This window comes from Aristolochia californica, unplaced genomic scaffold, assembly GCF_029961685.1.
Source record: "Aristolochia californica isolate CCGP_79_NKW_82.1479 unplaced genomic scaffold, dmAriCali1.0.hap1 SCAF_4, whole genome shotgun sequence".
Taxonomy (NCBI): Eukaryota; Viridiplantae; Streptophyta; class Magnoliopsida; order Piperales; family Aristolochiaceae; genus Aristolochia; species Aristolochia californica.
The window spans coordinates 2,501-271,484 of record NW_027182103.1 but is presented as its reverse complement, the minus strand read 5'-3'; the positions used below and the strand labels follow the sequence as shown (position 1 = coordinate 271,484).

The following is a 268,984-nucleotide window of genomic DNA, read 5'->3' as shown; positions in this document are numbered from 1 at the left end:
AATTGATAAATGACTCGAACACCACTTGAGTTGATGGATAGTTTAATAGCTGTGCCGTTTGGAGAAATAAATTTCCTTTTCTGACTTTTCCAAATGGATTGGTGGACAGGCCATAGTCCATTCCATTTTCACAAAAAATTCTATGAAAAACTCTTCCTAACTATTTACATTCAGTGTAGGTGCTAAGGAGAGAACCCACGAGGGATGATGAGACAGAGAAGATGGACTTCGTTATAAAAGAAGCTGAAGTTACTGGGTCGTCCCTAAAACGGAGACATGTTTGTGAGATACTGGTTCTGTAAATCTGCAAATGTATGATCTGATAGAGAACTGCTCAAACTTTTTAAAAAGCATGCATTAATAGCTAAGATAATGCATTAACAGATGGATGTTGCATGGCTGCTAGGTAATTGAAAGACTTGGTCATGACCAGAGCAAGTAAAAGCAGTTGAAGAATTTCTCTCTTAAATGAGCACTAACCATGACAATGAGCAATTTTTTTATTTTTTCCCTAGAAATTATCTGGTGGAGGTGATGTGAATCTGGCAGTGAGTGAGAAAGGGAATAGGCACTGGTAATGATACAGTATTGATTCTTTTCTCTGAGTATCTCTGGTTTTCCTTTCTGTATGTCCAGTTTGCTGTGAACTTGGAAGAAGAAACTATATATATATATATTATTTCAGCTAGCTTTTTGAGAAGATGGGTCAAACTGCAGCAGGCAGATTTGCTGAACAAAATATTTGTTTTTCTAGGTCTGATCACTTGATGTGAAGGATAAGAGAGAGAATGACCCTGTCCTTCCAGAGCATAATTCTATGGTAACCTTGGCAGTAAACTAAGAAGTAAACTAAGGAGTGAAGGATTGAAAATTAATTAATGCCACAGTTCTTCTTTTTTATGTAATTTTGGAAATGACCATATTACTGTATTAACATATGGTCAAATACCATATTGTATTTTTTATTTATATATGGGGAACATAATTATTTGTTAAGATGATTATTCATTGGAAGTAAGAAAATAGTAATATTGATGGGTTTGATTATTCTTATGAGATCAATTAAGTCATGTTGATTATTTAATAAGTAATAATTAATGGATTTTATTAATAGGGTGAGAACCCTCTTTTTGAATATTTAAAAAAGTATAAAAAAATTTAGAGGAAGTATTTTTTGCCCTTTGAATTTGGACATTTGCAAACAAAATAAAAAAAATGAATATAAGAATTATATTTTTTATTACCCTTTTAGGAAAAGGAATAACAAAACGATCACCAAACTTCCCTTTTGGTCTCTCTTTGCCATTTCCGTTCTGGTCCGGGCTGCCCCCTTCAGAATTCAGAGAGCCAATTCCGTCTCCTCCCTACTCTTTTTCTCTTTCCTCTCTCCGTCTCTCGTCTTCGTTTTCGATTTTTCGGAATCGAAGAGTATCTGAAGGGAAAACCCTAATTTAGAAATGGCTCTGCGTCGCCTCGGCCTGTCATCCTCCTCTCCTTGTTCGAATTTCCTCCTTCGATCTCTCTCCCTCCAATTGCATCCTCATCGCTCTTTCTCATCGGGAGAGCAGACCCTCACAATCGAGACCTCCGTCCCCTTCATCGCCCACAGATGCGAACCGCCATCCCGCACCGTCGAGACCACCCCTTCCGAGCTCCTATCCTTCTTCAAGGACATGTCACTCATGCGGCGGATGGAGATCGCCGCGGACTCCCTCTATAAAGCCAAACTCATCCGTGGTTTTTGCCATCTCTATGATGGCCAGGAGGCCGTCGCTGTCGGCATGGAGGCCGCTATCACTAAAAAGGACTGCATCATCACCGCTTACAGAGATCACTGCATCTATCTCGGTCGTGGGGGTACTCTTGTGGAGGCTTTCGCTGAGCTTATGGGACGGAGAGCTGGCTGTTCCAAGGGTAAGGGTGGGTCGATGCATTTTTACAAGAAGGACAGTGGGTTTTATGGCGGCCACGGTATTGTTGGCGCGCAGGTCCCTCTTGGATGTGGTCTTGCCTTCGCTCAGAAATACCAGAAAGATAATACCGTCACTTTTTCTATGTATGGGGACGGTGCTGCCAATCAGGGTCAGATTTTTGAGGCGCTAAACATGGCGGCGTTGTGGGATTTGCCAGCCATTCTTGTCTGCGAGAATAACCACTGTGAGCATTAATTGCATTTTTACATATCTTTTTCTAGTGATAGTACTTTTATTATAGTTTCACGTTCTCAAATTTTTAATGTCGTGGGTTGTTGTAGACGGGATGGGGACTGCAGAATGGAGAGCAGCCAAGAGTCCCGCTTATTACAAGCGTGGTGATTATGTTCCTGGCTTGAAGGTGGGGACTGATTTTATTTGATTTCCTTCATTTGTCACATTTCTATTTGTTTCTAGAGCTTGTTCGTACCTCATGTGCTATTTGTAAATTCTGGAGTAGGATTTTTATTTTCTTTTGTTGTGTTCACTTGTCAGGAGAGTTATAACAAATAGTAATGATTCGATTTTTCATATTCTTCCTTGTTTAAGAAGTCCAATTGCTTATTAACACTTGGAAGTGGTTTGGTTTTTGCATTATTTGTTATTTGATTTTACATGGAACGATATTAACCTTCGGAATCTTTAATGTAATTTGTAATTGATGCCTAGTTTGTTATGATAAAGGATGCAATGCATTCACCTAATGAAGATCATGTTAGAACTAAAATCTTCTGCCACGGCATGCTATCCAAAGAGCACTGACTCTTGTAGTCCAGTTTTGTAAGGATTTCATATTATGGATATGTTTTAACAGGTTGACGGTATGGATGCACTAGCTGTCAAACAAGCTTGTAAATTTGCCAAAGAGCATGCTCTGCAGAATGGACCCCTCGTAAGTACATCTAACTGGACGTTTTGTGATTCTAAGTGTATTTCTTTTGTCCTTGAATTTTTCAGTGATAGTATAGAAAAGATTTATGAGAGTAAGAAAATGATTTGTATTAAGATGTGCTATCACAATTTTAAATCAAAATTTTCATATATTGAGGTGAGATTATTATTGTCATGACTATGATCTGTTTCCTTTGCAACTTTGCTAAATCCAATTTGGAGGTCTGTGGATCATATGTTGAACAGAATATTGGTTCAGTGCAAGTTGTCTCATCTTGGATGAGAGGTGGTCAAATTGTGGGTTATGTGGTGCTTTTGGAGGTCTTTATTTAGTGTAGTTAGTTTTCTTTAATAGTTTGCTAGTTTTGATACTTGAACAGGTATATGGAGCTAGTGGATTTTACTTTTTCTGGTAGTAGATATTTCTTGTGAGGCTTCTGAACTTGGCAGTTGAGAAGCGTATTTTCAATGTCATATTTGAAGACCGTTTTAACCTGTTAGTGCCCTTTTAGACAAGCACTGGAAACACATTTCTACTTACAAATGTATTCTCAGGTGTGTTAATGTACCTTATTTCTTAGAATGCCATATCTGGTTGGTAAATTATTTGTTTAAGCATGTCTTGTATTAAGCCAAATTCACATTGCCAATTTGGATCAGTGATCAAATGTTGGGGTGTGTGTTCTAGAGTGAGGCATTGAGTTCAAGTCTCACCAAGAGTTAAAGGGTGTGTGTGTATTCAACAGTCCTCTTTGCCCACCTTTGTTTTCCTCAATTGCTCTCTCTCTCTCTCACAGACAGACAGAGACACACCGACACATACTCTCACCCACACTCTCTCCCCGCCTCCTAGCATTTCTTTTACCCTCTCATTTCTCCCTGCACAGTTTTCTTCACATCCTGTCATCTCTCCCCTTTCCCGTCTCTCTTTGCTCCTCCTTTGCCTGATTGTAATTGCAACCTTCTCACTGTTGGCCATTGGCCTGGAGGTGACTATGGTGATCTTGCTGCAAGCATGCACTCTTTTCTTTTTTTCTAAAACTAGAGCTAGGGTTAGTTCTGTAAATAGATTTTTTATTTGAAAAAATATTACTCACCATGAAGTTATTGAGTTTCTCAGTCATTGTAACCAGGAATTGGTGTCCAGAATTTGTATACACAAAATTTTTTTAGGGCAGGAAGTAATGGACCATATACTCCAATAATTTCATATCCAAATTTATTCAATAGTTTTAGGAGCTAAAAGCCTTATAATCAATAAGTGACACATGCATGAGTGGTTACTGTTTAGCAACAATTTTGTCTTTGAGCAACTCCAGCATTTTGATGAGGAATTGGCTGATGCAGTTCTTTCACCTGGATATCAAGAAATCCACAATTGTCTAAGATGCAGCATTGATGTTCTGTATTAGTTGATTAGTAGCAAACAATAACCTTGTGAGGTTTTCCTGTACTGATGCTGTTCAGTTTTATAGGTTAGGACATAAGTCAAAGAGTTAGTATTTTTTCAGTGTCAACTTTGATAGGTTAAGGTTATTTGATTAGCTGACATATCTTTTCATGTGGTATTTTCCAGATTCTTGAAATGGATACCTACAGGTACCATGGGCACTCCATGTCTGACCCAGGCAGCACCTACAGGACTCGTGATGAGATATCTGGTGTGAGACAGGTGAGGTCTATCTGCTTATTATGTTTGTCTTAATATTGTTATCACCATTATGGCAATATCATTATTTTCTGAATGCTTATCTTTTTGAACTTGAATATGTATCTGTATTCTGGATACTACTAGAATGCGTACCCATACCACAGCTGTTCATTACATAATTGTTGATATGTTGTTTATTTGGTTTGCTTACTTACAGGAGCGGGATCCAATTGAAAGAATAAGAAAGCTAATTCTTTCTCATGATATTGCCACAGCTGCTGATCTTAAGGTATTTCCAAGCAACCTAAAGCAACCTAGAGATATCATATTGAATGATTAGAACTTTTCATAGCTAGGGTTTCATACTTAGAGATAATTGATCACATTTCCTTTTTGTAGAGCATTGAGAAAGATTTCCGGAAACAAGTAGATGAAGCCATTGCGCAGGCTAAAGTAAGTACTGGAATGAATGTTCAAAGCATGGATTACGTTCCATTTTTTATTTATTTATTTTTTATGTATGATCAAACTTGTTGTCTCTTATACTACTTTTCATTATTAATAGGAGAGCTCTATGCCGGAACCTTCAGAACTCTTTACCAATGTTTATGTGAAAGGCTATGGAGTGGAGGTAAGCTGCCCTTTGATGGAAGGAGAGGATTGCAGTGAACTTTGTTTAAGTCCACATTTTGTGGTTGTCTAAATGGAAGCAACATTTCTACTTTCTAGTGGTATTTCTGCTATGAGTGCAAATATGGGTCCTTTCATCCTAGTGGATTTGTCTTGTTGGTGGGACCTTTGGGTTTCTTCGATAAGAGTTCAAAACACATCTTCTCTGATGTATATGTATGTATACCTTTACTGTTTGGCTGCTCTGTGGTTGAACGAGGCTGCTGGTTTTGCAGGCTTTTGGAGCCGATAGAAAAGAAGTTAGAGCAATTCTTCCCTGAGAGCTGTGGTATTGCGCGCATGTCCAGGAATAAAAGGTGTGTTAGTCATCAATGTCCTCTAATAATCCTCCTTTATGTTGGGAATTATTTGATGGAGTTTCTTGATATTTGCAGAAATGTTTTCTGTCACTACTGGACAGTTGCTTGGATGACCCTCTGAAGTTGTAAAATGTGAAGTGCTCTCAGCTGACGGGAGGCATTGTATTTTGTGAGTTGGCATGTGAGGAATGGTTATGTTGGTCAGACATTGTGATTAAGGAGTTGTGAATATTTTTACCCTTTAAAATTTACCTGGTGCGTTGATCTGGATTAGACATAAAGGAAATAATTGCGCCAAGGGAAGAGTTGGTTATTCAAAATAATATTTTTGATCAAAATGCTCTGGTGAATAAAAAAGGCTATACGAATGTAGTCAGGCGAATGCTGGGTTGGACCATCTATTCAAGACAATGTAGGGATGAAGTTTCTTTCACTCCTTGATGAGAAAGGTTACTTATTCCTGCATGGACTTGTTATTTCGGTTTCTGTGAACTGACTTTACGGTTTAATAAACGAGAACATAATCGATTCCTCTCAAATTCTGCCTCTGAAACTAGAGACTTGTTTATTGCAGGACTCTTATAATCAGTTACACATAACCTGTGTATTCGATGGAGTAGGATGCCAAGTTAGTTGTACATGTTCACTTGTGAGGATAACATAGACCGTGAGAGTCTTTCAATTTATTTGGTGCAAAAACATGGTCGGTCGGATGGCTGAGATAGTCCTTATAAGAAAATTACGATGGGATGGTTGGGATAGTCGCATGTACCTTTAATTATGATCTGGCTGAGATAGTCATATTGCATGTTTCGCATCAAACGGCTTTTCAAAGGGTTTTTCGTATTGGATCAACACTCTATATACAGATTTATATATATACATATATATGCATCAGTAAAATAAAAATACGATCCCCTGAAAAATGGGGTTGGATCGGGTCTGTTAAAACCCAACCGGCCTACTCTTAGGTATCTGGGTACCCGCCAGCAGCGCTTCTTACCTGCCGGGTCTCCGGTTACGTCCTGGGCAATCGTAGTCGTTTTCTTCTTCTGCTTCTTCTTATTTCGTGTTAACCCCCCAGAACTAAAGCAGTATCGGGCATGAGTTCTCTCACAGCCAGGGTTGTGAGGTTTTTGCGGTTGGCTCCTACCAGGACCAATTTTCCCCTAGGTACTTTCTCATTCTTATTTGTGTGACCAATACATTTGTGTCAGAAAACTCTGGCTTCTTCATCATCTTTTCTTGTTCTTGATTCGCATCTAGTAACTTTATGTCCTTGTTTCCGTTTAAAGCATGAAAGTCTCCGTTTTGAGTGCCTGTTCCCTGTTTCCGTTTAACTGTACAACGCTTGCGGTTGTGATGTTGGTTCTAGTATACACACCAAGTTGTTTAAAGTAAGTGGCTTGTGGTGTTGCTCGGACGTCTGAACAGTACTTCCACCTCAACAAAAGGGCACGTTTTTATGGTTTAGAGCTGGTCGCGATGGTCTAGGTTTGATAGTCTTCTGGGGGGGATTTGAATGATCTGAAGGGAGTAAGAGTGTTGTCCATGCCTGTATTTGCGTGCATATGTTTTTCCATCTTTTGGTTTGTAATCCATGTTAGGCAATGATCCCAAATTGGGATATAAGTTTTCAAGTTGAGCCAGCTCTTCTTATAGGCATGAATCACAAATAAAAACCAAACTGCAACCAAGTTCATGTAAACAAAGTAAGCTTGGGATATTGTTCCTTTGTTTTTATATTTATCTACAATTAGCTTCTGCTTTCCCACCTTTACCTTAATGTCATTCTCATGTTTAGCATTCTGGTTCGGATGCTGTGATGTGAGTAATGTGATCGCCATGTATTTCAATTAAGTTTGTCATGGACAACATATGAAAAATTTAGCTACCCTCTTGATATCCATTCTGTTTATATGAATTTCCTCTTTCTTTACTTTGCATGAGCAGAAAAATTTGTGCAGGAGTGCTATAAATGAAATGGCCCTGCAATAACCTGTTTGGAATGTTTCTACTCATTTACAAGTTTCTGTACTTCTACAAGAACTCTTTAAGTGATAATCTAGTGCTCAATGTTTGAATTCCTATGGTAGTTTATCAGGTTAGTTTGCTCAGAATCCCTCATTGCAAAGCCACTTCTCCTTGATTTAGCTTGTTTCCTGTTTTGACTTCAGGCTTGAAATGCACCTTTTCTCCTAACAAAAAGAAAGAAAAAAAAAAAGAGGAGGCTGATGTGCTCAGAATCACATTGTGATGTCTTTATATCAGATGGCTTCTTTTTCAGAAAAAAAAAAAAGTGAATAGAGGCTGAATTATAGTCTCTTTGCCAGTTGATTCACTAGGTTCAATTTTTAATTTTCTAATAGAGGGACCTATTAGACTGATAAATCTGAGTTGCTTAAGAATGTAACAAAGCAAACTTAGTTAGAATAGAATGGTAAATATCTAACACCGATTAAATGACAGAGAAAACTAATTTGTGAGTATTTTCATCCAACTGATTTCAGAAACTAAATAATGAACATTTGAGGCTGTTCTAAGAAAAATGGTGATTAAAATGGTCTATTGTGAAATATGATTAGTAGAAGTAGAGAGTAGACATATAAAAGACATATGACTTATAGCATCAAATTATTTGTTGTCTAGAAGTTTTCAAACCAAATAGCTATATTTATACCCAGGCTTGAAAAACAACATGAATAGATCCAATTATGTGACAGATATGACTTCCCTTTTGTATATCTAAATATTTTGTCTTAAGAGTATCTGTGCTAATAGGAAAATTTTATTTTTCAGGCCTGCAAAAGGGATCACTATCGTGCTACTCAACAGTTTCATTTGATGATGAAGATGACAATAGGGAGTTAGACGTCGAAGATTTTGTTGATAACAGGAGAGCATTAGAGCCTCAAGGTGTAGACCCTAAGAAAGGTTGGGGTTTCCGAGGGGTTCACAAGGTGTTATATTTAATTCTAATGCAAATAATAAATAACTTTTATTCTTCTGTACTCATTAAAAAAAATCGTGGTTCTTCTTTTTGAGTTACAAGCACAAGATTTTAACTCTTTTTTCCTTTCTTTTCCATTCTGAACATAGGCGATACTTTGTGGAAAAATTGGGCAAGCTCCAGTGCAGAAAATCTTGAGGAATGGGAAAACTATAACCATCTTTACTGTCGGAACTGGAGGAATGTTTGATCAAAGAATTCAAGGAGCATCCAATTTACCAAAACCAGCTCAATGGCATAGAATTGCCGTGCACAATGAGCATCTTGGAGCCTATGCTGTTCAACAACTTGTCAAGAAGTATGTATTTGGTGTCCATAGGGGAAACTAATCTCCATTTTCTATCTCTCCAAAGAATATTTTTTAGTCCGTTACATTATAGCTTTTCTCATCCTTATCCATTCTTTAAAGTTGATGGTCAGTATAGCATGGCACAAGTATTAGTTATTGATTTTGTTGAACTAGTACCAGATTGTTCAGTGCTCCCAGATTCCATGACAATGAGATTGAAGGTGGTTGTTCAGCTGGCTGTTACCATTATAGATGATCTGATAAACTGTATAGTTTCACAAAGAAATAAGCTAGAATGGGAAGCGGGAGCTCTACTCTCCTCTTATGTCTTCCCCAGTATGACTGAAATCAGGAAAGTGCTTGAGAGTTTCATTTGTTCAGCCAGTTGGTGGGGATCAAGCTGGGTGGTTCAGCGAAATCTTCAGCTTGTTTCATTGATCTTGAACTTATGAGCAATTAAGTGGTTTGTTGTTAACACATTCGTAACATTTTCTAAAAAAAAAAAGGAAAGCATTTATGTCATTATACTGGTTGACCCAGGTTGACCTGATCTTCCTGCACTACTGTTCTTTGCATTATCCGGCTGTTGAAGATTGACAATAGTTTTTATCTTGTTTAATGCTTTTGTATATGTCTACTATTCTTATTTTGTGCTTGGCACTTGCTAAATTATTTCAGCTCATCAGTGTTTGTTGAGGGAGACATTGAGACCAGAACCTACAATGACAGCATTAGTGGTCAAATTAAGAACATACCTGAGATCTGTGTGCGACGTGATGGTATGTGGGGAGCTTTATTCTGGTTGTTGATATCTTGAGTATTCATTTGGAGTCATCATTTACTTAAAAGGGGTGCACAGAAGTCATTTTTGTATGTTACCATGACCTGCTCTTTTGATTTGTTGGTTACCATGACCTGCTTTTTCAATTTGTTTGTTACCATGACCTGCTCTTTCAATTGTGTGTTACCATGATCAGCTCTTTCAATTTGTTTAAGTAGAACACCTGGAGCGATTTGAGTGATTTATCTTGGATTATGGTTGTATTGCTATTTGTTGGTATACTTGTCCTGTCTATCATTGACTATGTTTCTAAATTTACCAAAAAATGAAAAATAAGTTTCCTAGATTCTTTACAGGAGAATTTCTCCATGATAACTTATCCATTATGCATACATACTATACATCACTGGGCTAGGATGCTTTTCGTGCCTGAAGCACAGCCACCAGAAATGGTTATATGCTGGATAGACATGCAGGTTTGATGGTCTGAGATGACCAAGCTAGTGGTTCTTAGCATGAAGCAAAATTCCTTTTGATGCCTTTACCAAAACATTTACTTCTAAACTAAATGAAAGACAATCACAGTCAGAGTGCAGGGCCCTCCTGGTTTGGAAGCATTCACTTACATGAAAGACTTTTTCAAAATCAACTCCAAGTCTTATGTTATGTTAATTGACATGCTAATAGCATGTAATTCAGGAAATCTTCATCCCATACTTCTCTTTGGTGTGCTGAGTAGGAAAATTAAAATGCTACCTTCCTTTTTGTCTGGAAATGCAAAATCCCATGTAATTTTGTAAGAGTCTCAAACGAGTATGATTGTCAAAACTCCTTTTACTCTGCTACTTTTGGTTTGCTATTCTCATGGGTTCGCTTTCTTGCAGGCAAGATTCGTTTAATAAAAACAGGTGAAGGTGTCAGCAATGTCTCCCTTGATGATCTAAGTAAAATTTCCAGCCTTACTTTAGCTATTATTATTTACTGAAAGCTCGACCTGTGGTCTGTATGCTACTGGGAACTGTAGTTTGCTCTCCTGGGAATATAAATGACGAAGAAAATTAGCTAGCATGGCATATGGTTGAAGTGATGGGCTTCTCAGTCACATCATGACCAGATCTCACATTTATATTTGTTAATTGTCTTCACTTATTTTATAGTTTAATGAAACTGTGAAAGCTATTGTTATTACATTACGTGATAATGATGTGATCAATTGTGGCATGCAGGGGACGGACTATTGTAGTGTACAAATTTGCAGTAACACCATGTGAGGGGTGGAACAATTTCAACTTTTGAAGTATGCAACATGCCCATGAGGAAAACTGATTTGTTACACTCACGAAGTAATTTTACAAGGCCAAAGAAATTATTTATGTGGCTTTAGAGTTCTTTTCCTCCCTTCAAGTGACTGTTGAATGAGTAATTCAGATGGAACGCATGCCAGAATGTCATCCCAACTTGGAGAAACTGAAAAGTAGAGGACTTAGGCTGCGATTGTTTAATGGTCTGCAAAAATTTTCCCCTTTGAATTCTTAAACAGATGATTTTGGAAATTCATGTGATAATTATGGCATGGAGCCGCAAGCTGTATCTGGTCTACTTTAAGATTTTTATGTGTTTTCATTTGCTTTAATGGCAGAGAAATTGTACTCTATGGATGTTCTGTTACTTCTCAGCGTTGCATTCAGCACACTCCATCGCTTCATTTTTGTTGTATAGGATTTTAAGTCGTTCCTGCTGTTGCCGATTGTTCGTACTGTTTATCCTCTTCTTTAGCTTATTTTTTCCCCGCGTTCTGTAGCTACACGAACATAAGGGTGCGTTTCTAGGTTTGCTCGAAGAGAACGTGTGCAGGTATTTTCAAGCTACATTCAATGACTAAGTTGAAAAACGAGTGAGAATCCGGAATTGGCATACAATCCTGGCCGCAGTAGCAGCTGTGAATATAGTGAGGACTGAACATAGCGTGTTTTTTTTATCTATCGTCCGATACGTCTTAGATTTCGAGGGAAGTACGTTTTCTCGTACAGAGTTACAGTAGCGTAAAACAGAGACGGCAAGGATCTGAAATTAACTGAAGCACTTGAGCTATTCGGGAGAGCACACAAGGATGAGTCTTGAATTCAAAGATAAAGGAGAGAATAAGATCTTCTCCACCATGCAATAATCAGTGATTGACTTGTCCAACATTGGAACGAAGATCGATAAAAAGGAAGAACTGACGCAATGATTTTAATCACGTAATTCGCCGACAGATTTTGAAAGAAAAGCAAACCGAAATCATTAATTCCACAGCACCTTGCATGGTATTCAAGCTGTTCTGTAAGCATCCTATGTGGGCTCTCTTTCATTATCATTATCGTTTCGTTTCTTTTTTTCTTTCAATCTTAAAGACAATGGAAGGAGTAGTTAGCTGTCTATTTTCGGGCTTTTGTTACTAAGAGAAAAATGAAAAGTAAAGCATCTGCATAGAACAAAGATGAAAAATGGCACATTTTTCATATGTAAAACTGCTGCTTTGCTAAACTTCATAAGTGAATTGCTTTCACTAAATTCCTTGCTGGGTTTTGATAGTATTATGTCTGGCAAGTCTGCTTGAGCAGTAATAAAAAAAGAAATATTCAGCTTAGTTGTCAATTGCCATGGTTGGGATTCCAGAACGGAAGTTTAAAATTAATTTGGCGGTTTAGTGTCTGGACTCTCTGGACAATCCTTTTGTTTTCTTTCATGGTGTATATGATGATTTTCCAGTTCCAGGCCTGCAGCCTCATTATTGTACAGTATCAGTGTTTCCCAACCAGTGTTTACCGATCCTCAATTTTCATTTTTTTAATGATACCTTGGACTTTTTTGTTTGGTAGAGATGGACATTTTTTCCAATTAGAATTTTCTCTACCACTTCAAACTGTAGGGGCCGCAGAGAATGGACGACTTGGTCGCTTCTCTCGCAGTTGAAGAAAGAAACCAATCATCATAGACTTAACATACTCGTCATCATCATGACGTGCTCCACCAAAATCCTTCATTGCCACTCCAAACCTTCACATCATTTACCCTTTCTCCTGCTTACGGCAAAGAAAAAACAAAGGAACAGAAATTTCCTATGTGCTCTTCACAGCCCTTATTATCCATCAGCTGCAAACCGCTTAGAAAAGCCTGAAACTTCCTACCAGAGCTCAAACATTTGTATTTTCGAGGTTTCTTTGTTGGTTGAATTCGTTCATGGACTTGAGGCGTTTACTTACACGTTTCCTTCTGTTTTATGCCGTCTCCAAGGTGGCCCTGACCGATCAGGAAGGTGCTTTCCCTTTCTTCTCTCTTGTTTTGGCTGATGGGAAGAGAAATTGGAATCTTGAGTTCTTCTAGTTTTCTTCCACTAAATCAGTATCTTTGGAAGTGGGTTTTTAGTTCGCATTCCATTCCATGTAAGTTTTATAACTGATTGGTGCAGGAAATATGTGAAAGTGATATTCATCGAGTTCTCATGGCCAACAGTTCTCATTGTTTGTATCTTTATTTGCCAAAGACTTACTGTATTTAGGCAGTATTAAATTTATAAATTGCTCGTATAACCTTTGCATCAATTGTGATGACCTATGAACTCACTTTGTCGGATGGTTTTTATAGCTGTCCAATTCAATTTCGAGCATTACACACATAAATTTGTAATAGTTTTACACTGGACTGGTTGAGCTTGTTCATATCAATTGTTTGGTTTTTCATCATTCAGAACCAAATTTGTCCAAGTCACAATAACATCAACGAATTAGCTTTTTTCTCCTATATATACATGTTCAATACACAAGTCTCTAGCATTCTGTTACTACTATCTTGGCAACTATGACAGAACAGTTTTGGGCTTAGCTGCATTTAAAATGTTTGGCAGGTTTCTTAAGCCTGTCTTGTGGAGGAGCTACTACTTTTGTTGATTCTTCCAACATTTCATGGACGCCAGACACCTCTTACATCACTACTGGCAACACTTCGTTTGTGAATTTCCTTGATGGAACTTCTAATTCTAGTGTTCCTGTGCGCTTCTTCCCTGATTCTCAACAGTTCCGTCAGTGTTACCGTCTACCGGTGCAAAACATGTCCGCTGTCCTCATTAGACCCCAATTTTATTACAAAAACTATGATGGTCTAAATAAACCTCCCTCGTTCACAGTTTCCCTTGGAACAGCTTTGATTTCCACCATTGACCTCACAAGGTCTGATCCATGGGTGGATGAATTCATATGGCCTGTCACAAAGGATATTTTAACTTTTTGCTTGCACCCTATTCCCGGTGGTGGCTTTCCTGTGATTTCCTCTTTGGAAGTTCGGCCGCTTCCTCGTGGTGCTTATGAAAGTAGTTGGGGGGAATTCCATGATACTGCCTTAAGGAAGCGATTCCGAGTCAATTGTGGTTATAGCAATGGATCCTTAAGGTATGGTAGTAGAAATCCTGCTAGCATCCTCTGTTTTTTCGAGTCTGTTTTTGCTTTAAATCTCTTTACTCAACTTTATTTGATTGATATGTGAACAGGTACCCCGTTGATACATATGATCGCATTTGGGACCCAGATCAGAATTTCTCACCAGTTCAATTATCAACTGGGTTTAACATTCAAGTTCCTTTTAATTTGTTAAACATCCAGGAGGGACCACCACTTAGTGTTATTCAATCAGCAAGGGTTCTTGCTCAAAGGAATGTCTTGAGTTACAACTTTCCACTGGGTATTATGGGTGATTATTACATAGTCCTCTATTTTGCTGGTATTTTGCCCGTTTCTTCCTCATTTAATATACTGATTAATGGGGAAGTTATGAGATCAAACTATACAGTAACGAGCTCAGAAGCCGGTATTGTCACAATTAAGCAAAGGAGTGTTACAAATCTGAATAGTACATTTCAAAATATCAGCTTTTATCCACTAGTAAATGCCATCGAAGTATATGAGATTGTTGAGATCCCCTCAGACGTTTCTTCAACTACAGGTGATTTAAAGTCTTGAGCTTATGGCAGAAAGTTACTGCTTATGATCTTTCATTTGAAGCCGTGTGGATTCAGGGTTTAGGCTATGGCAAGGGACAGAGTTGTCTAGACATAGCCCGCTAAACATCTCATGGTGTGCCCACATCCAAACGACTCTTGAATGTCTTGAATCTGCTGGGTTTCCTTATGTGTTACCTTTTATTATGCAGTTTCTGCTCTTCAGGTTATCCAACAATCCTTGGGTTTGGAATTGGGGTGGCAAGATGATCCCTGCTCTCCGACACCATGGCAGCACATTGGTTGTGAAGGAAGTCTAGTCACATCATTGTGAGAATTACATTCAACCATGACCACAAGTTGAATTAAACTACCAACTAAATCCTGGCCATCAGCAGAATCATAGTATGAGCTATTGCTCATTGTTACTTCAACAACCCAATCATTGACCATTGATGGTATAGCTAGCCAATTGGACTATTCCATCGGTGGTCCTGGTATTCACTTGCCTAAAGTTCTCCCTTCAATAAAGCTGCTTATAGCTAATTATGTTGTTTATTTTTCTTTAGGGAGCTATCTGATGTGAATTTGAGAGCAATTAGCCCAACATTTGGTGACTTGCTAGACCTAAAGAAACTGTAAGACATTCATGAGCTAGAATACTTCGTTCACATTAACCACATCTAAGGATTCTGCAAGCTTTTTGTTCTCGTTTCAATGTTGAACTGTTTTTCAGGGACTTGCACAACACATCACTTGCTGGGGAAATCCAGAACTTGGGTAGCTTGCTAGAACTTGAGACCTTGTGAGATCTTTATGCACAGTGCATTGTTTAATTTTTATTTATTTCTGAGATTTAGAATCAGCTTACTTCCAAGAGAATTTCAATATTGCAGAAACCTGAGCTTCAATAGACTAACTTCATTTGGATCCCAGCTTGGTACTTTGGTTAGCCTTCAGATTTTGTAAGTATAATTTTCCCAAATTTCTTCGTCTCAAGTATTATGTGACTTTTTAAATTATAGTCTAAGCTTTCTTGTAGTTGACTATGCACATAGAAACAAAAGATAATGTTTTGATGCTATTGCCACATCATGGATGAAGTCTGCCTTGGAGATCAAATGATGCTGGGAATTTCAGAAATTTTGTCATTTCTGTGCAGCTAGTAATTAGATTTTTTTTCTTTTTGTCCATAGGGATTTAAAAAATAATAGTTTACGGGGCACTGTACCGGACAACTTGGGGAGTTTAAAGGATCTACATTTCTTGTAAGAGGCTTCTTGGTCATTTTCTGAAGACAGTATACTAGTCTAGTGGGTGCTTTACCTTGCTTCATATGAAATTCTTCTATGCAGAAATTTGGAAAACAATAAACTGAAGGGCCCTTTACCACAATCTCTGAACAAGAAAAGTTTAGAAGTCAGGTATATGATATTCTGTTTAGTCTTGAAGTAAAATTATAGTAGTGTTACATGTTAAAATCATTTATTTTTCATGCAGAACCACAGGGAATTTGTGCCTTCAATTCTCCATGTCATCATGCAATGACCTATCAGACCATCCATCCATTCCAACTCCACAAGTTACTCTGACGAATGTAAAGAAACCTAGGTCTCACAACAGGACAGCTATCTTGATTGGCACAATTGTTGGTGCCTCTTGTGCAGCTTTGCTCTTAACATTATCAGTTTTTCTGTATCGAAAAAGGAGAAAAGATGCCAATGAAACCAGTTTCAGACAAAGTATGAGGATCTAAAGTCATACTGTCAAACAATTAAATTTTTTTGTTTTACCATTTTTAAAATCTCAAATGAGGAAATATTATGAATACATGCTAACTTTCTTCAGTCACCTAAAACAGTGCTAACTTTGTTTGTTACTGTTGATGTCAAGATGTAGCACTAGATATGAGGAGTTGGAATTTTTCAAAGATTTTCTCTTATAAAGAAATAAAAGTGGCTACGAACAACTTTAAGGATGTCATTGGCCAGGGTGGTTTTGGATCTGTCTATCTTGGAAAGCTTCCAGATGGCAAATTAGTGGCTGTGAAAGTACGGTTTGACAAGACACAGCTTGGGGCAGATTCCTTCATAAATGAGGTAATTAACCTTTTTTTTGCCTCTGTTTTTATTTTTATTTATTTTGATGCTTAGCATTTGTAGACAGCTTGAAAACCTTGATGGGTTTTTGCTAGTTACAAGGGGCTGCAAATGGGTTCAAACTGAACCAATCTGAACATTTTGGAGTTAGCTGCAAGGTTGGGCTGAAGGTATCATTTGATGGGAGGTATAGATCAGTTGGATGCCCATTTGGTGGAACAGCTGACTCATAATGTTAGTGCAATATTCATTTTGGATCCAGTTGTACTGGTCTCTTAGTGAAGTAAATCTAGGGTATTGGTTTTTTACTACAAATTGAATTCTATTATTTTTTTATAGATGAGTTTGGGCTTTCTTATCTTTGTTGCTTGTCAATAGATTTGTCTTGAGACAAATATGAAATAGCTTGATTAATGCAGGTACACCTTTTATCTCAAGTTCGCCACCAAAATCTTGTGTCCTTGGAAGGATTCTGTTATGAATCGAAGCAGCAAATCCTAGTATACGAGTACCTACCTGGTGGATCCTTGGCTGACAATCTTTATGGTATGTATAGTGGATGCAATGATTTAAGATCCTTCCTCCAATTATGACTCCAAGAAGCCAACCCAGAATAATATGTACTTTGTCAAAAATCTCAGGGTACTTCGTTCAGATAGTAAAATTTTGAATTTAGTATATTCAATCATTAACCAATTTGCATGTACATGGTGGTTTCATGCTAGTTGTAACTTGGTCAAGACATTAGTTTTCAATATTCACATTTCCTTTCTGGCGGGTTCATTCCTTTAATTGATAAACCCATGCTAAAACTTTTTTGGATGTAAAATAATATTTCAGGCTCAAACAGTAAAAAGATAGCATTAAACTGGGTCCGCAGACTGAAGATTGCTGTTGATGCAGCCAAAGGTAATGTCCATATCACAGCTTTCTGGCGATTGTCATAACCACAAAGTCAAATGGTATCTTTATTTATTTTTTTTTTACATCATTTCAAAAAAAAATGGTGACTTTTTCCTTATGGTCCAAAATTTGCTTAATTTTTTTTCAAATTTTTCCAAATTTGTAATTTTTGGTATAGAAGTTGAAGACAGATTAAACTACAAAAGAATCATATGTAGATGAAGAGATGTAGAGAATTTGGAAGCTGAGAAGAAATTGTGCTCATGAAAAATTGGGTGGAGTTTTGAAGGCAATAAAAGAAGTTGTGGAAAAAACAGAAGTCTTTTTGTAATGCTACAGTAACAAGTGCTTGGGATTCGCTGTGCCATCCCAGAATTGTTTTCTCCATATTGGTTTTGATGCAGAAATGCCTGTCACATCTCTTGAAAGAAAATAAAATGGATAGTATACTGGCTTTTGAGCCTCTGATCTGTGCTGGCAACTTCTCTTTGCCACAAGATTTTAATGCATGTTACACCCACCCTGCTGTAACGTTGTTGATTTCACATCCTTGGTGGCAAGGACAAGTAAATGGTAAAGAATTATTGCAGCTTGACTGACCTCTGGACAAATTAAGCACAGTCAGCACTTGATGCTTGAAGAGGCTATGGAAATAAATGAAACTAATACGGCGCTGATTTTTACTACATGAGAGATTTTTTTATTTACATTTTTATTTTTGTGCAAAGATAGAAATGTTCTTTTGCAAATTACTACTGGAGGATTGTTCTAAAGCTTTTCTTAGAAAGAAACTAGGAACACAATGAATTGACATAGCTCACATCAATTCAACCAAGATTTGATTGATCCAGATCAATTATCACCCGTGCATAGGATGGATGAATTTATGAGTAGGAAATGTTTTTGCTTGTGGTGTTCACTTGAATGAAATTCTGAGTTGAAATATTTTTAGCTTCTGGTTTGAAAGCATCCAAATCTGGTTTGCTTGATTTGGTTACTTAATGCTGATTCTAGCAATAGATGTTATTTTATCTTAGTCAGATTAACTTGTTTTTATTTAGGCCTGGATTACCTACATAACGGAAGCGACCCACGAATCATTCACCGTGATGTAAAATGTAGCAATATCCTTTTGGACATGGAAATGAATGCAAGGGTCAGTGACTTTGGCCTCTCCAAGCAAATACCACAGGCAGATGCAACTCATGTGACCACGGTGGTTAAGGGCACTACAGGCTATCTTGATCCTGAGTAATTACTTAATGGCCAAATGCACTTTTTTTAGCATATATATCTTTTATTTGGTAAATGTGATACTGAATCTTCCTCAAATCTGCAGATATTACGCTACACAGCAATTGACTGAGAAAAGTGATGTTTATAGTTTTGGCGTTGTCATTTTGGAGCTTATTTGTGGGCGGGAACCATTAAGTCATGGAGGAACTCCAGATTCTTTTAATTTGGTGCTATGGGTACTTTGCTCTTTCTCTCTCTCTCTCTCTCTGTTTCAACTGCATACCTAATAAGCCCATCATCTTTCTACTCATTTTTCCATGTGGAACAATTCTTTTCAACATTGTCCCTCACATGTGAGCCCTTTTTTCTGGCTCCTACTACACATGGATAGTCTGGTCTAAAAACCCACATGAGCACCTACTCTGATACCATATTAGCAGTTGAGTCTATGGCCCATCCTAAGATCTTTCTGCTCATTTTTCCGTATGGGACAATTCTTGCCAATGTCATTATTAGTCTGGAGTCCCACATATTCAACAGACTCTTAAATGGTAATCATAACTTGTATAGGAACTTTGTGCCTACATATTTCCTTACTGATGGGATGTGAGGTGGACTTCTTGAAGATTCGTAGTTTCTAATAAATGGCTTCCAAAATTTGGTTAAAACAAATACATCTTTTTGTTATTACTGTAGCTGAACTTCAATGAGGAAAGTATTTGCATACATATACTCAGCAATTTTTCAGATGTGGGTTGAGTACCTCTGAAGGTAACAATTAAAATGAGTAGTTACCCACGCAGAGACTACCTAGCATATGTTTCCTTAATGGTGAATCCTGTATTTAGTAGCTTCCCATGCATGCATGAGAATAAAATGCTACAAACTGTATTCAGAATTTGTTCTCCTCCACATGCATTCACTTCACGACAGTTCTGAAATTATGATACTTTCTTTGTCAAAGAAATACCATCACCTTCTTCATTCTGATGGCCTGACTATGCAACTGGAATGTGACCTACAGGCAAAGCCTTACTTGCAGGCTGGTGCATTTGAGATACTGGATGAAAGTTTGAGGGGAACTTATGATGTAGAGAGCATGAGAAAGGTGGCATCTGTTGCTACAAGATCTGTAGAGAGGGATGCATCTCAAAGGCCAAAGATGGCAGAGGTTTTGGCAGAACTCAAAGTGGCCTACAGCATTCAGCTCGAGTATCTGGCTTCTCAATCTGAACTTGTAAACTGACTTTTTGGTAATTGATGGATGACTTCATGATAATTACTTGATACTTCCTGTCTTATGTTCAAATAAAAAGTTTCAATCTTCTGCAATATTTGAGGGTTTTGGAATTTTTTCCTGGAGCATGATAAGAAAAGGGAAGGTAGTAGGAGAAACATATGAAAGCTCGCTTGTAGTAGATCTCATGTGGCATTTCAAATGCCTGTACACTTGTTCTCTCCCAAATACAAAATTTTCTGTATCTGTTCTGGACCATGATATTAGCACAATTTTTGCGAAGCTAAATTTCAATAATATGTTTTCGTTAAATTTAAAATCATTGATTTTATTAAATAAAAAATAGGTTAATTAAACCAAAGTACTTGATCAAATGTTTGATTTAACAATATCTTAATTACCACCATTAAATCACTAATATAATACAATAATTACAAAATAAATATGATGAATAAATAAATAAATATTTTATTACTAACAAAAGAAGGATTTTTTACATGGTATTAATTAATAATGTATTTCCACAAAATTAAAAATAATTAATTGATCAAATGCATATTGTAACTATATTTTATTTACTAGACTTAAATATCTAGTTTAATATAGTAATAAAATTTAATAAAAATAATAAATAAAATAATATACAACTTTCTTAATAACCTAAGAAAGATTATTCTAATAACGAGTTTGTGCCTTTAATATTAAAATCATCAAGTTACAAGTTTTGTACATAAGAACGCCACATATTCAAAAGCAATAAAATATAACCATCATTTATCATTCCACATGCAAGTCGCTATGTCATCTTAAAATTGTGCGGCTTTTGTGGATTCTAATGCATGCTACATCTGAAAGCTTGTTGATTAACTATCCTCTTCCACAAGATCATCACTATCATCGCTGTCTGCATCATCCGTTGCACCATCACCTCCTCCACCGAGCTCGTCATCTGAATCAGAGTGAACTGCTGGTTTTGAATATATTGAACCCCAACAAAAATTTCACTAATATTCTAAGCACAAAATGAAGCTTAGTATAGCTTTGGAAACACAAAACAATTTAGTAAGAGTAGTCTTACATTGGATTTAACATTATCCACAACCTAGTATAAGATTTGCTTTGAGCCTCTCCACTCTTAAGTTGAGCCTTTCAATTGGATGCATTTCTTCTAAGTAATAGAGCAGGTACAATTTGCCTCAACTGTGTTGGAGCACAAAGAGGGCTCAACATGAAGAGTGTAGAGAATTCATTGGATTCAAGAGCTTAGAGCTCTTGATGTGGCCACCTTTCTTCATAATTAATACTATGTTTACTTCAACATATCAAAGAACAAAACACGATAGAATAAGTTATGCCAACCATAAAAAATACATCTAGGATTGGCACTTCCCAGCAACATCTTATTGTATTGTGGCAGACAACTTAGTGATTAACTAGATGTATTATTGCTTTTATTTGTTTCCTCCATTTGACATGTGTCTCGTCCTCTTGGAAACCTCTTTCTCATTCTGCTAAAAAAATCTAAATAATAGAAAGAGTAGTAGGCCAGGATCCATGGCCTACTCAGAAGTTAGAAAATTCCCTATGGAGTTCTAGTCAAGAATGAATGTCAATGTTGATGAAAGGAGTGCTTTGAAATGCAATAAATTACCCTGAATACATAATATTAACTTGAAGATCTAACAGTTTATAAGCTTCATATGACTTTGAATGCTTGGAAAATCTTTGCTCAAATTTACATATTTCTGGTAATTCAAGGCAACAGCTACCAGGAATCAAGCAAATATATCTGTAAATTTATTCCTACATTCCAAGAATAGTTGGTGACAATGGTATGTTAATTTCATTAGAAACAGAGTTTGAAAATATTAGATACCTTTTTTTAAAAAAAAAAAAAAAAACTGTTTGAAACAGGCTGAGCATTTCACAAGGTAAATAATGATACATACAGCGAAAAGAAATGCCTAAAACTACCAATAAAACAGTGTTGCTAACTATATTGGATAAACATTTTTTTGTTATTTAATCACCTCATGAATCTAAATAAGTGAGTACATTTTTTCCCAAGAAAATGATTTTTTATTAATAGAAAGATACCAACTAAGTAGAAGATATTCCTGGATGGATGATTTATGTAATTTGGTAGTAGGTGGTATTACCTGATAAAGACAGACTCCCTATCACAAAAGCTAAAACCAGTTGCTTTTTTACTCATGACAAGGAATAAGGAAACAGAAAAGTAGAAACTAACAGTGAAGGAATGGTGAGCTTGGTTAGGAAAAGTAATCACAAGGCTTCAAGGGATTCATAAATATATATATCTAAATAGAAGGGAGCAGAAGTTCATCTCCCTCCAAAAAGTCACTTTTTGTGCTGTGTTTTATTATAAAGTGCAAAACCACCAGCTTAGATTGACTCCACTCTTCTTATCCTTGGACTTTGGTCTGTTCAAAATCAGGGTGCTTTGTATTCAGATTGCTGTGAAGCAATTTTGTTTTTCTTGGGTTCTACTTGAAGCTTTTTAAATGAGTGATTTTTTACTTTTGGGTTTATATAAAATACAAAAAAAGTCAATCTCCTCAATAGTTTCTGAATTTGTTGAGAAGAAGACAACATGAAGACAAGTTGACAAGAACTGTTTTTTTTTCTTCTGAAAATCTAATGAAAACATAAGAGGAGTTGGTATTGACTTCAGGTGCTATTATTCTTGGATTGTGGTTATTATCACGTGCTTCCTTATATAATCTAAATATATTTTTTTATTATTTTTACTGTTTTAATCCTTTTGAATATATTGATAAGATAAAAAAATGAGTTTGGTTGTTTTTTTAAAAAATTAAATCCCCATGCTACACCCTAGTTCCAAACCGCGTAAAATATTGTATCGTGCATGATTACTTACTTTGTTATCATCGGGTTTTTTATAATATTAAATCCCAGTGCTATGCCCTAGTTGCGGTCCTACTAGGATCACTCACCTCAATTGAATTAGATAAAATATATATTTAATATCAATTTAGTATAATTTTTTAGATGCAAGTAGGTTGAAGAAAGTGGGAGGAAATTCACATATGACACCATGTGATAAAATAAAACTATATAACAGAATAATATTCAAACAAGCCTAGAGCGTGAATGAACACCAAAGAAAACGACCCAAACAAGGTCCTTTTATTCTAGACGTTTGTTTCCTCTCAGTTTCAAACTCCAATTTCATAAAAGAAATTATTTTTATTGAATTAGAAAAGCCAAATAATTAGAAGAAGAACCCCCCTAAGGTTCTAAGTTGATGTCCCATGCCCTTGATTGGTACTTAACATATAAATATTAATTTATAGGACCAATCTCATTATATCTTTACATCCTACTCAAAATTTTAGCTTCAATTAATCTCATTTTTCGTGTAATCGGGGAGTAAGTAAACGAGTGGCGGCGGCTGGCGCTTTCCGGTCGTCCATCTGTGAGAGGTGTTCTTACGTTTCCCCGGCCACTAAAAATAGAGAGTCAGAATTGACACGTAAACGCGCCACGCGTGAGTGAAGATTCCGAAGCGCCGGCTCGTCCCCCAGGGCGTTTACCATTTTGGAGATGACCTAGTCACCTGCCCCGACCACGTCAAATCCAACTCCTATCCCACCACGGACGTCACCCTTTCCAAGTCAAAATTTCATCTCCAACTACGATTATAAAGCCTAGCCTGCGATGATCACCCAAAGAAATTTATTCGATCGAAACTCAGCTGAACTATGAATATTTGACACGATAATTATGGAACAGCTCAATCGCCTCTGCTTGATTCTCCCTCCTGATTTCGACGAGATCGAGAACCCACTCCCCACCCCCCGTCCCGACCACCACCACCGCCGCCGCCAGCTCTTGTCCAAAGGAGCCAAGCGCCTTCGTCGCTGGCTCGCAACCTTCATCCGCCGCTTCCACTGGAGGTGTCGGTACCCCTTACTGGAGGCCCTTCACTCCCAACAGTTCAGAGACGCGGACGGGATTCTTCTCACCTCCGACAGCAAGGCTCTCCGCCACACCCCCAGAATCTTCACCTACTCCGAGCTTTACATTGGTTCTAATGGATTCGACGACAAGGAGCTCCTGGGGAGAGGCGGGTTCGGTAAGGTTTACCGGGCGGTGCTCCCGAGCGACGGAACCGTCGTTGCAGTCAAGTGCGTGGGAGATAAGGCCGAGAGGATCGAGACCACGTTCTTGGCCGAGTTGGCAGCCGTTGCGCAATTGAGGCACCGGAACCTGGTTAGGCTTCGTGGGTGGTGCTTCTATGAAAATCAGCTTCTGCTGGTTTATGATTACATGCCCAACCGGAGTCTGGATCGAGTTCTGTTTCGGAACCCGAACAATAAGTCTCCGCCGCTGACGTGGGAGCAGAGGAGGAAGATTGTTACTGGGCTTGCCGCTGCTCTCTTCTACCTCCATGAGCAGCTCGACACCCAGATCATCCACCGGGATGTCAAGACCAGTAACGTCATGCTGGATTCCGAGTTCAACGCTCGTCTCGGAGATTTCGGACTCGCTCGGTGGCTGGAGCATGATTTCCAGCCCTTCTCCCCGTCTCAATCTCCTCCTGATAAACTCACGAAACACAATGGGCAGTTGGCCCAGTTCCGGCTAACACAGACGAGTCGGATTAGTGGAACGGTCGGGTACCTGCCGCCGGAGAGCCTCAACACGAGGATCCTCACCACCGCGAAATCGGACGTCTTTAGCTTTGGTATAGTGGTTTTGGAAGTGATTTCAGGGAGGAGAGCTGTTGATCTGACGCTCCCGGAGGATCAGATTGTTCTGCTCGACTGGGTTCGACGGCTTTCAGACGAAGGCAAGTCCTTGCAGGTCGGAGATGCCCGTTTACCAGATGGGTCCTATGCGCTTTCCGACATGAAGCATTTGCTCCATCTTGGCCTCCTCTGCACGCTCCATGATCCTCAATCTCGGCCTTCCATGAACTGGGTGATGCAGATACTCTCCTGTGATTTCACCGTCGAATTGCCGGAGCTCCCTTCTTTCCGTTCACACCCCCGATACATCTCCTACCCTTCCTCTTCGACAATCACGACCACGGCCACAACGACTATCACGAGTACTCTTGCGTCAATCACTTACGTCTCTGCCACTGGAACTACTGTATTCATTACACCTGATAACGAATCCGAAGGTTCTGATAACAGTGAGAAGCACAGGAGGCTTGTAGCTGCTTCAATTTCTGTCGACACACCGCAAGAAATTCCCTACAGCGAAATTGTTGCGGCAACAGAGAATTTCTCTGAAGCCCATATGGTGGCCGAAATGGACTTCGGGACTGCCTACCACGCCTTCCTCAAAAACGGCCTCCACGTCTTGGTGAAGAGATTGGGGATGAAGACATGCACAGCACTCAGAGCAAGGTTCTCAGACGAGCTTCGAAACCTGGGTAGCCTCCGCCACCGGAATCTGGTCCAGATCCGCGGCTGGTGTACTGAACGAGGAGAAATGCTCGTCGTCTACGATTACTTACCTCATCGATCATTGAGTCACCTCCTCTTTCACCACCGCGATAGGAATTTCCTCAAATGGTCCCATCGCTACAACATAGTAAAATCGCTGGCCTCTGCAATTCTCTATCTCCACGAAGAATGGGAGGAACAGGTGATTCATCGAAGCATTACATCATCTTCCGTCTTCCTCGATGGCGACATGAACCCACGACTCGGTTCCTTCGCACTAGCCGAGTTCCTGGCGCGGAACGGAAATGGGCACCATGTTGACACCTCAGACACCTGTGCTCGCGGCATCTTCGGTTATATGTCTCCGGAGTACATGGAGTCAGGGATAACAACAACGATGGCGGACGTTTACAGCTTCGGGGTGGTTGTTTTGGAGATTGTCAGCGGCTGGAAGGCTGTCGACTTTAGGCGGCCTCAAGTGCTTTTGGTGCAGAAAGTTCACGAATTTGAGACAGAGAAGAGACCGTGGATCGAACTGGCTGATTCGAGATTGGGAAGAGATTACGATCCTGAAGAGCTAAAGAGGCTAGTGGCTGTAGGCCTAGCTTGCACTAGAACAGATTCAAATGTGAGGCCGAGCATGAGGCAGATTGTAAGTGTACTGGATGGGAAGGGCGATTGCCTCCGTCGAACAAAGCCAGAAAGTTTGAAAGAGGAGAGAAGGCAGGATTGGGAAGAGAGGAATGCTCCTTCTTTGTCCTTGATTAAGAGAATCCAACCCCTCAGCATATACTGAGACACAGATACCCAACATCATTTTGTACTCTGTACAGTAAAATATTGATTTTAGATACCAACAACCACTCTGTTTTCAATGAGGGAAGTGAAGCTTTTAAGATTTGTAGTGACATTACTTTGGCTAATCAAATAACTTACACTGTTCTGATTCTTTCTAGTGAGATAACTCGTGATTTGCCTTATGGATATTGTGTTTATATATACTAGCCATTTCATTTTTTTTTTTCAGTTCAAGAGAGAGTGCATAAACACAAAAACATTTGATGGGAACTCTGTTCAGCTTTTGGAAATTGGAAGACAAAGCAGAGGAGTGCATGAAACACTTTGAAGCAAAACCCAGTTCACAGGAGTGAAAAGCCACCAGTTTTCTACTGAAGTTGGCCTAATCTAAGCAAAATTTGTTAGTCAGAATCGCATTGTAATTTGTTAGAACAACCTAACAGAGTATGCGAAATACAAAAATTTATGACATATAAGACATCTTCTATTTGGACATATAAAGACAACTTTGCCTATTGCACTTTGATCTTACTTAAGACTCTGTATGAAATAGCTACAAATAAACCACTATCATTTTTAACATTTGGCATCTCTTCTTCCTTCCCCCCCCCCCCCCCCCCCCCCCCCCGGTTCAATAAATTGATACAACAAGGATCCCTTAACAAGCAAAAGGAAAAGGCACACATCTGTATATTTTAAATAGAAATCACTATTGAAGTAATTACACAAAAGAAAAAGGCATAGCATGAGTCAGGGAATTGAACCTACAACTCTGGTTAAACCTGTACCTGATCCATCAGATGACAGAGTTGTTTAGGTTCAAATGAAGTGCTTCACATAAAGAAAATATTACATTCTGCATGAATCATTCCATATGCAATATGCCAAGAAACATCAAAAGGCAGGCAAGGACCATCTTGTTGAGACTCTTAAGCAGAGGACAGAGCATGAATATGATCTTCCAAGTACCAATCATCCAAGAAGCACAACAATCATATTGTTGCTGCTACGATCAGTAACCATGGATCTTTACACTAACTCAAAAGTGGCTAAACAACAGATTCCACAAATATAAAAGCATAATCTTCCTACATGCAAGAGCAGCTCAAACATGACTTGTAAGACTCTTGATGAGACAGATATGATTATGTTCAAGAAACAGATTGAGATGACAAATAGATAGAAGATTTTCAACTGATTACTTCTCTTTGTCCGAACAATTAGCATACTTAATAGTCTTTTTGAAAGACTTCACGTTTCCTTTTTAATGGTGTTTTTGATCGTAGAGGTTGCCCAGGTTTGGCCTCAGAAACTGATCCAGGAGCATAGTAATGTGTCACCATTCTGTTAGTATGTTTTAATTTGAAACTTGAAACTGTAACACCTCATAAATCAACAATTGCATAATGCTGTTAAGTAGAAAAGAACAAGTTGGCCCATAAACAAACAAGATAAGAGTAATAGAAAGTATCTTTCCATACAAATTCCTTTATCCTTAGTAAACGTTAAATTCATCCCAACTATGCTGAAACACTTACATGCACTGGTAGCCCTGTAAGTAAACCGATTCAGTGTGAGAAAAGCCAGGAAGTAAGATGAACAGTAAACGAAAATATTTTAACACTGTTTGAACGGTGTTAGATTTCCTTTATCCTTGAAATTCATTACCTGCAACTAAAAATTCTTACACAGGGGCAAACCATGAGTGCTAAATCTTGGTAGCTATGTTCTATCAACATCAGTAATTTGTAATAGGTATTTCCATTTCTTCATCACAACCTATTCCAATCCAATCTATGAATGTGAAGAGAAACTCCTTCAAGTTGATTGTACCACTCCTAGCCCAGTTCATTTCTTCTGTGCATATTTTTGTTCACAGAAAAGGCAGTAAGTACTCAAGAAGGGAAAACAAAAAAAGTAGATGTGGTAAAAGAGGAATCGAGACTAAAAGATACCGAATCTTGCCGAGGTAATATGCCTAGGAGATCTCTCCCATCCATCAGCATCATTCAGAGCCCTAACAATGTCTTTCTTGTGCAATTTTCCATCACTGTTTTTATCAAGAAATAAAAATGCTTCAAGTATTGGTTCGAAGATGGACTCAAGCTGGGGCAGTCCCATGTTTGATGTCTGTAACATTAAACGTTCATGAGTTATAACAGAAGATGGTTTATTAGATGTGGTAATTGGATATTGCCATCTGAAATGGATGTATGATCTATTTAGAACATAGGCAGTCTTTATTCCTCTACAGTTATATGAATATTCCTTAAAAAAATGTTATTGATGGCTGCAGGAATGTTTAAGAACAACAAAAAACTTCACCAGAAGATAGATGATGCAGAGCAGAACGATAAACTCGTTGTACTGAATCCCTTCGTTTCCATCCACATCACAGGAGTGATAAAGGTCATCGATTTCTTTTTCTGTAAGATGGATTTTGAGAGTGTCAAGGCATTTGTTCAGTTCTTTGTGATCAATTGTTCCATTTGAGTCCTCATCTACATGAAGCTTTGTGTTAGATTTCAAATGTGGCATTAGCAAAGAACAGAGGAGAAATTGCAAACTCACCAAATCGGTCAAACACATGCCGAATGTTTCTCAGGCCCTCTCTGAAATGTGGGAACTTCATGATGATGGAGTTGATGGATTTAAAAGATCGATTCCTATGCATAGCTCTTTGCTTAATGGCTTCCACCAATTTTTTTTCAAGCTCTGGGTCAAGCATTTTATGCTTCTTTGGTGGATTGCAATAACAAAGCAAGCTTCCCATTTTTTCAGAGAAGAACCACTTGAAACCTGGGTAAAAGTGCAGCGTAGCTTCCCAAAACACATACAAAATAAATAAATAAGATTAGGCAACCAGTCCTTTTTACAATTTATCATCTTTCAGCAAAAATCTAACCATATATTGATGGACTTTGACAGCTGAACAACAAAAGCAACAATTGGCTACATAGAGATCTTGGGTGAAACTTACTGTGGATTGGCATGGAGCTAACGAATGAAAAAAAGGGAAAGAAAATGAAAATCACTGTTGCTTCTGATATTGCAGGCAGAGACTGCAGAGAGAGAAAACAAGAGGCAGAACCCAGAGCAGAGGGGAGCGGTTTAAGTCATTAAAGATTGAAGAATGGTTGGCAACAAGTATAGAAAGCAAAGAATCAGCGTTCTTTCTTGATCTTCACTGGAGAGGAAAAAGATGCTATTGATTGACCCACGTAAGGTGAAGCTGACCAATGAAGCTATATATTTGATGCATCCGTTGACAATTAAAGAATAAAAAGCTAAATTGCAATTAACATGAGACTAGACCTTTAATTCCTTTCTAACGCGAACATACAGTAGACTCTGATAAAATGAATGAAATTTGTTGTTTTACATTGAATTTGCCAGGTTATCCCTTCACCTCATATGGTTTTACAGAGATTTACTCTCAATCTGCAATCGAATTATCTTTGTTCTTCATAAATGGACCTGAAATCAATCGATTGTTATGATAAAGATAAAACTTAATAGAGTGTTTAGATAGTTCGTAAATCATTTCGTCTTTTTTTTTTTTTAAATTTATGTTTATCTAGCACTCTAAATTATAGTTAGGATATGTCAATCCAGTCGAAAAACATAAAAAAGATAGAAAAAATGAAACTTTGGAAAAAAAAAAAAAGTTAAAAATTATTAAATTATTTTTTATCACTTATTTCTTACGTCAATTTTTTTTTTATTTTTAGTGTAAACACTGCGAGTAATTTTCTTGTTATTTTATTTGGTGGCACAAATAAAAAAACTGCTTAAATTTTTTTTTAATAAAAAATAATTAATTTATTTTATTACTACACTGACACTCCCTTACTTAATAATTTATTTTTTTATATTTTATCTATTTTAACTTTAAAGATTTTAAGACGAAATTTTACTCGTCTACGATCGCATGCCGTCCATGAAACAGAACCACAGGTCTGTCGATAGTACCGAAAGAATCAAATAAAAAATAGATTTTTTCAGAGGAGAGAGACTGGATAAACAATTTCCAAATGGTCCAACTGCCAAGGGATCTAAAATTCTGAATAGCATTTTTTTTGTTTGTTTTTTTTTTTTTTTTTTTGTGTATGTGAGTGACGATCTGCAATAAAAGTTTTGGCATTTTTAGGACTCAATTTCCACTGCAGTATAAGAATCGTGACGACGCGGCGGAGCTTGCAAATCTACGACTGCTGGAGACGAAAGCTGTAGCCGTTGGTGGCGATTGGACGCTACCAATCCTGTTATTCCAGTAATGGCAGCACCCACTTCCCTCTCTCAATTATCTGGAGCCATTTTGTGCTCAGCAACACCTCGTCCCAGGAAGCTAGACCCAAAAGCTACGAAATCACCGGACCCCTTTGGCTCATTCGCTTCTTCTTCTTCTTCTGGGGTGGGAGCAAAAACACCGTTGGCCCGCTCACCGCTGTTGGTCGACAAAGAGAGAGAAGCCAGCGAGAGGAAGGAAGAGGTGAACCGGAAGGTTGCGTCCAAGAAGGCAATCTCCATCATCTTGAGAAGGGAGGCCACAAAAGCTGTTATAGAGAAAAAGCGCGGAACCAATTCGAAGAAGCTCCTGCCACAGACTCTGCTGGAAGCTCTTCATGAACGTATTACTGCTTTGCGTTGGGAATCTGCCCTTAAGGTAAAGCTTTTTCTTTTTCTCTATTTTTCTCCTTCTTGTTGTGGACCGTAGCCTACACTATGTTTTAATAAAAAAGATTCAATTTAGTCTCTTTTAGTTATTTGAAGTTCCTCGAGTTTTTCTCTAAAACTCAATCTGAATTCCGACCTGCTGTTCTTTTTCCTTACATTTCGGACGAGGAGGAGGCACACAATCTCCGAAATTTGTATTTCATCTCTTCATATTTATACAATTTCAGGTGTTCGATCTACTCCACGAGCAGATCTGGTATAGACCTAATTCTGGCATATACATCAAACTCATTGTGATGCTTGGTAAATGCAAACAACCTGAAAAAGCTCTTGAACTCTTCCAAGCTATGGCGGATGAAGGTTGCATCATAAACCATGAGTCCTACACTGCACTTCTCTCGGCCTATAGCAGGAGTGGTCTCTTTGACAAAGCATTTTTGTTGCTTGACGCGATGAAGAAGACTCCAGGTTGTTATCCTGATGTCTATACTTACTCCGTGCTCATCAAATCTTGCCTCCAGTTCTTCAAATTTGACCAAGTCCAGGCTTTACTCGCGGACATGGAGGCTCATGGTACCAAGCCTAATACCATCACCTATAACACTCTTGTTGATGCTTACGGCAAGGCAGGCAGGTAAAGGCTCTTTCAATTTATGTGCTTCTTTTTGATTGGCTGAACTTTTTGGGATTTCTCTTCCATATCCTAGTTATGTTGTTATATATATATTCATGTGAATATATTTTTTTGTTTTGTTAAATACTAAATATTTATGTCACTTGCTGCCTTATATACTTCTCATGTTGCTTTTGGTTCTCTTTCACCTTGTTCTTTGTCTTAACTTTTTGCAAAGTCGTGTGGAATAGAACATCTTGAGCATGGTTCTGTTTCTGACATTTTTACTTCTGATAAATGTTTACCATAGTCTGTCTCATCTGTGCTTGTATATACCTCATAGAGAAACTCAACAATTACCATGGCTATAATTTATATTTTTTTTATAAAATGTTGTGTTGTGTGATTCAGAACTGTTTTCTCTAAAAGGTTTGCAGAGATGGAAGCAACACTCTCAGTGATGCTTCAGGGCCAAGACTGCAATCCGGATGTCTGGACAATGAATGCCACCCTTCGAGCCTTTGGCGGTAGTGGGCAGATAGAAACCATGGAAAGCTGTTATGAGAAGTTCCAGAATGCGGGAATAAATCCAAACATCAAGACCTTCAACATACTTCTTGATTCTTATGGAAAAGCCCAGCATTATGACAAGATGAGCTCTGTGATGGAGCACATGCAAAAATATTACTTCTCATGGACCCTAGTCACTTATAATGTGGTGATAGATGCATTTGGGAGGGCAGGAGATTTGGAACAGATGGAGTATTTGTTTAGGTTGATGAGATCTGATAGAATAAAGCCCAATTGTGTGACCTTGTGTTCTCTTGTTCGTGCCTATGGGAGAGCAGGGGCAGTTGACAAGATAAAAAGCGTCTTGAGATTAATTGATAACTCAGATATCATGTTAGATACTGTGTTTTTTAACTGTCTAATCGATGCATATGGTAGGAATGGGTGCCTAACTGAGATGAGAGAGGTGTTGGAGATGATGGAGAGAAGAGGGTGTAAACCTGATAAGGTTACTTACAGTACTATGATTAAGGCATATGCTAGCAAAGGGATTAGAGATAGAGTGAAGGAGATCCAAGATATGTTCCAAACAGAGCAGGGAAACATGATGGTGGGTGGTTGAATTTTCCTGAAGTACTAGGAAGACGTTGAATCCTTTTTATTTTTTATTTTTTATATATATTTTGAAGTAGGAAGACGTTGAATCCTTGTTATTCTTCTCAGTATTAAATCCTTGAGAGAAACAAGCTGACTTGAGAAATATATGCTTGAGGGGAGGTCTTGGTCATTTTTGTCCTCACTAAATATAAACAACCTCATAAGAGTAAATTGCATTTCGGTTTGTCAACAAAGCTGTTAGTATTTTGGTGGCACCCTTTAAGCTGAAGAAGTCTAGGAAGGCATTTCCAAATTTGTCAAGTCAGCTTTGATCAAGCAAATGCAGATACAAACTTCATCCCAGGTATGTTATGTACAAGAGCTCACTATTGGTTGAAAATTTTATGTCTAAATTGTTTAAAACTTGTGTTTTATTCATCAAATATCGGAGGCAAGTGGATGTCTAATGTCCCTATAATTAATTTAGTGGCTGAATTGCACGCTTTCTTAAGGTGAGGGGAAGCTATCAGACACATGGGTGATGGCATCTGAGGAGCTAAGTGACCTGCTGGTGAATTTGCCTAATTCCAAGCCAGGAAGGTAAGCTATGATTGATACAGCAGCTTACCGTTTATCCTTGTACTTTTTGTTCATGAAGGTGGATCAAAACTACTTCCCCGAGGGGAGCTGTTGAGATTTGGGGTTGGACACACGTTGCTGAGCAGAGTCTACAGTCTTTGTTTAGTTCTCCAGGAATGATCACCTCATTTTTGAAAACCAAGCACCCCTACTATTCAGTAATTACTGGAGAGGTCAATCGCCAATCTGTTTAGATAACAAAATCATGACAAAGAAAAGAAACCACCCCAAGGTGGAGCTCTTCCATGTGCCATAAGCTGCATTGGTGGGAGAAAAATGAAGTCCATTTTTGTGTTTGCATGGATTTTGCAGAGTTGTGTCCGCTTGGTTGGAGCCACAGTAATTGAAGGGCGACGCGAGCATTGCAGTGGCTCCTGTGATTTTCTTCAAATCTTTGGAATTTCTTTTTTCCATTTGTTTCCATACCACTTGTGACAGCTTCCAACGAGGGTGTGTTAAAGCTAGACAGTACAAAGAGCAAATTGTAATAGGGAAAGATTCAACTTCATGTACTCATGGCTACATCACTGCACGTAATAGTTTTAACTACATTCAATCCCGACAGCAATTTTATAAACCAAACTTTTGGTTTGATCAGAGTTTTCTAGTATTTATGCAGCAGGATAAGAAAATCGATCATAAAAAAATAGTTAAAAAAGGAAAATGATCTTCTGAGTTATGGTGTTTGCTTTGATGGTACAAAATGGCTCCTTATATATATGTAAGTATCGAAGCAGGACAGATGGATCAAGACTGACCAAACCAAAGCCCTTGACGATCTTTGCCCCCTCCAAAAATTGAGTTGATTTGCCGGAATTGTGAATTGACTGGGTGTATATATCTATTTTTGTAGGAAAAATCTAAGAAAGATGAGAAAAAAAGACAACCCAGAATGAGAGAAAAATCTCGAGAGGCAAGGATAAGAGCTACTCATTAAAGTCGACATCATCTCTTATCATCATTATCACCTTCACCAGAAGGATGAGGCTTAAAAATCTTTTCCTTATCTCATTCATATTGCATAAGAGTTAAATAGATTTAATAATAAAAATCATTAATAAGTTTTTTCAGAAATATATTAAATAATAGATTTTACGCGTCAGGTCATGAAGGTCTTTTAAGAAACTCACGCGCCGGGCAATTGTATCCTTAATTAATATATTAAATAGCAAAAACTAATATCCTGGCAGGTAAAGAATAAAAACCGTTAATAAATTAATTCGTTAAAGCCCGGAGGGCCCTACACCGAGGACTTGGTTAGTTGGACAAATTAAGGCCTTTACCACGAGGGCCCCACAAAAGTGGGGTTTACCATTCACGCAATTCGGAAAAAGGAAATTGAAAAAAATAAATATAAAGACTTGGTCCAAAATACGAAAATATTAAGAAGCGTAAAATGGGTGGAGAGACGCTGCTGTTACGGCACCAAATTGTATTCGTATTCCGTGTTCCAGTGATCGTATCCCACTCCCTTCCATATCTTCTACAATCATCCGGTTTGCCCGCGAGTCAATCGCGACACGTTTTTTGTTTTTGTTTTTCGTTTCTACGTCTCAGAAATCGGAAAAATCGTAATCCATATTTAGTTTTTTTTTTTTTTCCTTTTTGTCTTCTGCCGTGTGATGATTAATTTGCGTCCTCCAGAGTCCAAATCTTGCCTTCTAATCAACATTCCGCATAAAAAAATAACCCAATGCCTTTTGGGTTTGACGTTTCTCTCCAAGTTTCAACCGCGTTATTTTTATTTTTATTCTCTAAGATTAAACGAACCAAAACCGAAGCCAGCACCAAAGGTTAGTCTTTTTTCTGTTTTCTCTGTTTCTGCTTGTTTCCTGTTTTATGAATTTAATTTAATCCGTTTATTTTCCTTGCTTCTGTGACTCTCTGTCTTCCTTCTCTAGAATAATCAATACACTACTGTTTCGTTTCGTTTCTTACTCTTCTTTCATTAATAGTGCACTTATTAGTCTAAGGTCTGGGTCTGGTATGGTTGTTATTACTATTATTATTACTGTTTTTAATATGGTTTCTTGTCCATCCGGCAAAACGTACCGTCTGTCTGGATTTCGTTTGAAATCCGAATGGGCAGGAAGAAACCCTTTTTACCTCCGTATCTAAACAGTGAAGCTGTGTCAGACATGGAACGAAGAGACTTTCTCCGTGTCTCTCTTTTCGTTTATTTCTTCTTATTGTTTCAATCTGTATTCCATTTACTACTAGTCACGTCCGTCTTTCTTTATTAAGCTTAGCCTCTGCATAAGCTATTGAAACGGACTTGTACGACAGGATTTTGGAAAGATTTTGAATCACCCCCTGTACTTCAATCCTGGGTCGTCGTGAATGTTGCTTCTCTGTCTTTTGCAACTGATGTTTCCATGCAAGGTTTTGTATTTCAAAAAGTATTTTACTGTTGTAAGGTTTTATAGCTATTTAATCAGAAGAGTTTGCGTTTAACGTGCTTGTGATATTGTTTGCCTTTCTGGGTTTCATGGTCTCATATTCTTGTTCTTTGCATGTTCCTGTAGATTGTTGTAAAGAATGACTGAACTCAGAGAAACGCAGCCGAATTACAGGCAATACCCGTTGCCTCTTGCAACTTATGACGAAGTGGTTCGTAATCCAAAGTTGTTCATCGACACATTGGAGAAGCTTCACGCCAAGATGGGAACCAAGTTCATGTGAGTGGTCTTTTACGTCATTCAAATCTTTTCTGTTCTTAGATTGGGAAGCAAAATCTAATATTGGTCATGTAAATGAAGACGCTAAACTTCACAATGGTTATTTATTTATTTGTTTATTTATTTTTGTATCTTATCGCTTACTAGAAAAACAAGTCTCTTTTCTGTCAAACTATAAAAAAAGAAAGTTGAATGTATTAAAATCTAAATAATTGTTTGTTAAATAGTTCACCTGTTTTCTTGTGAAATATACATTTTTTAAATGTGGTTTTCTTATAAAATAGTTGGGAGTGAAGAACAGATGTTGAAGTTTGACCTTGAGGGCACTGATAGTTTGTATAGATATTGTTAATGATATGAAAATGTTTGCCTTGTGAACATTTGTAGCATACTGTGTTTTCTTTCTACATATCAGAACTAGTTGATGGTTGTGATCCATGTGGCTGAACTGTATAACTGGATGTTATATCATAAAATTCTAGATTCTGGGATGGTTCTTGCGGTGATCAGGTGAGTTAAACTCGGGTGGACTTTCAGTAGCTGTTTCAAGGAAGGGACTGTACTATAGCATGAGATAACTTCTTTTTTGGACATTCTAGTGCAAAAAAATAATTTTTTAGTGCTGAAGTCAAAGGTCTCTAAGATGAAAAGTTATGCTTCGACCATTGCAAAATTATTCCTTGGTTGAGGTCAAACACTCCAACTGATGAAGCAATGAAGCTTAGAACATTTTAAAAGTTATTTTGATGTGGGAATGCTACAATATCCTTATATCAGAGAGGAGAATGTGATCAGTTATATGGTGCAGAACTGTTTGAGAACAGGGTCCTACGGTGTTTAGTCTTTGTGAGACTGACCTTTCACAAATTTTTCGGTTATACATAACTTTTTAATAAAGTCAGACTTGGTTCTGGTAGTGAATCTGACTTTCCTGTTTCAGTGTGTATTCCTTACATTTGCAATTCTTGGAAAATTTTCACTTAGACCCAATGTAAATCATTTGTATTCTAACAGGTGCTTCATTAACAGTGCATAATACTTGGAATCTTAATAAAGATGGATTTACTCAATCAAGTTGAGTTAGCTGATCAATATGAGGATTAAGGGTGATATTACCATTTGGCAATCTGGCATGCAACCAATTGTCCCAAAAAGGAAAAGAACATGTGGGTATGCTTTATGAAGAGCAGATACTGGGATTTATGTTATGCCATAATTGAATGGGAAGGTGGATTGTGCCTTTGGCTTAATGACCACATTGGTATATGGGTTCAACATTCAGGAAAAAAAAGAAGCAGAGAGACTGCTTTATACATGGGATCGGAATTCCTGTTCTAACTTTTTTACCTCATTTTCTCTATGGGATAGAAAGAGCTAACCTTCTGCTTGATATCTACTGTTCACTCGCATGTCTGCGGCCTTCTACATGTGGGTTGCTTCGAAGCAGGGGAGGAAGGTCATCATTAGAGAATGAAAGTGATATTGTATAAGTGAATGTGATGTGGAGAACCACATTGTTTGGTAAAATACAATACCAGAGTTGTTGTTGTTGAACAGTTTGATGCTATTATCTTCACAATATGGACTGATAAGTTGACGTGCTATGGCATGAGGACATATTTTACCACTGCTATTTCTTTTTTTGTTAAGCATCCATGTGCGCTGCAATGGAACCACCATCGTTTTTTCCCCTGACTACAATCAGTTGAGCACAAGGTTTTGCACATATTTCTCCCCCATAGAAACATGTTCTTTTTAATTCAGTAAGTTACAAATATAACCTATTTTCTTCGATTTCATTGTAACACTGATTGACAAGCCGTCTAGTTTAGACTTGTAGAGAAGTGTACAAAAAGGGCTCTGGAGATGAAATTTGTGTGTTGAACGAGACATGTAGTATGCATTTGTGCTGTATTGTTTATATTAAACTTTGTCATAATGCATGATATGATGATAGGATGCCATCAACAAGTGCAGGCTTCCTTTGTATTCTTAAAATTTGATATTATGTGCAACCTATGCATTGTATACCAATTTTAATTCTTGTCAAACTCTTTTCTTTAGCTGCAGCTGTTGCCTGAATCCACAATTCTAGTTTCGCGATTTATATGGAAAATTTCCCTTGTATTTGTTCTTTTGTTCTTTAATTGAATTCCTCTTGCATTTCTGTTGATCTCACTTTTGCATTCCTTATATAGGGTGCCAACTATAGGAGGAAGAGAGTTAGATCTGCACCGACTTTTTGTAGAAGTTACTTCTAGAGGTGGTATTGATAAGGTGCAGTACAATCTAATGATTCTTAATTTAGTTGCCTCATCTTGAATCAGTTCAGGTTTTCTATTTTTGTTGGTATGTATGTTTGGCATTTGGTTGCATGCACAAGCATGTGACTGCTGTTTGAACTAATTGTCTGTGCCTAATATGTACTAAGATAAATGATTCAAGATATACGATTCAGTGTAGGAGCTACTATAATTGGGTGTACTTCTCAATTTATGATGGAAAATGCCTTTCTTACTTAGAGATTGATATTCACTGGTGATGGTCATTTCATTTTCCTGGACATTGTTCAATATGTCGTATTGAATCTAATTATTAGTGGGAGCTCTGTTTGTAAGTAATTTGAATTTTTTCCTGCTAAGGTTAAGCGTTCAGCTAATGCTCCTTCAATGTAATATGAAATTTATCAATTAGTTTTCTATAAGTTATACCCTTGGTAATATATAATGCCATTAAAAGTTTTTTTTTAAATGTCTTTAAAAAAGGGTACAAAAATTGGTTTATACAAAAACAAACTTATGGTTTATGGTCTTTCTGTTGTGCCCATGTTTAGGAATCCTTACACATAATGATGGCATTAAAGAAGACTATTGCATATTTGCACAACATTAGCATAAGATCTTCAAAATCGATGAAACCCCAATTGTTACTATTACATTTTATTTATTTTTATTTGGGGAAGAACAACAACTTGTTAAAGGAAAAGGAAAATTGCAAGCAGCCTGAGAAAACAGCCAATTTTCTAGCAAAAGAAAACAAAATTAATGAGACACAAAAGAAGGAGATGAACTGTTTACAATGAGGATCTAGCTGTCAGTCCATTCCCTCCTTCTATTGTATAGCACAGACGGCTGAACAAGTGGAATGAATTCATATCACAACAAAGGTCGTTAATTGCGTCTTGGGTTCAAGCCAAAGGCATCACAGTGGATCGGAGTTGCTCTTACAACAAATGATCAATTAACTGTTATTGTTGTTGGTGTTGTTATTGTTATTGGTGTTATTAGCATCGTCTTTCTGTCAGGAGCCCAAGAAAAACACCTTTCAACTATAATGTGTCAATTTTCTTGATTTATGTATTTTCACCCAGATTACTTGGTTTCATGTACCTAGATCAGCTAATGATTCGGCTGACAAACTTGTGGAAGAGGGTTCCTTGCTCCAACACCTCATTAAGGCAATTAAGTGAACTAATTGTTTTGCAGTTTGCTAAGATTTGTCTCGCTTGTCTCCCTGCAATCTCTGGTTGTGAGGGATCTACTCCCTCTTCCTTTGTAAATTTTATTGTTTATATATAAATACATCTTTATAAAAAAATAAAAAAAGATTTGTCTCGCTTGAATCAATGGCAAAACCTTTTATAGATCATTTGGAAGCAGTATTATATGAAGAATTCAATTTAGAATAGAATGGTGGATTTTCTTGAGATGCTATTGGTTTTTTATTCTTTATTGAGCAATCTGAACAATAATCTTTATAGGCAGCATTGGATGTCACTACATCTTAATCTTGTTTAAATGGTCCCTACAAGGGGAAGTACTCTTGATGTCTCATTATATGTTCCAAGCATGATAATTCCATTATGTTTTTAACTGTAGTTGAAATTGATTGCAAACTCATGGTTGTGGTTTTGGTTTTGGTCAAACCTTTTTACCGGTTGTCTGAGTTAAACAGAATTATTGAGTTTTTGCAGTTTAGTTCTAGTCTAATTTATTTGAAAAATATGGTAAACCCTGAACTTTGGATTTATAAGAACCTGATTACTTGTAATTATCATTATTTTAAAAAATAATAAAAACAATCCAAAAAAGAAATGCGAATAATGCTTAACATGGTTTAAAGTTTATTATGTACCGAAAGAATATAAGTTAAAGGTTATTAGATATTTAATATTGCTTAGTATTTGACATGCAAATAATAGTTTCGTATAATAAATTTGTTAAGTTGGGTCCCAGGTCCATCCCAAAATGACTAGCCAACTTAGGAAACCTCTTTCCCAATTAATAAACTCAAGATCTTTGTATTCAGTAATCCATGTGGGACTATTCCTTAACATTCCCCCTCACATGTAGGTCATCTTTTGTGGCTCTACAAGTGGATAATTTAGGTATAGACCCTCTTTTGTGGCTCTACAAGTGGATAATTTTAGGTGTTGGCCTTCTTTTGTGGCTCTACAAGTGGATAGTTTAGGTGTAGGCCCTCTTTTGTGGCTCTACAAGTGAATAATTGAGGTGTAGGCCCTCTTTTGTGGCTCTACAAGTGGATAATTTTAGGTGTAGGCCCTCTTTTGTGGCTCTACAAGTGGATAGTTTAGGTGTAGGCCCTCTTTTGTGACTCTACAAGTGGATAATTTAGGTGTACCAAGGCCCATCCCAAAATTACTAGCCAATTTAGGAAACGTCTTTCCCAACTATTAAACTCAAGATTTTTGTACTCACTAATCCATGTGGGACTATTCCTTAACAAAATTATTTTGGAGGACCTATCAAAGAACTCACTAAATTGTGAAAACATGTCACTTATATGTACAAAGTATGAAAGTGAATAGAAGGTTTAAAATAAGTTTCAAACTTTTAGTGACACACAACTGTTCTTTAAGAAATGTTCCAGACTTTATTTACTAGGAGTACAAAAACATTGAACCAGTGTTCCTGAAACATCAAGTTACTGATTGTTGCATTATATTTTAGTGACCTAATTGACTCAAGAACGCAACTTCTTTGGTTTTGATGAGCCTTGTTGCCTTAAGGATGTTATCAGTGGCAGTGTCTTACCCTTTTAGGAGCTTTGTTTTGTGAAAATGAATTTCTTCAATTGGCTATTTATGTTACTTGTTGCTGAAGAACAATGCTAGATGCTAGTTTGCTGTTTGTTGTAAATCTCTGGTTTACTGCTGGTAAATATTTTTTTCCATGGGAGAAAAGATATTCTTTTTCTTTCCTTAGGAGGAAAGATATGACTGACTAGAGATATGACAAAGTGCACTCATGCCCTTTTTCTTCGGTTTGGTTGATTCTAAAGCTTGGCTAGGAAAATAAAGTGAATACTAAATGAATTTTTCAAGAAGGATTTTGCCACATAAGTCTTCAGGCTTGACTTGTTGACCAATAGAAAATAGTCCAATGGGGCAAAGTTAAACACCAATTCTCTTATTTTATTTCAGATTTTTTTTTTCAGAATTCCTGGACCATGTCTTAACTAATTCTGCTCTTGTTTATGCCATGGTACTTCATTGAGGGGTTTAGTTTGCTTGTAGCTACAAAAGATTATTTACTTTGCCTTTAGTTATATGCTTCATATCTTATCATTTTGAGGGCAATTGTAGATCATCAAAGACCGAAGGTGGAAAGATGTTACGGCTGTTTTCAGTTTTCCATCCACTGCTACAAATGCATCCTTTGTCTTGCGCAAGTACTACATTTCCTTATTGCATCATTATGAGCAGATATATTTCTTTGGAACCAGAGGATGGATCCCACCTCCTGCTGGTTTGTGGTTCTAAATCCTCTTGGTTCACTTTTTTTTTTTTTTTTATTGGAGTGTAGAAAGCTAGAATTTCTCATGTGGTCTTTTGCTTTAGCTTCTTTGCCGGCTCCATCATCTGCCCACGTTCCGGCTCAAAGAACATATGAACTTAGTGGATCAGTTTCAGAAACCCAAGCAATGTCCCAAAAGCGGAGGAGAAGCACGGGCGAGCTTGTGCCTGGTGGTTTGTTTCTTTCTTGTTCTTTTCATCACTTTATTTTTTCATTAAAATTGGTTAGTTGCCTGTAGAATGGTTGGTAAGTTCCCATTGGATTCATCCAATTGATGTATCTTGTCAAGCACATGCACAGGTCATGTGACAAACGCAAGTTAATCATCTTCTTTTTGTTGTGTGTATTAATGCAATTATATACTTCATACTTCCCTGGGTCCAAAAACTCACCATTCAATCAACCTCTGAGTTTTTATATGTTATGTTGACTGTTAAACATGTATATCTGATCATGTTCCACTATTTGAACACCAGTGTCTTTGAAAGAGTCCTTGCCTGCCAAGATATGTCTACCATTGGTCTATGTTGCAGGCACACACATGATTCACTTGTGCAAGAGGATAGTTTAGTAGTGGAGTCATCTTGTAGGGTGATGGAACACCACTGAGAACATGTAAACAGCTAGAAAATTAGCTAGAAAGAAGTGCATTCAACATTAGGTTACTATTGGATATATCTATAGACAAGATAAAAAAATGGTTCAATAATTTCTGTTGAAGATACTTTGAGAAATTGTGACTCAAATGTTAGGCATGAGAACTAATACAAACACAATCTGTTCTTGTTAAAAAATGTAAATAATGAGAATTAAAATAAAGAGGTTTGGAATTATTAAAAAAAGTAACAAATGAGAAGCCTAATTACACGAGCCCTACTGTGTAGGGAACACTACAGATGATATTTCCGGTCTCTTTATTTGGTAGAGGTACTCACTTTCTGTTGTAAAGAAGTTGCACCTCTATACGTGAAGATTTGCTGCAAAGATTTATTTGTAATTAAAGCATGTGAAACTTAATCAAAAGCAGCTGGAAACTTGATACCTGCTAACCTCAGTTATAACTAATATTTGTTGTCCAAGAATTAGCTTTCAGACAGTTGACTGTATTTGTCCTTTTTAAGGGATGTTCTTTCCTTTTCTTAAATATGTTTCATTTAAATTCTCTTTGTACTTTTTTAATAACAGCATGCTTCCACATCTGCATAGGTTATCCCGTGGTTGGTGTCATTGACGGGAAATTTGAGCATGGGTATTTGGTCACTGTCACAGTTGGGACACAGAAGCTAAGAGGTGTATTATATCACACTTCTGAACAGCCTCCAGTGCATGTGTCTCATTTTCCCTCTGGGCCCCATAATAGCATTAGCGATGTTGCTGCAACCTCAGGGGTCCATCGGCGGAGGCGCAGAAAGAAATCTGAGATGAGAAAGAGGGATCCATCCCATCCAAAGCCGAATCGAAGTGGGTACAATTTTTTTTTCGCTGAGCAGCATGCAAGACTGAAACCTCTTCATCCTGGGAAAGACAGAGAGATCAGTAGGATGATTGGGGATCTCTGGAACAAACTAACTGAAACAGAAAAAGCTGTAAGAAAAAAGAGAAAGCTACTAGTAACTAAACACACTCTTTTTTCTTCTCCTTGGCGCCAGTATCAACCTAATTTTTCCTTTGTTACTTTTGGGTTTCAGGTTTATCAGGAGAGAGGCGTTAAAGATAAGGAAAGATACCGAAGTGAGATGGAGGAATACAGGGAAAGACTGAAAGCTGGCCCTATAAATGCAGTTCCAATTCAACAGCTTCTTGTGGTACCAGAGGCTTCGTCTACAGTGGACTCTGATGTGAAAATGGAGATGGAGGGTGCTTTGGCTGAAAACGAGACAACTTCTGAAGAAAGTGAATCTGAAGATGACAAAATTGTTGATGAAAAGGTATCTGAAGTAGAGATTTTGCCAGAGGCAGGATTGGTTGAAATGGGTGGGCAGTGTGGCAGTGTGTCTGTTGAAGCTGTTGAGCTTCAGCAAGTGGATCAATGGGGGAAACTGGGTGATGTCAGGAATGCAGTTGTGGTGGAACAGCAACAATCAATTAAGACCGAACCCAGTATTGTGGCCCCAATGGAGTTGATTAAAAATGACCCTCTAGCTGGGGCTTCTTCAGAATCTATAGAGAATGAGCAGTCAAACATGGATGACCATTAAATCATTTTTGAGGTCTGATTTTGTTTCCGGGATAGGAGATAGTAGGATTCTTTATAACCAGCTTAGTCAGATTTAATCACTGGTGCACTTGACTTGCACATTGGATGGGTAACATTTCATTAAATTATGCCATTATAGGTCTCAATTGTTGTACTCTGCTGTTCAAAGTGGAAACTGCCCTTTTGTTCTGGCGAGGCTTGATTGACAGAGCTTAGGTTGTGGGCTGGCAGAGGGTGGTTGATGTCTATGAAGGTCGACAGAGGTTCTCTCTTGATTGGGTCTTTTAACTGATTATCTTCTGTTTGTTTCTAACGATTACAGCTGTTTTGAAATATTTCCTGTAGTGGGTCTTGAGATGGTGATATGTAGTTTCTGGGAGGAACAAAATGCTGGCTGGCATTTGTAGTTTGCTATCTTGGGCTCCGCCCCCTTAGTTACAGGAAATGAAATTCTTCTCTACAGTTTCAGTGGTGGATGCCTTGCTATTCCTCTGGAACCTGGCAATCCTTAAAAGAATCATATTCTGTGGTACAATAATTTGCTCACGGAAAAAATCATTTCGTCATTTGCCTTGTGCAGTTGCAGCTCCATGTGCCCTATATCGATATAACGAAACTAAGAACAATAACGGCTGGTTTAGAGCTGAAGTTTTCTATTCTCAATTCATGCCATTGATATTTTTAGGCTCACCCTCGAAAATGAGAGCTGCTTGGGCTCAAAATTAATTTGAGTTGTTATATATTTTAATTTCCAACTTTCTTAAAGACTTGAACCAAGATTACATATTCCCACTGTAGAAACCCAAAGGCAGAAAAATTTCAATGAAAAGTCATGTCAAACTGTCAAAGCCAGAAAAATTGAATAAAAATATATAAAACATGATCCGGTCATCCTTTGCAACCTGTAACAAGGTCAATGAATCACTTTCGCGAGTTGTCACTGAAAACGAGACCAATGAAAACTGTCGAATATACCCACGTAAAAATCTTCTAAAATGTGGACTTGATACCGAGTCGTCGAGATTCAGAGAAGGCAAACTCGTTAATAAGGTCCGCTCATGAATCAGATACTGGAACAGCATCCCAAATCATGTCCATGTCCAATGAAGGCATTCTACTCAAAAGAACCCCATCTGGATCTAACCCTTCCTGCGTCTTCCTACTGCTTGGAGAAGAATCAGTCTCGGCCGCCGACTTGCTTTCTACCATTTCTGACTGAGACTCTGTGCAGTTGGGTTTCTTGGTCTCGTCTTGTTTCTGTGTTTTTGCCTGTGCTGTGGATGTCCCTCCTCCGAAAGCTTGAAGTTTGGCATCTAAAAGCGCGGCCGTCGCAGAATGTAATGCATTGGCGTGCAAAGAGTTTGCCTTCAACTGATGCTTCAGGTCTGGAAAATTCAAGTGTGCGAAATCCCCACGAAGAAGGTACGCGGCGGTGTCGTAGGCAAAGGCTGCCTCTTCAGCTGTATCGAAGGTTCCCAGCCATACTCTTGTTCTATTTTTTGGTAATCTGATTTCTGCAACCCACTTTCCCCAGTGTCTTTGCCTCACTCCTCTGAACAATTTAGACTGAGAAGAAGATGAAGAAGAAGGAGAAGTCTTTTGGTGGCAGCTATTCACTCTTCTTCCCACTGTATATTTGGTTTGTGAAGTTTTTCTTACACCCTGCCAATCACGTTGAACACTCGTAGGACAAGAGTTACCGAGCCGGTCATTCCGCTGAATCCATCCGGAGCAGATTTCTTTCTCTCTCTGATATAATTGAAAGTCGATCTGTGACAGGTCCGGCGATGATCTGTGGAGCATTTCAGCCTGTTGGGTTCCTTGTTCTGGCAAAAGAAAACTCAACTTCGGTGGAGACTGAGAAGAAGCCCAGGAAGAAGACCAACAAGGAGTGCAGGATGAAGAAGAAGAAGCTTGGATTCGGCTTAATTGGATAAGATTTGAAGACGAGGACGAAGTAGGATGTCCGGAAGCTTGTGAAGGATTCAAAAAGCCACAAGTACTGGAATTACTTGACAGAGATGGGCGGCTGTTTTCATGCATCATGCCTCCATTACAAGAAGAATCAATGGCATCGCCTGAAGTGATTGTCACCTCACCAACAAGCCCTTGAAAGCCTACTGTCATTTGAAGATAAGAAGACTGCAATGGCAAATCTCGCGCCATCTTTGATAACTTCTCTTCCATCAAGTAATATGGTTTTCGAGCTAATAAGGACCTTCAAAGGTCCTCCATGATAGTACTTGTCCAATGTACAGAATCCCACGCACTCTCAGCTGAAAGATGAAACAGGAACTAGAGGGAGTCGCTTTGGCGAGGAAGCAAAAGGCACGAAAAGAAGAGATGGATCAGAGAGAAGCAACAAGGAAGATTGATTCTGGAGCAAACACTAAGCATGCCAATAAATATTAAACATTCTCTTAACTAACACTGGAAGTTTTCAATAACTGTAAGTAAACTGTAATTATCATCCTCGTCAGAGCTCCTCAGAAAAGTCTCTCCTTGGGCCCTCATCTTCGTGCTTCCCATTCTTCATGTCCCAGAGGACTAATCAGAACAAGACAAGACATACACTCAGAACCCTTTTTTGCTTTGGCCTCCGGTTTCAGCAGCTCATAATATGCATGTTCCCTACTGATTTCGAATTTGTCAATCCAAAAGCACTTTACAGAAACTCTTATTCATTTACCGATCCATGTGGTTTTCCCCAAACCCACATGCCCTTTCGACTCTTTTGTAACTTTTTACATTCTTAAATTGATTAATAACTCATTTGGCCTTCACTTCTCTGCTGGAGCTTTTGTTGGTGATTACTATATGTGCTAACCGGTTGGAGATTAGTTGTTTATAAACTTCCAAACATGATTATTCTGCGGCATTGCTTGACAAAATGATAAATCTTTTCAATTGTCATTGTTATTTCGAGCTTTTAATTTGCAAATGAGCAGAAAAAAAGAAAAATCACTGAAGAATGGAGTTTGATGCTGACTCGTTAACAACTCTCTCCTTATCAGCTTTCATCAAGGCAGCCTTAGATAAAAAGTTGTTTATCAACAATTTGAGTTTTAATAGAAATGAATGCTGGATTCATGATAAGCATGAGGAGTCTCCAATGTATCTAATTCATGACGGTTAAAGAAGTGATAAAACCATATGTATCTGGGTCTTTTTATTTAAATTATTTTTTTAAGCAGACCAGTGGCCTTTGGGATCGAGGAGGGACTCTTCCAGAAGCAGCAGGGACGACAGGGACGATGAGTTTAATGAGTTTAAGAAAGCCACCAAAACCAAAAGAGCATTCTTTTGTTTGAAAGAGGAAATTTGAGAAATGGTTTCTCATGTTTACGCAATAAAACTTATGAGATCGAAGAGAAGAAACTTTATTTAATGCAAAGATTCCTCGTGGCTAAGCTCACTTCTGCTCGTCTACTGTTCTTTAATGGGTGAGCACATGGCTGCATGCTTAGCTACCTTATTTAGCTGACGATTAGTGGACGGAACCCATGTTTCTGTTTTATTTCATCTTTCTTTTTTTTTTGTTTTCTCTTTTTGAAAACCAGAGGTCGTCGTGATTCCAGAACCAATCAGGAACTCAGAAAGCTCTCTCCCTCTCTCACATGCTTTCTTGGGTCTGTGCAAAAGCTCTCACATAAAGGAGAAGAGGAATAGAATAATCCTATGCGACAGCTTCAGATGGGAGGAAAGTGCAGAAAAGGTGTAAGACATGACAAATCCCAAATTCAAATATCTGAGTAACCAATCGAGAGAGTTCATCAGATACTGAAATTCCTTTCATCAGATGATGGAAGTAGTCCCTTGTCCGTTTGGTATATATGATACTCACCGATTCTCTTTTCTTGAATATGTCAAACTTGAAACAAGAATCACAGAAACACAACCAACCCATTTTTACGCAGACTCCACTCATTCTGCAGAAGGTAAAGGCAAAGCCAGCCTAAGAGAAAGAGGCGTGAGAGGCAGATCATCTTAAGGAAGAGAGTCGTGTCCGTAAATTCTGTATATGCTTTTGAGGACTAAAAAGAATTTTACTTGTGGGCTACCACAAACCATCTTTTGGCTCAGGTCAATTGCCTAACTTCGATGGCTTGAATTCAAAGCCAGGGCAAGAGACAAAAGCTAACCCCGGAAAAGAATATGTGCAAGTAAAGGCAAGCTTTGTGACTTTTATTCTTATTCTTGATTTGCTTCACGGGAACGTTTTTGTGCATTTTGTATCCTTAAATATTCAATAAAGCTTCTTCTGTAGGATTAAGCTAGTAAATCTCAAGCTCAATTCCGACACAGGCAGTTCCAGAAGCCCATTACACCCTGAAGCAGTCATAGTTGCACTCATTCATCAGCAGCATCGTTGAAGATTAGCCCGAATTCAAGAGTAAGAGTGTTCGTGAAGAAGAGAAGGGAGAGAGAACAATTTTTTTTTTTTGGATGAGAATAGAAAAGCTTATCCTGAGGGAAGTTATAGCTGTCCTTGACATCATGGTCTCCACAAGGCTAGTCCTTTGTATATTGATTAAGACAAAAAAGAAGAAGCTCATCACATCTTCTTATTCTAACAAAAAATGCTGCAGTCAGGTTATGATCAGCATCATCATTTGATTAACTCTAATTATTAAGAACAGTTGTATCAAGACATATTGGCCCCATCAGTCTCAAGGAACATACAGTAAGCACAGCATGCCAAAAGACAGGAGCAGATTAGAAAAGAAACAAGGCGTGGTGAATCTTTAACGTTTAACCTGTATACCAACTTGCTAGATAGCTGGTTGTAGGTGACTGCATTCATTCCCTTGTTTTTTCATAAGATAAGATTGTTTACTTTACGTGGAGTGTGTCTGCAGTGACAATATTCCAAGGATTAATACTTATAATGGAGGTGGGGAAGGATTCCATTATAATAAATCTTCATCGTCTGCAACTAAACATTCAAATTCCCTCTGGGAATTTAGTTTTATCTGTTTTCAGGTGTTTCTTCTTCTATTTGATTAGACGGTGTTCCTCTCTCAAGAGGTGGAGGAAAAAACATCCAAGGAATTTACGTTTTAAAAGAAAATCAAGCATTAATCACGGATACTGGTGTTATGATCAGATCCGACCACGTGCCTCATCTAGGTCTGAAAGCTTTAAAGCTGGAAATACATCAAATGGTTGACCAGCTAACGTGGTCCGACCAAATGATGTACGAACACGTTAATCCTCAGTGTAAGTGGGAGTGGTAATTCATTTTTACTCTTGTTTCACTCGACTCTCGTTGAGACTCCTCTTCTCTTTCCCTTTCCTGCTCGTCTTGTCCTTCTTCGTCCTTGTTTCCGTTCTATTTCGACCCGTCTACCAACAAGCTTTATCAATCTCTCTCTATTCCTCTCATGGGTACGAAGACTATGAGCTTCCTCACTCCCCCTTCTGATATAGTCCGTTTAGAGATGCTCAAAGGACTCCGGTCATGTTTCGTTGGTCAGCAAACATATTAGAAGAGAAGAGATAAAGGCAAAAAAAAAATCGACCCAAAGCATCACTCATCGGGATCCTCTTGGTGCTAAAAGAGTTCTCTTTGCCAAACCCATCAAATTTCTCAACTCTACAGTCCCCATTTCTTTCTCCACCTTCTCCTTTTCGATTATGAATCTTAACCCCCTCGTCGATCAAAGACAAACTACTTTTCATCGTTACATCCAATGAGCAAATCCGTTGGAGACGCCAGAGGGTACTTGGGTTTGGTGATCTCTACGGATGCTACTGGGGTCACTATTGCGGTGGAGTTTGATACGTTGATGGATGTGGAGTTCAAAGACATAAATGGGAATCACGTCAGTTTTTATCTCAACAGTTTGGTTTCTTCTAAGTGGCGGATTTGGATTCTATTGATGTGAACCTCAAGAGCAGAGATTTGGTAAATGCGTGGAAAGATTATTAAGGGGTGGCTCAATTTGCACACCTGATCCATTAACAACTGTTAAAGGTGACATTGAAAGTCCAGGCACATCAGCTTCAAATACGCAACTGGCCCTGATGTTCAGATCATCAAGGATCTCTGTCAATATCTGCTCAGGAGTCAGGGCAGGTACCACAGTAGCTAAAAGGTTGTACTCGTTGGCGCGTGTGCGGTTGGGGGAAATCACCTGTAGTTGCCCTGCCCCAAAGATTCTACGATTGTCATACTGCTCGATGTATGTGTTGAGATCCAGAAATTGAAGCTTAAATGGCTGAGACAACAAATGGGGCTGGTCAGCCAAGAACCTGTGTTGTTTAACGAGACAATCCACGTACCCTTGATACCCTTAAATCCTAGCCGTATCCGTCTTATTGACCGATACGCTCTTGTATCAGCCGATAAACCCCACATAGACTAGGTCTATGTACCACTAAAATACACTCATCCCTGGTCTAACACTAGCATTTCTCCAAACTCTTTATCTAGATAGGTGGTGGGAACGGAATAAACTATTTTATATATTTTTTTATTACAAATAATTTATTTTTAATATAATGAAAACCATTAAAAATGTTACTAGATTCTTTAACAAATCACTAGAATAATGAAATATCCTTAACATACATGCATTGATAAATGGTAAATATCATCTAAATACCTAATTGGATAAAAAAATTGTTCTATTGTCCTTCTATTTATTAATTTTAAATACAAAAATTGAATGAAATCATATGTAATAGGGGAAAACATTTGAATACTTTGATTTTTTTTTAGCATAATCCTCACTACTAAGTGAAACAAAAAGAGTATTAACTTAAATATTGTACCCAATTTTTAATTCAACCGGATTAATTAACTTAAAATTTTATTTATCATTTATTATCTTTAATTTTTACCAATTTTATTAATTATAAATTTAATTAAATCGCTAATATATTCAAATAAATAATGTACTTTCAAGGAGTAAGAAAAAGTTGGCCTCTAAACTTGGGCTTGTGTTTTGTCTTAAATTATTTAACTGAGTAGTACTTGTGAAGGAATATTGTCAGATGATGTGTCAGACAGCCTATTGGCGCGATGTTTCTCTTCGTTTTCTTCGTTAATCCAAGATTCCAGCCACTTCACTTTGGACTCTTGTTTACCACTCTCCCCAACCGAATCTCCGTCTCTCCCATGTTTTTTTCTTGGTTTTAGTTTTAGTTTTCTTTGGAGACTAGTCGATTAAGATCTAGTGGTAGCTCTACTTTCGTCGATTCAAGGACACTTTTGAGTTAAACTCGATTCTTGACTACGAACAGAAGCTGTGCACGCATCTTATAGTGGATCTGTTGGTCTTTCTGATGGATATCTAGCGATATATCACTAGTTTTGAAATCTTTTTCATCGACTGTGTTGGATTTTGGCTGCAAATGGCGAATTTGGATGTTTTCATCGCGCAATTGCTTGCCCACTAAGCGTTCTCCATGCTAGCGTTGATGATGCAGATCCTATTTACACGTACATCTGTCTCTCCCTCTTTTACTTTTTTAACTTTTCCTTATGGTCACGGAGACGGTTGAAGTTAACTGCCGTATTTCTGCCCTCATCCTCTTCATATTTTGTGTCTGATTACATTCATTGATTGGTTTTTGCAACTTGATGCTGCTGCCACTGTATTTTTTCCAATATAACTTGGGATATTTTAGGAGATATTTGTTCTCCATTTTGTCAGCCAAGCAATCTCTTTAATGAAGCCATTCTGGACTAATTTCTGATCTGTTTGCGAGTTTCTTGTCATCAATCCTAGTGAATTCGTCCTATTTTCTTTTATTTTGTTCACAAACATTCGCCCAGTAACGACAAATTAGAAAATGTGTGGGTTAGGCTACATAATTATAAGATACGTGTAGAGAACTTGCATTTAGGCCACATATGGAGTTTCATCATGCGCTAATTCTGTATATTTTTATTGTTGGCTTGAAGTTCATTCTATAGAGTCTGCAACCCTTTTCTGGTCAATGAAGCAATTCATAATTTGAACTCATTTGTGAAGTTATTTGACTCCTTATAAAAAAAAAAAAAAAAAGAGTTATTTGAATCACTGGGAGTCAAAAAAGAAACTTAATACCACCTTCACAAATGATGTTACTTTGAGGAGGCTGGATATCTCAACAGAGACTGATGGTATAATTGTTTTTACTATCATGAGATCAGTTTAACTAAAATTGTGAACTTTGTGATTGCTACAAACTTCATTCTACTGCTCTCTACTGTAAAAAGATAGCAAAAGTAGAAAAAAATCTGAAAGTTGAAATTTATGAGGCCGACCCGTTTCTCTAGATAATTTTTTTTCGCATCTATAGCTTGCATTTGTTCAATGATGGATAGTTTCTTATGATAAGCACTGACCTTGGTAAGCATGTCATATAAAAATATGCTGATACATTATAAAGCAAAAAGTGGTACTCAAAAGGAAAGAAATAGAAAAATGAAGCAAAGTATTTAGTCAGCTGCAGGATGCTTTGTGTACTAGAAAAGTCAGACCTTGTGCTTTGAATGACTTTTTATTTTTTATTTTGAATGATGGGGATTTTATTGAGAAAGGGGAGCAAAAAACAAAGGGGTGAAGCACAACGGAACAAGCAAAAGCATTAGATGGAATACCATACCCTACAAGAAGATGTTGATCACATCCTTTGCAAGAGAAATGCACAGTTTGCAGATCTAAGAATATGATTCCAAGACACATATAGAGCCCAAGGAATGTCCCTCACCTCAGGGAGGAAAGTGTCAAGCTTCCATGGGGGGGTAAGTCTGATTCTTCATCCAGCCAAACCACCTTGGAATCTCCTTTACAATGTGAGGACCCCTGATGGAGTTTTTATAAATCTTCAGTCGGTGAAGTATGGCAAGAACTTCAGCCTCAAGAGAGCTACTTGTTGAAACTTAGGATTCAATGATGTATAATCACAGTAGAAGAGGATTAAGGGTTGAGAAGAAGAAGAAGAAGAGTTGTGGTGAGAAGGTTTTAGGAGGAGAAAAGAGGAGGAAGATTAGGGTAATGGACTTGTCCAAACACCCCCCCCCCCCCCCATTAAGTTGTATTTATAGATATCAAAAGTACTAATATTACAAGAATACCCTTCACCCTTGTAAGAGTAAATAAGAGATATAGATCATAAACTAATTACATCAGTGCCATCTTTATGAGATGACTCTTTATTTACCATCACCCACCACTATGTGGACGCGTGGGCCTTCTCCTTGGTCTATGGGTTTGAGCCCATATTTCGCACCTTGGATGTGTGAGCCTTCCTTGGTCGTGTGAGATTGGGCCGATCTTCCAACACTCCCCCTCAAGTTGGGGGTGAGAGAACATCATAAATGCCCAACTTGCTGTAAATGGTGTATAGGATCTTCCCGTATAAAATGGTAGTCCACCATATCTTCCAACACTCCCCCTCAAGTTGGTGGTCTATTTGTTCTTTTCCAAGAGACCTAGTTGGCATACTGTAAGAGAGAGTAAAATCACCCCTAGCTATAAGACATTGCTCCATACTCCAGTCAAATGGTCCTAGTAAAAAATACTTTCCGCTCAATTTCACAGGCGGAAAAGTTGCCCTACTGTGTGGCACAGAGTCTACCCACTTTCTCAGGGTAGCTAAAAAACACACCTCTTGGGTGAATAATAGACTTGACTCATGCTGGATGTTGGACATACTCCTATCCTCTGTAGGTAGTGCGTCTATAGGCATTGCTCGAAAATGTACTAATAAACTCCTCCATTAAGGTGTCCCACCACAAGGTAATATTCTTGGGTCACCATGTGCTTCCTTCATCAGAATGACCAATGCTGACAACAATTAGCAACCGAGAAGTCATTCTTCAATAATAATGTCTCAATCAGAGAGACACGATAACAACAATTGAAATGGGCCTGGGCCTAAATAACACTTACCAAATAGGCAGTTATATAGCAGCGGATAACTAATAGGTAGTAAAAGTCCTTAAGACCAATAAGGACACATAAAATAATATGCAGTAAGTCCATCCTTGAATAAGGAAGTTATGCACCAAGTAATAAGCTAAGGATAATCCAAGGTAATAATCAAGTCAAAGTCAAGCCGGTACCAGATAACAAATATTAGTTTTGACTGTGAGTCAGTGAGTCAAGCCGAGTAATAGACTGCCAATAATAAGTTGAACCAAGTGCTGTTTGATAATCAATAAATCAAACAATCTCCAATGTGCTCATCTTTCGTACTTCTCCTTCTATTCTCCCCCTCAAGTGGGAGATAATGTCAATGATCCCAACTTGTAGTCAACAAATATTTTGCAAGCTCAAGTGCTAATCCACCTCTTGTATGATCAAGTAAAAGAAGGCTAGTATCAACAACTTCACTAGCTCCATGAGATACTTTCCTGATATTGTTAATCAATAACAGCAACTCACAAATTTAAGCAAAATATTTGGCTTAAATCCGGATCTTCGCATGCAACAGTATACCAACATGACCTTTGATTTTTCCAATGTGAATATCTCCTTAAATATAGATGAGATTGACATGAAATTTTCTCCTTCTGAAACTAGACTTAAATACCTTTCAACCAAGTATAACTTCTCTTCATAAAATATACTTCTTTTGAGATAAATAATTTGATAGATTTTGAACTCTTTAATCTGGCCAAACTGATTACTCTTTCTTCTTTGGCCAGGATGTCCATTGACTCTTTCGAGATTGATACCTACATCTAAAAAACTCTGAATGAGAATTGGTTGAATAGGTAAAAAAATAGACTTACAAAACTTTCTTTTGATATATAATTCTCCATATAAAATCTAATTCTTGATGGCATAAAACTGCTCGAAAGTTGAAACTTTCTGCTGTTGCATGAAACTTTTCTGTTGCTTTACCTTTGCTATTTCAGATGTCGATTTCTCTTTCTAGAAAAATCTGATTTCAACGATTCTTTTTTAGTTGGAAACTAGACTCAAATATCTTTCCAACGGTATACAGTCTGCTATAGAGTGAAACATCCAATTAAATATAGAAATTGAGAAATAAGACTAAAGGAAAAACGAGAAACTCCTCTTTCTTCTTCTTCTTCTTCTTCTTCATTCCTTCCTTTCTTCTCCATGTTCTTCTCCTGTTACATCTTAGATCATTATCCGCTCTGATACCATTTTGAAACTTAGGATTCCATGATATATAATCACTGTAGAAAAAGATTAAGGGGTGAGAAGAAGAAGAAGAGTTGTGGAGAGAAGGTTTTAGAAGGAGAAGAGGAAGAGTGACGAATTTGGAGAAAATAGGAGGAAGATTAGGGTAATGTACTTGTCCAAGCCCTCCCCCTTAAGTTGTATTTATAGATATCAAAAGTACTAATATTACAAGAATACCCTTCACCTAGTAAGAGTGAATAAGAGACATAAATCATAAACTAATTACATCAGTACTATCTTTATGAGGTGACTCTTTATTTACGTTCGTGCCACTACTATGTGGGCCTATGGGCCTTCTCCTTGGTTTGTGGGCTTGAGCCCATCTTTCACACACTTGGACGTGTGGGCCTTCCTTGGTCGTGTGGGCTTGGGCCCATCTACCAACACCACTAATACCGGTTGGGCCCAAGAAGGTCTGCTACATGTGAACATTATGGCTTTGGACAACATCTCTTATACCTGCCAAGTGAGGGATGCCCAAGGAACATCCATTAAATTCAACTCGAGAGATCATTCGGGATGTCCCACGAGAAAGGGCATTGAAGGGGGACATGGCTGATCTCCTCCACTGTGCCGCAAAGCGAGCAAAGGGGATCAATCGAAGGATGTCCTCACCGCCTAAGATTATCTGCAATAAGAATCTTGTTGAGGCAGACACTCCACATGAAGAATTTGACCTTGGGAGGGGCACATAGACGCCAGGCGAAGGCAATATCATGCTCAACATTGTGGGAAAGCCACCCTCTAGCAAAGTAGTAGGCTGAGGACACGGAGAAGAGGCGGCTTTTATCTGGCCACCAAATTAACTTGTCCTGGGCATGAGCACGCAACCTTAGCAATTGGATAGAGTCCAAAAGATGTCTAGCATCCAAAGCTTCAAAGTCCAATAGCCCACGCTGGGGGTGAAGGTTCCATCCCCCATCACCATGGGCTTCAGCAACAGTAATCTCTCTTTGCAAAGATAAGTGGAAGAGGCCACCAAAAGAGCTCTGGAGAGGCGCACTGCCAGTGCACTAGTGCCCCCAGAATTTTATTGACTGACCATTACCCACATGGAATCTGATGGCAGAGCAAAAAGTCAGAAGGAGAAGATAGAGGGATCTCCAAATAGGCGATAGGCACCTTATGTTCCCTCTAGACGTTCATCAAGGAGAGAAGCCACCAAGCTATGCAACCACCATGCCCTTCCAGAGGTTGGAAGAGATTAGTGTTGAACCTCCAAATCCACTTTATAAGTAAAGGTCGGTTCATGTCCTTGGATAGCCGAATACCCAACCCACCAAGGCACTTGGGGAGACAAACATCATTCCAACTAACCAGATGATATTTGAAAGCACTGCTAGAGTCTCTCCAAAGGAACCTTCTTTTGATCTTGTCTATAATTTGGTAAATGGAGGCAGGACAAGGCAAAAACGATAAGAAATAGTTTGAGATGTCGGCTATTCATGACTTGAGGAGGGTGAGTCTTCCTACATAGTTGAGAAGGCAACCTTTCCATGTGGCGAGATGTGATTCGATTTTTTCTACCACCGGCGTCCAAAGGTCCCTACTGATATAACCCATGAATAATGGAAGCCTGAGGTAAGTGGTGGGGATGGAGGGGACCAAACAGCCTAATATGCTCACCATGTTGGAGAGAGTCCCACGATCAATGTTGAAACCCAACAAAGATATTTTTTTCCCAATTAACCTTTTGTCCAGAAGCCAACTCAAAAATACCTAGCACCGCCTTGATTCTTCTAATGCCATCCATGGTACCAACCCCAAAAATTATAGTGTCATCTACATATTGTAAAATGGAAATGTTGAAAGGTAGGTGGTTGGAGCCAATTGGCCAAGATCCTTGAACGAATAGAGCCCGGAAGATAGAAATTTTGCCACAATGTTGAATAAAAGCCAGGAGAGGGGGTCGCCCTGTCTCAATCCTCTAGTGCCCTTGGAGAAACCGCATATTGTACCATTCAGGTTGACCGAATATGAAGCCGATGACACACAACTCCTAATCCAAAACCTCCACTGATTACCAAACCTCACACGACCCATCAAGTCATCCAATAGGTACCAGTTGACCCGGTCGAAAGCCTTCTCCAAGTCGAGCTTAAGAGCGATTCGTGGGTCTTTGGAGCGGCTAAAATGGTCAGTGAGCTTGTGAGCGGCAATGGTAGAATCAAGAATATTTCTTCCTTTGTGAAAAGTGCCTTGACTGCGGTGGATCACAATGGGGAGGATAGCCTTGAGCTTGTGTGCAAGAAGTCTAACAATGATCTTATATGTATTGGAGATGAGACTAATTGGCCGAAAATCCCCTGGCTACTCTACATTGGTCTTTTTAGGGACCAGCGCAATGAAGGAAGCTCCAATGTTGCAGAAAGTGATGCCCTTATCATTGAAACCCTAAATCATAGCAAATATATCCTCCTTAATAATCGGCCAAGCTTGTTTGTAGAAATCTCCATTGAAACCATCAGAACCCAGGGCTCTATCACAAGCCATGCCCTGAACTGGTCGCTCGATCTCGATATGAGAGAAGGGAGTCTCCAAGAGGGACGCAACTGCAGGGGAGAGGCAGGTGAAATGAAGGTGCTAGATTTTAGGTCTATTGTGACATTCCACCGTATAAAGATCTGTGAAAAACTTAAGCAACACATTAGTAATGGAAACTTTATCTGACATTACCTCATTATTGACACATAAGGAGGTAATTCGGTTAGATCTCCTCCTCGACGAGGCGATGGCATGAAAAAATTTCGTGTTTGCATCTCCTTTAGTTAACCATTTGAACCAAGCCCTTTCTCAATGTAAAATTGATTGTAAGACAATTGAAAGTGAGAGACGGGTAAAAAATTTAGAGGGGGATAGATACCTTTGCTTCTCCGTCGAGTCTAGATCGGCAATCCGAGAGAGAAGAGAAGCCTTCTCAGCACCCAAAAAAACACAACGGCTAGAGGACCATTCCTTAAGTTTGCCTTTAAGTAGCTTTAGCTTTTGAGGAAGGAGCCAATCCATTCTACCACCTGACTGGAAATTGGACCACCATTTTTTTAATAAGAGGATCAAAGTCTGGCTCCAGCAACCATGAGTTCTCAAACCAGAAAGGGGAAGGTCCCCATCTACCAAAGGAGGTAGAGTGAAGAATGGGCCAGTGATCCAACCCCACCCGATTAAGCACCCTACCCGACACATTCTCATATAGTTGAAACCAATCTGGGCAAGCAAGGAAGCGATCCAATTTTGAAAGGATTGAGTGCTACTTTTCGTTAGACCAAGCGTAGGACTTCTCGGAAAAGGGGATCTCATCCAGCTTGTAGCTACCAATGAAATCAGCAAAACCTCTCATAGAAGAGGTGATGCTAATCACCGACGACCTCTTCTCATTGCAGAACCGAATAGTTTTGAAATCTCCGACATAGAGCCAAGGTGAAGAGTAAAGCTGATTGAGCTCAGATGGCTCTTCCTAAAACTGGCGCCTCTCACGGTATCTTGTGGGATCATAAACCCCAACCAAGCACCATTGTCTACCTAAAGTGCAGTCAAGAAGTGCAAGCCCATTGAGAATCGACACTCGGTAACATCCAGTGCGTTGAACAAAGTAGTATCCCAAAGAATAATTATACCGCCGAATGGCATTTACTGCCACCCACTTTATCAAAGTACAATTCCAGATCTCATTTGCTAGAAAATCATCCATTGCTTGACACTTTGTCTCTTGGAGCACCACAATTGAAGGCTTGAATTGGGGAAAAAAGCGAGAGATAATAGCTCTCTTCCGAACAAACCCTACTCCCTTGATATGCCATGAGATCACAATCATTTATGACTTCGCTTTTGGACTCCCACCGAATTGTTATCTATTGGTAGGTGGCCATTGTACATTACTCCCATTATTCGAGCTAGGTTCATCATATGCTGTCAGGTTTCGTCATCATATTGATGATGCTCTGATTGAAGTTCTTCTGCAAGTTCAAGCGATCTCTCATTTGGAGGGGGGAAAGGAATACTTCTGAGATCAGCTTCGGGTGGCTGGGGAGCAGCAGTACTAGACTCATCAGGTTGGCCGGGCTGGTTTTGGCTTCTTCTTCTTTGCTAGTAGGTGACCAAGATGGGAGGCGAAGGGTTGCTAGAGCAAGGAACAGCCCCAGTCGTGGATTCTGAGTTCGAATGATACTTTTGCTCAGGCAGGGAGTGTGGAGGAGAGACGGGTGGAGTAACCATTTCAACACAAAGAGGAATGGTGCTGGTGATTTCGAAGTGGGGTTAATAAAGTGGGTTTGGGTTGATTTCGGTGGGGCCGTGGAAAGGTCTGCTAGTGGTTGGGTTTGCCATGTGCTCAAAGAGGCGGAATCCGGGCCATGTGTAAGGTTATAAAGGGATTTTTCAGCTTGGTGGTTGGATAAGCAATTATGAGGGGATGAAGAGATGTGACTAGTTTCTTTTATGGCGTCGCATGGCAATGAAGATGTGGGACCAACAGGTGTGGTTGTCGGAAACATAAAGCAAATGTAGGGTGTTGTAGAAGAGGAGGGGGGTTACGTGGCGAATTAAGCCGAGATGGAGCATCTGGCACGAGATAGATGACTGGTTCAGAGGCGACAATGGTAGTAGGTGGGACAATGGGTTTGATGAGTGGGCTGGCAGATCTCGCTGCTAGAAACCTATGATTACAGAGTGTGTCAGGGTCAGGAAATTTGAATTTGAAGTGGAGTGTAGCAGGGAGGTAGATGAGTCTGAGGTGGCCATAGAAATATTGGGTTGAGTGGGTCGACTTGGATGGGCAATGAATCGGTCCAGGGGCGGAGTTGGAATCGGAGGAGACGAATAGCCTTCCCGCCAATAAGGTCTCATCGGAGAGTCAGCAGTAACCATGTCTCCGAAAACGACCTTTATCGAGAAAAAATCTGGTCCCACAACGATTTTGAAGAAAGAGAAATCCAACCAGTGAAGTGTCGGAGTGATGAAGACCATGGCCACATTGAGTCTGGTCCTGCGTACTGTGTTCTCCACCCGTTTGATCGGGTTACCAAAGTTTTGGGTTATGTGATTGAGAATCTCTTCCGACCAGAGCTCCTTTGGTAACCTTTAGATTGAAATCATCTGACATAAGGGGCAGTTGGAGGGGATGCGAGCCAATCCGGCACTGGAACGAGTGCAACAGCCTTTTCTATAGGTGATAGGGGGAAGAGCAGCTATTTGGGGAAGAGCAGCCATTTGAGAGGGCTCAAGAGTGAAACTTTCGACCAGTAGTCGAGTGGGAGATGATCATGGAACTAGGAGGCGAGGGTACCCCGTTCCCAGCAAGGAGAGAGGACCTCGACAACTACTGCCGATTCCAGGGAGTGCTGTCCTGCCGAGAGGGAGTCAGGGGGTAAGGTTATGGTGTAATTTGGCAAGGTATCATGCACAGGGGTCATGGGGTTGGCTATTGGAGGGGAGAGAAGGCTTGCCAATGATTTGGAAAGTCGGAAGGGGTGGAAAATGTTGATCACAGTTACTGGGGGTGTCAAAGGGGCAGTCCTGTTTGTCTGGATGAGCAAAAGAAAGGCTGTTGCGGAAATTAGCCCAGTTGAAAGAAGCATTGGCTTGTTCAAGAATGTAGACCCGAACCATAACAAGATCTCCCCTACATTGCACGATTTTGCATTCCGTGGGGTTCCTGTATCTGAAGACCAAAAGGGAGAAGGAGATTGCTCTAGTGCTCAATTCCCTTAATTGAGGCGTTGAGGCATTGTTGCTGGTTGCATCGTTGAAACTTTGAAGAAATTCGATCCAAAAAGACTTCGGGATCGAGATAAAAGATCTCTTCTCCCCGTTTTTTATTTTTATGCGAATGAAATCGCCATTTTTGTCCGTGACCAAAACCAGACAGAGCTCCGTGTTGCCAAATTTGAAATGGTGCATTGAAATCCAGTTGTGCTCCGTCCTACCAACCTTCCGTTTCCGAACCTTTGTCCATCCTCTTTGATCGTTTGTTAACACATTCTTTCCTCTACCGTCATCTTCTTGTTGTGGAGCTGATGAGCCTCCCCTCGCGACCTTGAGAGTCTTCTCGTTGTCGGAGCAAGGAAAGGATCCTCTTGCTGTCGTCGGCAAGAGCGTCGGTTGTGCTCTTTATCGTCCACACCCTTTCGTCACGTGTCCATCGCGTGATCTGTGACATTGCTATTTTATTTTAAATATTGTTGAGTTATATTAAAAGGCTCAAAAAAGTAAAATTACAAGGAAGGGGAACCATCCCAAACAATGAGAGATTGCTGGGAGGTTCCACATTTAGCTAGCCTATCACCCACATAATTGGCTGACCTAGGAATGTGATTCCAAGTACAAGAAATAGAAGATGTAATAGATGAAATAATTGGCCAATGCCGCTGGGGGGGGGGGGGGGCGGCTGTTGCAGAATTAGCTCAATTTTTAACTCTTACAACCACACTAGTTAATTCAGGTACATTTGCCCTTCATGTGTGTCCATCCTCCACCTTAGTCCTTGATTTAGGAGCTACTACCCACATCTATTTGCTACCACATTGGCAATGGGTTCATGACGAGTTTTGGTTGGATTGGTGGATATGGCCTCGCCCCCTTGCTTCCTCCTATCACTCATTGTTGACAATTGCCTCGCAATGCTCAACGACTTTTGTTGATGTCTGGGGCCCCAATGGATGTTGGAGTTTCCAATTCCAGCGCGGACTCAATATGCCGAGGTTCTTGATGCCTGCTATCTCCTGAATGAATTGGGCTCTTTTAAAATCCAAGCGTATGTTCTCAATAAGGTGATCTGGCTGCCCGATGCTGGTGGAATGCTCTCGGTGACTTCGGCATATTACCACCTCAAGGGGTGGGCTTCAGCCCTCAATCCCATTGATGCTGCAATTATTTGGAACTTTCCAGGCCGCCTGAAGTCAAGTTCTTCCTCTGGATTGCCTACTTCAATAAAATTCTATTCGTGGATAATCTCCCCCGGTGTAGCAACACCGTTCCATGTGCTCTCTGCCCATTCTACAATGTTGTTGAGGAATGTGTCAACCACCTGCTCCTCCTTCACCCGTTTGCTTGGAAGGTTTGGTCCCTCGTGCTCAACAAGATTGGTATCCACTTCTATGTCCCCAAGGACCTCACCTCCACCCGCCTAATGGAGTTGGGAATCAACATCCCAATGTTGGGAAAAGATCTTCTCTCCTACTGCCTCCCGTTCAGCCCTCGATGCCTTTGGAGAGAGTAACAATTGCCGCTTCAACTATAGATTCAGAAATGAGGTCTCCGACCTAATTGTTGGCCATATCTGCACTTGGCTCCACACTAGGAAGGAATTTCAAAACTTCAGCGGCACTTCCCTCCGCTTTAATTGGTGTGTCGTAGCCCATATGTCGGCCCCTTTGGGCCTCCTCATGGAAACTTGGCAGCCTCCCCTTGTCGGTGCCCTCAAGTTCATCTTTGATGGCAGTGTCATTGGAACCCCTTGGCTTGCTAGCGTGGTAATGTTATCATGAATTCTGATGGCGCCCCCTCTTCCTATGCTAGGCCTATGGAGGTCTCTGACTCCACTTCTATAGAGCTATTTGTGCTTCTCTAGGGCCTCATCATTTTTAGTGACCGCCTCGTTGGCCACTTTTTATTGAAGGAAGACTCTTCGGTGATGATTGGTCTTGCTCTTCTCCCAAGGATCCTCCCTGGCATCACTTGACGGTATTCCATGAAATTGTGAACATCACTTCAATCCTCACTTGTGTTTGGGGCCATGTCCTTCAGTCAACGAATTATTTCGCTGATAATGTTGCTAGAGGGAACCTCCCTTTAATCCCTTGTTGTTTCGGGAGAGCTACCCTAAGATGTATCTTCTCATTTTCATTAATAATATTTATACTATTCTCTAAAAAAATAAAAATAAAATCTTGGTTAGAACCTTGTAAAGAGGGGGAATTTGGTTTATGAGCTAGATAGAGGTGTAAAAATGGTGAAAATTTGAGGCCTTTTATCCATCTCACAGGAGTGGTTAGAGTCTATGTAGAAAACTTAAGTTGCATGAAATGAAATTTTCTTGTTGCTGAATTTTGTGAAGAAGAAATCTTGTTTCTGATTTGATAGAGTTTGGGTTAGCTTTAAACCGAGGCTTGAATCCAATGGAGTATGATAATGATAATTTCTTGGTTGGAAATTTTCATTTGTATGGATTTTAAGTTCTTCTTGCTTGCAGATGTTATGCTTATTTAACCATCGACAAGAGTTCTAACTCCCAATTGGGTGGGGGTTAGTGATATTTAAAATGCTTGGGGCCCCCATATTGACTTTATGAAATTATTTGTAATACAAGAAAACGATTCATGGTTTATATTAGGATTGTCATTGTATAGATTTCAGTTTACTTGAGAATTTTCTTTTCTCTTATATTTGGTAGGAAGAACTTAAATTCCGGTTAGATGAATACGAGTGATAATAAAAGGGAAGCATTTCATCTAAACAAGGTAAAATAAATAAGATGGTGATGTTGATTTCAACCTTAGGAATAACTTGCATGAGTTCGTTACCTGTTGTATTCTTATTAAGAAAGATTAAAAGGTCTTGAGTTTTTTTTTTTTTTTTTTTTTTTGAGAAGAATATCTGATAATTGGGTAAGAAAATAGATATTCCATAGGAGGTTATGTAATGTCTGCTGCTATGAGGGACTGCAGTGGTTGATGCAGAATTGTTTAGGTGCTCTCCCATGGTTCATTCAAGGAAAGAAGTTGGTAGAGTAAAAGAAAATATATGGATATGAACTCCAATTATGATCTACTATTCTATTCATTGATAATAAGTATAGAAATATGGACTGCAAGTATATGTGATATTCTGCTTATCACTAGTAATATAGGGATATGAGCAGCAAGTATGATATGGTATACTAGTCATGGATATGTAGAATCATTGTACTTCAGTCTGTCTTAGGTGCGTATATAGAATCTATCTTGGTACTTGCTAAGATTATGTATAAGAGGAAGTTGGAACATGAGATGGATTTGGTGCTAAGTCTACGTTTGGGATGAGTATTGAAGCAATATCATGTGTTACCTTGTTTATTCTTAAGCTAATAAAAACATGTTCCTTCTTTAGACATAAACATAAAAGCTGAGTTCTGATAGTTATCATGGGGAATGAACTGTGAGTTACAGATATTTAGCTACTCTTGTCTCTTGGAATAAATGTCCCGTGTAATATCATCTGTAGCATTTGAACTAAATATGCATTTGCAGTGTTTGCTTCTAAGATTTCATCGGATTTGTTATTTCTATAAGGATGAAAAGGTATCTAGGCAAATGACCTGTTATTTTGAAAATTATTGCTGTTGATTTGGGCTATAAGGATGAAAAGGTATCCAGGCAAATGACTTGTTATTTTTCAAATTATTGCTGTTGATTTGGGCTATTCTTGTATTGCAGTACGAGAGTAAATTGTCAGATTACATGCTGGATATTACTGGTGAATTACTCGATTTTCTGGCCATGGTATATTTTAGGTAATAAGGCATTTAGATAAAAAGGTTTGATACTTTCCAAATTGTTGCTACTGATTTGGGCTATTCCTATATTACTGTATGAGTGTAAATTATTAGGTTACATGCTAAATATTATTGGAAAATTCACTTGATCTACTGGTCATGATATATCCTAGGTGGTAAGGTATTTAGGCACAAGGCATGATATTGTCTAAATTGTTGCTGCTGATTGAACTACACTTGTAGTGCAAGTATGAGAGTGGTTTATTATTTTTTTATTTTTGGGTTCCATCCCAAATGATTAGCCACGTAGGAGGCCTATTACTCAACCTTGTAACCAATTAACTTTTCTTCTTAATTTTCAACATAGATTTTTTCTTACTTGACACTCTCATCACAGATAACTTGGGAGCATAAATTGGGACTAAGCTCACACATATCCGGCTCCAATACCATATTGGATTTTTGGGTTGAGTTTAGTTCCATCCCAAATTAGTAGCTATTTAGAAGGCCTATTATTCAACGTTATTATCAATTAACCTTTATTCTCATTTTTCAATGTGGGGCTTTTTCCCACTCAACAATTATGTTACATGTTGGGCCTTACTAGTGAAATCATATGATTTTTTGGTTATGATATATCTTAGATAAAAAGGTATTGGGACAAAGGGTTTGATATTTTCCAATTTGTCTGTTGGTTGACTGAGTTATTCATGTATTGCAGTTATGAGACTGATTTATTAGGATTTACATGATGGACCTTATTGATGAAATCACCTGAATTCCTGATTATGATATATCCTAAGTGAAATGATATCTGGACAAAAGTGCTTGGTACTTTCCAAAATTACTGGTACTAATTGAGCCATATATGTATTACGGCATGCTGTTTCAGATGTTTAAAACTTTTACTCCCGGCCAGTAATAGGTGCACTATTGAGAAATTCTTCAGTATGATATCTTGGCTTTGTGGATATATATATTAGATCTTTATTTCAAAAACATTTACTCATGTCGCCACGCTTCATCCTACCATTTCCGACAGCTTCTGTATTATCATCATCAAGAAATGCTCTCTGCTTTAGTCATGTCCATCTCTGGTGTTCCTAGTCTCACTTATGCTATCATCCACCTGGACTACCACATGAGAGGTACATTTATTTCGTTTAAGAGACTTGACCTCCAGGTAAGTGGATCCTCTTGCCAACACAGAAGCACAATAATCATTCTGCAGCCATCTACTTTAAAACAGACTTTGATGTTCTAAAATATCGAAGAAAGATGCACGCAGTGGTATATACAAATGTGGCGAGAGCCTTTTTTTGTATTGAATGGATGTTCAATTGTACAGAATAAATTAAAGTTATCACTGACTTCTCGTGAAATTTCAATAAATCAAATTAAGCAAAGCAACAACAAGGAATAATATTACATGAAAACGCCAAATCTCAAGACTGGAGGCCGTGGAAACATCGTGGGCTCCAATATTGTAAACTGAACCAGTCTTTTCATCTTGCACTCGGACACTTGAGGAGCCTGAAATCAACAAGAATGGTTAATTTATGATAATCAATCAAATAGACTGCAAAGAAAACATGGTACGCATTCTATGTTAGTATGAGCTAGAATATTGTATTAAAATTAGTTTATAAGTGCTAGTAGGAAATTTTCCAGCAAGTGTTTTTTTTTAATCCAACTTCAGGATCAGTGAATTACTAATTCACTGGAATATGGGCTCAAAATATTCATCTGATCATAAGAGACAAAGGGTCTCTTATGAATGGATAGCTCAAGCTATGCCAATTGGGTTTGGTTCTTGCTCACGATAGATGTAGCCATCCCATTCCCAGACTTCTTATGACTAGCTTAGGATCAGAAGCCATTGACATGGAACCCTCAAAACCAAGCCATTTGGTATTTTACCTATAAAAATTTTGCATGCTCACAATTATATATTTACAATTATTTAAACATCTAACAAAACAAATGATGCAAAACAAGGGGCCATAATAAATTTAGAAAATCAGAAACTGTCCATCCAAAACTTGACAGATATTAATGCTATTTCTTGATGTGTGCACTGTCGTGTAACACAACACTAAATATTTTCTGCAGACCTGAAACAAAGTTAATGATGAGATGATTTAATGAATCAGAAAAAGCAGCACACCAAGAAGAGCCATGAAAATAAATAACTAGCAACATAGTTGGCTATCATAATCAAACCCTTGTTTAGCTAATGACACAGTAAAATATTAGCTGAAAAAGACCATGCGGCATTGAGAAATCTTGTGGCAGCAAATTTCCTTGTTGATATGCAAAATCTCCAAGGAGATTCCGCTGAATCTCTACACCCATCCACAACAACCTCACAACACCTTCAACCTCAAGAAGTTAAGAGAATTTTCTCTAAATATTCCAAAGCCCTAAAGAACAGCACATAACTTCAGCCTCCATCGAAGCCGTGACTCCAGGGGCCAATTATGCAAGAATGGCCAACCTTCCATAGTTCATGAAAAATGTCCTCACAAGCAGTTGGACCATGGTAACCATCTGAGCCCCTCAAAATTAAGCTTTAGCTTCTTTGCAGGGGAGGAGTCCACGAGAGAAGAGCCAGATAACTAGGGGCAGAGAGTAGGCAATATGCTTTCTCTTTTCAATGAATCATGAAGATGCAGACACTATTTACTAAAGAATTCAACACCAGTTTTGGGAGGAAAGTTCAAACCCTTCATATGCTCTGTGTTGAGAATAGTCTCACATCAGTTATAAAGTGATCCACAACCTATTATACACTTGAGATTTTGAGTTGTATGAATGTCTTCTTAGTATTAAAGCAAAGTCCAATTGGTCTCCCCAAAATTATCACTGTTTTTTAAGCTATCAAGAGGGCCTACACGTGAGGGCAAGAGTAGAGAATATTCCCACATCAGTTGTGAAGTTATTCATAAAATCATATAAAAACATCAGTTGGGTGGTGGACCTCTAGCTCTAAGCATGAGCCTCTGAGTAAGGTGACCCTTCTTCACCTTCTATGTTAAGGGGTTTAGGATTTAGCTAGAAGGAATAATACCACAGAAGTTAATTTCAGGAAATTTAGTAGTTATTAATTGGGAATAATACCTCAAACTTCAGCTAGTCACTTTAACATACATCTGGATCAAGTTTTATGGTATCAAAACAAGGCAGCTGTTTTTGGGCCTAATTATGTGGCTGTTAGTTAAGAAAGGTCACTTAACTTCAGCTAATCATTTTGAGATGGACCTAAACCAACTTTAAAAGGCTAAACTTAAACCCTTTTTCCTCTCTACTCAACAACATGGCCACTTAATCCATCAAATCTAAAACATAGACATTACCTTAATATTATCATTAAAAAAGATAAATTAAAAAACAGCTTTAAAAATCAACATGAATAATTAGTAACAGAAGAAACATACAACAATAATATATAAAAATTTGAGTCTTTAAATTTATATCTAGCCAAACTGAATAAGTGGTTGCACTTTGCTTGGGTGAATCCAATATGGATAATATTAAAGCAGATCCAGGGCCCATTGAAGAAATGGACTGCGTAACTTGATTTGGATAAAACCCTTGGTCACAGCACAGCTATATTGCTCACATCCCCACTTTACAAACTAGAGGAGAGAGATCGTATGAATTAAAATAACCTTAAGTCTTGAGTTTCTAAAAGGCTGCATCAAAGTACAATCCTTGAGAAGGACATCTCCACATCAGTGGCAAACCCGCCTCCTCTATATTGCACCTTTGCAGGGGAGGCAAGTAGTCATTACTCATCGCCAAATTCTCAAGTAGGTTAAAATTTGACCATGAGCATTTTGCTACACTACCCTCCCTACCGAGCTGCCTCTTGGTTACCAAAAGACAGAAGTTTTTGCTACTTTAAAACCAGTATGAACATAACATATATCAATCAGTAATTATTGCAAAAGTGATCAAAGGTGGTTGCTAAGGTCACCATCAGAATGCCTTTCAAAAAAAGACAGTGACCATAAAAAAAAAGCACATGGTTTCAGTTTTGGAGGTATGATGAACAGTACCCAAAGCAAAAAAGCTCCCACCATCATCAAAGTCTTTCAAAGTATACTCCAGTTTGGACTTGTTAAAATATCAGTTCAGGGGTACTTTAATTGTTTCTTATATTACATTTTTCTCTTATATTATGTTTGTTAGACAGACAATGCCTTAATATGTCTATGATCCAATTTTCATTCAATTTAGAGATGTATTTAAGGAGACATGTAAGTTTGTGTATTGAGGGTATTTTTTCCTTTCCTAAAGTTTCACTTAAAACCCTGATTAAAAGAAAGGGGATGTCCTTTTTCTGAGCATGCATTCCAAGGCAGCTTGGCTGCTCTCCTCCAAAACTGTTCTCCTTCCTTTTTCTTCTATTTTCTCCCCCAAGTCTTATATTTTTCAAGGTACCAGAACAGTAATGCACATCTTGGGCTGTTTTCTTCCAATTTTGTGGATCTTCTCTCCATCTATAACAACTCTTTTGAAGGATCTTCCCAGATTCCTGGATTGGGGTAAAAATTTCAATTTTTCCCTTTTTCTAACTGCCATAACCTCTTTGGTACCCAACCATGCTTGCTTCATCATCGCTAATACCTCGTCATCCTGATTTCTTGCAACTGGACCGTTCCTTCTTCAATTTGTTGTATTTGAATAACATTCCTTGGAAATTGACTACATCGGCTTTTGAATTGCCCTAATTGACTCAGTTGTGCGGTCCACTTAACTAGGCAGGCATAGAACGTTGGGGAAAGTGTTCCCATTTGATTAATTGACGCATTGCATTGAATTTGGGTAGTTTCTGGTGTTCAAGGGCTGAATTCAGTACACAAGTTGGTGTCTAGAGGGACCATTGAGAGCTTAGATATGAAATTCTCTCAGCCTATTCAGATAACTACGATCCCGTTGAATGGATCAAATTATGTGAATAGGTCAAGATCAGTTTTGACGTATTGGAGGGCCAAAAGGATGGCAAAATACATAACAGATGATCCCCTTGTACCTATTACTGAAGATTAGGTGGTGGAAGACAATTTCGTAATGACTTGGTTGGTGAACAATATTAAATCATGATTTAGTGACCAGATTTTAAGTTGTAGTACTGTTAAGGAAATGTGAACTACCTTGACATCTATTTTATCTCAAGAAAGTAACTTATCAAGAATCTCTGAGTTGTATGTGAAATATTTTAACATGAAGTGTGAAAGTAGATTAGTGACAAATTACTTCACTGAGATGAGAGGGGTACTACAGGAAATTAGCACATTCCATCCATTTATTGCGAATGTTGAAGACATTTGTAAGAAAGAGAATCAAATTCAGGTAGCCAGGTTTCTAGATGGTTTGGGCTCTAAATATGATGTTATTTGAGCTTAGTTATTGGCCAATGAGGATGTGACCACTCTAGAGCAGGCTTTTAATAGAGTTCTTCGGGTTGAAGGTGCAATAGTGAATAAAAATGACTCGAGTGGAAATCTCTCTGACACAACTGCTTTTAACCTCTAGTATTCTATTGGTGAGCCTGATGTTCAGTTTCATGGTAGTAATCATAGAGGCAAAGCTACCTCTTTCTGTACCTGTGGTTGCGCTCTTTCTGTACTTGTGGTTGCGGCTGAAATGATTGGGGGAATCAGAAATGTATTGATTGTGGTAGGTCAAACTATATTCCTAAAAAATGTTGAGAGAAATTTGGTAAGCCTACCTGGGCCAATTCTATAGTAACAGAAAAATGACGCCTCTTCACATGCTAATCTTATGAAAAGAGATTCAACAATTAGTACAGCGACTGGGCTAGCTTACTACATCATCTACTGCTTCTCCGACTGTTGAAACTCCATCAAAGTGCCACAATGGTAAGTATAGGTATCACTGCATTTAATGTGTCCCATTCTCCCCTCAAAATATTCATTCAGGAACCTCAACACACATCTCAAGTATGCCCTCCTTATTTTAGTCCATTAGACCGTCTCATTCATATCATCTAGTTACTTAATTGATGGATCTACCTCTCCTATTCAAGGGAGGGTCCTATTCACACCACCCCCATAGATGTCCTTAGATTCCGTTCTGTTTGTTCCAAAGTATCTAGTCAATCTCTTCTTTGTGAGTCATATTACTAAATCTTTAAACTGTTTAGTAATATTTTATCCTACTTCTTACGTTTTCAAGGACTTGCAGACGAAGAGGGTGATTGATTCCGGACATGAAAAAGGAGGGGGCTATATGCTAGATGATATATTTTTTTCTTGAACTTTGGCACTCATTACTGTAAATTCTTCCTACTTGTAGCATCTACGCTTGGGACATCCATCACAAGTTAAGTAGCATCAGTCTTTCCCTTCTTTGCTAGCAGATATTTTATTTGATTGTGAGTCTTGTCAATTGGGAGCATCATTGATCTAGTTTCCCAATTAGATCCAGTTGTAGCACCAATTCGAATTAGCTCACGCTAATATATGGGATCCACGTCGGATTCCTAATCCGCTTGGTTTAAAGCATTTTGTGTCGTTTATTGATGATTTTAGTAGAGTAACTAGGGTGTATCTATTATGGAGAAGTTAGAAGTATTTGATGTATTTCTTTTTTTTTTTTTTTTTTATGAAAGTGCATATATTGATAAAAGAGAGAAATACAAACCTAGTTAAGGGCCTGGCTCCGCAACAAAGTGTTGGAGAGACACACCCGTTTTAGTCTGAGAGTTTGCTAAGTGGTTGGCAAAGCGTGGAATGTTTTTCCACATACAATTTAGCCGAGAAAGTAAATTACAGATTTCCTTGAACATATCCCAATGTCGCCAGGGGGGTGACCATGATTTACGCACCAATTGATGATTACTGCTGAGTCACCTTCAATATAGAGTGGGCCAGAGAGATGGCTGGAGAAGACCTTGAGCCCGTGCAGAAGTCCAACGAGTTCTGCAGTAGTAAAGTCTGATCTGCCAAGGGGGGCAGCATATGAGAAGAGAAGTTCGCTATTTCCATTATGAAGAACACCACCGAAACCTGTAGGACTAGGGCAGCCTAAAGCGCTGCCATCAAAGTTGAGCTTTATATATCTAGGTGGAGGGGGTGTCCGTGTGACCATAGTAGGGGGACGCGCGGGAAGGGACATCTCGGCAATAGATAGCCAATTTCCTCTGAAGTTTGAGGCACTGAATTTTTTGAATTCTTTTTTATTTAAAAGCCAAACAAAGACTTGGCTTGCTTTTGGTCGGACAAGACCTCAATAGAGCAAGACTTGAATTTGAATTTCCTTTTGTTGCGTTCTTTCCAGAGAGCCCAGATAATATGCCCGACGCAACAAGATATAATCATTCTCCCTAGCTTTGGAAGCTGCGAGTTGACCAGAGAGAGGATAGTGTCAGCCAGGTTTCTCGAAGCACAGAATTGGAGGCCAATTTTGTTTAAAAGGGTTGTCCAAACTTGATAGGCATACTTGCAGGAAAGGAGGACGTGGGTTGCTGTTTCTGGGGTATTTATGCAGAACGGGCAATGATGGTCCAAGATTGAGGTGCCTCTACGAATTAAAGCATCAGAGGTCAATATTTTGTTTCTGCAGGCAGACCAAACAAAGAATTTGGCTCATGGGGGGGTAGCAGATCCCAAGCTTGAGCCGCTGGGTGCTTAGGATGATCTGAGAGGTTGTTTAGGAGTGCATAGGCGGAAGATGAGGAGAAAGATCCTTTTGGACAAGGAGTCCAAATTAGGGTATCTTCAGATGTGTTCATTTGGTTGCGAGGAAGAGTGAGGAGTTGGGACGCTAGGAGAGCTTCATCATCAGTAAGATGCCTTCTTAGGTTAAGATTCCAATCTCTATTTTCTGACAAACTATCCGAAGAAATAGTAATCTCTTGGTTACTTGCGAGGCCAAAGATAACCGGGAAGCTATTTTTCAGAGGAGTTTGGCCAACCCACCACTTATTCTAGAACTTCGATGTATTTCCGTTGCCAATATAACATTTGGTAGCTATTTTGAAATTGGGAAGGAGTTGAGCAATTTTTTTCCATGCAGGTGAGAGAGCGGATTTTCCCTCCTATCCACCAACCAGAGGAAAGATTTGATTTTTCCTTGACGAAAGCTCTCCAGAGCAAATGATGATTCATGTTATATTTTCAAATCCATTTAAGCAGTAGGGCAGAGTTCGTTGTAGATGTGTCTCGAATTCCCAACCCACCTAGATCTTTTGGCTTACAAACCTCCTTCCATTTGACCAGATGATATTTTTTCTCGCCATTAGGACCTCCCCAAAGGAAGCGTCTCTTAATGAACTCAATTCTGTTTTTGATAGACGAAGGGGAACGAAACATGGACAAATAATAGTTGGGGATTCCTTGAAGACATGATTTGATGAGAACTGATTTGCTTGCTTTTGAGAGAAATTTCCCCCTCCAAGTGGCAATTCTCCCTTCAAGACGTTCAATGACTGGGTGCCAAGAAGCTTTAGAGGGGAGACGAGGGGTCAGAGGAAGCCCCAAATATGTTCCAAAGGATAGTTCAATGCAGCAGCCCAAGTAGTTGGCCATAGAGTTAAGAAGGCCTAGCTCTATATTGTATCCTAAGATAGAGGATTTTCCCAACTGATTTTTTGACCAGACGAGATTTCAAATAAGCTCAGTACAACACTATGATTCTGACTAATTTTTTTAATGAAATAAAAAATCAATTTGGTGTCTATGTTCATGTGCTTTGTACTAACAATAGATTGGAATATCTTAATCATATATTTTTAGTGTTTTGTGCTTTACATGGTATTACCCATTAGACATCATGTCCTTATACTCCTTGGTTGAATGTAAAAACAAACATCTTCTTGAGGTTACTCAGACACTATTACTGCACATGAACGTTTTCTAAGTCTTTTTGGGGGGATACAATTTTGACTTCTTGTTTCTTAATTAATCATGGGCATTCGAATTTGATGGGATGCCCTCCTCTGTTTTGAATGGTCAATACGAATTTGGGGGGATACAAATTCTTGTTTCTTATCTAAGTTTCTAGATGACTTAGGACCCGAATTTGATGCAATTCGGGCTCAATTACTTGCTTCCAATGACATTACATCACTTTCTAAAGCCTTTAATGGAAATATGCGTGCAGAGACAGTAGTTACATCAAAGAGGTTAAGGGTGTTGAAGTGGCTACACTTAACACTCAAGGATGGTTAGAATTTGTATGGGGTCGTGATAACTCTGCAAAGGAAGATGATGATGGAGGTGACAAAAGGTGTGTTTGTTGTGTTTTTCAAATAAATGTTGGGACAAAGTTGGTAAGTAAGCATGGGCTAACTCTTCTACTTAGGACAATACTGAGACTTATTCCAGCTGAGTAGAAGGCATATTACCTAGTGTGCCTATTGAGCTTTAGCAGCTGCAACAGTGCATTTTGACTTCAGCATCCTCCTCAACATCCATGGCTCAACCTACACATCCTACAACAACTCTGGCTAGTTAAGGTACGTTAGCTTTACACGTGAGTCCGGTATATTTCTGGCGTATTGACTCAGGTGCTTCATCCCACATGTCAGGGATGTCATCCTTGTTCTCCAATTTTAGTCAATTCTCCATTTTTAAACATGTTAACCTCGTTGACAGGTCTATCCCTTTGGTTCATGGAGTAGGTGATGTTCAGCCTACCCCATCCTGTCACTTAAATCTGTACTCTTTTTTATTAATTTGTTGTCAATTAGTCAACTCACAAAATCCATGAATTGATCAGTGACATTCTATCTTACTCATTTTGTATTTCAGAATCTCAAAACAAGGATGATGATGGGTTCGATGCATGAGAGAGGAGGATTATATCGCTTACTCAACAGTAGCCTCCATATGTTGTACATATTGAAGTTTCATCCTTCTCCAGTAAAGTAGGTTCAGCTATTTCCTAAGTTGTTGTCCAATTTATAATTCAAGTGCAAGTCGTGTCAACTAAGAAAGCATCATCCAACTTCATTTCCTTTGAGTCAAACACAAAGTAGCAGTTTGTTTGAGATAGTTCGTTTTGATGTATTGGGATCTTATCATGCTCCAAATGTTTTTGGTTACAACTACTTTGTTTCATTTATTGATGATTCCAGTCATACTACTTGGATGTACCTCCTATGGTAGAAGTCTGAAGTGTTCCATATATTTTAAAATTTTTATAATGAAATGAAAACCCAGTTTGATACATCTCTTCATATTTTTCGTACTTATAATGGTTTGGAATTTATGAATTAGAAATTTGAGGATAAACAAGGAAAGTTCATCTGGAAGCTATTTAGAAGAAAAAAAATCACCTGCAAAAGGGTTGTTTCTTTAAACCCATCATGATTTAAGGAAAAAAACTTTCTCAAATGCAGATTATGCAAGATCTAAGCTTGATAGGAAGTCTATTACTAGGTATAGTGTGTTTGTAGAAGGAAACTTGATTAACTGGAAGAGTAAAAAGTAAAATGTGGGGGCTCGTTCAAATGCAGAAGCTGAATATATAGTCATGGGACAAACTATGAGTTGATGTAGGTCAGGTCAGCTCTTCAGGAGTTGAATTTATGTGTTGTAGAACCTATGACCACGTATTATGGTAACCGGATAACCATTTTCATTATAAACAATTTTGTGTTCCATGAGAGAACCAAACATATAGAGATTGATTGCCACTTCATTCGAGATGCAGTGACGAGGAACAAAATTGTTACTCCTTATGTTCGTTCTAGTGATCAAGTTGGAGATATCTTTCTTCTCATTATCCTCCGCTTACAAATTTATCAATGGTTGGCATCTAAACCAAAGTGTTCATGAGATTTTCTTTGTGTGGCGTCTTTATGTTCCGCCAAAGATAATTTTTTTCCTATGGAGCGCCTTACAGGGGAAAATACTCATGGTAGATGTGCTCAGAAGGCGTGGCCACCCAGCAATTGATCCTCTCTGCCCCTTCTACAACTCAGAGAATGAGGAGACAACCACAATCACACCCTGCTTCAATGCTCCTACTCATGGAAAGTGTGGACTTCAATTCTTAGTAAGACGGGGCTTCAACTTTTTATGTCGGCTGATCTGCTATCTTTTAGTAAGTCATTCATTGGTACATCCTTCCCTAGGCTTGGAAAGTTTATGATATTTACTTGCACTGGATGGAATGAGTGCAACCGAAGGAGATTTGAGGCTAAATGTGATTTTGCGAAGAGAGTTATTGAACGTGTCTTGGGTCAAATCTCAGTATGGCTTCTTACCAAGAGGCATTTCTCCTCTTATGTGGGTACCTCTATCTGCGACAACTAGAGCACAATGGCAAAAATGAGGTTTGCTTCCAAGTCCTTATTTTTTTTTTTTTTTGGATGAAGATGTATTTCTATTAACAAGAGAAATTTACAGAGGGGGAAGGAGCAAATTCCTTACAACAAGAGATTGCAGGAAAGCTCCCTCCTTGGCAAGCACATCTGCTGCCGAATTTGCAGATCTCGGAATGTGAGACCAAATACATAAAAAAGATGATACAATATCCAAAATCTCTTGGAATATGTCCCAATGCCTCCATGGGGGAGTGGTATTGCGCTGGCACCAACCAATCACAACTTTGGAATCCCCTTCAATGTGAATAGGCCCATTGCAGTTGTCTCTGACAACCCGAAGTCCATTAAGAAGGCCATGTAACTCTGCCGACGTAGAGTCTGATATACCTAAAGGACCAGCATAGGAAAAACATTCATTTCCAGCTGAATCCGAAATCACGCCCCCAAAACCAGCGAGCCCTGTATTGCCGAGAGAAGAGCCATCAAAATTCAATTTTAGGTAACCATTCTCTGGGGGAGTCCATTCCTTCATAACTTGGACCTTGGTTCCAATGTGCATATTCGCCAAATTTCTCCAGTTGTCTCAAATGGTGGTGCCCTTAAAAGAGGTAAAAGGTTTTTTAGTCAGTAGCCAAGTGGATATTTGCCCTGTCACTCTATCAACTACTCTAGCCTCAGACTCACTTTTAGCATCAAACCGCCTTCTATTCCGTTCGTTCCAAAGCCCCCATGGAACGAAACTAACACAGGCTGAGATAATCAATTTGCTAAGACCAGGAAGGGGATAGCCAACGATCGACTCGCAGAAACTTATCAAATCGGTAACAATACAGAATTGAATCTCCAACTTGCATAAAAGAGAGGTCCACACATTCCATGAGTAATTACACTGGAGAAGAGTATGGCTAGCGGATTCAGCTTCATCGTGGCAGAAAGGACATAGTGGATCTATAGATGGGTGACCTCTTCTTCTGAGCACATCAGCTGTGAGGATTTTACTTTGGCAAGCACTCCACATGAAGAATTTTACCTTAGGGGGAGCACATAGTCTCCAGATGAAGTGGATATCATGTTCACTTTGCGTCGGATCTCAACCATTGATGTATCTGTAAGCCGAATCAACTAAGAATTTCCCGCTTTTGGCAGGCCACCAAATGAGCTTGTTTGCATTGGAAGGCCTAATTCTGACATGATTCAATGAATCCAAAAGGCTGCTGGCTTCCATAGCCTCCGTGTTTGATAGAACCCTTCGAGGGTGCAGGTTCACACCCCCTCCCTCAAATGCATCTGCAACTGAAATTTCCCTTTGAGTGGATAGAAGGAAAAGAGTTCCGAAAGAAATCCGTAAAGGTTCCTGCCCTGTCCACCAATCATCCCAAAATTTAAGAGATCTGCATTCCCGACAAAAAATCTACAGGCTGCTGAGAAATTTTGAAGAAGCAAAAAAATAGATCTCCATATAGAGGATAGTCCTCTCCAGTTTCCCCCAGACATCCACCATGACAGATTCCAACCCAACTTAGCACGAACCATATCCTTCCAAAGGTTAGAAGAATTTGTGTTGAAATTAAACTTTTTGATGAAAAAACCTAGTTGAAGTTGAAGTTGCTTCCAAGTCCCTAGTTATGCAAGAATGGATCCCCCCAAAGCACGACTTCTTAAAGTTGAATTTTGACGGTTCTTCGCTGAGCAATCCCAGGATCGAAGGTTTTGGAGGAGTTATCTCTGATCCCTCTGGAAACCAGTTTTTTTCCTATGTCGGCCCGTTAGGCATTGTCAATTCCACGTCGGCTGAGCTCCAATGCCTTCTCAATGGGCTTCACGTCTTTAGAGATAATTGCAGTGGTTCTCTGCATATTGAAGGAGACTCAAAGGTGGTAATTGGTTGGTGCGAGAATGTTTCCTCTCCCCCATGGTGCCATTGGGACTCTTTTAGGGAGATTCTTGAAATTGCATCTCCATTTTCTTGTATTTGGTCTCACATTCCGAGATCTGCAAATTCGGCAGCAGATGTGCTTGCCAGGACTGGAGCAAAACTTCAATCTCTTGTTGTTAGGGATTTGCTCCTATAACCTCTGTATTTTTCTTTGTTGATATATATACACATCTTTTTTAAAAAAAAAAAGTTAGAGATATCTTTACTAAAGTTTTGAGTAAATGTTAGATTGGGATATTTTGTAACAAGTTGGGGCTTTTAAGCATATATGTTCTAACTTGAGAGGCGGTATTAAATGTTATTTTAAAGCATTTTAATCATTTTTATATTATCAACATATGTCTATAAAAGTGTTGTCAAGTTTAGATTGTTGGGATAAGTCTGTAGTTCAAGTTGCACGTTATTTGGATTAGTAGTTGGAGAGTTATAGAGGTTTGTGTCTAGAGGGGAAATTATGTAATTAGACAACAAGTCACTTTAAGTGAATAAAAGAAATGAGGGGGTCGTGTACAACCCCTAACGAGTGCTTTCTCATCGCACTCTTTCGTTCTCTCTTCTCTTCTTCTTTTCTTCTCTCTCTCCCTTATTCTCCTATTTCTATTTTTTTTATGAGAAAACATGGGCATGCATGATTACCAAAATAAAGTTCTCCAAAAACAACAAACGTGAAGAGCAGCCAACACGTCCTTCTGAGATAAAATTTAGAGATCATGTTCCATAAGATTAAAGCTAAATAGCTCATTCTAACCAGAAGCAACAAAGTTATACTAAAAAGCAAGTTATACACGAGATCCTGCAACTCAATAAAGGTCTCAGACACTTACAGTTGTAATCAGTCCACCCAATGGTTTGATTTTCGAGATCATAAACAACTAACTTGTTAGACAACACTAGATCTGCATGGACAACACAGCCATAATGAATGCTGAAAATTGAAAACAAATTAATCATTACTTAGTGTCATAATATGCATGTCTCTGAGTGTATTGCTATACCTCCCAACAGTGTCACATCTTTCCCATCCTTGGACTGCATTCCACTATTTTGCCAACCAATACACCAGGCATCATCCTGCACAAAACATCGTCAGGAAATTCGAACACTATTAGCAGTCAATTTGGTCCAATTTTCTTCCTCCAATTTTATTTAGGACCTATTTAATTTCCTCACAGAAACTTGAGGGCGTATTCAATTCCTCACAAACACTCGTTTTTTGCTTTTTTTCCCTTTACTTTTAGCCATTTTATTCTGGGATAACAACCAAAGGTTTTACCCAATATTTTTAAAGTTTGTTGTAATGAAAAGAACATTAGACAGATATACACTGTCACAAAACTCAATGCTAATAATGCCAACAAAGTAGAGCATAAAAGAACAACACTGCATTTTCATAAGGTTTGTAGATCAGTTGGCTTACACCAATTTGAAAGAAATATTCATGAGGGTAAACAGTCAAGGAGAGGCCACCGTCAAAATGTAAAGTTATAGAAGGGAAGCCATCGTCCACACTGAAAAAACAGTATGAAATAATCCTGTTAGTATAGATCGTTTATTCTGAAGCATGTATTTGGTGTTTCACATATATAAGAGATAAAAAAAGTCAGTCCTGTGTTGGTATTTTATTTATTAAATCATTTGTTTTGGTTTGGAATGCTGGGAGAAGTTGCACAAGTTGTTATTTCAGCCGTTCTAAGGGAGATTTTTTCCTCCATTTAATCATTTTGTCCAGTTTTTAGTCAATCCTTTTATTTCCCCCTTCTCAATATTTAGCCCAAAAATTTTCAACACCAAGGAAATATTTAACCCAAACATTTGAGTTTTTTCGAGGGAGTCTCCCTTTTTTTGAGCCAACTATCTGATAGATTATCACTCACATAGTCATTTAGCCAGACGTGATCCTCACCAAACTGACATAGGTCTGCCCAGCAAGGCTTGGTGTCAATTTCTCCCAATTTGGAGTTGTTTTCATTTGGACCCTCAGAATTTTTTCTTTGTATTGATCTGTTTATATTCAGAAATTGTGAATTTTCTCTTGGTAACTGTCCTTTCCCAACTTACGTTTGTCCTTTAAACCTGTCAGGGTTCACCAGCTTAAAAATGGTAGTACCAGGCCGTACTGGTACTTTTCCTTCATAAGTTTTTCAACACAATATCACCTCTTCTTCAAAGCAACCGTTAAACTCTAATTATAGTGATGAGTGGGAAAAAAAGTCCCACATTGAAAAATGAGAAGAAAATGAGTTTCAAAAAAGATTGAGCAATAAACCTCCAAAATAGCCAAGTCATTTTGGGATAGAACCGGGTTCAACCCCAAAAAATACCAAGAAGGAGTCTATGTGCCCTATTAGAGGATTTATGCCTCATTAGAGGGTTTGTACCCTCATCTTAGGCCCATTATGTCTAAGCCTGGATGTGAGAGAGACTGTTGAGTGGGAAAAAGTCCCACATTGAAAAATGAGAAGAAAAATTAATGGGTTATAAGGTTGAACAATAAGCCTTCTAAGTAACTAGTCATTTTGGGATGGAACCAGGCTCAACCAAATAAGCTAATATATAATTCAGCATGAAAGTGAAAACTTAGAGAACTACCATTAATCTAATTGGTAGTCAAATTTATATGCCTTAGTATTTCAGTGAAGAAATTCTTCATTATCAAGGATCTCCTAGGATATCTCGCTGAAAAGCTCCCAGAGTGTGCTCCAAATGTTCCAAGATTGCCATTCAAAAATATTAAAAAATTAAAAATTAAAATAAATTCAAAAATATTTTTTACAATGGCCAAGTCAAGAATAACTCTTCACTTCCAAAACAAATTGCAAAACATTTGAAGACTTTTGGATAGCGGTTTAGAGACATTGGAAGTTGCATCTAGAACTATACTAAGCCAAGGCACCTCAACTGACCCAAATTGGTGTGCCCATAAGTGTTGCAGAACCAAGGGAGATAATAACTACATGGACCCAGACAATGCCTTCTTCATTGGATTTTAGTCAAAATGGCAAAAGCACAGAATTTGTGGTGATCCTTTTTTTTTTCAAAGAAGATGAGTGTGCTTATATTTCAGTAAAGAAAATTCTAGATCAATGAAGCCCTCCCTTAATAACAAGGGATTGGAGGGAGGCCCCATGCTTAGCAAGTTTATCAGCATACAAATTAGTCAGATCTTGGGAAATGATTGCAAGAATATAAAATTAAAGAAGAAATAACCAAAATCTCATAGAAAAATTTCTGATGATCCTTGCAAACAAGAGTATGGCAAGTAACACTTTTTTCACTTTACAGCCCTAAAAATATAAATCAGGGCATTTCCCACAACATTGGTAACTCTAATACCTTTACTCCCTTCGAATTTTTTTTTCATCCTTCAATGTTAAGAGACATTGAAGGGTGTAGGGGTGGCATGGCTAGTAAATACGGAAAAATTTCATAAAGATAACATAGAATTGTAATTATGCAAGCTAGTGTATGACCTCTTATGTCTTTTTCCCTTTGAAGCATATAACCCTATGGGCATTGTAATCATTGTAAACGCCTTCACACAACTATAAATACAGCATCAAGCATGGGATAGAGCATTCAAGCCTCTTCCTCTTGGCTCAAATTCGTCCTTATACCTCTCTCTCTTTTCCTCTTTTCTTTCCCATGGTTTCTTCTTTCCTCTCTCCCAAGAGCTAGAGTTCCTCTCTTCTCTCCTTCCCTTAAAATCTCGTGTTTATGAGTTGTCCCTAGAAATCAACATGGTGTTAGAGCGAGCAAAGATCTGAGATGGAAAAGGAGAAGACGGAGAAGAGAAGGAAAAAAAATAAAAAAAGGAGTTTTGCGTTTTTTCTAAGTCTTCTTTCCCAATTCCTGTTTTTCATTGGATGTTTGACTCTCATGCTGTATTTTTCATATAGAAAATTATATACCTTTGGAAAGATCTTTGAGTCCAGTTTTCAACATAAAAGAATTGTTACAATCAGATTTTTCTAGAAAGAGAAATCGACATCTGAAGCAACAATGGTCATGCAACAGAAAACTTCAAATTTCTGAACAGTTTGTACCAACATTACTGAAGATTGCTGATACATTGGCAAAATTCGGAACCTCCCAGCAATCTCTCATTGCTTGGGAAGGTTTCCTCTCTTATAATCTGCTCGTTTGAGCTCTCTTAATAAAATTCAGCATCATTCAAAAAAAAAAAAAAAACATTACTGAAGATTTATATTGAGAATTAAATCTCAAAAGAAAGATATTAGAGTCTACTTTCTATCCCAAGATCTTTCTAGAGAAAGATATCCAATCCATTGGAAGGGTATCCTATTGCATGCAAAGATCCGAATTTAAGCCAAATTTTCAGCTTCACTTTTTGAGTTGCTAATCTTGGTTGAGTTTCCTATTTGTTTTCAAAATTTAGTCAATATTTTATCAGTTTGAGTATTTTTCCTTTCTTAAAAGTTTTTTTTGTTTGATCTCATATTACATTAGTTTCTATAAGAGAAGTCTTTCCCATTATGAATTTAGATTCCATTTTTTACAAAGTTTGAAAATTTTGAATTAGAAAGTCTTGTTTGCTCATTCTAAATTCCAAATCTTAGTGCCTTAAAACCTCTCTCGTTCCAGAAATTATCTCTTGAATATTTTCTTTGCAAATTGGTCAAGTTGTGTTAAAAGGTAATTGCCTTATATGAGAAGTTTATGTTTAGAAAGTTTCCATTATTATGTTTCATCTCAAAACTTTCTTATTGGTTTCTTTTTTTTCCTTGATCATCATATTAATAGAGGAATTATTTTTTTTATCTCCCTCTTGAGTCAAACCTGGTCATTTTTTATCCATCTATCGGTCTAAAAGCGCATTATTCTTAATTGGAAGTATGAAGAGCTGCATTTGCGCCTCCTTCCTTTTGAAGTATGAAAGTTGATATCTTTTTATTCACACCATTAATTTCTCAAAGTACTTTATTCAATTTTTTTGTTAAAAGCACTTCATCGTAATGCCTATAGACCAACTATCTAAAAGTATAGGAGTATACCCAACATCCAGGTTGAGTCAAGTCTTTTTATTTTTCACCCAAGAGGTGTTTATTGTCTGAGTTACCCTTAGAAAGTGAGTAGTCTCTTTGTTGTGCCCTAAAGTTGGGCTATTTTCCACTATTGAAATTGATCGGAGTGTATTTCAAACTCTGACCGTTTTAACTGGTGATGGAGCTTTGTCGTATGGCTAGGAGTGATTTTTCTGCTCTCACCATTGTGTTGTGCAAGTTACGTCTCTTGGTAAAGAACAAAGATATCCGCAACTTGAGGAAGAGAAGTACAAGACAGAGGTAACCAACAATGAAGAATTCCACGTATAGTGGTAATCAAGTTTGATGTGGCTAAAATATTCCAGTAAGGGGGAGACAAGATGAGAACAAGATGAAGATTACAAGCAAGATGCGAACAAGAACAAAATGAGTCAAAGCAAGGCAATCAAAATTTATTTTTCTAGCACACAAGTTTCTTGACCAAGATTATTTACAAGTGAAGTTACAAATACCAGTTTGAGGGGGAGTGTTAAGAGACACCAAAGTGTGTAGGGGTGGGATAACTAGTAAATAAGGAAAACTTTCATAAAGATGACATAGAATTGTAATTATGCAAGCAGGTGTATGTCATCTTATGTCTTTTTCCTTTTGAAGCATGTAGCCCTAAGGGCATTGTAGTCATTGTAAACATTTTCACACAACTATAAATACAGCCTCAAGGCATGCGATAGAGCATTTAAGCTTCTTCCTCTTGGCTCAAATTTGTGCTTACACCTCTCTCTTTTCCTCTTCTCTTTCCCCTGGTTTCTTCTCTCCTCTCCTCTCCCCCAAGAGCTAGAGTTCCTCTCTTCTCTCCTTCCCTTGAGATCTCATGTTTATGTGTTGTCCCTAGAAATCAACAATATGCAACATTAGCCTATCTTTGGTGTTTAACAACTATTTTATTCATAAAAATACCAATTTTTGGTGTTTTAACTTTCTCAGAGCAAATGAGCTCTACACTAAATGAAGAGGTCACTTCTCACATGCAGGCTGCAATTGCAACATGGCATAGAAAGAAGAAACAAAAAAGGAACATGAAGAACACTACCATATCAGCTACAATCACGCACTCCTCTTGAGGCACCCTTAACGAAACTGACAGAAAAGAACTACCCGAAGAGCTTCATTATCGTTGGATCTTTCTTCTTCAACTGAAATCCATTCCTCAGCATGAGAAGAAAGTTGCTTGCTGCCTGAACACTGATTTGCCGATCAAGAGCCAGTATGTCTGGGGAAGGGAAGCAAGCAGCCAATGATTTTTCACCAAGATGATCATCTTATCAGAAGCGTTTGCCCCAAATAAACACTGATGTGGATCCCCAGCTCAAAGACATTCCATACCTAGACGATAAATTTCAAATAGCAGAAGCACTTAGCTAACATTCCAAACCTAGATGATAAATTTCTAATAGCAGAAGCACTGAGTCAATCCCTCTCAGAATATAGTGCTTACAAGTGACTTACAAATGACCAATTGTTAGGGGCTAGCTCCCCCTTTTTTCTCTGGTTCTCTTAATAAAATCATCTTTCATAAAAAAAAAAAAAAACAAGTGACTAACAAATGACCAATTGCCTTATTCATATGACTAAAGACTCCGATGCCTAAGCCAACTATTTTGATAGTGAGAATAGTCCCACATAGATAAGTGTTAAAAAATCATATGTTTATTAGTTGAGAAAAGGTCTCCCAACTTCGGCAAGTCTCTCTGGATGAACATAGACCAAATTATAAGATGGTATAGTAGGACGTCTGCCTGTTGGACCCAGTTGCACCCCTGTTTAATTTGTAGCCTATTTGTGTTAACCACGTATCAGGCCCATTGTCTATTTTCGTCCACACAGATAAGTGTTAAAAACATTCATATAGTTATTGGTTGGAAAAGACCTTCCAGCTTCAACTGGTTATTTTGGGATGGACCTGGATCCAGCTTTAACATATTTTAGGACTAAAGGGTGCTTCAAGCTCATGGAAGACACTCTCCAAAGGATTTTTTTCCGCAGCTTCCAATTGGAAGGGAATACTAACAGGGATGAGGGAGTACTAGTTTGGAAGGCCAAAGGTGACTCTTGATTGATAGAAATGATAACTATTTTGTAAGTCCTTTTCTCTGCCAGGTGACATTAATAATTTAAATGTCTGAAAAAAAATAAGGATTTAATTAATGCAATAGCAGAAGCATACTAGAGATTCACACTTTGGAGGATGAAGAGGATGGGATACCTTCCAGTAAATTTAAAGCACTGGAACTCTTGGACAGCATGGAAATTTATAGCCCGCTGGTACGACATAATCTAAAAACACATTGATAGTCTTATTAAATGTCAAGCTCAAAGAATACAAAAGCAACTGATTTCACACACAAATTCAGTACCATATTTATTAATGGTGTAAAAACCGAGTCTGGAAGGTAGGCCAAGGTTGTACCGCTATCAATAATTGTCCCGCTCCTGTCTCCAGTATCAAATACCTCAGTAGGGAGTCGTAGTACCGTCCCACCAACCTCAATTGCCTTCATAATGACATTATAATGTTGCCTAAAAAATAGTGAAGCAAGCTTTCAGTATAAGGGATAACATAAAGAATAGCTCAACTAATGAAAGGGAACAACAAATGAAACCATAAGGATACATGCAATATTCTGCTGTCCATGTAGCAAATAAAAGGATATCAAAGAGATCAGGAGCAAATAACTTGGATGTTCAAGGCACCACAAAATGAAGTAATATCATTCTGTTAGTTGAAAAACACAGAGAATTTCAAATTGCAAACCCAAATACATTTACTTTTTATAGTAAGAAATTTTATTCATGAAAGATGAGGAACAGTAGACTGACAAGCTTGAGAAAAAGCTGTAATTGATCCCATGGAAGAATAAGAAAAAACAGAGACCTCCTTTTTAAGCTCCTTGAGCTCCAGAAAGAAGTTAAGGATTATCTCCTCCATTTGTTCTTTCAATGTTTATTCTTGTAAATTACATAGGAAACTTCCAGTATTCAAGACTTACCAGTTTGTAACTAAACATCACTGCATCTGTAGGAAGAATATAAAGCCAGATAGTTACCGTGTTTCCTACTCCAAGATTGTTTGTAAAAACAAATTATTCTAATTCAGTTCTAATTTCACTTTCAGAAAGTCAAACTTATCTTCTTTTTTTCCTGAAAGGTCAAGTTGCAATAAGTTGCAGATTATTAGCTTTAGGGAATTCTAAAATCTCAGTTAACGAGTGTTTCAGCGTCCTGTTTGTAATCAAAAGTTATTAAGTACAAACAATAGTTCGATGTTCCCTGCTTTATCTTCTTTCCTCATCCTGATGTTCATCCACTTTCGCCTCCGTTTCTCACACTTTTTTTTTTTTTGAAATAGTGCTGAATTATATTAAAAGGATCAAAAGAGCAAAATTACGAGGGGGAACTGCCCCAAACAATGAGTGATTGTAGGGATGTTCCAAGTTCAGCTAATCTATCAGTCGGGGAATTGGCTAATCTAGGAATATGATTCCATGTACATGAAATAGTAGATACAATGTCTGATATAGAAGAAAAGGTGGGCCAATGACCCCAAGGGGGGGGGGGGGTAACAACTCTAGAATCCCATTCAATAAGCAGCATTCCATGAAGACGGTCCTTGAAAAATTTTAACCCTGGAGAAGGGTAGTCACTTCAGCGGTGTTGGAGTCAGCAATACCAACCGGCCACGCTTAGAAAAGAACGGTCTCTCCTCTGTGGTTTCTGAAGACTCCTCCTGCACACGTTGGCCCCGGGCATCCCAATACACTCCCATCAAAATTAAACTTGATGCAATCACTAGGAGGAGGCTCCCATTCTACCATCGTAGGCATCTTTTGGGGACCCGCCATATGCGCTAGAAGAGTCCAATTCTAGCGAAGGGATATACCTACCTGGAGGGCAAACTCCTTCCTGGTGTGCAGCCATATAGAGATCATACCCACGGCGCAAGAGACGGTACTTTCCAGGTTGCTGAATTTGAGGTTGAACTACCGTTGTTTCGCTCAAGAGATCATACCCAGTTAACTCGGTCAAACGACTTTACCAAATCGAACTTGATGACGATTTTGGGAAGATTTGCTCTCTTGAAGGAATCCAAGAGTTCATGTGTTGCCATTGCCAAATCAAGAATATTACGACCTTTGATAAAGACACTTTGACAAGGGTTAATGATTTGGGGGAGGATGGCATGGAAATGGTTGGCAAGAATTTGAGCGATGATCTTGTATGAGCTGGTAGTGAGGGTAATGAGCCAAAAGTCTAGAGGTTGAACCGAGTTCGTTTTCTTGTGAATCAAGCCAATGAAGCATGCGCCAATGTCTCGATGCATGATTCCACTAAGATGGAAGTTGAAGAAAGCAAAAACATCATTCCGGATGATCTCCCAGTGGTGCTTGTAGAACTCCCCTTAAAGTCAATGGCCTCAGGGCCCGATCCTTTGGCATCTCATGCGCAGTCAGGTCAATTCCGCAATGGTGAAAGGGCGCTCCAGATGATCATGATTGGGGCTCTGGAAGGCCCCATGATGTCGGCAATCAGACACCAATTTCTCCTAAAATTAGATCAACTTAGGTGAATGAAGTCCTTCATCAATAGCCAGGCGAAGACCTGAATAGCAATGTTCTCCGCAAGCATCTCAATTGGAGAGGTTTTGAGTTAGAATTTTCGATTATTCCTCTCTTTTCAGAGAGCCCCAGTCATGTGACCCACACAACTTGATATGAGTATCTTTCCAAGTTTTGGAAGACGAGAATTGGTGACAGGGAGGATCATGGATGGCAGATTGTAGGGGACGCGGAATTGTATTCCACTTCGGTTGAGGAAATTGGCCCAAAGGGCTTGAGCGAATTGGCAATGGAGGACATGTTTGGATAAAGATTGGCCTTCAAATAGGGCTGCACCAGAACCTCTCCGACACCTGTGAGATGGTTATGGGGATTCGCCTTCCTAGATTGGGCAAGTTAATTCTCTAGGCATGCCTTGTGCATGTCCCATAGTGTTTATGGCTTGAGTGAAATAACCGGAGATTCAATTCCAAAGCTAGCACCCCGGATAATACGGCTTCTTATGCATTGGGCCTTATCTCTAGCTGGTTACATACCAGAAAGGAATTTGCCTCTATCAGGTGTCTCCCTTCAAGAAAATTGGAGCTTGATCGCTCATATAGCGGGCCCTGGCAAGACACCGGTTATAGCTACTTGGAATCCTCCCCCAAGCGACTGCATCAAACTCAATTTTGATGGTGGTGCTTTAGGCTGTCCTAGGCCGACTGGAGCAGGTGGTGTTTTCAGAGATAGTTGTGGAGTTTCTATTCTCTCTTATGATGGACCGGTGGGCATTGCTGATTCAAACACTGCTGAAGTGAGTGCTCTTCTATTTGGCCACCAAATCTTCAAGGACCGTCTCCATGGCAAGTTACCTATTGAAGGAGACTCAAAGGATATCATTAGCTAGTGCTTAAAAGAGAGCTCCCCCCTGGCACCACTGGCCTATAACTGATTGTATTGCTGACATTGTGTCCTCAATTCATTGTAATTGAAATCTCATTCCTAGATCAGCCAATTTCTTGGCTCATAAATTGGCTAAATTCGGAAGCACACCAATTGATAACTACCACTGAATCACTTTCAACGCCTTCCTGGAGATTTTGGATATTGCCTCACACTTTTCTTGTATTTGGTCTCACATTCCGAGATCCGCAAATTCAACAGCTGATGTGTTTGCCAAGTAGGGAGCAACCCTCCAATCCCTTGTTGTTAGGGGTTTGCTCCGTTGTTTTTGTCATGTTTCCTCTTCTTTGTTAATATATACATCATTTTAAAAAAAAAAATCCATGTGTGTAAACCTGGACATAAGGGAGAATTAGTGGGAATAGTCCCCACATAGATAAGTGTTAAAAAAATATATTGTTTTATAAGATTAAGCAATAGACCTCTAAATGGCTAGTGATTTTGGGATCAAAGTAGCCTATGTGCTAATTAAGAAAAGAAAGTAGAATATCCATAATGATGAGAAAAACAGTCTAAGAAAGAGAGAAAGTTAGAGATCCACAACATGCCCTTTGCCATTCAGAGGAAACAGCAATCAACTTGTCGTAATAACCCTGTCATATGACAATCCTAACCAACATAAATACAGAAGAAAATGCTAGAAAAATTGAACAATAATTTAAAAAAAAAAATCCAAAAAGTCAGCATGAAATAGGACAGCATCAAACATACTGGTTCGGTATTATTGGAGTTGTTTTAACTTTGGGCCGAACAATGTTTCCAATAGCAAAGATACCACCCCCATTTACACTATCCAAGCAATGGGCAAACACCTTCTTGACCTTCCCAGCAGATGCTAGCTGTGAAATCACAGAAGAATTAGATTGTCCAAAACCAAGAATGCCATCAACTGCTTCACCAGATGTACCCAGATCCCCAGATTGTTGGGCCCCACATCTAAAACCAAAATAAGGAAACATCAATAAGTAGAGCACTGTCTTTGTCAAGTGAATTAAGATAAACAAAGAGAAGTCATACAAAAGCTGCCAACTGCTTACTCCAAAACATACTACTCTGCATGCAAGCAAGCCCACAAATAATTGCATTATAACTAAGATTGGTCAGAGATTTTGTTGTAGTAGTGTTTGAAAATGAATTCGGTGTATAACATGACTATAAAAGATTATTGTCAATTTTGTCAATTGACTTATAATTTACGGATTTAGTTTATCAGCCTAAGTGCTAGTAATTTGCAACTTAAGTATCTTCTTTGTTTCCAGGGAGGTTAGCTTACAATCTCTCGTTGTTTTTGGCCCCCATCTCGCAGCTCCTTGCTAGCTTTGGCCTTCTGCCTACTATCTTCTCCCTCAAAAAAAAAAAAAAAAAAAAAAAAAAAAAAACCTCTTTGATAAAAGGAATGAGGATTAAAGCAGAGTAACTAATCAACAACTTCTTGTCTCTCCTTTTCTTAGAGATGACAACAACGCTGGGTAAATAGGAAACCTCATCGACTGACACTGCTCCATGTGGATGGTTTTGAAAAACCACCTAAAAGCAAGGAGGGGTTTCACCATCCCTACCCTTGAAGATTTATTCTAAGCACAAGCATACTAGTTCACAAATTTTTCATGAAATTACCATTCTCTCTGCCCAAGAGAAATTTTTGATTCTATACTACACCGACCTCTTTAGTTCTCTCCTGAGTTAGTAATTCTTTTACATTACCAAAGAAAATAAGCAATGTTATAAAAATTGACCCTAGGAGGTGACAGGGTCTGGTTAAACCTAATTCAAGCAGGTTTTAACCACCGAATGACCAGAATGGTGTCATAATATGTCATTAATGTTACGATATCTTGGGATGTATATTAGATAGAATTTATGTTAATACTTGTTGTAGAATTTGTGTTATGTACATAGGGTAATTATATTGGGCTTAATGGGCTGGGTGGCATTGTATTGGGCCCATGGACCTTATGTAATAATCCTCCTAAGACCTAAGTTTAAATAGAAAATGAAGGAGGGAAGGAAGGCACGAGATTCATTCCCAAAACCTCTTTGTCTCCCTCGCCGAGAAACCAGAGAACGTGAAGCTCTCTGTCTAGACTGTGTCGTCAATCCCTAGAGGTCGTGGTGGTTCCGTCCACCGCCATAAGAGCTTGAGATCCTTCTATTGAGTTGTGCCATCAGCCTCCGTCCAAAGTGTTCCGTCCCCGGGAAAACCAGAGCGTGAACTCTGGTCTTGGCTGATCCGTCAGCCTTGGTTCACCATCGTAGACCTCTTTTGTCATGGTATCAAAGCTTAGTGGTCAAGCTATCTCCGTCCGAAGAACTTCTATCCGACGAGTTGTTGTCCGACGACTCAGAGTTCGATTAGAGCTCTCGGGAGTGGTCAGAAACCTTTGTCTGAGCTCAGAGGAGTGAGGTGATAGATTCTTGCCGGGAAGGTGAACAGCCAGGTGTCCGAGCTTGGCTGACATTATTTGCATAAGGTGTATGGGATGATATTATTTTCATAAGGTGGTTTCTGAAAATTTCAGAAACCGTGGGGACAGATCTGGAATATCTGAAAGTGTGGGGGCAGATCTGGAATTTTTGGCAGCCATAGGGGTAAATCTGAAATTTTCAGCGAGGTGATATTTCTCAAAATCTCAGCAAACTTTCAATCTTATCATGTCAACAGACAAGTTAGATTTCTCTCCTATTCGGTTCACGGGTAAGAACTACAGTGCCTGGGCATTTCAGTTCCGTTATTTGTCATGGGAAAAGATTTATGGGGTCATATTGATAGGTGTGATCCGGCACCTCACAAGGCTGAAGCGTTGTCAAAATGGACCACCATGGATGCTAGAGCCATGACCTGGATATTTGGATCCATTGAGCCTCATCTAATCCTTAATCTGAGGCCCTACAAAACTACAGCGGATATGTGGAATTACCTCCAGAAGGTTTATCATCAAAACAGCACGGCCCGGTGGTTTCAAGTCGGCTATGAAATGGCAAATTTCACACAAGGAAGCCGTTCCATTGAAGAATATTTCTTGGGATTCCAAAATATGTGGGCTGACTATACTGATATTGTTTATGAGAACTTCTCAGTTGCTGCTCTCTCTGCAGTGCAAGCCGTACATGAAACCAGTAAAAGGGATCAATTCTTGACGAAGCTCCGTCCAAAATTTGAGATTGCTCGTTCACATCTGATGAATCGTCATCCAGTGTCGTCTTTGGATACCTGTTTGAGTGAACTTCTTAGGGAGGAGCAACGCATTGCTACCCAGGCTGGCATGGAACATCGAGTCCAAGCCGATACCTCGGCTCCTGTGGCCTATGTAGCACAAGGGAAAAATAAAGGTCAGAACATGAGTTTTGTTCAGTGCTTCCACTGCAAGAACACATCCTCTGCCTACAAATTCTTAAACCACCTCTCCTCAACTCTCCCAAAGCACCTTGTTACCTATGTATGGGACCTTCCAAAGCTAGGTAAAATGCTAATATCTTATTGTGTGGGTCATATTATCTGGGCACTCGGGAAAGAACAAAATAAGAAGAAATTCAAATTCAAAATTCAATTTTGATGGAAGTGCTCTCGGCTTCCCAGGCCCAGCAGGGTTAGGTGGTGTCATCCATGATGAAAAGGGTGATCTCCTCTTCTCCTATGTCGGCCCCCTCGGCATCTCAGATTCTACTACAGCAGAGCTCTCGGGTCTCTTACACGGGCTCAAAATCTTCTCTTGCAACCTTTCCGGTCCCCTTTGTATTGAAGGCGACTCAAAAGTGGTCATCAACTTGTGTGCAAACCACGGTCATCCCCCATGGCGTCATTGGGATAAGTTCAAAGAGATATGTAATTTATTTTCTCCTTTAAACTGTAAGTGACATTCCACGATCTACTAATCACCAAGTAGATTCCCAGGCCAAGGCGGGCATCTCTCTCCAACACTTTTTGTGGAGTCAGGCCCCCGACATTAGGTTTGTAATCTTCCTTCTTTGTTTTTAATATATGCCCCATTATTAAAAAAAAAAAGTGTTTTGACATTTTAAAATTTCTCTATGTATATGTTCATTGTAGAGAAAGTTTATTTTATGTTGTATGATTTCTACAGCAGTTTCTAACCTATTTAGGGTCTTACCATAAGACTAAGGTTTGTTGGGAATAAGTGACTATTTTTTGTAAGTCACTGTTTCCTTGGGCTGGTCCTAAGGCTCTATAAGGACTATGATCCGTCATCGATGTGAAGAGGGACATAGGCGTTGGGCCTTGGGTTGCCTATTCCTTTGAACCGAGAACTGGTTGAGGCACTACTGGAAGAGGGCCTATCTTGTTCGAGGGAAAAGCTATTCCTAGTGTTGGTGATGACTAGTTTACCTTCTATCTCCTTAATAGTTTTTCGGGAGAGGGGTAGGTTACCCATTTGGTTGGCCATGTTAACTCTCTTGGGTCGAGTTCTTCAATTGTCAAGTTTTCAGAATATCCAATATTTTTGGATAATTTTGTTATTTTCTTTGAATCTTTAATTGGAACTTTTCCAGTGTTGATTCCTTGGGCTACTACGCATACTAGTATGCGCATTACTCTTCTTCTTGGTTGAATGCCATTTTTCAACCAGTTGTCTATAAAGATTTTGAGAGACAAGGTATGTTGGATATGTTTGTCGTCTAAATCTATTTGTAGGTTAGGCCAGGTCGTAAATGATAATGGGCCTAAACTAATGTTTGCTCTAACTCCACCGAGAAGGGTTTTTTCAAAATTATTCTTCATTGAGTTATCTACGATAGCTACGATGAAGGGTAAATTTTAGTTGATTCATATTAGGGGGTCTAATCCTATACAAACTAGTCCATAATGGACATATTTGAATCGTTTCAGTTTTGCTAAGTCTGATTCATTTAAGAACCTGTAGCAGAATGTACCGAAATCGGTATCCTATATTTCTACAGACAATTGCTTCTGAAAAACGAAGGATTTCTTCTGAATTCAATCCAGTCTTTGTTATAGACTTCAGTTATCCTTGGGATACTGATTGTCCATTTTTGTCCATCCGACATGAGGTTAGGATGTTCTTCGTATTCTCCATTGATTTCATTGTGTACATGAAGAGTTTGTGGGAGAGAAGTACATTCTATTCCTATGGGTTCAGACATTTAGGAATTTTAGTTGAGACGCTCTCTCTTCTAATTTTTGGAACAAAATCTGAAGTAGTCGTTCTAATTGGTATACTGTTATGAACGGAGAAGTATGTTGTACTACAAGTTCTCTTAGTTCATCTTTGTCTGTTAGAGCGCAGAGATCTGTCTACACTCTGGTGAGTTTTTACCTCGACTATTTTGAGAATAACCGATTGCAATTCTTTTTTACTAGGTTTTGAATTTACAGCCTTTGTTTTCATTTCTCAGATAGGTTCTAATATTCGAGAATGTTCAAATTCATTATCTACAAAATTTTGTAGATCATTAAGGAGATTTACCGTTGGTTGGGTAAATGTTCCTTTTAATATTTCAAGGTGACTTTTTATCCCTCTACGAAGTATTTTCACCTGTTCGTTTATGTCGCTTCTATTCCTAAGGATAGGAAAGCTACGTATTCTGCAGCGTATCTTTCACAACAACTTTTCATAGAGAAACTGTGATGGATGTCACCTAATAAAACCACTATATTGTTTAATATTGGATTTTCTTTGTTGTGCCATCTATGTGGATAGCCTATTATTGGACAGACCTGAGTTTGTCCAGTTTTTAACACTGTGTTGTGGGAAGGACCGTTAAGTTCCTTCTGACTTACCAACTAAGGAGTATGGTACATTTGTGGTTTACAAATGATTTTTGGAATGTGACCAGGTCTGGGTTCCAACTTTTGGGAGTATGTTTATACCTAAACATCAAAGTTTTGAATAACCGAGGCTACAGGGCTACTGGTCCGAAGAGACCCACTCGCCAAAAGGGTCGTTGCCACTGGTTTAACAACGCCACGTAACCTAGTTTTTATTCAATTATGGTATTATGTATAGTTGTGTTAGTCAAGCAAATTGGTATCAGAGCCTGTAAACCCGAGACCGAGTTTGGTATTGCATCAATGGGAACTCTCGCTTGTGATGTGTTGGCGAAGCAGGACTCTCCGCTCATGGGTGTTGGCATCCTTAGGTAAGGATGGCCGACAAGGCTGATAGGTACCTAAGGATGGCCGACAGGGCTGATAGGTATCTTTTGCTGCCACACCCTCCTTCGGTGAACCCATTGGAGCCATTGTCGGCCATCAAACAATGTATGGTGGCACCCAGGTGAAAGTTGTTGCAGGGGACAAGGGGCAGAGCCCCACCCCTCTCCTACCGATAGGGGAGGCCCACTATCCTCTTTGCCACCAAGCGAAAAGGGCCAAAAAAACCCCACTGCCATAAACAACTGGAGAAAGCTAAAGGAGGGGTGCTCCACCACACCCTCCACCTAATTTCTTTCGATGGGTGATGGACCTTTACTACCATATGTCGGCAAGGAGGATGGGAACCCTCCCACATCAAACTAGACACGGACAGTTTTTAGAGGATAGAGAATTGGCTCAAATTAAACATGATTCAACCAACCAGTCCAATCTGAGTATGATAACACTAGAGAGAAGGTAAACATCATTTAGTGGTTTAACACTTTTTATTTTAACAAGAAGACATGTAACCCACTAGATTCTCTCTTTTTCAAGTTGGCAAAATAGTTGAAACCATAAGAAGAGAGCACCGAATTAATGTTAAAGTTAAAGTCCACTGGCAACTTGTAGAGCATTACCAAATCTTAGACAATAATGGAACAAACATATGGGTACTTAGGACTATAGAAAGGCGTTTCAAAACAACTATAGAAAAGGAGGGCTATTTTTTCATCTCTCCACAATTTGCAATTGCAAAGATTCAACACGAGGAGGATTCCCCCGCCCCCTCTTCCGTTTACTCTTTGTTACAAAGAAAAGACATAAGGGGAGTGAGAGGGGCCTCCCATCCTTCCTCGTCTTGTCTCTTTGTTGAAAAAAAAGAGAAGGGAAGCTTGCCCCCTCCTTGTTTGTCTTAGTCCCAGAGACAAATAGGGAGGGGATAAGCCTCCCGTCATCATTTGTCATCTCTCTGCTACATATCCCATTCTTTCTATCCCACTCAACCCCAACAAGGAAGGAGGAGGGTGGATGATGAGGGTCCAATTGAATCAACCCACATCATAGAGCGAGTAGAGGGCAGGATAATGAGTCAAGATAGAGGGTGGGGTTGGATTTCTTGAAACCCACCCCATTGACATACCTACTTCTTCTTGTTAACCTCTTTTTTTCTTCTTTCTTCCACATCTCATTTGCCTCTTCTCACTTAGCTCTTCTACATATTTTTTTTTCTTAAAAAAAAGTAAAAAGATGCTTTCTCTGATATACATCTCTCTTTCCGTCCTTTTTTTTTGAAAGAGTGCTTTCTCATCCTTATTGAATCACTTCTACTTTATTCAAAGGAAAAAAAAAATTGTGGTGAGGGCAAACGGCATTGGCTGACAAGTCACTTTACACTGACTTTACATTTGCTCTGAATTATAGACTTTCACCTTTGTAAGCAGCCAAACATTTTGAGGATAACAAGGGCACTAGATAAATCTTCCCCTAGAATTCTGTTCTACCATTTGCTCATACCATTTCTCGGTTAGCCTTCTTCATGTCTTTAGTCAGCATATCATCTATGTCAACTTATTCTGTGCCCAAACTTACCTATAAGCCATTTAAGACATGAGCCCATGTTACCATAAGGTTAATTAAGCTCATCAGTCTATCTATCCTGCAACCAACTCGTCTTCATGGAACTGAAACCGGGCAATTAAACAAAATTTGAAGAGAAAGTTGAATACATTTTGGAACAAGAACGCACTACTTACCCAAATATAACACTTGCATTGGCTTCTCCAGTTTGCAGATTTCCTAAACCTTGATTATATTTTAGAACATCTTTTACATAGTATCCTGCTGTTGAGCTTCCATCTCCATATTGCACGATATACTGGCAAAGCACATCTGGAGTGCAGTTTGGTATTTGATTGTCATATTGGGATGAACAGAAAGGTTGGTCACAAGTAATCAACTTTCCACTTTTAGAATCATTTGGATCATAAAGAGTGAGTTCTACCTACACAGATGAAAGAACTTCACAAATTAATTTGACATATTCAATATTAAAAAGAAATGCATTTCTGGTGTAACTCTTAGTACTGTTCACACTGAATTACATGAGCATTCTCGCACAGTGAAGTTTAAATTTACAAAATGCATTTCAAATCAGTCATTCATATCACTGCTTAACTCTCCTCATTAAATCCCATATTGCAGTTGTCTAATGTTAAGGCCATGGTTATTGGAAACTCTTTTTACAGGTAGTCAACATGTTTCTATACAAACTAGTTTCAGAAAATAAACCAAAAGATTTTCTCAACTTTTATGCAAATCTTTCAGAATCTCATTAAGGGGAAAAAAGGTTTCAAACACACTACCAAAACTTTTAGAAACTTATATTATAATGTGTTTTTTTAAAATAGTGTTGAGTTATATTAAAAAGCTACAAAAAGCAGAATTATATGGTGGGGGAACAGTCCCTTACAATGAGAGGTTGCAGGAAGGTCCCAAGTTTAGCTAATCTATCAGCCGAGGAATTGGCTGATCTAGGAATATGATTTCAAGTACAAGAAATGGTAGATACAATGTCGGAAATAGAAGAAAGAGTGGGCCAATGACACCAATGGGGAGAGGCAGAGCTAGAACACCAACTGATAACAACTTTGGAGTCCCCTTCAATGAGGAGTTTTCCTCGCAAATAGTCCTCATTTTTTATAAAGATGTATTTATATATAAACAAAATAAAATTTACAAAGGAAGAGGGAACTCCCTTACAACCAGAGATTGCAGGGACACTCCCTGCTTGGCCTCGCAGATAGTCCTTGAAAATTTTAAATTAATTTTATTAACTTTATCTGACAATTATTGTCAAAAAAAATTATTAAAATATTTTTTACATCATTTGTCAAAGACTACATGAAAATCCTTCTTGTTTGATTCTTATCTGTCTTTTCCAAGTTTCCAACAGTTACTTAATCATCTCCCCAAAATTTTTATAGAATTTTCTCAAATGTTTCCTATCCAATTCTTAATTTTACTTTAGTTAGAAGTTTGTTTCACCCCATTTCCTGTTTTCAATTATTGTTTAATTTTCCATCTCTAGTTCATTTTCTGTTTAGTATTTTAGATGCTTGTACTTTCTTTATACCTGTTAAACTCTTCACCGCAACACATAAGCCCTGCAGTAAATCATCATCAATTGATACTATTTCCAACAATGTTGAGGTTAGCTACATGAATGACTAGAAACAACTACGCCCTGAGAGTATATGAACTAGTTAATAATGTAAGAGTATCAGAATTCCATTAAAAATGAAATACAGCAAAATAAGAACCGACAGAAATAACAGAAGAGTAAATTAAAACATACACCTAGATCACTTTTCTTTGGGCACTGCTTGCATTGTATACAATTCACCCACAAAATGTCACTCCCAGTGTCAACTTGCACATAATACTTCTTTGAAGGAGTTCCTAAACGAATTTCAGCAAAATAAAGCCTAAACCATCAAAGAAAATGAAAAAGTTAAATCACGAAATTGAACAGGAAAAATTCAAAGAATAATACAAAGAAACAACTTTGCCGAAAGACATATAGCACATCATTAAATCAATTACCAATGCACAGAAACTCAAATAAAAACATGAGGAGAGCAAAGAAAAGACGAGATGAAGTGGGCACTGTTAACTCATCTAGACCCCAAGACTTGAAAAATGAATCGTTTGCGTACACGTGCACCAAGATCGTCTCTAGAGGGAAAAAAATGTAAAAGAAGAAAAAGAAAAGCAGCGGACAACTCAAAAAACAACACTAAAACATTTCGATAAATCAGGGAGACGCATAAACATTGCATTTGCAAACAAGTGAACATCTATTGAAAAAGAATCAACAGACAAAAATAAGAAGAAAAACACCAACTAAAGAATATACCCTGCTTCGGAGGGTAAGCCAATCCCGCCCAAGGGAAGATCGACGGCGCCGAGCATTCTTCCATGACGTCGGCTATCATGAAACTTGAGATCGGTCATAGACCTCCCCTTGCCGGCAAATTTGCGCTGAACGCGAAAATACCCAGTAGAAGATACAGAAGAACCGAATAAGAGGAGAAGATAGACACAGACAAGAAGAATTGTTTTTCGATCCATGACAATGCGGAAGCAGGAGAGGATTCAGATGAGAAAAATACTAAAAACGAGTTTCAGTTTGACAATCTCTAGGTTATGATGGAATCAGAGTCAGGGGCGCGGCGCAAAAGGAAGTCCCGGGCCAAGGGCGAGGAGAGGATTGCTTTTCGATCCATGACAATGCGGAAGCAGGAGAGGATTCAGATGAGAACCAGACAAAAAAGAGTTTGTTTGACAATATCTGTGTTATGATGGAATTAGAGTCTGGGGAGCAAAAGGAAGCCCCAGGCCCAGGACGAGGTGGAGAAGCCAAAGGGTAACAGCAGTTGGACGGCAAACGCGAATTGACCGACAAATTAGAAGAAAATGAAATGAAAATAAGGACATGAGAAAAGCGCCCGATAGATCTTCGACTATCTCAACGGTATGACAAAAGAACCACCCAAAACCTACAATTGAAATTACAGGGATTCGGGTCTCCTTCTAAACGACGGAAACTGTCCGAAGCAAAGTTGGATACAACAAAGGAGGAGCTGTATTCAAATACCTTATATTTCATTGGATGTTTTATGTTACAAATAGAAAATTATATACCGTTGAAAATATCTTTCCAACATAAATCCAGTTTTATGTCCTTCTGGCTGTTTTTTTTTTTTTTTTTGTTGAAGATAAATAGACAAATGGCACATCAGGTAATTATCGGCTGTAATTTCTCAACATCTAAAGTGTCAGAATTGAAGTACATTAATAGTTCAGTCCCAAAGGCTTAAGCTAATCAGACTCACCAACATTACAATAGTTATTAGAACCATACACACACATATATTCAAGCATCTTTGAATTAGATTTTACTCATCATTTTCATGCGATTAGAAGGGACTAGTCCCATTCCTAATACACATATACTGACAAATCTAAACTTATTAACATTTATCTGAATTTGTAGTTTTACATGAACTTCATCATTGTCATGTAAGCACAATTATTTATATTGTTAGTATAACTAACAATGGTTATTTTTTTGGTTGAATGGTGAACAATACCATAGCAAATACAATCACTAAATCAAGATTATGGATGATCTCTGACATACTGAATGCATCTTGACTTGTACTTGTTCTTACTGCCAAAATCTTTGTTTTCGTACATTGGTTATTCCTAGTTTTTCATTGCTGATCATATATCTGGGGTTTGGCCTACCTATCTATTAAGAAACAAATAAATGGAGTTATATCCATCAAATTCTATGGTAGAACCATTAATGTGATCAACTTGCCTTAAAAAACATTTGATTGTTTGATCGAGTCAGTACTTCTATTTTCTCGGTGCTTAATTATAAGTGTTAGAGTAGTTTTACAAAGACCTGAGATTAAAAAGATATCATATTTATTACTTAAGAAGAGATTTGCTAAGTAATTAATAAGAAAAATCTTTTTAATACGGAACTAGAGCATTGCAACTACCTTAAAAACAGTTAGTACTATCCTGACTTCTTTGGAATTTATATTGAAGATTATGTCTCACAATGAACTCAAATCCACCACGTACAAGAAGCATTTGGAAATGGGAGGCCTTGAAAAATCAAGTGGGTGAAGCTTGCATTCATGGCTATTCTATGTTTAGATGCTACTTTTTAGGTAGCAAATCTCCACAGCCTCACGTTAACATGGATATATTTAAACTAAGAATTGATCCAAGGGGGGTGGGTGGGGATGCAAAAATCACAACTCTCCCTTCTATTTTTCATTTTATGTGCCACCATGAACAGAGCTATCAGTGTCGAAGGTTCATAAATACCCGAGAGATTGGAAAATTCATATTGTGTTTATTACTTGGGAAGAAACTTGGTAATTAGTAAATGATGTTTTAATAGGGTCTGCAATACTATCTAAATTCCAGTCCATATTTACAATGAGTTCTTGAAAAATAAAGTGAAGCAGGGGAAGGCTTACATTCACGATTCCAAGAAACGTTGAAAAGACATTTCTAGTAGCAATATGTTTTCAGGGACCATGAGTACTTCATGTTTCTTGGAAACACTTTTCTAGCCAAGATGGGCAAAAAAAAAAAAAAAATTAAAATTAAAATAAACATTTGACAATTGATGTTGTAATACTTTTAGCATAAGACAATTTTTCTTAGTAATTTTTTATTTGACATTTTATTTTACTGAAAAATTATCGGATAAGTATGATAGTGTATGAGATTGATTATTAAGTTTCATTTATTTCCTTAGAAAATGCACTAACATGTCTATTTGATTTTCCTTAAAAAAATTTAAAAAAAATTCTCATAATTTCCTAGTAAGACATTAATAGAATTTTATCTGAAAGTTTCTTGGAAATGTGTATTCTAGGAAAAATATTTTTAACTTTTCGTGATATATAAATTTTCAACCAGGTCACGGGCCTTAGGATTTGCAGTTTTAGGGATATTGATGTCATTCTTTATAGTATTTAAACTATGAATAGGAGACAAAGGTTTGATAACTTAACTTTTTTTCTTCCTTAAAATTTTAATAATCTTAGCTGGATTATATAGTTAGATATTTTGCTCGTTTTACTGTCAATGGTACCGAGAGGGGCGTATTACTGACTCGTGATCTGGAGGCCGGTATCTGTTGGCGTTTTCCTTTGTTTAGCTCAAGGTAGAGGAACGTGCATGCATGTAGACACTAAAAATCAAATATCTCGTCCAATCATTTGCTGTACGTACAGAAAGACCACTCTGCGGGGGGAATGGAAGTGTTTCTTTCTCAGCCTTTGACGTTAGACAAGTGCAAAAAGACACTGAAACGAGTCAGAACTAATTATTTTCAACAAGGGTAGATTGAATAAGCTCTTTCGATGTTGGAATTATGTCCTACGAAATGAAGAGATGGATTTTAGTACTGGTTCAAACAGTTATGGTAGTGCAGCGGCCGTTTAGCTAGTTTCGCGCCCGAGGTATGAACAATCTAGCCCGTAGGTGTTTTCCGTTGATCACGAACTGCGCAGTGAAATTCCCGTTAAGGATGCGACGTATCAAGGAAGCGTTGCTGAATACTACCCTCCCAAACATTGGGTCGACCCCTGCTGGCGTCTTTTCGATCATCAAACTCTCCACGCAATCTCCCCAGCTCCTGTAATGCCATTAAATATTCCAGACAGAAATTAATGAGAGCTCTAATTACTCGACCCTTGGTAATTAAGTGACACATTAAATGAAAGAAAGAAAACAGATCTAGGAATGCATGCATATGTACAGATACATACGATCTGAAGAAGTTGATGATTTCATCCCTTGACAGGGGATAGCCCCTGGAGAAGGTCAGAAACATGGAGCGGAGATCCTGACCACCGCCACCGGAGTTAGTTTCAAGATACGGAGGAGACCAAGGCTTGGCCATTGGGTTGAGTGTAGACGACCCAGCTGCAGCTGATGCTGATGAGGAGATCATCATATTGGTGGCCTTATTCGGGGACGACGACCCTCCGAGTCCGAGCATCATCCTCTTGGAGTTGTGATCATGATCGAAGGCGCTCATCAGCAGCCCGGCCGAGAGAACTACTTCCTCCCTACCTGTGGAATATTTTATGGCATCGTCATGAAAAATCACGTTGCAGATACGTTGGAGGAAGTGGGTGACGCCCTGAAGCGCGACGTCGCGGTTGTAGTGGAAAAAGCGGAGGTTGATGGGCTCATTAAGCAGGTTCGCGGTGATGGGGATGTCGTCATGGGAGGCGGAAACGGGTTGCCCTTGTCGGGTGGTGAGTGCATTTACACAAGCTTCTCCTTCGTTAACAACGGAGCGTAGGTATTGTTCGTCTTTGAGAGCCAACTCGAAGATGCGCCTCACCAAATCATGGTGGCCGATGGACTCCATCCACAGCCACAGTGCTATCACCGCCTTCGCCATCTCTGCTCCCATCCCCTCCATACTGATAAGACGCTTGTAAAGGTCACGTTCCATTTTGTGGAAGAGCATCAGATCCACGACTGAGGCCATCGATATCGATCGGTCTTTGGCGCTTTAATTTAGACCCGTAAAGAGAACCGGAGCAGTGGTGAAGAAAATCACTGGTAGACTCATGAAGAGGAGCTTAACTTTATTTTTGTAGGAGGGGGAGAGTATATGCAATCTTATGTATCGCCTATTAAGGAAACACAAATTTAAGTCCATGCACAATGGGATCTGTCACTTTATTACATTAGCAAATACTTGCGAGGAGAAGCTTTGTTTTCTTATCTAATTTACTTTCTTGGAAGATTCTCCACATCTTTGGAATTAAAAAGGTGGGTTAGGTCCCAGTATTTATTGCAATCTATCTGTTAAATGAGGTGGGTCAGCTGTGTAAGGAGTATGGACACTACTTATCTCCACATTTGTATGATATTGTCTATATTGGGCCTAAGCTCTCATGGATTTGTTCTTGGGTTTTTACCCCAAAAGGTCTCATACCAATAGAGATAGTGTCCACACTTTTATATCCAAGATCCTCCCCACTTGTAACCAATGTGAGATTTTGGTCATATACCCAATATTTGTAAGGACTATGGACACTACATATCTCCACATTGGTATGGTATTGTCCACTTTGGGCCTAAACCCTCATGGATTTGCTCTTGGGCTTTTACCCCAAAATGCCTCATACCAATAGAGATAGTGTCCACACTTTTATATCCAAGATACTCCCCACTTGTAACCAATGTAGGATTTTGGTCATATACCCAACAATCCTCCCCACGTCCATGAAGAATCTGGAGCACACCACTTGTCCAATAGAGCACTTCCACGGATCCCTTTGTGATTTAATTCGAGGTCCACCACCTTGGTACGATATTCAAAGGATCTCATCCACCATGACTAACTCCAGGGCATAACTCTGATACTATTTGTAAGGACTATGGACATTACCTATCTCCACATTGGTATGATATTGTCCACTTTGAGCCTTAATCCTCATGAATTTGCTCTTGGACTTTTACCCCAAAAGGCCTTATACCAATAGAGATAGTGTCCACACTTTTATATCCAAGATCCTCTCCACTTGTAACCAATGTGGGACTTTGGTCGTATACCCAACAAGCTGGGTCACTCAGTCCAACAAATCACCACACCTCTAGTGACGTAGCTAGGTGGCTCCTTCACGCCTGGCCAATGCGATTTGCTCACTTTCTTCCTTCAAATCTTATCTTCACTTTCTTCCTTCAAATCTTATCTTCCCTGATGTGCAAGGGCTTGAGCTTAGTTTCAAAATAGTTTGAAAGAGGTGGATAATTTCAGCTAGGTTCATTTAATCACTTCAAAATGGCCAAGATTTTCTATGCCTCCTTGCTGCCATGGTTGCCAACCCTTGTAAACATATATGTTACTTAGTTTACTTTTAACGGAGGAGAGCTCTACCTTTCTTTGTCTTCCTGCAGGAACAACGAGAGGACCCTTGTCTCTTCCCTTGATACTATGATAAAAATGGAGGCCGTCATAGCGAAGGAGTCAAATTAAGGAGTATCCTACATTTGTTTTGATCCTTTGTGAATTCGAAATTGATAAGGATAGAGCATCTTCTCTTATGAGGCTTTTGCTGCTCAACTCTTGGATAAGTAATATGTTTTTATTCCACTTTCATTTGTCCAAGCAAGGGATCCATAATTACCTTCTCTTGAATAGTGGTAAAACTGAACTTGTAAATGACCTTAGATTTGTCCGATCTTTCTAGAGTATGACTCCTCCCAGTAGGTTTTATTAGCCCCTGTGGACTATGCTGTCAGATGGGTTATGTTACAATGTTCTTGTAGGAGATTACTAATCTGAGAATCATTTACACTAACAGGCCGTGGCGAGGACAACGCCCCAATGACAAGGCACAAAGCAAGCTCCGGCATTAACTGGTGAGGAATTTGGCATTTGCGATCTTGCTAAAAGTTGATTATGTTGTTCAAAATTTCTTCCGTATTTTCGTCCTCAAGCTTTGTAACTGTAGGCAAGAAGCTCAACCGAATAAAATGCTTCTCCTCCACAGATCTTCAGAGTAAGATCTGATAGAAAACTGCTACTTTCATGGAGGTCCTCTGCCGTGCAAGCTTCTGGCATAGAAGGGGAGGGGGACGAATCATGATTCGCTACAACTCCCTCCATATATAAACTCGGTCCGCTACCATGTTTTTTAGCTGGTCCAATTACGTGGGGATCCGCCCTCCGTATTGCTCTCCGCTCTTGTTATCAGTCGTACACATTTTCATATTAACGTGTCTATTAACCTTGGCACTTTAAAGCTTGAGAAAAAAATGTGTTTTTTTTTATTAAAAACTTAGGGATAGTTTGTGCCGCCATAAAAACAAAATGATGGAAAAATATTTTTGACTAATTTTCTTATTGAATTTTTTCATTACAAAAAATTCCTTTTGACAGGTTTTCTTGTGTTTGTGCCCTAAATGAAACAATAGTCAAAATAAATTATAGTGTTTACGTCTACATTAGAAATAAAATAATTTTTATGAATAACTAAAATAAGGTTAAAGTGATAGGGAAGTGATTAAGAACAACTTTAATGCTTCTTGGTTTATTTTTTTTCATAATTTCCTATTGAAGTAAAAAAAAAAGTAATTTTTGTAAATATTTCTCTTAGACAAGACGAATCAAGTAGAAAATCCTTGGTCCATAAACATGATACAAAAGCTAGAAAATTTTGGTCAAAGAAAAAAAAATTCATGACATTTTTTTCCTATATTTTCCAGTTGGCAAAAATACACCTGAAGAGATGTGGGTTTTATCAATTAAAGTGATATATAAGATAATTTTTCATATAAACCTTTTCTATTCTAAATTTTTAATAATAACCTTATTGTACTATAATTACCAAGTATATATGTGTAAGGACTATGGATACTATCTATTTCCTTATTGGTATGATATTGTCCACTTTGGGCCTAAGCTCTCATGGATTTGCTCTTGGGCTTTACCCCCAAAGGCCTCATACCAATAGAGATAGTTTCCAAACTTATATATCTATGATCCTCGCCACTTTAGTCAATGTGGGACTTTGGTCGTGTACCCAACAATCCTCCGTCGTTGGGCATGGGAGGGCGAGCCTCTATCGCAGAGCCTCTCAACCGCTCGACTTATCTTCTCTCTCAGCCTCCCTCTCTTCTCCCTCTCGGCGTACAGTTGGAGCGCCGCCTCCATCACCGTTGCCCGCTGGCCCACCGCCTCCGTCGTCGTAGTCTCCCACCGTTGAGGAAAACGATGGTTTAATTTTTCCTAAGTTAAGGAAAAATTAAACCATCATAATAAGAATAATAATTTATATTATTTATTTAATATATTTATTTTATAATTACTATATTAAATTAGTGATTTAATAGTCATAATTAAAATATTTTTAAAAGAAATATTTGATAAAAAAATTTGGTTTAATTATCCCATTGCTATAATTAATTAAACCAATGGTTTTAAATTTTGTGACAATATATTATTAATTAATAATACAAAAAATATTATGTTATTGATAAATATATATATATTTATTAATTTTTTATTATTGTATTAAATTAGTGGTTTTTAATGTTAAAACATATCTTATGTTATTAAAAAATAATTTATTTATTTAATTTTAATAATTTATTCTAGTCACACGTAATTATTGTATTAATTTATAATAAACTATAATCATCAATTAATATAATATAGTTTTTCATTAATTAAGATATTAATATATTTTATTACTACGTTAAATCACTTATAAGTGTAGTAACCATGTTTATTTTTGTTAATTATTTGTTTAGGTATATGTTATATTTAAGTATATTATAAAAGGTTACTCATTCTCTTGTTTATATCATACTTTTCATTTGGGGGCACTAACACTGGAATCTGTTTTCCAGTACACTTGAACTCGTTTACACTAACACCTAAGGATGAGTTGAAGTTGAATCATTTCATTTAAGATGAATTGAATTCTTCACTTCATTTTAAGTTCATTACGAACTAACCTCGCCCCTCAGACAAACCACCCATCATACCAAAACCTCACAAAATTGCCACTACCAACGAAGAAACGCACGCCTATAGAAAAAAAGATTTGAGGGTAGAATGAACGCCATAGTGGCGAGAGACACTGACGTCGTCGCCCTATCGATGTCCACCAAGTCTCATGCCAATTGAGGTTGGCAACTATCATAGGCCTCCAAATAGATATAGGCTTGGCATTGAATTTCCCGAACCATTTGAGGAGGAGAGCATGATTCATGTTGCTAGTAGGATGAATACCAAGGCCCCTTTGCCTCTAGGTTTCACACATTAGTCCAGTTTACCAGGTGAAACTTGAAACTATCACTCAAGCCACACCAAATGAAGCGACATTTAAGGGCATCAATTTAATGGCAGATCACAACTAAGCAATGAAGGAATGAGAGATAGTAGCAGGATTTGAAGAGAGTGAGATGCCTTGCTTTTTATAGAAGGCGACCTCTCCAATTTGCAAAGTGAGGCTCCAACTTCTGAATCACAGGACTCTAGCGATGTCTATGAGGTTGCCCATCATAAAGAGGAAGACCTTACTGGTTTCATAGTCAAGATAAGAGGCCAAGGATTGTGAAAGACCAAAAAATTGTGGATTTCTTCCAATTCACCTTCTAACTCGAGGTAAGCTAAAAAAGGCCAAGAAGTGCCTTGATGTGCTTTACTTGCTTCACCAATCCAGCCCCAAATAAGATGGTGTCGTTGCAAACTGAAGGAGAGGAATGTCGAATTCTGTCTGAGGGGAGACAGGAGAGAGCCATCCAAGCCTCTTAGCGGGTGTTGAGAGGTATTCAACGATGATATTGAAGAGGAAGGGAGAAAGGGGATCCCATGCCGAATACCCAGAGAGCTTTTGAAGTAACTGCACACGGTGTCATTTAGAATTAGGGAGAAGGAAGGGGGTCGAGATGCAGCTTCTTATCCAAAATCTCCATTTCTAACCAAAATCCATATGATCGTCAAGGTCATCCAGTAGTTGTCAATTCATCCAATCAAATGACTTTTCTAAATAAAATTCTAGGGCTAAACAGGGACAATTAGATCGCTTGAAGTGGTCCAGGATCTCATGAGAAGCCATGGAAGTGTTAAGCATGGTACGTCCCTTGATGAAATCATATTGTCCTACGTGGATTACCATGGGGAGAACAACCTTGTGGAGGTGGGCAAGTATGACGACTATGATCTTATATGGACTAGAAACTAGGCTGATTGAAAGAAAATCATTTGGATGTTTGACTAATTCCCTGTTTGGAACAAGGGTGATGAAACAAGTGCCAAGACTCTTGAAGGTTATCCTCAGATAATAAAAGCAATTGATCATGGCAACAATGTCCATTTTGATGACAGGTCAACACCGCTTGTCAAATTCACTATTGTAGCCATTTGGGCCATGAGCACGGTTAGTAGGCATACCGAGAATGGCTCCCTCAATCTCCTTCTCAGAGAAGGGAAGCTCCAAGAGGGCAGCCTAAAAGCTGGAATTTTGGATAGGTGAATGCTATGGACTCATCTATTACTATATTTATCTCTATCTCTATCAGAAACACTCTTTTTTATAAAGATTAAAAAAATAAAAAAAAAACAAAAGAAAGGCGTTAGTGATAATCGTCCTCTCCGAAGAGACCTCGTCATTGAGAAAAAGGGAGGAGATACAATTGGCCCATCTTCTGGTGGAAGCAATGGCGTGGAAGAATCTGGTATTTTCATCTCCCTCCGTAAGTCAATTGAAGTAGGAACAATGCTTCCAATGTGTTCTCTCCAAGTGAGCCATAACTACAGGTGACATCGAGCTGAGCCAAGCCTGGACCTGCTTATGTTCGAGCCGAACTTGATTTAAATATTTCGAGTCTCGCTTCGAGCCTCGCCTCGCCTCGAGCCTAAAATTGTTATCGAGCTCGAGCCGAGTTTCAAGCTGAGCTCGAGCCTCAACATACATTTAAAACTTTTCAAAAATATATATCGAATAAAATGTATATAAAATTATGCATACATTTTACATAAAATTGGGTATGACCTCTACATAAAATTGGGCATAACCTATATATATAATACGTGTATAAGATTGGGCATAACCTTTACTTAAAATTGAGCATAATCTATATATATAATACTTGTATAAAATTCAGCATGACCTCTACTTAAAATTGGGCATAATCAATATATATAATACCTGCATAGATACTCCATAAACATTCCATAAAATTGTTTATACATTCCATAAACACTCCATACACTGCATAACATTATAAATAAACTCTATACAATAATCAAACACAACAAAATTAAATAAAATATCACTATCAATTTACAATCACCCAAATAAAAACTATAAATCCTTTAAATAAAATCCTATTACTATTAGAGACTTACTAGAAAATTACAAGAAATATTTTAATTTTTTCTTAGGAAAGTTAAATGGACCTCTTATTGCCTTTTCTAAGGAAATAAATAAAAATTAATAATTAATCTAATATATTATTATACTTATCGATAAATTTTTAATCACATAAAATGTCAAACACAAAATTGCTATAAAAATTGCCTCATGCTCAAAGTATTAAATCATCAACTGTCAAATACTTATTCAAAATTTTTCTATATGGTTTTCTAACCCATCTTGGTAAGAAAATCTTTCTTATAAATTTATATGATTTTTTTTTAAATTATAATTAGAAAAATAGTTTGAAAAAACATGAGGCACTAATGGTCCCTATATTTCTACTAAAAATGTCTTTTCAACATTTATTGAAAAAACCACTAATAGTCTCTAGAAACGTATTTCTACTAAAATATCTTTTCAATTTCTTTAAGAGCCATGAGGAAGGGACAAAGATTTTTTTTTTCCCTTGTTTATGATCTCGCACGTAAGGGTGACTTTGAATAAATTATATATAAAATTATGTATACATTTAAAAAAAATATAATAGGGGAGGTTCAAGATTGAATTTCTATAATGGATTAAAATGCACCAATATTAATTTTTTTTACTCCAATTGTTGTCTAGCTTGTTTTGTAATTTTTGAATTTGGCCATAATTTATTATGGCCTCCTTAGTGCCCCTAGATGAAAATTTATATTCTAGGAAAAACTAAAAATATTTTTCCTATGATACATATTCCCAAAAATACCTTTAAATAAAATCTTATTACTATTAGTGACTTATTAGAAAATTACAAGAAATATTTTAAAATTTTCTTAGGAAAGTTAAATGGACTTTTTATTGTCTCTTCTAGGGAAATAAATAAAAATTAATAATCAATCTAATATATTATTATACTTATCGATAAATTTTTATTTAAATAAAATATCAAACACAAAATTGCAATGAAAATTGCTTCATGTTAAAAGTATTACAACATCAACTGTTAAATACTTATTCAAAAATTTTCTATACAGTTTTCTACCCCATCTTGGTACGAAAATCTTACTTAGAAAATTATGTGATTTTTAATAAAAAATTTCAATTAGAAAAATATTTTAAAAAATAATAGACACCAATAGTTTATAGAAACTTATTTCTAAAAAAAAAATTTAATTTTTTGAGAGGAAAAAGTTTTTTTTTTTACTTTATGATCTCGCACGTGCGAAATCGCACGTACGAGATCATCTTTGCGCGGGGGAGGGGAGAGATTATTTCTCCCCTAATTTCTCCCTTGAACTTAGGTTCTGGTTTTCCGCCGAGACGATGCTGAGGGAAGGGGGTTACGGTGCCGGGGAGGACCTATCGTCGGGGATGACGACTGTGACGACGGCGACGGAAGTTGTGGCGATGGTGAGGAGAGGAAGAAATCGAACGGATGGCCACAAAGGTGGCCGGCGAGCAGCTGCGACGACGGTAGAGACGGCCGGCGAACAGCTGCGACAGTGACAACAGCCGACGGGAGGGGCTCGACAGTGACGAGGGGAGGAAATTTTTTTCCTCCCCTCGTTCTCGATCCCGCTCCTGCTTCCGCTCCCCCGCTCCTGATCCCGATACCGATCCGATTCACCTCAAGCCGGCTCGCGAGCTGACGAACCGAACCTGGCTTCGGTCGAGTTCGGTTCGTTAAGGTAAACGAGCCAATTTCGGTGTTCGAGCTCGATAGATAACGAATCGAACTGAGCCGAACTCGGGCCACTCGTGAGCGACCTCGGTTCGAAGCCACCCCTAGCCATAACTATGACTTGAGATTGGAGTGAGAGCCGTGAATTCCAGCTGGGAGAGAGGGAGTTGCTCTTTAATTTCATCCAGATAAAAAATCTTAGCTTGGATGATGGTCTTAGCATTAGTAGTTGAAGCACGTTAATTGGCAGCCCAACGTCTAAGATGACTTTTCAGCAACTTAGGGGGGGTTAGTCAACAAAATGAAAATTTGATCTTCATCTTCATCTTCATCTTATGTAACTACATGATCTTCATCTTCGAAATGGGTGTTAGTCAAGACAACTTCATCTTCGAAATCTTTGAAATAGGGTGTTAGTGTGGACAACTTCATCTTCATCTTCATCTTCATCTTATAGAAATTTAAAATTATTGATTTTAATAATTATAAAAATGAACTAATTAAACCAAAGTGTTTGAGTTAACAATATTTTAATTACCGCTATTAAATCACTAATACAATAGAGTGAATAAAAAAAATTCTGATTAATGAATAAAAAATATTATATTAATAACATAAGATAGATTTGCATTGTATTAATTAATAATATATTTTGACATAATTAATGATGATATATTAATCAAATGCATACTTTAATTATATTTTATTTACCAGAGAAAATCTTGTCCTAAAAGCAAGAAATCTTGCAAGACAGAAATCGAATTATTATACAAATGAAAACGTTATGAACAAAAAAATAATAATATGAGATTTGAAGCTGCATGAACTGGATGTTACTATTCACAACAAATCATCATAAACCTGCAATATTTCAATCCAAAATAAAGAAAGAACAGATTCGTCACAAACACTAGGTAGTGTTACATTGACCGAGAGAGGGCAGTTGTGCAATTGATCAACAAAGAAAGAGACGGGGGGAAGGTGCTGGTTACAGCAATGTAAGCTGAAACTTGGACATGAATAGGCGATCTTGCTCTGACCAAGTAGAGAGATAAGGTTTTAGGGGAATAAAAGTATGAGTTCCACAATATTCAGGGAGCAAGTCTAATCTGAATCACCAGATGAAACCAGTCCACCACCATTAGTGCTTATGGACTCTACACATCCAGGCAGTTCAAGAGGAACTCTCAATTTGTATTTCCCATATCTTCTTTGGTCATCCACATATTCAGGTGATCCAAACCCATTAGTTAGTTGTAGGTCATTCTTCAGTTAAGGACGAACTTCTTAGATCAGGACTAATACCAAGATGGAAATCAGCTTTGAGAAGATCATAATCGTCGTCTTTTGATTGCCAGCAGTCCAATTCATCCATCTCAAAGATCCTACTAACAAGTCCTTCCCTACATGATATCCTCACATCCGATGCCTGATCAAATTTTATCCTTTGAAGGTGAGTTCTATTAGTTGAGTTAGATGGTGTGGCTGGATAAGACAACTGAAAACTCAAATCAGGCACTAACAACGCTTTACTTGTTTCACATGTCACATGCAAACTTTGAGTTGATGAGCTCACTGTTTGAAGAGCCTCAACCATTGACCTCAATTCAATATCATGATCCAAGTAATCTTCCATACTCATCCAAGAGAAGGCAATGTGCTTTTCTGAATGTGAACCAGAGCCAGGCGTACAAATAATATTTTGACTACCCCAAGATTCAGCTGAATATGGAGAATCCTCTACACGATTGTATCGATATCCCCTTGCTTCTGATAAACAGCTCTTGTTAGCAGCAGTTATAGCTGATGTGGTAGTTGAGGTCCTGTGAAGATCAAGATCACATTGCGATGCTTCTCGTATAAATATGGCAGGGGTGAAGCCGAAGGGTGAAATCGAAGGGGGAAATCCGAAGCCGAAGGGTGAAATTGAAGGGGGAAATCCGAAGCCGAAGGGTGAAATTGAAGGGGGAAATCCGAAGCCGAAGGGTGAAGTCAAAGGGTGAAATCGAAGGGGAAAATCCGAAGCCGAAAGGTGAAATCGAAGGGGGAAATCCGAAGCCAAAGGATGAAATCGATGCCTAATCGAGACTAGCCAGAGAGAGAAGGGAGTGGGAGGCCGAAAGGGAGAAGAGAGGGAGAAGACAGAGAAGAAAGGGAGGTCGGGAGGGAATAGAGAGAGAGAAGCGAGAGAGAGCTTGTTCGAGAGAAGAGAGGGAGTCACGGAGACGAGAGAGGGGGTGCGACAGAGAGGGCGAGGCCGAGAGTTGAGGCTGGAGACGAGAGGGAACTGAGATGGTGGCCGAGATCAACGTCGAGGACGCAGGGAGACGAATGACGAGATCAATGTTGGGGGCGCATGGAGACGAGAGAGGGAAGGGAGTGCGGGAGAGAGGAAGAAAAAAGAAAAAGAAGACGCGCGATGGGGGGGGGGGGGGTGCGAGGAGAGAGAGTAAGGCCGAGAGCGTCGCCCGTCCTTCAAAAGGCCCCCCCCCCTTAAGTTTTTGAGGGAGACGCCATCCAACAACATTGTTGGCTAAATTGGTCCACCAGTTGAAGGTTAAAGAGTTGAACTCATCATCCAGGAGCCACAAGTTCTCAAAATGGAAGGGTTTGTGCCCCATTGACTGATCTTGGTATCTTCCCAAGGCTTGCTGGTAGCCAATTGCCATTGGCGAAGAACCGATCCAGTTTGGAAAGAACATGGTGCTGTTGTTGACCATTAGACCAAGTATAACTTTTTCTAGATTGCAGGATTACTTCAAGCTCACATCCATTAATGAAATTGGCAAAATGGCACATGGATGAGGTAATGCATGAGAAGAAGGGAGTTTGTCAGAGTAGTAGTGAATAACATTGAAGTCTCCAGTGAAGAGCTATGCCGCCTAGCATCTCTGAGAGAGGGAGGAGAGCTCATCCAAGAACTGATGGCGCTCAAGGTAATGGGTTAGGTCATATACGTCGATAGTACTCCAAATGTTGCTAGTGGATCGATCACAGATCTTAAGGCCAATGGAAAAGGTGCCTATGTATTTATTCAGAATATCGGGGTGTTGGGGTTCTAGAGGGCAAGGATTCCATCAAATTGTCCAATAGCATTTAATGCAGTCCAAGCAGGGGATGAGCAGTTCCGGAGATCTTGGATCAGATGGTCATCCATAATTTGAGCTTTGATCCCTTGGAGAAAGATAATAGAGGCCTTTGAGGAGGTAAAGTGACGTCTTTGGTAGCAACTTGATTCCTAAGATTGACAATTCCACAAACATTCCTGAAGAGATTAATCATTTTCTCTTCCTCGTTTGCTTGACTCCTGGATTGGAATTCAGCAATGAATTTCCTGAAGTTTTCTCCGAGCAAGGGGGTGGGGATTCAAAGGATTTGAATTTTGAAATGTGTTGGTTTGATGGAATAGGGGTGGTCAAGGCGTTGACTGTGTGAATGAGGGTGTTGAGGTTGTGGCCGTGTAGGAGTGACACTGAGTTCACGGTTCTGCATGTCACCATCCGAGTTGACTCAACCTCGTCTTCTCGGATGGGGAATAGAGTCGAACTTCTGCGCAGGAGAAAGAGCTTCAAAGAGAATTTTAGGTAGCAGTGTTGAGGAGTAGTAGCGTGCTGAAGGTTTTGGCTATCTGGATGAATTTTGATTGTGCCAAAGTTCTGCTAAAAGTCCCCAAAAATTCAGTCATTGCCCCCATAAGGTTGTTTGTAGTGGAAAAAGTCCACTTCGAAAGCTTGCAGATGCCAACACATTGCACAATGGGGAGTCACATGGCAACAGATTTATCATCATAGGTGCGGAAATGGAAGAGCTATCTATTTACACCAAGGAAAGAGAAGGTCAGGGAATAATCAAGACATAGTGCCTCATGGAACTAATTAGCAATGGAGGGCATGCGATCAGCGCTCGTGTTGACCTCAGCCCCAAGGGAAAGGGAGGGTTGTGAGATCCCTTCCTCTCAGAGATGCATGGGAAGGGTAATAGTAGTGGTGGTTGTTCTGGGGATAGAGGAAATTAAGTCTGAATGATTGTGGGCTTGGTTTTGGGTGGTGGTAGTAGGAGGTTGATTGGTTGGGGATGGATTGGTAGCGACGGATGTGAATGGTGGTGGTGGTGGCAGGTTACGGTTGCTGGTGGGAGTGGGGGGAAAAGGAGGGATTGTGTTGGGTCAAAGACATAAAGGACAATGCATCCAGTCCAAAGCTCCTTGGTCTTCCTTTCGGATTGCCAGTCAGATATGACTTAATCAAACAGTTGAACAAAGCTGGCTGATGCTGCATGGGGGATGGAGTAAAAGGATTTCCTTTCACCAGTTCGAATAGTTATATGAATCAGCTCATTTGTTTGGCTAAAAGAGGAGTCACTGGTTCGGAAGGTCTCACTAGCTGAGGGTTCCATTGGGTAGAATTTGTTCCATGCGAGTGGCGTGCCGTCCTCGCGGAGTGGCTCTAGTTGTGGATTATCAGAGCTCCAGTAGTGGATTATCAAAGCTCCTCACAGCATGAGTGCTGCTATATCAAAGTACAAGATTTCCTTTCCTTTGAGGTAAGAACGTTCCCTTCATGATGAACTTGTTAGTGCTTTATCCGGCCCTCTGTGTTAAGAAATAGTCCCATATGGATTAGTAAGACAAAATATGTTGAGTTTATTAATTGTAAAAGAGGTTTCCTAAGATGGTTAGTCATTTTGGGATGGGTTTTGGACCCAACTTCACATGTTATCAGAGTAGGTATTCATATGTGGGCCTCTACCCAATTTATCCATATGTAAGAGCCCAGAAGGCCTACATATGAGGGGGAGTGTTAAGAAATAGTCTCACATAGATTAGTGAAAATAAATATATTGAGTTTATTAATTGGGAAAGAAGTTTCCTAAGATGGCTAGTCATTTTAGGATGGGCCTTGGACCCAACTTTACACTTTGAAGTTCATATGTCTGGTTTTCTGCCTCAACCATGATTCTCCACAAGATGTCGTCCTTTCCCTTGTAATCTGTCTTTCAGCCTCGCTCGGGTAGTCATTTGTTTCTTGCTTCCTCCTCTCGCTCTCATACTTCTCCCTCTTTGCTCTCCTGCTTTTCCCACTCTCCCTCATCACCCGACACCATGTTGGAGACATCTATCTAATGCTTCCAGTGAATTCTTTCACCACCATGATTTCTTGTTCCTGTGTGACTTTACAAAGCTGGTGAATTCTAAAGGTATGATTTCAAAAACAAAATGAAACAAAAAAAGTCTGACTGCTTCTATTATAAAACCATCTAGTTAACTGCTTTAACTGTCAAAGAAGGCATGGGAGCCTAGGAAATTGTGGTGGATAGTGAGAGGAGGAGACCATCCCCCTTGTGGTTTTTCTACTGTTTTACCTCAGTTTGTGACGACTCCCTTTTGAAAAAGAAGGAGGGCATTGTACTCCAATGTGAGTCTTCTTCTTTGGCAACTTTTGCTGGGAAAGGAAAAAAACAGTGGAAAGAAATAGAGTGAGAGGCTTTCTTGCTCACGCTGTTCTTGGCTTCTGGACACACAGAGGGGAGATACGTAGAGAGGATGACGAATCACCCACTGGAACATCATGAAGTTTACTTTCTCTCTCGTCGTCTGTCTCTCTCCCTGTTAAAGGTTTTTTTTTATGGGTGAGGGTCTTACCCGACTTCTCTTCAAAAAGGTATTTTGGTTCTACCTTGTCTCCTTGCCTTTTGCTATGTTGATCTGGCGTTTATGATTACCTCTGGAGATGTACTTTGTTGGGTTTGTGAGTTGTGAGTGTTGTAAACACTCTGTGTAATTTTCTCCTGATAATAAAATATCTGCAGCAGCCTATGGACGTAGCCAGAGTTGGGTGAACCACTTTAAAATAGTGTGTTGTTATTTTTGTGTCCTCGTTAATCTGGTCATTATTTCCTAACAACTGGTATTAAAGCTGGGTTGTAGAGAAAGTCAGTAACGATCCAAAGATAACCAATTTGAGTGAGAGTAATGGTCGTAGATGAAAGGAAGGTGAAAATTGAAAACTTCGATGGTGCGGACTTTGGTTTCTAGAAAATATAGATAGAGGATTATCTGTATCAGAAAAATTTATATCTACTACTTGAAGGAGTGAAGCCAGAAACTATGAAGGATGAAGAGTGGAAATTCCACTACAGAAAAGCACTTGGAGTTATTTGATTAATGTTATCCCGCAAAGGAGAAGACCATAGCAGGTCTTATGAAGGTTCTCACCAGTATGTACGAGAAGCCGTCGGACTTAAATGAAGTGCATCTGATGAGGCGATTGTTCAATTTGAGCATGGCGGAAGGAGCATTAGTAGCTCAACATCTCAATGAATTCAATACAATCACAACCCAGTTGGGTTTAGTTGAAATTGAATTCAACGAAGAAGTTCATGCATTAATACTTTTGTCTTCCCTACCAGAAAGTTGGGATGCCACTATTACAGCTGTGAGTAGCTCGTCAGGAAGCAATAAGTTAAAATTCAATGATGTTCGTGATCTAGTTCTCAGCGAAGAAATCAGACGTCGGGTGAAGTGTCGACTTCTTCAACATTGTCTATAGAGGCAAGAAGAAGAACTAGAGGAAATAGACGTGGCAGGTCAATCCATCGAGGCAGATCTCAAAATAAAAGGTTTAAATCCAGAAATCCCAATAATTCTTAGAACTGAAAGATCGTCAAGTGTTGGAATTGTTGGAAAATCGGGCACTACAAAAATTAGTGCACCGAAAGATCAGGAGGCGAAGGTAGAAGCAAATGTTGCTTCCACCTTAAGGAAAGATGATGCATTACTATGTTCTTTGGAGAGCAAGGAGGAGTCTTGGGTGTTACACTCTGGAGCATTGTTCCACGCTACCTCGTAGAAATAATTCTTCGAGAAATATGTGTCCAAAAATCTTGGTAAGGTATATCTTAGTGATGATCAACCTTGTGATATTATTGGCAAAGGTGTAGTGAAGATTAACTTGAATGGGTCTATATGGGAGCAGAAAAATATCAGGCATATTCTCGACCTAAGTAAGAACTTAATCTCAGTAGGGCAGTTAGCCAGTGAAGGCTACACTACGATTTTCCATGGTGATGATTGGAAAATTTCAAAGGGTACATTGGTGGTTGCAGGAGGAAAGAAGAGTGACACTCTTTACATGACAACAAAGGCATGTTGTACAATTGCAGTTGCAACAAACGACAAAAGTTCCAACCTGTAGCACCAGAGACTTGGTCACATGAATGAGAAAGAAATGAAGATTATACATTCCATGGGGAAACTATCAGGTTTACAGTCAGTAGAAATTGACATGTGCGAGGAATGCATACTTGGAAAGCATAATAGAGTTAACTTTCAGACAAGTGGCAGAACTCTGAAGAAGGAAAGGCTGGAGCTCGTTCATTCTGATGTTTGGGGTCAACAACTATCTCATCCATTGGTGGAAAACACTACTTCATGACATTCATCAATGACCACTCTCGGAAGGTATGGGTATACTTTCTAAGTCACAAATATGAAGTGTTTGATGCTTTCAGAAGATGGAAAACCATGGTTGAAAATGAGACAGGTCTTAAGATCAAAATGCTTAGAATTGATAATGGGGGTGAATATGAAGACACTAGATTCAAGAAGTTCTGTTATAACCATGGGATCCGAATGGAAAGAACTATGCCATATATGCCTCAACATAATGGTGTAGCTGAGCGTATGAACAGAACTTTGACTAAGAGAGTCAGAAGTATGCAGATGTAGTCAGGCCTACCAAAACAATTCTAGGTAGAAGCAGTCAACACAATAACTTATTTGATCAACTGAGGTCTATCAGTCCCATTGGAGTAAAGAATACCAGAAGAGGTATGGAGCAGAAAGGAAGTAAAACTATCACACCTTAAAGTTTTTGGTTGTGAAGCATATGTGCACATCAATGATCAAGGCAAGAATAATCTTGATCCCAAGTCCAAGAAATGTACCCTCATCGGTTATGGCGAGGATGAGTTTGGATACCGCATATGGGATGATGAAAACAAAAGGGTGATTTACAGTAGAGATGTGATTTTCAATGAAAGAGTGATATATAAGGATAACTATACTACAAACGCTAGTAACTCAGTAGAAAGTGAGCCAGTATATGTAGATGTGGATGATGTCCCATATGGTTCTATAGCAAACCCTCAACCCAAGGAATCTATTGAACAGAATAGTGCACAATAGTCCGACACATCACAATCCCCTACTTCAGTTCCTATATGAGAAGGTCTTCTTGACCTCATGTGCCTAACAGGAGATACATGAATTATCTACTGTTGACTGATGAAAGAGAACCTGAATACTACGAAGAGGCATGTCAGACTGAAGATGCTAGCAAGTGGGAGTTTGCTATGAAAGACGAGATGAATTCTCTAATCTCCAACCAGACATGGGAACTAGTTGAGTTACCCATAGGGAAGAAGGCCCTTCATAACAAATGGGTGTATCAGGTGAAAGAGAAGCATGATGGCTCTAAGAGATACAAAGCCCGACTAGTTGTCAAAGGATTCCAATAGAAGGAAGGAATTGAAAACATCGACATTTTTTCTCCCGTTGTCAAGCTCAATACAATCAGAACAATGTTGAGTATTGTTGCCACTAAAGACCTCTATCTAGAGCAGTTGGATGTAAAAACTGCATTTCTTCATGGAGACTTGGATAAGGAGTTATATGCATCAATCAAAAGGTTTGTCAAAAAAGGAGAAAGAGAATATGGTGTGCAAACTCAAAAAAAGTTTGTATGGTTTGAAACAAGTCCCAAGACAGTGGTACAGAAAGTTTGACAGTTTCATGCATAAGGAAGGTTTCTAGAAGTGCAATACCGATCATTGTTGCTACTTCAAAAGGTACAAGTCCAGTTATATCATTTTGCTACTTTATGTCGATGATATGTTAGTAGTTGGCTCAAATATGGATGAGATCAGAAGCTTAAAGCGGCAATTGTCAAAAGAATTTGACATGAAAGACTTCTCGGAATGCAAATCACAAGAGATAAGCAAAGAGGAGTTTTGCAGTTATCTCAAACAGAGTACATCAATCGTGTTTTGCAGAGATTCAACATTTGCAATGCCAAGCCAGTTAGCATACCCTTGGACAAACACTTATGCCTATCCAAGGATCAGTCCCCTCAGACGGAAGAAGAGAGAGAGAGTTTATGGATAAGGTTCCTTACGCCTCAGCCATTGGTAGTATGATGTATGCAATGGTCTATACGAGAACAACTATTGGCCATGCAGTGGAAGTTGTTAGCACGTTTATGTCAAATCTAGGAAAGAACCACTAGAAAGTAGTAAAGTGGATCTTGCGTTGTCTACGAGGCACTACAGATAAGTGTTTGTAATTTGGTAAAGGTGAATTAAAAATACAAGGGTACGTAGATGCAGATTTTGCAGGAGAAGTTGATCACCGGAGAAGCACCACTGGTTATGTGTTAACTGTTGGCACAACAATTGTTAGTTGGATGTCGCAGATACAAAAGATTGTTGCATTATGCACTGTTGAGGCTGAATATATAGTAATAACAGAAGCCAGTAAAGAAATGATATGGCTTCAAGAATTTTTAACCGAGGCAGGATTCAAACAAGAGAAGAATGCTTTGTACAGTGACAGTTAGAGTGTGATACATCTGACAAAGAATTCTGCATTTTATTCTAAGACCAAACATATTAAACTTTGTTATCACTTCATCTGATCTCTGTTAGAGGATGAGGTGCTAACACTGAAGAAGATCCAAGGTAACAAAAATCCTGCAGATATGATAACAAAAACGGTGACTATGGATATATTGAAGTTATGTTCAGCTTCAGTTGGCTTGCAAGAATGACGAGACCAAGAAAGAGTTATTGCATTGATATGTGTGAAGACATATTGAAATCAGTCTTCAAATGGGAGATTGTCAAAGAAGACATGGGCGCCTAGGAAATTGTGGTGGATAGTGAAAGGAGGAGACCATCCCCCATGTAGTTTTTCTATTGTTTTGTCTCAGTCTGTGATGACTCCCTTCTGAAAAAGAAGGCGGGCACTATACTCCATTGTGACTTTTGCTGGGAAAGAAAAAAAAACAGTGAAAAGAAATAGAGTGAGAGGCTTTCTTGCTCACGTTGTTCTTGGCTTCTAGACACACAGGGGAGATACGTAGAGAAGATGATGAATCACCCACCAGAACATCATGAAGTTTAGTTTCTCTCTCGTTGTCTGTCTCTCTCCCTGTTAAAGGTTTTTTTTTTTTTTTGGGTGAGGGTTTTACCCAGCGTCTCTTCTAAAAGGTATTTTGGTTCTACCTTGTTTCCTTGCCTTTTGCTATGTTGATCTGGCGTTTATGATTACCTCTGGAGATGTACTTTCTCGGTTTTATGTTTTGAGGTTTGGATTGTGTTATAGGTTTGTGAGTTGTGAGTGTTATAAACACTCTGGGTAATTTTCTCCCCATAATAAAATATCTACAGCAACCTGTGGACGTAACCAGAGTTGGGCGAACTACATTAAAACAATGTATTATTATTATTACATCCTCATTAATTTGGTCATTATTTCCTAACATTAACACATAAGGGAAGCTGACTACTTTATTTCTCTGCTGTGGTTGACTGCATAAGAGCATTTTTTTCCAAACATCAATTTATCTTTATTTTAAAATTTTATCTAAAAGAAAAGGCCCCAATGTGAATCCTTCCCCTCTACTACTTTTCTATGAAGAAGTTGCTGTGAGAGAAATGGGTGACAGCCTTGGATTCTCTCAAGTTCAGATTGTTAGACTTGATGTCTAATAATAATATAATAAACATCATAGAAATAGATATTAAATTCTCCATACATATATCATAGAATTGAAATAATAAGAATAAAGAGAGCATACCATTCATCTTGAAGAATATAAATGAAATTTGAAGTGTACAAGATAACCTTTGATAATTCGTTTACAAGTGATAAACTTGCTCCCGTTTAGCCAAACTGGGTGTGCAATTAGCTTTAGCCTCACTTGTAAGACCATGAACGAATTTATAAATTTCCAAAGGGTGTGACACTAATGACTATTCATAAGGATACATCCCCTTAGGAGAGATACATCCTCTAAGGTGAGATACATCCCCTCAAGAAAGATACATCTCCTTATTCTTAAGGGATGCGTCCACTAAGTCAATACACCCGATTAATCTACCTCTACAGGGGGATGTGCTGGCCATTATTCCCTATACTGAACATCCAATGACAAAGCATCTAGAAGTGGCCCCACACCTCTATTATCTTGGTAATTTTATTTTATAAATAATATATTTGAAACCATAATTCTAACAAACTCCCACTTGGTTTCAAATCCATTTCAAAGTCCGATTTTTGAAAATAAACATGAAAAATCAATCTTGACACATAAAACCATACCATGACCATAGGCATTACCTTAAACACTTTAATATACACATGTAGTTAAACCGAGCCTACACAATATATATCTTAGATATCCAAGGCTGGGGAATAAACCAAATCCATACTTGTCAAATTTACGAGTTCAGCGGTCTCCATTCATAGCATACTCGGACCTGAACTCAAGGTAAAGCTCTGTACCAGTTCGAGTATTAGCCACTAAGGTAAATGTGCCTAATCAGTACCATAGGACTGAATAATTTAGATATCCAACCCTACCTTCCTATTGAGACCCTTTCGTATATACATACAAGTATATACCTAATAAAAAAGTTAGACATCAAGACATCTCACCGTCCATAGCATACTCAGTACCTGAGGACCTCAAGTTAAAGCTCTATACCATCATGAGTATTAGCCGTAAAGGAAACTATGCCTATGCAGTCCCATTGGCTTGGACAATTTAGAGACTCAACCGTTATTCCCTATTGAGACCCTCACGTATACATGTACAAGTGCATACCTAATAGGGAAGCTGAATTTCAAGGCATACAATGAGTATTATCACACAAAAGCATATGCATTTTTTCAAAATGGTCATTCCATGGAATATAAATTACAATGTTATGACATAGTATTAAAAATCGCTGAGACCACAATGCATACAAAATAATGTTCTCCCACTTGGTCTCATCAATTATAAACAAATCAAACCCATGTTCCCCACATGGAATGTGAAACTTGTCACGGGAAGACACTTGGTTAGTGGATCAACTAAGTTGTTTAGAGAAGATATCTTATAAATAACAACTTCCTCCTTCCTTAGCATGTCTCGTATGTAATGGTATTTCCCTTCGATATGTTTAGCCTTGGAGTGACACTTCGGATCTTTCGTGATAGCAATAGTAGATGCGTTATCAAAAAAGAGAGGAATAGGTCTCTCCACACAGTCTACCACTAGAAGACTTCGCAAGAATTTGCGAAGATAGACAACCTCCTTTGTAGCTAAGTTCATATCCACATATTCTGCCTCCATGGTTGATTGCGCGACACAGTCTTGCTTCTTGCTTTTCCAAGAAATGGTACCTCCACCAAACATAAAGATAAAACCAGAAGTAGACTTGCGGTTATCAATACATCCTTGATAATCCGAGTTGGAATAACCAATCAATTCCAACTTGTCCGCCTTATAAGTCAAAGCATATGACTTTGTTCGTTTTAGATAGCGCATTACCCATTTAACCCCATCCCAGTGAGAGAAACCTGGATTAGCCTGAAACCGGCTAAGAACCCCAACAACATAAGCAAGATCAGGTCTTGTACATATATGAGCATACATAAAACTCCCTACAGTAGAAGCGTATTGATACTTAGATTCATCCAACTTATCTTTGAGGCGAGAAGGACAATCCACCTGACTCATCTTTTTAGTGCTATCATAAGGTAATTTACCTTGTATACAGTTAGACATGTGAAACCGATCCAGAAGAGTGTCGATATACTTCTCTTGAGACAAACTCAAATTTTGCAAAGATTTATCTCGTAGAATTTTAATGCCAAGAATATAAGAAGCCTCCCCAAGGTCTTTCATATCAAATGTCTGAAACAACCATGTCTTTATACCTTGGAGTAACTGAATATCATTCCCGACTAAGAAAATATCATCTACGTATAAAGTAAGAAAAACAATGCGATCTTCCACTGTTTTGATATAAACACAGTGATCTTCTGGATTCTGAGTAAAACCATACACTGTAATTGCTTCATTGAACTTGATATTCTATAGTCTTGAGGCTTGTTTCAAACTGTAAATAGACTTGTCCAACTTACACACCTTTGCTTCAGTTCCAGGTCTAACAAATCCACATGGTTGTTCCATATAAATCTCCTCATCCAAATTTCCATTTAGAAAAGCGGTTTTAACATCATTTGGAACAACTCATAGTCATAATATGCAACCAATGCCAGGAGAGCTCGAATAGACTGTATTTGTGCAACAGGAGAGAATGTTTCATCATAATCAATCCCGTATTGTTGAGTAAAACCCTTGGCAACAAGACGAGCTTTGAATCTTTCAACTTTACCTTCAACATTTCTCTTCCTTATAAAAATCCACTTGCACTTAATGGGCTTAACCGATGTAGGAGGATCAACAAGTTTCCAAACGTCATTTTTATACATAGAGTCCATCTCTTCTTCCATTTCCGACTTCCACTTGTCGTAATCCACATCAAGGAGTGGTTCCTCGTAAGTGTCAGGATCAGTAACATCTTCATTCAACCTTGTTCTTTCATAAGTTTCTCAAGTATAGGTATAAAAATCTAAAGATGATAGGAGTTGACTAGGTTTTCTTTCTCTAGTCCCTCTTCGAATATCTGTTTGGGTGGAATTCTCTATATTAGAAGGAGATTTAGAAGAAGACATTTCAACATATTCTTCCAAGCGAGACTTCGTACCTAAATCTTCATCACAATCAAATCTATCCTCAATGAATTTTACATGTCTACTTTCAATAATCACCTTATCCTTCGAGTACCCAATGAATAAACATCTTCGAGTCTTAACCTTCAATTTGTCCTTAGGATCAAGTTTTAAAATATGAGCAACACATCCCTATACTTTAAAATGGTTAAGACTAGGAGTTTTGCCTGACTATACCTCATAAAGTGTTTTTTCAACTGACTTTGAAGGCACTCTATTTGAGATATAGGTAGTTGTCAATAGTGCTTCGCCCCAAAAGGATATTGACAAATTTGCAAGTGCCATCATAGATCTTACCATCTCTAGTAAGGTTCGATTTCTCCTTTCAGCAGTATCGTTCCTTTTAGGTGTACAAGGCATGCTAAACATATGGATAATCCCGTTTGACTTGCAAAATTCAGATAATAACTCCGAAAAATACTCTCCACCTCTGTCGGTGTGCGATGTTTTGATCTTTCTTCCTGTGGCATTTTCTACCTTCAATTTGAAGGTTTTGAAATAATCTAAGGCCTCGTTTTTTTATGCAATAAATATACTCTTCCATATCTTGAGAAATCTTCTATAAATGTGATAAAATATGAATGACCATTACGAGTATTCATATTCATAGGTCAACATATATCAGAATGAATAATATCCAAAACATGAGAACTTCTTGAGCCTTTGGATGGAAAGGGTATCTTTGTCATTTTCCCATAAATACAACACTCACAAATAGGAAAATCATTATGTGAAAGATTTTTCAATAATCCTTGTGTCACGAGTCTTGTAATTCTATCCTTATTTATATTCCCTAGTCGTAAATACCACAAATACAATTCATTTTCTTAATATCCGAAGAAGTAGAAACATTGAACACCATATTTCCACTAAGTTGTAATTGATATAGACTAGAAAACCTCTCATAATTACTTTATCATCTTGTAACATAAGAAACTTTCCACTTCCAAAGTAAAATATAAATCCAAGTTTCTCTAGACAAGATACAGATAATAGACTTCTTCGCATAGAAGGAGCATAAAGAAAATCTTCTAAATAAAAAAACTTGTTATCAACAAGCTGTAGCCGGTAAGTTCCCACTCTTCCACTATGGCCTTTTCATCATTTCCCATGTAAATAAAGCTTGTTTTGTCCTCAATCTTTCTTAGCTCCTTGAAGCCCTGCAACTCATTCGATACATGAACAGTTGCACCAGAATCAGCCCACCAACTAAAAGGCTTGATATAAACAGTACAAGTTTCAAGAGATAAGGACTCACTAGTGTTCTCCTGTTGCCCTTCTTGCATGGTTTTGAAAGCTCTACAATACTTCTTTATATATCTTGATTTATTACAGAAGAAGCAAACACGTTGATTTGCATGTACTTCAACCCTTTGTTGATTGACCTTTTTGTCCTTGAAGTTTTGAAATTGAAAGTTCTTTCCCTTCTTCTTAAAATTCTTCTTCTTCAGCTTCAAAACTACGTTAGCGCTAGGTGAAGGTTTATCTAACTCAATACTTGGATTGAGTCTATCGGACTGGTGGTCGATCATATTAACCAAATCAAATATAGTACACTTTGTCTTGGACAAAGAATAAAAATCTTGAATATATTTGAGAGATTTGGGTAAAGAGTTGATAATGGTGACCACTTTAGTTTCTTCATCCATTAGTCTACCATAATATTGTAACTCATCTGCCATGGCAAACATGTCATTTACATGTTTTCTCACATCAACATTTTCTGCACATTTGGCACGAGTGAACATTTGCCATAAGTTATTGATGTGAGTAGGCGACTTTTTACCATATTTAGCCTCAATCTGGTCGAGAATCTCTTTTGTAGTGGGGACATGAAAATAAGTCATTAAGAGAGTCTCACTTAGAGCCCCAAGAATATGTGACCTAGAAATTTCATTAGCATCATCCCACTCCTTGAATTTTCTAAGGTCATTCTTATACTGTTTCAGATTATCGAGGTAGTTTATTTGGGAAGGTCTTTGAGAAGGAGTATCCACTTTGATAATCTTATCAAACTTATAGCCTCATAGCATTAAGTCAACCCGTTGTAACTAGTTCACATAATTAGTCCCATCAAGTACATTTTGCTTTAGGGACTCAGCAAAATTATGTCCACTACTGGATGTTCCTATTATCCAAAAAATATTTCAATATTTGGGAGAACATACATAATTATACAATCATCTCAGCTATCTAGTACTCCCACTTACCCTTTGAGGATTCATGAGAGTTACTAGGCAAATCATTCCACATATAATAAACAAACAAACAAATATATTAATTCATACTTACCCTTTGGGGATTCATATGAATTAATTTATAATATACTAATCTAATTATACAACTCGCACTACTCTTGGGGATTTGCTAATCGTTTATTAAAATTAGTATCACACATAAAATAAATTATACTCAAAATAAACACATATAAAATTAATTTAATCTATACAAAATGCATTTACCCTTTGGGGATTTTGAAAATTATATAATTAAATTAATTTTCACATAAAAATACATAAATATATAACAAGGCATGCAATAAGACAAATTATAAGTACTTCAAGAAATTATAGCAAATAAATAATTAAAAACAAACAACAAACTAAACCAATTATATATGAACTATATCTTCATACCAATAGTCTTGGATCTCAAATAGCCAAATAAATTCCAAATAAAATGGAAATTCCATTAAAAATAAAATTACGGTTCACAAAAAACTCTTAAAACATATTTTGGCTCATTATATAAACAAAACCCGGTTTGGTTCATGGTCCTGGGTCATTACAGACCCGGACCGCATAAGCTCGCGCGTAAACAGGCATGCACAAACAATAGCCTGCGCATTGGCAGACCCGCACCAGCAGCCTGCGTGCATGAAGGCCCTCACGTATGAAGGCCCGCGCACATTAAGGCTTGCGCGCATGAAGGTCCTCGCATGCGGCACCAACACACAATAAGCCTAAACTAGGCTTATATCCATTCACAAATAAATACTCAAAAAATCTGAAAAAAATATGAAAAATAAAATCTATCTCAATGATAAAAGTAGAGGCTTAGATCACTTGTATTTGTTAGACTTGATGTCTAATAATAATAAAATAAATATCATAGAAATAGATATTAAATTCTTCATACATATATCATAGAATTGAAATAATAAGAATAAAGAGAGCATATCTTTCATCTTGAAGAATATAAATGAAATGATAACCTTTGATAATTCATTTACACGTGATAAGCTTGCTCCCGTTCAGCCAGACTGGGTGTGTAATAAGCCTTAGCCTCACTAGTAAGACCATAGAGGAATTTATAGATTTTCAAAGGGTATGTCACTAATGACTATTCTTAAGGATATATCCTCTAAGGAGAGATACATCCCCTCAAGAGAGATACATGTACTATTTTTAAGGGATGTGTCCACTAAGTCAATGCATCTAATTAATCTACCTCTACAGGGGGATGTCCACTAAGTCAATGCACCTAATTAATCTACCTCTACAGGGGGATGTGCTGACCATTATTCCCTATACTAAACATCCAATGACAAAACATCTAGAAGTGGGCCCCACGCCTCTAATATCATGAAAATTTTATTTTATAAATAATATATTTGAAACCATAATTCCAACACATATTTCTCTCCAAATAATCCATCTCTTGATCATTCCCGATTGCTGTCGCCTTGCCCTTCACGAAGTGGTTCCTGGCTTGAAACTCTTCCATAAGGGAAATGTTACCGATCGCTATTGACAAACCAGACCCGTTCAGTCCATCCTCTTATCGTCCTGCGTGTAGGAGTTGTATGTGCATTCATGGATGATCGGGTCTTCGAAATACTCCAAATTCTTCTTCTTTCTACCAATTTCAGTCAAAGGAAAAGCCCAAGAACAGGTAAAGATTTCATGAGACCGCACTTTGCCCATCGATCGGCTACTATGTTCAGGATTGTTACTTCCATCACTTCTTCTTCAATTGTTATGATCCAGTTCAGAAAAGCCTTCAACTATTAAACAACGCCATGAAAATTATGTAGCCACGGAATCGACAAAATCAGGTAGCTCGTCAGAGGGAGATGGAAAATGTGGCCTTCATCTTCGTCAAAACCGCCATTGTAAATATTATTATTTAAATTATTAGGGTAAGGATTGGAAGTTCACGGACACAACGATGTGATAACTTAAATTTTTTTTTAAAATATTTCTTAAGCAATCCTTGAAGTGAATCATATTTGCCTGAAAATTCAGACCCATGCAAACAGGCGTCCTTTCATCCCCCAGAAGAAGAGTATACGTAGGCTTTGTAGTAGTTAACAAAGTAGTTTCAAAGAGCTGAATTATATTTTGGTCTCAATGCAAAACGAAATTCAAGAAATCCAGCATACCTTAGTTACCAAAAGAAAATCCAGAATCTCATCACATTACTCCAACCTTGTCAAAAGATTCAAATACATGCGATGAATGTACTACCATCACTATTCAGTTCCGCCTTGCTATCAGTTAACCACTGGCGTAGAAGCTGACTTTGCACCCATTGAAGGCATTACTCTGCAAGAATATCAAATTCATGTGGCATGAAATCCTCACTGGGCCTGTAGTATTTGTCCGGAGAATATAGGCTCAAGTTTGTCACTTGGCTGGTGTACAGACAAGCAAACCTTTCAACCTACATAACCAACATGAGCCCCAAACATGTTCAGTTCATACGACATTAAAAGACAGGCAATAGTGTCAGGACAGGAGTAATACGTATTGAAATAAGTTCCAGGTGAACAAGAGCAATATTGGTTTTGTTTAATATGCCTCACATGAAATCCACGACCTAAGACTGCAATCATATTCATCTACATTAGGTAGACGGTTAAAACACAGCAGACAAACATTAAGCCAGCTTAATCCAGAACAATGTCAAATCTGTGTCAATAGATCAATCTCTGAAGTGGATAACAGGACTACGAGCAGAGACAAACCTGATGTGCAAATCGAGAGTTTTGGAATCCTGTCTTCATGAGCTGACCCCAAACCTTGTGAAACTGAAACATAGAAGAGATTATAATCACTTATATTACTAAGGAAATCAACAATAAAGTTATATACATGAGATTGATTTTGTAGGCAGAAAATAAGGAAAATTTCTTGACCATGTAAATTTAAAGTTAGACAAGACAAACTTTGGATTTTTTCAGGCCTTATACTGTAAAATAATTACAATGCTTGAAACAATATCCCTCTTGTAGTTTATAGGTCAAATAATGTCATTCAAAACCATTGGTGCCATGTCCTAAAGAAATGATGGTTTGTATTTTGTGGCTTAATATGCAAACAACAATGCATTGGTTTTCTGGAATTTACTGAGATAGCTATTTTTGGAGGCGTTACCTTCTGGTGGAATTCTCGTTGAGCCTGTTGATGAAGATGACGTACTTGCTCCCTATGAGACTACAAGTAGAAAAGGACAGGAAAAGTTTGATTTTTTTTTTTTTTATGAATATCAACATTTATTAATTCGTATAAAGAAAATACAGTTGTATGGCTAAGGTGGCCAACAATACAATAAAATAAGTAAAATTACAAATACATTGACAAGAACTCCGGAAAACAGATATACACTCAGAAAACAGATGAAAAATTGAAAAAGAAAGAAGATAGAAGGGAGAAGAAGAGAGAAAAGGGCAGAGCACGTTTTGAAAAAGTATGAGAGTAGGGGAAAAGTCGATTCCCTCCTTTCTTTTATTCATCGCTTATGTGACTTGTGGTCAGATTACATAATTACCCTCATCACTTAAAATCACCTCAATCTCTAACTACACATCAGAATGACATGTAAGATGATCGTAGACTCATAACACATATCTAATCAACTGACATAACAACAGAGTAATACCTAACACATAAAATGACTAAAATGCTCTTTCTTGATATCTAACTTCCACCCTCAAGATAGGGCATATATGTCGAGAAGCCCAACTCATAACAAAGCCTTAGGTAAGCTTGAGTTTGGTATATTTTGTTACAAGTTGGTCCCTAAGGATATACCTCAAGTCTGGGTATATCCTTTGGCTAATAATCTTGTTTTATACCTGTCAATTACACCACAAATTTTATATTTCACAATATATTGACATCCCACAATTGCAACATCAAGATGTGGATCACATAATATCCATGTGCCTCTATCATGTAGAGCCTCCATCTCAACATTCATAACTTGCTTTCACTGAGAAGATACCGACACATCTTGTACTGAAGAAGAAATAGTACAAGAAGATAGAGACAACACAAATATTTTGGAATCACCAGCAAGAGTATCGAAAGAGACAAAATTAGAATTAGGATATCTGGTTGATTTGCGGACACCTTTTCTAACAGCAATAGGAAATGTAAATCACTTACCTTAGGATCCATAGATGAAGAAGGTTCTAACATAGGTTGGAGAGAGAACATCTTTTTGTTTCTTATCTACTTTCTATCTCTGATAAATGTACAATGACTTTTGTTTTGTAATGTTAGGCATGAGGCTATGGCTTCCTCCACCGAACTAGGAGTAACAATACCTGTATCAACAATAAATGGTGCACTTTTTGTTGACCTAGAGAAGAATAGAACATTTTTAAAGAATGTTACATCAATAGATATAAATGTTTTCTTGGAGGAAGGACAATAACATTTATATCCTTTATGTGTACGAGAATAACCGAGAAACACACATTTGACAGCTAGTGGAGACAACTCATCGACAGAAGATCCAAACACATGTACAAGACACATACATCCAAAAATATGAGGACAAAGAGAGAACAACGTAGCTTTTGGATTCAATATTCGAACAAGAATTTTTCCTCCAAGTACAAATTAAGACATCCATTAATAAGAAAGCATGTATTAAGCACCACATGCTTCAGGCCCTCCTCAGAGGCCTCATCATCTTTCGTGAGCATTTCTCCGGGCCACTCCACATTGAGGGAGACTCTATGGTGATTGTTGGATGTTCTCTTCTCTCTCTTCCCGGCCATGGAGCCATTGGGATGTTTATTACTCCATTATGGACATTCTTCCCTATATTACCTGTATTTGGTCCCATGTTCCCAAATCTGCAAATTCTGTTGCAGACGGTTGTGCTAAGCAGGGGGCCTCTCTCCATGCTTCTCTTGCATGGGGGAGGCCTGCCTAATCTTGTTTGCTTTGTTTCTAGTTTAATGAATACATCACTTTCTAAAAAAAAAGCATCGCATGAGCGTAACAATATTTTGGGAGCTGCAATGCCAACTGGCCCAACATAGGAGAGAATAGTTTCTCCACTATGATTCCTGAAAACCCCCAGCCCCGGCCGGTCTGGGGCATCCCAAAGCACTACCGTCGAAATTCAGATTAATGCAGTCACTAGGGGGAAGCTCCAACTCAGCCATGATTGAAATCTTCTAGAGACCCGCTATGTGGGCCAGAAGACATCAATTCCATTTAAGGGAGACACCAACCTGAGGAGCAAATTTCTTTCTGGTGTGGAGCCGGCTGGAAATCATACCCACAACGCAAAAGACCATACTAACCAGATTGCTGAACTTGGAATTGAATCTCCAATTACTTCTATCGAGCCAAAGACACCAAGGGATGTGAGCAAGGCAAGTAGAGAGAAGAAGCTTGCCAATTTTAGGAGGGTGAGTCCCAAGCACCATCTGAAAAGTGCCAAATAGATCCAGATGTAGGCCCACCTGAATGCCAATTTTCTGGAACACTACCATCCAAACTCTCCACAAAAAGCCACAATGCAGAAGAACATGTTGTACTGACTCCTCACAAATGCCACATAGGGGGCTGGTAGAATCTGGGGTAGTGAAGCCTCTCCTGTGCAGATTGTTTGTTGTGAGGATTTGCTCTTTGATGACTGTCCAAATAAAGAATTTAACTTTGTCAGGCGCTGAAAATCTCCAGGCAAGATTTGCCTTGTGCTTTTGCTGAATGGGGACAACTTCCCTAATGTGGGAATAGGCTGAAGCGACTGTGAATGTACCACTGATGCTAGGCTTCCAAATCTGTTTATTTGGCACTCGCTCTCGGAGGATGGTACTATTGAGACTGGAAATAAGAGAACAGGAGGCTATAACTTCATCATCATTCAAGCTCCGGCAGAAGAGAAGACTCCAAGAAAGATTACTCCAAGATTCTGCTACCGAGCATGAGAGGTCCATAGCAATCCTGTACAGCCCCGGGTATTCCTTAGAGAGGGTGCGGGAACTGCACCACTCATCGGCCCACAATAAAAGAGTCCTCCCATTTCCTGGGTAGAAGGAGGTCGTGGTCTTGAAGGTTGGAAGTAGCGTATAAACGGATTTTCCAAATCGGGGATAGACGACGGGGAGCTCCTCCCTCTCCCACCAATGCCTTGAAATCTGAAGATAGTAGCACACCATATTCCTCCACAAATTTCTATGGTTGGCATTAAGGTTCCAAATCCATTGAAGCAAGTGATTCATATCCTTTGTAGGTCGTATGCCCAACCTACCCCTATCCCGAGGCAAACAAATCTCCTTCCAACTTATCAAACGATATCTGAACGTGTCTTCTAAACCTCTCCATAGGAAGCAACGGCAAATAGCATCGATCTTTGAGCACACAAAGGCTGGATACTTAATAAAAGATAGAAGATAATTTGGCAGGCCAGCCAAGCAAGACTTACAATGTGAGTCGATCCACTGAGGATAGGAGCTTGCCCTGCCAAGTTGCAAGTCGCTTCTCTTCTCGATAATGGGGGACCAAAGCGTTGCCGTGGCACAGGAATAAAAAGGGGGAGACCCAAATATGTAGGTGGCGTATTCTCCAGAGAGCATCCCAGAAAATCAGCCATATCTCTAAGCTCAACTCCATCAATATAATATCCCAAGAGTGGTTTTCCTCCAATTTATATTCTAAACCGAAGCCTGAATCAAGGGGTTGCCATTCCTGCATCAGTATAGGCTTCAATGGGGTTCCCATCTGAGCAATGGTACTCCAGTTCTCCCTGAGAGAGAGCCCAGAAAGAGCGGAAAACTCCTTCCTGGAGTGGAGCCAAGCGGAGTTGAGGCCAATAATAGAGGAGATGACTTGGTGGTCACGAGGGAGATGCTTGATGTTGAAGCTCCTATTGTTGTGTTCTGTCCAAATGCCCTAAGGGATGAAAGTATCACAAGCAGAAATGATCAACTTCCCCAATTTAGGGAGGGGAACCCCGAGAAGTAAACGCCCAACCGAGAGGATGTTATTTGGCAAGAAAAGCTGAATATCGAACCGACTGAGGATGCTCATCCACATGGACCACAAGAATGGGAAGGATACAAATAGGTGGCAAGAAGTCTCCTCCTCAAGGCCACACTGGGGGAAAGATAGAGGTCTAGACCTTCCAGGCAAAAGCACAGTGGAGGAGAAGGTGACTGATGGTTTCGGCTTCCACCCCACAAAGGAGGCATAGAGGGTTAGGAGCACTGTTTCCACACCTGATAAGATTGTCAATAGTGAGAATCTTGTTGCGGTAGGAACTCCAAGGGAAAAATTTCACCTTAGGATGAGCCAAAAACCTCTAAGCAAAAGCAGTCAGGTGAAGGGTGGGAGGTTGAGTCCAACCCATAAGATGACGATAGGCTGAAGAGAAAGAGAAATGCCCGTAGTCATCAAGAAGCCAGATCAGCCAGTCTGTCACTAGAGGACGAACCTTAACACTACCAAGTCCATCAATCATATCACAAGCAGATATGGCCTCCACATTAGTAAGGCCACGTCTCAGATGGAGATCCAAGGAGCCATACCCCCACACATTAGAGACCGAGAAGTCACGACTTGAGGTGATCTGAAAGGGAACTGGATAGGAAGAGGTAAGAGGACCATTGACCGACCACCAATCCGTCCAAAAGTGAAGGCTGGAGAAATAGCATCACAAAATGTGGCAAACATATGAAACATGGCCTTCCAAATAGGAGAGAAGTGACGTCTACTATCATCAGTGATCCATCTATGTCTTCCCTTGGTTAACCTTCTGACCAAAAGTCATCTCAAATAGGCCCAGAACGGTCTTAATGTTGCGGATCTGATCAAGCATGCCAGTACCGAAACTTTTGAGCCTCAATTCAACCATTTCCTCTCTTTTTCCTATCTTCAATCCTCCCAAGTGTGGTATTTTTCACTCTCCAACTCGTAAATAATGCACCCAAACGATGTACTTTTGGGGAAACATAAAGACGAACACAACAACCCAATGAACTAGAAGATAGGCCTATCTACACACTAAAGATGCAAACGGAACACACACATTTTTTGAATGCTTAAAAGGGAGGTATGGCAACCAAATCCATTACAGGTTGCAACAATTTGCAACAACATACACAAAACCTAAACAATCATTGTTATAGTTGACTGACGATCATCTTTCCATATAAAATGTATAAATTCTTACAAATTCATATGCAACAAAAACTCTTATTTATGGAATCGTGATCGTGCACATTAATCGTTCTCAAGAAAGAGACATGGATTTTTTTTTTAAATCACGATACTTACCTCCAAATCCCTGAGCGCAGACAATAAGTCATTCTTTCTGTAAACATCTACATGATTGAACCTGAAATGAGAAAAGTAGAGCAAAATGAAATAAAAATGGGACAGATACACTTGTTTTGAAGTTTACAATGTGTTTACAGGATTTATACCTTCATTCTAAAAATTAATGTTTTCTTTTATCAATACTCAAATCTCATGGAATGTTTGTAAGATTGCAAGTGCTTGAAAAAGAGGAGAGTCTAAAATGCCCAAAAATACTTGGTAGGTGTTAATCCAGGAGAAGATACAAGTCTAGGACCAAATCCTTTATAAAGTGCTGGTGTAGAATACATGCTCGAAAAAAGCACACAACAAGTCTTAATAAAAAATGCAACAAAATCTCCTACAAGGAGATTAGATCATTTTCACTTGATCTAATCTTCTTGCGGGCAACTCGTCTCTCTGATATAGTCTCTTGTGTGTTTCTCTTTTCTTTTGTTTTTAATAAAATGATGTTGCCATTAAAACAAAAAAGTCCATATAAATCTGGTGATAAAAAAATTTCATCTATTAAATATTCTTTTCATTTCGTGTCCAATGTTGATGTCCATCTCATTTTTTTTTAAAATATTTATTGGACTTTTAGAAGATAAGAATGAGACAACGCCATTATTATAAATATATTGTGAACAACAGCCATGTAAACATCATGACTAAGGAGTGCAGTATTTATATACATACATACAAAGTTATAAATCTATAGAGACAAGGTGTGAAGAGTGAAGATTGAGGAGAGAGAGAGAATGAGAGTAGAGAGAAGGGAGAGAAGAAGAGGCTCTGAAAATGATTCTTCTTAGGGATCATGCTCGACCCCCCTCTATTTAATAAGTGGAATACCATAATTACAAAAATATCTCTATTTACACTTAAACCACTTAGCTCTTTATATCTCCCATTCTACGTATCCAAATTACATGAAATTCAAACTATAGACATAACAAAACATGTAGAGAAAGCTGACATGTAAATCTGGAATATATACAGGGGTAAAATTACCAAACTACACCTAGGTAGATTTTCTAACACTCCCGCTCATGTTGGAGTATATATGTCCATAAGGCTCAACTTGTTATAGAAAATCATAAATTCACGTTTTCCCAAGGCCTTCGAAGAAAACATCACCAAACCGGTCCTCCAAGCTGGTCTCTAGATCGAACAAATGACATGACTACCTCCTTCCTCATAACAGAATCCAAATAAAATGACAATCTCCCTCTATATGTTTTGTCCTCTCATAAAACACTGGGTTTTTGGCAATAAAGATTACTGTTTGATTATCACAGTACATAGTCATGGGTTCATTCTAACTAAAACCCAACTCCTGTGTCACAGACATCAGCCACATGAATTCGCTGATAATGTGAGTCATTGCTCTATATTCTGTTTCAGCACTAAACCGAGCCACAACATTCTACTTCTTACTCTTCCAGTTGACCAAGTTTCCACTAGAAATACATGACACCCGGGAGTAGACTTCCTGCCAACTTCGAACCGGCACAATCAGCATTAGAGAAGGCTTCAATTCTCAGGTGGTCACTGGGCTTAAAAAAGAGACCTTTTTCTTGGTGACCCTTTCAAAAATTTCAATATTCTATGCGCTGCTTCTAAATGGACTTTACGTGAGTGTTCCATAAATTGACTCACAACACTCACTACAGATGAGATATCTTGACAAATAATTGTAGCATATATAAGTTTGCCAACTAACCTTCGAAGCAGTCCATATTCATGTAACAAATCAGTTACAGACTTTCTCTGTGTCAGTATAAGGCCCTCCTTACTTTTTGCCACTTCAATTCCCAACAAATATTTTAGTGAACCTCTTCAATACCGGTCACATCACTCAACCAATATAATGTTATCCACATATACCAATAACACTACAATATCAGATGACCTCTTTAAGACAAATAGTGATTGGTCACAATGACTTCTAAAGAATCCCATTGACATCCCACTTGGCTGAATTTCTCAAACCATGCCTATGGACTTTGTTTTAGGTCATAAATCACTCTCTTGAGTTTATATACTTCATGCATCTCCCCTTAAGTAACATATCTGGGAAGTTGCTCCATACAAACTTCCTCCTCTAGATTACATACAAGAAAACATTCTTGGTATCCAGGTAATATGAGGAGCATCCCTGATTCATATCAAGTGATACCAAAATTCTAACAGATGATAACGGGTAACTAGAGAGAATGTCTCAAACACATCAACTCCATATATTTTTGTGTACCAATTGGCTACCAACCTAGCCTTAAACCTCTCAATTGAGCCATCGGCCACATATATTTACATACCCCTCTACATCCAACAACAATTGCTAACATCCATGGCCTGCTACCACTAAGGAGAAGAGGGGGCATCCTCACAAAAGAAGGAATAGCGCAAGCAGATAGAGACAACAAAAACTTTTTATATCTGCCAAACAAGGAACTGAAAGAAACAAAATGTGACAGAGGTTAACGAGTACTTTTCCTTACTCCACTCCGAAGAGCAATAGGCAGATGTAAGTCACTAACCTCAGGATCCGTAGACGAATTTTCAGTCCTAACCCGGCATGGGAGAGGAGATTGTAGGCTGAGCAGAGGGCACTTGCCGATGACGATACACCTATTATGGTTTCTCAACAGTATCACTTGGGACAGGTCACACACAATCGTCCACCGGGAGAGGAATAATTGATCCAATACCAGTAGAAGAAGACAGTTCAACAACTGAAGACAATGACAGAAAGAAGGGTGTATCCGCGAAAAAAGTTACATCAACAAACACAAATGATTTCCTAGTATGTGGACAAAAACACTTGTATCCTTTTTGTGTTTGAGAATGCCCTAGGGAAACACATTTAATGGCACAAGGAGATAACTTATCTCTAGAATGACCAAATACATGAACAAAACACACAACCAAAAATACTAGGCACCACAAGGAACAACGGAGCAGAAGGAAGTAAAACCCGAACCATTTCGCCGTCAAGATTAGAAGAGGGTTGTTGATAAAAATGTAAGTAGTAAGGACAACATCACCCTAATATGACTTGGCAACCTTCATACGAAGCATCAAGGCACGGGCTACTTCCAACAAATGGCAATTTTTGTGTTCCACTACATTTTGTTGAGTAAACACACCAACGCCTGATGAGTAATTCCTTGACTTTGACAAAAAATATCAAACTTCTGATTCATGAATTCAAAACCATTATTAGTACAAAGATATGATAGGCATTATTAGTATAGTTTTTCCCAAGGACTTCACCAGGGAGACCCTTTATCCCCGCTCCATTTTAATATTGTTGTCAAGCATCTCTTTGCATTGACACTTGTTGCCAAGCGTAGAGGATGGCTTCAATCAACCTATAGTTTTTAAACGTATAAAAACTCTCCTCCATCTATTTGAACTCACCTTTGGGCAGAAGGTCAACAGAGGGAAGACTTCCATCATTGGAATCCACATCGACGATAGTCTCCACAACCAAATGGCGTCCTTCCATGGATGCAGAACCAGCTCATTACCCATCATCCACCTCGGGCTACCTCTCTTCAACAGCTGGCCGAACAAGCAATTATGGTCTCCAGTAATTGAAAGACTTGATGTTCATCCTGCCACTTGGAGAGGACATCTTCTTTTCAAAGCCAAAGAATCACCCTATTGAAATCCTGCATCGAAAGCATCCCCAACTACAGTCTCTCATTCATGCATTGTCCGATCTGTGGAGAGGTACCAGTGAAGGCTTCAAATATCATCTCGTTAACTGGAATGACGTCTGTCAACCCAAACACCATGGAGCTCTTGGTATCCGCTCAACTAAGGAGATGAGTCATGCTCTACTTCTTAAATGGTTTTGGAGCTTCAACTTTAGACCAAACTGCATCTGGTGACCAATGGTTGCATCCAAACTGAGATGGTGCAATTTGTCGTGGACTGCGGGTGGAAATTGGCGTCACCTATCTCCACTCTAGCGTTCTTTTCTTCCCTTGTTGCACCTCTTTGAACATGGTGTTAGCATCCATGATGGCACCCAATCCTCCCTCAGATTTTGGTTTGACTGGTGGATTGGCTCAGGTCCTTTATGTAACTCCTTCGGGCCTCTCCTTCAAATTAGCTTGTGTGCAGACGCAACAATTGCTGAGTCTAGGGGCACCGTGGGAAGCTGGAATTTTTTCTTCCGCCGTGGCCTATCTAATGATGAGACCACTCTCCTAGCCAGCCTCCTTCAATTACCACAGCAAGTCAGAATCCGAAATCACACACCAGATAAACTCAAGTGGCGCTTGGAGAACAGTGGGCTTTTCTCAGTCTCTTCGGCCTATCATATGATTGGTGGTTGGTCCATGGCTTCTACTCCTGATGCGGCTGTTGTGGCCTGGCGACTCTTGGCCCCATGGAGAAAAAAATATTTTTTTGGAGTGCCTGCCCCCCTCGGCCACCCGTTAACACTCCTTGGATCCCCCCTCCTCCCGACTACATCAAATCCAATTTAGATGGTAGTGCCTGTAACTGTCTAGGCATTGCGGGTTTTGATGGGGTGTTTCGCAACTCGTTGGGGGCTACTCTTATCTCTTATGCAAGGCCAATGGGCATGGTGGATTCCACATCGGCTGAGCTCCTTCCTCTCCTTCAAGGACTCATCTTCCAGGATCATCTCAGTGGGCCTGTCCTAGTGGAAGGCGACTCTCAAATTGTTATCTGATGGTGCTCCTCTTGTGGACATTGTATCCTCTTTTAAATACTAGGGCTCAAGTTCCCCACTCCACCAACTCTTTGGCCGATTCTTTGGCTAAGCAGGGTGTCTCCCATCAATCCCTCCATTCCAGATTGTCGACACTGACTGGTCTTCTTCCAAATTGTGGACATTGTATTTTTCATTTGCATAAAAAAGAAGAAGATATGAATAGAAACTTTAAACTGATTCTTTATTTCATTACAAAAAAATTGAAATACATCAAAAGCTTCAGACTTCGCCTAAAGCAAATAAATTCAAGTACACCTACTGAAATCATCAATAAAAGGAAATGAAATACATATAGCCAAATAAACTAGTCACAAGAGAAAGACCCCAAACTTTGGAGTGAACAACCTTGAACAACCGGTTAGTCTTGTGATGTGAAACTAGAAATGGATTTCGGTGATACTTGCCCAGTTGACACGACTTGCACTAAAAAGAAAGACAGGAAGGAAATTTAGGAAAGAATTGAACCAGCTTAGCTAACGAGGAAAGACCTAATCTCAAATGCCACTGTAGAGCGTAGTGCACGTAAAGTATTATCTAGCCAATGGCTCTCCAAATAATACAAACCACCTCTCTCATGAGCGGAACCAATCATGTTCTTCGGCGTAAAATCCTGAAACACATAATGAGTAGGAAAGAAGTTCAAAGAACAATTCATGAACTTGGTTGATAGACTAACATACAACAAATTCAAAGAAAACTTAGGGACTAGTAAAGCAAACTGAGGAGCTAAAAAGCTTGCAGGAGTAACAGTACCAACTCCTTGAACCGATGAAACAGACCCGTCAGCTAGATTAACATTTTTAACATTTAAAAACTCTTTAAGCTCAGAAAACAAAGACGACACACTTGACATATGAGTGGTAACCCCTACATCAATAACCCAAGTAGATAATGGACGAACATGAAAAGTAGAAATACCTGAGTTTGCTAGAGTGGCAAAAGGACTTGAAGTGTGAGCTACAGAAGCTGAAGGGGAGGTAACTGAAGAGCATATGCTACATCTCATCTGGAGCCCCGGGTGCAACAGTGGTCGTCACCTCAGTTGAGGTTTCACTACTATCATGAGTGGTCAAGTTTGCCCATGCTGGCTTACCAAATTTAATCCAACACCTATCCGAGAAGTGATATGTTCGTCCACAATGACTACATTTCCTCTCGGATTTACTATCACCTCGACCTCGACCTGGACTAGATCCATCTCTACCTCTACTTTTTTTTAAACGGTGATGATTTTATTTCAAAGCAAAGCAAGAGAATACATCAAGGGAAACCGCCCCTAACAACAAGAGATTAAAGGGAGGGACCAAATTTAGCACACAAATCTGTAGCCGAATTGGTTGATCTAAGAACATAAGACCAAGTTCAAGAAATAATGGAAAAAATATCCATAATATCAAGAAAAATCTGCCAATGACGGCACAGGGGGGAAGGACGCAATGGAGCACCATCCGATGACGACTTTGCAGTCTCCTTCCACAATAAGCGGACCTCTGAAGCGATTTGGAAATATGTGAAGGCTTTGGAGGGGCCCAAAGAAATAATAGCAGTAGTCGAGTCCACAATGTTGAGAGGACCAAAGTAAGATAGCAGCGCCTCCAGGATAAAAAAATCACCCCACCAAAGCCAGCCAACCCTGGGTTCCAAAAGGCATTGCCGTCAAAGTTAAGCTTATAATAACCAATGGGAGGAGGCGGCCAAACAGCAACCCGACGGGTTACAGAGGGAACGGACATCTGAGCAATAATCTTCCAGTTGGTGCTGGTAGGGGCATAGGAGAGGCAAGCAAATTCTTTCTAAGTGAGAATCTAGGTAGAGATAAGGCATGTAGCAGTGCAGATCACCTCGGCAGCGGAGCAAGAAGCACAATCAAACCATCTGGAATTCCTCTCATTCCAGAGGCACCAAGGGATGTAAGCAATCCAAGCAGCTTACAGAGGTTGGGCAAACGAACCCCAAAGAAGTAGCGGCACATGGTGCTCAGGTTAGGGGGGATGCAGAAATTGAGGCCCATGTTGTCAATCATAGAAGACTAGACTTGCCAAGTGAAAGCACGGTGGAGGAGAAGTTGGCTAATAGTATCGGCTTCCAGCCCGCAGAAGGAGCATAGAGAATCAGGAGCAGTGTTTCCACGCCTAATTAGGTTGTCTTTTTTTTTTTTAAATTATGTATATATTAACAAAGAGATAACGATAAAAAATCAGAGGAGGAAACACTTAACAACAAGAGATTGGAGGAAATGGTCATCGCCAAGCTCGATTGTTCCTCTCTCTCGTGTCGCACCTCACTCTTGCGTCGCACCTCTCGCATCGCGTCACCTTGACAGGTAGGAATTCATCTCTACCTCTACCTTTGCCACCACTGTTACGGCATCTAGATGATGATTATGTGGAACCAGAAGTATTAAGTGCAGTAGCTTCAACCAATTTAACCCCTTTACCACTTTTGGGTTAGAGTAATTCTGTTAAAATTGGTGGAAAGTGTAGCAACTTCATTTGAAGCACGAACTTGGGCCTTGACTCCAAATTTAGAACTCCAACCATCAAGAACTTTAGCAAAGTAGATGATTTTGTTGTTTCCTTAACTCACGTCCATCTATGGTAAATGGATGATACACGTCAATTTCCTACTAAATCCCTAGAAACTCATTGTAGTGTTTGGTAGCAGATCTGCTACCCCTCTTAAGACCAAATAAGCCCATATATAGCTCATACACCTGAAACAAGTTTGTACACACAGTGACTCTAAAGAACTGGAGGATAATCTCGAATATACTCAGTCTTCCTCTTAGGCTTCAAGTACAAACTCATAGATTTAGTCTAATTGCACATACTCTCTGAACGGAGTATAAATGTCGCCTAAATCAGCCATACTAGTAGAATAATATTGAATTCAAACTTAATTGAACTTCCCAAACCACTATGTGTGGAGGAGTATGTGGGCCCCACTTCAAAAATTAGGGCTAAGGCAACAATTATGATGTTCCCACTTTAAACAGTCTCAAATGCTACAACCAATGCAATCTAAAAGAAATCGGTCCAAAATACACTCCAATTAGAGTTGAGTTCAGCCTAGGAAAAGGGTGGCATAGGCACTTGGTAAGGGGAAGTTGATGCACTCCCCAAGAAAGAAGCAATGTTAGCCTAATAAACCCTCATTGGGCAATCAAATGCTTTAAAACTGCACAATAGGTAGCAAAACCATTAACCCTAGGGTTATGATGGAGAAAGAATAAGAAAAGATTGAGTTTACAAACTAGTCAGGCACACGATTTGAGAATCCCTCTTCTAGGAAGTCGCACCCTTCAATATAGACAGTTGATGACAAATAGAGCCTTTGAGATGCGATCTATTGCTCTGATACCATGTGAAAAGTGAAGATTGAGGAAAGAAAGAATGAGAGTAAAGAGAAGAGAGAGAAGCAGAGGCTCTGAAAATGAATCTCGTTGGGGGGCATGCTCGACCCGCCTCTCTATTTACTCTTAAACCACTTAACTCCTTATATCTCCAATTCTACCCATCCAAATTACATGAAATTCGAACTATGCAGATAACAAAACATGTAGAGTAAGACGACATGTAAATCTGGAACATATACGAAGGTAAAATGACAAAACTTCCCTTCAGTAAGATGACATCGATTTCCCATCTTTGATGAGAAGATCCGATTAATCCCTGATTCTAAGATTGAAAGAGGGAAGAGTAATGTGGGGAAGAATGTCAATAAGAAATGACAAAAATTGCAGGCTATTTATTAGGTTTAAGTCATAAATTATAGAAATGACAAAAATGCCATTTTTTTAGAAAATGATAATTTTATTAACCAAGAGAAACAAACAACACACTAGGGAAGCACACCCCTTACAACAAGGAATTGGAGGGAGGCTCCCTGCTTAACAAAAGCATCAGGTACAGAATTGGTGAATCTAGGAACATGGGACCAAATACAAGTAATGTGGGGAAGAATGTTCATAATATAATAGACATCCCAATGTCGCCACGACGGGATGGAGGGAAAGGAGAACCAGCCAATAATCACCGTAGAGTCTCCCTCAATGTGGAGCGGGCCAGAGAGATGCTCAAGGAAAATGGTGAGACCGTTGAGGAGGGCCTTGTCCTCCCTCAATGTGGAATCTGAGATGCTCATAGGCCTAGAGTATGACATGAGCATGTTACCATCTGAATCGCGAAAAAAACCACAAAAGCCATCCAAGCCAAGATTCCTGAGGGAGCTACCATTGAAATTCAACCTGGACGTAGCTCGATTGAGGAGGTTGCCGCTCCTGCATAGTGAGAGACCTCACTGGGGAGCCCATGTGAGCAAGGGCACTTCAATTGTCCCTGAGAGGGTGGCCCAAAAGAGAGGAAAACTCCTTTCTCGAATGAAGCCATGAGGAGATGAGGCCAATGATAGAGGAGGTAAACCTTTCTTGGAAAAGACATTTGGCATTGAATCGCCTATTATTGCACTCCTTCCAGATACCCCAAGGTATGAAAGCAACACAAGCAGAAATGATCATCTTACCCAATTTGGGGATAGAAACCCAACAAGTATATAGCAAACCAAGAGGAGATCCCTCAGCAAGCATAATTGAAGGCCAATCCGACTGAGAATGCTCATCCAAACCGACCACAAGAAAGGGCATGATATGAAATACCCCTCTTACATAGAAAACACTTATTCCCTTATAACTCCCATTCTACTCTTCCTATGAAAATAAAAATTTGTACGTAGACTAACTCAAACATGCTGAACAAGATAGTGCCATAATATAAAATGGCTAAAATACCCTTGAGCTGATTTTCTCATACTATGCAACTATCAAATAAATTTTTGGACCAAATTTCTTAAAAACCCTTTATGATACAAAATACAAGAAAAAGATAAAGAGAGGCACTGTGCTACCCAACTAGAGGACATGAAAGAATAGATAAAAAGGGGTTAGAAAAAGGTGGAGGCATAGAGTAATTTCAAAATCAACAAAGATAAACAATACATGATGTTGAATAAGAAACAATAACAAAGGTCACTAAGAAGAAAGCCTTAGATCAAGCAATTTGAGAATAATTGTATCCCATCCATAGTCTGTCAAGGAGCTCAAAAGTTTGAACTACACAAAGATGATGAAAAGATTCAAACAGGAAAATAGAAGTGAATCAACATTTATAACTAACACTTAAACGAGTCAACACAAAACACAAGAGTTGATTTCAATGAATTATAGAGAGCCCTCATTTAGTCACGCATTTTTTAGATGGAATTGGAAAGTAATTTGAGACTTCACGAATCTGACTTAATAATAGACTATCAGAAAATTTATTGAAGGGCAATATGTGTTTAGTTTTATCTCTAGTTCAATTTTCAAGTAATTTGAACTAGTATGTAGAGAGATATAAGGGTTTAAGTGTGTTAAGTTGGGTCCAAAGCCCATCCCAAAATGACTAGCCAACTTAGGAAGCCTCTTTCCTCACTAATAAACTCAAGATCTTTGTATTCACTAATCCAAGTGGAATAATTCCTTAACACTCCCCCTCACATGTAGACCCTATTTTGTGGCTCCACAAGTGGATAATTTTTTAGTGTAGGCCCTCTTTTGTGGCTCTACAAGTGGATAATTTAGGTATGGGCCTCTTATGTCACTCTACAAGTAGATAATTTAGGTATAGGCCCACATATGAGTACCCGCTCTGACACCTTGTGAAGTTGTGTCTAAGGCCATCCCAAAATGATTAGCCATACTATAAGAGAAAAATGTAATATGGAAAATATATAAAATGATCAAAATACCCATGAACTTGTATTTTAACAAAGTGTTTTTAAGTGAGAAGGGGCATTTCGGTATTTTTTATTTCTGAGCTCTATAAAAAGACTGGAGCTGAGCTCAAACCCAACCAGAGCCTATTCCAATGTTCTGAATTCTCCATCTTTACTCTCTCTTTGTCTCTCTAAAATCCTAAAGTTCACTCTTTTATATAGACCAATCATGACAGCCCAGGTGAAAAAAAGGGAATGAATTGATGGTCAGAATGAAAGGGTATGCTCTGTACCTTTCAGTGTGTATAAGTCTACAAAGGTGGAGCTCTGGGCGTAACTTTTTGGTTTGAAGGTTTATAGGCAGCATTTGCACTTGACCTTGGTCTAGGTGGTTTTCAGCAGACCTCAAGCCTCGGCGATTCTAGTGTTATCAAAATGAAGTGGCATAAAGTGCTAATGGTTTAGTTGACAATTTAGCTCGGATCTGTGTCTCATACTCATCCAAGTGAAAGTCATAAATACAAGATCGATACAGCCACCCGACAATAAGAATCAGCAACGAAAATTTTTGGAATTTAATAATGAGATCGGTGTCACCTAAATAGGATTCTTATTCCACGTTTTATACTCCAACAGCAATCAATCAAGAACAATTAGCATTCAGATGCCAACTCTAAATAAAACATCTTTTACATGTCAAGGTCAGCCCTTGAATACTCCTTATCTAGTAAGCATATTTAAAAATTAGTGAATGCATGGAGACAGCAAGAGATCCATACCTTAGGGACCACTTCAGATGATGTATTTTGTCTTCTACAAGATCCCGCTCTTTCCTTAACAAACGAAGCTCCTGCACAAGAGGATGCATCAATATTCGTGGTTAGACTGAACATTTAAAAAACTAAGAATATTGTTAAGAAATGAGAATGGTATTTTGGTCATTTCACATTGCTGAAGTTCGTATATTTTACATTATCTTGTTCAGCACATTGAATTGTATCTATGGTTTCATTTTAATATCTTTTAAGCATATATGGTAGGAGATATCAGGTGTTTAGTTAAGATTAAGTTTAGAGAGGTATTTCAGTCATTTGTATCATTATCACTATATAAAAGGAGGTGACAAGTGGGAGGTGGGGAGGAGGAGATAGTGCAGTTCAAAATACTTGCCATATCTAGAAGAGTCTCGGGATATATAAGAAACCCATCAAGGTGGTCTTTCCCCAATTAACCTTTTGTCCCAACGTAATTTCAAAAAGCCCCAAGACAGCCTTAATCCTCCTTATGCTTTCAAGGGTTCCAACTCCAAAAATGATGGCATCATCCGCATATTGTAGTATAGGAACATCAAAAGCCAGGTAATGACTGACTGACAGTAGCCAACCAAGTTCTTTGGCTGAGTAGATGATGGAGGATAAAAATCCTGCAATTATATTGAAGAGTAGTAGGGAGAGGGGGGTCACCTTGTCTAATTCCTCTAGTGCCCTAGAAGAATCCACAAACTGTAGCGTTGAGAAGAAGGGTGTTAAGGAATAGTTCCACATAGATTAGTGAGTACAAAGATCTTGAGTTTATTAGTTGGGAAAGAGGTTTCCTAAGTTGATTAGTCATTTTGGGATAGGGCCTTGGACCCAACTTAACATGGTATCAGAGCAAGTACTCATATGTGGGCCTATACCTAAAAACTATCTACTTGTAGAGCCACAAAAGAGGGCCTACACCTAAAACTATCCACTTGTAGAGCCACAAAAGAGGGTCTATACCTAAACTGCCTACTCCTAAATTATCCACTTGTAGAGCCACAAAAGATGGTCTACACGTGAGGAGGAGTGTTAAGGAATAGTCCCACATGGATTAGTGAGTACAAAGATCTTGAGTTTATTAGTTGGGAAAGAGGTTTCCTAAGTTGACTAGTCATTTTGGGATAGGGCCTTGGACCCAACTTAACAAAGGGAATATGATGCCAAAGACACGGATCTTAATCCAAAACCTGAAGTGGTCACCAAAACCCATGTGTCCCATCAATTCATCCAACAAAGGACAGTTAACTCGATCAAATGCCTCTTCCAAATCGATGTTAAGAGCAATCTAAGGATCATCGAAGCGGCTGAAATGGTCAAGGAGCGCTCATGCGCAGCCATGGTAGAGTCGAGTATTTTTCTTCCTTTGAGAAAAACACTTTAACTGTGGTGGATCACAATGGGAAGGAGAGCCTTGAGGCGATGAGCTAGAAACCTTGAAATGATCTTGTACGTGCTGGAGATGAGACTAATGGGGCAAAAGTCTCCTGGCTGTTCCACAAAGGTATTTTTAGGAACTTGAGCAATGAAAGGGGCACTTATGCTGTGGAAGGTAATGCCCCTGTTGTGAAAACCATGAATCATGGATAAGACATCCTCGATAACCAGCCAGCTCTGTTTGTAAAAGTCACCGTCGAGGTACGAAGCCCTATCACAAGCCATCCCCAGGACAGCATTCTCAATCTCACTGCGAGAGAAGGGTAGCTCCAAGAGAGACAGCCATGAGAGATAGACTGGTAAAATGGAGGTGCTGAATCTTTGGTCAGTTAAAGCAATCCTCAGAGTAAACATCTATGAAGAACTTTGAGAAAAACATCAGTAATGAAGGCCCTACCTGATATTACCTCATTATTGACACATAAGAGGTAATTCATTTAGATCTGTGCCTCGCCGAAGCCACGACATGAAAAAAATATGTATTTGCATCCCCTTCTGCAACCACTTGAATCAGTCCCTTCGCTACCAATGAACTCTCTCCCGATGTAAAATAAATTGAAGGTCAATTTGGAGAGAGAGATGGGTCGAAAATCCAAAGAGAGATAGGTACCTTTGCTCCTTTGATGTGTCCAAGTCAGCATCCGGGAAAGAAGGGAGGCTTTCTCTTCACCCAGTAAAGAGTGACGACCAGAGGACCAGTCTCTCAATTTGGCTTTAAGAAGTTTCAGCTTCTGCAGGAGAACCCATTCAGAAGGAGATCAAAATCCTGCTCCAATAGCCAGGAATTCTCAAAACGAAAAAGAGGAAGGGCCCCATTTACCAAAAGAGGTAGACAATTGTATCAACTAGTGGTCTGACCCCACCCGATTGAGAACCATTCCAGTCACATTCTCGTGTAATTGCAACCATTCCGGGCAGACAACAAAGCGATCCAGCTTGGACAAGATCAATTGTTGCTGTCCATTCGACTAGGTGAAGGATTTTCCAGAGAGAGGAATCTCATCAAGCTCGTAGCTACCGATAAGGTCTCACAGCCCCTCATAGAAGAAGTGAAACTGGTTTTCGAAGGGTTCTTCTCATTGCAGAACCATATAGCATTAAGTCGCCCGCAAAAAGTCATGGAAAGGACCAAAGCTGGTTGAGCTCCAATAATTCGTCCCAGACACAGCGCCTCTCACAGTATTTTGGTGGGACCATACACACTTGCTAAGCACAATTGGCAACTGAGGTGCGATCACGGATCTGCAATCCAATGGAGTAATGACCATAAGATGCATGCAAAATATCAAATAGCGTAGAGTCCTAGAGGATAATGAGTCCGCTAGAGTGTCCAACGACATTGATCTCCCAATTCAGGGATGGGCATTGCCAGAGGTCTCGAGCAAGGAAGTCGTCCGTCATTTGGCACTTAGTTTCCTAAAGAATCACAATTGAGGGCTTTTATAAGGAGAAGAAGCGACTGATTATGGCTCGCTTCCGTAACGAACCAATTCCCCTAACACTCCACAAGATAAAAATCATTGACAATTATGCTTTTGGACTCCCAAAGATTTGTCATCACCCAGTAGGTGGCCAATGTATACCACCCCCATAATGAGAGCAAAATTCATCATTTGTTGCCAGTTCTCGTCATCATATTGATGACGCTCTGACTAAAGCTCAGTGACAAGCCAGTGTGACTGCTCGTTTGGAGGGGGGAATGGAATCCGATCGACGTCCGTGTTGGACTGCAGAGGAGTGGCGTTACTGGACTCACCAAGGAGTCGGGGACTGCTCAGGTTTCTTCATCTTATTTGGTAAGTGGCGTGGAACCACATCAGTTGTGGATTCAAAGTCTGACTGGTATGTCTGCTCTGGCAGAGGAAGTGGACGGAAGAGGGGGGGGGGGGGGGGGGGGGGGGGGCAGTGACCATGTCATTTGAGTGAGGTAGGATGCCAATGATGGAATCCGAAAGAGAGTTTATAGGGTGAGTTTAATTTAGGTGGGGCCATGGACAAGGTTGCCAGACGCTGGGTTTGCCACGTGCTCAACGAAGTGGAGTCAACACATTGGGTATCGTTAAAGGGGGAATTATTTGCATGACAACCGGATTGTGTTGGTTGGGAGTTATTGAGGGGTGCAGGTTGGGGTCCTGAGTAACAATGCAGGGTAATAATGGCGTGGGGCTAGCAGGTATAAGTGTAGAATTTGGGAAACAAAGGGAAGGGATTAGCAGATGTCAAGAGATGAGTAATTTCATGTGATGGACTGTGTTGGGGTGATAAATCTGACATGGAGCAAGGGGTGTTGACAGCTTCAATGGCAGCAGTGGTGACAGGTCGGGCAGAGGGGAAACAAGGTGTTACAAAGTGGCTCACAAAAAGGGAATTTGAATTAAAAACAAAGTTTGGCAGAGAAATTAATGAGTCCAATGTGACCATCGAGGTGCTGGGTTGAGCGGGTCGACCCGGACGAGCATTGACTTGGTCAAGGTGAGATGCTGAGTTCAACAGATATGAGCTCCCTCCCACAAATGAGGCATCGCCAGAGAATCAACAGAAGTCAGGTCTTCGAATATGACTTTGACCTAGAAAAAATCTACTCCCACCAAGATCTTAATTAACAAATGACCCATCAGTGCTTCATTGGGGCAATGAACATCAACAACATCAAGTTTGGCTTTCCTGGCGGTGTCTTCCACCAATATAATCGGCTGTCCGAAATGACTAGCAATGCTATTGAGTGATTTCCATCCAGCCGACAGACCCCAAATCGAAATCCATTGGCCAAAAGGGTTATTTGGGATGGTAGGTTTCCATTCCGATAGTGAGGAGAGGGTGGGGTGATCCAGTGAAGGCAGGTTCAATGCAGCGGTTTTGTCTTCAGGGGACTGGAAGAGTGGACCCAGGAAGGATACATTCGGCTAGTAGTCAAGTTGTAGATGAGTTTTGAACAAAGAGGTGAGGGTAGAGCAATCCCAAATCAGTGAGGAAAGCTTGGCGACCACCACTGAGGTGAGAGACTGTCGACCCACCATTAAGGAGTCAAAAGCCAGGGAGATAGTGAGGTTAGGCAATGTGACGGGGGTGTTTTCCTCAAAAGCAGCGAATGGGGGTGAAACTGGGAATGACCATAAGGGGCAGGGGGATGTCTGACTACGCTGCATGAGTGTGTAAAAGTCATCTAAAAAATGGGACTCATCCTAAAGAGTTGTTGGCTTGCTTAGGGATATAAATCCTGAAGATGAATAGATCCCCACAACATTGAATAATCTTGCGCTCTCTGAAGTTTCTGTATCTGATGACCAAGAAGGAGAATGTGATCCGTCCCACATTCAACTCCTTCAATCTTGGTGCCAAGGTACAATCGCACATAACTGCGTCAAAAAGTTGAAGGAAGGTGAGCCATGCGATCGTCAAAACAGAGAGGAAAGACCTCTTATCACTGTTCCGGACAATAATGCGGAAGAAATATCCGTTCCTATCCTCCATTGTCTTCAAACATAGTTTTGTGCCATCGAAAGTGAATCGGAGCTCCATATTCGATCAAAAATCCTTTCTACTTTGTTTCTTATTTCGTAACCTCGTCCATCCATGGTGGTCATCATCCAAACACTGATCATTTCTCCCATTGTCGTCGCTAAGCTGGAGTGCAGCACCTCCCCACAAACCCAAGAAGGTCGTCTCGAGCACCGCCATCAGTGTAAGGCATCCCATCCTCCTCTACTTCATGCGAAATCCGAGGGACACTGCAAGCTCTCTTCTAAGTGTTTCTGTCTTCGTCTATCTCAGTTCGACGATGAGAACGCCGATCATGATCTCCATCTCCCACTTTCCATTTTGCCACTTCCGCCATAATTCCAAATCTGGCAAAAACTAAGGATTTTTTGTGTCTCAAAGCAGAGTGCAAGCCAGCTAAAACACCCACAAAATCAAATTGCAAGTTGAGTGCAAATGTCGGTGTTGAGGTTGATAAAGAACAATATCAACGATTAGTTGAAAAATTGATTATCTCATACTCGACATGATATTGCTTTTGCAGTGAGTGTTGTACATCAATTCATGCACTCCCCTCGTAAAGGAGCACTTCAACGCAGTTTATAGGATTCTCAAAAATCTTTAACTGAGTATAGGAAAGGGTTTATTGTTCAATAATAGTGATAATGTATATGTTGAAGCATTCACTGATGCTGACTGGAAGTATAAATGATAGGAGGTCTACATCCAGACATTGCATCTTTGTAGGAAGAAATACAGTGACTTAGAGAAGCAAAAAGCAGAATGTGGTGGCTAGAAGCAATACCGAAGCTGATTTTTACGGATAAAACGGCTTCCAAGTGAGTTGAAGATTGTGTTCGGCCAACCTATGAAGTTATACTCAGATAGCAATATAGCAATTAGTATTTTCCACAACCCAGTACAATACAACATAACAAAGCACATTGAGATTGATATGCTTTTTATCAAAGAGAAGCTAGATGAAGGAGCATTTGTATTCCATTTATTCCAACCAAACAACAGGAGGCAAATATCTTCATGAAGAGTCTTCAATACAGAAATTTAACTTCCTAATTCGCAAGCTGGAAATGCTCAACATTCATCAACCAGCTTGAGGGGGGGTGTTGAAATATGTCCAGATTCATTCTCTTATTTTCCAGATTCATTGTATATTGAAAAATGTCCACGTTCATTCTCCTATGTTGTCTATATTGGAGTCATTGTAGTCTTGATAATACGAAAATTAAAAAAGAAGTTTTTATTCTTCATTTTCTTCACCTTCTAAGCTCCCTACTCTGGAAGATTGGTAGCCACCTCACCCGGGCACCCTTAAGCTAGTGCCCTTGGTAATCCTGGCAAGGCTGGCTTTTGTGGAATATTTCAGGATTCCGATGGCACCCATTACCTACTCGGGACCAATGGGGATTTCTGATTTTATATCTGTAGAGCTTTTTGCACTTTTTCAAGGTCTTATTATCCATAGGGATCACCTCAATGGCCCCCTTCTCATCAAAGGAGACTCCAAAATGGTGATTGGCCTGTACTCTTCCTCCTCTGACCCCCCTTGGCACCATTGGGAAGTGTTTTTATGAGATTATTGTTATTGTATCTTTAATCATGTGTAGCTGGTCTCATGTTCCTAGATCAGGAAATTCCTTTGTTGACTTGCTTGCAAAGCAATGAGCCTCCCTCCAATCTCTTTCTGTAAAGGGGTCCTCCTTTAATTGTTTTTTGCCTTGTTTTTTGAAATAAAATCACATCTTTTTCAAGAAAAAAACAAAAGTAATATGCTTAAAAGATGGTGATTGACTAAGGGAACTAAACAGTGAGGATATACCTGACATGTGCATAGATGCACTAGAATCAATCACCCATGTAGCTTCACATGGAGAGCAGACCTGCCTGCTCTAGCCACAATGGTTGTGGTTGTGGCTATGGAATTAGTCTGATGCACATCTGTGGTAGATGATATCAATTGTCCAAACTTCTGTACCAACTGCTGAAGTTCATCAAGGGCAATAAGAACAATGCCTACCTCATTATGAGATGTAGCCTCAACACCTTCAACGATACTAAAGTTGGCCCAAGCTGGTCAGCTATTATCCTAGCACTTGTTAGAGAAGTAATTGCTGCATCCACAATGGGTACTCCCTCCTCGACCACAGGGTGTCTTGAACTGACTTGGAGTAGGCTGAATATTCAAGGTAGAGGCTAATGTTCCATTATTATCCTTGCTGCCCTTAAGCACCATGCAGTTTGAATTAAGGAAAGAAAGGTTTGGAAGAGAAGAAAAAGAATCACATTAGGGTTGAAAGAAAGAAGACAAGAAATAGGAAGAAAGAATTTGCATGTGAATGAATAACCAACAATCTCAGTTCGGTTAGGAGATTGATTCTACTCATCCCTATTACTAAACACTTGTGATGTAAATACAATTAAATCCTTGAACCTCTATTATGACTAATATACAATAAGAAAAGCTTAAGGAAACTAAACTATCTCTATTTTTCTCTTTTACCCTCCCCTCAAGCTGGACTATAGGCAATACAAAGTCCCAACTTGTCACATGACTTGGTGGACCGAGAATTTGGTAGTGCCTTACTTAATATCAACTAGCTGATCCTAAGAGTGCACAAATGGAATTGGAATCTTCCCACTCGTGGCATTTTTTCGAATGACATGTCTAAGAAAGTAGTACATAGAAGAGAGTTTCTGGCATTTTTTCGAATGAAATGTCTTCTAACAGTCTTTTTTATTAATTGAGTTTCTAGTATTATTTACTAGCCATGCCACCCCTACACATGTAGGTGCCTTCTAGAGGGTATTGTTGTATTTTTGTTCTATGTAACTCCATACCCTAATCAATAGAAGGAGGAACGTGAAGGAGGAGAATTATAGTTTTGGTTCCTACCTTCTTCACTTCATGATGTTTTCTCTTCTCTCCTCTCTTCTTCTTCTTTTTTTAAACAGTGATGAATTTATTACGAAGGAAAGCAAAAGAATACATCAAGGGAGGTCTCCCCTAACAACAAGAGATTGTAGGGAGGGACCCAATTTAGCACATAAATCAGTAGCTGAATTTGCTGATCTAAGAACATGGGACCAAGTACAAGAGGTAGTGGAAACAATGTCCATAATATAAAAAAAAAACTGTCGGTGACACCACGGGGGGAAGGAGGCGGTAGAGCACCAGTCAATGACGACTTTGGAGTCACCCTCCACGATCAATGGACCTCTGAAGCGAGCCTGGTAGATGTGAAGCCAGTTGAGGAGGCCAAAGAGATCAATAGTGGTCAAGTTTGCAATGCCGAGAGGACCAGAGTATGACATAATAGATGTTCCTCTAGGATAAAAAATTACCCTCCCAAAGCCAGCCAAGCCCGGGTTCCCAAAAACATCGTCATCAAAGTTGAGCTTGTAATATCTGGTGGGGGGAGGCTTCGAAATATCTACTTGGTGGGGTGCTGATGGAGTAGACATTTGAGCAATAACCTTCTAGTTGGTGCAGGAAAGGGTATATGATAGACAGCCAAATTCTTTTCGAGTGCGAATCCAAGTAGAGAGATATGGCCCGTAGCAGTGAAGATCACCTCAGTGGCAGAGTGCAAGGCACAATTAAACCGTCTGGAATTCCTTTCAGTCCAAAGGCATATGGGAATGTAAGCGATGCAAGTAGCTAAAAAAATCTTATTGACGCTAAGTGCCAAATGAGAAACAGCACATGGTGCTCAGGTTAGGGGGGATGCAGAAACTGAGGCCCATGTTGTCAATCATAGAGGTCCAGACCTTCTAGGCAAAAGCACAGTGGAGGAGAAGGTGACTGATGGTCTTAGCTTCCACCCTAGAGAGGGAATATAGAGGATCAGGAGCAGTGTTTCCACATATGATAAGATTGTCAGCAGTGAGAATCCTGTTGCAGCAGGCACTCCAGAGGAAAAAATTCACCTTTGGAGGATCCAAGAGCCTCCAAGCAAAAGCAGCCTGGTGGGGGGCGGGAGGCTGTGTCCAACCCATAAAGTGACGATAGACCAAGGAGACAGAGAAGCACCCGTTGTCATCAGGGAGCCAAATCAATCGATCAGTCACTAGAGGTCGAATCTTAACACTGTCAAGTCCATCAATCATATCACAAGTAGATATGTCCTCCACATCGGAGATCCCAAGAGACGTTCCTCCACACATCAAAGACCAAGAGGTCACAACAAGAGGTGAATTGAAAGAAAACTGGGTGGGACAAAGCAAGAGGCTTATCGCCTGACCACCAATCCGTCCAAAAGCAAACGCTAGAGCCATCCACAAGGAAGAACCTAATAGCATCACAGAATGTGGCAAACAAATCTCCTCTCTTCTTCTTAACTCTTAAATTCCAGATTCTTATTCACTAGACTGTAAACCTCTTAATTCTCATGGTATAAGAGCAAGGCACCTAATGATGATGTAAGAGGAGCCTTACAAGGAAGAGTAGAGGAGGAAGAACTCAGGAAAGTGTCCGTTCTTGCTGGAATCATCCAACTAAAGCTGTGATCATTTTGGTCTTAATTCATATTATAAATGTTTGTTCTACTTTATTTCTGCATAATACAGAGAATGCCGGAATGAGAATCATGGTGATTTAAGAAATTTCAAAAGTTAGACAAGCTTGATTTCATGGATGAGTCTACCTTTGCATGAGGAATCGTCATTGCATGAGACTTTTGAGGGCCTGTTCGATGTATAGTCCTTCGACAAGGTAAATTCTAGTTTCACACATTCTTATGCATATTTATTATTGTATGATGTCATCCCTAAAGATTATAATTATTGGGTCAGCAGTTTAGTGAATAGGCGAAAGCTAAATTATATGCCAGGGTTGTTCTTTACTACTGCCAGAAACTGTGGCTGCAGAGTTGAATGTGCGATGTTTATATTTGAAGTTTTTTTTTTTGAAATGTGCCAAGGTAGGAAGAGTGTTGAAGAAGCTAATGGCATATCATGTGTTAAGTGCCTTTTTTTATCTTTATCATGTATTAGAGTTTCTACCTTCACTATAAATAAGATGTTATAGAAAGGAAGGCATATACTCGAACTCCTCTTTTTCAATGCCTAAAGCTCTCCTTTCTCGCACGTCTAGCTCCGCTCTCTAAACAGTCTTCTCCTCCTTTTCTCTTCTACTTCTTCCCTTCCTTCTCTCAAGCATGAACCTAGAATCTAACATGGTACAAGAACAGGGGTTTTAGGGTTTCAAACAAGCTTCCCCAAGTTATAGCATAGATTGAAAAGGGTTGCCCATTTCAGCAATTGGAGGATGCAAGTTGCTGAAAAAAAATTTCAGCAAGCCAAGGTCGATCTCCTCTTGTGTTTTTTGTTTCTAATTCATCAGCTCAAACAAATATTACCTCAATAGCCTTCCTCGCTTTCTTTTCTTCCTTTAACTCTCCCCTAATTTCTTCTTCCACTCTTTTTTTTTTAAATGAAGTGAGATTTTATTTCAGAGAATTAGAAAATACAACAGCAAGCTAAAGGACCACTCCTCTAACAACAAGAGATTATAGGGAGGCTTCTTGCTTGGCCAAAGAGTCAGCAACGTCATTAGCTGATCTGGGAACAATTTCTTCTTTCACTCTTCTTCTCGCTTGTTCTCCTTTTTGTTATCACTTTACCTAAACCTAAACAAATCTTCAAATTCTGCTAACCAAGCTTTCTCCTCTTTCATTTTCATCTAAAGCTCAGACGATGCCCTAAGACACGATTACTACATTAGTAGGTCAATATCAAACCTTACGCTTATCTCGTGACTCCCACAAGAGCTCCACCTCCCTTTCTAGCTCTGGAACAACAAGCATTGTCCTCCAACCTTAATAAGAAAAAAGGAAGGCATTAAATTAGTGTTATGAAAGTAAATGCAAAAATTCATAATACAGAAAATAACACAGGAAATAATTATTTTCAAATATATCTAGTATTCTACACTTTCCTTTTAGATATTAGCCACCACTTTTCACCAAATGTATAAGGAGAAAGAGAATATGGACTCAAGTCCATATAAGCTATTTAAGACACTTTTATAAATTTTTGGAACAATGCAGAAAAGAGGTAAATTAAAATGTCAAAAAAACAAAAGCATAGATAGAAGCCCACTTAAACAAAGTAGAAAGAAGTAAAGTAAAATAAAAAGACAGATAAAATGAGGATCAATGGACTGGAAATCATTGACAGAAGCCCACTTGAACAAAGTAAGGAGAAGAAAGTAGAATAGAAAACACATGAAGTCAGAATGTATAGTGGAGAACTCATAGAGACAACAATTTTTTGGAGAGAGATTCCTCTAGCTAGGGAGTCCACCATAGATTAGTTAAAAGATGTAAGTGATGCCAAGAGATCAGTAGAGAGTCAACTATGAAGTTATTACTTTCAATTTATTAGAATTTTCTTATTTTCTAGGAAAGTATTTTTCTATAGAAGTAGATTTCTAGGGTTTGTGTTGCAAGGACATGGATGCAATTTTAAACATTATGTAAAGTTAGGTCAAAGGCCCTTCCCAAAATGACTAGCCAACTTAGGAACCCTCTTTTCCAACTAATAAACTCAAGATCTTTGTACTCACTAATCCATGTGGGACTATTCTTTAACACTTCCCATCACGTGTAAGACCTCTTTTTGTGGCTCTACAAGTGGACAATTTAGGTATAAGCTCTCTTTTGTGGCTCTACAAGTGGATAGTTTTAGGTGTAGACCCACATATGAGTACCTGCTTATACCGTAAAGTTGGGTCCAAGGCCCTTCCCAAAATGGCTAGACCGAATTTACCCGAAGGCTCCGACACTTCCTCTCATCCTCGCCACAAGCTAGCACCAAACCCCCCACCCCTGTAATCGACTACCCCTGCTCCGACCCAATCCGAAGACCTCAAAACTCACTCCCGCTGCCCCTAGCTTCATCCTGCCTCTTGTCCCAGCTTCCCCACTCTTTTCATCCCCGCAAAACTCGAAACACCAACCTCTGACAGCGATTGGCTGGGATCGCCCAGCTATCACGGTTCCCCCACACCTACTTCGCTCTGACCTTGATCGACTGGAATGTGCAACTTTGGTTGAATCGGACGCCTCACCTACTGACGGCTTGACTCTCCGATTGGTTCATTCATCAGCTACACCTCGACTACAAACCGCAACCTTCTTACCTTTGTCCGTGTGAGTGGATGGCTGTTCTTACCCTAAACTCTTGAAGCTCAACTTTGATGGCAATGCTCTCAGGAATCCTGGGATGGCAGGTTTCGGCGAGGTGATCTTCGACCTAGGAGGCTCAACTATTATCTCCTACTCTAGTCCTCTCGGCATTGCTGACCAAAGCGGAGCTCTCGGGCCTTCGCATTTTTTTAAATCACTTCAGTGGTCCGCTCATTGTGGGTGGGGACTCTAAGGTGGTCATTGGCTGGTGCTCCTCAGCCTTTGTCCCTCCTTGGCGTCATTGGTAACTTTTTCTTGATATTATGGACCTTGTTTCCTCTATTCCCTGCTCTTGATCTCATGTACTTAGATCAACCAATACAACTGCAGACCCTTGTGCTAAATTGGGTCCCTCCCTTCATTCTCTTGTTGTAAGGGGAAGCCTCCCTTAATGTATTTTCTTTCCCTCTTTTGAAATAAAATCATTACTATTTAAAAAAAAGACAGGAACAAGGAGAAAAATAGACACCTCCAAATCGAGGACAAAAAGTGGCGTCTTCCACCAGTGATCCACCTAGCAACTATCAATTGAAGCTTTGCAACGACCATATGCTTGTTGGAGTGGAGTTGAGCTTTTAGATCCATTTAAGTAAGAGAGCAAGACCCATGTCTTTGGTGAATCGGATGCCTAATCCCTCAATATGATAGGGCATGCAAACTTCTTTCCACCCCACAAGGTGGTATTTGAATTCCACAACACTGCGCTAGAGAAAACGTCTTTGATGGTCTCAATATGATGAAAAATAGAAGTTGGAGAAGCAATGAAAGAAAAAAAAGCAGTTCTACAACCCAGCCATGCATGAATTGAGAAGTATAAGTCGGACAGGTTTTGAAAGCAGGTGGTAAGAAGGGTGGCAAGAGAGCAACCCAAGGAGTAAGCCACCGAACGGAGAATATAAAAATCAATATGATATCCCAAAATTGTGGTCTCCCTACCAAATGCCCGTAGTGCCACTAAAGAACCTGCCAATAGTGCCATTGAGAAGTGAGGAAGAGGCTGATGAAATGCAGCTACTAATCCAATATCTCCAAACACTCCATGATATCATCCAAAAGCATGTGACACAGTCAAATGGCTTCTCAAGGTCAAGTTTAAGAACAAATCAAGGTAGTCCAAATCTTTTAAAATAGTCAAGGATCTATGAGTAGCCATCGTAGGATCAAGAATACTTCTCCCCTTCACAAATGCTCTCTAACCATGATGAATTACCAATGGAAGACCAACACTAATGGCCAATTCACTGTTACCTCTGCTTACTCTCATATCAGAAAGCAAGACTATAGTAATCATGAGCACACAGCAAATTTGGCTTGGAAACTCTCAATGCCAAGCAAAATCAAATTTTTCGTATGGTCGGCCATCATAGAACAGATTCTTACCTCAAACAACCTTTATAGAAGAGGCTTCACCGCCACTGATCTTTCTTGTCCCCTTCGTGGTGAGTGCGATGAGATAGTCTAGCATGTCCTCTTACACTGTGGATTTTCGTGGCAAGTCTGGATGAAGATTTTTCAGAAAATTGGGCTCCAAGAGGGGCTACATCAAGACCTCTTCGGTACCTTTGAGATGGTTCGAGAGATTCACCTTCCTCGACTGGGCAAGTTAATACTTTTAGCCTGTCTTGCTCATATTCCATGGTGCAATTGGCTCAAGCGGAACAACTGGAGATTCAACTCCAAAGCATGCACCCCGGACCACACGGCTCTCATGTCATTGGCCTCATCTCAAGCTGGCTTTATAAAAGGAATTTGCCGCTCTATCGGGTGTTTCCTTTCGGGAAAATTGGAGTTCGATAACCCATATATATGGCCCCTACAGAACTCCGAGTATGGTCATCTGGGATCCTCTCTCTTGCGCTGCATTAAGCTGAATTTTGATAGTAGTGCTATTGGTTGTCTTGCGCCAGTTGGAGCAAGCGGTGTGTTCAGAGATCACAATGGACTTATGTTGGTCCGGTGGGCATTGCTGATTCTAATACTACTGAAGTTAGTGCTCTACTGTTCGGCCTCCAAATCTTCAAGGGTCGTCTCCATGGCAAGTAAACCATTGAAGGCGACTCGAAGACTGTTATTAGTTGGTGTTCCAAAGGCAGCTCCCCCCCTTGGTGCCACTGGTCCATCACGAATAGATTGTTGACATTGTATCTTCAATTGATTGTAATTGGAATCTCATTCCTAGATCAGCCAACTCTTTGGCTGATAAATTGGCAAATTTGAAACTTCCTAGTAATCTCTCATTGTTTGGGAAGGCTTTCCTCCTTTGTAAATTGCTCTTTTGAGCTTTTGTCTTAATAAAAATCAGCATCATTTAAAAAAAAACAAAAAAATGGAAGAATAGCCTTGAGTCAATGAGCAAGAAGATGAGCAATAATTTCATACGAATTGAACACAAGACTGATTGGTTGGAAGTCCCTAGGGATCTCCACATTTGCTTTTTAAAGGACAACGGCAATGCAAGAGGCGCCAATGCTTCAAAAAGATAAGCTCCTATTATAAAAACTGCACACCATAGATAGGATATCATCCTAAATAATCGGCCAGCAAGGCTTATAGAATTTGCTATTATATCTGTCAGGTCCAGATGCACGATCATTAGGCATGCCAAGAATAGCAGCCTCCACCTCATTGGTAGAGAAAGGTAGGTCAAGAAGCGCAACCACCATGGGAGAGATCCTTGAGAGATGAATATTTAGAAGCTTTGGTCAGTCAAAACACTCCTTCTAGAGAGCTGGATAGAAACTAATTAGAGCATTAGTAATAAAGGCCTATCCGATGTTACTTCAATATTGATACACAACAAAGTAATTCGATTAGTCCTCGTCCAGGCGACCGCATGGAAAAATTTAGTGTTAGCATCTCCCTAAGCCAGCCATTTACCTCTTGTTCACTACTTCCACTGCTCTCACCCACAGTAAACAAGCAATTGCAATTTATTTTGAAAAAAAATCGATTGGAAAATTTTGTGGAAGAAAGACACTTTTGCTCTTCTGCAATAGCAAGGTTGGAGAGAGGCCTTCTCAGCATTGGCAATGAAGCGGCAATCCGAGGAACAAGTCTTCAATTTAGCCTTCAAGAGTTTAAGTGTTGTGGACTCAATAGCACACCGAGTCACACAACGAAGAAGACAACAACAACTCACTCAATAGGATTTAATTCTTATATTTCTTTGAGTAGGATTTATTTCTAATATTGTTTTAAGTAGGATTTATTTCTTATATTGTTTTAAGTAGGGGTTATTTCTAATTACTTTTTATGTAAGGGCATTATGGGGAATTATTGTAACCCTAACCCTAAAACTCCCTATTTAAGGGATAGGTATGAATGAAATAGGTAAGCTTTGAGATTTTAGAATAACCTAGTCTAAATAGGTTGGGATCACCTCTTGATCCCGAGTTTAGGGTTTACTCCAAAAATCCAACCTATCATTCACCCTCCATTGCCATCCATCTTCACCCAAATTCATCCACCATCATCCCTATTAAGAAAAGGAGCTTCCTGCCCCTTTTCCGAGCCCAAAGAGGAGATCTATCCTCCTTCTTGGCAGCGGCAACAAGAGAGGCCCAATTCCTCCCTTACCAAGCAGCAAAGTGAGGATTTTTATCCTCAAATCTTGAGCAATTCCTGGTGCAACGTGGGAGCTGATCATAGCATCAAAGAAGAGGTATTAATCTATCCCAAACTCGTGTTTCAAGTTATTTAAGAAAGAAGGATTGCATTCTTAGCTAGAGCAGTAACAAAGAGGGCCAAACCCTCTTTGCCGTGACCAAGAAAAGAGAGCACCTTGCTCTAGCAAGGTCAGCATTGTTGTGGGGTCTTCTACCTAGCACAACAACTCGGTAGGACCCTCAAAAGAGGATCTTTCCTCCTGGCCAAGCATTGGTTAAGGAGAAATACTCATACACAGACCCTTGACGTGAAGTGAGTAAATTCTGAGTGCTGGATTCACAAATCCCACGCCGTGTTACTCGATCCATGACTCGGGACCGTAACATTAAGTTACCAAAGAAAGATCCAAGCATCATGATTTGCCACATTTAACTCAGACCACCATTCAGCAAAGAGAGCATCGAATTCCTTCTCATTCAGACAAGAGTTCTCAAACCTTTTTTTGAAACGGTGATGATTTTATTTCAAAGCAAAGCAAGAGAATACATCAAGGGAGACCTCTCCTTACAACAAGAGATTGAAGGGAGGGACCTAATTTAGCACACAAATCAGCAACCGAATTGGATGAACCAAGTACATGAGACAAAGTACAAGTAATAGAGGAAACAATATTAAAATTATCAAGGAAAAACTGCCAGTGATGCCACGAGGGAAGGAGGCAGTGGAGCACCATCCAATGACAACTTTGGAGTCTACTTCCACAATAAGCGGACCTCTGAAGTGATCATGAACTATGCGAAGGTAGTGAAGGAGCCCTGAGAGCTCATTAGTAGTCGAGTCTGTGACACAGAGAGGACCAAAGTAAGATATAATAGCAGAGTCTCCGGGATCAAAAATCACCCCACCAAAGCCAGCCAAACCCAGGTTCCCAAAGGTGCTGCCATCACAGTTGAGCTTAAAATAACCAGCGGGAGGAGGCGCGCAAATAGCTACTCGATGGGGCACAAAGGGAACGGACGTCTGATCAATAATCTTCGAGTTGGTGAGGGTACATGCACTAGAGAGGCGAGCAAATTCCTTCTAAGTGCGGATCCAGGTACAGATGAGGCCCGTAGCAATACAAATCACCTCAACAGCGGAGCGAGAAGCACAGTACTACCGTCTAGAGTTCCTCTCGTTCCAGAGGCACCAAGGGATGTAAGCAATGCAAGCAGCTAACAGGAGCATGCTGAGGCTGGGAAGGCAAATCCCAGAGGGGTAGCAGCACATGGTGCTTAGATCAGGGGCGATGCAGAAACTAAGGCCCATGTTGTCAATCATAGAAATCTAAAACTACCAGGTGAAAGCACAATGAATGAGAAGGCGGCTAATAGTCTCAGCTTCCATCCCGCAGAAGGGGTAGAGGGGATCAGATGTACTGTTGTCGCACCTAATAAGGTTGTTGGTAGTGAGGATCCTATTGCAGCAGGCACTCCAAAGGAAAAAATTCACCTTGGGAGGAACCAAGAGGCGCCAAGCAATGGCGGCCGAGCAAGGGGCAGGAGGCCGGGTCCAACACATAAGATGGCGGTAGGCCAAGTAAACTGAGAAATGCCCACTGTCATCAAGAAGCCAGATCAACCAGTCAGCCATCTAAGGACAGACCTTAACACTACCAAGACCATCAATCAAGCCACAAACAAATATGGCCTCTCATCAGTAAAGCCGCATCTCAAACGAAGATCCCAGGAGCCATTCCTTAAGCATCGGAGACTGAGAGGTCACGACAAGTGGTGAGCTAGAGAGATGACAGGTAGGATGAGGCAAGCGGGGCCATCACCCGACCACATCCGTCCAAAAATGTAGGCTAGAGCCATTCCCAACAAAAAACCGAATAGCAACGTAGAATGTGGAAAGCAGATGGAACATGGCTTTCCAAATAGGGGAGAGGTGACGACTGTTGCTGTTAGTAATCCATCTATCTCCAAGACGCCGCAACTTGGAGGCCACCATTGGTTTCCAAGAAGCCCCCGAGGGGGAGTTGAGCTTCCAGAACTACTTCAGTAATAGGGCATGACCCTCTCCTTGGTGCGTCTAATTCCAAGACCACCTAAAGACTTCAGCATACAAATATCGTCCCAACTGACTCATTCCCAGTGCCACGCCACAGGAAGCATCTCTTGATCACATCGATGCACCGGTTTGGGTCTTCCAAGTGGAGAGCTAGGGCTCAAGCCGCTCAATGACTGGGGTCCATAATCCCATCCAGGGCCGAGAAGCAATAAGAGGAAGGCCCAAATGGTAAGAGGAGGAACAAGAGTTCTCAAACCTGAAAGGTGCAGGCTCCCACCGTCCGAACATAATGTTGAGCTGGATCAGCAAATGATCCAATTAGCACCGTTAAGAACTCTCCCATTCGACTTCTCATACAATCTCAACAAATCACCCTTGGCTAGGAAGTGGTGCAGCTTAGAGAGAATAGGTTGCCGCTAACCATTAGACTAGATGAAAGTCTTTCCAAATAAGCTGATTTCGTCAAATTCACAGCTCCCAATGAAATCAGTAAATCCTTTTGTCGAGGATGAGATACAATTAGCTGGGGGATTTTTAGACAAAAACGAATAGCATTAAAGTCGCCAGCAATTAACAAGGGATGCTACCAGCATTGGAGAAGCTTAAGAAGCTCCTCCCAAAAGCATCTCCAATAACTGTAATGGGTAGGAAGCAGTAATAAAGCTCTACAAATATGTCGATTGTATCTTGATGAAGGATTTCCTGTGCAACGACTTCGTTCATATCTTGATTGGAAAGTGTTAAAATACAAGTCAAGGGGTATTTTGGTCATTTTCCATATTTTCCACATTACATTTTTCTCTTATAATATGGCTATTAGATAGAGGATGTCTTAATTTATCTCTAGTTAAATTTTCATTCAATTTAGGCATGAAATTTTAGGAGATATGTAATTTTGAGTATTGAAGGGCATTTTTGTCCTTTTGTAAATTTTCACTTAAACCCTGATTATAAAGAATCTGGAAGGGCCTTTTTGGCTCGGATTCCAAGGCACCAAACTGCCCCGCTTCCAGAAGTCTTTTCCCTCTTCTATTTTCTCCCCAAATCACATATTTTTCATGGTATCAAAGCAATAACGCTAGTCTTGGGCAAGTTTCTTTCGATTTTGTGGATCTTCTCTCCATTTTCAGCATTCTCCTTAAAGGTTTTTCCCAGATTTCTGGACTGGTAGGGAAAAAATTCTATTTTTCCCTTTTTTTGCCAATCTTAGCATATTGGCTAATGATTACTGTTTCTATTTGATTGATTGTTAGGATTCAGAAGTGTTCGATGATCCCAATTTGAGAAAATTTCTCAAATCTGATTGCGTCATCAATTCGATGATTGCATCATCATCCATATAGCATGTGTCATCCTGATTTCTTGCAATTAGGTCATTCTTTCAATGGCTCATGGTCTCAATTGCTGGAATTGAGCACTATTGGTTCAAAATTGAGTGAATTGAGCGTCGAATTGCCCTAATTGAATTCAATGTAGAGCCCACTTGACTATGCAAGCATAGAAATTTGGGAAAAATATTTCCCTTTTGTTAATTGATGCTCTAGTGTACTGAATTTTGGTGTTTGGTGATATTTAATGACTAATTCCAGCACACGGGTTGTTGTCCAGAGGACTACTGAGAGCTCAAATTCATGGTTTTCTCTCAGTCTATTCAGATAACTATGATCCGGTTGAATGGATCGAATTATGTAAACTAGTCCAAATCAGTTTTGATGTATTTGAGAGCCAGAAGAATACCAAAATATATAACTAATGATCCCCCGGTGCCTATTACTGAAGATTAGGTGGTAGAAGATAATTTAGTAATGACTAGTTGGTCAAAAACATGGAATCCAGATTTTGAGTTGCAGTACTACTAAGGCAATGTGGACTACCTTGGCTTCCATTTTGTCTCAAGAAAGTAATTTGTTAAGGATCTATGAGTTATATGTAAAGTTTTTTAATATGAAGAGTGGAGGTAGATCGGTAACAGGTTATTTCGCTGAGATGAGGGGAGTACTATAGGAGATTAATACATTTCATCCTTTTACTACAAATGTTGAAGACATTCGTAAGAAAGAAAATCATATTTAAGTTGCCCAGTTTTTGGATGGTTCGGGGCATGAGTATGATGCTATTAGAGCCCAACGGAACGGCCTGCGGGTATTTTAAGGGATACAGAGGAATCAGGCAAGGAGACCCCCTTTCCCCTTTGCTCTTCAATGTGGTAGCGGAGTATCTATCCTCTCTGATTTATCCGGCCAAGAACTTGGGTTGGCTCCTCCCCACGACAAACTGTGCAGCCTTTGATGTGCCGATCCTTCAGTTTGCAAACGATACCATTTGTTTGGGGGTTGGTACTATGGATCATATCCGAAAACTGCGTGGTGTTTTGGGACTGTTTAAATTGGCTTCTGGGCAAAACATTAACTGGAAGAAAACCACCCTCCTAGGCTACCATATCGACTCATCTGTGCTTCAGGGTATGGCTGGCTACTTGGGGTGCTCAATGGGAAATTTGCCAGTTACATATCTTGGACTCCCACTCTTCGACTCTCGGCCTTCGTCGACGCTTTGGTCCCCCCTTATTGAGAAATTTGAAAAAGAGTCTAGCTACTTGGAGGGGGAGCTTTTATCAATTTTAGGGCGACTCACTCTCCTCAAGTCTTGTTTGGTAGGACTGCCAAACTACTTACTATCCTTCATGCACTGTTCGGCCTCTGTTTGCTACAGGATTGACGCCATCCGCCAACGTTTTCTCTGGAGAGGATCAGAGGACACCTTCAGATATAATTTGGTGAGTTGGAAGGATATTTGCATGCCCCACAATCGGGGTGGCTTAGGCATCCGGCCTACGAAGGAGATGAACAATGCCCTTAAGCTCAAATGGATATGGAATTTCATTATCAAGCATAACAACCTAGGGGGAGATATGGTCAGGTTCTATCTTCAACCTTCGGGTGCCCGATGGAGGGAGGATGGCGCTACTCGCCTCCTATCCCCAATTTGGAAATCAATTCAAAAGCTACTACCAATATTCAGAGATGCAACTGCCTTTCACACAGGCAATGGAAGAACCCTCCTCTTTTGGTCAGATGAATGGTGTGGCCCCCACCCCCTCTCCAAGGATTTCCTGGGGCTCCTAGGGTAGCGAGAGACCTCTCTTGCTCAGTGGTTGATTCTTAGAGAGATCGCTCATGGAGTCTCACGTTTCACCGAGGATTAAATGATGAGGAAACTTTGGCTTTTTGCTCTCTCCTCTCCAGACCCAGTAGCATTACTATTCGTGAGCATGCAATTGATAAACTGACATGGAAGCCCAACATTAATGGCTGATTCACAGTTACATCCGCCTACTCTCATATCAGAAAACAAGGTTACAGCATGCATGAGCATAAGGCAAACCTAGCATGGAAGCTCATAGCGCCTAGTAAAATCAAATTATTCGTGTGGACGGCCATCAGGGAACAGATCCTCACCTTTGACAACCTCCATAAAAGAGGTTACATAGCCCCCGATCGTACTTGTCCCCTTTGTGGTGTGTGCGACGAGACAGTCCAGCATGTTATCTTACATTGTGATTTTTCTTAGCAAGTCTAGATGAAGATATTTCAAAAGATTGGACTCCAAATGGGGCTCCATCAGGACCTTTTTGGCACCTATGAGATGGTTATGGGGATCTGCCTTCCCAGGTTGGGCAAGATAATTCTCTTGGCATGCCTTGCGTATGTCCCATGGTGCCTATGACTCGAGCGAAATAACCGGAGATTCAACTCCAAAGCTAGCACCCCCGATAATACAGCTTCTCAGGCAGTGGGCCTTATTTCGAGTTGGTTGCATACTAGGAAAGAGTTTGCCTCTCTATCGGGTGTTTTCCTTGGGGAAAATTGGGGTTTGATTGCGCATATGGCGAGCCCCTGCAGGAATCCGGTTATGGCCACCTGGGATCCCCCCCCTTGCAACTACATCAAACTCCATTTTGATGGCAGTGCTTTAGGCTGTCTTGGGCCGACTGGAGCTGGTGGTGTTTTCAGAGACAGCAGTGGAGATCCTATCTATCCTATGTTGGGTCGATGGGTATTGCTGAATCAAATACTGCTAAAGTGAGTGCTCTTCTATTTGGCCTCCAAATCTTCAAAAAGCGCCTCTATGGCAAGCTGCTTATCGAAGGAGACTCAAAGACTGTCATCAGCTGGTGTTCAAAAGATGCTCCCCCCCTTGGCGCCACTGGCCAATCATTGATTGTATTGCTGACACTGTGTCGTTCATTCATTGTAATTGGAACCTAGTTCCTAAATCAGCCAATTCTTTGCCTAATAAATTGGCAAAATTCAGAACCTCTCAGCAATCTCTCATTGTTTGGGAGGGCTTCCCCCCTTGTAATTTGCTCCTTTGAGATCTCTTAATAAAATTTAGAATCATTTCAAAAAAAAAAAAAATTAGAGCCCAACAGTTGGTCAATGAGGATGTGACCACCCTTGAGCAAGCCTTTAACAAAGTTCTTCGAGCTGAAGATGCAGTTGTAAATAAGAATGAGTCAGGTGGAATTCTCTTAGAAGCAGTTGCTCTTAACCTTCAATCTTCTACTGGTAAGCCTGATGATCAGTTTCATGGTGGTAATAATGGTGGTAGAGGTCGCTCTTACTCTACCCGTGGTCGTGGCTGAAATGATCGAAGGGATTGGAAATGTGTTCATTGTGGTATGACTAATCATATTTCTGAGAAATGTTGGGAAAGAATAGGTAAGCCTACCTGGGCTAACTCTATAGTTACAGATAAGGATGTCTCCTCACACATTGGATCCTATGAGGAAATTCAACAATTATTACAGCGACTGGGTCAACTGACTGCTTCATCTACTGCTTCTCAGACTACCGAAACTCCTCCTTCCTCAACAAGTACCACGACAGCTAGTACAGGTATGAATGCACTGAATGTGTCTCATTCCCCTTCTTGGATCATTGATTCAGGAGCCTCTACACACATGTCAGGGATGCCCTCCCTATTTCAGTCCGTTAGTCCATCTCATTCATATCATTGAGTTACTTTAGGTGATGGATCTACCTCTCCCATTCAGGGGGTGCGTACAGTTCACACTACTCCACAAATATCCATAGATTCATTTTTATTTGTACCAAAGTTTCCAATTAATCTCTTGTCTATGTGTCATATAACTAATCCTTCAACTATACCTTTTATCCTACTTGTGTTTTCCAAGACTTGCAGATGAAGAGGACGATTGATTCAGGATATGAAAAGGGAGGGCTCTACATGATGGATGATATATCCGTTTCTCGAGTTGTAGCTCTCACTACTACAGATTCTTCTTACTTGTAGCATTTGCGCTTCTGACATCCCTCACCGGCTAAGTTACGTCAATCTTTTCCTTCTTAGCGAGCCGATATTTCATTTGATTGCGAATCTTGTCAGTTGGGAAAGCATCGTCGCTCCTGTTTCCCAGTTTGTACTAGTCAAAGCACCAACTTGTTTGAATTAATATACTCTAAAGTATGGGGTCCATGTCGGTTCCTAGCCCATTTGATTTTAAGTATTTTATGTCATCCATTGATGATTTTAGTCACTTGGGTGTATCTCCTACGGGAGAAGTCCAAAGTATTTGATATATTCTTCAATTTTTTCAATGAAATAAAAAATCAATTTAGTGCATGTGTTTATGCGTTTCATACTAACAATGGTTTGGAATATCTTAACCATAAATTTTCAGAATTTTGTGCTTCTCATGGTATTACCCATCAAACATCCTGCCCTTATACACCACAAAAAAATGGGGAGACTGCACGTAAAAATAGACATCTCCTTGAGGTTACAAGGACAATATTGTTGCATATGAATGTTCTAAATCTTTTTGGGTAGATGCCGTTTTAGCTTCGTGCTACATGGTTCATCGTATGCCCTCATCTGTTTTGGGTGGTCAAGTTCCTCTTCAGGTTTTAAAGCCCAATTGAAAATTGTTTAATGTGGCTCTTCGTATTTTCGAATGTACTTATTTTGTTCATATGTTTGGAACTTCAGTTGATAAGTTGACAGCTTGGTCTATCAAAAGTGTTTTTCTAGGATATTCTTGTCGACAAAAAGGGTACAAATGTTATGATCCTATTCAATGGAAGACATATGTGTCAACCGATATGACCTTCTTTGAAAATACTCCATATTCTTCATCATCTACTGAGCTTTCTGTATCACCAAAATCTCCTTCAAAAAGTCATGTTCCTATTGCAGTTTTGGAAGTACCAGCATCATCGAGTTCTTCATTGCCTCTTTGTGTTTACAATCGTCGCTCTAGTGCTCCTGTAGTACCTCTAGAAGTTACCTCTACAAAGCTCTCTTCTCATGATCCACCAACCTCCTCATTGCTTGTAGATCTTGTTGTCTCTGATTTGGACCTGCCTATTAGTCTACGAAAAAGTAAACGATCTTGTACTTCTCATCCGATATACAAATATGTGTCTCTTAATTTTTTGTCCCCATCCTTCAAGTCCTTTCATATGTCATTGTCTACTTCCCATATACCTCGTTCAGTGTAGGAAGCCTTGTGCTTTCCAGAATGGAAATAAGCTATGGATGATGAGATGAGTGCTTTGGTGTCTCGAGGACATGGTGTTCATGTGATCAACCTGCAAGAGCAGCTATTGTGGGGTGTCGTTGGGTTTATACTATCAAATACAATGTTGATGGCTCTAACGAACAGTACAAAACTCGGTTCGTAGCAAAGGGGTATACACAGACTTTTGGAGTTGATGTCTTTGAGCTATCCTCTCTTTCAGCTCGATGTGAAGAATGGCTTTCTATATGGTGATCTACATGAGGAAGTATATATGGAGCAACCTCCTGGGTATATTGATCAGGGGGAGATAGGAAAGGTGTATAAGCTACAGAAGGTTATTTATGGACTTAAACAGAGTCAATACTCATGCAATTCCTTCGGCGGGGGCCAGCTTCATTGAGGTCCCATTCTCCAATCACAAGATTGAAAAAACTGCTTTGGGCCTCCCTCTGGATCGTGCTCCGGGCCCAGATGGTTTTAATGGCGAATTCTACTGCCACTACTGACCCCTCATAAGTGAAGACATTGCCCACATCATCCACTCCTTCTATCATCATGGCATCACATAAAGGAATATTAGAGCTTCCTTCATTGCCCTTATCCCTAAAAAAGAAGGGACAGAGCTCCCTTCAGGTTTCCGGCTTATCAGTCTCACCACCAATACATACAAGGTGATAATTCGTCTCCTCGCTAACCGCCTCCTTGCGGTTCTTCCATTGGCAATTCATCAGGGTTAGAGTGCCTTCCTCAAGGGAAGGAACATTTTGGATTTGGCTATGGTGTGTCACAAGCTCATCCACCACTTCAAGGTGTTGAAGCTCCCCAGATTCATTCTCAAGTTAGACTTTGAGAAAGCTTTTGACAGAGTTAATTGGAAGCTTCTAGACACTCTCCTAGAAAAAATGGGATTCGGTGAAAAGTGGCGATTCTGAATTCAAAGTTGTATTTCAACTGCCAGTTACTATGTTCTTCTTAACAAGACTATATGCGGCTATTTCAGGGGATCCCGGGGAATCAGACAGGGAGACCCCTTATCCCCTTTGCTCTTCAATTTGATGGCAGAATACCTCTCTTCCTTGATCTACTCGGCCAAGGATTTGAGATGGCTTCTCCCCACGACTGAGTGCGTGGTCTTCGATATTCCAATCCTCCAGTTTGCAGCTGACACCATTTGTTTTGGTGTTGGCACCATGGATCAGATTAAAAAGTTGTGTGTATTCGAGTTGGCTTCTGGGTAGAGTATCAATTGGAAGAAAAACGCTCTTCTTGGTTATCACATTGACGTCTCAGTGCTTCGTGATATGGCAGATTACTTGGGGTGTGCGTTAGAGAACACACCATCTACATATCTGGATCCCTCCCTTTTTGACTCTCGGCCTTCGGCGGCGCTCTAGTCCCCCCTTATTGAGAAGTTCGAGAAGAGATTGGCCACTTGGAGGGGCAAACTTCTATCCTCAGCGGGTCGACTTACCCTTCTTAAGTCATGCTTGGCGGGGCTGCCAAACTCCCTCTTATCATTCATGCAGTGTCAGCTTCGGTTTGCTCCAAGATTGATGTCATTCATCGACGCTTTCTCTGGAGAGGTTCCGAAGACACCTTCAGATACCATATGGTTAGTTGGAAGGAGATTTGCTTGCCACGCAATAGGGTTTAGGCATCCGGCCTATGAAGGATATGAACAAAGCCCTACTGCTCAAATGGATCTGGAATTTTAATGTCAAACACAACATCTTATGGAGAGATATGGTCAGGTTCCACCTAAGTTTTCCAGACATTGGTGGAGAGAAGGTGGAGCCACCCGTCACTTATCCCTAATTTGGAAATCAATATACAAGTTGCTCCCCGCCATTAGGGTTGCGACCTCTTTCTCCAATGAAAATGGGAGGACTCCTCTTCTAGTCAGATGATTGATGCGGCCCCTGATCACTCTCGGAGGACTTCCCAAGGCTATCCAGGGTGGCTAGGGACCTTACCTGCTAGGTGGCAGATTCTTGGAGAAATCAGTCTTGAAGTCTTCCATTCAATCGAGGGCTGAATGATGAGGAAGTCACAGATTTTTGCTCTCTCCATTCCAGTCTCAACAGAATCATTATCCGAGAGCATGCGACTGATAAATTGATATGGAAGCCTAGCATTAATGGAATATTTGTTGTTGCCTCAGCCTATTCTCACATCACAGTAGATGATCCCAGCCTACCTAAGCATAAAGCAAAGGCATGGAAGCTCTTTGTGCCTAGCAAGATCAAGTTTTTCATGTTGACTGCCATCAGAAAGCAAATTCTCAACCTCCACAAGAGAGGCTTCACCGCACCTGTCCTCTCTGTGCTGTGTGTGAGGAGTCCGTCCAGCATGTTCTTCTCCACTGCGGGCTCTCTTAGCAAGTTTGGATGGTGATTTTTCAGAAGATTGATATTCAAGTGGGGCTTCATCAGGACCTTTTTGGCACTTGTCAGATGGTCACAGAGACTCGCCTACCTAGATTGGGCAAGTTACTCCTCTCAGCACACCTTGCTCACATCCCATGGTGCCTATGTCTAGAGCGTAACAACAGGAGATTTAACTCCAAATCCAGTACCTCGATAGCACGGCTTCTTATGTAGTGGGTTTGATATCTAGTTGGTTGCATACCCGAAAAGAATTTGCCATTCTATCAGGAATATCCCTTCGTGGAAATTGGAGTCTACTAACTCATATGGCGGGTTCCCACAAGATGCCGGTTATGGCTATTTGGGAACCTCCCCATAGCGATTGCATCAAGCTCAACTACGATGACAGTGCATTGGGCTGTCCTGGGCCGACGGGTGCGGGTGGTGTCTTCAGAGATAGTTGTGGGGAATTTGTTCTCTCTTATGCGGGGCCGGTTGGCATTGTTGACTCCAACATTGCTGAAGTGAGTGCCCTCCTGTATGGTCTTCAAATTTTCAAGGACAGTCTTCACGGAAAGCTACTTGTTGAAGGAGACTCCAAAGTCATCATCAGTTGGTGCTCCAGCTCAAGCTCACCCCTGGCGCCAATGACCTATCATTAATTGTATTGCTAACATTGTGTCCACAACTCATTGTACTTGGAATCATATTTCTAGATCAGCCAATTCGTTGGACGATAAATTGGCTAAATTTGGAACCTGGTAAGCTGAAAAAGTAAGAAACAGACATTTGTGGCTAGGTCCAGTGCAGAGGCCAAGTATCGAGCAATGACTCATACAGTTAGTGATCTTATGTGGATTAAGTCAATGCTTCTTGAGTTTGGTTTTACGTTACCAGACCCTATGGTTATGAATTGTGATAACCAGGCAGCCATTTTTATTGCTTCCATGAGAGAACGAAACATATAGAGGTTGAGTACCACTTCATTAGAGATGCAGTTATGGAGGGGAAGGTGGTAACTCCTTATGTAAGGTCTTTAGACCAGTTGGGAGATATATTTACCAACCCTTTAGGGAGACGTGAACATGTATCCTTTAGTGACAAGCTGGGATTGTTTGAAATCTACTCTTCGGCGTGAGGGGGTGTTAAAATACAAGTCCAAGGTATTTGGATCATTTCCCATATTTTTCATATTATATTTTTCTCTTATAGTATGGCTATTAGATAGAGAATTTCTTATTTTATCTCTAGTTAAATTTTCATTTAATTTAGACATGTAATTGTGAGTATTGAGGGGCCTTTTTGTCCTTTCGTAAATTTTCACATTTTTTTGAAAAGTAAGTGTGAATGTATTACTGAAGAAAAAGGATTACAACCCTAAAAGTTAAAGAGACATTTTCTCCACAACAAGGTGTTGGAGGGAGACGCCTTTTTTAGCTTGAGCATCGGCTAAGTGATTAGCTGATCTTGGAACATGTTTCCAAGTGCAATGTAAAACAGAAATTAACTTACAGATTTCCTCAAATAACTCCCAATGACGCCAAGGAGGTTTGGATGGCTTTGTGCACCAGTTGATAATAACTTGAGAATCTCCTTCCACTAAGAGAGCACCTTCCTTTTTTTGCTTGAAGAGTTTCAGACCGTTGTACAGCCCATGTAATTCCGCGCTAGAAGAGTCAAATACACCAATTGGACCCGCATATGTGAAGATAAGATTGGCTTGTTCATCGTGAATAACTCCGCCAAAACCAGCCGGTCCCGGACATCCAAGAGCACTTCCATCAAAATTTAGTTTAAAGTGCCCAGGAGGGGGTTTGGACCATTCAACCATTTCAGGGGGTCTTGCCGGATTAGACATACCTACAACATTACGCCAATTTCCTTGCATGTTTGTCCCTTTCAAGTTGTAGAATTCTTTGCGTTGGAGAACCCAAGAGGTTACTGGACCGATAATCTGATCACAAAGAATTTTCCATGGGAGAGCTTTCTGATTGAATTTCGATTATTTCTTTCTTTCCATAAATTCCATGCAATGTGTCCAACACAGCAAGAGATTAAAAAATTTCCCAATTTTGGGAGACGGGAGCTAACCAAAGTTAGGATGGTGTTATGTAAATCTTGAGATGGGCAGTATGAAATACCGATTTTATCCATCAATTCGGTCTAGATCTTATGAGCATATGCACAGTGCAGAAACGTGTGATCTGCTGTTTTAGGAGATGAATTAAAAAACAAGCATTTTGGGTTTGGAACATTAGTGTCACGTCTTTGTAAAGCGTCAAAGGTTAAGATTTTCTTGCGGCATATCGTCTAGATAAAGAACTTAACTCGAGGAGGAATAGGTAACGCCCATGCAAAGGCAGCAGGATGTGCTTCTTGGGGAGTCGGATATGCAACCATATGGTGGTACGCAGAAGCAGTGGAGAACATACCATGTTTGTTCGGCGTCCAGATGAGTGTGTCAGTAGAGCTTTTTAATGTCACTTCAGAGAGCATTTTGACCAGGCCAGTGGCTTCCAGAGCTTTAGAATCATTCAATGCTCACCTTAAATGTAGATTCCAGCCACACGAAGGCTGCCAATGGTCAGAAACCATCTTGATAATTGATAGAGACGTTGATGACTATCCTTCAAACAGCTTGAGCCTACCCACCAATCCCTCCAGAATAGAGTTTCTTTTCCGCACCCAATATAGCATTTGACGGCAGACTTGAAAGATGGTAAAAATTTGGCAATTTTCTTCCAAACAGGAGATAACTTATAAAACCTCCCCCCGTCCATCCACCAGCCATGAACTGTTCCAGACTTCATTTTAACCATTCTACGCCAAAGCAGATTGGGTTGCATGTTGTATTTCCAGATCCACTTCATGAGTAGTGCCTTGTTTGTGGTAACAATGTCCCGAATCCCATGCCCCCCCCCCCTATTATAATTGGCTTACAAACATCTTCCCATTTTACAAGATTAAACTTTTTTTCCCCATTTGGCCCATCCCATAAGATTCTTCTTTTTAAAAACTCTATTCTATCCCGAATAGATGCAGGACAACGATACAAGGATAAAAAATAGGAAGGAATACCGTGTAGGCAAGATTTGATGAGAACCAACTTAGCAGCTTTGGATAAAAATTTCCCTTTCCATGAAGCGAGACGCTTCTCGAGACGCTCAACAACCGGGAACCAGGAGTTCTTTGTAGGCAATAGTGGAGTCAAAGGCAAGCCCAGATATGTGCTTGGAAAAGATGCAAACTTACAACCCAGATAATTCGCTATTGAATTGAGAATGGAGGGTTCAATGTTAAATCCAAAAATTGAAGTTTTCTCTCAACTAATCTTTTGGCCAATGGTCAATTCAAAGATATTCAATACAGCTTTCATGTGTTTAACTTGTCTCAAGGACCCTTCTCCGAAAAGGATAGTATCATCAGCATATTGTAAAATGGGAACGTCATGGTTCGGATCAACAAAAACAGGATTTAGCCAACCCGAATGTTTTGCAAAACGGATCATAGAGGAAAGGTATTCATCTATGAAAGTAAAAATGAAAGGAGATAGAGGGTCTCCTTGTCGTATCCCCCTGGAGGCTTTTAAATAACCACGAGGTTTACCATTTACCAAGACAGAATAAGAAGGAGAGGAAATACAACTCCTCATCCAAAATTTCCATCTTGTGCCAAAACCCATACGGTCAAAAAGATAATCCACAAGTTTTCAGTCACACTTAAAACCCAGATTATAAAGAAGTTGGAAGGGCCTTTTTGGCTCAGATTCCAAGGCAGCAAAGCTACCCCTCTTCCAGAACTCTTTTTCCTCTTCTATTTTCTACCCAAATCACATATTTTTCAGAAAGTATGATCGGAAAGTCATCGTAAAAAACATGATATCAACATAGTAGCAAATGTTACATCCAAAATAAGAGAATGGGTCGTCTTCCTCTACAAAAAAAATCTGACAGCCTACGGCAGTGAAAAAGACCCCCTTCCATCACCTTTCAAGTGATTATCTCTACTCTCCTCTCCCTCCATATTCTTGCCAATATATTGTTGCAGAAATTTTCTTCCATTAGGATAAATACTTGTGTGCTTTAAATTTATTATGTTTTTATTTCATGAAAATAACTTTTTATTCCTGCATGCCAGGTAGAACTTTCTTGTATTAATAGATTTTGTTCTCATTATTTTGAAAACTAAAAACAAAAGAAAGCTCATCTTCAAAAAAAAAAAAAAAAAATAGTAGAAATATGAAATAAATTCTACTCACTAGGTATGTCATAGGGTCCTCCTTGTTCTAAAATAATGCCCACAAACATAATATCATAATAGGACAGCAATCATGACATCAGCTAATGCAAAAAAATTATACCGAGAACTTTTTTGCTGCGCAAAATGTCTCCATAAATGTGGTCACCAACATAAAGAACCTAACACAAGATTCAGAGGAAGACATGGCGATCCATCAGAAAAAACCAAACTTCAAGGCAGAAGTTCTACATCTGATGCAGACATTATTGCTATACAGTGTAGGCAATTGACTGGGGCGAGAGTCAAAACGTTTCTCTATGAACATACAAAATGATATACATTCAAAGAAACGAGCTAAGGCAGTACCTGTGAGCTTGCTTCGATTGATAGTAGTTTATGGAGATGACCAACATTGCCTCCCTGGATATCCCAAAGTAAACATTAGACTCTTTAATTTTACCAGAGAAAACTTATGAACGAAAACATAGAAAGCATAAAACAAACAACCCATTTCCAGGACACAATTTAAGTACATGCCAACACCCTAATTTGGCAAAATTACCTGGAAAACCCTACAAGCTTTTTTCGTCCCCATATATGGTAATCTTGGTGAAGTATTTCCAATCTTTTGTAGAAAAAACACAACACCAGGTATAATTAGTAGAGATAAACAAGCATTAAACATTAACTGGAGAAATGGACAAGAAGCACATTGGGTTTTTTTTTTTTTTTTTTGACTACCTGAGGAAGAAAGTTGCCATTATCAGTATTAAGTAGCATCCCTGTTTCAGGTTCAACTTCAAATAAGTTTGCACGATTTTCATCATGGAAAAAGCTAGGCTTCGAGCTGTAAATATTTGAAAGAAAACTATAAGCTGCAGTGACACAGTTATAGAAGATCAGGATATCCTAAGAGAAGTAAAGCAAGATTAAAGGAGAGAGCTATATCCACCCAATATATACTCATAATAGAACTGGAAAAATGCTGTAGTGAGGATTATTAAAAAGGAGAACTATATTAAGAAGAACAAAGCTTAAACACATTGTATATCAAATACATGCCAACAAAAACAGCATTGAAAAACAAAGTGAAAAGACCAATAAATTCGTGCAAGCAAATACAATTAGATGTTACAAAAAAAAAAAAACCAACCCAATATAAATGATCTACCCTTAAATTTGCACTTCGTAAAGTATGCACACTAAATATCTGAGTGGATCCAGATAAGTCCGGAATCTCATCAAAATTGCACGAAGTCGGTGCCTTCGCAGTTCGCACCTGCCAACCCAAACGTGCATGAGTGGCCCGTAGGAAAACACAGCTCAGCTGTGTGGCACTGGGGTAGGCCATACAGGTGAAACTCCTGGCCAAGGGCAAGTTTAGCTAGCTTGGGCCAAGTTGGAGCTTGACTAAGCCAAGTGTCAAGCAGCGTATTGGCAGGAGCAAAGAAGGCAGAATTTGAACATATATCCAGTTGGTAATTTAGAAAGGTCAATCCCCCTTTCCAAGCTTGATCATTCAAAAGATATGGGACGAAATTTTTTTCAATAGTGAAATCCATGCTGATAGGCTACCATTCAGGGAAGGAAGAGCTTCACACGATGGGAACTTACTTGGGATGCACATACTCCGGGCCTTCCCTTCAGACCAAATAAGAAACTTTGGACTCTAATGATCAAAACAGTGGAGCATAGTCTATCCACTTTGAAGGACTGCCTTCTTTCTGAGCTGGCCACCTTGTCCTGCTTCAGTCTTGTATTGCCAGATTCCCAACAATTGTCTCTCATTTATTCCTAGCCCTCCTACGTATGCCACATAATAGATTCCTTAGGCCAGGGGCACATGGGGGATTCAAATTACATCTGGAAAACTGGAATAGTTTGTAGGCCGCAGCAATTTTTGGATCTTGGAGTCAGGAGCACTAAAGACTTAAGTAGAGCTTTACTCAAGTGGCTTTAGAATTCTAATTTCATGCCCAAAATCATTGTGGCGGCTGATGGTTGTGGCTAAAATCAAAGGGACAGCCAATTGGTGGATGGTAGGGGAATCTAGAGCGAGGCTCTCTCCTCCTTGAAGATCTCTCTATTCATTACTACAAACTTTCGCTACTGCTATAAGATATTATGTAGGCAATAGTCTAAAGATTGACTTCTGGAATGATTAGAGGTTGAAACATATCCCACTAAAAGACACGTACCCCCCTTTGTTCGGTCTTGCCTCCAACACATCTGATTCTATGCATGCTAATGGTTACAGGGATCTACAATTTCGAAGGGGTCTGAGTGAAGATGAAGCCCAGGCCTCCAGCAACCTATTGTTGGCTTTGGGTGGACAGATTCCTTTGGATGCATGACGAAAGTGGCTCATTTTTTGTCTCCTTAGCTTACATGTATATCAGCGATTGGAATTCTTCTCCGCCTCACAATGTTGCCATCACTTGGCGCCTCTCTGGCCCACTCTGACGGTGCTGAAGAAATGGTTTCACTTCTTCTCCATTGCACTTTAGCTTGGAAAATCTAGTCTCATTTCCTCAGAAAGATTGGTCTCTAGATTTGCCTCCCAAGTGACGTTACTACTATAAGTGCGATGATCAGACGGATGCAGATTCCTAGTTTCCAGAAGACCATCCTCTCGGCATGCTTGGCTTTTATCCCTTGGGGCTTATGGATTGAGAGAAATAATACGAGGTACAATAACAAATTCTCTACTGCTGAGCAGGTTTCCATCCGTATTAACAGTGAAAATTCTACCTGGAAAAAATTTGACAGTTTGCAAGAGGTTCCAATTTGTAATAAATAGCGTACTATTGCACAGACCAGCCACTATTTTTTTTTTAAATTTGTATAAAAACAAAACAATTACATCAAGAGAGGGGGGGAGGGGACGGCATCCCAAACAATGAGGGAATGGAGGGAGGTCCCATTTTTAGCTAGTTTATCGGCAAAAGATTTTGCCGATCTGTCTACATGGTTCCAAGAGCAAGTGATAGCAGATACAATGTCAGAAATGGAGTGCAAAGCGGGCCAATGGTGCCAGGGGGGAGATGACAAGCCCAAACACCAGCCGATGATAATGCTCGAGTTACCTTCAATGAGAAGATGCCCGGAGAGCCATTCCTTGAAGACAATAAGGCCCTGCAGGAGGGTGGAGACTTCGGCAGTAATTGAATCAGCAAGCCCAAATGGTCCAGCAAAAGACATAATCACCTCACCCGAGGAGTTGTGGAAGACGCCTGCAAAACCAGCAGGCCCTGGGCAGCCCAAAGCATTCCCATCAAAGTTCAGGTTCATGCAGCCATGGGGAGGGTGGGACCATTCTGCCATGGCTGGAGGCTTGGATGGACTTGACATGTGTGCAAGGATACGCCATTTCAAATGAAGTGTTGCACAAGTGAGTGTGGAAAATTCATGTATGGAGTGAAGCCAGATGGAAATGAGGCCTACAGCTGAATCAATAGGGTTGTTCTGCTGAATTTGTATTTTTTTTTTTGAAATGTTGATAATTTTATTTCAAAGAAAGAGAAGATACATCAAGAGAGACCTCCCCTAACAACAAGAGATTGAAAGGGAGGGGGGCGCTTATTTAGCGTACAAATCAGCAGCCGAATTGGCTGATCCAAGTACATGAGACCAAGTACAAGAAATGGTGGATATAATGTCCAAAATATCAAGAAAAATCTGCCAATGACGCCATGGGCAGAAAGATGAGGTGGAGCACCATCCGATAACAATCTTGGAGTCTCCCTCCATTTTAAGGGGACCACTGAAGCGGTTTTGAAAATTTTACAAGCCATGAAGGAGACCGGAGAGCTCAACAGTGGTCGAGTCAACAATTCCAAGAGGGCCAAAGTAAGAGAGGATGGCAGTTCCCCCTGGATCAAAAATCACCCTACCAAACCCAGCCAAACCCGGGTTCCCAAAGGAGCTACCATCAAAGTTTAGCTTATAATATCTGGAGCGAGGAGGCTCCCAAACAGCAACTCGGTGGGAGGTAGTGGGGACAGACATCTGAGCGATTATCTTCCAATTGGAGCGGAATGGGACACAAGAGAGGCAGGCAAACACTTTCCAAGTACGGATCCAGGTAGATATGAGCCCAATGGCAAGGATGGAACCTTAGCAGCAAAGCGAAAAGTACAGTCAAACCGTATGGAGTTCCTTGCCTTCCAGTGGCACCAAGGAATGAAAGCAATGCAAACAGCCAACGGAAGCTTGCCCAGGCTGGGCAGGCGGGTTCCAAAAGAAAAACGATACATGGTGCTCAGGTCAAGCTGGATGCAGAAGTTGAGTCCCATGTTGTCAATCATGTAGGTCCAGACCTTCCAAGCGAAGTCACAGGGGAGGAGGAGGTGATTCACAGTTTCAGCCACCGTCCCGCAGAAGGGGCAGAGAGGGTCGGGAGTGGTGTTGCCACGCCTAATAAGGTTGTTTGCAGTAAGGATATTGTTGTGGCAAGCACTCCAAAGGAAAAGCTTCACCTTAGGCGGGGCCGAGAGGCGCCAGGCAAGAGCAGTCGGATATGGAGCAGGAGACTGGGTCCATCCCATAAGATGATTGTAGGCCGAGAAGACTGATAATCACCCGCTATCATCAGGGAGCCAAATCATTCGGTCAACCATCTGAGGGTGAACTATAACACTTCCAGGACTATCAATCAAGCCACAAACAGAAATGGCTTCCTCATCAATAAGGCCACATCTATGGCAGAGATTCCATGAGCCATTCCGCCAAGTGTCAGAAACAGATAAGTCATGGCTTGTGGTAAGCTAAAGCAGTGATGGGTAAGACGAGGTAAGAGAGCCATCACCCGAGCACCAATCCGTCCAAAAATGCAGACTAAAGCCAACTCCAACAAAGAACCAAATGGCAGTGCAGAAAGAGGAGAACAAAAGAAACAAGGTCTTCCAGATGGGGGAGAGATGATGACAGTTGCCGCCAGTGATCCATCTATCACCAAAACACCGAAACTTGAAGGCAACCATTGGCTTCCATAAAGCCCCCGAGGAAGAGTTGAGCTTCCAAAACCACTTGAGCAATAGAGTATGTCCCATTTCCTTGGTGTGCCTGATCCCAAGCCCACCCAAAGATTTTGGCTCACACACTTCATCCCAACTGACAAGGTGATAGTGAAACTCATTTCCAGTGCTACGATACAGAAAATGTCTCTTGATCATGACAATGCGCTGGCTAATAGAGGCAGGGCAAGCCAGGAAAGAGAGGAAGTTATTGGGAATACCCGAGAGGCATGATTTTAAGAGGATCAATCTACTAGCCTTGGAGAGCATCCTACCCTTCCAAGAGGAGAGGCGTCGCCCAAGCCGCTCAATCATAAGAGCCCAAAGACCCCACCCATCCGAGGTCTACTGTCAGTAAGAGGAAGACCCAGGTAGTATGTGGGAGCAATCGCAACGGGATATCCTAGAGTCTCTGCCATAATCTGAAGTAAGGGGGTCAATGTGATATCCCATGATGGTTGACTTTCCCCAGTTAACTTTCTGACCAGAAGTGATCTTCAAAAGGCCGAGAAGGGACTTACTGCTGCAGACCTGGTCAAGTGTCCAGACGTCGAAGCAAATGGTGTCATCTGCGAGCTGGAGCATGGGAATGTTAAAGCAACTTTGTTCGAAGACGGCCTCTAACCATACAATGTTGCGGGCAGAGTAGAACATAAAGAATAAGTACTCAACAATGATGTTGAAGAGGAGTGGGGAGGGGGGGTCTCCCTGACGGATGCCTCAATTGCCATGAAAGAAGCCATAGATCGTGCCATTGAAGAGCAAGGAGTACGAGGCTGAAGAGATACAACTACAGATCCAAAATCTCCATTTGTCTCCGAAGCCCATATGCTGCATAATTTCGTCCAAGAGGGACCAACTAACTCGGTCGAAAGCCTTCTCGAGGTCCAACTTAAGGACAAACCATGGTCAGCCCATCTTGACAAAATTATCCACAATTTCATGTGTGGCCATAGCTGAGTCAAGTATATCACGGCCTTTGATAAAGCACTTTGGCCCCGGTGGATGATTGTAGGTAGAACAACCTTGAGACAACGAGCCAGGATGCGGACGATGAACTTGTAGGGACTTGAAACGGGACTGATCGACCGATAATCATGATGGTGCTCCACACTAGTTTTCTTGGGGACCAGAGCAATAAGAGAAGCACCCACGCTCTTAAAGGTGATTCCACGATCAAAGAAGCTTCGAACCATGGAAACAATGTCTGACCTCACAGCGGGCCAGCAAGCCTTGTAGAATTCCCCGTTGAATCTGTCAGACCCCGAGCCCTTATCCCGGGAGAGTCCTAGTACAGCATCCTCCTCCAAGTCAGAGAAAGGAAGCTCAATGAAACTCTCCAAAATTGGTGAAATCGCTGAAGGTTGCAGAGCCTAGGCCGGTGGTGGTGCTCCTCTCTATAAAGATCTTCAAAGAAACTGAGAAAAGCATCAGTAATGGAGATCCTATCCAAGGTAACCTCGTTGTCAATAGACAAGGAGGTGACCCGATTAGTCCTCCTGCAGGCCGAGGCGATGGCATGGAAGAACTTTGTGTTAGCATCCTCCTCGGCCAACCACTTGAAGCGGGCTTTTTGCTTCCACTAAACCCTTTCGGAGTGCAGAATAGATTGAAAATTGCATTGAAGAGAGATGTGAAACTCAGCATGAGTAAGACATCTTTGTTCCTCAACCATATCAAGAGCAGCAATTTGAGACTAGAGACGATTTTTGAGAGGAGGCAGCAAGGTGACACTCCAAGGACCATGATTTGAGCTTTACTTTGAGGCGCTTCAACTTGCGAGAGAGAGACCAGCCATCATAGTTAGGGTCCCCAAAGGTTTCCAACCATGAGGCTACGTTGCCGGCGAAATGCATATCCAACAACCAAGAATTATCAAACTTGAAAGGGGTAGGCCCCCATTTATTAAGTTTGGTATTAATCTGAATATGCCAGTGGTCGGAGCCAGCATGGCTCAAAACCAACCCACAAGTGTTGCCGTAAAGTCTGAGCCAGTCTTCAGTAGCAAGGAACCGATCCAACTTGGAAAGGATGGGAGGTCTCTGATTGAACCAAGTAAACGTCTTGCCAGAGAGGTTGATTTCTTCCAACTCAAAATTGCAAATAAAGTCAACAAACTACCTCATGGTTGAGGTAGTCTGGGAGGTAGCGGGAGACTTCTCATTACAGGTTGCATTGAAATCCCCGACAAGGAGCCAAGGAACGGGCCAAAGAGGCAGAAGGCCAGAAATCTCATCCTAAAAAGAGCGACAATCCTGGTATCTGGTAGGGCCATAAATGCCGAAAAGTCCCCAAATGAAACCAGTGCATCTGTCACGCAACTTAACTCCAATAGAGAAAGAGCCAGTCATGTGATCTAAGACTTCAACTGCAAAGGAGTTTCAGAGGACAAAGAGGCCACCAGAAAACCCAGTAGCATTGATGGCAATCTATTCCAAATTATTAAAACCCCAGAGGTCATGCATAATGAAATTGGAAGGGTTCTGACATTTAGATTCGTGGAGGATTACAATATATGGGTTACTTCTAGAAAGAAGATTCCAAACAGTCGCACGCATTCTGGAGGATCCAATCCCACGAACATTCCAAGAAAGAATAATCATTTCTTGACTTCTCTGCAATGCAAACTCCTGATGTGGTCTTGCCACCCGAAATGTTATCACTGTAAACCACTCCCATTCTTTGAGCCAACTCGAAGATATGACCCCAAGTTTCATCATCAAACTGGTGGCGCTCATTCTGCAAAGCCAAGTAGAGCTACCGGTTTTGTCATCCAGCAGGGGAAAGCATAGGTCTCCATGAATCACTTCCCTGACTGGCGGGGAGGGCCACTGGGCTCCCCGGGAGGGGGGGCTAGGCCAGAATTGTGGCGACGACGCTGGTAGGTTGCCAGATGAGGAGGTGGTCTAGTAACAGGTTGCCTAGGCTGACTGGTCCCAGACGAGGAGGAAGATGAGGACTCACTGCCAGAAAGGAGGGGGGAGGTGGGTCTAGGAGACTCGTCGATGAGAGGTCCATACGAGATATAGGGGGGGCAACGATGGCAGAAAGGGTCTGAAGGGGAGGTTGGGTGGGTGGGGGTGGAGGGGGGATGGGAGATGTTGTGGAGAAGGAGAAGGGGAGGGGGTATTTCAGAGGGGTTCTGGTTGAAAAAGGGGGTTATGGGAGTGGTTATGTGGGAGTGAGGGTGGGGGTATCGGGTTGTTGTAAGTGTGTGAGATGCTGACAGTTGTCCCAAGTGGAGGAGCCACAGGGCGGGAAAAGAGATGGCCAAGTGTCAGAGGCAGGGAGGGGTCCTGGTATCGATGCAATGCCAGGTAGGGGGTAGGGGTGTTAGTGTGGTGGGGTGATCTCTGTGGGGGCCAGGTGCTGATGGGAAAGGTGAGGTAGATAGTCTGAGACATAGGGGCAGAAGGCTATCCAGGGGTGCGGCGGAGGCAGGGGGTGGGGGTGCCTGATGACCAGGTACAAGGTTGTTGTTGCTGCTGCCAGTGAGATAAACTATCTCCCACAAGTCCTCCAAATGTGATACCAAGGCAGTGGTGGGACTGATCAACGTCAAGACGTAGGAAAGTCATCTCAGAGTGAGCGCAGCTGCGGCTGATGAAGAGCTTGGCTCAGTCAAGTCGCCGGCTTTCTGTCGAGCTACTGTCCAGTCTGATCAAAGTACCAAAGCGGCTGGCAATGAGTCTGAATACACGGGCTCTCATAGAGTTCAGGCAGAAGACCCATAATATGAATTCACTGACCGAGGCCACGGTGATGCAAGGAGGGGCTCCAGTCATGGACTGAAGCAATGGGGGTAGAGATTGCAAGTCGAGTTGCCATCCAGCAGTCATCAATTGAGTGGAAGGTGACTATCCACTCGTCCGGGCAGAGATATGATGCCCAGGGGGCAGCAGTCCAGGCACATGTGGCATTGGAACAAGTCTGATATGAGCTGGCCCTCAGCCGGTGGAGTGCTGGAGGAGACCAAGGCAGCACAGAGGAGGCGATCAAAACCATGGCAAATCAGGTTCGGAGGGATTGAAATGGTTTCATGGTTTTGTTCCAAGGGGAAGGTTTGAGCTTTGTGGAGTTGGGGACGAAGGGAGGGGAGTAGGAATCTGAACTGATTTCCGGGCCAGGGGGTCTGCCAGGTCAGGAGTGGACCAAGTGGGAGCAATTTTCTGGATTGTCAAATTTGGGAGCAAAGCAGACAAAGGGGGCAAAGGGGGGTAGTTTGGTCGGGGAAGGTCGGTGTTGAACGGTGATGAGGGTGGAAGAAAGTGGCGGATGGAGCAAAATAGCTGACTTCAACCGAAGCCGGAGTTGGTGGTTTCTGGGATAGTGACACAGGCCATGGTTGTGGTGGCCCTGTGCTACGAAATTTTGTATTCAACACGGTACCCATGGCGGATCGTACAAAAATAATATTGCCAGGATTCGGACCAGAGTTCTCTGGTTCTGGGCGACATCCTCATATCTTCAACAGTTGCTACCGAGCAGGCAATGAGGAAAGAAGAGTCAGCTGATAGAGGAACAATGATGAAGGCACAGTGTTCCCTTGTTTTTACTGTAATACGGACATTTCTGACACCTCGAAGGGTCACCTAAGTGATTTTGACTGTTGTAGGACCAAAAACGAAGTGGAAAGGTGGTTCTCGGGGTCGTCTTCTCCAACTCCAACAGTGAACAGTGGTCCAGCTGGTGGCGCCGCCGTCGTCACAGGTCGCACGACCACTGTTCAAGCTCTCCTCACTGTTGTTGCTCTCAAAATCTCTAGAGAAGTGAATTGAGAGCATCGAACAACATCTAGAGGCCATCGGCCGTTACCTACAGATGTTGCAGATCTTTGTTTCCGTCGAGGGAAGTGAGGAGGGGAAAGTTTTCTCCCCCCTGGATCACCGTCAGAGGTGGGGGTCCTGATCGGAAGGATTTTTTGATCGGGATAGACGAGTATCTTTCAACTTCTGTTTCTCCAAAAAATCACGACCAGATCTGCTTCAACAAGTAGCTGGACTGCTTGTCGGCCGTCATCGCAATGGTTCGTCAGCACGTCGGGCTGCTGGTCCTCGAGCCCCGTCGTCTTCCCATCGAATCTCCCTCCGATCTGGTCTCTCCCTTCTCTCTCATCGCGACATTCTTAGGCACACATTAGAGCCCTCGAGCTCTCAGGGCACGATAAGATACCTTCCCTCGCCTTCTCTTCCTTCTCTCGTTTCGCTCGCAATTAAAGGGCCTATTATTACAATCCAGCCAAATGTACCAGAGCACATGGGTAAGACAGACAAATAGGAGGCCTCTAAACCAGAACCGTTAGACACCATGGATGGCCTCTAAACCTTTTTTATTAATTACATAAGTGAGTTCTTACAAACAGACAGAAATACCTTCTTCCCCCTATATGCTAGAAATCATAACATACACTCTGTTTAAGTATACAAAATAATTGAAAAATTACCTACTCAACTTGTGCCTAGTAGAAAGAGGGCAAGACACTAATCAAATAATAAAATTACAATTTTACCCTGTACTTTCTAACAAAAATTAAGGACATTTTGGTTCCTAATAACATTAAAAAGGGATAGAATTAAGATGAGAAAGGCAAGTCACCAGTACTCAAAACTTGACCAACCAACCACACAAAACAACCTAAACCCTTGACAAAACATTGGCTTGAGATGATTAATTGTTTTCCAAAGGTAGGATGCATACTGCAGCACTGGATTTAGTCACACCTAACAATTGGGAGAAAATTGCTTTCCGTAGAAGCCTTCTCCAGAGTGCATTATTTCAATCCCAATTCTCCACATCCATTTATCAGAAAAGGCATAATTCATAAGTCATGTACACTTCTTATCTAACCCTCCCTTATCATAACTTCCTCATTATAGCTTCAATTTGGGAAGAACCTTTTTTATATCATGTTAATCCCATTAAAAAAGAATAAGTACAACAAAAGGAATTCTTTACTGTAATAAACATCATACACAAATACATCAAACACAACATTCTTTTATTGATCCAACCATAAAATGCATTAGGCTAGAAAAAGATGGCAAACCTGCCCGTAATGACAACATCAAAATTCTCAAGCCAACTGTAGTCACAAGTAGAGCTATCACCTATGGATTGTTCATGACAAAGGAAATTCATAACAACATTGGTGTAATCCCACAAACTGCAAAAGCAAGTTAACAAATTCTTGAATCCAATATAAGATATTTTCAGCAAGCAAAAGAACATAAAACCATATATTGCCTCTTTTTTTTAAGTAAGTGTGAATGTATTACTGAAGAAAAAGGATATATTACCTATTAGTAACCAAAAATGTTGCACGTCCAGAATCACGAAGCATTTTAAGCATCAGTACAATTGAAAGATCCTCACTGATATATCTATATAGTTAAAAAACTAGTTAATGAAAGGTAATAGTAGAAAAGAAGTAAAAATTATCTTTACCTCCGAAACATGTAGAACATATTCAGTTAACTGTTTTCAGCCATTGAAATTACTGAATGATCTTATATGATATCACAATTGGTAAAGTAATCCTCATGAATGCAACACATCAGTTTTTCAAATGACAACAATATGCCAATTTCAATATAAAAAGTTATAATTTAAGGTCTATTTAGTTTATTTTATCATTAAGAAAAGTATTTTGTTGTGGAATCTTATTTCCTAAGTTTAAGGGGACCAGGGGCAGTCTTGTAGTTTTTGTCATATTTTAAGTTGTAAAAGAGAGTAGGTCATCCAGCATCCTAATGTCCCCCTGCACAAGTTTTACTCCTTTCCACCCTTCTTTTGACCAACAACTTTTCATATAGTACCAGAGCAGCAAAGTTCCTTACAAGGAGAAGGAGAAAAAGGTGAAAAGAAGAATGGGAAGAAGAAACGGAAATTAAAGCAGAAGATAAGATTTTTTTTTTTTTTTTGTATTCCTGATTAGATTGGAACAACTTAGTACCTGTGAGTGAAGTTTTTCAGTGTTCTCTTTTGTCTCTGTTTCAGTCCTCTAGGACTGAAAATGTGAGAAGAGATGCCTCCTTGTCTGATTGTGCCAAAGCCAGAGCTGAGTCGAGCTCAACACCAATTCCGGCTGAGTTCTTTCTCTATTTTGTTTCTGTTTGTGCAAGTCTCGGACAACTGTTGATTTGTTTTGGTTTCTATTACCTTCACAATTAGTGGAAATCTCATGTTTAACTCAAAGTCCCTAGCCTTTTCATGTTGGTCCCTAGTACACAGTGTTATTGAGTCAAGAGTTTATACTCGAGTATCATCTTGATACTCCGTGTACATGTAAGTGGAGTGAGTAATATCTTCCAAGGGTAAGCTTTGAAACCTCCAATTGTAATTTTTTTTAACTGATTATGTTTCTCATCACTTCAGAACAATGCCAGTAAACCCACTACCTAGTCGAGTAAGAGCTTGCCCCAATCCAGTCTGAGGCGAGTTGATTCAAGTTAGTTTAGTTTGCACCCTAAAAAGTGGGTGAATATGGTAGCTCTTATGACTCCCTTAAAAAGTGGGAGGTTTTGTCTGTGTTTGGAGATGTTTATTTTGCATCCTAAAGAGTGGGTGAATGTAGTGCTACCCTTAAAAGTAGGTAGCCTCTTATGACTCCCTTAAAAAGTGGAGGTTTTTATTGTGTTTGGTGTTTCTTAATTTGTCTTTGACCTAAGGGTGTTGGTGTTTCGAGTCTTATCGTTTGGCTATGGGTGAAGATTTCTTCACTCATATTGTTTTTATTCAAGTTGGGTCTTTTGGTGTCACGGATCCCTAGCTGGAATCCTATTGCTCTCTCCCAAGCCTATAAAACCTTCGTGCTGCTTCGATTGCTGATTTCTGGTGTCATTAGGGTGACTAGAACCTCCACTTTCACAGAAACCTTACACATGATGAGGCTTTGGAGGCTTCCTGTATTCTTTCTAAACTCAGGAAGATTAAAATCAGACCTTCCACTCCTGATGCTCTTATCTGGACACCTTGGCCGAGGGGTCTCTTTACTGTTGCTTCCGCCTACAACCGCTTGATGGGTTATGATGCCTCCTTACCCCACCACCCAACTATAGTTGCTTGGTCTCTTCAAGCTCCCCCTTACGCTAGATTCTTTATCTGGTGCGCCTGCTGGAATAAGATACTCATTCCGATGTCTTGCTTCACCACGAAACTTCTGTTGAGACCTATGCTGCCCCTTTTGCCACAACTCGCCAAAAAGCACCACCCATGTGCTCCTCCATTGCAGCTTATCCTAGTCGGTCTGGACCAGACTCCTGAATAGAATTGGGATCCGTGCTCATGATCTCCCTTCAATCATCCAATCACTTGACGGCTCTCACATAGGAAGCTCCTCAATTCCAGTTGTCAGGTCATATGCCTTGGGCTCTTTGGAAGGAACGGAATAGGAGGAAATTCCAGTTCAAGGCTTCCTCTGATTCTGAACTTGCTGATTCTGATTCACGAAGAAAGATTTCCTCCATCTAAGAAGTTCTCACCTATGGGGAAATTGGTGTCTTGTTGCTGCTATGACTGGGGCCTCTCGCCCTTCTGCTATGGTTACCTAGACCCTTCCGCCTATCGATTACCTTAAACTTAACTTTGATGGTAGCGCCTTCGGTTATCCTGAGCCTGCGGGGTTTGGTGTTGTCATCCATGACAACTGCAGTAATCTCCTTATCTCCTATGCCGGCCCCTTGGGTATCTAGGACTTCACCTCGGTGGAACTTGCTGGGTTACTTCATGGCCTGATATACTTTCGTGATCGTATCTCTGGTTCCGTTAACCATCTTGCAGATGCTCAAGCTAAAAGGGGCACATCCCTACACTCTTTTGATGTGGTGGGAGCGCCCCTCCTCCCTCTAGGTCGTATATTTTGCTTTTGCTTTTGCTTTCTTTAAAAATTCACACTTTCCATGAAAAAAAAATTATTGAATCAATGGTTGCTCACTAAATTCTCTTCACGATAAGAAATGGTCTTGTATTTAGAGCAGTGCTTACTTGCCAGGCTCCTGTGCAACCATTTGCTTCAAAGTTCCATCACGATGGCATAAGTCAACAGCAGCACGGACATCTCTATACATATGACTGTAGCTGCATGTGGACAGAAATTCAGTAAAACCTACCAGTTGGCTATAAACTGATAATGAAAACCAACAAAACAAACAGATACAAGTTATCAATGAAAACTAGCAAAATAAACAGATCTATGTTACCACTTAATCTCAATGTGGCAAATCTTTTCTCTTAGACATAAACATCTCAAAAAAAGTTTTTTGCATGTAATAAAGTTAGAAAGCCCAACCACGAAATTCAATCTAACAAAAATTTTGAAGTACACATACATCAAATGTAACTAAATCAATTCCATGTGGTCAAAATACTACCAACAGAGACTTAAAATTTCAAAATAGCCCTAGTAGCTTCAGGCCTTCCGACCTTTAATAAAAAGCATCCATTTTTCTCAAAAAATTAAAAAATCAAAACAGCCTTATTAGCTTTTATTTTCAGTATTTCTTGTAAAGCTTTACTTTTGAACTTATAAAGCTGCCCTTTGGATAATGAAACACCAAGTAAAAAACTGACGCAAAGTACAACAAGTATAACAATCATACAAAAATAAAAAAACACAAAATACAACAAGTATAACAATCATACTCAACCCCATCTGGAATTTCTGTTGGATGCTTATCCTTGAAGTCAACAAGTTGTGCAAATAGATAAGCTTCGGCCAGAGAAAATAGTGTATCAACTAGGGCGTAGTCAGGCTCATCAAATGAATCTCGAACTAATGTGTTCCCATACACAGCAAGTTTCCCTTCTTTAGACATTTCCTGAAATCCATGGTAGGCTACTTTGACATATTTATGGCGATCCATCTGGAAACCAACAAACCTGAATGTTGAAACTGTTTCAACTGGAATATGCTAGCAATGTACTAAGGTTAAAAACAGAAAAAGAATGTAGTAGGGATCAAAACAGTAATAGAATATAGTAACCCAGACGTATAAATTTTAAAGCAATAAGTGAATTTAAAAGCCATAACTTTTTATTTATTTAAAAGGTGTGTATAGACTATTAAAAAGAAGTGAGAAGTACAAATCAAACCTAGGAGAGAGGACCTTCCTCCACAACAAGGTGTTTTTAAACCCTAAGCTATAACTTGAAAGATGATTTCATTCACTTTTTGCATTCTTCTGCTTTTGGATCGCTCTCTCAAAATCCTAGATCAGTCATTAGGATAACTTGGTCACATCCTATTTCTCTCCATCTTCAATGATTTTTTGGAATCCACCTTCATCTGTTTTTTTTTTTTTTTAATGAAAAGTGTGAGTTTATACAAACTGAAATAGAAAGATACAAAGTAGGAGGGAGGGGGTTTCCTATCATTACAAGGGATTGAAGGGAAATACCACGCTTGGCTCGAGAGTTGGCAAAATGATTTGCTGATCAGGGCACATGGGCCCAAGTGCAAATAAGAGAGGATGCAATGTTACAAATGTCAAAATAGGTGTCCCAATGTCTCCAAGGCAGAGTTCTTGATTGGCATACCAATCTATTATGCCAATCTATAACAACCTTGGAGTCACCCTCAACAATAAGGGGGCAGGAGAACTGATCACAGAAGATAGTGAGGCCATGAAGTAGGCCAGCACGCTCTGCTGAAGTGGAGTAGGAAATACCAAGGGGACCAGCAAAGGTCACCAGGAAATCCCAAAGCACTGCCATCGACATTCATCTTGTAGTAGCCAGGCGGAGGAGGCTTCCAAACCTCCATTGCAGGTGGCCGGGGGGAACTAGACATAGCCGCAATGACGCGCCAATTCCCCTGAAGATGAGTATTTCGCATATGAAGGAAGACCTTCCCAAAGAGAAGCCAAACAGAGACATGATCGGCGATGGATTCAGCAAGGTTGAATACGCTGCTATGGTCCGCCCTCAGACGGCTGACTGGATGATTTGGCTTCCTAATGACAGCGGACGATTCTCGGTCTCCTCGGCTTACAGCCATCTTATGGGATGGACCCGGCCACCCGCCCCCCACTCAGTAGCTTTTGTTTGGCGCCTCTCGACCCCACCCAAGGTGAGGTTTTTCTTTGGAGTGTCTGCCGCAAAAAGATCCTCACTGCAGACAACCTTATTAGGCATCGTAACACCACTTCCGATCCTCTTTGCCCCTTCTGTGGGACAGAGGCTGAAACTATGAGTCACCTTGGAAGGTCTGAACTTATATGATTGACAGTATGGGACTCAACTTCTGCACCCCACTTGACCTGAGCACCATGTGTCGTTTCTCTTCTGGGACCCGCCTTCCCAGCCTGGGCAAGCTTCTACTGGCTGACATTGCTTTCGTCCCTTGGTGCCTTTGGAAGGAGAGGAACTCCAAACGGTTTGCCACAGGGCTCATCTCTACCTGGATCCGCATTCGGAAAGAATTTTCCAGCCTCTCTTACTCCCTGGTCCGCACAACTGGAAGACTATTGCTCAGATGTCCGTCCCCTATGCCCCTACCGAGTTGCTGTTAGGGAGCCTCCACCCACTGGATATTATAAGCTGAACTTTGATGGTAACGCCTTTGGAAACCCGGGTTTGGCTGGTTTTGTAGGGGTGATTTTTTATCCGAGCGGCACCGCCATACTCTCTTACTCTAGCCCTTTGGGAATTGCTGACTCAACCACTGCTGAGCTATCTGGTCTCCTCAAGGGTTGCATATTTTTCAGGACCGCTTCAGTGGTCCCCGTATCGTGGAGGGAGACTCCAAGGTCGTCATCAGACGGTGCTCCACCTCATCCTTCCCCCCATGGCGTCACTGGCAGATTTTTCTTGATATTTTGGACATTATATCTACCATTTCTTATACTTGCTCTTATGTACTTAGATCAGCCAATTCGACTACTAATTTGTGTGCTAAATTAGTCCCCCCCACCCCCTCAATCTCTTGTTATTAGGGGAGGTCTCCCATGATGTATCTTCCCTTTCTTTGATATAAAATTATCATCATTTCAAAAAAAAAAAAAAAGGTTGAATACGTTGTCGTCAAAGTTCAGCTTGTAGTAGCCAGGCGGAGGAGGCTTCCAAACCTCCATTGCAGGGGGATGGGGGGAACTAGACATAGCCGCTATGAGGTGCCAATGCCCCCGAAGATGATTGCCTCGCAGATGAAGGAAGCCCTTCCTCAAGAGAAGCCAAACAGAGACATGACCGGCGATGGATTCAGCAAGGTTGAATGGGTTGGTAGACTTGTGTTGGAACCTCCTATTTCTCTCCTTTTAGATGGACCAAGGGATGAGTCCCACGCAGCAAGAAAGAAGCAGCTTGCCCATCGTAGGCAATTGGGTACCCAGAAGTGAATTGATCATGGAGGGGTGGTCATGAGTTGTGCATGACCAGATGCCAATCCAGTTGAGTAAGTTGGCCCAAGTTTCTTGGGCGTATAGGCAATGGAGAAGCACATGGCTGACAGATTCTAGAGAGGAGTTACAAAGGGGGCAGGTGGGGTCCGAAACAGAGGTTCCTCGCCAGAGAAGATTATTGGATATGAGAATTTTGTTCCGAAAGGATATCCAATTGAAGAATTTGGTGCGATGTGGTGCAGCAAGGGATCGAGCAATAGCAGCAGAGTGTCTGGGGGGGGTAGCTGTGAAGGAGGTTCTATGCCGATGCTACCGAAAAGGAACCTTTGGAGCAGGGTGTTATGGTCCTGGGCTTACCTATGTCTTCCGCTCCTAACAGGCCAGACTTTTGGGTAGTATTGGCTAGGTGCTTAACATTTGGTATCAGAGCTAGCTCCCTCGTCGCACGTTCGAATCCCGGAGGGGGCGACTGTGAAGGGGGGGACCTTGACGAAGTAGGCCACCGCACGTGCGGAAGGGGCGACCTTGGCGGAGTGGGCCGTCACTAGAGTGGGCCGTCGCTAGTGGGCCGACGTCCACGATGGAGGGGTGTGAAGTTATCGTCCTAGGTTAAGTACCTATGTCTTCCGCTCCTAACAGGCCAATCTTTTGGGTAGTATTGGCTAGGTGCTTAACACAGGGCGTCCAGATAAGTTGGTCCTGCATTGTGGGCTTGATCTTTGTATTTGCAAGAGTTGAGAAAAGGTTGGAAGCCTCCAGAGCCTCTGTGTCTGTAAGTCCCTCCGAAATTGAAGGTACCAATTTCAAGGACATTGCCAAATCCCCACAACGGATGTAGTGGAGCAGTTGGAAAGCCCGATGAGGAGGCTGAAGGAGTCGGCCAACGGCTTGTTGCCCAGCCACCAGTTGGTCCAAAACTTTGTCCAATGTCCATTGCCAACATAACAGAAGAGGCGAACTTGGGGAGGAGCAAGAAGATCTTTCTATAGATTGGGGAGAGACGATGACGGCAACCACCACACAACCACCAACCATCGCTTTGGACAGCTTTGGCAGCTACTAGGGGGCGCCAGATCCGGGAAGGAGAAGAGTTAAACCTCCAGAGCCATTTGAGAAGGAGGGCAGAGTTTGTACCAATGATGCTTCTAATGCCAAGCCCGCCAAGGTGGAGGGGTTAACACACTTCAGCCCATCAAACCAGGTGGTATGTACGCTCACCATTTGGGCCTCCCCAAAGGAATCTTCACTTCAAGAATTCCATTCGGTTAGCTACAGCCGCAAGGCATGGGAAAAGGGAAAGGAAGTAACAAGGGATGCCACGTAAGCATGTAAGCAAGAGTTGATAAGTGTGAGATTGCCAGCCTTGGAGAGAAATTTGCCCGGCAAGTGGGAGGCGGCATTCCATCTTTTCAATGACCGGGCTCCAACAGTGCTTGTTCAGAGGGCAATCCAGTAAGGACAGGCCAAGGAACATGCTGGGCAGGTTGGTAACTTCACAACCAAGGTTGGATTGGAAAACGCCAGGATCAACGTTGTATCCTGTGATGGAGGATTTATTCCAGCTGATTTTTTTGCCCAAAAAATCTCGAACAAGCCAAGCAAAACTTTGAATTTCATAATTTAGTCCACAAAGCCCTCCCCAAAGATCAATGTGTCATTGGCTTATTGAAGGATTGCTATGTCTTGATCCGGATGAATTGAAATAGGAGAGAGCCAACCAATTTGCTTGCATGGCGGATCATAGTGGAGAGGTGCCCGGCAATGATAGTGAAGTGGAATGGCGATGGAGGTCCCCTTGCCGGATTTCTCAAGAGCCTTGTAAGTGTCCATAGGAAACTCTATTCACCAAAAATGGAGTTTGACGCGGATGATATGCAACTGCGTATCCAGAACCACAAACGGGTGCCAAACCCCTTGAGTCCGAGGAGATGATGTAGCAATTTCCAGTTCACACGGTCAAAAGCCTTCTCAAAATCAAGCTTAAGGGTGTTTCTAGGGAGATTAGATCGCTTGAAGGAGTCAAGTAGCTCATGTGCGGCCACGGCAGAGTTAAGGATGTTTTGCCCTTTAATAAGGCACTCTGGCTGGGATGAATGATCTGGAGGAGGACTTCCCTAAATCAATTAGCCAGCACCCGAGCAACAATCTTGTACGTGCTGGTGGTGAGGCAAATTGACCTGAAGTCATGAGGTTATTCGGCATTGAGCTTCCTGGGCACCAAGGCAATAAACAAGGCTCCCATGGCTTGTAGGTAATGCCACATTGGTGGAAATTCTTGACATGAGCATAGATGTCATCCCGTATAGTAACAAGATCAATTTCCGAGGTAGAAAAAGAGTTCCAACTTGAGAGTCGAGTGGTTGCTAATCCGATGATATCTGAGGTGCAAGAAGAAAAGGCAATCAAACTTCTCCTCTATGTACAAATCTATGAAGAATCTCACAATTACGGTAGTGATGGAGAGCCTATCCGAGCTCACCTAATTCGATTTATTGAGTGAGGTGATTCGGTTAGCTCTCCATCTGGCTGAGTTTGGGGTTTCCGTCTCCATCGGTCAGCCAGCGAAACTTGGCCCTTTGTTTACAAAGGATAGTTTCAATGTAAAATAAGGATTCAAAATCATGAGTGAGATTATTGCCAAGGGTAAGTTCAGGGAGGAAAGAGACCTTTGTTCCTCAATGTGATCGAGCTCAGAGATTTGGTTGAGAAAAGAACTCTTCATAGAAGCAACAGCAGACCGGTGGCAAGAGGACCAAGAACGAAGCTTGGCCTTATGCATCTTAAGCTTCATAGGGAAGGTCCAACCAGGGTTGGGATTGGGCATAAGGCTCTGCCACAAAGTTGGGGTCGAAGAAGGGATCCCGAAGCCAGCAATTTTAAAACGGAAGGGCACATGGCCCCAAGACTAGATCATGGTATCAACCAGAATTGTCCAATGGTCTGAACAAGCACGGTTAAGGACTCAACCAAAAGTGTATCCATGGAATTGGAGACAACAATGACAATAGGCGTTTTTCGGTCTCCTTGGCCTAACGCCATCTTATGGGTTGGACCCAACCTCCTGCCCCTCACTCGGTCGCCTTTGGAATCTCCTTCAATGTGAAGAGGGCTCCCACAGTTGTCCCTAAAAATACGAAGCTCATTGAGCAGGGCATGCAGCTCATCCGATGTTGAGTCAAAAATACCCAGCGGGCCTGCATAGGAGAGATACATGATTACCCGAGGAATCAAAGATAACACCCCGGAAGCCAGCAATCCCGGGATTATCGAGAGAAGAACCATCAAAATTTAACTTGAGAAATCCACGCTTCGACAGGGTCCATGTCTTCATGATTGGGGCCTTAATGCCAAGCAGCTCCAATTATTGCGAATAGAGGAACCCACAAAAGAGGAGAATGCCTTCTTAGTAAGGAGCCAAAATGAAATGTGGTCCGACACGGTCCACAACTCTCTTCGCGGGGTTCACATTTAGCATCGAAACGCTTGCGATTACGTTCATTCCAAAAGCCCCATGAAATAAAAGCAATATAGGCAGAGAACATCAATTTTCGCAGCCTTGGGAGGGAAGCACCAATGAGCATTTTACTGAAACTGACCAGGTCCGCCGGCATACAAAATTGCAGCCCGACCTTGCAAAGAATGGAGGTCCATACTATCCATGAGAAAGAGCACTGAAGGAGGAGATGGTTGGTAGTTTCATCCTCCGTATTGTAGAAAGGACAAAGGGGATGATCAATAGAGGGGTGGCCTCTCCGTCTAAGCGCATCTATCATGAGGATCTTATTGAGGCAAGCACTCCACATGAAAATTTTCACTTTGGGTAGGGTAGAAAGGCGCCATGAGAAATTTACCTCATACTCTCCTTGATTTGAGTGCCAACCATTGATGTATCCGTAAGCGGAGGTCATAGACAAGACACCGCTCTCGTCAGGCCTCCAAATGAGCTTATCAAACAAGGAAGACCGCAGACAAAAGGATTGAATAGATTCCATCAGCCGACCCGCCTCCAAGGCCTCTGCATCTGAAAGCCCCCTTCGGGGGTGCAGGCTCAAACCACAGCCCTCAAAAGCATCAGCCAATGATATTTCTCGCCGCAAAGAGAGAAGCAAAATATTTTTGAATGAGTTTTGTAAAGGCTCCTTCCCCGCCCACCAATCTCCCCAGAATTTTAAGGATCTTTCGTTACCCGTATAGAATCTGATGGTTGAGGCAAAAGTTGGAAGAAGCATTAACCTAGGGTTATGGTAGAGAAAGAATAAAGAAAAGAGGAGTTTTTGCTAACCAGTAATGGAGGAAATATGAAATCCCTTTCTCTAGGAGATCGCCCCCTTCAATAGAGTGTGCTGGTGATGAATAGAGCCTCCCAAGTATGCCCTAAAGCTTTGATACCATGAAAAAGTTGAGGATTGAAGGAAAATTAGAGAGAGAGAGAGAATTAGAGAGGAGACACGATAGAGAGAAGACTCAGAAAAAAAACTCCTCTATTTAATTAAGGGGTTTGGTACAAAAAAAAAATATGCCCTCTTAATCACTTAAAACTTAAACCCCTCGTATCTCCCATAACACATCTCATATTTACATGAAATTTAAACTACCTACACAATGGAACATGTAGAATAAGATGGTACAGAAATATAAATTATATGAGTGATAAATTGACCAAAATACCCCTGAGCTAATCTTTCAACAAAAAGTGATGTGATAAATCCTAAGGTTCATATAGGAGCTAATAAAGTTTTGCATTGGAACGCTGATAAAGTATTGTTTTGATTGTGTTTGCTTTATTACAAGTCATTATGTTACGTGTCATTTAGTAGTTGGTAATGTCACAATAGGGAAAATAATGTTGAACTGATGACATGGTTCCTCAAAGAGATATGGATGTTAGGGTACAAGTTACAGTATGTTAGGGTATAAGGACATGTATGGGAGAATTTTCACATTTCTAGATAAGTGAAGTATTCAAGGTTTTGTTTCAAACAATGAGAAATGAGATTATGTTAATTAATAATTCAGGATGTGGGGATTGATGTGTAATTTCATAAAATTAAATAGTCATAAACAGTAAAGACTGCTAGAGGAGGCAACCAGGTAATTTCCCAAACTTGCAGTTTGGAGTTTGTTACTTTTGTGTGTTTTATCTCCATGTCAAATCACCATGTTCATCCATCCAACTCAAGCAAATCCTATCACTTCATTTTAAACCTCTAATCTTCCATTAAAACCCAAGTACATTCCAGAAAAACTCTATCAAGTTTCATTTGGAAATTGAAGGAGGTTGCTCTCCTTCCCAAAGAAAGGATGCTATACACGTACAAGGAAGCATCCTTCTTAGACAAAGGGATCCTATGCGAGACAAAAAGGTAAAAGGGAACTGTCCAAATATCTTTCTTTTGAGCAACGCACAAAAGCCGTAAAGGTCTATACACGTAATGCAAACCAAAGTTTATGAGTGAAATTGTTACAATGTGGGACCCACCATGGCTACAAAAACTGGTGGGACCCACCATGAGCTCGAGAGGTGTCAACAAGTGTATTCATACAAAGTGGCTCTAGCTAAGAGATAAGGAACATGTGCTGGAATTAAATAGAAGATTTGAAGATCAAGTGGGACCCACAAAGATACCACAAGCTGGTATCTCTATCAACATGAGCTAGAAGATCATGTGGGAACCACAAAGATAAGATCACGAACTGGCTTCCTATCTTGGTTCACGTGATTAAAGAAGAGTTAAAAGTTGAGTTAAAGTAGTCTCTTAAATAAATAATGTAATCTTATCATGATAGGCTTATCTTAGAGAGTTCTAGTTGGAATGTAATTAGTAGTCATAAGATTACTTGTACATGGACTCTATCACCTCCTCAACTATAAATATAGGAGATTGTAACTCGGAAATCATCAAGCAAGTTTCTTTTTTTTTTTTCTTCTCTCTCGTGTGAAGTGCTCTCTCTCTACTCTCCTTTATTTTCCTTCTCTTCTCTCTCTACCCAAGAGCTCTTCTCTTTTTCCTTTTTTTCTCTCTCTCCCCTTGCTCGAGGAATTATTCATGGGGTCCTAAATTCAACATGGTATCAGTGCTACCAATTTAGGATCCCCTTTATTCTCTATGAAGATATGATTAAAAGTTGTTAATAGAAAGCTCCTTATGAAACAAGGTTGAAGCTCAAGAGATAAGTATTTATTTCTGATATCATTAATTTTATGCTATTGGTTTTCGGTATTAAGAGGTGGTTTAGAGATGTCCTTATGCATGTTTTCATCTTATAAAATTATGAGAATATAGGTCTCTCATTTCGAGATTAGCAAATTTTGTGGCTGATGCTCTAGCCAAGCAAGGAGCCTCCTTGCAATCTCTTGTTGTCAGGAGTTAGCTCCTTTTGTTTCTCTTAATAAAATTCACATTTCATAAAAAAAAAAATTAGGAGAATATATGCATATTGGATTATCTTTGATTAGAAGAGATTATCAAGGCAGTTTTTGTTGGTTTGCATAATACTTTGACCGAGACCAGTGAATATTGGATTTTTTTTTTATAAATCTGTGGGAACAAGATTCCCGAATAAAGAAGGATGATGTTGAGCCATTTATGAGTCATTATCCATTAAAATTAATTACTTAGTATTTATGCTAAACATCTCCTTCAACCTAGTTGGTTAAAGCCTTCCACTAGGTCATATTTTGATTACTTTATTGGAGAGTTGTTTTACTTGAATTGCCTACTATGGCTGACGATAATATGAGTCACAAGAGTGACATACTCAGAATCACCACTGTACCCTTATGGGGGAGTATCAAATTTTATGAACTGGTCCACATCGGTTCGTCGGTTTCTTATCACAAAGGACCTAATTAGTCATCTCACTAACTGTGGACCACATATTGATGAAGATGATATATTCTATACCAAATGGTTAAAGGAGGATACATTGGTTATAAGTCTACCACAACAACTCCAAAGCATACTTTTACTGATGATAAGAATAGAAACTTGCCCAACCAACCTCTACAGATATCTTTGTCCAAGATAAACAGAAAGAGGCCTTGATAACTACCATATGCCTTGCTAACATTAAACCGCATCTTGAAGTTGCTAAGACTCACCTTCTTAGCTCTTCCGCGTTTGATGATGTATGTGCTACACTTCTCCGCATTCCAGACGCTACTCCCTCTACTACTGAAATACCATCTGCTATGTACTCTGGACATAGGGAAACACCATCTGACCAAGGCAGAGGCTGAGGCTGATTTTATAGAGGATGAAGAGGAAGAGGTGGAAGGACTGGTTTTGACCGAGCAGATGGGAAGGAATGCACCCATTGTAAGGGATATGGCCACACTGGAGACACATGCTTTCACCTGAAAGAATGCTCTATATGTGGTAGATTGGGCCACTCTCGCGAAAGATGTTATAAAGCTAATGAGAATAAGGCTAACCAAGCCTTAGTAAGTGATACAAAGGTAGAGCAGTCTACCACAACAACTCCAAAGCATACTTTTACTGATGAAGACTATGAACTATTCCAAAAAATGAAGACCATGATGGGGTCCTCCCCAAGTACTTCTTCACCAACCGCTACCACCACCTCTTGAGGTATGTTTTTGCCTCCTCTTCATCCTAGATAATTGACTTAGGAGCCTCCGAGTATCTTACAGGTAACAGACATCTATTATACTCAGTTTCTCCATGTCTTTCACATAAATTTGTTACCATTGTTGACGGTTCACAAACTAAAGTTCAAGGGAAAGGATCCACTTCTGTTACACCATCACTTCTACTCACTGATATCCTTTTCATTCCTACTTTTCCTTTGAATCTTTTATCGGTTAGTCAGCTCACCAAACATTTTAATTGTTTTTTTTTAAATGATGCTGAATTTTATTATGAGAGCTCAAACGAGCTGATTACACGAGGGGAAACCTTCCCAAACAATGAGAGATTGATGGGAGGTTCCGAATTTTGCCAATTTATCAGCCAAAGAATTGGCTGATCTAGGAACGAGGTTCCAATTACAATAAATGGATGACACAATGTCAGCAATACAATCAATGATTGGCCAATGGCACCAAGGAGGGGAGCTTTTTTTTGAACACCAACTGATGACAGTCTTTGAATCGCCTTCAATAATCAGCTTGCCATGGAGCCGCTCTTTAAAGATTTGGAGGCCGAACAGAAGAGCACTCACTTCAGCAATATTTGAATCAGGGATACCCACCGGCCCTGCATAGGATAAAATAGGGTCTCCACTGCTATCTCTGAAAACACCACCAGCTCCTGCCGGCCCAGGACAGCCTAAAGCACTGCCATCAAAATTGAGTTTGATGCAGTCATAAGGGGAGGATCCTAGGTGGCCATAACCGGATTCCTACGAGGGCCCGCCATGTGCGCTATCAAACCCCAATTTTCTCAAAGGGAGATGCCCGATAGAGAAGCAAACTCCTTACTAGAATGTAGTCAACTCGAGATGAGGCCCAATGCCTAAGAAGTTGTATTATCCGGGTTGCTAGCCTTGGAATTAAATCTCCAGTTGTTTCGCTCTAGCCATATACACCATGGGACATGCGCAAGGCATGCCAAAAGAATTATCTTGCCCAGCTTAGGAAGGCACATCCCCATAACCATCTCAAAGGTGCCAAAAAGGTCCTAATGTAGCCCCATTTGGAGACCAATCTTCTTAAATATCTTCATCCAGACTTGCCATGAAAAGTCGCAATGTAAGAGAACATGCTGGACTGTCGCATCGCACACACCACAAAGGGGACAAGTGCGATCGGAGGTGGTGTAACATCTTTTATGGAGGTTAACAGAGGTGAGAATTTGCTCCCTGATGGCCGTCCACATGAAGAATTTGATTTTATTAGGTGCTGAGAGCTTCCATGTCAGGTTTGCCTTGTTTTCATGCATGCTGTAATCTTATTTTCTAATGTGAGAGTAGGCGAATGCAACTGTGAATCGGCCATTCATGTTGGGCTTCCATATTAGTTTATCAACTGCATGCTCACGAATAGTAGTGTTGCTGAGCCTGGAGAGGAGAGAACAAAAAGCAATAGTTTCCTCGTCATTTAATCCCCGGCGAAATGTAAGACTCCATGAGCGATCTCTCCAAGAGTCAGCCACTAAGCAAGAGAGATCCCTCGCCACCCTAGAGAGCCTCGGGAAATCCTCAGAGAGGGGGCGGGGGCCACACCATTCATCCGACCAAAAAAGGAGGGTCCTTCCATTTCCTGTGTGAAAGGAAGTTGCATGTCCAAATATTGGGAGTACTTTTGAATTGATTTCCATATCGGGGATAGGAGCCGAGTAGCGCCATCCTCCCTCCACCAGGCACCCAAAGGTTGAAGATAGAACCTGACCATATCACCCCATAGGCTGTTATGCTTGATGTTGAAGTTCCAGATCCATTTGAGCAAAAGGGCATTGCTCATCTCCTTCGTAGGTCGTATGCCTAATCCACCCCGATTTCGAGGCATGCAAATATCCTTCCAACTCACCAAATGGTATCTGAAGGTGTCCTCTGATCCTCTCCAACGAAAGCGTCGACGGATGGCATCAATCCTGTTGCAAACTGAGGCCGGACAGTACATGAATGATAATAAGTAGTTTGGCAGTCTTGCCAAACAAGACTTGAGGAGAGTGAGCCGCCCAGCCGGAGATAAAAGTTTGGCCTTCCAAGTAGCTAGTCTCTTCTCAAATTTCTCAATAAGTGGGGACCACATCGTCGTCGTAGGCCGAGAGTCAAAGAGTGGTAGTCCAAGGTATGTAGCTGGCAAATTTCCCACTGAGCACCCCAAATATTCAGCCATTCCCTGAAGCACAGGAGAGTCAATATGATAGCCAAGGAGTGTGGTTTTCTTCCAGTTAATGTTCTAACCAAAAGCCAATTCAAATAGTCCCAATACAGCACGCAGTTTTCGAATTTGATCCATAGTACCAACCCCAAAGCAAATTGTATCGTTTGCAAATTGAAGGATCAGCACATCAAATGCTGCACAGTCCGTCGTGGGGAGGATCCGACCCAGGTTTTTGGCTGAATAGATCAAAGATGATAGGTATTCCGCTACCACATTGAAGAGCAAAGGGGAAAGGAGGTCTCCCTACCTAATTCCCCTGGATCCCTTAAAATAACAGCAAGCCGTTCCGTTGAGAAGAATGGAGTAGCTTGCAGAGGAGATGCAACTTTGAATCCAGAAGCGCCATTTTTCCCCGAATCCCATCTTCCCCAGGAGAGTATCTAGAAGCTTCCAATTAACTCTGTCAAAGGCTTTCTCAAAATCAAGCTTCGGGATGAATATGGGAAGCTTTAAAGTCTTAAAATGGTGGATGAGCTCGTGACATGTCATGGACGAGTCTAATATATTTCTTCCCTTGATAAAAGCACTTTGGCCATGATGGATTGCAATAGGGAGAACCGCCCTGAGGCGATTGGCAAGGAGGCGCGCACGCACCTTGTAAGCACTGGTGGTGAGCCTGATCAGCTGAAAATCAGATGGAATTTCTCCCCCTTCTTTTTTAGGGATAAGGGCAATGAACGAAGTTCCGATGCTCCTATATCTGATGTCATGCTAATAGAACGAGTGGACCATGCAGGCAATGTTGTCTCTGATGAAGAGCCAACATCGACGATAGAATTCCTCATTGAAACCATCTGGACCCGGAGCACAATCCAAAGGAAGACCCAATGCTGCTTTTTCAATTTCCTTACTGGAGAAAGGGAGCTCGATGAGACTAGTTGCGGCCGAAGGAATAGCCTGGAGATGAACCCTTGCGAAGAAAGGGCGAACTAGCTGGCCATCAGAGTATAATTCTGCAAAAAAGTTCACAAGTGAGTCCGAAATAAGGGATCGATCCGAGGTACTCTCACCATTGACGCTAAGGTGATGCGGTTGGCTCTTCTCCCAGTAGAGGTGACTGCATGGAAGAATTTAGTATTGGCATCCCCCTCAACGAGCCATTTAAATCTTGCACACAGCTTCCAGTGCACGAGCTCACTATGATCGAAGGACTGCATTTGCCCTTGAAGGGCTTATCTCTGAGTTACTTCTGAGGAAGAGAGGCTTCTAGATTCCTCTACAGAGTCAAGAGTGGAAATCTAAGAAAGGACGGCAGCTCTCTCGGCTGAGGAAGAGGCCTTTCTCGCAAAGGCCCATGATCGCAGCAACGGCTTTAACATCTTGAGTTTGGCTGGGAAATTCCACCCGGTCAGGCACGTCACAACCATTCTCTCCCAGAAGGACTGGATAGAGGAGTCAAAAGAGGGGTCCGCCATCCAAGCATTGTTAACCTGAAAAGGGGGGGGGGGGGGGCAACTGCCGAAGTGGGAATCTATCATAATCGGCCAATGGTCAGAAACAACCCTATTGAGGACTTTGCCTGTGGCATTGTTGTATAACTGAAGCCAGTCGTTATTGGCTAAGAAGCGGTCAAGCTTGGAGAGGATGGGGGGTTGTCTGCCATTTGAACAAGTGAAGGTCTTCCCAGATAGGGTAACCTCGTCAAGATCCCAAATGCCAATAAAGTCTGCAAATAGCCTCATGGAGGTAATGATTCTCCGGGAGGGCGGGGATTTCTCGTGGCAGAAGCCGGTAACATTGAAATCTCCCGCAAGCATCAAAGGAATGGGCCACCTCTGACAAGTCCTCTCAAGGTCATCCCAGAAGAGATGTCTCTCATGGGGTCTAGTAGGACCATACACACCCACAAGGCACCAAATGTTCCCCGATCCTTTCTCTCTCAATTTGATTCCGAGGGAGTAAGGTCCACAGCAACGATCAATCACTTCAATGGTAGTAGTGTCCCACACAATCAGAATGCCACTAGCCGATCCAATTGCATCCACAAAAATCCATCCAGGCTCCTTTTGAGGCCACAGCTCGCGGATATATCCAAGGGGCAGAGAAGCCGCCTTGGTTTCTTGAAGAATGGCAACAGTTGCCTTGGTAGAGGCAAGAAGGTCCCGAATTGCGGCACGGCGACGCACGGATCCAATTCCTCTAACATTCCAAGAGATAATAATCATTGATCACTAGTCTTCTTCTTGGACTTCTCAAACAGGTGGTTATCTTCCCTAAGGGGTTCCGTGTAAACGGTGCCCAACATCTTCGCAAGTTCCACTATCTGCCCAGGTTCCTATGTCAAATTTTTGTTGTTCTATCTGAAGAGCAGCCACATACTTCTGAGTTTTTTCACCCGTCTCTAGAAGGATGAAGTCCCCTATCTCTGGATTGCAGGGGTATCTAGAAGTAGCACTGGGACCATCCTGGAGAAGTTGTCTTGGCTGACCTCTATTCCGCCGCTGGTAGGTGGCAAGGGGAGGAGGAATTTTGGGGTGGGAATATCTTGGAGGAGGTGGAGGGAGAGAGTTCATTATTTGAGTGGTGGTTTGAGGGGTGTGAGGACTGTGGGTGTGGTTATAGGGAGGCCTGCGAGGCTTTTAATGGGGGGGGGGGGGGGAACGAGGGGGTGTGATTATTTCAAGGGGTAAAGTGGGAAAGTGAAAGGCAGTTGTAGGTATCTGGGGGGTGGAATAAATTCTATCAGGGATAGTGTCTGTGGTGGGTTGAGATGGACTGGTGAGTGGGTGGTATCGTAGGCTAGAGGGGGGGGCAACCAAGGAGGCGGCTGGAAAAGAGTCATCGCCAACTGTAAGACTGGTTGGTTCAGGACGCATCTTTAGGGGAGAAGAGGCCAGGGTTGCTGCTCTCAATGTGTGGGCAGGTTGTAGAGAATCTCAAGATTTAGTTGTAGGACTCGAGGTCACATTTTAATTGTTCTATCACTTTCTCACCCACTTCATTTGTGTTTCAGGATCTTACAACGAAGCGGGTGATTGGTGGAGGCCGTGAACAAGGGGGGCTCTACTACCTGGATGTGCCACAAATAAATATTGCATCCACCTGTGACACTAAAACCAGGTTATGGCACAACCGGTAGGGACATCTGTCTGCCCAATCTCTTCATCATATTTTTCCTAAAACACGGTCTGACCTTCATTGTGAAGCATATCAAATGAGTAAACATCAGAGGTCTACATACTCACCTCGTCCAGAAATTAAAAGTGTCTCTCCTTTTTCGTTAATTCATACTGATGTATGGGGACCCTTGAGTGTCTCCAACATTTCTCAAGTGAAATATTTTATTACATTCATTGATGACTTCACTCGTACCACTTGGTTGTTTTTGTTTAAAGAGCGTTCTGAAATACCATTGATATTTAAATTAAAAGTGTCTCTCCTTTTTCGTTAATTCATACTGATGTATGGGGACCCTTGAGTGTCTCCAACATTTCTCAAGTGAAATATTTTATTACATTCATTGATGACTTCACTCGTACCACTTGGTTGTTTTTGTTTAAAGAGCGTTCTGAAATATCATTGATATTTAAATCTTTTCATGCAATGGTACTCACTCAGTTTGGGCAAAAAATTAAAGACCTTCGGTCGGATAATACCAAAGAATACACATCCAAAGATCTTGACTCGTTTTGTCAAGAAAATGGCATTATTCATCAGACATCATGTGCCTACACCCCTCAACAAAATGGGGTAGCCGAACAGAAGAACAGTCATATTTTTGAGGTAGCTCGCGGTTTACTATATGTCATGCAAGTTTCATACTTTTATTGGCCGCATGCAGTTCTTACCGGTTACCCTCTTCAATTCTTGGTAAAAAAATCTCCCTACTCTCTATTACTACCTGATGATGATCTTTTTTCACTGTCCTTGGAGTCTTTGGTTATCAATGTTTTCTCCATATTTCCTCCCCAAAACACAATAAACTTGATCCTAAATCTGTGAAGTGTATCTTCTTAGGATACTCTCGCACACAAAAGGGTTGCTATAATCCCTCTCTTCAGCATTTACTTGTGTCTAGGAATGTCATATTTTTTAAGACTCTCCATATTATTCTGATAATGCTCCAGGTTTATCTTCAATACAAGGTTCTCCTCGACCGATTGTGCACCATGCTGCAGAAATTACTCAGCCCCTAGAAACAATAGCTGACACCACACCTGCTAAGTTGTCGAATCCTACCGATGTAAGTCCATCTTCTCCGATTATTTTTGGCCTAGAATATGATACTCGTCCTATTGCAGATCAGATCATGGACCGTGCCTTCTACTTCTCATCCCATAACAAACATTGCGTCTCATCATCGCCTATCCCCTGTTTGTTGTCAATTTCTATCGGCTATTTCCTCTGTACCTATACCACAGTCCTATTAGGAGGCTCTCAAACATCCAGGGTGGAAGGCGGCTATAGATGAAGAAATGCATGCTCTTTATGCAAATCAGACATGGGCTTTAGTCCCCCTTCCTTCAAATAAGAAACCCATCAGTTCCAAATGGGTATTTACAATGAAACACAATCCAGATCGGTCCGTTCTCAATTGAAAGTTTGCCTTGTTGCTAAAGGCTATACACAATGTTATGGCATTGATTATGAAGAAACCTTCTCTCTAGTGGCTAAATTAAACTTGATACGTTTGTTATTATCTCTAGCAGCTAACTCTTCCTAGCAGGTCTATCAACTTGATGTCAAAAATGCTTTTCTGAATGGGGATATAAAGGAGGACATTTATATGCAGCAACCACCTGGGTATGTGGTTGAGGGGGAGTCCGTATGTCGACTACAAAAATCTATTTATGGTCTCAAACAGTCGCCTCGTGCATGGTTTGAGAAATTTAGCCAAACACTCATACAGGTCGGATTTCACAGATGCTCTGGATATGAATTTGTCTTTATTAAAGACACACCAAAGGGCAAGGTAATTCTAGCCGTATATGTTAATGACATTATTATAACTGGAAGTGATCCCGAGGGCATCCAAAAGATAAAAGAAAGGATATATACTGAATTCAAGACAAAGGATCTCGAATTGCTCCAATATTTTTTGGGTATTGAAATACTACAATCCAGACATGGAATTATATTATCTCAAAGGAAGTATGTCCTTGACCTACTGGAGGAGACCGGAATGCTGGGATGTAGACCAGCAGAAACTCCTATGAACTTGAATACAAAATTATGTGCAGGTACTGGAGAAGAAGTAGATGTCGAAAAATATCAAAGATTGGTGGAAAGACTTATTTATCTCTGCATAACAAGGCCAAATATTTCATATGCAGTTAGTGTGGTAAGTCAATATATGCACAAACCACAACTCAGTCATTGGCAAGTACTAGAATGGATATTACGATATCTGAAAGGAACACCAGGAAGAGGGTTCCTCTATAAAAATCGTGGACACTTCAACATCGAAGGATTCTCAGATGCAGACTGGGCCGGATCCCCGGATGACAAAAAATCTACTCCGGGATATTGTACGATGGTTGGAGGAAACTTGGTTACATGGAGGAGAAAGAACAAAATGTAGTTGCAAGGTCTAGTGCAAAAGCAGAGTACAGAGTCATGGCACACACAGTCAGTGAACTCCTATGGATCAGATCTCTCCTAACTTAACTGAGTTTTGACAAAGAAGCTCCTATGAATCTATATTGTGATATTTGGGCTGCAATTAACATCACATCAAATCCAATCTTCCATGAGAGAACAAAGCATATAGAAATAGACTGCCACTTCATACAAGAAAAATTCACTGCCAACATTTTATCTCTCCAACATGTATCTTCACAGAACCAGATTGAAGACATTCTCACCAAACCAGTCACTCACAAAATTTTGTCCAACATTTGCAGCAAGTTGGGCATCTACGATGTTTTCTCATCCCCAGCTTGAGGGGGAGTGTTACAATGTGGGACCCACCATGGCTACACAAACTGGTAGGACCCACCATGAGCTCGAGAGGTGTCAACAAGAGTCCTCATACAAAGTGGTTCTAGCTAAGAGATAAGGAACATGTGCTAGAATTAAATAGAAGATTTGAAGATCAAGTGGGACCACAAAGATACCACGAGTTGGTATCTCTATCAACATGAGCTGGAAGATCATGTGGGACCCACAAAGAATAGATCACGAGTTGGTTTTCTATCTTAGTTCATGTGATTAAAGAAGAATTAGAAGTTGAGTTAAAGTAGTTTTTTAAATAAATAATGTAATCTTATCACGATAGGCTTATCTTAGAGAGTTCTAGTTGGAATGTAATTATGAGTCCTAAGATTACTAGTACATGGACTCTATCACCTCCTCAACTATTTTTTTTTTTTAAATGATGCTGATTTTTATTAAGACAAAAGCTCAAAATAGCATATTACAAAGGAGGGAATCCTACCTAAAAAATGAGAGATTGCTGGAAAGTTCCGAATTTTGCCAATTTATCAGCCAAAGAATTGGCTGATCTAGGAATGAGATTCCAATTACAATGTGTAGAAGATACAATGTCAGCAATACTATAAGTGATTGGCCAGTGGCCCAAAGGGGGGAGGCTGTCCTTGGAACACCAACTAATAACCGACTTTGAATCACCTCCTCAACTATAAATAGAGGAGATTGTAACTCGAAATCATCAAGCAAGTTTTTTTTTTTTTTCTTCTCTCTCGTGTGAAGTGCTGTCTCTCTACTATCCTTTATTTTCCTTCTCTTCTCTCTCTACCAGATAGCTCTTCTCTTTTTCTTTTTTTTCTTTCTCTCTCCCCTTGCTCAAGGTATTGTTCATGGGGTCCTAAATTCAACAGAAATAAATGTCAAAATTCAAAAAAAATGAAAAAATGTTGCAGATTATTTTCAAAAATAAAATGTTGCAGATAAAGCAAGCTAACCTTCAAGATGTTGCCTCTCTTTTTATCGATAACTAAGCCTCTCACCATGTATTTCCAGTCAAATGACCACTTGAGTAACTACATGACATCCAAGCAGAATCATGAGCTAAACTTTGACAATGATCATTCACACAAAAAAAAAAACTTTCATAATAAAGTTAGCATGTTCCAAGGTCAGCAAACTCCTTGCTAGACCAGCTTTCAAAAGGAGTTTCTAGGCAGTCCCTTCAGCTTGGGACTCCCTTTGTATGTAATCTGATAGATGTATCATGTACCATGTACCTCAGGCAAATCTTGTACTATCTAATGCTATTAAGCTTATCTGAATAAAAGTATCTCAATATTTTTCAAAAAAAAGTTAGCATGTTGAGCAATATCTCTGTATCAGTATGTGCAAAACAGATTGCCTAAAGACACTGAAGTTTGAATTTCAATCTAATCACAGGAAAAAAAAAGAGACAAACCTCAGTAGGATACCCCAGATTATAAACCAGCTTTTTTACGGTACCAGTATATGCTAAAGATTCAAATGTCTCAGGCTTGTATTGTGCTAGTGTATAATCCATATCAAACCCAACAGCAACAATGCTTTTCATGTTTAAAGATCGATTACAAAATATTTGTTTGCCCAGAGCAGTCTTGCAGCCCCCTGCAGAAGATGACCAGATGCAGCCACCTTGACCACTAGTATCACAGATAGGATTCTCTAGCAGCAAACTGTTCTCCACCGATCCATCTCTGTCCATTATTTCTCTTGAACTCAAATGCAAATTAAAACCTTAAAAAAACAACAACAAAGTAAAAGATAGAAGATTAGCAGCTTATTTGCAATTGCTTGTCTCAAAGTAAAACACATAGAGTAACTGATCTGCAGTAAAATAAGAGGAAAAGTGCCCATGTAGTGTTCAACCTAGCAACACAAACCACTGACAGATGAAATATTAATGCAGTCAATCAGTTCACGAACAATATTATAAAAAAAAAATAAACAATCAAGCTTGTATAGTCAGATGCTGACTTAATATATAAGCACAAATCAAATGTGATTCAGATGTAAAATCATTCCTTAGCTACTTGAAACCTGAAAAGCCTAAAAGATTATTAAGCTTGATAAGATCCAAAAATAAGTTACAGAATGCCAAAGCTACCAAAAACTAACATGAGCAACCATAACCAGCACTATCTATACAACCATTCACAACTTGTTTTGCATGAAAATGTGAATGAAGCATGAGCTCTTGCTGCCTAAAACAAGAGTAAGAAATGGAAAAAGCCATTGAACTAGTAGTAAGTAGAGAGAATCACTCTACAAAGGGTAAACAAAAATTAACAGTACCCACTATTGGACATCTGCATGCAAGAAGCATATATCCGCACATGCTTAATAGAAGGTCAGGAAAATGAGCCTATGATGCATCCTTATAAATGGTCTGGGATGCGCTGGGTTACTCACTTAAGCTTCTTAGTATTGCAGCTGCATGGATGCACTGTTTATGTTTAGTAAAGTCTGGGCTAATGTCATGTCTCAGCGGTGGTATATAAAAGAAAGTTCGTGTCATGACATAAATGGCATGATTGAAAGCAATTATACACAGATTCCATAGGCTTATAGCTAAAGACGGATCAAATGCCATTTCTTCGGCCTTGACTAGGGAAAAGTTCATATGCGTAGGTTATCCCCCCCCAAGAGAAATACATAACTATAACTGATGAGCCAGAAGAATCAGAAGTAGAGGCTAGACCTTTGTTGGTATGTAGAAAGGAACTCCATGTGCAGACGGGGCCTTTATCATGAAGAAAGATTCTCAAAATTAACTTGGTTCCCAGAAGATCAATTGGAAAAAAGAACCAAGTTACGTTAAAACTAATGTAACTGGGTCTAATATTTCATGTTTCATAAATCAAGGAATCAACCTATGTGTGACGCGTTAAGCATGCAACACTAGAGTGAAAGTGAACAAGCTGATAAACTCGCAGAATCTGGAAACTTCTGAGTAAACCATATTTAATCTTCCATGAGTGTGTAAGTTGAACAGTAATTCGAAGAAAGCAACTACTAGTTCGATGACACAGGAAGTGAAAGAAAATAACAAAGATAATACTCGTGATCATGACAGTACTTCAGCAAAACAAAAAAACAAAATAGAACAAAATAAAACAACATAAAAAACAAATATTACCAGTGTTCTTGGCACGAAAGGAATGGGAAAGGTGAAAGAGAACGGAAGAAAAAAACCTTGTGCTTTTCTTCTCCCTGTTGTTGTGTAGAGAAGACGAACGCAGCCACGTAGAAGTGCGAAGGCAGAAGCGTTATTACGCGAAGAAAGTCGGCTACAGAGGAAGGAATAGGAAAAGGCGACGGGTCTATTTGGAATCCGCATCTGGCTAATATTGTCTCGGGAAGGAATAAGAATGTAGCGCTATATCAGAGAGTGAGAGAGAGAAAAAAAGAGAGAGAATCGATTCCCAGAAGCGTAAATGTCTCAGTCGTGGTTGCAGGCGACATGGATTTCAAGCTGTACTGGTAGCTTTGGCAGCGAGCGCGGGAAAACCCAAATGAACGTAAATGAAGCACCTAACTACGGAATGGACCGTTCTTTTCGGAAAAGAGCACCAACTCAAATTCCCAATTCCCATTCCCATTCCCATGCGCATTCGCATTCGTATTCCCATTCCAATTTGATTCAGATGCGCCTATTCCTTGAGGATAAAATATTGTCATAAAGAGCACAGGGGCACAGGCAGAGGAAGAAGTGCTGAGGGGTTTGGATTGGACACTAGTGGCGAGGAAATTCTACTTCGTTTTGTCCACTTTCACTGCTCAACGGAAAAACGGCCATGCGCAATCACGGACGAGGGAGCCGAGCCCAAACCAGAGACAGCACGCAGCCGCAGCCACCCAAGAAACCGTGCGCACGATGCATCTCGTCAGCTGCCTTTTTGTTCGTTTTAGTCTTAATACCATCGTTCTTCTTTGAAGGGCTAAAAAGAGTAACTTTTAAGTACACCTCTCTTATATCGTTCTGAGAGGAGCTGGACTGGACAAGAAATGTATCTGCACTTAATTTTTTAGAATAATCTTTAAATTATAAGAAGATTATTTATTTTATAATATTTATAATATTGTTATTTTTATTTTATTATTCAAAACTAAAAAAAACTCAAATGAACATTAATATGAATGGATAGAATAATAAATGAATGTAGAATAAAAATAAATTAACTTTAAATTAAATGGTTAAATTAAAAATTAGGTGCACTTAAGTTTATGACTTAAGTCTATAGTCATTTTTTCATTTTAAATAACATCGTAAAATTAACATTTAAGTAGACTTAATGGCCTTTGTAGTAAATCTTTAATAAAATAAACACTTTAACCCTACATAGAATTTTAATAAAAATAAGATTCACATATAATACCATAATTTAAACTTAAAAATTGATGTGCTTCACTTGCTTCATTCTATTTTATTTTCATGTCAAATGTAGTAAAGTAATAATACAATGTAATTTATTAAAATACTACTATACATTATTTCTAAATTTGACAAGGTCATATCTAGAAATTGTCATATAAACTTTTAATTGCTTGTATACCCTCCAAATATAGCAAAAAAGCCTTTATGCCCCAAGTGTTTAAATGAATGCTTGTACCCTTATAATTTCATCGAGAAAATTAAGTACACCCTTCACCCCCTTAAGTTAATTTAGAAGGATACAATACTAAAGTCCCTTAAGTTTTTAAATTGTGTCATTACCTTGTAAAGGGACCCAAACGAGTAGCCCACTATCTTAGCCTCCTATTAACTCGGGGGTATTAAAGCTCCCTCTTGCCACTCTATTGAACGCATCCCTATTGGGTAAGCAAAAGGTGTTAGGTTACATGAGTAACGTACATAAATGGTGTTGATTTTTAGGACTCCATTGATTTAGTTAATGGAGAAAACAAGATAGACACCCATTGGGAGAAAACAGGAAGAAAAAGAGGTTATAAACTATGTCCAAACCCTTACCCTGAAACTCGATATATAGATTAATGAAACTACAACCAATTATGCCCAAGGAACTTCACCTAATTACATAAATGTCGTCTCTATGAGATGACTCTTTGTTTACCGTCTTGTTATCACTTTGTGGGCTTATGGGTCTTCTCCTTTATTTATGGATCTTCCTTGGTTGTGTGGGTTTGGGCCCATCTTCCAACACTCCCGCTCAAGCTGGGAGTGAGAAAACATAATGAATGCCCAGCTTGCAGCAAATGGTGTATAGGATAATCCCGTATAAAATGGCAGTTCACCATATCTTCCAACACTCCCTCTCAAGCTAGTGATCTCTTCCAAGAGGCCCAACTGGCATAATATAAGTGAAAGGAAAACCACCCCTAGCCGTGAGACATCGCTCCATACTCCAGTCAAATGACTCATGTTAGATGTTGGGCACACTCCTATCTTTTGTAGGTAGTGGGTATATAAGTATTGCTCAAAAGTGTAATCAAACTTTTTCATCACCGTGTCCCTCTACAGAACACCAATTCTCAAATGGTATGAGTAATAAATGTCAATTAAAGGGGGTAACGGGTAATTACCTGAAAGATAATATTCTGGGGTCGTCATGTGCTTTCTTCATCATCAGAATAACCAATGTTGATAACAATCAGCAACTGAGTCCTTTAATAATAATGTACTAGCCAAAGTAACACAATAGTAGCAACTAAAATGGGTCTTGGCCTAATAACACGTACCAAATAATGAAAATCCGTAAAAAGGACCCATAAAATAATTTGTCATGAGTCTGTGCACCAAATAATTTGCTAACCAAGGAATAAGCCATTAATACTTCAAAATAATAATGCAGCTGGAAAAAAGGGATTGAGAAGAGCCGAGTCATATATCAGACCAATATAGCTGAATCGCAGAAGAAATATGTATAGAACTAAGGACCCGAACTTGTATAACCGAGACAAAAAACAAGTGGGCCAAAGTCAAGTTGACCAGACCCGAGTTGACTAAGTCAGAGTTGACCCATACCAAATTGACTCTAGTTAACCCAAGTGAGTCAGAAGCAAAAGCAGCTAACCCGAGTGGATCATTGGTTCGCTTGGCTAACTTGGCCCGGACCGGGTCTCGGTTAGAACAAGCACGGTTCGGATCGGCGGATTAAAAATTCGTTTGCTAGATTAAAATCAACACCAATCAACACCTATGTTAGTATTTTGATTCAAGTCATCGTCTTACCCGTGGCGCTGGCTCCCAAACAATGAGGGACAACAGTAAACCAGAGAGCATAGCGGGTGATGAATTGGGGAGAACCAAAAATAGACGATGAAGGAATTTATAAAATCGGTAGAGTCATCGTCCTCTTGAAGCAGCAACCAAGTTGGCGATGAAGACGAGCCAGAGGAGTTTCCGAAAACCAACAAAGGAGATATCTCCCGGGTAATCAGTAGCAAATCTTCCCGGACTCCATGGATAGCTGGATAAATGAGATGAATACACTCGGTACGGAAAGGCCAACAATGGAGCAGCACAAAAAGATCGATCTCAGTATCTGAAAACTTCTTAAGCCACTAAAGGAGACTGCCATGGACTTTCCAAACAAAGATAAATCCTGAGAAAACTTTCAAAACAGAGGAAGATAAATCCAATAGAGATATATTGAAGAAGAAAACAAAAATTTCCCTAATAGGAAATAAATCACCTATTTTGGAAAAAAATATGACAGTGCAGGACTAGCTGTTTTAGCTGCAGCCTGCTGTGGTTGTGATATGATGATAATGGAACTCAAGAAAGTTTTCGAATGAAGATGCCAACCAGTAGTATGGGAACGTCCAAAAAAAATTATACGGGTTCCAAAATATAACTGAAACGGATACGATGATGATCTTCCAGTCATGGAGATAAGCTTCCACTAAAGCCATCATGTGGATAAAATGATAGCCAACAAGCAATTCCAGATCTATGGAACGAAGGTAGAGCTAGCAAGACCATGACACGAGATTCTAAAGCCAAAAATTTGTTGAAGTTTAGAAAAAAATCTCAGATGGTTTGGAAGCATTCGGACCAATCAGAATTTGACACCATTGCCATTGATTGGAGTCTCAGGCTGTTTTTGCGCCTGATAATTCAGTCTACGAAAATTTGTTAGAGAAGCTTCTAAAGAACATCATCATACCTGGTAACATGTTGAATCTACGAAGAAAGCATTGGATTATTGGGCTTGCAAAAACACCAGGGACAATATCACTTCCACAAAGCTCAAACGTGTGCTTTGAAGGAGTTGAAGAATTCTTACTAAAGCCTGTTCGGATATCGGGCGGGAAGAGATTTCAACCTCGTCTTGCAAGATCACCCAATTCAAGAAGCTAAAGTTGCGCCTACAATGCCCGAGGCATAGAGGGATAATCCATGGGGCCCCAATGACAACAATAACATTCATCAAACCTGCCGGATTTTAGCATAGCTGACTGTTTTTACACCAACAAGCCACAATCAACTAGCTAACCTGCTATGCATGTGAGGGCATCCAAAATATTAAATATCATAATCAAAGTCTCAGCAACAATGAAAAATATAAAGCATCAATATGAGCAAAGAAAATAAATAATGGTTTCTAGAATCCTTAAAAACATAGTTATAAGTCCTGAAAATCAATGCTCTTATACCATGTTAATTTTCAAAACTCCATGGATTTAGTTCATGGAGAGAAAAAAAGACACCCATTGAAAGAAAACAAGAGAAATAAGAGATTATAAACTTATGTCCTAACCTTTCTTTTGAAACTCAATTTGTAGATTAATGACACTATAATATTATAATTATGCCCCTATAAATTAACCTATTTACATCATTGTCATCTTTATGAGATAACTCTTTATTTATCATCATGCCATCACTACATGGGTTTGTGGGCCTTCTCCTTAATTTATGGGCCTTGTGTCCATATATGGGCCTTTCTTTATCATATGAGTTTTAGCCTATCTTCTAACACACTTGGGTGTGTGAGATTTCCTTGGTCGTATGGGTTTGGGCCCATCTTCATAGAGGATGGATAAGTTTATTTATTTATTTATTAAATCTTTTCAATTGTTCACTTGGACTTGGTGTATTACCTTTTCACAACCTAATTTCAAATCATTATTATATGAAAAATAATCAATTTCACAATGAACACACTCCGTTTATAGTACTTCACAACCTAGACTAAGGTTACTATATCCACTCTTAGGGTGTTTGGACCTTGGAATTAAATCCATTGTATAAATTTCCAAATGATACTACATCTTAAAGCTTGTGACCAATTTACATTGCTATAGACACAAGAACTTACGCAAATCAATTAACCACACCATCCAACTTATAACTCTTGTCTAACCAAGACTTACAACACACTTTGCTCACCGAGTTAAACACACGTTTGGAATTTCCACAATAATAAATAACGTTTGAAAGCCTAGATCCTCAAAGGGACTTTAGTAGGTAATTAGGTTCTCTGACCAAGACCAACACTTGGGATCTCAATATTCAACTTTGCTCTCCAACCTAGACCAACACTTGGGATATCAATATTCGACTAGGCTCACCAGCCTAGACCCATACTTGGGATTCTTACATTAACAATCTAAACTTAATAGCTTAAACCCACACTTGGGATTTTCAACACCACAACAACAGCAAGAAGTCTTCCTTTGTGAAGTGCATTAAGGAAAGTCTTTTGTCTATAAAATGCATGAAGAAACAAAAGCAAAGATTGTTTCACAATACAAGCATATATAAAAATTACACCAATCATGTGAGCCCATTTTTTTGGAAGCAACTCAATTAGTCCTTAATCTACTCAATACTCTAACTTGTAATATTCACAATTCTCAAGCTCGAAGCATTCACTAAACAAAAATAAGATGGGAAATCTTACAATCAAAGCAGGGAACCTTGGAGACAAAATTCGAGAACTTCCAAGTGATACCTTACAAACATTAGAGTTTCGTTTATATAGACATCAAAATTTCCAGACTAAGAAAATAAAAACATTGGATTGGAATTCATCATACAAAAAGAAACATGTGTTCTCGATTATTGAGAGTACTACTTGAGGATGTGACATGTCCTCCACCGTTGAGAGCATTTTTGAAAGTATTTTAGATCAAATTTGATCTTATCTACTTTAAGACAAGGCATCTTTATCTCTTTTCTGTTGAAGATAAAATATTTTTCCTTTTTTTAACCAATGTTGGCCAATTATCAATAGCTCTAATGCAGCGTTATTGAATTGTGAGTTGGTGTGATGTGCTAAGAATTTTTTTTTTTTTGTGTATAGTGAATTTTTTGTTGTTGTTTTCCCCACAGTTTGGGTAAGCCGACAGTATACTCCCCATGGTGTTTGGCTTTCTTTTCACGGAGTACCTTTCAGGGATCCAACCATAATTGTTATTACCTTTGTCCAGACTTGGTAAGAAATTAATGGTATCATAGTTTTGATGAGCCATTTTCTACAAGATAATTATTGTTTTTTAGTCTTTGATTGGACTTTTGTGAATAACCACATGTTCGCCACATGTTTCCCTAGCGTTCGCCGTGTTTGCACCACGTGTTCGCCACCCACACTTTCGCTACTCTTTCTCCACACGTGTGCCAGACTTGCTTTACATTGTTACCACGCGATCGGCACATGTTCGCCACTCAAGTGCAACGCTAGCGGCACGCGTATGCCACACATGGACATTGACTGATACATTACGTCCTTAGCGATAAGTTACGATATACGATATATCGGCGACATATCGGGTATGAAAATTAGAAAGTATCGGTCGTTATGTATCTAAAGTAGACCGTTACGAATCTCATATCAGTCGTTACAAACCCTTTTATAACGATGTAATGGATGTTACGAAGTCGTTGTAACAATATTGTAATGGGTTTTTTGGTTCGTAACGGTTTATAATCTTTGTGAGTTCCATTTGATTTGACCCAGTTAGCTCTGTTTGAGTCAAGTTGACCTGGTTGGTTATGCCTATCACATGCAACACATTTTTGTCTTTTTGATTCCTAAAAAAATATTTAACCTGAGCTACACCCTTATTTGACCCGATCTGTTCCTATCAGCCATGTAACGACAACTAACCTGACCGAGTCACGATTGAGTTAGCTTGATCCGTACCTCTGCCTAAATTGTTGAGAATCTCATAAAAATAATCAATGCCAATATTTTCTAATTTTGTCATGTTATGATCTTAAGGTTAAGTGTTTGGTTTTTGTATTTTGGGTAGTATTGGTTTAGTAGGTAGCAGAAATCCAAATATTTAACCCAGGATCATAACATGTTATTATCTAATTATTCTCGAATTAGTCCATTCAATGGTTTCAAATCTCTTGGTGAGAGAGAAAAAAAATCAGTTAAGGCCCTGTTAGTGCCAAAATGTATTTCACATATGCTAGGTAAAATGTAAAAAAACCCGTAAGTGCCCTTTATAAGTCTAGAGGGAAAATTACAAATGTAATTCGCTTTCCCCCGTTTTAGGCCATAGGGAAAGTGAATTCACTTTCCTTCCCTCAACTACATCGGGCCGTGGGAGGGCTGTCTTGAAATGTAGGAGAAAAAAAAATTTCGGTTCCTCTTTCTGTTGCGACCTTCGGCGACTTCAATAGCTCCCTCTGCAATCTCTCACCGGCGCTCGCTGACTCTCTTCCTCTCGCCGTCCCCAGCACCGACGACCTTCGGCGACTTCTCTCCCCCCTCTGCAACCTCTCCGGCTCGATTCGAAAGAAAGGTAAACCCCTTCTTCCTTGAAATCGATGGTTATTCTTCTTATTTTGTTTCTGAATCTTTCCTCTGCTTCTCATTTTAATTTTCGGCTCCATTTTCGGAATCGTTCCTCTGCCTCTGCAACTTCTCTCACTCGATTTGACAGAAATTAGGGTTCGTTCTTCTTGCCGCATTTCTGGCCGTCTTTTGGTTCGTCTTGGTTTCGTGGTTACATTTGATATTCTTGCCGCATTTATTTTGAAACTACCTTCCGCCTCTCCTCGCTGTCGTCCTCTTCCTCTTCCTCACCGTCACCACTCATTCCCAGCGGCGCCTCATCCTTTATTCCTTATTTCATTATGTTTTCCCTCTTCCACCGTCTCTGGTGACGCCGTCGCCGTCTGGTTGCCATTCCATCGCAAGATGCGAACAACGCTTAATCAAACTCGCCTAGCCTCATTCCCATTGCTTTGTCTGATTATTCAGCTGTTTTTTTTTTCTTCATTTGCTTAAATTTTTTATTAATTTCGTCAGTGAGTGCATCTTTTTTTTTTTTTTTTTACATTTTAAATATTTCCTCGAGTCTCCATCGCCGTCTGGTTTAGGATTCCAGTTTTCAAAATATTGTCAACCCAATTCTGCATTCCTCCAGCAGTGTGAGGAAGGAGATCAAAGTGATGGGTTCTTATTTGTTGATTTTCATAGCTTTCTCCTTCTGTATATTTATCTTGGAGAGGCTCAAATGAAACCATTTGTTTATCAATAGTGGTGCAAACACTAGTGTCATTGTGGATGATAGAACTTGGAATGGAGCCTTATCTTTTCAGAACTTGACTGTCAGTTTCCCAAGGTTTGTTGCATCAATTGCTTCTGCCAATGGAATCTCGATGTGTGGAGATTCATATAAAACTGCTAGAATGTTTGGCTGTGTCTATTGGAGAGTTGACAAGAATGTCCTTTTGTTTCGTATTGGCAGTAGTTTAATCTCATAGTATATTATATTTTTGCTATATAGCTATCTCAACATTTACTTATTGTAATCACTCAACTTTACCGTTGATCAAATTACTAATTGATTAAATCGAGCTCTGCTTTGTTTTTTAAAACATTTATGCCGTCGGATTTATTTGGGCTTACTCTGTTAAGAAACTTATGGAAAGCAGCTTGCATACTCGTTAAAAGTAGCTTTCGGATGCATTATATAGGTGTTTCTTTTAGGCTTACTCTCTTGAGCAAGTTTGTGGTTTTCACCTGTTATGTCCTTCCTTTTTAAGAGTTTTTGGAACTTATGGAATGCAAATTGCAATTTACTTGTTCAAAGTAATCTTCAGATGACAAGTCATTCGTCATCTTGGACTATGCGGGGGCAAGGGGAGAGACACTGCCATGTTAGCATGAAATCCCCATCTTTCAATAAAAGATTTCACTCAACAAGGAGTTTAGGGAGATTGCCATGTCCTATTTTTTTTCAAATCCCCTTTTCATAAGGAGAGGAAGTGCTGTGGAATTGCCATCGAGAGATCAAATGAATGAGAGGTGAGTTGTTTATAAATCACTCATCCTCTTTTCCTATAATCTATATATAAATTCATAGATAGATGGTAAAGCCAACCCGGACATCTACGGTTCATAGTTTGGTCGGGTTCAAAGTTAGTTTCACTTGGAAGGAGACTAAAAAGGTCTTTCAAGTTTCGACTGAGCGGTAAAGCTCAGTTCTTCATTTCTCAAGAAGCGAATAACTGAGCTTCAACATCAATGTTTTAGGGATTTGATGTAAATTATTTTACTTTCTTGTCATCCAGTAGTCTTATCGATTGTCATTTCAGTATTCTTTGTTGCTTGCTGATTGCTCCACTGCAGTATTTTTTTGGATTTCCACTTTAAGTCATTTGATTTTTTTTTTTTTGAAATGATGCTGATTTTTATTAAGACAAAAGCTCAATAGAGCAAATTACAAAGTAGGGAATCCTTTCCATACAATTAGAGATTGTTGGGAAGTTTTGATATTTGCCAATTTATCAGCCAGAGAGTTGGCTGATATAGGAATGAGATTCCAATTGCAATGCAAAGAAGATACAATGTCAACAATATTGTCAGTGATGGGCCAGTGGCGCCAAGGGGGGAGGTTGTCTTTGGAACACCAACTAATAACCGTCTTCGAGTCACCTTCAATGATTAACTTGCCATGGAGATGATCTCTGAAGATTTGGAGGCCGAACAACAGAGCACTAACTTCAACAGTATTAGAATCGACAATGCCCACCGGACCCGCATAAGAAAGAATGGGGTCTCCATTGTGACCTCTGAGTATACCACCTACTCCTGCTGGACCAGAACATCCAATAGCACTACCATCAAAATTCGGCTTTATGCAGTCATTGGGGGGAGGATCCCAAATAACCATTCTAGGAGCTCTGTTAGGGCCAGACATGTGAGCGATCAAATTCCAATTTTCCCCGAAGGGAAACCCCTAAAAGAGTGGCAAAATCCTTCTTTGTATGAAGCCAACTCGAGATGAGGCCGACGACATGAGAAGCCGTGTTGGCTGGGGTACTAGCTTTGAAATTGAATCTTCGGTTGTTCCGCTCGAGCCAAATGCACCATGGAACATGTGCAAGATTGGCTGAAAGAATTAATATGCCCAGCCGAGGAAGGAGAATCCCTCGAACCATCTCAAAGGTGCCAAAGAGGTCCTGATGTAGCTCCAGCTGGAGTCTGATTTTCTGAAATATCTTCATCCAAACTTGCCACAAAAATCCACAGTGTAAGAGGACATGCTGGACTATCTCTTCACACTCACCATATAGGGGACAAGAAAGATCGGGGGCAGTGAAGCCTCTTCTGTGAAGGTTGTCTGAAGTAAGAATCTGTTCTCTGATGGCTGACCACACGAAGAACTTGATTTTGCTTGGCGCTGAGAGTTTCCAAGCCAGATTTGCCTTGTGCTCATGAGTACTATAGTCTTGCTTTCTGATATGAGAGTAAGCTGAAGTGACAGTGAATCGACCATGATTACTGGGCTTCCAAATCATCTTATCAATTGAGTGCTCCCGAATAATAGTACTGCTGAGTTTAGTAAGGAGAGAACAAAAAGCCAACGATTCCTCATCTGTTAATCCCCGACGAAACTGAAGACTCCACGAGTGATCACTCCATGAATCAGCCACAGAGCAAGAGAGGTTGTTTGCCACCCTATGCAGCCCCAGAAAGTCCTCTGAGAGAGATCAGGGGCCACACTATTAGTCCGACCAGAAGAGAAGGGTCCTTCCGTTGCCCGTGTGAAATGCGGTAGCATCTCTGAATACTGGAAGGAGATTGAAAATTGATTTCCATATCGGGGATAGGAGGCGAGCAGTGCCACCCTCTCTCCACCATGCACCCGAAACTGAAGGTAGATTTTTTAATCAATATTTTTGTGCGAGAATATTAAAATTTAAATCTGTTTGTCTTATCAATTTAATTCTTCTTATGCATATAGAAACTTTGATTTGTTCCTTTTAGAAGCTGAACATGGCGAAAAGCAGCTTAATTTTTATTTTTATTCTTTTTTTATGAAAATATAGTTCGTTTTTCTTTGAGTAAAAATGGTGTATATTTCAAAAGAGAGGGGAAAAAGTACAATACTTGGCTAAAAAGGACCTTCCTCCACAACAAGATGTTGGAGGGAAACACCTTCTTTAGCCTGAATATCTGCTAGATGATTAGCAGATCTAGGAATGTATTTCCAATTACATTGCAATTGAGAAGCATAACTATCACTCCTACCAATTGAAGCATCTTTCTCACAATAAACTGGCGCTCCAAGTATCTATCTATGAGATTCATCATTAAAAACAAGGTCTCATCCAAAAGTTCAAACTTGTAGTGGACCTCAATTAGCCAATCGATCAAAATGGTCCTCATCTTTTCATTTATGTCAGATTGCTGTGACATATAGTTTGGACTGACGCAGCAGGCTAAAGTAGGTGTTTTCCTTCAATATCTTGTTGTGAAGGAAGGCCTTGTACAGTAAGGTATTTTTTTTTTTTTTTAGTAATACATTCACACCATTCTCTCAAAAAAATTGCAATTGAGAAGATAAATTACATTTATCCTCAAAAGGACCCCAATGCCGCCAAGGAGCTTTAGAGGACTTCTCACACCAATTGATAACAACTTTTGAATCACCTTCAATGCAAAGAGGGCACACTGGCCGTTGCCTGAAAAGTTTTAAAGCATTATACAACCTAGAAAGCTCTGTAGCAGTTGAGTCGGATGCTCCAATCGGCCCAGCATAGGAAAAAAGATCTCCATTTTTTGTTATGGATGACCCCACCAAAACCGGTAGGCCTAGGGTAGTCAAAAGTGCTTCCTTCAAAATTTAATTTGAAATGTCCCATCGGAGGTGGGGACCATATTTCCATAACCGGGGGGCGGGATGGGTAAGACATTTCAGCTACAAGTCGCCAATTTCCACGTAAGTTGGAGCCCTTTAAATTTTGAAACTCTTTTCGCATGAATTTCCATGAGGAAACTTGTCCCATAATTCTATTAATCAGAATTTTCCTCGGGAGAGATTTTCTGTTAAGTTTTCGGTTATTTCTTTCTTTCCATAAGGCCCAAATGATATGACCAATGTAGCATGAGATAAGTAATTTCCCGAGCTTAGGAAGCTGTGCGTTGGTAATAGTGAGGATTGCCAACCATGGTCACCCCCCTTGGCGTCATTAGGATATGTTTAATGAATTTTGTAATTTAATTTCTGGCTTAAATTGTATATGGAAACACATTCCACGTTTTGCTAATCACTTAGCAGACTCTCAGGCTAAGGCGGGTGTGTCTCTCCAACACTTTGTTGTGGAGTGGGGCTCCCAAAGTTAGGTTTGTATTCTTCCATTGTTTATCAATATACGCACTTTCGTAAAAAAAAAGTAAGGATTACGGATGACAAATTTTGAGAAGGGCAATATTGCAGACCAATTGTGTTAATTAGTTTGGTCCAAACAGTGTGGGCATAGTTGCAGTGTAACAAAGTGTGGTCGGCAGTTTCTGGAGTGGTTTGGCAGAAGGGGCATAGGGGATCTAGAATAGTAGTTCCTTGGCAGATTAACGAATCGGGTGTGAGAATTTTGTTACGGCATGCGCTCCAAATAAAAAACTTTGCTCGAGGAGGCGCGAATAAGGACCATGCAATGGCTGCGGGATGGCTGGATTGAGGGAAGAGTAAAAAGTTGTAAGCTGAAGCAGTAGAGAACGTACCTTGTCGGCAGGGTGTCCAGATGAGGGAGTTAGGTACATTTCTGAATCGTACCGATGATAGGCTAGTGATAAGGTCAGAAGCTTTCAAAACTTCTGCATTTGACAATGCTCTCCGAAGGTTTAAGTTCCACTCGCCAGAATTTGTCCTTTGGGCAGAGATGGTCACATCTTTGTTTCTTGCCAAAGAAAAGATTTGATAGTGGCTGATATTGAAACTGCTTGGGCCTACCCACCAATCTGCCTAGAATTTTGTCTGACTTCCCGTACCAGAGTAGCACTTGATTGCATTTTTGAATACTGGCAATATTTTTGCAATCTTTTTCCACACGGGAGATAACTTATTATATCTTCCACCCTCTGTCCACCAACCAGAGATTTTGTTTGCTTTCGCAGTGACAATGGCCCGCCATATCAGAGCAGGTTGCATATTAAATTGCCAGATCCATTTTAGTAATAATGTGGAATTAGTTGCTGCAGTATCCTGTATCCCAAGGCCACCCATTACAATCGGTTTACATACGTCAGCTCATTTCACGAGGCTGTAATTTTTTTCCCCATTTGGTCCACCCCACAAAAACCTCCTCTTAATGAATTCAATTCTGTTTCGAATTGAGGTAGGACAACAATACTAGGAGAGAAAGTAAGAAGGAATACTGTGGAGGCAAGATCTGACAAGGACAAACTTACCTGCTTTGGACAAAAATCTTCCTCTTCAGGAAGCCAGCCTGCCTTCAAGACGCTGAATGACGGGGTGCCAGACACTTTTAGAGGGTAGAACAAGTGACAGTGGAAGTCCCAAATATGTACAAGGGGGGATGCAATTTTACATCCCAAATAACTTGCCATAGAATTTAAAACCGAGGTGTCAATATTGAACCCAAAATGGATGATTTTGACCAACTAACCTTTTGTCCAGAGGAAAATATAGTTCGTTTGCCGTTACATAAATGTACTTTGCTACATCGATTAAGTATTGATTTGAAGTCTCTAAATTTGAATGTGCAATGCTCTTAAGTACTTTTTGGAATTAATTGTTAAAACTTAAAACATGCATGAACAATTGTTTTCGGGACAAAAGGTTTAAAAAGGTGACATCTTGCAACACTTATTCAAAGTTTTCATTTGTTATTTTACTAATAATTTACTGTTAGTTGTAAAATTTTGATTATGTGTGTGGCCAGGTTGCAATATACATCCTTGAATGGCTTTTGCACAAGCTGCCAAGCGCCCAATTGCGGTTTTGCTCAAACGTACAAATGCTTATAGGCAGTTTGGGCATAGTTACTCTGCTGGAGCTTTTATAGGGCAACAAGCCCCTGAAGGGAGAGACTCACGTAATTATTTCTGCTGTAGTCATTGTCAGAGCCCTTCTGGAGGTCTTTTGTTATTGAGAAGGTTTAGTAGTGAACTGCCTGCTACACAGCAGGTGAATCTTATCAAGCAATTGAGAGAAAGAACAAGTGCTCCCATGAAAGATGTCAAAGCTGCTCTAGTTGCTTGCAAGTGGGATATAGGTTAGTCCCTAGTGCTTCTTCTTAGGAGTGATATGCTATTCTTCTTCTTGCAGACTGAACTACCAATGCCTAATATAGGTTTTATCTATTTTTTGTTTGTTTGATGGATTGTGTAACCTTGTATCTGACTGCATGCCCATGCAGAGGAGGCTCAAAAGGATTTGAGAAAAAGAGGGGTGGTTCTGGCATCAAAAAAGTTCTCAAGAACTGCTGCGGAAGGTTTTCTTGCATTGGCTCAAAATGAGAAAAAGGCTGCTGTCATTGAACTTAACTGTGAGACTGATTTTGTTGCAAGAAATGAAGTTTTTCAATACTTGGTCAGTAGAAGAGGCAATCGTGTTTTCATCTCATACTAGCTTGTTAAAAGATATGAAGGACCTTGAGTTGCATTAAAATGTTCTGTCTTTAATCTCCAACTATTATGGTGAGGGATATGCATGTAATTTGTTACTTTTGATCTATTTAAATAAGTGTAAGGGGGAGGATTAAGGCATTCACTCATTACCCTAATCCTCTTACTCTTTCTCAAATGTTTCTCCCCCTTCTCAAACAAGTCGACCTTTCTTCTCCCTCTTTCTTTCTCTCTCTTCTTCTCTTCTTCTCTTCTTCCCTCTTTTTACCTCAAAAAACAACATGTTATCAGAGCAGTGATATCAAGATTTCATTTGAATGTTTCTCTCCTTGCTCGGTTTCACAAGATGCTTTGGTGAATTTGGTTGCAGTAGCCTAGTTTGAAAACGAGGTAAGTATTTGTTTTCAGAATTGTTGCTGAACTTTTGATTCTCCCTTGAAGCCTAGAAGATGTGTTTTTGTGCCTTCTTTTTTTTTTAGTAAAAGGTGTGAATGTTATTAAAAGAGTGAAGAGTACAATACCTGGCTAAAAAGGACCTCCCTCCACAACAAGGTGTTTTTTATGCTTTCTTCATGCATAGATTCCCTATGCTGTCACTTTACATGATCCAACATATTTATTCATGAAAACCATGAGTTGTTGTATATCTCATGCACCTTGTTGCTGTTTTCTCTTCATAAGCTGACTCATTTAGATGCTAAGTTGATGTAATTTATGGTGATTTTTTTTTTTTTGAAATAGTGCTGAGTTATATTAAATGGCTCAAAAGAGCAAGATTACAAGGAAGGGAAACCATCCCAAACTATGAGAGATTGTTGGGAGGTTCCAAATTTAGCTAACCTATCAGCCGAAGAATTGGCTGACTTAGGAATATGATTCCAAGTACAAGAAATGGAAGATATAATATCTGCAATAGATGAATGAATTGGCCAATGCCGCCAGGGGGGGGGGGGGGGGGTGAATTAGAGCACCAACTAATGACCACTTTAGAGTCCCCCTTAATCAACAACTTCCCTTGAAATCGATCTTTGAAAATCTTCAACACAAAATGAAGAGCATTCACCTCCACAGTGGTAGAATCTGCAATGCCCACATGCCCAACATAGGATAGAATAGTCTCTCCACTACGATTCTTGAACCTCCACCCACCCCGCACCAGCCTCTTGGGCCTCCCAAAGCACTACCTTCAAAATTCAGCTTAATGCAGTTACTAGGGGGAGGCTCCCACTCAGTCATGATCGGAATCCTCTAGGGACCCGCCATGTGTGCCAGAAGACACTAATTTTAACGAAGGGTGACCCCGGCCTGAGGAGCAAATTAATTCCTGGTGTGGAGCCATTTGGAAACCATACCTACAACGCAAGTGACCGTATTATCCATATTGCTGAACTTGGAATTGAATCTCTGATTATTTTTTTCGAGCCAAAGACAACAAGAGATGTGAGCAAGGGGTATGCAAAGAGCAAAATCTTGCCAATTTTAGGGAGGCGAGTCCCAAACACCATTTGAAAAGTGCCAAATAGATCCTGATGGAGGCTCACTTAAATACCGATTTTCTGGAACACTGCCATCCAAACTCTCATGAAAAGCCACAATATAGAAGAACATGCTGTATACTCCTCACAAATGTCACATAGGGGGCAGGTAGCATTCGGGGCAGTGAAACCTCTGCTGTGAAGATTGTCCGCCGTGAGGATTTGCTCTCTTATGGCTGTCCAAATAAAGAATTTTATTTTGTTAGGCGTTGAAAGTCTCCAGGCGAGATTCGCCTTGTGCTCTGGCTGACTGGGGACAACTTCCCTGAGGTGGGAATAGGCTGAAGCGACTGTGAATGTATCACTGATGCTAGGCTTCCAAATCAGCTTATCTGGCACTCGCTCCCAGAGGATGGTATTATTGAGATTGGAAAGAAGCGAGCAAAAGGCTACAACTTCATCATCATTCAAACTCCGGCGAAAGAGAAGACTCCAAGAAAGATTATTCCAAGATTTTGCTACCGAGCATGAAAGGTCCATAACAATCCAGTACAACCCTGGGTATTCCTCAGAGAGGGGGCGGGAACCACACCACTCGTCAGCCTAGAATAAAAGTTCTCCCATTTTTTGGGTAGAAAGAGATCACGGCCTTGAAGGTTGGAAGTAGCTTATAAACGGATTTCCAAATTGGGGATAGACGACCAAAAGTGCCTGCCTCTCTCCACCAATGCCCTGGAATCTGAAGATAGTAGTACACCATTTTTCTCCACAAATTTTTATGGTTGGCAATAAGGGTCCAAATCCACTTAAGCAGGAGGGCATTGTTCATATCCTTTGTAGGTCGAATGCCTAGCCCACTTGTATCTGGAGGCAGACAAATCTCCTTCCAACTTACCAAATGATATCTGAATGTGTCTTCTGAACCTCTCCATAGGAAGTGAAAACGAATAACATCTATCTTTGAGCACACAAAGGCTGGACACTTAATAAAAGATAGGAGATAATTTGGCAGGCCAACCAAGCTAAACTTTAACAGAGTGAGTCGACCCGTTGTGGATAGGAGCTTGCCCCGCCAAGTTGTAAATCGCTTCTCAAATTTCTCGATAAGGGGATACCAAAGCCTAGACGTGGGACGAGAATCAAAGTGGGGGAGACCTTAATATGTAGCTGGCGTATTCTCCAGAGAGTATCCCAGGAAGTCAGCCATATCTCTGAGCTCAACTCCATCAATATAATCTCCCAAGAGAGTGGTTTTCCTCCAATTTATATTCTGACCCGAAGCCAACTCGAATAGACCAAGAACAACTTTAAACTTCTTGATTTGATCCATGGTGCCCACACCGAAGCAAATGGTGTCATCCGCAAACTGAAGAATCGGAATGTCAAATGCCGCTATATCCGTTGTGGGGAGTAGCCACCCAAATCCCTTGGCCGAATAAAATAGAGAGGAGAGATATTCTGCCACCACATTGAAAAGCATAGGGGACAGAGGGTCCCCATGACGAATGCCCCAAGTGCCTTTAAAATAACCACACACTATACCATTCCGAAGCACCGAGTAGCTGGTCTGATGCAGCTTTGAATCTAGAATCTCCACTTAGCACCAAAACCCATTCCTTCCAAACAAATATCAAGAAGCTTCCAATTGACTTTGTCAAATGTCTTTTCGAAATATAGCTTGAGAACAAATCTGGGGAGCTTCTAGGTCTTGAAATGATGCAAAAGCTCATGACAAGCCATGGCAGAATCCAGGATGTTCCTTCCTTCGATGAAGACACTCTGCCCCTGGTGGATAGCAATCAGAAGAACCGCTCGAAGACGATTGGCAAGAAGACTTGCAATAATTTTATAGGTGCTAGTGGTAAGGTTGATAGGCCAGAATTTTGAAGGAAGCTTTGCCCCTACTTTTTTGGGAATAAGGGCGATGAATGAAGCCCCTATACTCTTGAAAGCAATGCCTCAGTGGTAGAACGAGTAGACCATGTGAGCTATGTCTTCACCGATGAGGGGCCAGTATTGGCGGTAAAATTCCCCATTGAATCCGTCCGGGCCCGGAGCATGGTCCAACAGGAGCCGCTATTAGGGTTTTATCATCTTAATCCGAGGAACTTCTCGAGTTGCAGCCCGAGAGGTTAGAGATAAACACTTGTAAGTGTGCGATTTCTCTTGTAAACTATTTAATCTTCATAGTGGTTTACTGCAGCGGCGGAAGACAGGACGTAGTCTCACCTTGAGGCGAACTTGTATAAATCTTGTTGTTTGTTTTCGTGTTTGATTTTCCTTTCTTCCGCGATTATTATTATTGTTCTCGTTAGTTTGGAATTGGGGCATTTAATTCCTAACAAGTGGTATTAGAGCTTTCGTTTGTGATTGAGAGCAATAACTAGTCGAGAAGGATCGACACTAGGGTTCAAGGAGTTTGATGGTATGGATTTTGCGTTCTGGTGGATGCAAATCGATGATTATCTGTACAATAAAAAGCTGCACGCGCCACTTCTGGATATGAAACAAAAAGGTATGAAAGATGATGAGTGGAATCTCCTTGATAAACAAGTGTTGGGAGTAGTCCGGTTAACATTGTCAAAGAACGTTGCACACAACGTATCGTTGGAGAAAACCACAACGGGGATGATGAAGATTCTTTCCGACATGTATGAGAAGACTTCTGCAAATAATAAGGTACATCTCATGAAAAAACTCTTGAATTTAAAAATGACAGAAAATTCATCAGCTGCATTGAATTTGAACGAGTTCACATCCGTTCAAATTAAATTTGATGATGAGGTTTGTGCTTTAATTCTTTTGGTGTCTCTGCCAAATTGTTGGGAGCCTATGAGAGCTGTGGTCAGCAACTCTGTAGGCAATGGGAAGCTGATCTTTGATGATGTTTGGGATGCCACGTCGACATCTAATTCTACCCTAAGTGTCAATACTTGGGGTAGGAACTTCGAGAGGAATTTCAACAAGGGCAATGGTCGAGGGAAGTCAAGGAAAGGTAGAAGCAAGTCCAAATTTGGAAGGAATGTGGAATGCTGGAATTGTAGCAAGTCTGGTCACATAAAGAAAAATTGTAGAGCACCGAAGAAGGATGAAAAGAAAAACGATGCTTCAGATGTGGTGACTTAAGAGGTACAAGATGCTTTACACTTGTCGGTTGGTAGTCCTATTGACCTTTTGGGTGTTAGATTCAGGAGCTTCTTTTCACACCACTACAGATCGTGAGATCATGGAGAATTATGTTGCTGGAGATCACGGGAAGGTGTATCTTGCTGATGGAGAACTTTTGGATATTGTTGGTATTGGTAATGTTCGTTTGAGGATGTCAAACAGGTCAATATGGAAAATTCAGACATGTACCAAAACTGATGCGTAATCTGATCTCATTGGGGTAGCTTGATGATGAAGGTCATATCGTGACTTTTAATGGTGCTACCTGGAAAGTCACAAAGGGATCCATGGTTGTTGCACGGGGAGTTAAAATTGGAACTCTTTACATCACTACCAGTTGCAAAGACATGGTTGTTGATGCTGTTATTGATTATGACTAGTGGCATTATAGGCTTGGTCTTATGAGTGAGAAGGGAATGAAAGTGCTTCAATCCAAAGGGAATCTACCAGAGTTGAAAACTGTAAATGACAGTTTGTGTGAAGGCTGTATTTTTGGCAAGCAGAAAAGAGTTAGCTTTTCTAAGGCCAGAAAATTCGTTTGGTGCTGCCCCATCTGGATTTTCCTCCACTATATTTTTTCCTTAGCCTATTTTGCCCATGGAAGATTGACTAAATTATGGCAGTATCTCAAATTAGTCAAGTAAAACAAAAAATATGCAGTGAGTTTAAAACTTGGGGCTTCTCAAGTACTTTTTTGGTATTGTAGTCTGGTGGTCCAAGCATGGTATTATCCTGTCACAAAGAAAATATGTGTTTGACCTACTTAAATACACAGAGAGTTGTGATGTAGCTTTTTTTTTTTTTTTTGAGAGGATGTGTGAATGTATTATAAAAAGAAGAAAAATTACATACCTAGAAGCAAAAAGTCATTTCCTCCACAACAAGATGTTGGAGGGTAACGCCTTTTTTCGCTTGAGCATCGGCTAAGTGATTAGCAGATCTTGGAACATGTTTCCTGCATTGTAAACCAGAAGTTAAATTACAAATTTCATCAAAAATCTCCCAATGACGCCACGGAGGCTTTGATGACTTGGAGCACCAGTTAATAATGACTTGAGAATCCCCTTCAACCAAGAGAGCACCCTCCTTTTTTTGCTTGAAGAGTTTCAATCCGTTGAACAACCCATGTAATTCCGCACAAGTAGAGTCAGAAACTCCAATCGGACCCGCATAAGTGAATAGAAGATTCGCTAGATCATCATGAATTACTCCACCGAACCCAGCTGGCCCCGGACACCCGAGAGCACTTCCATCAAAATTGAGTTTAAAGTGTCCAGGAGGAGGTTTGGTCCATTCAACCATCATAGGAACCTTCGATGGAAAAGACATTTCGCCAAATTTCCCGCATGTTTGTCGCTCTTAAATTATAGAATTCTTTGCGAAGGAGAACCCAAGAGCTAACTTGACCAATGATTTGATCACAAAGAATATTCCAAGGGATAGCTTTCTGATTGAATTTACGATTGTTTCTTTCTTTCCATAAATTCCACGCAATGTGCCCAGCACAACAAGAGATCAAAATTTTCCCCAATTTTGGAAGATGAGAGCTAACCAAAGTTAAGATAGTGTTTTGCAGATCTGGCAAAGGGCAGTATAATAAACCGATTTTGTTCATTAATTCGGTCCAAATCTTATGAGCAAATTTGCAATGTAGAAGCGTGTGATCTGCTGTTTCAAGAGATGTATCGCAAAATGGGCATTATGGATTAGGAGTATTAATGCCTCATCTTTGCAAAGCGTCAGAAGTTAATATTCTCTTACGACATACCGTCCAGATGAAAAACTTAATTCGAGGAGGAATAGGGAGTGACCACGCAAAGGCAGCAGGATGTTCTGTGTGGGGAGGCGGGTATGAAATCATATGATGGTACGTTGAAGCTGTGGAGAACATACCTTGTTTGTTGGGAGTCCAGATGAGTGTATCGGTAGAGCTTTTTAAAGTCACACCAGAAAGCAAATTGACCAGACAGGAGGCTTCAACAGCTTCAGAGTCATTCAACGCTCGCCTGAGATGAAGATTCCAGCCGCCCGAAGACTGCCAATGGTCAGAAATCTTTGAGCTACGAGATCTTGACAGTTGATATAGGCGAGGATGACTTTCCTTTAAACAACTAGACCCTATCCACCAATCTGTCCAGAATAGAGTAACTGTACCGCTCCCTATGTAGCATTTGACGGCATATTTGAAGGTAGGTAAGAGTTTGACAATTTTCTTCCAAATGAGGGATAACTTGTAAATTCTTCCCCCTTCTGTCCACCAGCCATTATCTGTACCAGATTTAATTGCAACCATTTGGCGCCACAGAAGATTAGGGTGCATGTTGAACTTCCAAATCCACTTTAAGAGTAGAGCCTTGTTTGTGGTAGCAATGTCCCGAATCCCGAGGCCCCCCATTACAAGTGGTTTACAAACATCAACCCATTTGACAAGATTAAACTTTTTTTCCCCATTTGGCCCATCCCATAGGAATCTTCTTTTCAAAAATTCAATTCTATCGTGAGTAGATGCTGGACAATGGTACAAAGATAAAAAATAGGAAGGGATTCCATGAAGGCAAGATTTGATTAGAACCAGCTTACCAGCTTTGGATAAAAATTTTCCTTTCCAAGAAGCCAGACGATTCTCAAGCCCCTCAACAACCGGAAACCAGGAGTTTTTCTTAGGCAGGAGCGGAGTCAAAGGTAAGCCCAGATAAGTGCTCGGAACGGACGCTACCTTACAACCCAGATAGTTCGCCATTGAGCTGAGAATAAAGGCTTCAATATTAAATCCAAAAATTGATGTTTTTTCTGAGCTAATCTTTTGACCAAACGTCAATTCAAAGATGTTCAAAATTACTTTCATGTGTTTGATTTGTCTCATGGATCCTTCTCCAAAAAAGATAGAATCATCAGCAAACTGAAGAATGGGAACGTCTTGGTTTGGATAAGAAAAAACAGGACTGAGCCAACCCGAACGTTTAGCAAACCGGATCATAGAGGTAATGTATTCTCCAACGAGAGTAAAAATAAATGGAGAAAGGGGGTCACGTTGTCTTATCCCCCTAGAGGCTTTGAAGTAGCCTCGAGATTTCCCATTTACCAAGGCAGAATAAGAAAGAGAGGAGATACAACTCCTCATCCAGAACTTCCATCTTGTGCCAAAACCCATATGGTCAAAAAGATAGTCCACCAGTTTCCAATCAACCCGATCAAAGGCTTTCTCAAAATCAATTTTCAGAACAAACCTTGGAAGGGAAGATTTTTTGAAAGAATCAAGGAGTTCATGGGCTGTTAGAGAAGAGTCCAGGATGTTTTTGTCTCGGATAAAAGCACTTTGACAAGGATTAATTACCTTGTAAAGGACAACTTTTAGCCGATTAGCCAATAGACGCCCAATAATTTTATATGAACTGGAAGTGAGACTAAATGGGCGAAAATCTTTAGGAACCTCCGAATTAGTTTTTTTAGGAATAAGTGCAATAAAAGATGCGCCGATTCCAGAATGAGTTATTCCCACTTGGTGAAAATTGTGAACGAGGGCGCAAACATCATTTTTTAACAGGTCCCAAAAGCAGTGATAAAACTCACCATTAAAGCCATCTGGTCCGGGGGCTTTATCTTTAGGAAGGCCAAGGACAACCCGTTCAATTTCTTCTGAGGAAAATGGCTTTTCAAGATCAGCAGTGTCTTCAACTGAAATGCGCTCGAAGTCGAGCTGATGGATTTTTGGTCTTCTGAAACAGTCTTCTGAATATAGCTTTGAGAAGTACTTTACCAAAAGGTTAGAAATGGAGGCACTATCCGTTACCACTTGGTCTCCGTTACAGAGAGTAGTGATACGGTTAGTCCTCCTCCTGGCCGAGGCGATGGAATGGAAAAACTTTGTATTTCCATCACCCTCAGCCATCCAACGAAATCTTGAACGTTGTTTCCAACGGACAGATTCAGAACGAAGAAATGTAAGATATTCAGAATTTAAATTATTTCTAACCAGTAAATCAGTAGGAGAGGTTAACCTCTGTTCCTCCAGTAGATCCAGCTCAGAAATGTGGCGGCGAATCAAATCTTTCTGGGAAGCAACAGAAATTCGGTGATTTTTATCCCACATTCTGATCTTTGTCTTGAGGCCTTTGAGTTTTCGAGGGAGGGCCCAGCTCGGGTTCGGATGATTTTCCAATTCGAGCCACCACGTTTTCAACGAAGGGATGAAAGCCTCGGTTAAAAACCAGGTGTTCTCAAACCGAAAGGGAGATCTTTCCCACGTAACTGGCCGAGAGTTGAGTTGGATAGGCCAATGGTCAGATCCTATTTTGTTTAGGACTTGGCCAGAGGCGTTGGGGAAAAGAAGGTTCCATTCTACATTGACAAAAAATCTGTCCAATTTAGACAAAATAGGGGGATTCTGACAATTTGTCTAGGTGAATTTTTTCCCCGAGAGTGAAGCCTCGGAGAGAGCAAGATTATTGATAAAATCAGAAAAAGCTCTCATGGTTGATGAGGTTCGGGAGTCAGGAGGATTTTTGTCAGAGCAAAGTAGAGTCGCATTGAAGTCTTCTCCAATGAGCCAAGGGAGGTCCCATAATTGGACAAGCTGATAGATTTCCTCCCAGAAAGATGCTCGGTCACGGTAACGAGTTGGCCCATATATGCTGGCTAGCGCCCAAGAAGTACCGAGGTTGTCATCCAGGAGCTGAAGACCGATTGAGTATTGCCCTGGAAAGACAGAAATAACATCAAAAGCAGTTGGATCCCAGATGACAATTATGCCACCAGAATGACCAATTGCATCCACATTTGCCCACGCTGGGTTGGTGTCATACCATAAATTACAAACAATTGAGTAATCAAAAGACTGTATCTTAGTTTCAAGAAGAATAGCAATTTTTGGTTTAACATCAAAAAGCGCCGCTCTGATGAGGGCTCGCTTGGCCAGAGAGCCGAGTCCTCTGACATTCCATGATAGAACGATCATGGGGAACGGTGGGTGTTGATATTCCGCGGCAATACGCCAGCTTCAGAGTAGCCCGCATAGAAGATGTTGGCGAGCTCCGTCATTTCTAAAAATTCCTCCCGTGGAAAGTCTTGTTCCTGTTCCAGCAGAAACAGGAGGAGCTCATCCCGCGGATTGGGAGTGAAGGTCTTGGTTAGGGTAGATTTAGAGGTTATAGTTGGGGGGAGGTCGGACCAAATTGGAGAGATTCCAGAGGGCAAAGCAGGGGGGAGATCGTACCAATCAGGGGGAAATTCCAATGGAAGGAAAGGAGGGGGGGGGGGGGGGGTAGTGTCTTTGATTTTATCTTTTTCAGTGCTTTTTTCGGAAGGTGTGGGGGTGCTGTTTTTGGCTTTATTTTTCCCTTCTTTCTTTTTTCAGGAATAGGTATACCGATAAGGGGTGTTGGCATTTTGTTTTCCAGTATTGATGTGCAGGGGAGGGGTGAATGTTTTGGGTGTTGGGTTTTCCATGGTGTCCGAGTGGGGGAGGATAATACGAAGGGGGGTGGGGTAGAGGATAGTGGGAGAGTGAATATAAAGGGGGGGGGGGGGGGGGGGTGGGGGGGGGAGGGGAGTAAAAAGGGGGGTCGAAATCCCAGGTGGATTCATTGGAGAGGAGGGATGGGCTTAGCGGGGCTCGAGGGGTGGCCGTATATAGGGAGGTTTGTGTCAGAGAGGGAGGGTCTGATGGGACGGTGGGAGGAGCGGGGTGTTGGGAGAGTTGATGTGGAAGGTTTGAGATAGGGGGGGTCGCAGGAGGTAATCCTCGGGAAGGAGCCAAGAATGTGGGTGAGATAGGGGAGAAAAGGGGATTTATCGAGGTAGAGAAACCTCGAGACGGGGGAGAGTTTGTGTATCACAGGTGAGGGGTACGGCTTCGGGAAACGAGAGCTTTAGGCGGCGGAGGGGAGGGGAGGGATTTAAATATGAAAGGATGTGAGGGCGGCGTGATGTGGACTGAGAGGTTGACGTATGATAGACGAGTGGTATTGCTTCGGGAATCGAGGGGCGGCGAAGGGGAAGGGGGTGATGTAGAAATGAAAGGATGGGCGGCGGCGTGATGTGGACTGAGGTGTTTTGGGAATTGATGTGGTCGACGGCTGTGGATTTGACGGTTGAAAAGGTGTTTTTTGTATGTGAAGAAGTACGGTGCGGGGCTCAAGGTTGCCAGATCGGAGAGCCATTGGAAATACCATTGATTTCAGAGGGTGGTGATGGTTTTTGGTTAGTGGAGAGAAAGGTGTGTGGGGAAAAGTGTTTCTTTTTTTGGTTTTTGTGTCAAGGTGAGGCAGAGTGTGACGGCGATGGATGTGAGGATGGGGAAGTAATGAGAGTCTCCTTGTCAGGTGAAGGATGTGGTGGTAGATCATGTTGAGAAATCTTGTCAAATTTTGGGTTTGGGGATAGATGTATTTCAGATGCTTTGGGAAAACTGGGGAGTGGCACTGTGGTCAAGGGCAATGTCAGAGATGGGATTTTTTCGGCGGAGGCATTTATGTGGATTGAAACTTTTTCGGCGGAGGCATTAAGAGGGTTACTGTGAACTGATATTGATTGGATTGTTTCGGGATATGGGGATTGATTTTGTGTGGTCGGATTTTTTTTTTTGGAACCCATGTCCGATTGAACTCCGAGTGATGTTTCCGAGTCAGCAACTGGTGGGTCGGCTTAGCCTGGGTTATGTTTCGTGAGGTTTCTTCCGAGTTGGCTGCCGGAAGCACTTCCAGATCTCCAAATTCCATGGAGACCCAGATCGTGGTTTTCCCCAAGAGATGAAAAAACTGTAAACCACTTATCGGTGATGTTGGCCGGATGAAAATTTTTTCTTTGTGAAGCTGCGTTGGCTGGCTTTCGGCCCAAATAAGCTCTCCGAAATCTTTTGTGAGGCATTCCAGAGTATGCCGGCATCGGATTTCCACTGGAAGACCTTTGACGATCACCCATTGCCCCAAGATGGGGTCTGTGAGTTCTGGGCTCCAATTGGTCATGTGGAGGATCATTGAATTAGTCTCTGTCTTCAGTGAATGTAGTCTCTTGCGGTCCTCCTCCGAAAGACAGTTGATTAGCCAGCTCCTCTCATGAGCTTTGATGATGGCTGTGGACATGATATTTCGTTTTTTCAGCTATTCTTGGAGTTGTTTGCTGGTGAAAATTTTTTCCGGATCTTCAAAGAGCGCCAGGGACATTTTGCGCTTTCCCTCAGATTTGATGTGGGCTGGCAATGATATAGAGAACTGGTTTTTTTGGGGTGAATCTTGAGGGAGTGATATTGGTGGTGGTGTTGGACAATTGGTTTTGAAGACCTGAGTCTTCTCTGGTGGAGGATCCGGTGGAAACGACAGAGTTGACTGGTGTGAAACGCTGGGTTGTGAGTGGATTTTTTGGGATGTGGCTAACTGCTGGAGAATTTGATCAATGCGTTTCCATCCCATTCTAGAAGTGGAGAGCTGTGGGAGAAAAATCATAACCATTATCTTTTGGCCACGTCTTTGGTGGATGACGCATTCAAGAAGTCCTCCATGATACTGACTGTGTACTTGGAATTCCAGATCCCCGGTGAGGAGTGATCTGCTGTATTTTCTTCACGTGTGCCCTAATTGAACTTTCCTGAAGATGTTTAGGAAACAACTGATTGCAGAGATCGGGAGGGAGATGTATGATTTTTTCCCCCCTCTTGTGCATGAATCTGGATGGCCTCCCCACTCTTCTCCTTTCTCTTTCGAAAGGTTAGCTTTGCTTTTCCATTCCGGAATTCGTATCTGGTCGGATCCTCCACTAGGATCCTTCGGCGTGAGGATCTCGAGATTACAGTTTGCCATCTCTCGCTTGAACTATCTTCAAAGTCAATACTTTCTTTTTCCTTCTTGTCTTCTTCTTCCAGTTGTTTACCTTTTCGTTGCTGCTGCTGCGGATGCTGCTTCCCCAGACTGGTTCGATCTTCACCCCATCCTGGGCGCTGTCCTACTAGAGGTGCTGGATCAGAGGGAGTGGTCGTTGAGTGGGAGTTACTTCGTTCCCCAGATGGTTGGTGGGAGGAGATTACTCCTTGACCGACCCCTCGTCCAGCCATCTGATGAAATTTGACGAGCCGATGGGATGTAGCTTTGCTGACTCCTATGTATACAAATGTGAAATTATATGCTGGCTCTAGAGAAAAATGTAGATGTGGGAAAATACCAAAAGCTAGTAGGGAAGTTGATCTATCTCATTGTTACTAAACCAAATATCTCCTTTGCAATTAGTGTTGTTAGCCACTGCATGCATAAACCTCAGACACTTATTGGCAAACATTGGAAAGGATCCTTAAAAGTTTAAAAAGGGCTCCAGGACAAGGGCTCTTATATAAGTGTCATGGTCATATCAATATTGAAAGTTATGCAGATGCTGATAGGGTTGGGTCTCCAGATGATAGAAAATCCACCTCTGGTTTCTGTATTGGATTTGCAGAAAATCTAGTTACGTAGAAAAGTAAGAAGCAAAATGTTGTTACAAGGTTTAGTGCTGAGGCTGAGTATAGAGCCATGATATATGCTGTAGGTGAATTACTATGGATTAAGAGGGAATGAATAAAAGTTCAAAATACCTGCAAATGTGGCTTTGATGATAATTTTCTTACCCACTAGATTTAAAAATTTGCTCTCCTGTCCGTTTTTGCAACAATTCCTTGGTTGCATGAACTAGTAAAGAATGAAGGCCCAGATCTTCACTTGTAAAGGTGCCACTTCACATCATAATGTGATAAAGAGGAAGGCCCAGTGAGAATACAATAAATTGACTCCAATTGAGTGAGGATTTGGACTGATCAACATATTACGCTAATTTAAGTTTATAAAATCTTCTCATCCACATTTCAAAAAAAATCATGAATAGGCAACAAGAATTTAAGAATAAGGATTTGGTCTTCTGTACCAAGTACGAAAGCACAGACTGTTGTCAGCAAGCTGAAGTAACAAAGTACGAAAAGGCACTAGATTGCTCAGGAAATTTGCCAGTGACAACCAGCTCTAAAGTTTGTTGCCAAGGCTTCCCCACAATGTTAAATAACATAGGAGAGGGGGGATGTCGTTGATCAGAACAATGTTATCCCTCACATAATGTGCATTTTCATGTTAAACTTCACCAATGCAATATATTTCACTTGAGCTAACTGTTTGTAGTTCTCATTTTGGGTCTGGATGTTATTTGTTATCTTGGATGCTGCTCTGTGTGTTGCTAGTTTTGTTTAATCCTTTTTTTTTGGCTTGTTTTCTTTCCTATTGTTTCCCTTCATATACCACCATTTACAACTTGCAGGCTGTGTCTTTGGCAAAGACAGCATTGTCAATTGAATGTGGTCAGCAAGGTTCAATGGGTTCAGTTATTGGGCCCGAACATTTACAGGTGAGATTCAGACTACCGGCCCAATCTACATTTAAAATGTTTTAATTCTCATACTTCAGTGGTTTGAGGAAAAAATACCCTTATCTGCACATGACGTTTCAATGTTGCAATATTTACTTATAGGAAGTACAACCATTGATTTAACATGTGATGGTGGTGAATATAAGGTGGTGAGAAAGTGGTATTACCCTTGACTGGTCCTCGTGGTTCACTTTTGACATGGGTTAGTGATTTGGTCCTTCCCTAATCGATCTTCATTTGCCTTTTGCTGTCGTAAAAGGGGCCTGAAGTGTATTATATCTACTATCCACTTTGATGAAAAACATTAGCTCTATGGGTTGACCGAGTCAACTCACAAAACCTGCTCTTACACTATGTTGAATATGTGGAGAAGAAAAATAATTCATTGATTGATATAAATTGAGTACATTGGGCCTTTATTAATAAAAGAGGAAATACATAGAATCATAATGAAATTAAACTACCCTAGTCCCAGTTACACCCAAAATAAAATTCCTAGCCATAATCAAAGTAAACAACCACTTAAACATATATCTTTAAATAAACAACTCTTAATAAAGTAAAAATCTGAAAATACTAAACTTTCTTTTTGGCTACAGCTTTCTCCCATGAGACTCCTTTCCATGAGAATCATGTAAGTCTTTTTCATATTTATTCTTTAAGATTCCCCCTCAAGCTAGAGTTTGTAACTTCATCTTGCAAAGAAAAAATACTCATAATCTTCAATTTGCTTTTGTTGATTTTTTTTTTATTTGTGCAAAATCTTCATCTTATGTTCTCACCCTTACTTGGAATATTAAAATCTTGGTCAAAAATAACACCTTTGGTTCACAATAGTTTTCAGCCAACACCACCATATTCCTCTACATCTTCTCCTCAAACTGGGGTGCAAAAGCTTAGAGAGCCCCAACTTGAACTGAAGAATAAATAAATTGATCTCCCTTCAAATAAACCACCTCCAAACTAGATAGATAAGTGACGATAATGGCTATCAGAAAACTCTACCTTTAGGGTGGAACCCAAAAAAAAGGCTTAAAAGAAGGATGGATGAAAGATAAAATTGAAGCCAAGACTAGGACTTCGAAAATAACTTGAATAGGCTGGGGCGCCATGTGCAACTTCTTAAACACCTTTCAAGTAAGAAAAACTTACTCATATCAGAAGGTGGAAAACAAGTCACAAAGGATATAATAAAGCCATCCAATTCTGTGGCTGATAGGCTAGCTAAGCTCAATTTGGAACCTCCCAACAATCTCTCATTGTTTGGGATGATTCCCCCTCCTTGTAATCTTGTTCTTTTGAGCCTTTTAATAAAGTCGTCCATTGCAAATGAGAAGATCAACTCAAAGGAACTCAAATAAAAGGGATTGACACACTCAATTTTCATAACATGAGACAAAGTTTGAGCCATAGATGAATAAAAACTAATCTAGTTGCACAAGAAATTTTTTTTGATAAAAAATGAGTTTGATCTTAGGCAAATTAAGGAGAGTCAATTTTACAATATGTGATGTCATGGGAGTTGAAAAACTTACGGTGAGGCAAAAAGCTTGGAAATAAAGACTAGGATCTTATAAATAAGGACCCGAAAGGACTATGATGTGCTGCAAACAAACACCGATAGCCAATTACCTTTGATTTTCAATTCTTCTCCTTCGATACTTTTGACCACAACTTGTAGAATCCTTCATGGTAGGTTCTGTTACCTACCTCGTTCTTCATACTTCTCTTTCTATTGTCCCCCTCAAGTTGGGAGGTGAAGGAAGTGACCCTGGCTTTAATATAAAAGAATTGTAGCAATCATCTCTTCCATCATCTTAAGGCGTCTCAAGAATAAGTACTAAAGCAAACACAAACTCTCGGTAAATATTAAAAAATATGGGTGATAAACAAATAAAAGGTGTTAAAACCAGCACAATGATTTTGAACACTAAATATTGATAATAATCATTAAGTAGGGTAATACCTGTTACTCAAAGGACAATGATAGTTTTAGAAAACCCACTACAGGGTAGTAATAAAAGAAGTTAGAAAGGACTAAAAAATCACCCATATATAGCAAAAAAATTGGAACCAACCTAGAAACGTAACAAGAGATTGGTCTAAAAAGGTAAGAGAGAGTCCAAGTATAAACAGATGGTAAGAGAAAGATAGACTGAATAAAGAAAAATATTTGTGGTCTTCAATCTACTATTGCTGAAAAAGTTCTTCATCCATGCAAATTCTAATAGGAGGAAACAATCAACTTAAAAATTTGGATTTATGCATGCAACAAGCTGTCAGCATAACCTTCGGTTACTCCGATGATGATATCTCTCTATGGAAACATTGAATTGAGAAATGGTTTTTTGGTTTAAAAAATAGTCTCATATAGATTTTGTTTGAGATATAATTTTCTAAATAAAGTCTAGTTTTTTATGGCATAAAATGTTTTGAAAAATGAAGTTTTCTACTATCGCTAAAATCTTTCTTGTTGCTGACTATTGCTGCTTTAGATGTCGATTTCTCTTTATAGAATCCAATTGCCAAACTTCTTGTTGCGTTGGAAAATAGAGTCAAAGAACTTTCCATGAATATATAGTTTGTAATATGAAAGTGTAGTATGAAGGTGCAAAATCTAAGGAAAAAACGGGTATTGCGACAGAAAAACATCAATGTGGAAGAAAAAAGTTGAATATAAACATAAACTAATAGAGATGACAGATAAGAAAAGGAGTAACATTATCTCTGTTGGTGATTGAGTCAACTCACAGAACCTGTTTTGATACCATGTTGATTTTTTTGGGAAGAAGCATAATTCATTGATTGATATAAATATAGTATATTGGGCCTCTATTTATAATAGAGGAAGTACACAAAATCATAATAAAATTAAACTACCCAAGTCCTAGTTAAACCCAAAATAGAATTACTAACCATAATCAAAGCAAATAAATAATGGTCAAATCCTAGAAAAATTAAACAACTTTTAATAAAGTAGAGATCTGAAAATACTAAACTTTATCCTTGGCTACAATTTCTTCCCATGAAACTCCTTTTCATGAGAATCATGTAAGACTTATCCATATTTATTTTGCAACACACTCTAGTGGTTTCCTTTGAGATTCAAACATGAGACATGATTCCCATTACCAAATATTAGGTAAAAACTTAATACACTAAAAGCTCTAAAGTTGATGCAATTTGTGAAGGTAGGATTGATCCCCAAATAGGTTGGTCAAACCAAACACCCATACAATAGGATGGGCCCAATAAGCACATCTCGAATCTTTTCCTTATCTTGTCTAAATCACTGCTAAGGAAGAGAAGATAATTACCATGTAGAACATTACATTACTACATCAGCGTTTCTACTCTTATAGACTAACAAATGTGTTGTAGACTATAGGTAGGTTTTTTTTTTTTTTTTGAGAAGAGGTGTGAATATATTACTGAGAGAAAGAATACAAACCTTGCTAAACAGGACCTTACTCCACAACAAGATGTTGGAGAAAAACACCTAGTTTAGCCTGACTATCCGCTAAGTGATTAGCAGATCTAGGAATATGATTCCACATATATTGTTATTGCGAAATTAAAGTACATATATCATAAAAAAGATCCCAGTGGCGCCAAGGAGGTTTGCATGTCTTCTTACACCAATTGATGACAACTTGAGAATTGCCTTGGACATATAAAGGCCCTACCATCCTTTGATGAAATAGTTTTAGGCCATTAAACAAACCAGACAACTCGGCTGTAGTTGAATCTGATATCCTAATTGGCCTAGAAGAAGAGAAGAGAAGATTTTCTTTATCACGAATAACCCCTCCATATCCAACAGGCCCCGGACAACCCAACACGCTTCCATCAAAATTCAGTTTGAAATAACCAACCAGGGGAAGAGACCAAGTTTCCATAATCGGAGGGTGGGGATGGTGAGTCATTTTTGCAATAAAATCCCAATTTTCTCGGATGTTGATTCCTTCGAGATTTTTAAATTCTTTTCTCATAAGAATCCAGGAAGTAACTTGCCCAACAATTCGGTTGCTAAGAATATTTTCGGAAAGAGATTTTCTATTAAACCTTTTGTTATTCCGTTCTTTCCAAAGGGCCCAAATGATGTGACCAACGCAACAAGAGATTAATAACTTTCCAATTTTAGGGAGAGTAACCTTTGTAATTGTATGAATTGTAGATATGAGATTTTGGGAGGAGCAGTATTGCAGGTGATGAGATTAGTCTATATCGAGTGAGCATATTTACAATGCAGTAATATATGATCCGCAGTTTCAGTGAAGGACAAGCAAAACGGGCAAAGAGGATCCAAAACATGCGTTCCCCGGCACATTTAGCGAATCAGAGGTCAAGATTTTGTTTTGGCGTGCTGTCCAGATAAAGAATTTTGCTCTTGGAAGTATGTGTTGGGACCATGCAATAGCTGATGGGTGACAGGTTTGGGCAAGGGGGGGAGAGGGAAGAGCTTTGTAGGCAGTTGAAGTAGAAAACGTACCTTTTGGACTAGGAGTCCATATCAAGGTGTCTGGAGCATTTCTGATACGAACCGAAGATAGTCTCGTGATGAGTTCGGCGGCTTCAAGAGTTTCTGCTTAATTCAACGCCCTTCGGAGGTTTAAGTTCCACTCACAAGAATTCTGCCCGACTACTGAAATATTAGCCTCCTTGTTTCTGGCAAGAGAGAAAATTTGACCATAACTAGAATTTAAACTAGCTGGGCCTATCCACCAATCTGTCCAAAAACTTGTCCTACTGCCAGATCCAATGTAACACTTCACCCCGTTTTTGAAAACAGGCAGCAAATTAGCTTTTTTTTTTTTTTTTTTTTCAGACAAGGTATAATCTGTTATACCTTCTTCCTACAGTCCACCATCCAGAGAACTTGTCTGCTTTACCCGTCACTATATTTCGCCAAATCAGAGACGGAAACATATTGAATTTCTAGATCCATTTCATAAGCAGAGCCGAGTTTGTTGCTACAGTGTTGCGAATCCCAAGGCCACCCTCAGCAAAAGGTTTACAAACATAAACCCATTTCACTAAGCAATATTTTCTTTCACCATTTTGCCCACCCCATAAAAATCTTCTTTTTAAAAATTGTAATATCTTTTTGACAGAGACATGGCATCGGTACAAAGATTGAAAATAAGACGGGATACCGTGTAAACAAAACTTAATCAGAGTAAGTTTACCAGCTTTGGACAAGAACTTCCCTCTCTAGGAAGCAAGTCTACCTTCAAGCCGCTCAATGACTGGGAACCATGCAAATTTTGAGGGTAAGGCAGGAGAAAGAGGAAGTCCCAAATACGTGCCCGGAGAGGAGGTGACTTTACAACCCAAGTAGTTAGCCATGGAATTTAGAACCGAAGGATCAATATTGAAACCCAAAATTGATGATTTAGCCCAACTTACTTCTGTCCAGAAGACAACTCAAAAAGGTTTAGCAGAGCTTTCAAGTGGGAGATTTGACTCAAGGTACCTTCTCCGAAAAATATAGTGTCATCAGCATATTGCAATAATGGAATATCCTGGCCAGAATCATTTGAGATAGGATTAAGCCAAACAGTTCTTTTGGAAAATCGGACCATAGAAACAAGATGTTCCCCCAAGAGAGTGTAGAGAAATGCGGACAGTGGGTTACCTTGTCTAATTTCTCTCATAGCATTGAAATAGCCGCAAGGCATCCCATTTACTAGGACAGAAAAATGTGGGGAATTTTTTGTTGTAAATTATTTTCCCCATGACTCAAGTAAGCACCTGAAGGTATCGGTTGAATGTGCTTTTTTACATGGTGATCTGCATGAAGAAGTATATATGTATCAACTATTAAGGTTATCATATCGGGGGGCTTGCAGTTTAAATGGTCTTAAACAGTTTCCATGTATGAGAAGTATAATTTTATTGTTCAGTTTCAAATTTCAAATGTATTATCGACTGTTCTAGTTTTACGAAGAGGAATAATTCTCGTATTACTATATTGATTGTTTTTGCCTCATTCTTTTAGGAATGCAAGCCAGAATCATTTATCAATTCTAATTTTCACATAAGGATTTAGGAACTTTAAGACTTTTTAAATATTGAAGTTGCAAGGTATGCAGAAGAAGACATACTCCTATTTTTTCATCTCTCTTTCTCTCTCTACACATATATATGTATGTGTGTATATATTCACAGATACACATCCATCATTTATGTTCACACACACACATCCATCATTTATGTATTCAGCTTTTTCCCAACCTGGGTTTTAGTGTTATGCAGTCAGCTTGAAGGGACTGCTGAATGTATTTACAGCCCAGAACTATTGTCACATCTTGCATATCACTGTTCATATTATTAATAAACTGAATGGTGTTTCAGTCTCTTTATATGTAAATTAAGTTGTATTATAATAAAAGAGAAAGGTGAACAGGAATTCTAGCAACTGGGCAACTCCTTTTTCTTTATGCTTTTCATTCTAATTATATTAAATCTCACATCCTTCTACTTTCTAGCTACTTTAGTTCACTTTCATTTTCTCAGTCTTTATAGTCCTTCCTAATCCTTACAAAACAGGAATTCTAGCAACTGGACAACTCCTAAGTTTCTTCTCTCTTTTTCTTTATGCTTTTTGCTCTAATTATATTAAATCTCACATCCTTCTGCTTTCTAGCTACTTCAGTTTGGCTTTCATTTTCTCAGTCTTTATAGCCCTTCCTAATCCTTATAACAGAATGGGCTTCTACACTTTATAGGATTTGAAGATTACTTTGGATCATCCCAAACTGTATGGTGATACTACTGTACAAAATGCAGTTACAGAAGTTGCAGGTATGATGGGTGAGAATGTGAAGTTCAGAAGAGGCTTCGCATTATCCACAAGTTCTCATGGTGTTGTTTCGACTTATCTTCATTCAAGTCCACAGCCAGGTACTCAGACAATTCCATTGCTATTATGTATAATTTTGTTTGGAAAAGATGAGAAGAAAATGTCATTCAAGAGAGAAGAAGATGCATCAAATTACAAATGACCTGATAAAAGATCAGCCCAACAACCAAAAGAAGGGAAAAACACCCAATACCCAAACAAAAGAGTAGGAAAAGATTACAACGAAATAAAATCATCCCACATTTAGCGGGAAAGTATCCTCCACAAAAGATGAGTGAGAGAAATACCCTTATCTCTTCTAACATTTTGAGACCATTGTAAATTGAGACCTTGACAAAAGTCAAGAATCTCATAATACATATGCCAAAATCTCCATGGCGACTTGAGATCCAATTGCGACCATGGTGTTATGATTCATTGAGTTGACCTGTGACTCTGCTGGACCAACTGGGATTTCAGTCTGGGTGGGTCGGGTTCGGTGTCAGAACTGCAATGGTCTTCATCTCATGGCCTGGTCAAACCAATCCTATGCTATGGCTTCTGCCTGTCAGACCTCCCTTGTCTCCTAGGTTGCTGACTTGGATGCCATTGAGAAAAGTAAACCCCTAAAACTCTTTCTAGATTTGATCTAAGATTCACCCTCTGCAAATGAGCTTCAAAACTTTATTTATGTTGAGAAAGTCCACTGGAAATAGAGGGACTGCTATCGCCTCTACCCGCAAGTGAACTTACTAGGTTACGTCCCTCACAATTGACGGGGATATAAAAGCGGGAAGAACTGCAATCATTAATAGTCTCACTAGCTTTGCAGATCTAATATAGATGAAGTGGAGGGCAGATAAAAAATTCACAACTTATAATTCAGAAGGATCCTGGAAACTCTTATTGATCTGATTGGGATTCCCTACTTGGAGAAGGGAATTGAGGGTTTAGGGTTTTAGGGGTATAGGGTATAGGGTATAGGGTATAGGGTGTAGGGTGTATAGGGTTTAGGGTATAGGGTTATAGGGTTTAGGGTTTAGGGTTTAGGGTGGTCAAACCAATCCTATGCTAATGGCTTCTGCCATTGAGGAACGTAAACCCCTAAAACTCTTTCTAGATTTGATCTAAGATTCTCCCTCTGCAAATGAGCTTCAAAACTTTATTTATGTTCAGAAAGTCCACTGGAAATAGAGGGACTGCTATCGCCTCTACCCGCAAGTGAACTTTCTAGGTTACCTCCCTCACAATTGATGGGGATATAAAAGCGGGAAGAACTGCAATCACTAATAGTCTCACTAGCTTTGCAGATCTATTTATAGATGAAGTGGAGGGCAGATAAAAAATTCACAGCTTATAATTCAGAAGGATCCTGGAAATTCTTATTGATCTGATTAGGTTTCCCTACTTGGAGAAGGGAATTGAGAAGGCAGTCATGTAAATGCCAGCAAATGCCGACTTACATGGCTCCTGGTCGAGACGGTTTTAACGGGGGGTTCTATAAGATGAGCTGGAACTTTACCTAGGGGCATGTGGCTGAGTTTGTTTGATGTTTCTTCCATAGAGGAATTACAAGCAAAGCTATCAGGGCATCCTTTCCTTAAAAAGAGCCCAGTTGAATTGCCATTGAATTTTTAGGCCTTTCAGCTTGGAGTACAGTTCGTAGAAAATCATTGCAAGGTTGTTAGCGAGAACACCCTCTCCCTGGTGCTCCATGCCAATCAAAGCTCTTTTATGAAGGGCAGAATCATCCTTGATGTGACCATGAACATCTACAAGCTAAACGACTGCCTGAAGAGGAGTGGTAGACCCTGAATTGTTCACAGATTAGATCTTTAGAAAGCCTTTGACAAGGTGAGTTGAAATCTTCTCGACTCGACCCTACAATGGTTCTTGGCAGAATTGGAAGCCAAACCTGCTTGTCAAGTACCCTAATGGAGGTGATCAAGTGGGTTTGAGTATATGCCAGCCTAAGTTGGGGAAGCTCCTCTCAGCTTGTCTTGCCCAATGTCCATGGGAGACTTGGAATGAAAGAAACAATAGGCATGTCCACAACAAATCTAGCAACAACTATATGGTGCTGAGATCATCTCTGGTAGCATATTTTCTTGGATCAGTACAAGGAAGGAATTCCAAAGCCTATGTGGTGGGAACATCAGAAGCAACTGGAGACAAGTTGTTTAGATGTCTATTCCAAGGGCTACCCATGGGTACCATCAAACTGAACTTTGATGGCAGTGCTATTGGGAGCCCAGGGCTGGCTGGAACTGTGGGATCTTCAGGAACCACGACGTTGCTACTCTTGCCTCATCAGTTGGTCCAATTGGCACGTCGGACTCCACCACGACCGAGTTCCTCAGCCATAGGACAAGGGCTGTCAATCTTCAAAACACCATGGATTGATTGCTTTTGATTAAAGGGGACTTAAACTTGATTATTAGCTGGTGTTACAAAGGCATCAACTCCCCATGGAGACATTGGCAGGCTTACCATGACATCATAGACTTAGTTTGTTCTGTACCTTGTACTTGGTATAAAATTCCTAGATCAGCTAACCATGTAGCTGACTCTTTAGCAAAACAAGGATGTCCTTCCAATCTCTCATTGTAAGGGGACTTCTTTAATGTTTTATTTTTGCCATATATCCCTGAAATGACATATCACCTTCCGAAAAGCTAGGCAAATCGAAGGACATTACTAGGTTGAATTTTCTCAAACTATGCTTTAGGGCTTTATTTAAGCCCATCAATTGCCTTCTTCAGTTTGCATACCTTTTTGGATTCTCACTGAGTAACATATCAAGGAGGTTGCTCCATACAAACCTTTTCTGCTCAATCATTTTTAATGTCAAAGCTAGAAGAGTGGCCAATTCTAGTTCACAACAATGGATACAAGTACACGGAAAGATGTCAACTGTGCAACTGGGGAGAATGTCTCAAATACATAATTTCATATGTCTGGGTATACCCTTTGGCCATCAACCAAGTTTTTTATCGCTCAATAGATCCATCTGCTATGTATTTAACTGTGTATACTCAACTACAACCCACAAATCACATACGCTATACGGATCTCTATTAGTCAATGCCTCCATCTCAACGTCCATAGCATGCTTCTACTAAAGAGACAAAAGCACATCCTTCATAGAAGAAGGAAAAGTACAGGGAAACAATGACTAAGCAAACTGTTTGTACCCTATAGATGTGGAATCAAAAGAGAAATAATAGCGCAAGGGATAATGACTACAGACACGAACTCCTGATATCAATAGGAAGATGTCAATCAGTTACCTTAGGATCTGAAGATGAAGAGGATGCTAGAACTTGTGAGAGAGAGGGAAGTGTGGCTCATTGTTGACCATGTTGCCTTTGCTGATACACCTGCAAGGATTTTTCTGTAGTAATAAGCTGCGGTGGACTAAAGACATCTTCCATAGGTGCATGAGTAGGGGTGGCATCGAACTGAGCCGGTTTTTGGCTCGGTTCGGTTCGTTTTATCTTGATTTCGAATCGTATACGCGATCGAGATATCGCTCGTTTAAGTTAACAAGCCGAGCTCGAGCGAACCATGGTTCGGTTCAGAAGCTCGCGAGCTGGTTCATTACTTAACGATGATTCGAATGAAAATTGGGATTCGGCACTGCAGTGGGCGGCATTGAGTTCGAGGAATCAGGAAATGAAGATTTGGGGGGAGGGAAGATCGAAAGAAAATCGTTTGCGAAGTTCGTTTGTCTGTGATTCTCTGATCTTTCCCAGAAAGAATCAGACTGCAGTCTCTCCCTTTAGGTATGTTTTTGTTTTTTATTCCATTTCATCTTCTTCCTCTCTCATCTTCATCGCTTAATCGCTTTTTGTGACCAAGCATCGCCGATGGAAGTGACGGAACAAAGGTATCGGGTAAGCCAATCGATTTTTTGCATTCTTTATCTGCTGGTATTTTTTTGATGACGAAAGAGAACAGAGGTATTCATGTTATTTTTGTTTTCATTGCTGACAAAAGTGATGGAAGACGAACAAAGGTAAGCTAATGGATTTTTGTGCATTATTTATCGGTTTTTGTTTTCCTTATGTTTTGATCCAACTGCCTCCAATACCTCCTCGTTGACGCCTCTGAGCGAGTTCGCATGCGGCTGCTCTCGAGGGAGTTGGGTTTGAAGTGGTGGTGGCACTATCAGATGCTGTGGGGTTCGAGAACCCCATTAAAGAAAAATCCAAGGCTTGGAGCTTGGACATGGATTGTTGCTCTTTCACTGTGTTCCAACTCTTTTTCCTTTTCTAAATGGCTCCTTTACACACGCACATATCCATTCCAAAGTTTCTCATGGGGAATTGTAGTTCGTAGAATATAGGCTTCATGAGAAGATGATTATCACCTTAAATCGGGGTACTGTAAAGGTTGGAGATTTTATTATCCAAAATAGATGCAAAGTTTTAAATGTAGGTGGGAGCTCGAACTGGCTCGAGCTCGAACTCGGTTAAAATTATTGGGCTCGAGCTCGGTTACAATTTTAGGCTCGAGGCTAGGCTCGGCTCGGCTCGGCTCGCGCTTGAGTTTGAAATATTTAAATCAAGCCCAGTTACAACATAGGCAGGTTCGGGCTCGGCTCGATTCGATGCCACCCCTATGCATGAGCAACAAGACCTGGACTTGTGACTGATATATTAGAAAAAGAGAAGAAAGACATATCCTCAAAGAAGGTCACATTGACAGATACAAACGTTTTTCTGAGGGAAGGACAAATATTTGTATCCCTTTTGTATCCTAGAATACCCAAGAAAAACACATTTGACTGTACGTGATGTCAATTTATTGGTAGAAGTACTGAAAACATGGGCAAAGCTTACACAACCAAAAATATGAGGTGACAATGAAAGTAACGTAGCAGAAGGATTCAATACCTGAAGAAGAATTTGAACCCCAAGTGCAGACGAAGGCATTTTGTTCATAAGAAAGCATGTCGTATATGCAGAAGTATTGTTTGAGCTACTTCTAATGAATGCCTATTTCTATGCTCTACTACTCCATTTTTTTATGGAGTAAAAACACAAGATGAATGATGAAGTGTACCATGATCCTGGCAAAATGTAGTAAACTTATGATTCATTATTTTTAATCCGTTGTCAATACGAAGAATTTGGAAAGATGCCCCAAATTGGGTTTTTATTTCATTATAAAAAGTTTGAAATACATCAAATACTTCGTTATAGGAGATACACCCAACTAATGCAAAGAAAACAAAATATTTGTAGCCAAAAACACTAGGAATTGGACATGGTCCCCATGCATCAGAATGAACAATTTCAAACAATTTTCTATTTTTTCGTTTTGACTCAATGGAAAAACATTGATGATGCTTGTGCAGTTGACACAACTCACATTGAAAAGATAAATTTGATGGAAATGTGGGAAATAGTTGGACCAACTTCGTAGGAGAAGGATAGCCAAGTCGTAGATGCCTCTAGAAGGGTGAAACTGCAACATGAAGGACAAGTGGATAAATCTGTATCCAAGTGGTATAGTCTTCGTCTCTCACGAATGGAACCGATCATCTTTCTCCTCTTGAGATCCTGAAACACACAATGTGAAGAGTAGAAAGTTACGAAACAGTTCAAATACTTGGTAAGTTGACTAATAGACAACAAATTATAAGGGAATTTTGAAACAAATAACACATATTTTAGAGGCATAGATGGAATAGGTGTGACATTACCCACTCTTTAAATAGGAGACACAGAAGTGTAACATGCTTATCTAGTGAAGACCCCCTTAGACTAGTAAACAAAAAAGACATAACTGACATATGAGTGGATGCTCCTAAGTCAAATAACCAGGAAGACCCAGTACACACTGTAGAGCGAACATATCTATGTTGGTAAGAGTAGTTGTAGGAAGTGGCGGTTGTGTAATGAATGTTGTAGAGGAAGGACCTGAAATAGAGGCAAGTTGAGGCATGCGTTGAGTAGTAGTTAAATTTTATTTGGTGCTTCTGGTAAAATACAAACCATATGTTCAGTTGGGGGCTTAATATTTTCATGAGTCCAGGAGTTTGCCCAAGTAGGCTTGCCAAACTTAAATCCCACACCTGTAAGAGAAGTGGTAGGTGCATCCACAATGAACACACTTTCTATCACCTCTTTCGTCATTCCGGCGTTGTCCTCTACTGGAACCATCTTTGCCACTGCCTCAAATATTACCTGCACGACCTCGAGTAGACTCTGGTTGTCCAAAATAATTAAATGTAGATGCACTAAGATTCTTATTATCCTTGTTTTCTTTGGACATAATTGTGGCCTTTCTCTGCATAATTCTGTTGAAAGCTGTGGGGAGCGATAAAACATCATTTGAGGCTAGCACCTGAGCCTTGATTGCGTCAAAGTCTGGTCTCAACCCATCTAGAAATTTTGCAACATGAAGCTCTCCTTGTTGCTTTTGAAGTTCTTTTTCATTAGTAGTGAATGGTTAGAACATGCTGATCTCTTGCAGTATGCCTTGCATTTCACTATAATACTTTGTGACAGTTCTCCCTCTCGTAAGACTAAAGAGTTTAGCATACGACTCATAAACTCGAGGCAAATTACTCTCCTGTGCATATAGTGATGTCATGGACACCCACATCTCCTTGGATCTGATTTTTTATTCTCGAGTCCATATTGTTCAACAACCAACTCATTATTTGAATATCCTTCGCTTCCCAATCATCTGTAAAGGGTATTGGAGGATTATCTCTAATAAACTTTCTTTTTTTGGCCTTAAGATAGATTCGAGCAGATTTGGACCAATCAGATAGTTATGTCCGTTCAATCTTTCTGAAGTAATCGATATTGAATTTTGCTCTTTTGAGCTCACAAAGTCTCTTGGAGGAGTAATAATTTCACCAAAGTCAGCCATAGATAAAGATAAAAAACTAAGTAAGATCTCAAAAAAACAATGTAGTTGTGCAGACTAAGTGGACTCTACATACCACAATTAGGGTTTCGTCAAATTACTGCATGAACACCCAATAGTATATAGAAAACTTGTATAAATTTCTAAACCAAAATCACCAGAATTCACAAAATCAGACATCAACGTCCCAGAGGATGATTCAGGTAAAGTAGATAGTATTGGAGACTCTGCACAGTGAGAGTGGGAGAATCCCAAGCAAAGGATCCTCTTGGCTATTCAGGCATAGAACTGCTTAACTAACAATAGAAACCATCAACCCTAGGATTATGCAGAGAAAGAGAACAAAAAATCAAAATTTTCATACCAGTCAAGACTAAACCTGGAAATTCCCTTTTCTGGGATGATGCTGTATACAGTTGAAGGAGAGAGGATGCTTCACTGGCTTGCAATCAAGACCGATTGCTTTGATACCATGTAAAATATTGAGGAAAAGAGAGTTGAGAGTGAGAGGAGGTTAAGAGAAGAAGAAGAAAGGGATTTGGAGAAGAGAGTGAGCTCTGGATTTAGGAGCAAAAGCTCAAACCCCCCTATCTCTCTTTACCAACTTAAGTGAGTTGACAGGAAAAGACCTCTCTACCCCTCATACAAGTACACCTTATATCTCTATAAATACATGTCCAGTAGTTGTGAAATTTGGACCATAGGCAATTACAAACTTTCTGATCAGACTGTCAAATGACCAAACTACCCTTTTAAATTATATTTATCTCTAACAGTAAAGCTTATTACAATTTATTTTAGTTATTTTTCCAGTAAGACAATAATTTAGTATCTATAGTTTGGGTTAAGCCAGCATGGATATGAAACTTTGAACTCTATTGCATAGATTGTAGGCAAAATATGGTGGCTGTAATGAAAGGTTTTTTTTTTTTTAAATTTTATACCAAAAACCCTTTTTTGATCTATAGTTTGGTTATAATGAAGTTCATAGCAAAACAATCTTGATAGTTAGAGACAACATTGGTAGAGACCTTTTTTTCATTCTTTTAATGATTTGGAAGTAATTTGTTATCACCTTTTTTTGTCTTGGTTAGGTTTAGGACGTATGGCTGGAATCTTGACTTTAGAAACTAAACATGATAATGTTCCATTGGATGACCTTCAACAACTTGGTTCATCATTGGCGATGCACATTGTGGCAGCCAGGCCACAATTTTTATCAAAAGAATTAGTTTCTTCTGAAGCTATAGAGAATGAACGTGACATTCTCAAAACTCAGGTAACTTCTTTGCAATGTTCAAGTATTGAGTACTTTTCGGCAGCTATAAAATGAAAAACAAATTGGTTAAATTTCACCCAGACTTTCTTTTGCAATGAAAATTATGTTGTGTTTTAGGTCATGTATAATCAAGGCTCTGCAGTCTGCACTCAAAATTGGATGTGCATGTCTAACTTACAAACAAAAATATGTTATGTACTTTGTGAATCTTGATTCATCATGTCAATGTAGTCTGACTAAATTAAGTGGAAGAATATTTTAATATGGATATATCTATGGTAGTTTTTCAACCATATATACATTTTCTTTTAGATAGATCATTGCAATCGCATAGAAAACAGTATTTTGATACGTAGTGTAGAAAATACTGGTGTTGGTACAGGGAAACCTGAATCTGTGGGAGAGAGATATAGCAAGTTAATGTCTATAATTTGGTGGATGTGCTGCATTTTAACTGATGGATATAGTCACTAGCACTTCGGTGAATCATGTAAAACAGTTTTTTTAGTCCATTTTTTTCTTTCCACAATTTCTCCTTAGTGAGCTTGATTATTGTTTCAGATGTTGAAATATTTTTGACACACTGAGTGACATATAAATTCATTAGAAGCATGGATTCCTTACTCCATTATCTTTGGGCTTGCATAATAATTCGTTTTAATTTGTCAAATAAACTGTGTAGCTACAGTGGTGAACACAGTATGGATATTCTGATTTTGCAATTATATCCTTGGATGCCCACATACAAGCTCCATATACAGTTAGATATTGAATATCTTCCCATTAGTCTCTCTGATGGTTTAGGAAAAGGTCCACCATGCCATGGCCCTGTACATTTACTGCACGTCTTAGGCTGGTTGTGTAGGGATGACAGTTGTTTGTCTTGTCATGGGGAATAGTTACGCATTGTTTTGAACTTTTTTTGTTTTGTAGATATACATTGTTTTGAACTTGGATGACACTAAGATTACTACTGACATAAAACCTCTCTTTTAGCTAATCACTTTGGCAATTACGCATCTCTACTTCAACATTTGATCAGAGCAAAGCTAAACCCAAGTCTATTTCTCTTTTGGTGGGCCATGTATGTATTTTCTGTGGCACGTATTTGTGCCTCTATGACCCCTGTATGTTTATTTGCATCTGGGGATGGGTTGTTTGTTTGAAATTAGAGATGAGAGGAAGTATTGGAGGATTCAAAAGTCTCAATTTTTCGTGGTTCATACTTGTAGTTGATGTGTTGGGCTATTTCTCTTGGCACTAGGGGTGTTGATGTGGGAATAACCCTTCTTTATTGAGCTTAGGAGGTCATGTGCTTTTAAGTTGGGAAAAAAGCTTCTTCAATTTGGCTGATAATTTGTAGAGGAAGATCTTTTTTTTTTTTTAATAATGAATATACCCAAATTGAACAAACTTAAAGTTTAATCATCTCTGTGTGTGCATCCCAGTTGCTCCTGCATGTATGTTTTCTTTTCTTTTTTTAATCTATTTTTTGGTCATTTCAGGCAGAACGTTCAGGAAAAACCCAAATTGCCATGGAAAAGATGGTGGAAGGTCGTTTAAGGAAGTATTTTGAAGAAGTAGTGCTGTTAGAACAAAAATTTATTGTGAATGAGAGTGTCATTGTGAAGGTATGAAACAATTGTCTTTCTCCTCGTTATAATCTTTTTAAAGTGATTTACTTAGAACTTTCCTGGCATTGAGGACCTTCATTGGGGCATTGAGATCTTTGGGTCTAGGGAGGTCAAGTTGACTTTTCAAAAACTTATTCACCATTTAACCTACTTCATTCTCTCTGGTTCTGTCCAGTTAGGATATGCTATGTTTAATTGAGTTTGTGTTTTCCCTATGGACAGACCAGGATTAACATGGGCTATTTATACCTTGTCCACAATTAAGTGGCTGTTTCGAAGCCCTCTAACTGGACTCTCTGAACAAAAAAATAAATGGACTCCTGAATATGATATTTCTGGAGTGGTTGAATTATTTCACATTTATTTAGTTGTCATCAATTTTATCAGGTTGCTGATTTGTCAGTTTATTGCAGTCCTTGCTAAACGATCTATCAAAGGAAGTAGGCTCAACTGTTCAGATTGGCAAATTTTTGAGAATCGAAGTTGGGGAAGGAATACAAAAGTAAACTTCTTCAATCATATTGTCCTGTTCGTTCAGTTGCTTTCATAATTGGAATATCTAATGTCTATATTCTGGTGTGACTTTTGACTCATTTTGATTGTCCACTGTTATTATTTTTAGGAGTATCTATTGAACATATATTTGTCACATATTCTCTTTTCTTCTGTGACTTTTCCTTTTTCTCGTCCTCTGATAAAGGTTCCTGTCATATGTAGGGATGTTGCAGCCACCGTCCCAGAGGCTGTCGTACAGGCTGCTTAGGAGGTTAGTTTCAATCCTTCTCATCGAGCACTGGTTGTGACCGTATTTAAAAGTCAGGTCCAACAAAGTGTATACAAGATGTTGCTAAGTGTGATGCGATTTGCTGTTCTGTAATTGTTTGATATGGAAAGTTGCAGATAAAAACTAAGCACTTTGTAATCAGGTGACCATTTTCATCTGCTCTATTTTTTGAGCTTATAAATTTTGGGTAATCACATACAGAAAGGATAAACCAGGAGAATATTTGAGGTACAGACTTTAGTCACGTTTGCTGAAAACATAGTGCTGTCGTCACTATCATTAGGGATTTTTTTTATATGATATAGTTATAATAATCATTTAGATCGAGCTTTTAAATGAACCGGGTTTGGGGTTCTGCACACAGAAATAGTCTCTAGCTTTGGCGTTGGACTTTGGGCCAATCAATGGAGTCTAATGTGATGCGTGATTGGAATTAGGAAATAGCTAATCGTCGGAGTGCATATGAATATGATAAAACAACTTCCTGTGAAACACACTGTTTACAGTGACCTATTGCAAGTGCCTCTCTGCATTATAGTTTGCCCAAAATTCTGTATATCTTTTTTTCAGGGTTCCAAGTTTTTTAAATAAAATTGGGTCGTATTCATTGAAAGCCGGTGCCTTCATTGGGGGGGGGGGGGGTGGTGGTGGTGGAGAACTTAAATTGAAGTGAAGAATTGAATTAAGTTTAAATGAATTGATTCAATTTCAACTCATCTTTGGGTGTTAGTGTAGACGAGTTTAAGTGCATTGGAAAAGTGTCCCTAATAGAAAAATATGATATAAACAAGAGAATGAGTAATTTTTTATAATATATTTAAATAAAATACATACTTAAATAAGTAATTAACCAAAATAAACATAGTTACTACACTTATAAGTGATTTAACGTAGTATTAAAATATGTTAATATCCTAATTAATGAAAAAGTATATTATATTACTTAATGATTATAGTTTATTATAAATTAATTCAATAATTAAATGTGATTAGAATAAATGATTAAAAATTAATAAAAAAGTAAAAAATAACTTAAGTGCATATAGTAAATAAATAAAATATTATTTAATAACATAAGAAATATTTTAACATTAAAACTCACTAATTTAATATAATAATAAAAAAATAAATATAATAAACGTATAAATATTTTTATCAATAACATAATATATATTTTTATGTATTAGTAATTAATAATATATTGTCACAAAATTTAAAACCATTGGTTTAATTAATTATAGCAATGGGATAATTAAACCAAAACAATTTATCAAAATTTTATTTTAAAAATAATTTAATTATGACTATTAAATCACTAATTTAATATAGTAATAATAAAATAAATATATTAAATAAATAAAAATTATTATTTTATAAATAAAAAATTAAATTATTATTCTTTTTACAATGGTTTAATTTTTCTTTAACTTAGGAAAAATTAAACCATCGTCTTTCTCATGACGTGCGTCGTCTTCCTCAGTGGTGGGCCACGGCGACGGAGGCGGTGCTCCGACGGTACGCCGAGAGTGAGAAGAGATGGAGGTCGAGAGAGAAGAGAAGTCGGGAGGCCGAGAGGGAGGAAGGCCAACGGGTGTGGGGGGGAAGAAGCAACGCGCATCGCACGAGGAAAGTGGTTGATTCGCAAAATAGGTATGAATCAAATTTTCCCTTTTTTTGGCCTGAGTGAATGAAATGGTGTAATCTCACTTCAATTTAATTCTTTCTACACTAACGCCATTATTTGATGAACTAGGTAATGCGGGGGGAATTCATTCCACTTCATTGTGACATCATTATTTGATGAACTAGGTAATACGGGGGGAATTCATTCCACTTCATTGTGGACTAACCCCTCCTAAATTAATTTCACTTTCTTTATGTGAGATTGGTTTGAAATAATATTCACTTGTTGGTTGTGCGTCACAACATTTGTAACAACACTCCTTGAAAGGTTAGTCTTATATCGTTTTCACTTTTCTCCCGGTCAACTGAGATTTTCAATATTTGGAACCATTAATATGACATTTTATCCAATATTTTATTTTCTTCCTAAAGTTGCTTGAAAATATGCATAATCATGACAAAACTGGGAGAAACAAATGGATAAACAAACAAAAAAGGAAGCAAAACTCATTGAGGAATGCTTTATGTACATAATAGGGATGGAAACAACCATTCAGTTAAGCACGGTTCTAATATTATTTAAAGAACAAATACCAGGATGATGAACCTTGCTCAATCAAGAGGTTAATTCAGGTGCATTAAGATGGGTCAACCAACAACATTGTAGCAGAAACATTTTTCAAAATAAAAATAAAAAACATTGCACTTGGAACACACCTTTTGTAGAAATTATTGTGAAATTAAATAGTGTATTGATAATTTAAATAAATTACTAAAATAATTTTAGTTTCTAATATTTAATTTAGATGTAATTAATGATTAATTCAAAGTTGAAATAATAAATTAATTGATCAATAAATAAATTCAAAAAATAAACAACAACAATTATAGTAAACATTATTAAAAAAAAGAGTGAAGGCCTTCCACCATTGTCCATGGTAGACCTTTCTCCCTCAAAAAAAGTAGAACACGGAAGGGGGAGGTCGTCGTCTTCGTGCCATTGCCTTTTCGTCAATGAAATTATTGGGTGACTACATTATGCCGACCGTTACAAGTTGCAGAGAACAGTGGGAAGAAGGAGGCAAGGGAGGTGGTCCTCTTTCCATCACTGGAAAGGGCAGACGACCTCCCCTTCCCCTTTCCATTCTCCACTTTAGTCTACAATTTTCAAAGGATGGCAAGAAGAAGAAGGGAACAGGGGATGCCGTCTCCTTACTGTCGGCATTGGGAAGGTGACTGCAAGTGGAGGACGGCCTCCTCTTCCACATTCCCCTTCTCTTCAGTTTCTTATGAATAAAAATAAAAAAAGAAGAAAAAGGAAGAAGATATATGAACCATAATAAACCAAAACAATACAAAGTTATGTTCCACCATGAAAGGTGAAATTTCACATTTCATCGTTTTTTCAAGGAATGAGTATGAGACTAATTTGGCCACAGGTCCCACTTCTCACCAAGTAATAAGAAACATAAATCAACAAGATAAATAAATTAATTTTTCCAACTAAACTAGTCTTACAAGTTAGTTGTGTCAAAATCCTTGCAAATAATTGTTCTTTGGAGATTGAACAACAGAAATACAAAAAACAATATGTGAAGAAAAAAACTACGGTTGAAAGCTCAAACCAATATCACCATATAGTTGGTTAAAAAAATTGAAAGAGTTCAGCACACAGTAAGAGTAATATGACTCCTCTAGGATTTGAATGCTTGGTTCTCAATAAAATGACCAAATTTCCAAATTGACCAAATTTGCATAGTGTATGGAAAAATAAAACTTTTAAAGAACGGACTTTGTAGGAGAACGAAAATGTGGTTATTGCAGTCCAAATGAAATATAGCTTCCTAGATTTTGTTGAACGGAAACCATTACAAGGCTGTAATTTATTTCTAAGCAATTATATATAGCTATCATCTTATAATTTACTCTTCAGAACCCCAACTGGTGCTAGTCTAAACTTCCTCTCAACCATCCTAGAGAGACTTATTACAACTTCTTTTGGAATAATGCGCGGTGGGCTGAGCCGTTGTCCCCCAACAACAACCAGAGTCGTTCCATTCACATATTTATGAGTGGGGACAAAAAATTGGAGAATAATATTCAAAATGATAAAAGTAGCATGAATGAACCTCCTGTCAAATCACTGGTGGGGGTTCCATTCGCTAAATTTCTATGCAGAGCTATATAACAGAAAATCCCTACAATAGTGAATAATCATAAACTTGCATCAAAAGCCAAGTATATAGCAGACATTGCAATTTCCAATTTCTCCCTAAGTTTGTACTTAGGCATGGATAATGTCGCTAAGCTCAACAGTTCATGAGGTGCAAGTTTTCTCATCCCTGTAGTGTCTCCAATGGGTCTTGGTGCCATCCCATTTTACTTTGATATCATAGTCTGTTCCCCACTCTAGAGCCAATTTCCCTATTAAGGGGAATAGGTGCAGTGTAAAACTACCTGAAGTCAGGGGATGCTACACTACTGTTAAGTGGAATGTAGTTCATGATAAACTTGAGCAGCATATACATGAATGTGGTTAATAGGATGTTGTATAAAGTAAAGTTGCACTGATGTTCAAAGTAAATCCCCCAGAAGATGAATCCTCTCTTTGTGGGTCTCCTTTCTTTAGATATTTTAGTGCTTCATGGCACATTGAGAAAGTTCCAACAAAATCAATGTCCATAACCACAACATGGATAGAGGATAATGGAAATTTGGTGTGCTTTTGCAAACAACCAAAAATAAAACCTATACTCCTAAAAATATATGTAGTAGTGCGAGTAAGGATTGATCCCACGAAGAGTGATTAGTTTACTTTTATGCCCCGTGAACAAGGATGGGGGGTTTTGAGTATAACGAAAACACTAAAAAATAAACAACTTAGAAACAATTCAAATTAAAAGAATCGAAATCAATCAAGAGAACAAACCTTGGTCTAAGTCAACATCCACCATCAGAATTCCACAACTGATCATCGATGCAAACATATATCAATTCACACTTGAATATTCACCGTTGGAACTATCTTCCTATCTCTCCTTTCGTAGTTAATTAGAAAACAAACGATCCAATTGACCCTATTTGCTCTTCTCCAACTTTTCCTCTCTCTTTTCTCTAGTTTTTTTCTTGAGATTTCTTCATGGCCCTGTGTTTAGTAACCTCGGAAGCCAAGAGTAGAGGGCCATGGTCCTAAAATGCATATGAATAATGTGATTGTTTAAGATTCATTGTGAAACCAACCACAAGCAATCGTGAACAATTACAACTATGAATTTTACTGAGAGGCATATCAGGAATGTTTTGGAACACCTAAAATGAGGACATTTCCAATTGAATTGTGCAAGTTCTCTTATCCACTACAATGAGAAAAAATGTTAAACATGAAAACGAGTTTCAATACCAAGCATTGAGAAGTCAAATAGTTTTTACTAAAAGCAGGGCTTGTAGAGATGTAAAGATAAAAATTATGATATCTACAAATGCAATTAATAATGCTACAAATTTGCTTATCAGGAGATATGGAATGCTCCCACATGAATGAAACCAAGAGGAGTACATCTGGATCCAATAATATAGCTATTTTATGTGGACAAAAAATAACATTGAACACTCATTATAGTAATAGAGGAAAACAACATGTAACATGAAAAAAAAAAGTCATTTACTTATTGATGATGAAACCCGAATAATGTGTGAAGTGAAATAATTCTGCAACCATAAAAACAGAGTAGACTCCAACATGAATAATGTGAAGCACTCAAGATAAATCAAAAGAAAACAAAAAACAAAAAACGCATCGACAACTGTCTTTATAGAAAATCAAATTCCAACACACATAGACTTCAAATTCCAACCCACATAAAGAGTGATAAATCCATTCATTTACTGCGACTATATTAAGCAATTTTTCTGGTTGATTATATCCAACAAAGCAAGACTATACAATCACACTGGTTTGATATTTATGATACAGGGTACCCTGAACCCCGCATGTACATGAAGACGCATAAGACCCCTAAGTTAAGGTCATGCATAGACGACAGAAAAAAAGAGGACAAGAAAAGGTGATAATATACAAACATTTCTATATATTAAAAGTCTGTTATGAATTTTATACTCCATTATAGCATTATAATGTTATAGAAGTATGTTATATTATAATATGTCATAATATGTTATAGAAGTATAATATTTATTACAAAGTTACATTATGTTGCATTATAATTTTTTATATATATGTTACAAACATTTTCTAATATATTATGTTCATTATGTTTTATTTATTCATCTAATAGTTTACTCTAAATTATTTTTTTTTTTAAATTTCTGTAACATGTAAGATGACTCATATTGTGATCCTTAATATATCTATCACAACTAAGCAAAACAATCTACCTTATAACCCAAACAAAAGATTATTTGATCAAATCAAATATGAGTTTGCTTTAATGGCTCCAACGAAAGTTGATTTAATGGAGTATTTATCCCTCTCCTTGTTTGATGGTTTAAGGTTCAGGGTCACGGGTAATTATTATTTCCAATGCGAATTTCCTTGTGGTGTCCCGCGTATCAGATTATGTTCGTTCATGCGCTAAAACGCATCGTAACCGTCCCTTCACCTCCTTCAAGTCCCTATAAAAACCCGCTCACCCACAATCCCTTCCTCCCGAAACCTGAAATATTGAGCACAACCCTCTCGAATAAGAATAAGATAAAAAAGCTAGGGGAATTTTGATACGTGTCTTCCATTTCTTTGGATTTCAGAGGGATCTTGGCACTGAACCCCGGGTATCGCTGGGAGCTGTCGTGTTTATTCGTCCACAGGTGAGTTAGGGTTTAGGGTTTGGTGAAAGAAAAAAATAAAAGGGAGCTCGGGTAGGGTTTATAACATTTATAGAGAAAGGGAGACAGATAAAAGGAGAGGGCGTGCGACGGGAGGAAGAAGATAGCGAAGAGAAGGAGAGCCAGAAGTTCCATTCCACTCCCACTCACTTCTCGTTCCCCATTCTTTCCCTCTCTTCTCATCGTGAAGTATGAGGAAGAAGTACACGGTGGCCCAAAGGAGCAGCCGATCTGGTCGTCGTCTCCGACGATGTCTAAGCAGAATGCAGACAGGGGGAGAGCCGGAGATTCTCAGCGATCTCAGCGATTTAAGCAGCGGTATAGACCGGGCTAACTCGGTCAGGTTAGTTGCCGTTACGCGGCCGATTTGAACAAACCGGGTCAAATAAGGGTGTGGCTCGGGTTAAATAAATTTTTAGGTAGCAAAAAGACAAACTCGTTGCGTGCGATAGGTGAAACACTCCAGGTCAACTCGAGTCAATCAGAGTAAACCGGGGCAACTCAAACGCGACTCAGCTAGAAAACAACCCGTTACAAAGGAAAACCCCGTTACATGACCGTTACAACGACTTCGTAACGTCCGATATGACGTTACAGGAAGTTTGTAACGGCCGATATGAGGTTTGTAACGGACTACTTTAGATACGTAACGGCCGAAACTTTCTAATTTTCATACCCGATATGTATCCGATATATCGGATATCGTAACATATCGCTAAAGGACGTAACGTATCGGCCGATATTTACTTGTTGCAAACGTGTCCCTCCAGCGTCGCGTCTGAGTGGCGAACGCGTGGCAATCGCGTGAAGCAAGTATGGTGCACGCGTGGCGATCGCGTGACGATCGCGTAGCGCACGCGTGGTGCACGCGTGGCGATCATGTGGCATACGCGTGTCGCACGCGTTGCTAACGTGTGGCTAACGTGGCAAACGCGTGGCGACCGTGCGGTGAGCGAGTGTAGCTAGTGAGTCACACGTGTGGCGCGCTTGGCGGTGAGTTAGGGTTGGAAGGGTGAAATAATAAAATAAAAGGGAGCTCGGTTAGGGTTTTAGACGTTTCGACAGATAGAGAAAAGGAGACGGCGTGCGACGGGAGGAAGAAGATAGCGAAGAGAAGGAAGAGCAAGAAAGTTCCATTCGACTCCCACTCGCTTCTCGTTCCCCATTCTTTCCTTCTCTACTCATTTCGCCCCGCTCGCCAAACCTATTCTGACACCGCCGCCGATGGCTAGCCCTGTACGTCCCCTCGCCTCATTGCCTTCCGCCTCTCCTCGCCGTCGTCCTCTTCCTCTCCCTCGCTGTCACCACCTGCGGCGCCTCATCCTTTATTCCTTCTTTGTTCCCTCTTTTTCATCTCCGGTAACGCAGTCACCCTCTGGTTGCCACTCCACCGCGAGGTACGAATGTCTGGCTTTGTTTTTTTTCTTATTCTTTTTAATTATTTGATTAACTTAGTGTCAAATGTATTATTGACTGTTCTAGTTTTACGAAGAGGAATAATTCTCGTATTACTATATTGATTTTTTTTGCATCATTCTTTTAGTAATACAAGCCAGAATCATTTATGAATTCTAATTTTCACATAAGGATTAGGAACTTTAAGACTTTTTAAATATTGAAGTTGCAAGGTTTGCAGAAGAAGACATACTCCTGATTCTTTCGTCTCTCTCTTTCTCTCTCTACACACACACACATATATATAGATGTATGTGTGTATATATATATTCACAGACACATCCATCATTTATGTTCACACACACACAACCATCATTTATGTATTCAGCTTTTTCCCAATCTGGGTTTTAGTGTTATGCAGTCAGCTTGAAGGGACTGCTGAATGTATTTACAGGCCAGAACTATTGTCACATCTTACATATCACTGCACATATTATTAATAAACTGAATGGTTTTTCAGTCTCTTTATATGTAAATTAAGTTGTATAATAAAAGAGAAAGGTGAACAGGAATTCTAGCAACTGGGCAACTCCTAAGTTTCTTCTTTCTTTTTCTTTATGCTTTTCGTTCTAATTATATTAAATCTCACAACCTTCTACTTTCTAGCTACTTTAGTTTGGCTTTCATTTTCTCAGTCTTTATAGTCCTTCCTAATCCTTACAAAACAGGAATTCTAGCAACTGGACAACTATGCTTTTTGTTCTAATTATATTAAATCTCACATCCTCCTACTTTCTAGCTACTTTAGTTTGGCTTTCATTTTCTCAGTTTTTATAGCCCTTCCTAATCCTTATAACAGAATGGGGTTCTACACTTTATAGCTTTATAGGATTTGAAGATTACTTTGGATCATCCCAAACTGTATGGCGATACTACTGTACAAAATGCAGTTACAGAAGTTGCAGGTACGATGGGTGAGAATGTAAGTTCAGAAGAGAATTCACATTATCCACAAGTTCTCCTGGTGTTGTTTCGACTTATCTTCATTCAAGTCCACAGCCAGGTACTCAGACAATTCCATTGCTATTATGTATAATTTTGTTTCGAAAAGAACCAAAAGAAGGGGAAAATACCCAATACCCAAACAAAAGAGTAGGAAAAGATTACAAAGAAATAAAATCATTCCACATTTAGCGGGAAAGTATCCTCCACAAAAGATGAGTCAGAGAAATACCATTTCTCTTCTAACATTTTGAGACCATTGTAAATTGAGACCTTGATAAAAGTCAAGAATCTCATAATACATATGCCAAAATCTCCACGGCGGCTCGAGAACCAATTTCGACCATTGTGTTACGATTCATTGAGTTGACCTGTCACTCTGCTGGCCCAACTGGGATTTCAGACTGGGTGGGTTTAGGGTTTAGGGTTTTAGGGTTTAGGGTTTAGGGTTTTAGGGTTTTAGGGGTTTGGGGC

At 39.8% G+C, this 268,984-nt stretch overlaps 12 protein-coding genes, 1 long non-coding RNA gene and 1 pseudogene across 15 annotated transcripts; 8 read left to right on the top strand and 6 right to left on the bottom strand.

The window, feature by feature from the left end:
* The first annotated feature begins 1,301 nt into the window (after nucleotides 1-1,301).
* On the top strand, nucleotides 1,302-5,827 carry LOC137962877 (pyruvate dehydrogenase E1 component subunit alpha, mitochondrial-like). The gene is made up of 9 exons (XM_068809994.1): nucleotides 1,302-2,157; nucleotides 2,255-2,334; nucleotides 2,788-2,865; nucleotides 4,441-4,536; nucleotides 4,733-4,804; nucleotides 4,915-4,968; nucleotides 5,081-5,146; nucleotides 5,421-5,501; nucleotides 5,580-5,827. The coding sequence occupies exons 1-8, from the start codon at nucleotides 1,458-1,460 to the stop codon at nucleotides 5,463-5,465; spliced, it is 1,191 nt and encodes a 396-aa protein (XP_068666095.1). The 5' UTR covers nucleotides 1,302-1,457; the 3' UTR covers nucleotides 5,466-5,501; nucleotides 5,580-5,827.
* A 683-nt stretch (nucleotides 5,828-6,510) lies between these two features.
* LOC137963724 (single-stranded DNA-binding protein, mitochondrial) lies at nucleotides 6,511-11,234 on the top strand. The gene is made up of 6 exons (XM_068810894.1): nucleotides 6,511-6,677; nucleotides 8,304-8,464; nucleotides 8,604-8,812; nucleotides 9,482-9,582; nucleotides 10,469-10,528; nucleotides 10,811-11,234. Exons 1-6 carry the CDS (start codon nucleotides 6,608-6,610, stop codon nucleotides 10,825-10,827), a joined length of 618 nt encoding a protein of 205 aa, XP_068666995.1. The 5' UTR covers nucleotides 6,511-6,607; the 3' UTR covers nucleotides 10,828-11,234.
* Nucleotides 11,235-12,590: 1,356 nt separating this feature from the next.
* LOC137962337 (probable LRR receptor-like serine/threonine-protein kinase At5g48740) lies at nucleotides 12,591-20,083 on the top strand. Of its 2 annotated transcripts, none has more exons than XM_068809147.1 (16): nucleotides 12,591-12,882; nucleotides 13,471-14,011; nucleotides 14,110-14,561; nucleotides 14,769-14,886; nucleotides 15,126-15,194; nucleotides 15,293-15,361; nucleotides 15,453-15,521; nucleotides 15,753-15,824; nucleotides 15,912-15,980; nucleotides 16,057-16,298; nucleotides 16,456-16,655; nucleotides 17,075-17,201; nucleotides 17,496-17,564; nucleotides 18,620-18,809; nucleotides 18,898-19,030; nucleotides 19,819-20,083. In XM_068809147.1, exons 1-16 carry the CDS (start codon nucleotides 12,807-12,809, stop codon nucleotides 20,038-20,040), a joined length of 2,718 nt encoding a protein of 905 aa, XP_068665248.1. In that variant the 5' UTR covers nucleotides 12,591-12,806; the 3' UTR covers nucleotides 20,041-20,083. The 2 variants fall into 2 exon arrangements, with proteins under 2 accessions (XP_068665248.1, XP_068665247.1); XM_068809146.1 differs by having other exon boundaries at nucleotides 12,592-12,882; nucleotides 16,450-16,655.
* Nucleotides 20,084-23,799: 3,716 nt separating this feature from the next.
* LOC137962065 (receptor like protein kinase S.2-like) lies at nucleotides 23,800-26,346 on the top strand. The gene has a single exon (XM_068808776.1). It carries the CDS (start codon nucleotides 23,800-23,802, stop codon nucleotides 26,266-26,268), a length of 2,469 nt encoding a protein of 822 aa, XP_068664877.1. The 3' UTR covers nucleotides 26,269-26,346.
* A 1,644-nt stretch (nucleotides 26,347-27,990) lies between these two features.
* LOC137961854 (probable calcium-binding protein CML22) lies at nucleotides 27,991-29,043 on the bottom strand. Its single transcript, XM_068808457.1, has 4 exons — nucleotides 28,842-29,043; nucleotides 28,591-28,771; nucleotides 28,226-28,470; nucleotides 27,991-28,127 (listed from the first exon to the last, which is right to left on the bottom strand). Exons 1-4 carry the CDS (start codon nucleotides 29,041-29,043, stop codon nucleotides 28,009-28,011), a joined length of 747 nt encoding a protein of 248 aa, XP_068664558.1. The 3' UTR covers nucleotides 27,991-28,008.
* Nucleotides 29,044-30,394: 1,351 nt separating this feature from the next.
* Nucleotides 30,395-32,785, top strand: LOC137962629 (pentatricopeptide repeat-containing protein At5g48730, chloroplastic-like). Its single transcript, XM_068809618.1, has 3 exons — nucleotides 30,395-30,936; nucleotides 31,175-31,581; nucleotides 31,990-32,785. Exons 1-3 carry the CDS (start codon nucleotides 30,547-30,549, stop codon nucleotides 32,690-32,692), a joined length of 1,500 nt encoding a protein of 499 aa, XP_068665719.1. The 5' UTR covers nucleotides 30,395-30,546; the 3' UTR covers nucleotides 32,693-32,785.
* Nucleotides 32,786-34,936: 2,151 nt separating this feature from the next.
* LOC137963622 (high mobility group B protein 15-like) lies at nucleotides 34,937-44,503 on the top strand. The gene is made up of 7 exons (XM_068810761.1): nucleotides 34,937-35,099; nucleotides 35,832-35,984; nucleotides 38,183-38,261; nucleotides 41,590-41,752; nucleotides 41,845-41,973; nucleotides 43,007-43,386; nucleotides 43,489-44,503. The coding sequence occupies exons 2-7, from the start codon at nucleotides 35,845-35,847 to the stop codon at nucleotides 43,996-43,998; spliced, it is 1,401 nt and encodes a 466-aa protein (XP_068666862.1). The 5' UTR covers nucleotides 34,937-35,099; nucleotides 35,832-35,844; the 3' UTR covers nucleotides 43,999-44,503.
* A 550-nt stretch (nucleotides 44,504-45,053) lies between these two features.
* LOC137962064 (ethylene-responsive transcription factor ERF062-like) lies at nucleotides 45,054-46,163 on the bottom strand. Its single transcript, XM_068808775.1, has one exon. The coding sequence runs from the start codon at nucleotides 46,161-46,163 to the stop codon at nucleotides 45,054-45,056; it is 1,110 nt and encodes a 369-aa protein (XP_068664876.1).
* A 4,954-nt stretch (nucleotides 46,164-51,117) lies between these two features.
* LOC137963599 (uncharacterized) lies at nucleotides 51,118-66,072 on the top strand. The gene is made up of 3 exons (XR_011115220.1): nucleotides 51,118-51,444; nucleotides 64,558-64,634; nucleotides 65,659-66,072. It is a non-coding gene; the product is annotated as an uncharacterized lncRNA (long non-coding RNA).
* Nucleotides 65,934-99,129, bottom strand: LOC137963598 (aspartic proteinase 36-like). 2 transcript variants are annotated; one of them, XM_068810735.1, is made up of 10 exons: nucleotides 98,444-99,129; nucleotides 97,883-98,012; nucleotides 96,282-96,529; nucleotides 89,127-89,351; nucleotides 85,272-85,434; nucleotides 85,121-85,191; nucleotides 79,272-79,362; nucleotides 78,850-78,925; nucleotides 78,679-78,750; nucleotides 65,934-66,149 (listed from the first exon to the last, which is right to left on the bottom strand). In XM_068810735.1, exons 1-10 carry the CDS (start codon nucleotides 98,656-98,658, stop codon nucleotides 66,001-66,003), a joined length of 1,440 nt encoding a protein of 479 aa, XP_068666836.1. In that variant the 5' UTR covers nucleotides 98,659-99,129; the 3' UTR covers nucleotides 65,934-66,000. The 2 variants fall into 2 exon arrangements, with proteins under 2 accessions (XP_068666836.1, XP_068666837.1); XM_068810736.1 differs by having other exon boundaries at nucleotides 96,282-96,525; nucleotides 97,885-98,012.
* Nucleotides 99,130-101,565: 2,436 nt separating this feature from the next.
* Nucleotides 101,566-102,625, bottom strand: LOC137962062 (uncharacterized). The gene is made up of 2 exons (XM_068808774.1): nucleotides 101,892-102,625; nucleotides 101,566-101,758 (listed from the first exon to the last, which is right to left on the bottom strand). The coding sequence occupies exons 1-2, from the start codon at nucleotides 102,623-102,625 to the stop codon at nucleotides 101,566-101,568; spliced, it is 927 nt and encodes a 308-aa protein (XP_068664875.1).
* A 26,276-nt stretch (nucleotides 102,626-128,901) lies between these two features.
* On the bottom strand, nucleotides 128,902-214,045 carry LOC137962742 (uncharacterized). The gene is made up of 17 exons (XM_068809784.1): nucleotides 213,599-214,045; nucleotides 211,827-212,140; nucleotides 211,363-211,440; nucleotides 191,954-192,174; nucleotides 191,297-191,389; nucleotides 188,611-188,694; nucleotides 188,361-188,477; nucleotides 178,041-178,146; nucleotides 177,862-177,924; nucleotides 177,666-177,719; nucleotides 177,421-177,478; nucleotides 157,044-157,120; nucleotides 146,353-146,423; nucleotides 135,046-135,106; nucleotides 129,901-129,960; nucleotides 129,492-129,554; nucleotides 128,902-129,187 (listed from the first exon to the last, which is right to left on the bottom strand). The coding sequence occupies exons 1-17, from the start codon at nucleotides 213,741-213,743 to the stop codon at nucleotides 129,065-129,067; spliced, it is 1,788 nt and encodes a 595-aa protein (XP_068665885.1). The 5' UTR covers nucleotides 213,744-214,045; the 3' UTR covers nucleotides 128,902-129,064.
* Nucleotides 214,046-220,887: 6,842 nt separating this feature from the next.
* On the top strand, nucleotides 220,888-259,879 carry LOC137962843 (elongation factor Ts, mitochondrial). The gene is made up of 9 exons (XM_068809944.1): nucleotides 220,888-221,125; nucleotides 227,520-227,852; nucleotides 227,997-228,169; nucleotides 242,115-242,201; nucleotides 248,954-249,128; nucleotides 257,046-257,230; nucleotides 258,736-258,861; nucleotides 259,278-259,366; nucleotides 259,582-259,879. The coding sequence occupies exons 2-9, from the start codon at nucleotides 227,540-227,542 to the stop codon at nucleotides 259,625-259,627; spliced, it is 1,194 nt and encodes a 397-aa protein (XP_068666045.1). The 5' UTR covers nucleotides 220,888-221,125; nucleotides 227,520-227,539; the 3' UTR covers nucleotides 259,628-259,879.
* A 3,307-nt stretch (nucleotides 259,880-263,186) lies between these two features.
* LOC137961858 (peroxisomal 2,4-dienoyl-CoA reductase [(3E)-enoyl-CoA-producing]-like) lies at nucleotides 263,187-263,954 on the bottom strand (annotated as a pseudogene).
* Nucleotides 263,955-268,984: the final 5,030 nt, after the last annotated feature.

What these genes read in the sequence shown, in the direction of transcription:
- LOC137962062 (XM_068808774.1), bottom strand. Translation starts at nt 102,625, where the DNA reads ATGGCCTCAGTCGTGGATCTGATGCTCTTCCACAAAATGGAACGTGAC. An exon ending in ATCATCAACTTCTTCAGATC is followed by an intron (nt 101,759 to 101,891) that starts GTATGTATCTGT and finishes ATGGCATTACAG; the next exon opens with GAGCTGGGGAGATTGCGTGG.
- LOC137962843 (XM_068809944.1), top strand. Translation starts at nt 227,540, where the DNA reads ATGGCTTTTGCACAAGCTGCCAAGCGCCCAATTGCGGTTTTGCTCAAA. An exon ending in TTGGGCCCGAACATTTACAG is followed by an intron (nt 242,202 to 248,953) that starts GTGAGATTCAGA and finishes TACACTTTATAG; the next exon opens with GATTTGAAGATTACTTTGGA. An exon ending in GTGACATTCTCAAAACTCAG is followed by an intron (nt 257,231 to 258,735) that starts GTAACTTCTTTG and finishes TGGTCATTTCAG; the next exon opens with GCAGAACGTTCAGGAAAAAC.
- LOC137961854 (XM_068808457.1), bottom strand. Translation starts at nt 29,043, where the DNA reads ATGGGAAGCTTGCTTTGTTATTGCAATCCACCAAAGAAGCATAAAATG. An exon ending in ATCATCTATCTTCTGGTGAA is followed by an intron (nt 28,471 to 28,590) that starts GTTTTTTGTTGT and finishes CATCCATTTCAG; the next exon opens with ATGGCAATATCCAATTACCA. An exon ending in TATTACCTCGGCAAGATTCG is followed by an intron (nt 28,128 to 28,225) that starts GTATCTTTTAGT and finishes AAATATGCACAG; the next exon opens with AAGAAATGAACTGGGCTAGG.
- LOC137962064 (XM_068808775.1), bottom strand. Translation starts at nt 46,163, where the DNA reads ATGGCGCGAGATTTGCCATTGCAGTCTTCTTATCTTCAAATGACAGTA.
- LOC137963724 (XM_068810894.1), top strand. Translation starts at nt 6,608, where the DNA reads ATGAGTTCTCTCACAGCCAGGGTTGTGAGGTTTTTGCGGTTGGCTCCT. An exon ending in GTTTCCGAGGGGTTCACAAG is followed by an intron (nt 8,465 to 8,603) that starts GTGTTATATTTA and finishes TTCTGAACATAG; the next exon opens with GCGATACTTTGTGGAAAAAT. An exon ending in GTTCAACAACTTGTCAAGAA is followed by an intron (nt 8,813 to 9,481) that starts GTATGTATTTGG and finishes AAATTATTTCAG; the next exon opens with CTCATCAGTGTTTGTTGAGG.
- LOC137963622 (XM_068810761.1), top strand. Translation starts at nt 35,845, where the DNA reads ATGACTGAACTCAGAGAAACGCAGCCGAATTACAGGCAATACCCGTTG. An exon ending in AAGATGGGAACCAAGTTCAT is followed by an intron (nt 35,985 to 38,182) that starts GTGAGTGGTCTT and finishes TTCCTTATATAG; the next exon opens with GGTGCCAACTATAGGAGGAA. An exon ending in CTAGAGGTGGTATTGATAAG is followed by an intron (nt 38,262 to 41,589) that starts GTGCAGTACAAT and finishes GGGCAATTGTAG; the next exon opens with ATCATCAAAGACCGAAGGTG.
- LOC137962629 (XM_068809618.1), top strand. Translation starts at nt 30,547, where the DNA reads ATGGCAGCACCCACTTCCCTCTCTCAATTATCTGGAGCCATTTTGTGC. An exon ending in GTTGGGAATCTGCCCTTAAG is followed by an intron (nt 30,937 to 31,174) that starts GTAAAGCTTTTT and finishes ATACAATTTCAG; the next exon opens with GTGTTCGATCTACTCCACGA. An exon ending in GCTTACGGCAAGGCAGGCAG is followed by an intron (nt 31,582 to 31,989) that starts GTAAAGGCTCTT and finishes TTTCTCTAAAAG; the next exon opens with GTTTGCAGAGATGGAAGCAA.
- LOC137963598 (XM_068810735.1), bottom strand. Translation starts at nt 98,658, where the DNA reads ATGGATCGAAAAACAATTCTTCTTGTCTGTGTCTATCTTCTCCTCTTA. An exon ending in ACTCCAATAATACCGAACCA is followed by an intron (nt 85,435 to 89,126) that starts GTATGTTTGATG and finishes ACTATTTTTTAG; the next exon opens with GCAACATTATAATGTCATTA. An exon ending in AGATGTGACACTGTTGGGAG is followed by an intron (nt 78,751 to 78,849) that starts GTATAGCAATAC and finishes TTGTCCATGCAG; the next exon opens with ATCTAGTGTTGTCTAACAAG.
- LOC137962065 (XM_068808776.1), top strand. Translation starts at nt 23,800, where the DNA reads ATGGAACAGCTCAATCGCCTCTGCTTGATTCTCCCTCCTGATTTCGAC.
- LOC137962742 (XM_068809784.1), bottom strand. Translation starts at nt 213,743, where the DNA reads ATGCGGATTCCAAATAGACCCGTCGCCTTTTCCTATTCCTTCCTCTGT. An exon ending in AGAGAGGCAACATCTTGAAG is followed by an intron (nt 192,175 to 211,362) that starts GTTAGCTTGCTT and finishes GTTGGTTTCCAG; the next exon opens with ATGGATCGCCATAAATATGT. An exon ending in GAAATTCCAGATGGGGTTGA is followed by an intron (nt 191,390 to 191,953) that starts GTATGATTGTTA and finishes GTCCACATGCAG; the next exon opens with CTACAGTCATATGTATAGAG.
- LOC137962877 (XM_068809994.1), top strand. Translation starts at nt 1,458, where the DNA reads ATGGCTCTGCGTCGCCTCGGCCTGTCATCCTCCTCTCCTTGTTCGAAT. An exon ending in TGTCTGCGAGAATAACCACT is followed by an intron (nt 2,158 to 2,254) that starts GTGAGCATTAAT and finishes GGGTTGTTGTAG; the next exon opens with ACGGGATGGGGACTGCAGAA. An exon ending in ATTATGTTCCTGGCTTGAAG is followed by an intron (nt 2,335 to 2,787) that starts GTGGGGACTGAT and finishes ATGTTTTAACAG; the next exon opens with GTTGACGGTATGGATGCACT.
- LOC137962337 (XM_068809146.1), top strand. Translation starts at nt 12,807, where the DNA reads ATGGACTTGAGGCGTTTACTTACACGTTTCCTTCTGTTTTATGCCGTC. An exon ending in TGAAACCAGTTTCAGACAAA is followed by an intron (nt 16,299 to 16,449) that starts GTATGAGGATCT and finishes GTTGATGTCAAG; the next exon opens with ATGTAGCACTAGATATGAGG. An exon ending in CTTTTAATTTGGTGCTATGG is followed by an intron (nt 19,031 to 19,818) that starts GTACTTTGCTCT and finishes TGTGACCTACAG; the next exon opens with GCAAAGCCTTACTTGCAGGC.